The sequence below is a fragment of the Pongo pygmaeus genome, chromosome 8 (assembly GCF_028885625.2).
Source record: "Pongo pygmaeus isolate AG05252 chromosome 8, NHGRI_mPonPyg2-v2.0_pri, whole genome shotgun sequence".
In the NCBI taxonomy this organism is placed as follows: Eukaryota; Metazoa; Chordata; class Mammalia; order Primates; family Hominidae; genus Pongo; species Pongo pygmaeus.
The window spans coordinates 129,150,596-129,407,401 of record NC_072381.2 but is presented as its reverse complement, the minus strand read 5'-3'; the positions used below and the strand labels follow the sequence as shown (position 1 = coordinate 129,407,401).

At 45.2% G+C, this 256,806-nt stretch overlaps 1 protein-coding gene and 1 long non-coding RNA gene across 4 annotated transcripts; one reads left to right on the top strand and one right to left on the bottom strand.

The window, feature by feature from the left end:
* Positions 1–98,659: 98,659 nt before the first annotated feature.
* Positions 98,660–246,828, top strand: CPXM2 (carboxypeptidase X, M14 family member 2). Of its 3 annotated transcripts, XM_054435773.2 has the most exons (14): positions 98,660–99,123; positions 110,629–110,727; positions 128,197–128,306; positions 150,090–150,229; positions 193,327–193,411; positions 194,408–194,558; positions 212,064–212,152; positions 221,415–221,538; positions 223,723–223,919; positions 225,267–225,446; positions 230,277–230,574; positions 235,099–235,238; positions 237,689–237,788; positions 245,451–246,828. In XM_054435773.2, exons 1-14 carry the CDS (start codon positions 98,820–98,822, stop codon positions 245,702–245,704), a joined length of 2,271 nt encoding a protein of 756 aa, XP_054291748.1. In that variant the 5' UTR covers positions 98,660–98,819; the 3' UTR covers positions 245,705–246,828. The 3 variants fall into 3 exon arrangements, with proteins under 3 accessions (XP_054291748.1, XP_054291749.1, XP_054291751.1); XM_054435774.2 differs by lacking the exon at positions 110,629–110,727 and having other exon boundaries at positions 98,665–99,123; XM_054435776.2 differs by lacking the exon at positions 237,689–237,788 and having other exon boundaries at positions 98,665–99,123.
* On the bottom strand, positions 103,710–126,608 carry LOC134740189 (uncharacterized). Its single transcript, XR_010127485.1, has 2 exons — positions 126,323–126,608; positions 103,710–104,167 (listed from the first exon to the last, which is right to left on the bottom strand). It is a non-coding gene; the product is annotated as an uncharacterized LOC134740189 (long non-coding RNA).
* Positions 246,829–256,806: the final 9,978 nt, after the last annotated feature.

Genomic DNA, 256,806 nt, shown 5'->3' with positions numbered 1-256,806 from the left:
AACTTGTGCTGTCTTGCATTTCACTGAGGACTGCTATGAGACTCTGCAGGGACAAAAACCATATGATCATCTCAATCAACGTCAATAAAAGGATTTGACTAAAGGTAACATCCCTTCATGATGAAAACCATCAACAAATTAGTATGAAAAGGAACACATCTCAACACAATAAAGGACATATATGACAAACCCACAGCTAATATCATATTGAATAAAAAAAAAGTTGAAAGCTTTTCCTCTAAAATCTGGAATAAGACAAGGATGCCCACTTTCACCACTTATATTCAACATAGTACTGGAAGTCCCTGCTACAGCAATTAGGTAAGAGAAAGAAATAAAGAGCACCCAAATTGGAAAGAAAGAAGTCAAATTTTCTCTGTCTGCTAATGACATGATCTTCTAAAGGCTCCACCAAAAAAACTGTTAGAATTAATAAATTCATTAAAGTTGCATGGTACAAAATCAACATACAGAAATTAGTACTGTTTCCATACACCAATAGCAAACTATCTGAAAAAGAAATCAAGAAAGCAATACCTGGGCTGGGCATGGTGGCTCACGCCTATAATCCCAGCACTTTGGGAGGCCGAGGCAGGAGGATTGCCTGAGGTCAGGAGTTTAAGATCAGCCTGGCCACATGGTGACATCACTTCTCTACTAAAACTACAAAAACTAGCTGGGTGTGGTGGTGCACACCTGTAATCCCAGCTACTTGGGGGGCTGAGGCAGGAGAATTGCTTGAATGCAGGAGGCAGAGGTTGCAGTGAGGCGAGATAGTGCCTCTCCCCTCCAGCCTGGGCGATAGAGTGAGAGTCTGTCTCAAAAACAACAACTACAACAACAAACCAAGAATAAATTGAATCAAAGTGGTGAAAGATCTCTACAATGAAAACTATAAAATATCAATGAAACGAACTGAAGAGGACACGAATAAATGGAAAGATATTTTATGTTCATGGGTTAGAAGAATTAATATTGTTAAAATGTTCATACTGCACAAAGTGATCTAGAATTTCAATGCAATCCCTATCAAAAAATTAACATTCTTCACAAAAATAGAAAAAACAATCCTAAAATATGTATCAAACCATAAAAAACCCCAAATAACCAAGGCAATCTTAAGCAAAAAGAACAAAGCTGGAGGCCTTAAATTACCTAACTTCAAGATATACTACAAAGCTATAGTAACCAAAACAACATGATATTCGCATAAAAACAAGACACATAGACCAATGTAAGAGAATGGAGAACCCAGAAATAAATGCATGCAGTTATAGCCAACTGATTTTTTGACAAAGGTGTCAAGAACACACACTAGGAGAAAGGACAGCCTCTTTAGTAAATGGTGCTGAGAAAACTAGATATCGACATTCAGAATAAAACTCTACAACTTTCTTTCACCATATTAAGAAAAAATCAACTCAAAATGGATTGAAGAGTTAAATGTAAGACCTGAAACTATAAAACTACTAGAAAAAAACATAGGGGAAATGTTTTAGGACATAGGCCTGGGCAAGGATCTATGCATCTGACAAGGGGCTAATATCAAGAATATATGAAGAACTCAAACAACTCAATAGCAAAAAACTAAATAATTGAATTTTAAAATGGGCAAAAGATCTGAAAAGATATTTATCTAAAGAATACATAAACATTGCCAACAGGTATGTAAAAAAATGCTCAACATCACTAATCATGAGGGAAATGCAAATAAAAACAATAATGAGATATTACCTCACCCCAAGTAGAATGGTTATTACCAAAAAGATAAAAAACAAAACAAATACTGGCAAAGATGTGAAGAAATGGGAACCCTTATGTATTAGTCTGTTCTCACGTGGCTAATAAAGACATACCTGAGACTGAATAATTTATAAAGGAAAGAGGTTTAATTGACTCACAGTTCCACATGGCTGTGGGGGCCTCACAATCATGGTGAAAGGTGAAAGGGAAGCAAGATATGTCTTACATGGCAGCAGGCAAGAAGGCTTGTGCAGGGGAACTGCCCTTTTATACAACCATCAGATCTCATGAGACTTATTCACTATCATGAGAATAGCATGGGAAAAACCCACTCTCAAGATTCAATTACCTCCCACTGGGCCCCTCCCATGAAACATGGGCATTATTACAATTCAATATGAGACTTGGGTGGGGACACAGAGCCAAACCATATCACCTTATATGCTGCTGGTGAGGAATGTAAACTAGTACAACTGTTATGGAAAACAGTATGGAGGTTCCTCAAAAAATTAAAAATAGAACTACCGTATGATCCAGCAATCTCACTGCTGGGTATACTGTATATATCTAAAGGAAATGAAGCCAGTATGTCAAAGAGACACCTACACCTCCATGTTTATTGCAACACCATTCACAATAGTGAAGATATGCAAGCAACCTAAGTGTCCATTAGTGAATGAATGGATAAAGAAAATGAGGTACACATACACAATGGAATTGCATTCAGCCATAAAAAGAACCGAGTCTTGTTATTTTCTGCAAGATGGATGAACCTGTAGGACATTATGTTAAGTAAAATAAGCCAAGCTTAGAGGTATAAATACCACATGATCTCACTCATTTGTGGAATCTGAAAAAGCTGATCTCATAGAAGTACAGAGTAGAATAGAAGTTACCAGAGGGTGGAGAAGCTTAGGGGAAGGAGGGGATGAGAAGAGATTGCTTAATGGGTACAAAATTACAGGTAGATAGAAGAAATAAGTTATGGTATTCTATTGCACAGTAGGGTGACTATAGTTAACAATACAAGGGGACTTCGAAAAGTTAGGAAAAAATGGAATTAAAAGATAAAAATTTAAAGCATAAACTTTATTTCTCAACATAAGCTCCATCAACTTCAAGACATTTTTCTAAGAGATGTAATATGGTTTGGATCTGTGTCCCCACCTAAATTTCATGTTCAACTGTAATCCCTAGTGTTGGAGGTGGGGCCTGGTGGGAGGTGATTGGGTTACGGGGGCACATTTCTCATGCTAAAACATGCTAAAACATGCTAAAACACGTGAATGTTTTAGCACTATCCCCTTGATGCTGTCCTCATGATAGTGAGTTCTTGTGACATCTGGTTGTTTAAAAGTGTGTAGCACCTCCTGCCCGCCCCCACCGTCCCTCCTGCTCTTGCCATGTAAGACACCTACTCTCACTTTGCCTTCTGCCATGAGTAAAACTTCCCAAGGCCTTCCCAGAAGCAGATGCCACCATGGTTCCTGTACAGCCTGCCAATTAAACCTCTTTTCTAATAAATAGCAGTGTGACAATGGACTAATACAGGATGATACCAGCCATTTAGTCCATTCCTAAAGAACTGAGTGTCCTGGGAATTTAACTATGTCAATGTAGTCTTTTTTACATTATTAACTAAAGGAAAATGGGTGCCATTTAAAGATTTTTTAAGATTAAGGCTGGGTGCAGTGGCTCATGCCTGTAATCCCAGCACTTTGGGAGGCCAAGGTGGGCAGATCAGGAGTTGGGGACCAGCCTAGCCAACATGGCAAAAGCTCGTCTCTACCAAAAATACAAAAATTAGCTGGGTGTGATGGTGCACACCTGTAATCCCAGCTACTTGGGAGGTTGAGGCACGAGAATCGCTTGAACCCAGGAGGCAGATGTTGCAGTGAGCTGAGATCACGCCACTGCACTCCAGCCTGAGTGACAGAGCGAGACTCTTGTCTCAAAAAATACATAAATAAGTGAAATAAAAAATACATTTTTTTTAAGATTAAGAAACAAAAAGAAGGCAGAAGAAGCCAAATCAGGACTGTAAGGTGCATGCCTAATGACTTCTCACTGAAACTCTCATAAAAGCCCTTTTTTGACAAGAGGAATGAGCAGGAACATTCTTGTGGTGAAGGATTCTGGTGAAGATTACCTGGGAGATTTTCTGTTAAAGCTTTGGCTAACTTTTTGAAAACACTCTCATAATAAGCAGATGTTATCATTCTTTAGTCCTCCAGAAAGTCAACAAACCAAATGCCTTGAGCATCCCCAAACATGTTGCTATGACCTTTGCCCTTGACTAGTCTGTTTTGCTTTGACAGGACTCCTTTGTAGCCATTGCTTTGATTGTGCCTGGTGTTCAGGATCATGCTAGTAAGGCCATGCTTCGTTTTCTGTTATAATTCTTTGAAGAACTGCTTCAGGATATTGATTCTACTGTTTGAAATTTTCATTGAAAGTTCTGCTCTTCTCTGAAGTTAACTTGGGTAAAACTGCCCTTATCTCATTTATAAAATTAATCAGGGGCTGGGCACAGTGGCTCATGCCCATAATCCCAGCACTTTGGGAGAATCGCTTGAGCCCAGGAGTTTGAGACCAGCCTGGGCAGCATGGCGAGACCCTGTCTCTATAAAAAGTAGAAACAATTAGCCAGGTGTGGTGGTGCATGCCTGTGGTCCCAGATACTCAGGAGGCTGAGGCAGGAGAATTGCTTGAGCTCAGGAGGTCGAGGCTGCAGTGAACTGTTAATACCACTGCACTCCAGTTTGGGCAACAGAATGAGATGCTGTCTCCCAAAATAAAAGGAAATGAAAATTAGGGAAGAAGGGAGAGGGAGAAATAAAAATAAACCAAGCTTGCAGCACGTTCAGCATTAATCATGAAGTCAGCTTATTCTCCGACCTGCTTCCTCACAGTTGTTTGGTGCCTATTGTCCTGGAATGATGCAGACCCTGTTGGAAGATTATAGTTCTCCTTAACTGCTCTATAGATAACAACTTAAAGAGTATAAAATGTTAAGTTTTCCCTTTAAGATATACTTTCAGGTTCTGCATACTGATGAATTATTCACTTGGCTGGTCTGAAGGACCCCACTGATGCCAGCTGGTCTGAAGGACCCCATAAGAAGCCAACTCACCAAAGCATGAGTTTCCACATCTTGATGATGTCATCCTCCTTACCCAAACCAATCAACACCCCTAATTCTCCAGCCCCTCATCCTCCATAATCCCCTTAAAAACCCAATCCTAGAACTCCTTAGGGAGAGGAATTTGAGGGTGTCCTCCGATTTCCTTGCTCAACACCCTGCAATCAATTAATCCTTTCTCTGCTGCAACCCCTACTATCTCAGTGTAATGGGTCTGTTACTGCACAGGGGGCCATGGGCACAATGGGCTTGGCACCCATTGAGTGGAACATTTGTTCAGTTATAATTTTACAGTCAGAATTGTATATGCTGAACCAACTGAGATGTCTATGGTCTTGCCTATTTTTTCTTCTGTTAATTGTCAGTCCTCTTCAGTTAGGGCACAAAGAAGCTTAATTTTTTCCTCAAAAATTGATGTGGATTATCTGCTGCTGTTGGCCAAACTTCCGCATGTTCTCATCCCTTTGAGTTATCCATGTGTAAAGTGCTGATTTCACTGGGGCATTGCTCTAATAAGCTTTTTGAAAAGCATCAATGATTTCATCATTTGTCCATCCAAGCTTCACCATAAATTTCGTGTTTGTTCTTGCTTCAATTTTAGCAGAATTCATGTTGCTCTGACGGGGCTCTGATATGGTTTCGATCTGGGTCCCCACCCAAATCTCATGTTGAATTGTAATCTTCAGTGTTGGAGGTGGGGCCTGGTGGGAGGTGATTGGATCATGGAGATTTTCTCAAGAATGGTTTAGCACCATCCCCTTGGTGCTGTTCTCATGATAGTGAGTACATGAGTTCTCACAAGATCTGGTTGTTTAAGTGTGTAGCACTTACCCCTTCCCTCTCTCTTGCTACTGCTTTTGCCGTGTGACATGCAAGTTTCCACTTTACCTTCTGCCATAATCGTAAGCTTCCAGAGGCCTCCCAGAAGCAGACTCCAGTACTATGCTTCTTGTACAGCCTGCAGAACCGGGAGCCAATTAAATCTCTTTACTTTATAGATTACCCAGTCTCAGGTATTTTTTACAGCAATGTGAGAACAGCCTAATACGGGCTGTTTTTAAGTCCATGTCTTACCCTTCTTAGTTCCTCAAACTAGATCCTGCTCAGGCGCATATTATCATAAGTTAGTATGTGTTTATTTCTGTGCAAAAATTTTTGCAATCCATGCATAGTTCTTTTCATAATATGCACTTTCCATGAACTTCTTGAAGACCCCTCACATTGTATCATATATTTTAAAATAATTAGAAGAGAGGATTTTGAAGGTTCTCATCACAAGGAAATGATAAATGTTTGAGGTGATGGATATGCTTAATACCATGATTTTATCATTACACAATGCATACATGTATTAAAACATGACACTGTACTTCATAAATAGGTACAGTTATTGTGTGTCAATTAAAAATAAAATATAACAACAATAAAATGAACTACTAGATTCTAGGTTGGTCCTCCTTATTCATTACTCCCCATAATCTTAATCTTTTCAGATTTTCTCTTAATCTTAATTCCTTTTAATCCTTTTCAGATTTTCTTTTTTTTCTTTTTTTGAGACGGAGTCTCGCTGTGATGCCTAGGCTGCAGCGCAGTGGTGCAATCTCAGCTCACTGCAAGCTTCCGCCTCCCAGGTTCATGCCATTCTCCTGCCTCAGCCTCCCAAGTAGCTGGGACTACAGGTGCTCGCCACCAGACCCAGCTAATTTTTTTGTATTTTTTTAGTAGAGACGGGGTTTCACCATGTAAGCCAGGATGGTCTCGATCTCCTGACCTCGTGATCCGCCCTCCTCAGCCTCCCAAAGTGCTGGGATTACAGGCGTGAGCCACTGCACCCAGCTTCTTTTTTTTTTTTTTCAACTTTTATTTTAGTTTCAACCTGTGCAGGTTGATTCTAGGGATAAATTGCATGTTGTGGGGATTTGGCGTACTTATTATTTCATCACCCAGGTAATAGGCATAGTACCTGATAGGTAGTTTTTTGGTCCTCACCCTTCTCTCATTCCTCACCCTCAAGTCGGCCCCCAGTGTCCATGTATACTCAATGTTTAGCTGCCACTTACAAGTGAGAACACGCGATGTTTGGTGTTTTGTTCCTGCATTAATGTGCCTAGGATAATTGCCTCCAGCTCCATCCATGTCCCTGCAAAGAACAGGATCTTGTTCTTTTTAATGGCTGTGTAGTATTCCATGGTGTATATGTATCACATTTTCTTTATTCAGTCTACAATTGATGGGCATTTAGGTTGATTTCATGTCTTTGCTATTGTGAATAGTGCTGCAATGAACACATGTTTGCATGTGTCTTTATAGTACAGTGATTTATATTCCTTTGAGTATAAACCCAATAATGGGATTGCTGGGTCAAATGGTAGTTCTGTTTTAAGTTCTTTGAGAAATCACCAAACTGCTTTTCTACAGTGGTTGAACTAATTTGCATTCTCACTAGCAGTGTATAAGTTTTCTCTTTTCTCTACAGCCTTGCCAGCATCTGTTATTTTTTGACTTTTTAGTAATAGCCATTCTGACTGGTTTGAGATGGTCATTTCATTGTGGTTTTGATTTGCATTTCTCTAATGATTAGTGATGTTGAATATTTTTTTGTATGCTTGTTGATAGCATATATGTCTTCTTTTGAAAAGTGTCTGTTCATGTCCTTTGCCAACTTCTTAATCGGGTTGCTTGTTTTTCGCTTGTTAGTTCTTTTAAGTTCCTTATAGTGTCTGGATATTAGACCTTTGTCAGATGCATAGTTTGCAAATATTTTCTCCCATTTTGTAGGTTGTCTATTTACTCGGTTTTACAGTTTTTTTTTGCTGTGCAGAAGCTCTTTAGTTTAATTAGGTCCTATTTGTCCATTTCAATTTTTGTTGCAATTGCTTTTGGCATTTTTGTCATAAAGTCTTTGTCAGGACCTATCTCTAGAATGGTATTTCCTAGGTTTTCTTCAAGGCTTTTTATAGTTTTAGGTTTTACATTTACATTTTTAATTTTGAGTTGATTTTTGTATATGGTGTAAAAAAGGGGTCCAGTTTCAATCTTCTGCATATGGATAGCCAGTTATCCCAGCATCATTTGTGGAACAAGGAGTCCTTTCTCCATTGCTTTTTTGTTATTGTTGCTGATTTTGTCCAAGATCAGATGGCTGTAGCTTTGAGGCTTTATTTCTGGGCTCTCTATTGTGTTCCATCAGTCTATGTGTCTATTTTTGTACCAATACCATGCTGTTGTGGTTACTGTAGACTTGTAGTATAGTTTGAAGTAGGGTAATGTGATGTTTCCAGCTTTGTTCTTTTTGCTTAGGATTGTGTTGTCTATTTGGGCTTTTTCTTTCATCCCATATAAATTTTAGAATAGTTTTACTAAGTCTATGAAGAATATCATTGGTAGTTTGATAGGAATAGCATTAAATCTGTAAATTATTTTGGGCAATATGGCCATTTTAACAATATTGATTCTTCCTATCCATGGACATGGAATGTTTTTTCATTTGTTTGTGTCATCTTTGATTTCTCTTAGTAGGTTTTGTAATTCTGGTTGTAGAGATCTTTCACCTACCTGGTTAGCTGTATTCCTAGGTATTTCATTCCTTTTGTGGCTATTGTGAATGGGATTGTGTTCTTGATTTGGCACTCAACTTGGATGATATTGATGTACAGAAATGCTGCTAATTTTTGTACATTGGTTTTGTATCTGAAAACTTGGCTAAAGTTGTTTATCAGGTCTAGGAGCTTTTGGGCAGAGGCTGGGGTTTTCTAGGTATAAAATCATATTGTCTGCAAACAGAAAGTTTGACTTCCTCCATGGATGCTTTTTATTTCTTTCTCTTTCCTGACTGCTCTGGCTAGGACTTCTTGTACTATGTTGAAAAGGAGTGGTAAGAGTGGGCATCTTTGCCTTGTTCTGGTTCTCAAAGGGAATGCTTCCAGCTTTTGCCCATTCAGTATGATGTTGGCTATGGGTTTGTTGAAAATGGCTCTTATTATTTTGAAATATGTTCCTTCAATGCCTACTTTGTTGAGGGTGTTTAACAGGAAGGGATGCTGAATTTTATCAAAAGCCTTTTCTGCATTTATTGAGATTATCGTGTGGTTTTTGTTTTTAGTTCAGTTTATGTGTTGAATACATTTATTGATTTGTGTGTGTTGACCAAACTTTGTATCCCAGGGAAAGCCTACTTGATTGTTATGGATTAGCTTTTTGATGGGCTTTGGATTTGGTTTGCTAGTATTTTGTTGATGATTTTTGCATCTATGTTCAAGGATATTGTCCTGAAGTCTTTTTTGTTGTTGTTGTGTCTTTGCCAGGTTTTGGTACTAGAATGATGCTGGCCTCACAGAATGAGTTAGGAAGGAGTCCCTCTTCCTTAATTTTTTGGAATAGTTTCAGTAGGAATGGTACCAGCTCTTCTTTGTATGTCTGGTAGAATTAGGCTGTGAATCCATCTAGTCCTGGGCTTTTCTGGTTGGCAGGATATTTATTACTCATTCAATTTCAGAACTCATCGTTGGTCTGTTTGAAGTTTGAATTTCTTCCTGGTTCAGTCTTGGGAAGTTGCATGTTTTCAGGAATGTATTCATTTCTTCTAGGTTTTCCAGTTTGTGTGCATAGGGATGTTCATAATAGACTCTGATGGTTTTTTGTATCTCTGTGAGGTCAGTGAAAATGTCCACTTTGTCATTTCTAATTGTGTTTATTTGGATCTTCTCTTTTTTTCATTAGTTTAGCTAGTAGCCTATCTTATATATTTTTTCAAAGAACCAACTTATGGCTTCTTGATCTTTTGTATGGTTTTTCATGTTTCAATTTCACTCAGTTAGCTCTTTTTCAGATTTTATACCTCTTCATATCTGCATTGCATTCTCTGAAATTCTCTTACATTTATCTCCCAGTTCACCAAATCTTCCTACTTGTCTAAACCATCAATTCTGCTATTTAAACTATTAAGTTTTTAAATGACTTTTGGGGTTCATTTTCAGTCTGAGAACTACAATTTGGCTCATGTTCAGGTCAGGCTGTTATTATTTTTTAAATAGAATCTTGTTTTTTTCAACATGATTTTATCCCTTCTTTATGTGTTTAATCATTTAAAATATATTTGGTATATAATTTGATTTGGGCTATTCTGTCATCACAAGTGTCTGGGGGATCTAATTATGCTGTTGATTGTATCTGCTGACTTCCCTTATTGTGAATTGTTTCTTTGTGTAGTTTGTGATTTTAAAAAAATCACTGGAAGCTTTCTTCAGCTGGTGTTGTCATTGTTTTCCCCTATGGGAGTCTCATGTGGCCTGGCATTGAAGATGTCTTTAGAAAAGGATTTCTCTTTGCTTTAGTTTTGGAGCCAAGGGATCACTCTTCTGAAATTAATTATATTATATATATAAATATGTTGTATATAATTATATTTTATAAATATATCATATATACATAATTATATTTTATAAAAATATCTACTTATATAATTATAATTAATTATATTTTATTTATAATTATATTATATATATATATTTGGTTTGGGATTTCCTTACTTTGTGGGAAGTATAAATTAAAACTTTACATCTGATTGGGATGGAATGAGTTTGGAGTTTCCATTTCCAGTGGGATGTTTTTCCCCTTTGCTTTTTCTGTGCAGTCAAGCTTGGTTCTGGAGATTTTGCTTGAGTTTTTCTAGTTCCTCTTATAAGAAGGGGGCAGTCTTCCAGGGTCTTAACCCTACTCAGAGTTCTTAGTTAACCTCTGCCTCATGCAGGTCAAAGTCATATTCTGTTTCTCCTAATCGGCATCAAAACCGAGCTGTGAGCCCTTAGGACATGTGTTCACATTTGATACTTTCCTGGGCTCCTGGTGTGTTGGCTCATGGATTACCCACTGGCTGTAGTTTCTATTTTATTTCTGTTCAAGAAGTGTCTTTTTTCCTTCCTTCAAGTTTTCCTGTGAATTAAAAAGATGTTGACATATATTTGGAGGCAGAGATTGCTAGCATAGCAGAAAAGGAGACTTCCTAATTAACTTTTTGTTATTAATTTCTAGATTAATTTCACAGTGGTCAGAGGGTTAATTTCACAGTTGTCAGAGTGATTCAAATCCCTTGAAATCTGTTGACAATTGTTTTATGACCCAGCATATGACTCATTTTATTAAATGTTATGTGTGCACTTAAAAAGAATGCGTATTCTGTCATTGTAGGGTACAGTGTTAATTAGGTCAGGCTAATTGTGCTATTACTGATTTTCTATTTGCATTTCTATCATATATTGAGAGGAGGGTGCTTGTGCCTCTGAATATTATTGTGAATTTGTCTTTTTCTTTTTTAGTTCTGTCTGTTTTTGCTTTACGAGTGGATTGATCCTTTTATCATTGCAAAGCAACTACTTTATGTCTAGCAATGCTTCTTACCTTCCAGTCTACTTTTCTGATATTAGAATAATGATACCAGCTTTCTTTTGTTTAGTGTTTCTCTGGCATAGCTTTTTTCAACTTTTACTTTCATCCTTTTTTGCTCTTGAGGTGGGTCTCTTGTAGCCAGCATATAATTGAGTTAATAAAATCAGATCTGACTATTTTGGTCTTACTTGAAGTATTTAGTCAATTTACATTTGACAGAATTATTAATATATTAGAATTTATAGTTACCATTTTACTTTTTGTGTTCTACCCATTTTATGCTGCTTTTCCATGTCTTTGGGTTTTTTTTTTACTTTCTTTTGGATGAATAGTTTTATTATTCTATTTTCCCTATATAAACTTGGTACTTAAGTATTTTAATAACTACTGTAAATGTTGCAACATGTATCCTTGATTTATTATTGTCTAATATAATTTAGGACTTTTATTTCTTTTACACAATGTTGAGACCTTAGAATACTTTATTGCTCCCATTCTTTTCCTTTATTCTTGTCAATATATATTTTAAATCCCACTAGATGTCATTTTTGATGTTTTGTATGGTTAATATTTATTTATATTTACATATATACTCTTTCTGTAGCTTTCAATTTCTTCATGCATTTCAGTTTTTAAATCTGGGTTCTTTTTCCTTTGTCTGAAGAATTTCTATTGGCATTTATTTTAGACTGGGTTTTTCTGTTTTGGTGTCTTTAAATAATATTTTCCCTTCATTTTTGAAGGATGTTTTGGAAATTGCCTTTGCAAAAATTATAACAGTGAGAAAATTATGATAGTGAAAGATCTAATCAACTCCATCTTTCTTTTAACCTCCAAACTGCCCTTGGCCATTCCTGAGCATGGGACAGACTAACTTTGGGAGACTAAAACATAATAGCTCTTCCCAAAACTAAGCCACCTTTGCAAAAATAATGAAAGGCAACCAGGTTAGGAAGATGAGAGGGACCTGAATTCTGCTAAGATGTAGGCATAGTTAAATGATTACCAGCCATTATTCTGGAAGTCACAAAATTTGCAACTTCTTCAATGACTCCTGTAAAGAGCATCACTATTGTAGACCCTAAGATTGCCCTTTTAAGATGTCTTTTCAGACTTTTGCATTTCTGATGACTAGATGACTCCAACTGGATCAGCAACTCCTCTGTGGCTCCCACCCAGGAGTGAACTCAGCACATGAGGACCATTTACCATACCCCTATGATTGCATCACTAACTCATCAGCAGCACTCATTCTCTATCCCCCTGCTCACCAAACTATCTTTACAAAACCCTAGCCTCCAATTTTTGGAGAGGCTAATTTGAATAGTAATGAAACTACAGTCCCTGTTTAGCTGGCTCTACATGTCTTGAACTCTTTCTCTATTGCAATTCCCCATCTTGATACATTGGCTCTATCTGGGTGGGCAGTGGGCAAGATTAACCTATTGAGCTGTTACACTTTCACTGAATATAGAATTTCGGGTTAATTTTACTACCTTCCAGCTCTTTAAACATATCATTTCTGAAAAGCCAATCTTTAGTCTTATTGTTGCTCCATTGAAGGTAATCTGTCGTTCCTCTCCTGTTGTATTCACAATTTCCTTTTTTATCTTTGTTTTTCAGCTATACTAAAGTAAAATTTATTTTATATATACCTTGCTTAGAGTATGTAAAGATTTTAAATTTGTGGACTAATGTCTTTCCTCAGTTTTGGAAAATTGTCAGGTATTAGTTCTTCAAATATTTCCTTATCCCATTATCTCTTTCCTTTCTATCTGAGGCTGCAATTACACTTATGTTAGGCCTTTACACTGCTGTCTATGTCCTTTATATTCTCTTTTGTATTTTCTATCTTCTTTTCTTCTGTTTCAATCTTAATTTTTTATATTGCTGTATTTCCTAATTCACTAATATTTTTTGCTGTTTCTAATCTACTCATAATAGATTATTAATAATAACACATTACATTAATAATAAATCCACCTACTGAATTCTTAAGTTTAGTTTTTGCAATTTTTAGTTCTTAAAATTTTCATTTAGTTCCTTTCATAGCTTTTCAATTGTCTGATTAAATTCTATTTTCATCCATCTATCTTTTTCTATATTGTCTTTACCATATTAATAATAGTTCACTTAAGCCCTTATCAGCTAAGTCCGATATCTGAATCACCTGTGGGTTGATTTCCCTTATCTAAATATCCCCCCCCGATATTTGACCATTTAGTCTTGTCTCTTGGTATGCCTACATTTTTTATTGAATGCTGGACATTGTTCATCCTTTCCTCTGATAGGTAGATATACTGTATTAGTCTGTTCTTGCGCTGCTAATAAAGACATACCCAAGACTGGGTAATTTATAAAGGAAAGAGGTTTAATTGACTCACAATTCCACATGGCTGGGGAGGCCTCACAATCGTGGCAGAAGGCAAATGAGAAAAGTCACATCTTACATGGAGGCAGGCAAAAAAAGAGCTTATGCAGGGGTCCCATTTATAAAACCATCAGATCTCATGAGACTTATTCACTATCACAAGAACAGCATGGGAAAGACCCATCCCCATGATTCAGTTGCCTCCCATCAGGTCCCTCCCATGATATGTGGGAATTTTGGGAGCTACAATTCAAGAAGAGATTTGAGTGGAGACACAGCCAAACCATATCATATACTATGGGTTAGTCAGCTTAATTCAACCAGGGACTGAGTTAACTCAGGGCTCAGTAGCAGTACTGAACCTCTACCTACCCCTGGATCATGTTTATTCTTAGAGCATGGTTTTAGGGTTTCTTGTTGAGTGGCTGGGGTGTTCATCATGGCCCTTGCCCCATAAGTTATAAATTCTAGTCCTAGTTTCCTCAGCACAGTGAGACTATTGAAAACTTCACTTAGCTTTTCAGAGGCTCTGTATTTGCCTACCTAGTTTCCATTTTGTGTAGCTCCAGAAATTTCCTAATATCTGGAGTTAAAAACTGACTGAGAGTTTGGCTCAGTTATTTGCTCCATCTTATGGGATTCTGGATCCCCCACCCCTAAGAATTTAATTTTTCCTTTCCAGACCTGTAAGCTTCCCACATCTTTGCTAGTTTTCTTGCCCTCTCTAGTAGCCCAGGCCTGGCCTTCTGGCCAGCATTCCCATGTGCGTGAGGGAAGAGCAGCTTCAGAATATGGCTCATCTTTCCATGGTTTTTCCCTTTCAGGAATCTTGGCCTCTTAGGCCTGGTTGCCTCCACAGCTTTCCAATGCCTTCAGACAAATGCTTTTTGGTATGCCATCAGCATTCTTGTTCTCTTTAAGAAGATTGGTCCTCTGCAAGCTCTCCAAAAAACAGAAGCCCCTTTCTATTGTGTTTGAACCATTACATATTTTGGGGTCTCTTTGTTACCCCAACCCACCCTACCCTAACTAATACATATTCCATCAGCATTTTAATATATTTTTAGGAGAAAGTGGCCTGCAATAACTATTCTTCCAGGATGTTGAACCAAAGGTCTTACATTGATTAAAATAAAAAATATGAAGGAAGTAATTCTAAAGCCAGATATTGTCATTAACCACAAGATTTAGGAACACAGTCAAATACTATGTGAAGAAGATTTTTTTTTAAATGTTGAGTCTAATTATAAAGATAATATAAAATAATATCTTTTATAAAAGATAGTCATAATTATCTTTATATAAACATAAAGATTTAAGAATAAAGATAATTATAAAAATTTTTGAGTTAATATAAAAATAAAAAAATTCAAAGTTCAGTACTCACAGGCAACTGCTATTTACATATTGTCATATTTTTTCCAGTCTTATTTCTATATATTTTGCTTTAGTTGAGATCATATTATATGGAAAATCTATATGCTGCTTAAAGAAAAACACACATAAAACAAAACTTAATGTAGCATAAGCTGTGTGCCCTTGACCCCTTCAATTAGTCTCACTGTACCTTAGCTTTCTCATCTGTAAAACAGATATTTATTACAGGGCTGTGGTGAAAGTCTAATCAGCTATTATACATGAAATTGTTAACATGATTTCTGAAACATAATTGTCCAACACATTGTGCCTATTAGAATTATTAAATGTCTTAGTCCATTTGTGTTGCTACAAAGGAATACCTGAAGCTGGATAATTTTATTTTTTTTTTAAAAAAAGGAGCCTTATTTGGTGCACAGTTCTGCAGGCTGTACAAGAAGCATGGCACCAGCATCTGCTTCTGATGAGGGCTTTAGGCTGCTTCCACTCATGGCAGAAGAGGAAGGGACACTGGCATGTGCAGAGATCACATAGAAGGAGAGGAAGACAGCAAGAAAGAGGGGAGGGAAGTGTCAATTCCTTTTTAACAGCCGGCTCTTGTGGGAACTGATAGACGGAGATCTCACTCATTAGCATAAGAACTGCACCAAGCACTTCATGAGGGAATGGCACCCATGACCCAGACACCTCTTGCTAGGCCACATCTTCAACATCAGGGATCATATTTCAACATGAGATTTGGAGGGGTCAAATATCCGAACCATAGCATTAGGACTAGTGGTATCAGTAGTATCTCCATTTTAGAATGAGATAACTGAATACGAGAGGAGTTAACTAACTTGCCCAGAGTCACGCTCCTTGTAAGTGGCAGACTGCAGGTCCACACTCTGGTCTGCCTGACACCAGGCTCCTTCCATTGTCACCTTCTGCTTTGAACTGCACATAGATCCATGCTGGGTCCTGGGACATCACAGAAACTGAGAGCTCCTTCTGGCACCTGTGTGGAGCTATAGTGAATCCATCATTAACTGCCACAATAATGCTATGTATCAACCACACAACCTCAATGACACCCTATTATCCATGTCACACTATAAATACTGACACACAACTCTGTGGATCAGTGACTTAGGCAGGGCTCTGCTAGGCAGTTCTTCTGGTCTTGGCTGGGCTCACCCATGTGTCTGCTGGTCAGCTGCAGCTTGGCTGTTCTAGAATGAGCACACCTGGGACAACTGAGAAACTTGGCTCTGCTCCACGTGACTCACCACCTGGGCTGTCTTGGCAAAGGAGAAGGAGCAAGAATGAGGGAAAAGGGCAAGTGCTCCCCCACCCAGCTCCACTCTGAGTCATGTTTGCTAACAGCCCATTGGCCAAAGCAAGTCACTTGGGGTCAAGGGGGCAGAATGCCACTCCCACACTGAAAGTCTCATGGTACAGAAAAGGTGAAGAAGAAAGCCGGAAGACAGGCAGGTCAGAGTTCACCCTGTGCCATCCCAGCAGGATGACATGTAAAAAAATTAACTGATGGGCTCCTTCCAGCTCTACGAAACCCTATAATTGGGTCGCTAGTTAGGTGACCACATTCCCTGGAGCTAAGTCACAAATAAAACAAAATGTAAACGTAAATAAAACGTAAATAAAACAAAATGTAAAAGTGGGGTGGGGGATGAGGTGGCAGATCCTGGATCTTAACTTCAAGAACCCTGGTCTAGGAATAAGCAAAACACTCCGAAAAATATGCCTTGTTTCTTCTTCTCAACAGTAACTTCTCTTCCTGATTAAGGCAGACCCAGATGGCAAGGGGCAGCCCTCCTCCCAGGAGTGGAGGGAGGATACTCAGCAGCAGAGCTCCAGCGGGAAACGTGGGCTCGTGAACTAAGCAGGTCAGCTTCACCCAGTGCCCAAACCAAAAGGAAACCAACAAAATCTGTGAAAGAGGACAAGGCGTGGTGCACTCAAAAGAGGCACTGTTCAGAGCCTACCACAAAGCCCGAAAGAAGGGACCAGGGCCTCACTGTCCTGCACTCTCTGCAGCGACGTTGCACCTGAAGGAGCTGGATGGGGCTGGTACCCACAGCTACATTGGAGCTGCTCCCAAATCCGGAATTCATAAGCAATTCTGGGCTTACAAGAATCAAAAGCAGATTGATTGTACTGTATGCTGAATCCAGATACAGCCACACACAGAGTGAAGAAGACAAAATCTCTGGAGTCTCCAGGAAAGGGAAGAAACTGAAGGTGATTATTCCCCCAGGAGTCTATGCCCTGTGGGGGTTAATACAGCAGAGGTGACTGCCTTAAACCCAGAAGCTGGGTTGGCCTTTGGGTGACCAACTTGCCCTGGTCTACCCAGAACTTTTGCGATTTCAGCGCTGAAAGTTTTGCATTCCAGAAAGCCCCCTCAGTCCCAGTCACACTGGCCGGCCTGGTGGGTGAGGACGCAGGCTGAACAGGAACTAGGGGAGCCCACGGCCTCCCGCCTGCGGAGTCTGCACGCGCGCAGGCCTCCATGCAGACACCCATGGCTGGCTTCGCCCGCAATGTCTGCTGCACAAGCCCGAGCCCTGCAAATCTCAGGGAGACAGCGCTCCTGTCGGGCTGTCCGCCAGCTATTTCCCATCCCCACACCTGGAGGAAAATCCGCTTGGCCCTGAGTGTATTTAAGGGAACAAGAACTTCAGGGAAGGCGTCCACCAGGTGCAGAGCAGCCACCCGCGGGGCGCAACGGACGGCGGAGAGTCTGCGTCACCCGCCCGGGCCTGGCGGCCGAGAGTCCCTATGGTCACCGCTATGGCTTTGGTGCGTCCAGACGTGGGATGGGGTGGGGGATGGGAGCGAACGACACCCCATCCGCTCCCCGGAGCTACTGCCGCTTCCAGGGCTGGGAATCAGAGGGCGCTCATTACAGCACTTAAAAGTAGCGCACAAAGACCTGCCTACCCATTCCAGCCGAGACAGCGAGGAACAGCCCGCAACGTGGCCGCCCGGGAGAGAAGCGGACTCGGCTCTGGAAGCTGACGCCGACCCGCCCGGGAGCCGTCTGTAGGGGCGCTTCCAGCACGGCGCGCAGCACGGCCAGGCCGGACGTTCAGAGCGGCGGGGAATCGTTCCGCCCTCTCCGTCCCTCCGTCCCTCCGTCCCTCCGTCCCTCCATCCCCGCCCTGCCTCTCCCCTTCATCCCCTCTTCGCCCCTCCACGTCTCTCCTCTCCCTGCTCCTCCCTTCTCCCCATCGCTGCCCCATCCCTCCCTTCCACCTCCTCCCCTCCCCTCCCCTCCAGCCTCTCCCCTCCCACCCCACCCCTCCATCCCCACCCCTCCCTTCCATCTCCTCCCCGCCCCTCCCCACCCCTCCGTCCCGTCCCCTCCCCTCCTCGTTCTCCGTCCCGCCCCTCCCCTCCATCCCCTCCCCTCTCCACACCTCCATCCCCGCCCCTCCCTTCCATCTCCTCCCCGCCCCTCCCCACCCCTCCGTCCCGTCCCCTCCCCTCCTCGTTCTCCGTCCCGCCCCTCCCCTCCATCCCCTCCCCTCTCCACACCTCCATCCCCGCCTCTCCCTTCCGTCTCCTCCCCTCCCCTCCCCTCCTCGTTCTCCGCCCGCCGCGCCGCTTCCACATTTCTGTGGGTTTCCACAGCTCCCCTTCTGCATCACCGTTAACAACTTGAGTTAAGTGGGATCAACTCAGGGATCAGGATACAAGTACGTTCGCTAGTATCCCTTTAGAATGGCTCCACTGCTGAAAAAAGAAGTTTCAAAGTCATTTCTCATTCATAAATCAAATTCATAATCAATAATTAATATACGGCATTCAATTTTCAAAAATACGTACTTTTGAGGCGAGCTGGTTTTTCAGGCTTTTCCTGTCTTCTCAAATAAAACTCTCAGACCAGGAATGGGGAAGGGGGAGGAGGGGAAGAAAAGAAGTTAAACCTTGTGAGTGTGAGAGTGTATATTGGGTATGTTAGTGTGTGGGTATTTGTGATTGTGTTTGTATGTGGGTGTGTGGGGTTGTTTGTGTGTGTGATTGTGTGTGGGTGTTTGTGGGGTGTTTGTATGTGTGGGTGTGTGTGGAGTGTTTTTTGTGTGTGAGTAGTGTGTGTTTATGTGTTGTGTGCATTTGTGTGGTTGTGGGTGTGTGTATGTTTTTGATTGTGTGTGGGGAGTGTTTGTGTGTGATTGTGCGTGTGTGGTGTTTGTGATTGCATGTGAGTATGAAGTGTGTATATGTGATTGTGTTTGTGTGTCAGTGTGGAAGTGTTTGTGTGTGTGTTCTTGTGAGTAATTGTGTGTTTATGTGTGGGGGTGGGGTGTGCATGTGCGTGTGTGGGGAGTATTTGTGTGTGGGGGCATGTGTGGGGTGTTTGTGTGTGTTGGGGGTGGGTGTTTATGTGTGATTGTGTGTAATTGTGTTTTTGTGTGTGGAGGGTGTGTGTGTGTAGGGTGTTTGTGTGTGTGTGACTGTGTGGGGGGCATGTTTGTGAGTGACTGTGTGTGTGAGGTATTTGTGATTGTGTTTGTGTGTGAGTGTGGGATGTGTATGTTTGCGATTGTGTGCGTGACTGTGGGGGTGTTTGTGTGTGTGTGTAGGTGTGTGTGTGATTGTGTGTTTGTGTGGTGTTTGTATGTGTGTGTGTGTGTGGGGATGTTTGTGTGTATGTGTTTGTGTGTGGGTGTGTGGTGTGTGTATGTGATTGTGTGTGTGAATGTGTGGGTGTTTGTGTGTGGGGTGTGTGTGTGACTGTGTGTGTGGGTGTGGGGTGTTTGTGTGTGTGATTGCGTGTGTTTTTGTGTGTTTGTGTGTGGGATGTGTATATGTTTGTACGTGTTTGTGTATGGGCGTGGTGGTGTCTTATAGGCTGAGGACCCAGGGCTGGGTCCACCTGGTGCGGGAGGGATGCTCCTCTTCATCAGCGACCATCTGGGTTCCTGGGCCTCCCCGAAAAGCAGCAGGTGGCTGCAGGGGGCGGGGCAAGGTGGCTGCAGGGGGCGGGGCAAGGTGGGGCAGGGGGCGGGCAAGGTGGGGCAGGGGCGGGGCAAGGTGAGGGCAGTGCAGACGCTGAGTCCTCTGGGGCCAGGCCTGTCTAGCGCTGGGAATACAGCCCAAGCAAGGAGCTGGAGTGTCTGTCCTCCACAAGTGTCCTCACACAACTGTCCTTAAGTATCCCTGGGCTCACAGCTTAAACCGGGTGAGTAGCGATCATTCAGGGCTGCGGAGTGCGGTGGGAAGCAGAGGGCGGGACGGCCGAGTGGAGCTGGCCAGGGAGCTGCTTGGACAGAGGCCAGGGCACCGAAACGAGCTGGGATGTCCTGGGTGGAACGGGAGGTGCAAGTGGCCAGACGGAGAAAGAGAGTAGAGAGAGGAAAGGAGAGAGCGGCGGGCCAGCTTCATAGCACTTAGCTCCCGCCTCTAAAGCAACGTCTCTCCAGCACTGTGGACTCAGACCCAGCCAGTTTGCCCCTCTGCTTGGGCTTCTAGTGAACACCTCCCGCTCCCCTTTGTCCCTCCTCTTGGGTGTCCAATGAATGCCTCCTGCTCTCCGTTTGCCCTTCTGTTTGAGTGTCCAGTGAACGCCTCCCACTCCTGTCTTCACCAGCATTGCACACTTGTCCTTCCCATCTCTCAGGCGCCAAGGAACCCAGAGCCATCCTGGGCTGCTCCCCCGACTCACATCCCACCCACCTGGGATCCTCTGAACATCTCTGAACACCTCACCACTGCCACCCAAATCCGCTTCACCCTCCTCCTCCCTGCAGGTGACTCGGGGCTCTCCGCACCCCCCTCTCAACACCCATCGCATACCAGCAGCTGGAAGGAGCCTTTTGAATATGAGCTGGGAGCTATTGCTCAGCTCAAACCCTGCCATAACTCTCCATTGGCTCAGATGAAAGCCCACGTCCTTCCCATGACCCCAAGGACCTACCCTTTCCCTCGTTTCCTCCTTCCCAGCCCCTTGGATCCCCTGGGTTTCTCAAATACCTAGGCCTGCCCACACCTTGGAGCCTCCCCGCTGGCTGATCCCCCACCTGGAAGTCTCACCTGTCACCTTGTCAACGAGGCCATCTGGTCACCCTCCCCTGGCATTCCAGCTCCCTTCAATCTGCTCTTTTTTTTTTTTAATAGCAATTTCATCTTCTAGAAAACCATCATTTACTTACCGTTTGTTTATTGCTCCCCCCGCCTCCCATCCCTAGACAGCTCCATGGAGGCGAGGTGTTATGACTCTTTGCTATTTGGCATCTTCCATCACAATTGCCTGGCACATAGTTTGTGTCCAATAGATATTTGCTGATGGTTGGCTGAATGTGAAGATGTGGCACCTGGCTGGCCACAGAAGGAACTGGCGTTTTGTTCTGTTCACCAGAATAGGCAATAAGAGAGTTTAAGCACAGGTGCGATGTCAGCTGAGTCGTGCTCAGGAAGAAGGCCCTGCTTGCCCTGGGGAAGATGGGCTGGGCCTGGGGGAGGAGACATACATGCAGGCAGGGGTCACCGTCCCTTTTGTCCCTGAGAGATCCTGGAGCAGGGCTGTCCCGCGATGGAAGTGTCCTGCATTGGCAGTGCACCTGCAGCGGCCACGGGCCTACGTGTGGCCCTTGAGCACTTGGAGTCTGGCTAGGTGTGGCTGAGAAGCTCGGCTTTAAAATTCACTTTATTTTAATTAAATTAGTGAAATTTACATAGCGACATGTGGCTAGTGGCTCCATGAAGTTCTAGAATCATCCAGATTAAAGACGGTGGTACATGGACAAGGCTGGTGGCAACAGCAAAGGTGAAAGAGGTCACCTTTGGGCTCTATTTGGGAGGTAGACCCCACAGGTTGTACTAAAGGGTGGATTAGATGTGAGGGAAAGAGGACTCAAAAAGATGCCCTGGTTTGGACCTGAGTAATGGAGACAGGGAAGGCTCAGAGGGAAGTGGTGTGGATGGAAATGGCATTTCTCTTTTAGCTGTGTGAGTCTGGAGCACAGGAGGGGTCTGGTCTGTGGGGAGAAACAGGAGGCAACTGCAGGTGGATGGCACTTTAATCCTTAGGAGTGGATGATACCAAGGAAGGGGAAAGTGTACCTGGAGCTGCAAAGAGACTAAGGCGTCACTGAGCCATTCCCAGAAGTGATTAGATGACATCTGTTGTTATTTTGTGAGTGGGGGCTGGACTCTCAATTAAGTCCTGTTATAGAAAAATAATACCTGTTTTGTCACCTGCTTTGTCCTGCAAAATTTATTCTTACTATAGATGCTAGCACATGGTGGGTGTGAGCCCAGGATCCTGGCCAGGTGAAAGCAAAATTATACTTTCTACTGCAAATACTCAAATAACCGCAACAAACTGGAAGCCAGTCAGCTGGAGGCTGGGATTTTATGGGTGGTTAAGTTTGGGTCATTAAAAGGTGCAAATCAGCTGGATTTCTGATCCTCTATCACTGTCCTATGGGATCAGAGAGTCTGTTTTATGATAACTGCCAAAAGGCTTTGAAAAATACTAGACTGACTTAATGAAATTAGAAGAGAAATAGACTGTTTTCTTAACAGGATTGAAACTCCCCGTTCCGACTGTTGAGTGTTTCATTGAAGCCGTGAGTCAAATGTTTGAGGCACTTAGGTCTCGAGTGTCAAATTCTAAATGACCCAGCCCTACCTGTGGAACCTCAGCCTCATTCTGCATCAAGTTCCCTGATGAACCATCTACTGGCACGTGGTAAAGAGGGTCTAATTCCTGAAGCACAGCAACGCTTTTATTTTCCACGCAAACTTGAACGGATCCCAATATACTGGGGTAGAGGTGACCTGGATTCCAGCACTTTAACCTCTAGCCCCTAAACACTCTCCTCTCTGCCCCGCTTCTGACAAAAATATGCTGCACACAAATTTTACACAATTTATGCCGTGGTTTCCTTGACAGGCAGAACATACACGCAACCTTCTCAGTTTAAATACGTGGTTAGAATGAATGATGACTGTATCAGCAGCACTCTATAACTGATTTTGTGACGTGTCATTCCCAGTTTATAAGCGGGGGTATCTGAGAACCCAGAAGTCCGCCTTTGCACGATGAGGCTGACGCCTGTGTTTGGTTCCCCGACAGAGCCAGCAGGGGGCAGGCTGGACCTGGGAATGCACCGGAGCGGCTCCCCGGGGGACGCCTGAGTCCTGACTTCCTCCAAAGCCCCGTTCCCCACTGGCCCCTACAGGGACCCAGTTTTCTTCCCATCAGTGAGAAAAATCTCTGGAATTCTCAGCCGGGTCGTCCAGTTCTCCCTTCCCCACCAAAAGGGCCCTGGCCTGTTCCAGTAGCTTGTCCTGGCCAAGTTGTCCCTTGAGGGCTGGGGCTCTGGCTGGGGGGTCTGGCTCCTTCCCTCACTCTGCCCTTCAGGGCCAGCTCACTTGGTCACCGCAGCGCCTGTGTTTCAAACCAGCTCCAGGCCTGCTGAGCCCACCTGGCAGCCCTGGGCCCACCCTCCACTCTGGGTCCTGGTCCTACCTAGATAGCCTGGCCTCAACTCCTGGCTCTGCCATTTAGTAGCAACGTGACCTTGGTTCTCCACTTCGTAGTTTGGTCATCCGTAAAATAGGACTGAATGAGTTAGTGATTAAGAAGTACTTAGAAGAAGGCCTAGTACGTAATCTGTCCGAGATGGATATAGATATATAAAATTTTCTTTAACTGTGGAATACTCTTATTCTGCTTGAAATTTGCGGTGGCCCTCAATCGGCAGAGGTGAGGAGGAGCCGCTGGAGCTGGGGTTGACCCACTTACCAATACTGAAACCAGGTTGTCAGCCCGGAGACAGAGCCGGCAACGCCGGCCCCTCCTAGATCCACCGGCTTCTCCTCCCAGCACATTTGGGCCGCGTTTTCTTTGAAGGAGATTTTCAGCTGTGAAGCTCTCACCCTAAATGTGCTGTGGAAGGAAAGAGGATTGAGTTTTCCTGTTGTTTCTTTCAAATGCTTAGAGGTTGAGTTTCAGTCTCAGACTGGAAAAGTAAGGAAACCCTGAAACTGTATACAGATCCAGACCATTCCAGAAGCCCCCGGAGATATGCAAGGCGGCTGAGAGCTCCAGGGAGCCACAGAGCCCCCCTTACTGCTATTCCTGATGGCCCCGATGCAAGCAGTGGGTGCTCAGTTGGGGGATGGGGTGGGGGGACATGGGGCAGGTAGGCAGACACGCGATCCTCCACTTGGGTCTCAGCACAAGAAACTGGACTCTGAGCCCTATAGCACACAAGGCTCTTTTGTCAGACTTCATGCCTGAGGCCAGAGTTTGCTCCCCCAGGTTCTGTGCAGGCCCCCACCTCCCCACCCCACCCCACTCCCCCTCCATCCTAGGCAGTCCATTCTTTCCAACCAAGACCACTGGAAGCAGCTCAAAGCAGCATGGGTTGGCCTATGCTGCATCTGACCATATTTTAAGAGGCTTTTAATTCTGGAATAGTTCTAGGGTTTGTTCATTGTGTAAATTCCAGTGCAAACCCTTTTTGTTTTCATCATCCTCATTCTGTTTGGTTTCCTCTGACTCATGTAATCAGTTGAAATATTAATTACAAAAAGATGGCTGGGCATATAGAGCTGGAGGCGATTTGGTTTATCCAACAACAGAGGAGGAGACAAGCCTGGAGGGGAGAGACTTGCCCTAGATTGCCAGCCTGTGGTAGGGCCCCCTGGGCCCTACCCTTGGTTCCTGGGCTTCTGTCCTATTTGCTGACTTGCATTTCCAGTGCTGATTTCCCTGGAAGTGGCAAAGCACTGGAATGACCTGTGAACTTAGGAAGTGTCTGAATAGTGTGGAAGCCACGGTGGGAGCTTGGACCCTCTTGGAAAGGAAGCTGGAGTGGTGAGAAGCCACTGTTTGGCTGTGGGTGTGGGGCATGGAGAGGGGGCAGATTTCTCTTTCCTGCTAAGGTCATTCATCAAGGGGGGACTCCAGGGCCCCTGACCTGCTGGGGTGATGGGTGACACTGGGACTCTGTCACCGCAGGGGCTGCCTTCAGATTAGAAAGGGAAAGGGTGCTGGTAACGGCAGCTCCTCTGCTCAGCTGGAGTGACAGGCAGCCATGCAGGAGGGCTGCAGCTGGGGTCAGCCCATGCAGTGATTCCTTGGGGGTCCTTGGGCAAATTAAACCTCCTTCCCCATCTACAAACAGAAGGGGGATAGGCTCAAACTTGTTTTACAGGCTGTTGCAGTGATAAAATAAAGTCTGTGAGAGCAACATCTGACACATGCCAGCGGAGGGTGCCCGGGGGCATGTGGCTCACCCTGAGCAGTGGCCGTGGCACAGGCTGGGGTGATTGCCACTGGGGAGGAAAGAGAGCAGAGCTGTGCTGCAGTGGCCGTCCCAGCTGGAGGAGTCGGAACCTCTGCTGGAGGTGGAGCTGTGTGTCCCCGTGAACTCACTGGGTGACTTTTGGTTCTTCAGCCAGAGCTCCAGCATCACCAATGAGTGGGCCTGCCCTTTCTTCCCAAACTCTGAGACTTTGGGTGAACGCTTGATCTTCTGGGACTCTGCTTCATCCTTTGATGGAGTTCATGCCCATTGGGTTGGTTAGAGTGAGGAATAAAAGGATCCTGTCACTAAGTGCTTTGCACAGTGAGCCATCATCTGCCAGTCCAATGTGGGGAGAATATGCCAGGGGGAGATGAGGGCAGGAGCCTCATGTGGGGTGTGAGCCAGGCAGTGGCTCAGAGCAAACTGAGAAGGTCCTTCCAGCCCTGGATTCATGTCTCCATGGAAACCTGCTCTTGCCAGAGAGTCCGCCCAGCCCAGGCCCCCTCCTCCAGGGCTGGTGGGTTCTTCGGCTGGAGCTCCAGCATCACCGATGAGTGGGCCTCCCCTTTCTTCCCAAACCCTGAGAATTGGAATGGGTTTCCTTACCTGGGACCTGCAGTTGACTGGGGAATGGAATCCAGGATTCTGAGTGCAGAAGTTTCCAGATTCAGGGTAAGCTGGGTGCCTGGCCGCTTCTATGTGCAGGGAGAACAGACCCTTCCCTGTCCCCCCATGGTGCTGAGGTTGTGTTTAGTGAGAATGTGAGGAATTGGGCATTAGGTGTGAGCAGAAGCTTGTAAATAACCAGGGCCTTTCCAGAAGGTCTATATTGATCTCAGAGATGCAGTGTTTGGAGGTCCCGGCATGGACTCCTCAAATGCCCCCATTCCCTGCATTTTTTTCATACCAAGCTGTGAAGGTCAGACTAAGCCATGACGTTCAGAATGTGTGATTAGTGGGTGGATGGCCTCCCTTAAATAGCCGTGGCCCAGCTAGGTATGATTCTGTCTGGGTGGCAGAAAGAGCCTTGAGTCGGGAGGCCAGGGATGAGTCTGGCTTCAAAACCCCTGACCCCAGCCTCGTACCCTCTCTCTGCCTGTCTGTTTCTCAGCTGTAAGCTGGTGATAGCATGGCCAGGGCTCTAAACCCAGCTTCTGCCCTACTTCTCTCTGCCTGATTCTCCCCTTTCCTTTTCCTCTCCTTGTCCCTATCTCCATCTTCCCTGCCAGAAGCAGGGCTGGCTGCCCTCTCACTCAGGGTGGGCAAGGCCCCCAGGGAGGAAACTGTGTGGGTGCATGCATACATGCGTGTGGAGGTTTTACGTGGCAGTGTCTCTAAGGTTGGGTTCGGGGTTCATGAGATTTTTTTCCAAAATTAGAAAGCAAATGTATGTGGGGAGGAAGGAAGTGCTGCCAGAGGGCATGTCTAGCTATCTCTTCTGGAAATTAAGGAAGAGGAGGTCTAGTTTGGCCCCTAAAGTCATACTTCCCCTTGGGGCTGCAGTTTTTAATCTGATATCATTAACCAAAGTCACTGCAAAGCTCCTCCCAGGGCTTTGATTTGAGGTGAGTGGGAGCCCCCGTCTTCTTGGGGGTTGGGTGATGGTTGGGTGACATCAGAGAAGCCCAGCGTTCCAGGTGGGAGCCTTACTCTCCCTGCAGGCTCCCCACTCTGTCCACCAGAGGATTTCCTGTCGTGCCTGTTTGCTTATCGCTTCTCAGATAAGTTTTCATTTGAAACAGTGGTCTGAGGCTCTAAATCATTTGAAAGTCTTCGCTTCCAGTGTTCAGACAACTCCCCTCGTTCTAACATTTGATGATTCTGCAAGAAGCCTTCATGTTAGGGCAAACAACTGTCCCAGTTTGCCCAGCACTGTGGGGTTTCCGGACATGGGACTTCTAGTGCTGAAAGTCCCAGGAAAACCAGGCCAATTGTTCATCCTCTCACATTCTCATTTGAGTGGCTTATATTTGGAGCCATGCTCATTTAGAGACGGGAAAGACACCATTTAGAAAGCCCCTTCAATGCCTAAGTGTCAAGAAAAATGGGATCCATCACCTAGTCGAATAGTAACACTGGATGGGAAGGGAGGGAAGCTGGTGCCCATATGTTTTGAAAAAGCAGCATTTACTTTAACTTTGAAATCTCAGAGCACCAGTCCCCAGGCAGGATGGGAAGCCAAGGGGGCCAGGGATGGTGCAGCTGATGGGATCTGAAGGGAAAGAAGAGCTTTTAAAAAGGAGAAGAATTTCACACTGAATCTCTTAATCTGTTTTACAGACTCATAAAATCTTAATATAGCCCCGAGACTGTCATGTTTACAGACAGTGCAGCAAAGGCAGTGGCTTGGAGTGTGACCAGAGAGTTTGCAGAACAAACGCACCAGGGAGGGGCTTGGATGGAAATAACCAAGTGCTCTCCCCGCAGGGTAAGGCAGGACAGCCGGGCAGCCCCCGTCTGGTTCCCCCAACTGTGAGCAGAACGCTGGGCTACAATCTAGGCTGAAGCTTCAGTGTACTGGCTTTTAGCAAAAAGCACCCATACTGCTCCTGGGGCAGAGGATGGTAAGATGCCAACTCCTGATACATCCATGACAGTGTGTGATGCAGGTGGAGCTCCAGTCCAGTGGACACACCTGTGATAGATTTGAGAACGCCTGGAGGTTGGAGGTTGCTGAGAACCCAGTGTTGCTAAGGGGGTCACAGGCACTCAGAAGACAGGGAGGTTCCAGTGGGCTTCCTGGAGAGGGGCCCTGGGCTGGGCTCCACAGCATCTGGGATGGCAGAGGGCATTTCTGGGAGAGAAGGCATGAGCAAGTACGGGGAGGCTGGATGGGCACAGTACAGGTGAGGGCAGCAGAGGCAGCACCTGGAGAGGGGGCTTTTGTTGGGGGAACGGTGAGAGATAAGCTCACGCTAGTCCTGGCTTTGGAGATGAGAAGAAAAAACCAAAATGAAGCAAAACACTTGTCACTGTAGAGGAGCTTACTGTCCAGACGACCTGGGAGAAATGAATTTGAAAGGAAAGGAAGATTTAGGAGCTGCGCCTGTCAATGTCAAAGTCCAGCCTGAGCCATGGAAAAAGAACAGAGTCGGAGTGAGCCCTGCTGGAGGGCAGACGTCTTCTTCTCTCTGTACTCCCTGCCCATCCCAGGAATCTGGACACTGGCGTGCTTCTGTGTTAACATAATGGCTTTAAAATTTTTCCCGTTATGAGCTTTAAAGAAGTAATTTCCAAATATTGGTCTTTGTGGAAAAAATGAGAAAAGAATCAAGGTTTCCCTGGTCTAAGACTAAATGTGAAAAATAAAGAAAATATAATGAGTTTTTTTAATAAAGCCAAGCTTATTTAATTTAGAGGAGTATCCTTTACACAGAGATTATGCTGTTCCTATGTTTTTGTGTTCAACTGGCTTTCTTTAGTGGAATCACAGCCTGTGAATTAACTTAAAATTAAAAGTATTGGTTTCTGAAACCCTACAGGCTGGGAACTACTGTTTTAACGGCTGATTGTTTCCATATCTAAAATATATATCAATATATTTTGACATATGGACACTAGTCATCAGGAAGATAGAAGAAACTGGACAGAAAGAGATCAAGATTTAACTGGTTATGCTGTAGACCATGGCAGATCGTAACAGAAGACAAAGCCTTTAAAAGGTAAACCTCCTTGGCTCTGTTCCCTGGAAGAGGTGGGTTATTATGTTGATGGGAGGCGGGTACAAATTGGGAGGGATTTGGATGATGCTATAAGATTGGAAGCTACGAAATTTTTGTGAATGTTTGTTTCTTTGAGCTAGGCTTGGGATGGGGAAGACTCTTCTCTCCTTTGTTCCAGACATGAGTGAGATCAGAAAGTCTCCTAGACAACAAAAGCTGGTCCTCTCTGACACTTCTGTGTCACACCCCATCTGACCTTTCTCTGGTCATGCCCTTTTCCTAGGGTTAGAGTCCAAAAGCCAAGTTGACATGCCAACTTGGAGCTCATGCCTATGTAGGGGAGGAAAATAATTTCTCTCTACTTTTCATAGTTTTTAGTTGGGACAGACCCCTGTAAGAAAAGACAGATTAACAAGAGAAAAACAGAAGTTTAATAACAAGTATACCCTCATGCATAGATGGGAGGTACTCAGAAAAATGAATAAATCTCAAAGAGGTGGCTTGGAATTCAGGCTTAAAAATGATTGTCTATGGAAACTAAGAAACAAAGGCATGGGGAAGGGTAGTTATGGGAAGAAAAACACAGTAAACAAAGAGTAATATTTGTATTTGCAGATCTGAGTCAGCACCTTCTCCACTGATAGGAGTCTTTAGTGATTTGAGTCCTGGTACAGAGAGGGAGACACTCTTACAGATGGAGATTTTACCTTTTATAGATATAAATTTCCCTTACACAAAGGTAGCTGCCACTTTGTTTTCAGAGCATCTTTTGTGTCTGTAGCTTCTCAAAATAATAAGCTCAAAATAAGTCTTAAGCCAAAGAGGCATACTTTGGAGTAGCATTTTCTGGTCTCCTACACCTCTTCCTTCTAGACAATGCTCCAATTCCTGGAACATTGGAAAGCCCCATCCAAATGGCCCTGTATTAGTCTGAGTTCTCCAGAGAAACAGAACCAATAGGTTACACACCCACATATTTAAATGTATATATATTATATAAGAAGCATTTATTATAGGCACTTTATTATAAGGAAGTGGCTCATGTAGTTATAGAGGTTGAGATATCCTAAGACCTTCAGTTGGCAAACTGGAGACCCAGGAGATCCAATGGTATAGTTCCAGTTTGAGTCTGAAGGTCTGAGAATGAGGAGATCCAGTGGTGTACATTCCATCCAAGTCAAAGTCTAAATTCATAGGTGGGAGAAGACCAATTTCCCAGCTAGAAGGCAGTCAGACAGAGGAGAGAGAATTCTCCCTTACTTGGCCGTTTGTTCCGTTCAGGCCTTCAATGGATTGAATGCAGCCCACTCACACTGGGGAGGGCAATCTACTTAGTTTACTGATTCAAATGTTTATCTCATCCAGAAACACCGTGATAGACCCACCCAGAATAATGTTTAACCGAATATCTGGGCAGCCTGTGGCCAGCCAAAGTGATCCATTAAAATTAACCATTACAAGCTCCAAGGTACTTCCAGGGCCTGTGCTGGCTTTCTTCCTGGGCCTCTTCCTCAGGTGGGCCACACAATTGGATGAGTACTTCCAGGCCCAAAGTTGGGCCAAGGGGGGATATTTGTGGGGATGGGGAGAAGAGCTTTCATATAAGGGCCTAGAGAGTGAATGAATATAGGTGTTCACAACTGGTCCAGGGTGGGCCAGTATGAAAAAAAGGGACAGGCTAGGGGCCAACTGTTGCTGCACTGCCTGTTTCAGTGCAGAACTCCAAGCAGTCCGATAATTCTAAATTTGAACTTAAGTTTCCAGGTTGTTATGAAAGTATAATTATCATTGTAGGAGGAGGGAATGTATTTAACAGCTTGTTTGCTTGATTTATAACTTTTGAATATTTAGACATATGGTATGTGGGTGTCCATTTGTACACTTGCCCAGGCCCTCTAAGGGTCCTGTCTGTGTGGATGGGGTCCTGATATTGTAAAATTATACATTAGAGGGTATCGGGGGTTGTTCAGAGGGGCTTGTTCAGATAGGGTTGATGTTTCATTTGGGTCTTGAATGCAGCAGGATTTTGAAGTTCAGTGACGGTAGGACTGGTGTGGTAGACTCTGATTAAAGTGTACACCTTGAAAACCAGATAGAAGTGACATCCAGTTAAATATGGCAGACTGAACACGTGAATTTACTTCTACCCCCACCCCAAATCCCACCAAAAATCCAGTAAAGGAATTAAAGGGAGCACAAACTCTTAAGGACAAATAGAAAGTGAGTGGAATAACAACAGGATGTTTTGGGAACTGGACAGTGGATGAATGAGTGTCTTAGTCTGTTCAGCTGCCATAACAACATACATTAGACTGAGTAATTTATAAACAATACAAATTTATTGTTCATAGTTCTGGAGGCTGGGAAGTCCAAGATAAAGGCACCAGCAGATTCAGTGGCTGAGGAGGGCCTGTTCCACATAGATGCACATTCTATGTGTCCTAACATGGTGAAATATGCAAGCAGGCTTGCTCACATCTCTTTCATGGGGCACTCAGATCTCTTTCATGAGGGCACTAATTCTATTCAGGAGAGTGGAGCCTTTGTGACCTAATCACCTCCTAAAGGCCCCAACTCTTAGTACTATCACATTGGGTATTAGGTTCCAACATATGAATTTGCAGGAACACATACATTTAGACCATAGCAAGAGAGTAAATGATTAACTGACAAGATAAAGTCAGCAGGATCCCTAGTGTGGGGACCAGTGGGGGTGAAAGCAGGAGGACTGTGGAATTTGGAATACAAAGTCTGTGGAGGAAATAGACCTCAAGATTCCCTGCTTCCCTTTGAGGAATGGGCACCTGACTCTTCTGCTATCCTGCAGAAGACTGGAGGTCTGCTTTCCAGAGAGACTGAGAAGAGGGACCTTGGTCTCAGGGAGCAGGGAAGAGAGGAGAGGCACACTGAAATACAGGATTAGGTGCAGGTTTTCCTAAAATGAGATGTCAGCCCCTTTTCTGCTCTGTCTTCAAATGTGTGACTCTCCTAGGCAGGAGTGTGGAGGTTACCCCATGAAGAGAGTTATCAACTCAAGAGAAAGATCCCCACCAAGTTGTCAACTGCTTCAATTTCCCTTTAGGAAATGGTCTTAAATCCCTGCATGAATGGTAATCTTTTAGTGTATCCCTCTTGACTATAAACCACAGTCAAAGCCCATTCAACATTTGAAGAGAAGGAAGGACAGAGACCAAACATGGCCCCGTAATTGTTAAAGTGAAATTATTTAATATAGTAGAGGATCAATTGATGAGTCAGACTCCTGAGCAATTGCTCTGGACAAATGTCCTTGGAAGGTACACTCTGTGTGTCCTAACGTGGTGAAATGGGCAAGTTGGTAAAGACAGATTTTGATTCTTAAGGTATGAGTATACTCTGTGAAGCTGGGTTAGAGTCCCAGGCTTCTTTTGAAGGGTACTTCCTTAGCTGGGAGGTCTTTTTCCTGGCTCCTTGTTCTGAGTTGGAATTATTCCCTGACTGCCTGGGCTGGGAGTCTTTCTTCCTGACTCTCTGTGAGGCCTCCCCATTCTGTTTATTCTTTCTGTTCTCTCTACTAGATCCTGCTTCTCCCACTGGAATGATTCTGTCACCAGAAGCCCCTTTCTTTGAACCCCTGCTGACTAGATGCTCTGCCAACTCTGGCTACCTTTGCCAGATCCTTTCCCTTCCCACTCCTGCCCCTGAGTCAATTGAATTTTAGCCTCTCTACCCTCCAGGGGCTCATAAGGGACACAGGGCCCCTCAAAAGCAAGCACCCGAGGCTGAAAAGAGAAAAAGAAAGGACTATTTGGAAATTGAGCGAATGAAAAAATCTTAAAATCTTCACCACAAATATTGGTAAAAAGCTTTAGCCCTTGTTGAGTAGGCAAATTCAACTTGTCTTATTTTCATCAGAAACACAATCTGGATAAAAATATAAAGTGAAGATAAACCAGTGAGTTTGTATTACTGTTTGACTACCTCATTACTAAATTTTTTTTAAAAATGAAAAGCCATAAGATCTAGTTGCATCTCTTTGTATGTTTCTGGACGTGTACATGTATGATCTATGTTTATATGTTATGTATATGTGATCTTTTTCTACCTCCAATGGCATTACCCAACCAATATGCTAAAATTGGCTTAGGAATAAATAAATGCTCAAACAAATTAAGTTTTCATAGAATTCTCAGAAAATTAGAAACTGACTCAATTTTTTTTAAGTTCATGTGCTCTGGAATAATCCTTGTTAAACAAAAGCTAGTTTAAAAATTACTGATCAAATAAAGATAGGTCTTCAGAATTGTCAGCACTGAATATAATACAGACCTATATTTTTGCCTGGGTTCTCTGGTCAGAGAGGTCTGTGTTGTCTCTGCTAGATGTTTAAGGACATAAAACTATAAATCCAATCTTAGAGTAGAATGCACAGTAAAAATGAATTGCTTAATTGTTTAATGCATATCAGTAATGGAAGTAAAAAAAAGGTTATAAAAGCATTGTGAAAATTTTATCTTGTACGGTCAAAGCTAACTATGATTGAATAGATTCATTTATAAGGTTTATTAAAATAAGTTTCAGCATTACATTGATACAAAAGTAGATTTTGGTCTTCTCTGTTAAAATGACAAGATTTTCTGAGTATTAGTTTGAGAATATGAAGGGTTTTTCCTTATCTTTTAAGTAAACAAATATTTTGTGTTTTATTAAGATACTTTCTTGTGTTTCATTATTGTCTTTTATTAAGTATTTGATTACTTAAGATAAGTGCATTTTCTCAATATTAAAAGAGTTAAGGTTTTATTGATAACTGTGTAAACTTCTGTATTTGCCTCTTGAAGTTTTTAATTATTACTCTGTTTAAATGAGTGACTCTTACTTCAAAGTGACCTGTGATCCTATTTTGATGAAGCATTTTAAACTTTTTGACATTGAAAAAAATTTCCCATTATCAAATTCTAAATTAAATCTTTTTGGCCTTGAATTAACGTTGGGATTTTTTAAACTGGGCTCCCGGATAAGCTCAAAAGATGTGTCCCTGGTTTTGTAAAAGAGAGAGGCTAAACTAACTAGACTTATTTGATGTTAAATTATATGGGAAGCATTGTCAGATAAGTGATTCAAAACTTTCTTTAAGTAATATTTATGATTTTTTTTAAGATACATAGTCTTGCTCTGTTGTCACCTGGGCTGGAGTGCAGTGATGTGATCATTGCTCACTGTAACCTCAAATGCCTGGGCTCAAGGGATCCTCCCTCGTCAGCCATCTGAGTAGCTAGGACTGCAGGTGTGCACCACCATGACTGGCTATTTTTTTTTTTTATTTTTGTAGAGACAGGGTCTCACTATGTTGCCCAGGCTGGTGTTGAGCTCTTGGCCTCAAGTGATCCTCCTGCCTCAGCCTCCAAAAGGTCTGGGATTATAGGCATGAGCCAGTGTGCCTGGCCTATGGGTATGTTATCAATATGAATGTTTTAAAAATTGTGTGAGATGTCTAGAAATCTAATATTCTATCAGTCATAATTTTGGCTATGTTAAATTGTTGTATTCCACTGAAAGAACCAAATTTCTTTGTGAGTTGCATCATTATAACAATAATAATAATAATAATAATAATGAACTCTCATGCTATTTTTAACCATGGCTATTCTAAGTCTTTGTCATCCACAGTTGTTTTTTTTGTTTTTTTTTGAAGTGGAGTTTTGCCCTTGTTGCCCAGGCTAGAGTGCAATGGCACAATCTTGGCTTACGACAACCTCCCCCTCCCACGTTCAAGTGATTCTCTTGCCTCAGCCTCCCAAGTAGCTGGGATTACGGGCATGCACCACCACGCCTGGCTAATTTTGTATTTTTAGAAGAGATGGGGTTTTTTCCATGTTGGTCAGGCTGATCTTGAACTCCCAATCTCAGGTGATCCGCCTGCCTCGGCCTCCCAAAGTGCTGGGATTACAGGCATGAACCACCACGCCCGGCCTTACAGTTATTGTTTTTATTCTTCTCTGAAATTATTTGCAATCAGCTACGGTCCAAAATTTATTTTTCAAGGAGTTTCATGGAAAAGACTCTGACAAGTACTCTAGAACACAGGTTTCTCAAAACTTTAAGATCATACCATTGGTCTGAGTAAGAATTTCCAGAACTGTGGTGAAGAAACTGATGGGTTCATGAAACAACCATTTCAATATCAAGCAGAACACAAAGTAATTACATGGGACTGAATAAACTGATGAGGATAATTTTTAATGACTTTTTATTTAAAACATTGCTTGCTTTAATTGTTTTGTTGTCCAGATTTAAGCAAACTTTAAAAAAAAGCTATCTATAGATTGCAACAATTTGATAAAGTATACTTTTGTGAACAAAAACGGGGTTTCTCCCTCCTTGATCCATCCAGAATTCAGAAACTATTTGTAAGTATTCTTATGTTTATGGCAATGTAGTTATTTGCATAAGTTAAATAAGAATCTGTCCTCCTTATAACAGGACACAATTGGAAGCACTGGATATATTACAAGGCTTTGACTGGAATGCCATATTTTCAGATATGACCAGACAGCTTTAAGGAACTAAGGTTGACTTTATGGAGCCAATAAGCCACCCCCATCTTAATAAAACTGGCTTGAGGGTTCCAGCCTTACAGATGAATAAGGAATATCCCTTCTTGGCAGGCACAGAAACTTCAGGATATTCAAGGACCTCAAGAAGAGAGGAATTCACTCAAATCTAGACATAACAGATGAAGCCTGATAGTAGGTCATTGGTTTGGCTTCATATCCTAAAGAGGCTTTCAGAAGTCTAATCTGAGATTCCTTACTAAAAGTTCTAGCAAAGCAAACTGAACAAGAGCCTAAGTGGGCAGTCACTATTCTTGCTGCATTTGTGTAAATAATAGACTTAAACTTATTGTTTTGCAAATGAATTAGTCTTTCTTTGATTATCTTTGGTAAAAATGGGGGTGACTATAGGGAGAAAAATTGTTTCAGAAGAAAACTATAGTGTACCTAATATTTGATTCTAGCCCTGTTCATTTACTTTGAGGTTTTATTATCCACATGTAGTTTGGACTGGATCCTGAGTTCTCCCAGTTTCGCTCAATATCTGGCTATGACTTTCCAAACTAATGTTTCCAATTTTCTCTCATCTTTCTGGCTTGGGATCACTGCTGTTTTCCTAATGCCCTGTAAGCTAAAGCTGAGCAACTTTCTACTAAACTTCGGAGGAACCACCAACCACAACAGCTTATGTATGGACAACCTTCATGACATCCAAACTGCAAACCTGGAAAATCCGTTAGACTCCTACTGCCCTCCCGGAGCCTTGCTGCAGCTGAAGATACTTCAGGGCCAGCATCTAGAAATCTTTGCTGGCTGCACTATGGACTCAGAAAGCGAGTTTATGGTTTGTTCTTACTATTAACATTTATTTTTCTTTTATTTTTATAGAAACAAAACTATCCTCATTAAAGGCCTGATGGCTCACACCATCCAGGAGATCTCCTCTGCTACCAACTCCCAGCAGCTGATTCAGCAGTCCTTCATGAACAATAGGCAACTGAACAAGAAAATGAGTTTATATTGTTCAAAAGAAAGAAGAATCCCTCGTTTTTCCCTTGAACAAGGGAGGTAGGGACTAACAAAAGATTCTTTGCTTGACCAAACTTTAGTCAGGCTTCTAAATCTTCCCCTCGGCCCATCTGTGCACTTCCTTGTGAAATCCAGTTTTAGCAAAGAACATTGGTAAGTCAGTTCAGCAAGAACCCACCCCCCCACCCCCATCCTCAATATCTGATCAGGTTGCTCAGCTGCCATCATCCCCAAGGTGATGTCTGATTACCCTGGCCTGTCTTCAGCAAGAATTCTGTTAGGTCAGTTCAGCCAGAATCTCCCTTAACTCTTATGTTTCCTCTCAGTAATTATTTTTATTTTTATTTTATTATTTTTTTTTGAGACAGAGCCTCCCTCTGTCACCCAGGCTGGAGTGCAGTGGCATGATCTTGGCTCACTGCAACTTCTGCCTCCTAAGTTCAAGCGATTCTTGTGCCTCAGCCTCCCAAGTGGCTGGGACCACAGGTGTGTGTTGCCATACTCAGCTAATTGTTTTTTTTCCTCAAGACGGAGTCTTGCTCTGTCGCCAAGGCTGGAGTGCAATGGCGCAATCTCGGCTCACTGCAACTTCTGCCTCTTGGGTTCAAGCAATTCTCCTGCCTCAGCCTGCCGAGTAGCTGGGATTACAGGCACCTGCCACCAAGCCTGGCTAATGTTTTGTATTTTTAGTAGAGACTTAAAATAGTCTCTAGACCATGTTGGCCAGGCTGGTCTTGAACTCCTAACTTTGTGATCTGCCCGCCTCCGCCTCCCAAAGTGCTAGGATTACAGGCATGAGCCACTGTGCCCAGCCAGTGCCCAGCTAATTTTTTATATTTTTAGTAGAGACTGGGTTTTGCCATGTTGCCCAGGCTGGTCTTGAACTCGTGAGCTCAGGGCAATCTGCCTGCCTCGGCCTCTCAGAGTGCTAGGATTACAGGTGTGAGCCACCGTGCCCGGCCTTCTTCTTAGTAATTTTCTATCCACTGACCCCCACACTCTTCATGGCTATAAATTCCTATATAATTGCATAAATTCTATGCAATCTCTCTCCCCAACTCTAAGACCCCATTGCAGTGGTCCCTATAACTATGTCAATGGCCCTGAATAAAGTCTTCCTTACCATGCTTTAACAAGTAGTATTGAACACATTTTCTTTAACAACAGCAAGAAAAAAGCAAAGCAGGAAAGGGATGTAAGAAAGAGTGAGATGAATAACCCACTTCCAAGAGGGAGGGCTCAAAGAAGGAAAAGGAAAGATCAAATGAATTCCTCATACCCCAAAAGAAACTGCAGACACAACGGACCGACAAACTGAGCTCAATGGAACTCTGTAAGTTTCAAGCAGAGATTCTGTGACAACAGAGAGATGAAAGGCAAGTTGAGGAAACAAATGGAAGAAAAAGGTAAAACATTACAGCGACGGGAACCATGTTCAAAGCCACACAACCCTGAAAGCACAAGTTTGACACAATTATGCAAAACAAACCGGCACAAATTAACATGCAAGATTGATCGTAAGAAGATGTAAATGGCAGGCAAAGGGCAACTGGTTTTTCCAAGAAGAGAACAGAATGGATGAAACTGAAAAGGCATTCAAGGAACTATGGGAAGCTGACTTTTCAGAAGGAGGACATGGACTTCCAATTCAACTGAGCACGTTGTATCCCAGAAAGAGAAACATAGACAGAGTGACTCATGCTGAAGCATAACTGTGGTTAGCTTCTGAACACAGTGACAAAGGCAGAATCCTATCAACCAAAAAGCCAAAGGAAACCAAAGCACAAATACCCCCACAGCATTCAGCACCCGAGGATGGTGGCCACGATCTACAGTTTGGGGGAAAGGCAATGTGGATCAGCAGACCCTGGCACATATAAAGACCACACACAGATGGCTTTACACGTGTGGGCACTCAGGGCGGACAGTTCCTAAAAGCCGTTTTTGACAGAACACTGAGGAATCAAACTGTAGATCTTAGGAACAAGGAACTGTGCTGAAAAGGAATGACACTGAACACGGAATCCATTCTATTTCAGAATTAAGACCCCAGCAACTGGTGAAATTGTGTTATGAAACAGAGAGTAACTCTTACAAACATGGCCGGTGTAAATCATGACGTCATAACCAAATCAGAAAAGGAGGTGAGGGAACCCTGGCACTTCCCTGATCTTTCAGAGCAGGAAGTAAAACTTGAAACATGCAGTCATATCAAAATCCAATAACCTTGAATAATCACTCTTTGTCTACCCTTTTCTCCCCTTGACTTTGAAGGGATCATTTGGTCCTTTTTATATTGCTTGAATTTGTTTTTTTAATTGATGCATAATGTTCATACATATTTGTGGGGTACATATAATGATATGGTTTGGATCTGCGTCCTCGCCCAAATCCATTGTAATCCCCAGTGTTGGAGGTGGGTCTTGGTGGAAGTGATTTGATTATTGGGGTGGATTTCCCCCGCATCCTGCCCTCATTATAGTGAGTGAGTTCTCATGAGATCTGGTTGTTCAAAAGTATGTGGCACTTCCCCCTTGCTCTTGGTCCTGCTCCTGTCACATAAGACGTGGGCTCTCATTCACCTTCCGCCATGAGTAGAAGCTCCCTGAGGCCTCCCCAGAAGCAGATGCTGCCATGCTTCCTGTACAGCCTGCAGAACTGTGAGCCAATTAAAGCTCTTTTCCTTAAAAATTACCCCGTCTCAGGTATTTCCTTATAGCAACGTGAGAACGGCTTAATACATGTAATATTTTGTTAGGTGCATGGAAGGTGGAGTGACCAAGTCAGGGTATTTGGGGTATCCATCACCTCAAGTATTTATTTCTGTATTCTGGGGATATTTCAAGACCTTTCTTGTAGCTATTTTGAAATACACCCTACATTGTTGCTAACTAGTCACCCTACTCTGCTATTGAACCTTACTCTTTCTGTCTTACTGTGTGTTTGTACCCATTAACCAACCTCTCTTTGTCCTTCTCCCCACTGACACAACCTTCCTAGTCTCTGGTATTTATCATTGAATTTGTTTCTAACGAGCATGATTTCTTTTTAAAACAATAACAACAAAAGGTCATTATTCTTAAAACATTTCTTTTTGAGTTTTCTCCTGTCTATCTGGTTTGCTTCATTAAAAAGAGAGAGAGAAGAAAAAAAAAATTCCATGCCTTTGAAAGCATCTCTCCTAATCCATCTTCCCCAGGGCAAAGAACCAGCTGGGAAAGGTGGGCGGGGCCTCCCTGCTTCCTGCTGAGGGGGGCTCTGTGGGCACCCAGCCCTTGGAGAAAGGCTTGATGGCAGATAGGGCCCTTTGCTTGGAGCCTTGACTTGGTTTGTGGGGTTGGCTTTGGCTGTCAGGGGTCTTAGCCCATGCAGCAGAGGAGTCTTGGTGCCCCTACTTAGGCCTGCACTGCAGGAAGGGGTGTCTGGGCTCCCCTCAGAGCCCAGGTGGCTCACACAGAATCCTGGGGGGGCAACCAGAGGAGGTGATCACCTAAAGCCCCTCTGTGGGGAGATTGTTGGACCTCCTTCCTTTCCTTCCCCCCAGTTTCCACTTCAGTGGACCCTCGCCTTGTCCAGGGCCAGGTGTGGGTTTGGGGCTCAGACTGTCCCCAAGCCACAGCCCTGACAGCTGCCCTCCTTTTCTCCAACCTCAACCCCTCAAGCTGAGGCTTGAGCGGAGAGAAATTGGGGGTGGGCATGCGGGGAGGGAGAGACTGGAGGGCCACCATCCATTCATCCATTCATTTGTGCACTGAGCAGCCCTTGTGAGCAGGCTTGTGTCTCTGGGGACACAGGCTGTGTGGGGGACCTAGATGGAGGCAGAATGCCAAATGTAGGTGCTCAGTAAGAATTAGCTGCCACCTCCCTGCTGTCTGGCTCTAGTGAGCCATCCTGCCCCTCCCAAGATCAGTTTCTTCTGTAAATAGACTATCCCAAGATCCCTTCCAGCCCGAGGAACTGAGTCCTCTGGGATAAGTGATCATTTAGTAGACAGAATTCATAAAACATCATAATGTGGGCTTATTCAGACACTCTTCAAATTCCTGTGCAGGCCTTATTTTACTTAATTCTCACATTCTTTCATCCATTTTATTTCATTTTGAGACAGAGTCTTGCTCTGTTGCCCAGGCTGGAGTGCAGTAGCACCATCTCGGCTCACTGCAACCTCCACCTCCTGGGTTCAAGTGATTCTCCTGCCTCAGCCTCCTGAGTAGCTGGGATTACAGGCTCACCCGACTAATTTTTTTTTTTTTTTTTTTGAGACGGAGTCTTGCCTTGTCGCCCAGGCTGGAGTGCAGTGGCTTGATCTCGGCTCACTGCAAGCTCCGCCTCCCAGGTTCACACCATTCTCCTGCCTCAGCCTCCCAAGTAGCTGGGACTACAGGTGCCCTCCACCATGCCCGGCTAATTTTTTTGTATTTTTAGTAGAGATGGGGTTTCACCATGTTGGCCAGGCTGGTCTTGAAATTCAGACCTCAGGTGATCTGCTCGCCTTGGTCTCTCAAAGTGCTGGGATTACAGGCGTGAGCCACTGTGCCCGGCCATTTCTTCCATTTTATAGATGACAAAATTGAGGCTAGAAGATGAAGTCACCTGCCCAGTAGTAAGTGGCAGAGACTCTTGGACCTGGGTATTTCTAACTCCATACCCCTTGCAGCAGTATATTTGCCTGGTTTTTTGTGACATACTTAAATATCAAATCTTTTTTTCCTCCAATTGGAGGACGTAATTTGCTGGGGTAAATACCAAGAGGGAAGAAGCAGTCAACTCCTACAGAAGGAGTGGGGCAGGGAGGAAAGGAGCCTGTTGTAAAACCATGTCGGAGAAAAGATCGGACAGAGCCATTTCCCTTTAATTGAGAAAGGGCTTCGAAAATACTCCCCTTTCTGCGTAATACAAGACGATAGAAACTGACTTTAAGTAACTGTGAGCAAATGCACAAGCATCTGAGCACAGACGCATAAACCTGTGTTACTTCTGCCTTTTATTTGTTTTCTCTGGATATGTCTGCATTTAATATACATAACAAAATGCCTTCATCATGATCTGTTTCTCATTTAAAGAAAAAAGAAGCCCAAGATTTAGAAACTCAGTATAGAACAAAAAGCTTTTAACATAGCAGTTTTATTTAAAAACAAAACCAAACAAGAGCCTGGCTTCCTTGATGTGAGGTCGTGCCACTGCCCTGGCCTGTTCTTCCTGTGTCCATCCCCCGACCCTCACCCCTGCGTGCTCGGAAGTTGTCATTGCCCATAGGGCCTCCCGGGCCTGAACTCTCAAATAGGTATTTGCTCTGTGGATGCAGAAGGAAAGAACTCTCCCTTTAGAAAGAATCCAATTATCTGACCTCTTATAGCAAAGACCCATCTGGAGAATTTTAATCATTCCAGCAGAATGGAAGATTCAATCACTCTTGGTTGATCTCTGTGACTATGCGTATTCATCTCCGTGATTATGCGGTTTTATTATCTCTTGTAGGTAAACAAGGATTCTGAGAGGTTCATTGCCAGTGCCCATGGGTCAAGCTCCCGACGGTCTAGGAGAGAATATTGTGTCTCCAGCCGAGCTGGGGATCTGCATCTAACTTCAAGGGGATTAAAGGGCACCCTTCACCTTAGTTCTTTGGGCCCCATTAACATCATATATTATAATGATGAGCTGGATCAAACCCTAGGCCTGCACCATTCCCACAGTCCAGTGGTGCCATTTGCATTGAGCCTGACCATCTTAACCCTTTGCCACCCAGGCCCTTCCCAGGGCATTTGTGCCAGGCTGAGTTAGCATGTGTCTTGTTGGCCCTGGGGTGAGCAGGAGATGGTGGCTGTGGCCCAGAAAAGGCCTGGCTGGAGATGAGCAGTGTGGTGGGGGGAAGGGATGGAGACGGGTTGGGGAAGGGGTCAGTGAATATTTTCAACAATTACCTGCCATCTTTGCTTCAGTTTTCCCATGGTGACCCTGGTTTGTAGGTTTATCAGCCTCAGAGCCCTGATCCTGGCCTCAGTTTCCCTCTGGCTTCCTGCAGCATTTCCCTCATGGCCTTCGTCTGGCTGAGGGGTAGCCATCTGTGCCTCTGCTTCTGGGCCCACTCCCTCTATGAGGGACAGTCCAAACCTCACCTCCCATCTCCCGAGATGTGGTCATCCTCCGGGAACTCATGGTGTAGGCAGAGCACAGAGTGACCTGTGCTTTGATGTGGGTATCAGAGAAACCACAGCCACCTGGTGGGTGTGGGCGGAGCAGAGAGAATTGGCGAGGGGACCAGGCAGCCTCCTGGAGGACGTGATGCTTAACTGAGCTGTGAAGGGTGAATGGGAAACACCTGGAGGAAGAAGGGAGTGGGGAGGAGTTCCAAGCAGAAGGGACCGAGCCGCGTGGACTGGGAATTCTACGTGGCTGGATAGAAAGCGTCTGTCAAAGATGGTGACACGTGAGGCCAGAGAGACTTGGGGACCTGAAGGCCTTGAAGGTCTCACTCTGTGTTACTTTCATGGGCATGGAGTACAGATGTGTCTCAGTGCACCCCTACACTTGTGCAGTGCACAACTCAAATAACTGAGCAGGGTGACCCTGCCCCACTAAGGCAGACGAGCTTTATCTTGAGGGGAATGGGCAGCCTTCAGAGCGTTTGAAGCAGAAGATTGACATGGCTATAAATGTGAGTTTAAAAGATCACAGTGGCTGGGGAGCGTGTGTTAGAGGAAGAAAAGGCGGAGGCAGGAAAGCAGTTGGGAGGAAGCCTCGTGAATGCAGGTGGGGCTTGTCAGGGCTGCTTTCACGCAGTGCTGGGGAGAATGGAGGGGCACATGCTGTGTGGGGCCTGCAGTGGCTTCTGTAGGAGCTTGAGAGTGACAGTGCAAGGAATGAAGAAAATGTCCAATCCACTGTAAACACCTTCGGTGAGTAACAATGGGACTTGTAAAATCAGCTGCCATTGTCGATGCTTATGCCACAGAAACTTTCCAGGAGTTTTCTCCCTGACAGTTTCAATGATGCCTGCTAAATTATGTTGCTTGTCACTGATAATATGAATACTTTAAGGCATTTCTTTGTTTCAGTGACTCTCCTGTGCTAATACTCAATACCTTTTCTCTGTTATGACTCAAAGAGATGTTCTTGACTCTGACCACCCAAGTGCCAATTCAGTTCTGGAGAAGCAGAAAAACCTGAGTGCTGGAGATGGCGAAAGGTCTGTGTCCCTGGCATGCCCAGGTCCACGTCTGCCTGCCCTCCTCCCTTCCCCAGTTGTTGCAGGGGGCTAAGTGGTCTCAGCACTGCCCAAGCACCTGCAGCAGAATCTGATAGAGCCTGGTCCCGTAAGCCTCCCACCTAAGCTTAGTCTCCCAGTTCTAAGCTCAGCCCCGACCCTCAACCACGCACAAAGGCAAATACCTCTCCTCTTCCCTCTCTCCCAAGACTACTCTGAAAACAAGCCCTTATACTTGGTCATCTCTGGTTTGCATAATAGAGAAGGATCTGGAATCTCTGGGCACAATTCAAAAGGCAGGGATGTGGCAGAGGGAGAAAGAGTGGAGAGGAAGAGAGGACCCAGTGAGAGGTGGGGAAGACGAAAAAGCTGGTAGCCAAGAAACAATTCCAAGGCTGGTGTGGCCAAAGAACCACAATGCCACTCACACTGAAATATGTGTGGTTGCCAGGGAGCCACCTGGGAGGTGGAAGCTAGCTGCTTTTACCACAAAATTCAAACGAGTACTGGCTCGACACGAGGCCGCGCACCTCGTGCTTGCAGGACAGGCCTGGGGTTGGCTTGCCTCCATGTAGTCACTTGGGACCCAGGGTCCCTCCTCCCGGTCTCCATCATGGTCTGGTTTACATGAAGGAAAGGGCCTGGAGAACATGCAAAAGGTTTTTCCAGATTGGGGCTGGGAATAGCTCTCTCACTCCTTTTTTTAAAACAACTTTATTGAGGTACATTTTACATATCATGAAGTTTATCCATTTCAGATATCAGTTTACTGATTTTGGTAACTTTACCAAGTGCTGTAACCATCACCATAAAACAGTTTTAGAGTGCTTTCATCCCCGGTAAGATCCCTCATGCCCATTTCCTGTCATCTCTGTTCCTATCCCCAGGGAACTGCTACTTTCTGTGGATTTTCCTCTTCTGGACATTTCACTGAAAGCGAGTCATACAATCTGTGGTCTCATGTGTCTGGTTTCTTTCACTTAGCCTCATGTTTTTAAGGTTCACTCAGAGAGAGAGACAGTAGTTTGTTTCTATTTATTGTTGAAGTGTATTCCATTATATGAACAGACCATGGCACTTCACTTCTGCCCCGCTTCCATTAGCTAGAATGCAAGTCACGTGGCCAAACCTAATTGCAAGGGAAGCTGGGAAATGTAGTCTCTGTACCCGAAGGAAGTAAGGCTTTTGTGAACAGGCAGTGGTATGCCCTGACACTTCCTCCCTGTCTCCAACTACTCCATAAAAAGCTATAAATACACAAATGACATGCATGAGTGGTGTGTGTGTGTGTGTGTTTGCAGAAACTGCATAGTCCAGGTCTGACTTGGCTGGATAGGCAGCAGGGAGTGTATGTGTGAGAAGGTAGGTGGGAGAATAAACGCTAAATTGAAGGTCAGAGGTAGCCTTGAGGACATGAATGTAACCGTGGGCTTGTAGAGACCACAGAAGAAGGGTCAATGCAGAGCTTAGCCAGGTCCTTGGAGGCAGGGAGACCCTGCTGGTGCGTGGGTTACCATTGCTGGCATGATTTAAAATGCACCTGGAACAGCCCTTGAGAGGGAACCTCTGGGGCTGGCTAAAGACATCTTCTTTGTGCTTGTGATTTCCATGGCAGCAGCATATTATTGACTCTTCATGAGCATCGTCACAGCTCAAAGTCTGGAAGTATAATTTTTAGGAAGAGAATATTCCTTCTTTTTGCATTCTTGGAATAGTTGTCAAAGGGGGAAATGACCTGCAGAAAAAGTATGGTCTTTGTAGGGGAAAAAAAAACTGCACTCCTGGGCCCTTCGAGAAGTTGATGCTGCTACCAGAAGTTCAGGACAAAGAGTGATTAGACTTGCGGCCTGAGGAGTTATTTAAGGACACACTGTGCCCCGGCTCCCTTTGAATCTCAGCAATGTTTTTCACTTAGTATTTTAATCATTCGGTGGAAAGGAGGAGATGAGCTTTCAAGGCCAGAGAATTCCATCATTTGGAATAACAGGCCAAGCGGCCCACGTTGACCTGAGGCTGACTTCTCTGGACAGCTGAGGCCCAGCACCCGCCCTGTGGAGCCCACACTCCAGCTTTAGGATGCCTGAGAACGGCCAGCCATCTTTATGAAGGGAAGAGGTACTGTTGCTTCTCCTCTTTGGAAGCAGAATGCTGGCAATGTGGTTGGGATTCTGTCTGTTGTCCAGAGGGCAGTGGAGGTTATAGAAAATTCCACACAGAACTCTGAGGAGCCACCCTCAGATTTGCTTTGCACCATCCAGAAATTCTCATCTCAATGGTAACGCATCTGTCTGGGGAGAGTCAAGAGGGAAAGAGAGTGGGACCAGCGTTCTGCTGGAACTTTGCAGGCATTTCTTAGAAAAGCAAGTCAGTTTTCCCAGGTTCTGAAAATGGCAAGATTGAGTGCTAGAATTTCATACCAGGTTCAGACCCCCTTGTTTTAAAGACCCACGGAGAAGAAGTGAATTTGTGTTGAGCCAGAAGTAGAATTTTTGACTTGTAGAGATTGGCCAAATCTTATCTGCTGCTTTGTAGAACCTACAGAAGACCTGTTTCCTGCTCTACAAGAAGGAATGGGGGTACTGATATTTAGGATGAATCTGCTCTATATCAGATGCTTTTTCCACGTTTCCTATATTCTTAGGTAATCCCACAACTCATCAGGTGAGTTAAACACCCCTTGTGAGGTCACACAGCAGGCAAAAGGGAGAGTTGAGACTCAAACCCAGCTCAGCCTCACACCCCAGCCCAGGGCCTTTGCAAACATCATGGACACTTTAACCTTGTAGGACCAGCACCTCCTATCCCAAGCTGTGGAGCTTTGCAGGATGACCCTGGCTGGAAGCAGAAGCAGGTGACCATGATGACGATGGTCTCTTTAATTAGGATGCCACAAAGGACCTGTTTAGCCTCAGCTCTGGAGATACAAATACCTTCTCAGAGCTACCCACTACACAGATCCCCCTTCTATTCCATGGGGCAGCAGGGGTTCTGTTTGCTCCATCTGGGAAGAGGACCAGGACAGTGGTGTCCCTCTAGGCCCAAGATGGGCTGTGTTTATCTTTGCAGGTGGCTTCATGGCACCAGACAGCCCCACCGTGGCCTGGGCCCTGGGCTTCTGCCTACCAGGCTGTCAGCAACACCTCAGCAACAGGCTCCAGCCAGTTGGCACATACCTGGCTCAGCTCTACAGGTAGCAGTGATGCTTTTAGGACCTCGTTTGTTATTTTTCAGACCTAACCTCATTGCTCTGCACTTCAGGGGCTGAAGTGCAGCTCCCTGCAGGGCCCAAGGGGACTTTGGCCTCTCTGCAGCCTGCTGGTCCCTGGAGGATCTGCCTCGTGCTGCTCACTCAAACCCTGCATGGCTGGCAAATCCCTTCTGGGTTTTGTTTGAGGCACCAGAGGCTCCCCTGAGGCATTGAGTTCTGATTTTATTGTTGTTGTTGCTGTTCATGTTTGTGTCCATACATTTTGCAACTTCCCACGAACTTGTATATCCAAATGCTTTGCCCTGTTGTCGTTGTTAAAAGGATAATTTTTAAAAGGTACAGTCATGATTGTCATAACATATACAATGAACACGTCAAGTTTACTTAACTTATCATTTAGTGAGGAAAGCAATAGTATGCTTCAACCAGTTCAAAGGAACATTCAAAGAACACACATATATAGGCAATCAGGAATGCTGAAATGAATTTAGAAATACAGTCATGCATTGCTTAACTACGGGATATGTTTTGAGAAATTCATTGTTAGGCAATTTTGTCATGGTGTGAACATCAGAGTTCTCTTATTAAAACCTGGACGGTATAGTCTACTGGTATGGCCATATGGTAGAGTCTATTGCTCCTAGGTTACACAGCTGTACAACATGTGACTGTACTGAACAGTGCAGGCAATTGTAACACAATAGTAAGTATCTGTGTATCTAAACATATCTAAATATAGAAAGGGTAAGGTAAAAATATGGTATTATAATCTTATGGGACCACCATCATATATGTGGTCCGTTACCGGAAAGGGGTTCCCATCCAGATCCCAAGAGAGGGTTCTTGGATCTCACACAAGAAAATTTGGGACTAGTCCGTAGAGTAAAGTGAAAGCAACTTTATAGAGAAGTAAGGAAACAAAAAGATGGCTACTCACTCCATAGTGAGAGCCCCCCGAGGGCTGCTGGCTGGCTATTTTTACAATTATTTCTTGATCATATATTAAACGAGGGGTGGATTATTCACAAGTTTTCTTGGAAAGTGGTGGGGATTTTCTGGAACTGAGGGTTCCTCCCACTTTTAGGTAATCTAGGGTAACTTCCAGATGTCACAATGGCATTTGTAAACTGTTGTGGTGCTGGTGGGAGTGTCTTTTAGCATGCTAATGCATTATAATTAGCATATAATGAGCAGTGAGGTTGACCAGAGGTCATTTCTGTTGCTATCTTGATTTTCGTTGGCTTCTTTACCGCATCCTGTTTCATTAGTGGGGTCTTTGTGACCTATATCTTGTGCTGACCTCCTATCTCATCCGGTGACATTGTAGGTTAAGAATGCCTAACCTCCTGGGAATGCAGCCCAGAAGGTCATTTTACCCTCAGTTTACCCAGCCCCTGTTCAAGATGGAGTCACTGTGGTTCAGATGCCTCTGACACATCCTTGACTGAAATGTTTTTATGCCATGCATGACTATAGATCCAAAGCTGGTCAAAACCCACAGAGCAATAGCTATTGCGTTCTACCAGACAAAATCCATCTGCACTTCTGTGGACAAGAGCCATTTGCATTACTCTAAGTTTTCTGCAACTTAAAAAATTGTCCAATTCCTCAAAGACAGTGAAAAGTGCAGGCCCCTAGAGATTCAGATAACCCTGGAGGGGTGCATAGATACGACACCCAGCAATCTTTTTAACCTATTTTAAGCTCTTTCACAATTTCTCCTGGCATGCCCATAAGGATCTAAGCACATTTGCATGTGCAAGCCATTGTGCCTACAGATTCTGGGTTTACCTGTTTCCACTGCTTCATCCGCATCTCAGATGCGGTTCAGAGAAGGTAGGTGGCCTGCTCAAGGTGAATGAAGGAACCAGTTCTTCTGGCCTCATACTCTAGCTTTTGAGCTCTTCTTCAAAGCACCCCCAAAGGCACAGGAGAGGGAAAGTCCTCTGGGGTCCACAGGGCAGCCGTCTGCTGCAGGTGGGAGGGTCTTACATTCTACCTCATGTGAATATCCATACTGGTTAAACATAAAAACAATGTTTTAACATTATTCACTGTTATGGGTCAGATTGTGTCCTCCAAAAATGTATGTTGCAATCCTAACTTCTAGGACCTCTGAATGTGACCTTTTATGAAATAAGGTTACCACAGATGTAATTAGTTAAATTTAGATAAAGTCATACAGGAGTGGTGGTGGGGGGCTTTTAATCCAATATGATGGTGTCCTTATAATAAGAGAAGATGCAGAGACAGACACAGGAGGCGGAGACCACATGACAACAGAGGCAGAGATTGATGTGCTGCAGCTGTAAGCTGAGAAACACCAGGGAAGCTGGCAACCAGCAAAGGATAGGAAGAGGCAAAGAAGGATGCTTCCCTAGTGCCTTCAAAGGGAACACGGGCCTAGCCACACCTTGTTCTTAGACTCCTAGGCCCCAGAACTATGAGACAATACATTTCCGTTTTATTTTTTTTTAAATTTATTTATTTTTTTGTTTTGAGATGGAGTCTTGCTCTGTTGCCCAGGCTGGAGTGCAGTGGCGCGATCTCGGCTCACTGCAAGCTCCGCCTCCCAGATTCATGCCATTCTCCTGCCTCAGCCTCCTGAGTAGCTGGGACTACAGGCACCCACCAGCATGCCCTGCTAATTTTTTGTATTTTTAGTGGAGACGGGGTTTCACCGTGTTAGCCAGGATGGTCTCTATCTCCTGACCTCGTGATCCACCCGCCTCGGCCTCCCAAAGTGCTGGGATTACAGGCATGAGCCACCATGCCCGGCCCATTTCCATTGTTTTAAGCCACCTGTTTGTGGCACTTTTTGACGGCAGCACTAGGCAATGAGTACCCTCACCATGGAGACACAGATGCTCCAGGAAGAAGCACCAGGCTTGTCCTGTGGCTTTGAGGGCCCCACTGGTGTGGGAATCTTGAGCTAATCCATGGTCCCAGAAAGGCAAGTGCTGTTCTCCACCCACTCCAACAACTCAGCGTTGGTTTAAAATGCTGGAAGTCAAAAGAGAAAGGCTGTTGCCATCTATGGATGCTTGTTAGGTGGGTGTTGAGGCGTCCCCCAAGAACTTGGAAATGAGGGAAATAAGCCTGCTCACTGAGAGCCGGAGCCAAAGCCCACACACAGAGTGTAGATCAGACATGGGCAAAGTTGTTGGGTAGTGATGAGTGATTCCCAGGCTTGGACGCTCCCTTGCCAGGTGGATTCTGGGGTGGATCTGGGACAAGGGCACAGATGTCCCGTGCACATCTTCACAAGGACACAGAGTCCTGTGCCCATCATCACAATGACACAGATGTCCTGTGTAAATGACAAGGACACAGATGTCCCATGTACATCATCACAATGACACAGATGTCCTGTGTACATTACAACAAGGGCTCATCACCCATGGGTAGGTAAAGAAGAGGCATGGAGGTGAATGTAGGCAGCAGCTTTCAGGGAAGAAGAAGCATCAGGCTGCAGACCTTGCCTCCCCCCTGCCCTGATGGCAGGACTGAGGCCTCCCAGGGTGAGCTGGGTGCAGGCAGCAGGGGAGGGGTTGTGGTCCTGCTGCTTTGAGCTCAGGGAGCTTTACAGCCAGGATGTGTTGATGACTGTGGTTCTGGGACTGAGGGATGTCAATGGTGGGGTGGGGCCATTAAGTATTCTCTTCTTCTAAGTCTCCTTGCTCTAATTCCATGACCTTCAAGTCCTGCAGACGCCCCTACCCAGCTCTGCCTGTGTGGACAGGAAGCGCTTGTTAAGTCTTCAGCAATATGGTCTCCCGGGGCTTCTCCTGGAGAGCCAGCCGTGGGGTTCCTGCACTTGGTCCTGGCTGCCAGAGAGCCCTGATCAGGCACATCTGGAATGCGCCCAGGCTCTGGGACAGGAATTCTCATGGCAGACTGATGCCTTGGGCCTCTGTGCTCCCACTTAGCATGCATCTACCTGTCTGGCCTGATAAAGTCACATGCAGACAGCCTCTCCTTAGGCCCAGCCTCTCCATGCCACCCCCAGGGCTGGTGCTCTACTGACTTCTGCGCCAGACACCCCGCTGAGCCCTTTACATGCAGAGTCTCATGACATTACAGTCATCCCAATGACCCTGTATATTAGGGCGTGTGCCTTTCTCTCCTCCTGTTTTAAAGATGAAGAAACTGAGGTTGAGGCAGTTCAACAACTTGCCCAAGGCCACGCAGCAGGTCAGTGACAGAGACAGGATGGGAATCCAGCCCTGTCTGACTCCAGAGCTGGCCTCTTTCCACATCCCCTCACTTAGAGCCACCAGCATGACTGAGAAGCCAAAACCCACCAGGACAGCAAGAGGGGACTTCCTGAACCTGCCTGCCTTCCACCTGCTGGGCCCCGCTTGGTGCCGCTTTTCTGGTTTACTTTAAATATGTGAGTCCTGTTTCCAGCCTTACCCAAAGCAGGCCCAGGTAGAAAACATTGCCATGGTAACCCTGCTACCAAGGGGCAGCACTGCTTCTGGAGAAGATGATACCTTGGTTCCCAATACTACCGCTCTGTGGGTCTGAGCGACAAGTTTAATTGGCACTGCTCACAGTTGGCTCTGCAGATACACTTCTCGTGGCTTTATGTCCCTGACATGGTATCCAGGATACCAGGAACATAATGTGTCTGCTCCTCCAGAGGAGGGAGAGGGGTGAGTCTGGCTGTGTCGTTTGCATCAGCTCTAGTTTGTCTGATCAGAGGGCTTGGCAGGGCGGGAGCGCTGGGTGGGCTATGGAAGCACCTGGGCTGTGATCCACCTGTGTTCCCGGGTCACCTATGTCCCCCAGTGAAAGTCACCTGGGCTGTGTCCCACCTGCATTTCCAGATAAGTGTTGCCTCCCACTGCCACCACCGACTCCATATTGAAAGCCTGGCATGACCCCTCTCTCTTTCCACTGGCTCACCATAGACCAGAGCATATATGGGTGGCCCTCAGTATCTGCAAGATGGCTGCGGTAGACGCTGGCCAGATGGGCAGCCAGCGGGCGTTCCCCTTTCTTGCTTGCTGACGGCATCTGTCACAGTGACCCTGTTCCCCTTGGCCAGGTGCACACTCTCCTAGGCTCCCTTGCAGCTCCAGGAGGTCACATGACAGAGTGCAGGCCAGTGAGCTATGAGGAGATCTCCTGGGAGACTATTGGGAAAATTGTTCCCTTCCTAGTAAAAAGAAAGAGACAAGGGGAAAGAGCTACTCTCCTCCTCTCTTAGGGAACAGACGTGCTTTTTGAAGCCATCTCATGATCAGGAGAATTGCAGGCACTGGCCAAACCCCTTGACATGGTTGAGCTGCAGACCACACTGTACCTATCTACCTCCAGACCACTGGCTTCGTGATGTAAGGAACTGTCTTTCATTGTCTGAGTGCTTGCTACTCAGTGTGATCCCAGATTGCAGCTTCGATATTATCCAGGAGCTTGTCAGAATTGTCAGGATCTCAGGCCCCTCCTCAGGCCTGCTGAATCAGAACACACATTTTAAAAAGACCTCCTAGTGATTGTGTGCACACAAAAGTGTTAGAAACATTGACCACTGAGAGAAAGGGAGGGAGAGTGGGAGATACATAAAGAGAGAGTCAGAAAGAGAGAGAGAAATCTCTTGTAAGAACTGGCTTTTTCTAGAAACTCATTTTTCTTGGTGGTGTACCTGTATTTATGCCTCTGAGTTAGGAACAAAGGAATCTTAATTCTATTCAGAAGGAAGACAGAGCTGCTTCCACACTTCCCACAAGGCTCTAGCACCAGAAATAGACACTGGGGTTTCTTGCACGTCCACAGTTGGTCACTGCGGGTGCAGGGGACATTGACATTTCACTCCTGCCTTGGATTGGGGTTGAACCTTCCCTCATCTTCTCTAAAGGCTTTGATTTTAAAAAGATCAAAACCTACATGTTCAAAACAGGGCCCTGAAAAAAAAAAATAAAAGTTGCCTGGGGCTTTTTTCTTTCAAAAATCTTGTTTCCCTTCTCAGACAAGCAGTCAGGATGCTCAGAAGAGAAAGCTCATTGTGAATTTGAGCTTCAAGGAACTGTCAAGAGACTTTGTTGAAAAAAGGCATTCTGGCTTAAGAAAGGGTCTTTGGTTCCTGGAAGTGAACAAAGAGATAAAATTCAGTGGAAACAGCTTCTCTCTATAACTCCAGAATTCTTGTGTGTGTGTGTGTGTGTGTGTGTGTGTGTTGTTTTGTTGTCTTGTTTTTCTCACAGGCTGAAAGCTGGGGATGCCTGTTGGCTGATGGACGTTTGGGGTGGGGGGTCCTCGAGGTTGCAGAGCATCAGGCAGATTTTTCAGCATCACTGAGGGAAGCCCCCTGAGCTGCCGGGTCAATGCTGTCTTCTTCAGCTCTCCTGATCCTGAAGGGAACTCGAAGCTTTGAGGGGAATTGTAACTTTCCTGAGACCCCACAACTGGAGAGGGGTGGAGTCAGGGCTGGAACCCAAGTCCAGCTCCTTTCTCCACATTAGCACCTCCCCTAACCAAGCCTGAGTTACATCAGAGGAAAATTAGGGTCACCTGGACTCCCCTTTACTTGGTCAGGAAGGCTGAGCCCCGGGAAGGGGAATTGCTGTGTGTTCAGAATTGGTAAAGGTCCCAACTTTGCCACCTTCTAGCTGTCATTGGACTCTCTGAGCCTCAGTTTCCTCATTTGATTGAGATGGGGGATGTAAGAACCCCCTATCCTGGCCTTCCAGGGAGGAGCCTTTGTTGCAGGACTTGAATGCTGGGTTCCCCCTTTGGTGAGAGAGAGGAAGCATCCTGAATGATGGAGAAAAAAGTCAAGAGGAGGGAACTGATTGCTACCCACAGAGGAAGAGGAAGATGAGGAAGGCAGGAGGGTGCAGGCCAGAGCCTGGAAGGGGCAGTGGGGCCTGAGGACTGGAGGTGGGAGTGTGGGGAGAGAGAAAGTGAGAGAGAAAGGGAGAGTAGAGAGGAAAGTGCCGCAGGGTGTGAGACTTGAGGAAAGAGAGACTGTTGTGAAGGAATCTTGAGAGTTGTATGATGTCATTGCCCCTTGAAACAAGACATTTGGTCAAGACCTTCATTCCTTTGCAAGGCTTCTGGGAGTTGCATTTTCCTTTGGTTTGGATGCGTCATGGTGCTGAGACGGGCCTCAAGGTAGCCTCGCTTTACTTGGAAGGCATGCAAAATGTGACTAATATCTCTTCTGTGTGGCTGTTGTCTAGAGAGAGGAGCTTTGCACCAGCCAATCCACCTATGTCATGGGAAACTGACATACAGCCAATAAGAGCCGCAGACACTTCTGGAATGTTCTGGAATCATTCAGCTCCTGACTTATCTGCCTCTATTATTACTGATTGATTTTGGGGAGACAATAAGGCATAATGATTTACAGGATGGTCTGGAGTTCTGGACCATCTTACTCCCTGGTGGCTTTGGAAGGTTTACAGTCTCTGAGCGTTAGTTTCCTATTCTGTAAAATGGGGATGATAGTACTGATCTTACAGGGTTACTTTGGGGATTAAATGAAATAATAGCTGTAAAGCACAGTGCTTAAACCCCAGTAAAAGTTTAATAACAATAGATGATGATGATAATCATGATGGAAAAGATGCTGGCGATGATGGATGGTGAGACTAATGGTGATAATGGTGGTGGTGATAATGGTAAAGATGCTGGTGATGATGGTGGTGGTGATGATGGTAAAGATGGTGGTGGTGGTGATAATGGTGATGATGGTAAAAATGCTGGTGATAATGGTGATGGTGGTGGTGGTGATGGTAAAGATAGTGGTGATGGTGATGATGGTGAAGATGCTGGTGTTGGTGGTGATGATGGTGGTAGTGATGATGGTGATGATGGTAAAGATGCTGGTGATGATGGTGATGGTGATGATGGTAAATGTGGTGGTGATGATGGTGAAGATGCTGGTGTTGGTGGTGGTGATGATGGTAAGGATGTTAAGGATGGTAAGGATGGTGTGATGATGGTAAGCATGGTAAGGATGGTGGTGATGGTGGTGGTGGTGATGATGGTCAAGACGCTGGTGATGATGGTGATGAAGATGCTGCTGGTGGTGGTGGTGATGATGATGGTAAAGATGCTGGTTACGATGGTATTGGTGATGATGCTTGTATTTCTGGCTGGATCTTTGCTCAGAGTCCCTCCCTGACTGCATCCTTGTCTTGGCTATTTTTCTTCCCATCTTTCAGGTCTGGGCTCCTACCCACTACACCAGCTTATAAGTGTCAGGCACCACACTGGGGCACTTATCAACCACTATGGGAGGAGCAGGTAGAACATAAGGGAGGTGTTAGAACCGTTGAGGCCTCTCCCTGTGGGGTCTGTCCCCAGTTTCTGGGCCATTCTGGCAAGGGCAAAGTTTGTTTTAGCAGTTTCACATCTCAAAGGTACGGTTTCACGAGACAGATGCTAAGCTGGAATGGATGGGTGTTGTGCGGTCTCTGTGGCCCCACCCAGGGTGGGTTCCCCAATTCCCTGTTCCCAGCCACAAAGCGGGTACCTCTGCTTGACCCCCGCCACAATTGAAAATGCTACCAGCTTAAGGTTTTATTCATTGAAAGTGCAGCTCTCCCTGAGAGAGGAGGGTTTAAGCCAGGCCTTGTCACCCTTTTTGTGAGTTGTGGCTGCTTTTTTGCTCCTCTCTACAATAGCATTAACAGCTCATGGTTAACAGGATTGAGTGGGCTCCATGCACCAGGCTCCAACAGGCCTTTGCCCTGATCGCCTCCTACAATGCACACCCCTTCCCTCTGCAGAGGAGACCGAGACAGGAAGTTAAGTCACTTGCTAATCAACGCTGGAGCTGGGAGGAGGTAGAAGAATGTGGCTGAGAAGAACAACTAAGAACTTCCTGGCTAGGTCATACCCGAAGACAGCCTTGGGTGCTTCACATAATTTTAGATGATGAGGAGTTCACCTCACTGTGGCCTGACAGAATGAGAAAGCTGGGCATCAGGATCAAGGGGAACTTGAAACAAGCTTCATCCAACACAGCTAGTGGGAGGCACAGGTCTCAGTGGCAGGCGATGGATGGAAAAAGCAGAAAGATGGCTGGAGGAAACAGGGGTGGGGAGAAAGGGCCCTGCACATCCTCTACATGGGTGGGGCAGATGTGGACAAAGGGCCTCCCATGGGTGAACACAGAGCTTCCCCATCAGGCTTGTTCCTGGCGCATGGTTCGCAGAGTGCCTTCCTTCCCTTGGGGTTTACAGTGGGTTCAAGAGGGTCCCCCCCAAATTCATGTCCACTTGAGCCTCTGAATATGATTTTATTTAGATGTAGGGTCTTTTCAGGTGGAATCAAGATGAGGTCAAACTGCATTAATTTACAACTAAATCCAGTATGATGGGTGTTCCTATAAAGAGGGAAATTTGGACACCGAGACACAGACACAAAAGGAAAGGGCTGGTGACAACAGAGGCAGAGATTGGCGAGATGCACCCACAGGCCAAGGAAAGGCAAGGGATACCAGGAGCCAGCGGAGCCTGGGAGGGGCACGGACAGATCCCCCTGTATGGTCTCCAGAGGCATGTTGTTCTGCTGACACCGCAATTTCAGACTCCTGGCTTCCAGAACTGTGAGAGAAGAATTTTCTGTTGTTGTAAGTCACCAGTTTGTGGTGCTGGGCTATGGCAGCCCCGTGAAGTTCACGCAGGGCTCAGTGTCATTGGGTACAGTGGACCCTCTTGGGCATCTGCCAGCATTTCCCCTTCCCCCTTTCCTAACAGCACCTTAAACCTGTTCAGCTGTTACCTCCTCCTTGACCCCAACATGACAAAAGTGAAGATGACTTACCCTGGCTCCAGGAGCAGCCCTAATTCCCAGGTAATCAGGTTTGGTCATGCCATCCCATGACCCCTGCCTGGGACTCATTTCTGAGCAGACACAACCCAATCTGACCAACAAGAGATGAGGGGAGTTGGGTAAGGAGAGGTATTTGGGAAGACATATTTCCTCTCCCTTAAGAGGGAGATTCAGAAAAGATGAGCTCCCTTCCTCCTGTGCTCCTTACATCTTATGAAGGGTATGATGGCCTCTTGTGGTCTGCCCAGGGTGGGAAAGTCTGGGTTTAGGTGTGCTTCCTTTTTTTGTTTTGTTTTGTTTTGTTTTTGTTGTTGTTTTCAGAGACATGGTCTTTCTCTGTTGCCCAGGCTGGAGTGCAGTGGCATGATCTCAGCTCACGGCAACCTCTGCGTCCTGGGTTCAAGCAAATCTCCTGCCTCAGTCTCCCAAGTAGCTGGGATTACAGGCATATGCCACCACCCCTCGCTAATTTTTGTATTTTTAGTAGAGATGGGGTTTCACCATGTTGGCAAGGCTGGTCTCAAACTCCTGACCTCAAGTGACCCGCCTGCCTTGGCCTCCCAAGTGCTGGGATTATAGGTGTGAGCCGCTGCACCCAGCCTGTTTTTGATTCTTAAAGTACAAATATGGTGACATCATTTTTTTGGTTTTCTTCTTGATTCTTCTAATAGCTCATCCATCTTGAGGCATCCCCACTGCCCTCAAAGGATCAGAACAGCTGGGTCTTATTTAATCAAAATGCCACTAGTCCTAGATCAATGCTAGGAAGACAGGGCTGGGAAGTTTGGTGGTCAGTGCAGGAATGATGCTGGCTCTTGCTGCAACATGGCATTGTGGTTGGAGACCAGTCCTACTTGCCCTTCCTTGCGATGGCCTCACTGTCCATTCCCTGCCCAGGCCATGGTGGAACCCCATGCTTGGTTTCCAAAATCGCATTCAAGGTAGCTTTACTTGACACCTCCTTGGTCAGTTATTGTCCCTAATGCACAATCACTGTACCAGGGTGGATTGGTCCTGAGATCTTCCTGTCTCTGCTACAGGGCCCAACTCTAGTGGACAGCAGGCACATTACCTTTTGAAGTTGTGCTCCAGGAGACCCAGTTGTTATGGCTTACAATGCTTTACAGAACCAACTCTCCCCCATGTGAGTCCTGTGCCCTTGCACTGAGACTGGCCTACAAGCCCTGCTTGCCCCTTCTCTCCTTTGCATTCCCTGTTGGAGCCCTTGCTGTGTTTTGCTATCTTCCATGCCGAGAAACTCCCACACTTCCTGCACTTGGAGCTCAGGGTGCAGGCATTGGAGTCTGAACCCTCCTTCCACAGTAGGCTCTTGCATTCCTTATGTAAATTGATTCACCTTGTACACAGAGCCCTGCATTCCAAGGGGAGAAATGACTTTAAGTAGATGCTGTTGAGTGAGTTTGAGAATGAGATTGCAAGGAGCAGAGTGGGACAGGGAGAGCCTCTTCATGCAGAAGGATGGAGAGTCATTCAGAGATGCACTATTGAGTTGGCCACTGCAAAAGGCAGTTGACTGCCTGACTTTGCAGACTTTCTGGGAAATCTATGGAATGTGTCTTAGAACTGTCCATCCAAGGAACAAAGTGGGAAATATCATCTGCTGGCTCCAGGTCCCATTGGTCAAGAGTGTCCTATGGGGTGTTAATTTGCAAGTCTGGAGTGAGGTGCTCTTCGGTTAGCTCAAAGCCTGCACAGAGCTAGTTGTTGCAGTAAAGGCTGGCATGAGAGACGAGGCTGAGAGGATTCTAGAGACAGGCACCAGAACAGCCCAATACCACCCTATACACACACAAGATGGAGCCTGGCAAGGATGCCTACTGACCCTGCATTGCGTAACCAACCACCAAGTCTGCACTTCACAAAGAAGATTGGCTTCAAAGTGGCCACCAGTCTTTGCTTGAAGATGTAGCTGACACCTTCCTCTTGTACAGTTTCACCTGTACCTTCCTAGACTCACATATTCCCTAACTTAATCAACACTGTCACCCTGTTTAAAAAAAACCACTCAGACTTATGCTCTGCATACTGACTTAAGACCTGATTTTCTTCTTTTACTTTGCTTTTTACTTCATAGTGTAGCATCCATATTTCTCATGTATGTCAAACTCTTGTGAATTTCATCATCAGTCACTGTGTGACATTCCTCGCATGGCACATAGTTTGAGAAAGGCAGTGCTATTCTGAACAATATTATGATAAACACCTTTTTACACATAGTGGTTTACTCTCCCATTTTATTGGTGGACTGAGACTCTGATATGAATATACTAATCTAAAAATTTGATATTTACTGCATCTATTCATTTAAAATGAGTGTAGTGGGAAGAGTTGATAACCACAACCATCCCTTTTTGATGAAGTTCTACTTATCCATTGTTTTCAAATATTGCCCTGTATGAGTTTGGGGCTACTTTTTTTCCCAGGACGAAGGGCAGGAAAGAAGCCAAATGTCTCTCACAATAAGAAAAGCCCATCATCTGCAAGATCATCCTCAGGTTGGACAGTTCCCTAGAAGGATTCACAGAACAAGCTATGGGCTGTTACACTCACAGTTATAGTTTATTATAGCGAAAGGATGGAGATTAGAATCAGCCAAGGGATGGGGCACATGGGGCAGAGTCCAGAAGAGTTCCAAACATGAAGCTTGCCAATGTCCTCCTTCACGAACTCATGGACAGACTAACTTTTCCTAGTAGCAGTGTTCAATAATAGTCATGAAATACTGTCAATCAGAGAAGCTTACCTGAGCCTCAGTGTCCAGGGGTTTTTTTTTACTGGGGTTCGGCCTCATAGATCTGATGTTCTCACCTCCCTTCCTCTTTTGTTAATTGCCAGACAGCTGAGGCTCACTTGCTCCCCACCCCTTCCCACCAGAAGTCTCTTTGTCAGTCCCTTCCCTGAGTTTTCGGGACCCCCCTTGACTAAGGAGCCTGATTAGTTCTTACTCTCTGTTGTGGTTACACGTGGTCAAGTTTTCCCCACGAATATGGGTGTACACTCAGAAGCGTGGGGCCTAAACCAGGATATTATGGCAAACCCAGTGTGGGTAAGTTTCCCTGGCCTGCCCTCAGATCAGCTGCTGTGGGAATGAAAGATTTATTTCTCCTTGCCGAGCTCTGGAGACCTCCCGGGCTACTCATTTTCTGTAAATGTGACAGGGTTGTAATCATCTAACATTAAACTATTCAATTAAAATGAATGTCAGGAAACGCCATCATGACCTGGCTTTGGAGCATTCTTTCAGCAATTCATTGGATCGACTCACTGGATGTCTTTTCCTGCTTTAACCGTAACAGGGAAATTAAAAGCACATGGCAGCTCTCAGGAGTGTTATGCAATTTCAAATCCTGATTCGCTTACTGGAGGTCTGCCTAGCTCATCAACCTGCTTCTGGGCTTGCTATCTTTCGGTTGTGTGCACTTGGAGGTCCTGATGGAAGGGGAAGACAGGGCTACTTTGAAGCAGGGTCCAGGAATCTGGCCTAAGTGTGCTGCAGGAACCCACAAAGGTACCAGCACTCACACGGCCTCTCCTGCAGTCCCGGTCCCTGGCACAGGGAGAACTGCGTTCCTTTGGAATGTTTCACGCCCAAGATAAACTAAGCTGGAGTCATGGGGCTGCTGGAAGCAGCACACCCCAGTATGTTTTTCTCCTGAGGACAGCACCTCTGCCTCCAGTTGAGATGGTGCTGCGGGGAGCAAACAGAAAGTCTCAAAGAGTAACTTTGAAGCAGGGCTGTGGGATGGAGGTTTGAGCAAAAGCCCAGGAGGGGGGTCTGGGATTGCCTTACAGGGTCCACATGTGTACTCAGGCATGAATTTTCCCAGGAGAGCTGAGAACTCAAGCCATCAAAGTGTGTCACTGTGAGGCGGCCTTTTCAGTGTGCTTCATGTATCAGGTGTGAGAAAAGGACCAGGCTGGTGGCCGCGCGGAAGACAGGGGTGGAGGGGAGCCAGGTTCTTCAGGGGACAGAGATGGCCCAGGAAGGGCTGGGCAGCCACGCCTGCAGCAGATGCCTGGGAGGGGAGGTGGTGGGAACCTCTGTCACCTCTGCTTCAGCAGGGGCTCTGGGCACACCAGGGACACCCTACCCAAGGAGGGAAGCATGACCTGGTGGTCGGAGCTGTGTCCCCAGGCTTCTTGTCCCTTTCTGATTACAGATGGCGTCTTTGGCAGGGGTCCAGAACTGGCAGGGGCGGGCTGTGTATGTGTGTGGGTGCACACCCCGCTCCAAGACAGGACCTGCTTGCCTTTCTGGGCTACCACCAAAGGGGCAGCAGGTTCCTTGCAGGTAACCATTTTAAAATAAGGCTTGCAGAAGGCAGAGGGACCCTTCCCAGCAGGAATAGTGGGGGTGAGGGTGGGTGGGGAGAAGCAGAGATGAGGACCCTGGCCAGAGGACCCACTCTACACTGGGATCCAAAAGGAAGTGAAACAGCAAGGGCAGGGAGAAAATGAGATTTCTTCCATGGTGGCCTCCTGGCTTTCCTCCTCCTAGCCTTGTTTGTGGGTCCTCAGTTTATCTGGTCTCTTCTCAGATTCAGTTGCTGTTCTGCAATTTCACTTTTGTCAAAGACTGGAGGGATTCTAGCCCATAAAGCCATCAGTGGTGCTGACCAGGAAGCCCCCAGCTCCTAGAAGCTGAGTCAGCTTCATTCACTCCAGGGGAAGGATTGCCAAGGCACCAGTGCCCTCCCATGGGCCCGGGGTCTGGCCTCATGAATCCTCCGAAATTCATCCTCCCTGCACTCTGCCAGTGCCCCAGCCCATTGGCTCCTCAGGTCCCTAACTGTGGCCACCCAAAAGCAGTCCAGTTTGCATGCTGAGCCATCATCTGTCCTGGCACTGCCTGCCCCATCCTGTCACCTGTGACAGATCCTATCTCTGATCTCCCAACAAGGTCTCAGATGTCTCCTGGCTTCAAGCCTGCTGGCTTCTCCAGGATTCCCTGTCCTGGACTCCTGCCTAGGAGAGGTACCAGCTATAGGCCCCCTGTAGCAGTGCCCCCCTGCTCCACTCAGGACCACAGTCTTCCCAGGATCTTCTGGGGCAGCCCCATCTCCCAGTTACCATTGCTGTATAATAAACCACCTCAAACTTAGTGGCATAAAACAAGTATTTTTTCAATGGCCATGGATTTTGTGGACCAGTAATTTGGACAGAAGCCAGTGGGAATGGCTCATTCCTATCTCTGATGTCTGGGAAACCTCAAAGTCTAGGGGACCAAATGGCTGTGGGTTGGAGTCATCTGAAGGTTCATTCACTAATGTTGAACATTTGATACTGGCTATTACCTGCGATCTCAGCCAGGGCTGTTAGCGGGAACACCCAGAGATAGAGTCTCCATGTGGCTAGCTTCCAAGCATGAGTGTCCTAACAGAACAAAGCAGAATTTTCTGACCTTGTCTCAGAAGTCACATAGAGATAGGGATGTTTCTACCATCATCTGTTGGTCAACACAGGATCAAGGGGAGGGGAGAGAGATGCCACAATTTGATAGAGCAGTGTCAAGGCCGTACTATAAGAAGAGCATGCTGTGGCCACATGTGTTGGTGTATTCTGCTTTGTTGAGACATAATTCACATAGAATAAAATTCACCAATTTTAAATTGCAGTCATTTAAAATCTGCATCTTAAAATACAGAAACAGTCCACCACTCCCAGGGGTCATCAGACCATCCACTCTGGCTCTCTTTGAAGAGTTTTTGGAGAGGTTTGGGGCCAGCTATTGAGGTTGGCTGGGCCAGGTGTCCACGGACAATCTTTGTGGTGAATCAAAGCTCTCTGGTGACCTCCCTTGTTCAGCACTGTTAAGAAACCAGTTTCCAAGCATGAATCTGTGGTCTGTGAAGGTCTCACAGAAGGTGGGCTGATAGGAGTACATGGTGGTGGAGGGGAGTGGGTGCCACGGCCAGGAGGTTTGGCAGACAAGCTCTGTGCTGTGTGTTAATGTGGGCGTTGACACTCATGAATAGGCCAGGAGGTTGGGGCACAGTTGAGTGTGTTAGTCCTCAGGGGTGTGTAGAACCTGGGTGGGCAAAGAGAATGGAAGTGCCTGGTACCTACCCCCAACACTGGGGGGTTCCTGGAGAAAATTCCCAAAAGGGAGATCCAGGGAAACGAGATTGGATATCTTGCTAACAAGTAGGTGGGAACTAAAACCACACAAATGTTGGAAGAAATTATGAATGTGACCCATTTGTACTCATCTGGGGTAACAAAGCCTGGTGCAGTGAATGCACAAGCGATTACTTCCAGAGTGGCAGGTGTCTGGCCAATGAGAATAGTTGTTAACAGTTACTGGGAGCTAATGAACCAGGCGCAGTTGGGAGCCCTAAGGCCGCATGAGCAACAGGTAAGCACCTGGACTCCAGAGCTCACTTGCTTGGTATAAATCCTGGCTCTGCCATTCATTTGCTGTTTGACCTTGGGCACGGTGCTTCAGTCTCCTCATCTGTAAAGTGAGGTTGACATTAGCACTTGTAGGTCATGGGGAGGATTAAATGAGTTAAAGGCATGTGAGGTGCTTAGGATAGTGCCTGGCATGAGATAAGCCTATGTACGTTTTTGTTCTCTGATTGTAAGAATTGGCTATTCTGAGTCTCACGTCAACTCTATAAAGCAGGTACTATTATCATGCCCATTTTATGGATGAGAACACTGAGGCATGGGGCATTTTGCTTGTCTAGCATCATTGGAGGGTGGGACACAGGAGGCTGCCAGAGAAGAAGCCTCAAGGTGGCCTCAAGGGAGGTAGAGAAAGAGGAGAGACTGTCCTTCCTGTAAAGGGAGCAACCTTTGAAAAGGCCCAGTGGTGAGCTGGAGTTTGGCATGCATGAGGGGATCCCTGTGGAGTGTGGCTGGGGTCTGGAAATTGAGAGTGGGTAGTGGTGAGACTGAGGTAAGAAGGTTGGCAGAGCTTTGGTAAGGTCACGTGCCCATCCACAGATGAACACTTACTGGGTTCCTATGTCCCAGGACCTGTCCCAGGTCTGAGATGCAAGAATGAGTAAGTCTGTCTCTTCTGTGAGAGGCTGTCAGTTAGGGGGCATTTGGCTGGAACTCTTGGGAAACTTAACAGAAGTGACTTAATGAAGTGAAAGGGTTTTCTTCACATAACATAAAATCTGGAGCCAGGCAGTACAGGGCAGACACAGCAGCTCAGAAGCCACTGGGGATTCCCCCTGTCTTGTCTTCCTGTCTTTCTGCTGCGTCATCTTTAACTCATGGCTATAGTCCTCATGATTGCAATATGGCTGCTGCACTCTGGACATACGTTTATGTTCCAGGCAGGAGAAAGGGGAGGAGCAAAGGACAAAAACAAAAGGCGGACAGATTTTCTGGATGTATCTCTGTTAAGAAAGCTTTGCAGAAAGCTAAACTGTTTTGCGTGGTCAGCTTAATTGAAAGAATATCTAGGAAAGTGAATAGTTTTAACAGGAGCACTGCCCTGGACAAAATTGATGTTCTCTAGCTCTAAAGAAGGGGAGAAAACATGTTCAGGAGGCAATTAGAGGTATTTGTCAGGTGAGTTCAGTTCAAGGGAGAGAGACACACAGATGATTCCAATAAACTGTGCTAGGTGCCATGGTAGAGGTATGCCCAGGGCACTGGGGGAAACCAGGAGGAGCATCCAAGCCACAGAGGAGTCCTCAGGGGAGGCGATATCCAAATTAAATCTTAAGGACAGTAAAGCTAGCAGAGGAAGAAGAGCAGAAGGTGGAGGAAACCTTTTCCATGGTAAGACCTGGTATCGGAAGATTAGGTTATTGTTCCCAGTTCTTCACTGCCTTGGTTTGGAATGGCTGGAGACTTACTTTGGCCAACGGCATGTTACAGACATGACACAGATGCTATGGTGCTGGCCCTCTGGCAAGCTTGGAATCTGCCATGAGAAGAGCATGTCGTAGGTAACTCCTGTAGAAGAGGGCAGGCTTGGGACATGTGTCTCTGGAAGTCCTTCTAGACCTGAGATCCTGCTATACTTTAAAAGCATGATATGCATACATATGTTACTGAGATTTCACTGGAAATCAGTGAAAATAGGGCACTTTTGCCTAATGTATAGATCTTGGACCCTAATTTTTGACATGTTAAATTATTACAATTTTGTATGGTTATATCTGGAAGCTCCATGAATTTGCTCATTGCTCTCTTGTTTCTAGAACAGAGCCTTGACACTTAGTAGGTTGTCACTAAATATTTGTTGAATGAATGAATGAATAACTCTTATAGTCTAGAGGAAAAAGTATACAGGTAAACAAGGCAGAAACATGGTGTGGTAAGTGTGGTAGGGCGGGGGGATCCACAGTGTTGCAGGAAAAACAAGCTTTACCTCATAATACACACAAGAGAGGCAAGAGATGCCAATTTTGTTGGATGTGTGCAACTTACAAATATTTTGGCACAGACATAAGATTTCCAAGAGGATGTTTACAAATTAGGGTGTTTTAAAATGTATGCATTTTAGTTAAGTTCACTCTATTATGTGAAATTGTTGTGGAAGCCACTATCTCTCCTGGTACACTAATTAGCAATCGAGATGCCGATATGTTTTGCAGATTTAGCAAAGGCTGACAAAGATGATCTTGGATTCACTGGAAAACAAAATTAATAAGTGTGTGAGATTCCTTCTAATAATCTCCAGTGCTTAATGAGGTCTGGAAACTTGCTGAAGAACTGGGCAAGCTTTCAAGCCTGAATTCTCTGTCTTTTAATTGAAAAAAATAACCAGTGAATAATTTCCTGAACTTCTCCCTGCTAGAAACATGTGTAAAACAGTGGAAAATCCAGCAGATTTAGGGCATAAATTGGGTCCAGGGACCACGTCTCTCTCCCATCCTTCCCACCCCTCTGTGAATGTATATATATATATATAAATCATTTGAAAATAAGTTATGACTTATCACGACACTTTACCCCTAAATCATAATCCCTTAGCACTTACTTCCTAACAACATTTTCTTATTGCGATACAATAAAAATATATGTATTTGGTTTCTGTTCCTGGTTTCTGGCACAGAGCCCCTAAAACCATTGGAATTTTCTCATCAATAAGGTGTTCTAGGAGTGTCTTTTGTTCTAATAGGGGTATTTTGTTCTAATCAGGGTCTTTGACCCTGGTTCCTGACACAGAGCTCCTAAATCCTATGGAATTTCCTGAGGTGATAGGTGCATGCTTTGTTCTAATGAGATGACTCTTGTTGGGCCCCCGAATAGCTTCAGGATGGAGTCTGGTTACCAGAAAGACCAAGCCAGGACTAGAGGCTTGGAACTTTCAGCTCACCCACTGCCACTCTGCATCCTCTGGGGAGGAGAAAAGGGCAGGAGATTGAGTTTATAGTCAATCATACAAAAGTGATGAAACTTCCATAAAAATCAGAGAGCTTCTGGGTTGGTGAACACGTCTCTGTGCCAGGAGGGTGGTGCACCCCACCTCCGTGAGAACAGAAGCTCCTGCACTTAGGACTCTTTCAATCCTCATCCTGTGTGCCTCTTCTTCTGGCTATTCATCTGTGTCCTTAACCATAGACTTTATAATAAACCAGCATCAGAAACCAGGAAACCAGCAGGCATGTCCCTGAGTTCTGCAAGCCGTTAGAACCAACTATGGAACCTAAAGAGAGGGTCATGGGAACCCCTACATGGGGTCATTGTGGCTACGTCAGACAGAACTGTGGGTAACCTGGGGACCCGCTATTTGTAACTGGTGTCTGCAGTGGAGGCAGTCTTGTGGGACTGAGCCCTTCATCTGTGGAGTCTGCACCAACTCTAGGTAGTTAGTGTCCTAACTGCATAGTAGAACACACAGTTGGTGTTTGGAGATTTGGTGAGCTGCTTGGTATGGAAAATCCACACATTTGGTGTCAGAAGTGAAGTGTGTGTGTGAGAGTGTAGAAAGAAAAAGAGCGTTTTTCCCTTTTTACTTATATAACCAAAATACTATTATTACACTTGAAAAAATAACAATCATTTTGACCTATATAATAGCCAGTGTATTAGTCTGTTTTCACACTGCTGATAAAGACATACCTGAGACTGTGATTTAAAAAAGAAAGAGATTTAATGGACTCACAGTCCCACGTGGCTGGGGAGGCCTCACCAACATGGCAGAAGCTGAAAGGCATGTCTCACATGGAGGCAGACAAGAGAAGAGAGCTTGTGCAGGAAAATGCCCCTTTATAAAACCATCAGATCTTGTGAGACTAATTCACTATGAGAATAGTATGAAGGAAACCACCCCTATGATTCAATTATCTCCCACTGGGTCCTTCCTACAGCATGAGGGAATTATGGGAGCTACAATTCAAGATGAGATTTGGGTGGGGATACAGCCAAACCTTATCATCCAATTTATGTTCAAATTTCCTCATGTGTCCTAAGAATGTTTATTTCTTAAGAGCCAGGATCCAATGCACACACATTGCAGTTGCTTGTTATATCTCTAAATCTTTTTACATTTAGCACGGTTGCTCCACTTTTTCTTTTTCTTTTCCACAACATCAACTTTTTGAAGAATGCAGGCCAATTGTCTTTTAGAATGCCCCAGGTTCTTGATCTGTCTTCTTGTGTCCTTGTGGCAATTTTGCATGGTTTTTCTATCCCTCCTTTTCCCCCTGAACCAGGAGTTAGCTATAGAGGCTTGAATAGATTTCCCTGGTGAAATACTTCCTAGGCGAGGGTGGAGATTTTGCATGGGACGGCCTCAAGCTGCTCCACAGTGAGTAATCTGTTCACTCGGTTAAGGTGTTGACAGCGACTTTTCTCTTTGTGATTATTCAGTTATCTGTGGGTGATACATTGGCCTCATGTGAATATCCCGTTTCCCAGTAGTTTTTCAACCAATGATCATTCTGACCTGAATCAGGCTGCAACATGAAGTTCTTCCATTCCTCCTGGATTCTGCAGCTGGAGAAGTTTCATAAAGAAGAACTTTCATAAAGAAGAACTTCCCTCTCCATCCCAAATTTCTGCCCACTTGGGCAAGTTCTCTCACCTCGCCGAGCCTCCTATGCTTTGGGGAATTTAATCTCAGTGCTCAGAAATGTTGTAGACTCAGTGAGGCAAAATACAGTAAAGTTCTGTATTTGCTTATGCAAATGCAGAGGACTTGCCACAGGTGCAAGCTAGCTGGGTTGACTGCTGCTGAGTGAGGATCACAGAAAACCCAGCACTTAGTGAGTGTTGCTTGAATGAATGAGTGAATGCCTAAAGCACAGATATCCAAGAGGGACAGCATATAATTTTTTAGAAGGGCAGAATTGCATTACATCCAGAAACATTTTTACGCTTTTTGAATTAAAAAAATGGAACTTTACATGTTTGCCCTTATTCCCTTAGGCTCTGCTGGGCTCAGTGCCATACCTGTGGTTAAGATGCCAGAACTCACCTTTTGCTTCTTCAGAAATCAGTATCTATGAAATTTCCAAAATGGGTAGGATGATGGTTCTCAACTGGGGCGATTTTGCACCTCAGGGGACATTTGGCAATGTCTGGAGACATGTTTGTTTGTCACAAGTGTGGGGCATGGGTGCTCCTGGTATCTATGGGGTAGAGGTCAGGGATGCTGCTCAACATCCTACAATGCACAGGACAGCCCCCACAACAAAGAAACACCTGCCCCCAAATGTCAATTGTGCTCAGGTTGAGTCCTGGAGTAGAACAAAATACATTCTTCTTTAAAGGGAACAGATTCAAAGGGTTGTGCAGGGAAACATGGGGAGGGATGGAGAAGAGCTAAGCAAAAGGGAAGGCATCAGGCATCACACATCACAACTTTCACACCTCAGCTATCCCTTCTCTTAGCTCCTGGAAGAGTTGTAAACCAGGGATCTTTCCTCCTCAAAGTTGGATGTTGCCAGGGAATTGCAAACCTTTATTCTAAAACTCTAGGTCTCCTGGGATTCTTTTTACCTCCCTAAATGTCTATCATTCCCTTCTTCACTCAGGCTAACAATGGCACATGTGGCTGTCTCTATTACCCTGTAGGTCCACTGAATTATTCAGCACACAGGTGTTTGAATCTGAGCCTCTGCTACCATGTCCATCATCTGGATCCTGAGCTCATGCTCCTTTGTTAGTGGTCTTTATTCCTTGCCTCTCATACCTTGGATATTATACAGAGATAGGTGGGCTGCCAGCTCTTATCTTATTCACAGAACATCCCTTAGGCCTTAAAATCTGCTGCTGCTGTTTGAGGCTAGCTGTATTTTTTGTTTCTTTCTTCCTTTCAGTCAATGATTTTATCAATTGTGAAGCAGCGGTTACCACTAGCATATCGGAAGATTCTTTCCCATAAAGGCCTTTTTCTCTTTGTAAACAGAATTAAGAACTTTAAGAACTGTCAGGCAGGCCAAATCTATAATGTCTAATAATTTGAACTTTAGACGCTATTTTTTTAAAAAATTGTCTTATGAACTTAGATAATTGGAACATCATGAACATGGGTGAAAGCTGAAATAACTGACCATCTTCTTCATCTGGTGGGCACTCTCTTACACCTCCTCTCTTTAGAAAGAAATCTTCAAGAATATGCTCTTTTTCTTGGACTAAAATTGAGAGATTTATTCCACCCTTTTCCCTAATAACCTGGTGCATTCAGAAGTAACTTTTTTTTAATGTTATAAAAATGTTTGATCATTGTCTTCATCTGTTTTTTGTTGCTATAACAGAATACCACAAACTGGGTAACTTACAAGGAAAAAAATTATTTCTGAGAGTTCTAGAGGCTGGGAAGTCCAAGAATAGGGCACCAGCATCTTGTGAAGGCCTTCTTACTGCATCATCCCATGGTGGAAGGTGGAAGGGCAAAGTCGTGCATGCGAGAGAGAAAAAGAGAAGAGGGAGTCAAACTCATCCTTTTATAAGGAACCCACTCCCACAATAACTAACCCACTCCTGAGATAACAGCATTAATCCATTCATGAGGGCAGAGCCCTGATGACCTCATCACCTCTTAAAGGTCTCAACTCTCAACACTATCATATTGGGGATTAAGTTTCCAACACGTGAACTATGGAGAAACATTTAAACCATAACAATTATCCACTGTCATTTTGGAAAATATTAAAAAATAAAATAAAAAGGACAATTTACCAATAGATCTTTTTGCCAAAAGAAGTCACTAATAACACTTTATTTTACATCTACCTAGCTTTTTCTCTATGCATAGTATTTTTGGACATAATTGCAAGAACAGTGTTTTTTAAATTTTGTATCATGATTTTTTAAACATTAGATCATAGGAATTTTTCAAAGTAATAACAAGCCCTTTGTAAAATAATTTTGCATTGTTCTTATTTTTGAAATCTGTTTTTAAATTTATACACTACTGGTGATAAATTATCTTAGTTTTCCTTCATCTGAATATATCTTTATTTCATTTGCTTTCGTTCCTGAAGGATATTTTTGCTAGATATAGGAATTAGGTCTTTGAGAACTTTAAAAATAATTTTCAATAATCTTTTGGTTTCTCTGGTCTTTAATAAGAAATGACGCTGAGGCTCTGTTAATTTATTTTTAATCTTTTATCTCTTTATCACTGGGTAATTTCTATTGATCTATTCCATGGTTTGGATATAGTTTGTTTGACCCCACTAAATCTCCTGTTGAAATTTATCCCCTACTGTTGGAAAAGGGGCATGGTGTGAGGTGTTTGGGTCATGGCGGTGGATCCCTCATGAAAGGCTTTGTGCTGTCCTTGTGGTAATGAGTGAGTTCTCACTCTGTTAGTTCCCATGAGATCTGATTGTTAACAAGAGCCTGGAACCTCCTCCTCTCTCTCATGCTTCCTCCACTTCCTGAAATGTGATCTCCCCCCCCGCCTCCTTTTCACCTTCTGTCATGAGTGGAAGTTTCCTGAAGCCCTCACCAGAAGGAGATACCACTGACATCCTTCTTGTACAGTCTATAGAATTGTGAGCCAAATAAACCTCTTTTCTTTATAAATTACCCAGTCCCAGGTATTTCCTTTATTGCGATACAAATGGACAAAGACAACCTGTCTTCAAATTAACTGACTCTCTTTTGTCATTTTCATTCTGTTATTGTGCCTCTCTAGGGACTCTCAAAAAAATTCTATTTGTATGTTTCAGTTTTTAAAACTTTCCACTTGGTTCTTTCCTACTGGTTCTATTTCTTTACTGAGAGCTTGTAACTTTCTATTTGTTTCAAGTGTGTTCATTCTTACTTTATGGATATGGTTGTCATACCTGCTTTAAAGTCTTTGACTGATAATGCCAAAATCTGGGTTATCTTGTGGTTGCTAGTATGTATCTGGTTCTTTGTATGTTGAGTAAATTTAGATTGTATCCTGGATATTTTTGAATATTATATTATGCTATGGGCACTGTTAAAATCTTCTGATAAATGTTGATTATTTCATTTTAGCAGGTAATCAAGCTGGTTAGGATTGGACCACAAGTCCCTGTGCATCTTTTGTGGCCTGGAGTTTCAATGTCAGTCTGATTTTCAAAGCCTCTGTGTGCTATTTGGATATGTCCTGTGTGGGGACCACCCAGGGTCCAGTCTGGGTCCTGAGCAGTGGATGTACAGCAGTTAAATTCTCAAAGCCTTGTCTATGCTACTTTATGTCAGTTCCATACATGCACAGCTCAGAGAGGAGCTGTGGGCTTCAAACACAGATTTAGGGGCTCTCTTTCTTCAGCTGCCTCCTCTTCCAAATTTATTCCACAATCTCCAGCTCCCAGTGGCCCCCTTTCCTGGTGCTCCAGCTGGGATTTTTAACTTCCCTGTGTTTTCATGCACTCCCTGTGACTGGGTCCACTTTAGGACAAAATAGCTAGGAAAAAAGAAAGAGGAGATAACAAACATCCTTCCCACCTCACTCTTTGGACCACAGGGACCCCTTTTCCAGCTTCCTCTAGTCAGGACAGAATTTCCTCAGAATTTTACATGCTTGTATGGCTTCCATGACCACTGCTGCTGAAGGGGATCACAGCATCATGACTGGGGATTGCCTTGGGACAGGGCTGGAAGACTAAAAGAAGGGAAAAGGAAAACAAAATGCAGATTTAGCCCCAAGCTGTGCACTGCAAGAGCTGCCCTTCTGATTTTCTGGCCAGAAAGGGAGGATTTCTCTTGGAACTTATTCTGTGCACATCACATCTGCCACACAGTTCAGGATTTAGCTGTTCTAGTGTCTAAGCCAGGAAATATGAGGTGTGAGCACTCCAGGACACTCTGCTGGATCTGTATTTCTTCAAGTTTTTATTTCTTTCCCCACTCTGTTATTATTTTTCACAGTACTCTGATAGTTATTTTATATAGTCTGTCCTGAGTTTTTAGTTGTAACCACTAGAAGAGATAGAGAGTAAGGTATACCTCCTAGCCAGAATCGAAACCTGCCAAGTTATTTTTCATGGCTGCATAATATTTCAGCGAGCACAAATGTCATAATTCCTTGAAATTTCTCCCTATTTGATTTTAGGTCATTTCTATTTGTTTTCATTATTATAAATAAGCAGTGAATATTTGTTTCCATATTAATAATTATTGTCTTAGAACAGATATTCAGGTGAAATGGCTGAGGAAATAATAAATACCAACATGTTTAGATCCCTGGGCTTCCTTCTGACTGGAATGCTCTGCCCATATTTTCTTGTGAATGGGTCCTTCTTGTCATTAACTCCTCAGGAGGCATGGACTTGCTCTCACACCTGCCCTACAGTCTTGAACACATCACCCTGTTTTAATTTCTTTATGTGTTCCTATTATAACATCATCCCTGACAATAGAGAGATCTGTCTCCTTTACCACTGTATCCCCAGCAGCCAGGATAATGTCTAGCACATAATAGCTGTTCAATAAAGATTTGTTGAACAAGTTATATAGCACAGTGTTGATGCATGTGGGTTTTTAGTCAGGTGGTCCAGGTTTGAATCCTTTCTCAGTCCTGAAAAGCTGGCTGAGAGGTATAAATGAGACTGTATGAAAGCTCAGTGCCTAGAGTATGGCAGGCATTCAGGGAATATTAGTGCTCATGCCCTGTGAATCATCAAATTGCTACTTCTGTAAAATGGGGCTAGTAATACTTCTCTCCTCTTCAACATACAAAAAGTGAATGTTTGTGAGAGCACATGTGGTTGTCAGGTAGAAAGGTGCCATTAAAATCTGAGGCTTTACATCTATTATTATGCGTACAAAATAGCAAGAAAACGTCAAATGAATTCTGAAGCCCATTATAATCTTCTATCAAGAGCAGCAGTTGGAAGGAAGGTTCTGTCCGCAGGCTCTCTCCAACTCCCTGATGTCTTTGCAATGTTTCATTTTGAAAGAAAGTGTTGAAAAAAGTCAGGCTGGGTGTAAGAAATGACTGTGTAATTTAATTATTTTTAATGACATTAAAGATGTTAGTCATGGTAACTTTCCTTCCTGTGCCTGAGCACATCAAAGCGGATCCTGAATTAGAAATGGAATAAAGGATCTTTTCTATGGGCGCCTCTAGAGAGATGTTAAGGGAGATTCGGGAACGTTATGAATATTTTGGCATCTGCTGATTGTATAGATCTATTTTCATCTCCTACTCGCTCCCTTTTTGCCTCAAGCTGAATGTCTATGCCTCCATCCAATCTCACTCAATTTCAAAAACACTAGGTCCAGCCTTCCCTCCCCTCCCTTCCTGTACTGGCTTCCCCTCTGCCCCCGTCTCCCTGTCTGTCATTCTCACTCCCTACTCATCCCCTCCAGCAAACAACTGGAATCAAGATGAGGATCAGAGCTGGGCGTGGTGGCACATGCCTGTAGTCTTAGCTACTCTGGATATCAAGGCAGGAGGATCGCTTGAACCCAGGAGTTCCAAGCTATGGTGAGCTATGATTGCACCACTGCACTCTAGCCTGGACAAAAGAGCAAGACTCTGTTTCAAAAGAAGAAAAAAAGAGAGAGAGAGAGAGAGAATCAAATGGCAGAAGGTGGCTTGAGCTAGAGGAATGAAAGGATTCTTCAGATCATTTAGCCAGATCAAACCAACAAGCATTAATTTGATGCCTGGTGTTTGCCAGGTTCTGAGCTGAGGAAGAGAGAGGAACACAGTGTCCCTGCCCTGGAGGAGCCTGAGTTAGGGAGGCCAGATGCACGCATGGAAAGCTGAGCAGTTAGGGACTTCAGTCACCACTCAAAGGAGTGGGCTTAATGCAGTCAGAGACGGCTGGTCAATGGCAGTGAATAGGAACTCCCATGGGGCTCTATGGAAAGGAGCACAGAGTGAATGGGGGTGGGGTGGGAGTGCTTAGCTAAGTGACTTGACGGCTCTGGTTGTCTGGTGCAGACCTGAACACAGAAGCCCAGAACAATCCAGAGCCTTAACTAGTGTATCATTCATCAGCACAGAGTGGCTTCTCTATCCCAGGGCTCCTGGCCCCTACTCCATGGATCCTACCACCTACTCTCGCTTCATCCAGCTGCCTCTGATCTCACAAATAATAGCATTTTGCTCCTAATCCCCTGGGATGCAATACAAGCTCACCAATGACCAACATAGTGCTCCTAGGGCTGGGAATATTTGGTGGCTGAGATTTTTTTTTTTCTCCCAAAGCATAAAGTACAGCACCAAACTTCAAGCCTGAGAAAGAGCAGCCTTATGCCAAGTGTCCTGGAATCCACAAGCTTTCAAAGCTGGTGACTGTTTCCCCAGAGGGCACAGAGAGTCACGGCCAAGTGCTAGGTGCTGGTTTCAGGAGCAGAAAATTGCTCAAGGGCAGCAGAGGGCTTTGCTGGCCAATGTCAGGAGTATTCAGTGGAACTCCAGGGCTGGAGTGGGCAACGGCTTCCTGAGCAACCAGGACCAGGGACTGGAAAGTTCATAGAGCACTTTCTTGGTTCCCTGTCATTGTTTTCTCTCTGCTTAGCTTTCAAAATAATACATGAATGCACACTATGGACCAACTCTGAGGATGTAGTGTGGATCAGTCACAGACCTATCCACAAGGAGCCATTGACCAGGAGGAAAGTTGACATCATACAAGGCAACAAACTAAGAAGAAATGATCAGTTGTCTGAAGGGCTCAGCAGGTAGCTGAGATGGAGAATAATATGTGGGGCTTTTTTTTTTTTTTTTGACAATCTTGCTCTGTTGCCCAGGCTGTAGTGCAGTGGCGTGACCTCTACTCACTGCAACCTCCACCTCCCAGGTTCAAGTGATTCTCCTGCCTCAGCCTCCCAAATAACTGGGACTACAGGCACCTGCCACCACGCCTGGCTAATTTTCATATTTTTAGTAGCGATGGGGTTTTGCCATGTTGGCCAGGCTGGTCTTGAACTCCTGGCCTCAAGTGATCTCCCCGCCTCAGCCTCCCAAAGGGCTGGGATTACAGGCATGAGCCACCGCACCTGGCCTAACGTGGGGCTTATTTTGGATGCAGAGGTAGGAGGAGATCTCCCTGCCATGCAGGGATGATGTGCAGAGTCAGATGTGTGAGGCAGGAGCAAGTGTGTGAAGGGCAGGGCGAGGACCTTCAGGCGGAGGAACAGCGAGTGCGAGGCCCTGAGGCAGGAAATATTTGAGAAACTGAAAGGAGCTAGGCAGAGGAGAAGTGAGGAAGGCATCAGAGGAGCCGCGGGAGCGGAGGGGACCAGAGCAGGTCCAATCTCAAACCTCTTGGTAAGGACTTTGCATTTTATTCTCTGGGTGGGAAGAATCAATGAAAGGGTTTGAAGCAGATCCTTTTGTTGTTATGAGCTGGCCCCTCCAGCTGCTGCGTGGAGAACAAATTGTCAGGAGGCAAGAGGGAATATGGGGACTAGTTAGGGGGCCGTTAATCAAATCCAGGTTGTCAGGGAGAAAGAGGGAGCATGGAGACTAGTTAGGAGGCTGATAAGCAAATCCACGTTGAAGATAGTGGTGGCCTGAATGAGGGCAGTGAAATCTTGGGGAATCAGGGAAGAAAACAGATTCATGGTATACGTTGGAAGCTGAATCTACGAGATGTGCTGATGGATGCTATGTTGGGGTTGAGCATTTAGGGCCCGGGTGCCAGGCTTCTGGCTTAAGTAACCATCCAGGTATAGAATGGTGGTGTTGGCAGAGACCAGGAAAACAAATCTGGGAAAGAAAATGGGGAGTTCTCCTTTTGAGTGAAGTTTGGGACCTGGAGGCAGCATCTGAGTGGAGATGTCAAGGAGGCTGTCAGACACACAGACCTGGAACACGGGACTTCTCTGCAAGAATTTAAAGTCTCAGCAATGGGTAGAATGGACAGGCTTCCCTAGAGAGAGAAGGGGGAAAGCTAGAAGTGAAAAAGGGCTCAGACCCAGTGCTAAAGAACATGTACATCTTGAGTCTCAGTGAAGGAAGACGAGGCAGAGAAGGCCCGGTCAGGGCATTCCAGTATCCCAGATGGGAGAGTGTCCGGGAAGGAAACCATGGTTAATGTGCTCGATGTGGCTTAGAGATTAACTAAGAAGTGGACTCATGGTTAGCTTCACGGAGTTCCCAGATGACCTTGGCAAGAGCTGTTTTGACCTTCAACTTGGCCATGCTCATTTCCTCTGCTTCTCAGGCACAGGGCAGGCTGGAGCTCCTCCCAAATTGCATGCTCTGTGCCAAAGAGGTCAAGCCACCAAATGACACTGACTTCCTGCCTTTCAGGTTGGATTCTGAAACCCCAGGGGAGGGAATGCGGTTGGCAATGGCCTGACTCTGGTGCTCACTCTGGTCCATCAGGCATGGTTCAGGGTCTGGGAATTACGTATTGCATGGGCTGTGGGCAGCTTCCAGCTTCCAGAGCCTGGGAGGGGGGTGCCTCCTGAGGAGGGATGATGCTTGGAAGCATGCCACAGCATCCGGTTAAACAGCCAGTCCACACCATCTTTCTTTCTGAGCTTTATCTCTGCGGACCTGGAGCTGCTGGTCACCATGGAAACAGAAGCTTTTGTTCACCACTTCCTCTTCTCTTTTTCTCGCTCCCCACCCCTCGTCTTTCCTTCCTCTCCTCACACCCACTTGCCCTCCTCTCTACTTTCTTTCCTCTATTTTTATTCCTAATTTTCTATCTCACTTGCCCTGATTTTCTCATCTATTTATTTAAAATTTATTTAAATTTTATTACGTAGCTTCCTTAGCCATCTTTAATTCCCTTTGTGGGAACAAGGTGCGGAATATATGCGTATATTCATTCAGATGTATGCACATACACACCTACGCACATAAACATACTTATGCAATAATTCCAGTGCTCTTTTGCCAAGCCAATGCCCCCTAAACAATCATTAGGGAAAGAATACAGAGTGGCGAGACATATATTCTAGCCTCATTATTCACCAAATGCTACTTGGAGAATACATATTCTCTTTTGAGTTTATCCTGAGACTCCGCACTTGGATAAGGCTGCACTTCTTCGGCATATCTGTGTATAACTTCAAACAGCCAGGGTTTGACTGCTCCTATCTTAATAAACATAGCTATCAGTCATGTTTAGCTCAAAATACCCAAAGCACATCTTTTATTTTATGTATATACACACAGCCAATCCAGAATCTTCCAAGAATGCCTCTGCCAAACTCCACACTCATTAATCAAATCAAGGCAGAGAGCCCAGCAGCCTCCTAGAGTAAGAGCTATGCAGATTTAGAGCCCTTCATCTCTGCAGAGTAGAGCCCAGGGATCCATTTCCATCGCTAAACACTCTTTCAGCAGAGAACTTCCCGTGTGGATGAGCTTTGGAGGAGTCTGGGGTATGACTACAGATAGAGGTAAATCCACAAAGTCTGGCAGTTCTTTCATGACCCTCTACGCCTAGTTGGCAAATGAAAACAACAACAAAGTAGTTGAATCTGTTGTGTGGCTTCAGAGACAAAAATAACTGGATGGTTGACTGGACTGAGGTTGTTTGATAAAATAAATTAACAGCTTGTGAGAATCACAAAGATGGAAGTGGATGATTGATGAGAGCCCGGGAAGAAAAAAGCTGAGTGCCTTTCAGAGCCTTCCTCCAGCCAGAGTGGAGAGGGCTGGGTGTGTTTCTGTTCACACTCCCATGCTCCCAATCCCTGGCAGTGCCTCCTAAATTAGCAGGCTTTGGGGTGAATACCCAGGAGCGCATCACAGATGGAAACAAGCCCTGGCCACCAGCCCCTCCCCTTCTTTTCCACACCGGTGCAATGTCTGGGAGGGGACCAGTCTGCAGATGCAGGGGTGGCCCAGGATGTGGAGCTGAGTCCCAGAGGGCAGCCTCTGCTGCCTCTCTCATGTGACCTGGGGAGAGAAATGTCAATGCAACAGGCCTCACTTTTCTCACCTGTTCAGTGGGTTACAGTGGGTAGCTACTTAGGTATGAGCAGGGCAGGAATGCCTCCCCCTCCGCCATCTGCGCGCGCGCGCACACACACACACACACACACGCACTAGGAGTGTTGGGTGACTGTCATGTGATGGTCAGGCAGCTGTCAACTGTTTCTCTAAAATAATAATTGGTCACAGGCGCTGCCAGGGAAAGGCAGGCTCCTAAGAGAAAACACCTGAAACCAATCAGCAGCTTCCTAACAAGATCTCAGGAGTGGGAGAGATCCTGGAATGCAAGATCCTGGAAGTATGCCAACACAGAAAACCCCAATCGAGAGGTCTAGCTGCGCACTTGGTTCTGCAAGTCACCCGCTTGGCCCTCTTCCAAGTTGCCCTCCCTTCTCCTCTCCTTTCTGTTCTAAAGCTTTTTAAATAAACTTTCACTCCTGCTCTGAAGCTTGCCTCAGTCTCTCCTTCTGCCTTATGCCCCTCAGTCAAATTCTTTCTTTGGAGGAGGCAAGAATTGAAGTTGCTGCAGATTCACCACTGGTAACATGTAGAGCACCCCACCCCTGCAGGGTTGCAGGAATGATTACAGGAGACAGTGCTCACAGCGTGGGTTCAACGGGTGGCACCTGTAATCAGAGCCCACAGATGCTCTGTGGGTGCCTTGGCATCACAGTGACGTGTGAGCACCCATGTGACTTTCTGGAGTTTCATCTCTTGCCATGCCTCTGTTTCTACCTTGCTGAATCATCCAAGGTTTCCTAAAGTCTCTCAGCTTCTCTCATCTCTGAGTTTCTAGGAGCTTTTTCCGTTCATGGCCTCTTCGCCTGGCTGTTAGGTTGGTGCAAAAGTAATTGTGGATTTTACCTTTAAAACTAATGGCAAAACCCGCAATTACTTTTGCACCAACCTAATTGTATTCAGCCTAGTTCTCCATCACTCTTTCCTCTGAGAAACTTCATCGATGCCTTAAGGCTGGGATAGGAGCCCCCTTGGGGCTGCCCTGCTCTGAGTGTCCTCAGACTATACTTCCTAGCAGCTGCCGGGGAACCGGTTCCCTGGACCGCCAGTTCTTGAGGGCAGGAGTCCCTCATACCCAGCATAGTGCATGGAATGTAACAGGTGCTCAATAAATACTTGCTGAACGAATTCCCAAATGAAAGAGTCTTGAAACTAGATAGATCAAGAGAAACATAAGGTCTGTATGGGTTGAATTTTGTCCCCCACAAAAAGATATGTTGAAGTCCTAACTCCCAGTATCTATAAATGTGACCTTATATGGAAATAGAGTCTCTGCAGGTTTAATCAAGATAAGATGAGGTCCTTGGGATGGACCTTAATCCAGGATGACTGCTGTCCTTATAAGAAGAGGGAAATTTGGACACAGACACAGACACACGAGGGGAGTGCCATATGGACACATGGAGATCCAGACACAGCAGCACAATGGCCCCATGGAGGCAGAGGTGGAGATTGCAGTGATGCTGCCAGAAGCCAAGGAACACCTGGGGCCACCAGACCTGGAAGAGGCAAGAGTGGATCCTCCCCGAGAGCTGGTGGAGGGAGTGTGGCTCTGTGGATGCCTGGATCTCAGAATTCTGGCCTTCAGGACCGTGACAGAATAAATTTGTGCTGTCACCCAGTTTGTGGTGCATTGTTACTGCAGCCCCAGAAAACGGAAACAGTCAACAATGAGGCAGAGACTTAGGTGCAGTTGGGTGAGCACCTGCGTTCATACCTGTATTTCACACCAGTTACGCCTAACTCACTTCCGCAAATGTCTAGTAACTGATGATTCTGCACCAACCTGGGGCTTGTATCTGGGTGGGCACAATGAGGAGGTGCTGAGGTAGCCCTTGTTGATGGAAGTGAAGAAAGCTGGGATCCAGTGGATCAGGAGAACTCCCCCTGGGAACTGCACCAGGGGCCGGTGGTGCAGTTCCCAGAATCTCTGCAGTGGGGGAGTGATGCTAGGTTTGATGAATGCTGACAGGACATGAAAGGGCTCTGTCCCGGTGGAGGTCATGATCTTGGTCATTGATTTGACAAAGAATCCTACCTCCAGCACTGCAAATGCACAGAACTGATTCCCAGACTCCAGAGGGAGAAAAAGTAAAAAAAACCTGGCCAGGTGTCCAGGCATTCAGAGCAAGGCACCTGTCTGGCATGGGTGAGCAACCAAAGGCTGAGTTGGGAGATGAGGCAGGTGTGCAGGGTCCCAAATGTGCAGGTGGGCCAGCTCGGTGGGGCTGGGTTCAGTGGGGGACATTCCAGCCTCTGTCTGCCACTATGGACTGTGGTGGCCCCACCTGTCTATGGTGGCCACACCTGCTCCCTGCACTGGCTCTGTGGGTTCAGGCGCTGCCTGGCTGCACCCATCGGTACAAGTAGGTGGCTGTGACACTGGCAGTCCTGGGATATGGAAGCTGGGCCACCTCTCTTGAGGGCATCTTTGTTTCCACGTGCGTCAGCATGGAGGGACTAAATGTTGGCGTGAGATTGTGTTGAGGGCACTGCTCCATGGCCCTCATGGGTGAACACATGACTGATACTGTCCCTGGACATTGAGGAAGCCCCAAATCACCTCCATTGTCTCTGCTTTGAGAGAACATGACAGGAAGAGGAGAGTGGTTATACTTATCCTGCCTTCTTTATTTTATGAAAGCATTATGACTTGTTGAAAGATGTTCCTTTGGGAGCTTTTACTAGCTTTCCATTTGAGTCATTGAGGGCTGACTGTCAATTTCTGCATTTGGAGAAGTGTTGACAAAGATTAGTACTGTACAATGGAAAGAGAAATATTCTGTAGGCTTTGAACGGCCCAGCAAACATGAGCAGCCTGGGTGAATACAATTAGAACCCAATGCAGGGCTGAAGGAAAGCAGCAGCTGGCCGGGCTTCCGCTTGTCAGGCGGAGCCTTGTGGAACATAAATTATACAGCTGCTTTCCCTTGCTGGGCATGGCACTAGTTAATTACTCAACGCAGATTTTGGCAAAGAGTGTTCTTTAAAGAAAAAAAATTAAGCCTTGTGGGGACTGCAATTGGAATTTATAGAAACATAGGATTCAGGAGGTGGACTTGCTGAGGGCAAGTCCCCCCTGCAGGCCCTGAAGACCTGTTACAGGTGGGATGTGGGCTGGTAGTGTACTTTCTGGAGACCTTTCCTGGACGCTGAACCTCAGGGTGGAGGGAAGCCAGTGTCCCGAGCTACACGAATCCTGTTCTTGTACTGTCTTGTGTGGGATCTGCTATGCCTGAGGTTGATGGCAGAGTGTGCCTGTGCCCAGCCAAAAGCTTGAACCTATAGCTTCAAAAGGGCAGAATTGCCTCTTAAAAGGTCAAGTCAATGCGTTAGGTTATTAAAAAGTATTCACTTAAATTTAGTGAGAGTTAACAATGAGCCTCCTGGCTTGTGTTTACAGTTTTAAATCTTGTTTTTTTAATTGAAGATATAAGGTACTGTTAGCAAAATTTACATACAGTGAATTAGATGTGAAGTGTACAGTTTGCTGATTGTACACTACTGATTTATAGATTATACATTTAACAAATGTATAATCTGTACCCAAACCATGATATGGAATATTTTCTTCACTGCAGAAGGTCTCCAGTGCCCTTCTGCCATTAAAAACCTCATGGCTGTTTAAACCTGCAGTGAACTTGAACACGTGGATAGATCCTGCCCACCTCCAGCTGTTCTGGAGAACTCTGCTCACTTGTCTGGTCCCTGTGCAGCCATTCCTGGTACCCCAAGGAGATGGACCAGGTGGCCCCTCTCCCCACACCTGTCTCCTTGCCCCGAGCCCTCCATGGTAGCCTTGACCTCCTGGGAGGGTGGTCCTCATTCGCCTGTCTGTCTCCCTACTAGGCTGCAGATTGAGTCCTTGTGGCCGACTTCCCAGAACCTGCCCAGGGTCTGGCTCTGGCATGAGTTCAGCCAGTATTTTCTGATTGAGTGAGTGATCGAATGAAGAAACTTGCAGGTGATCTGGCTTATCTGCAAACAGGATGGTCTCTGTGCTTGGCCTTAGCAGAGAGTCTCTTGTTAATAGCTGCTGCTCAAGCTGCAGCCTTTGGAATCTAAGTGTTCTCACTTCCTAGTCTGTCTCCAGCAGAAGTCCCCTGCATAAGCCCCCACCCCATCCTTTCCTCCTCTCTCCTTCCCACCTGCAGCCACTCCAGGACGTCCTACTGGTGCTACCCCTAACAGTGGGCTTGAATCTGTCCCCTTCTTCCCTTCTCCACAGTCCCTGTCCCATCCCAAGTCACCACTATCCCTCCCCTGCACAAGCCCCGGACTGGTCTGTCAGCATCCCCACTTTCTACCCAATCCTGAATATGGTCCTTGTCACATCCCTCCCCTGTTTAAAGTCTCCTATTGAGTCCTTGCTTCCTCCCTTTCTTCCTCCCTTCCTTTCTCACTTCTTTCATTTCCTTCTTCCCCTTTTCCTTTCCTCCCCCTCCCTTCCTTCCTCCTGCTTCCCCTCTCTTCCTTCTTTTTTCTTTTAAAAATGTTTATCAAAAGCCCTATATGTTTTGCTGATGTACTGCCTTGTTTAGCACCATCCCCCTAGTTCCCACACTAGAAAATAAGCTCCATGAAGGCAGGGATGGTGCCCTCAGTGTACATCTGGGTAGGAGCCTTGCGGGGTCCAGTCCCTTTCTTGGCACCAAGGAGGTGCTATTTGATGGGCACATGAATGAACTTGTTGGGGGTGGGGGGACGTCTATGTTTCTGTAATGGGAATGATAGAAGAGACATTTTAAACTATTCCCCAGAAATGTCAGAGCTTTTGGGGAACCTGTAGCCAGTTTCCAAGAGAAAAATGCACAGGATGGTGCCATGTCACCTAAGTGATCCCCACTAGGGTCAGGGTGGGACTTGGGGTGGGGGTGGGGGATTGTGCTGGTGACCGCATCCTCCCTGTGCTGCAGGAGGGTGCGTAAGGATGCTGTGAGGACCCCGCCCAGCGATGCCACTTGTCTGTGTGTTGTCCGCCCCAAGTAAATGCAGTTTTAGGATAACATCGCATAAAGCACAGAAATGCGAGAAAAAGTAAAATCTGACTTGAATAATAGTCTCTCTTCTAATTACAGAAAGCTGTGTGGTTTGAAAGGAACAGAGTTTTCCATTAAGAGGCCTCTAAAAATAGTCTTTGTGAGTTGAACTGCCTTCTCCAGTTTCAGCCTGAATGTTAATTATACTAGCAAATCGTGTTGGCAGCAGGAGCAGGTATGTCTACCACACCGCTGTGGCAGCCTCTCGTAAACACTCGGTGCTGATGGAAGCCCTCCTGGAAACTCTACTATTTAGAAAACACATGCACACACCGTGCTTCGTGTTTCCTAAGGTGCCTTTCAGCATGAACTTTGCACCAAACTTGTAGGGCAGAAACTCGTAAATCCTTTAAGTGAACTTCAGATGGGTAGCAGGCATCCACCAGGCAGCTTCTGGGCAGTTGGAAATTTCACCTGAAGAAGACAAGAGCTGGTTATTGCAAAGGAGGCAGCTGGACATCCACCTGGAAAGCAGCAAAGACATCCTCCCTAATCTCTTGATCCGGCACATCTTCCCTAATCTCTTGATCCGGCATTTAGGGGTTGCTTTTCATCCTGGTCCTTGGTTTGGGACTCTGCTTGTCTCTCCTTCTAAAAGTGCATGGGGATGCTTGAATCCTGAGGCCATGGGAGAAGTTTCTTGCATAGATTTCCTATCTTTGGAAGGCCCCAGATCTTTTGGAGCCAAGTTTGGGGGTCTTCAGGGCACATGGGGTGAAACGAAGTATTTATTTCTCATTACTTTTTCGGTTTGGCATTCCACAGTGAGGAATTTGCAGTTTAAGTTTTATGAAGCGTTGCAGCTTCTGGATTTAATTTAAACTTTATTCCAATATCATGCACACATGCTCAGAAGCTCAGAAGCAGCTGAGTGAAGCTGACATGATTTATAGCAAGGGTGTTTGGGGAGCAGTGATTTGGCAGATCCATTAAGATCCCGTAGCTGTCTGGAAGAAGAAAGGTGCTATATCTATGAGAGTGAGGAGGCTACTGTGGGTGGGGAGGAGGAGCGAGCTGGCCTTAGACTCAGCATTGGGCCTGACATTTACGTAGCATTTCATTTTGTGAAGCACCTTAGTTCCATCTCTCTTCTAGGTAGACATTAGTGTCCCATTTTATAGATCAGGACACAGAGGCTCAGTAAGGTTAAAGAACGAGGTTAGCCTGTGGTGTGCCCATGTTGCCCTTTGGTCACATTTCTGAGGACTTCTGGGATGAAATGCATGGACTTTGGGATCCGGAGTGGGAGATGGGTGTAGAAGCAGACAGGGGGAGGCTTCCTGGAGCTGGCAAGGCTGTGCCTGGCAGTGGGATGTGACAGCAAAGGTGCGGGCCACGTGGATGACCTGCCCCCACTTCAGTACCTGGGCGTCACTGGCGGAAGGAAGAGTGGACAGACCGTCGGGAGGTGGGGCTCAGCCTGTTCACATAGAATCCGAGAGCCAGAGCCTGGGCTCTGGATATCAGCCTCAAGGTGGCCTGGAAAAACCACAGGGCTTGAGCTTGTCTCCTGAGGGGGAGATGGTAAAGGCAGCGTTTCTGGGTGAGGAGTCAGGACGCAGGAGATGGAGGATGACTGGGTGAGGGTGGGGTGGGAGGCAGGAAGGTGGGAAACAGAAGAAACTACAGGCAGGAGGGCTGGGAGGGGACCCCCAGGAGGGTCTGAACCTGGCATCACAGGGATGGCTTCGTGAATAGGGAGAAGCTACGTGGGAAGGAGGAGTGGGAATGTACGGTCACATTAGGTGGGAGGCAGCCCGGACCCAGGGGCTAGAGGAGGTCTGGAATCTCTCGTCCTGGGTTGGGCCATCCCTCGGTCATTGGCATCCTCTGCCCTGGACTGAAAGCTTCAGAGCTGTGGTCAAGCTTTATCAGAAAAGTCAGGGGCTCAAACGGCAGGGTCATCTGTGCAATGCCCAGATTGGCAGATGGGACAACTGAGGCCTTGAAAGCCTCAGGCACAGACAGTGGCATCCCCAGAGCCAAAGTGGCTCCTTGTCCAGTGCTCTGTCCCTGTGCTGCACTATCTGAGACCATGGCTTCATCAGAAGGTCGCACCATCCCAGCACAGAATCCAAGCAGGGCAGTCAAGCTGCTCTCGGAAGGCCTTTCATTCTGGAAGCACTGCCTGCAAATGGCCCAGCTCCCAGGCTGTGTGGCGGGGTTCATTCTTTTCTCTTCATTTCCTCTTTTCCCTCGTTGAAAGGCCCACATTAGAAATAGCCTCACTTGGGGGTATAGCTCAGCGGTAGAGCATTTGACTGCAGAAATAGCCTCACTCAGGGGAGCTCCACTTGGAATGCAAGCGCCTGATAACAGGGCTGGAAAATCCTGCTCTGTCCTTGTCTTCACGCATTTTCCTGCACACCTGCTACCTGCCACCTGCCTGACCCAGCGCCTGTCACAGGGTGAACCTCAGGGACTGGTGCGTCACAGAGCACAAGAGGCTGATCCCTCACTAGGATGCAGGTGTGATGCAGAGCTCAGGCCCTCCAGGTGGGTGGGTGGGATAAGCGGTCACAGGATGCAGATGTGATGTAGTGCTTGGGCCCTGCAGGTGGGTGGGTGGGATGGGGAGGTCACAGAGGTTGGGGAAATGAGGGAGGGGCTGACATAACTAGAAGGAAGTGGTAGATGGGTGCTGGCAGAGCGGAATGCCTGACAAGAAGGTAGGAGCGCTGGATGTGTGAATGCACAAGAGAGTGATCCTGAACTTGGCCAGAAAAGGAGATTCATGAATAGCAGAAGTGACAGGGAGTTTGGAGACACAGGTTCAGACCAGGGTTTGGGAGAGCTCTATGGCAACCTTTATTGAACCCTCGCCCCATGCCAAGCATTGTGCTAGACATGGTCATACCTCAGTAATAAAACACTTAGGAAGCTGACAGTGATGATGGGAATAATATAATTTGGCCCCCTGACGTCGAGGCCCTGATCCAAACACTCTGCATGTGTTAACTTGTTTACTCCCCACAACTGGTCAGTGAGGTAGGAACAATTGTTATCCCCATTTTCCAGATGAATACCCCAAGGCACAGAGAGGTGAGGTGACTGCTTCAGGACATAGCTGTGGGCAGCTGAGCAAGAATCTGCAGGGCCCACCCTCTTACCCACTGCGCCTGCCTGTCCCTTACTCAAACATCAGCACAATCGGAAAGAAGTAGCCCAGTGGAGTGTCTGCCCTGAAGGGAAAGAACAGGCTGCAGAGCTAGGAAAGAGGAAAGAAGAGTAAGTCCTGATTGAGACAGAATTTTCCAGAAAGGGGTCTCCGAGGAAGTAACATTTAAGCTGAGATAGAAAGGATAAAAGATATTTTATTTATGTAATGAATAACTGGGAAGGTTTCGTTTGAACAAAAAATGGTGTACTGGTTTTAATTGTTAGGCTCTTTTCATTTCACTTTCTAAGGCTCATCTATGTTTTTCTCCAAAGAGGGAGCTGAGAGTTGCATTGGAGGAGATGGGGTGAACTCACACAGCTGGGGCCGTGTGGGGGCTGGCAGGAGGGGCTCATGTCTTGGCCAGGCAAACCCACGCCAGAGTCTGAGAGCCTCCCCCAGCACATCTCCTATTTCTGTCAGGTTACAGCTACGCCTGGCAAACCTTGCTTCATTTGAATCTCTCAGCTGTTTAAAAAGTTAATTGGTTTGGCTCCACTTTTTCCTCCTTTGAGAACGAGATCTGTTGTAAAATTTCAAGTGGCTGTGCCAACTGGGGAATGCTCTCTGCACATTACAAAGCCCCTTGGCCTCTCAGCCTCAGGGCTCCACCAGTGTGAGATGAGGAAGAACCATGCCCTGGTCTCATGGGAATGAGAGTCCTCTTCCCCTATCCCTAAGAGGACTTCACCCATGTTAAGGCAGGGACCTAAGGACTGGGTGGAGACGGCAAAGGTGGCGGGACAGGACAGGTGGGTACCCCAGATCTCAGCTGAGCCAGGAGGCCAGGAGAGGACACTCAGAGGAAATGCAGTCCAGGCCATGTGCATTTTGAAAGTCAATTTCAGTGCATGATTGTTTATTGAGCACCTACTGTGTGCCAAGCACTGGGATAGGCTCTGAGGATGCAGAGAGGAATCAGACTTTGCATCCTGCTCTTAAGGTCTTTGCATCCAGCCATCCAACTCCAACCAGCATTTACTGAGCACCTTCTGCATGCAAGAGGGATGCCAACAGCCCTGGAGGAGGTAATTGGGTAGCAGGGATCCCTCTGTGTCCTATGGCCAGGACAAGGTCCTCTGTGCCCTATGCCTAGGACAAGGTCATGAGAGCTGTGAAAGCCACATTGGGGAGCTGTGGGAGCCTGGGAACAGAGACACAGGACCTCACCCGCTGCAATCATGGAGGGCTCCCCCAGGAGGAGGCGTTAGAGTTGGGCTTCGATGTGCAAATAGGTGTTTGCTGTGAAGGGAAGCGCCAGAGAGTACTCCAGGTGGTGGCAACTATGTCTGCAAAGGCAAAGCACTGACAAGGAAAGAATGAAAGGGCACGGTGGGGAGGTGGCCTTTCTTCTTCAGGCAGTAATGAGCACGTGCTTTACACTGACAGGCTAAGATAATCATCATGAAGAATGACAACAGCCGCGAGCCTTTCCTGAGTGTTCACTCTGTGTCACGGTCTGAATGTTTGTGTTTCCCCTGTCAAATTCATATGTTGAAATCCCCAACCCCAAGGCAATGATATTAGATGGAGCTTTGGGGGAGGTGATTAAGTCATGAGGGAGGAGCCCGCATGAATGGGATTAGTGCCCTTACAAAGAGGCCCAAGGGTGCTTGTGTGCCCCTTCCAGCTTATGATGACGCAGCGAGGGGCTGCCATCTGTGAAATGGGCCCTCACCAGACTCCGAATCTGCCAGTGTCTTGCTCTTGGTACTTCCAGCCTCCGGAACTGTGAGAAATGAATTTCTGTTGTTTATAGGCCCCCCTGTCTATAGTATTCTGTTACAGCAGCCCTAATGGACTAAGACACTATATGCCAAGATTTACTCTAAGCTGTTACATGCATTATTTTATTAAATTCTCACCACAATTCTCTATCGGGTTAGGACAGGATTTCCCCACTCTACAGATGTGTAAACTAAGGCTAAGTTGGTGAGGTCAGCCTGCTCTAGGCTTTCCAGCTAGTGTGGGAAGAGTCAGAATGGGAGGCGCTCAGGCCCATGTCAGATTACTCCCCTGGGTAACCTGCCTGTAAGCTGTAACCTGTTAGCTGCATAACCTCGCCTGGCCCACTCCAAGTTCAGATAACCCTATTTAGAGGCTCTTTATATACTGAAATATAAAATTTAAACACTTCCATATTTGACACTCCTCACCCCCAATAAGAGCAAAAATCCACTATAGTTTGTAAGCTTAGGTTTGAAAAATATTCAAACATTTTATCCAGGTTGTGACAGTGGTTACTTCAGTGGGATACTCTGCACAAAAGTTCTCTGGAAAACAGTTTGGAGGAAAGAGACTTCATTCCAGTGAACAGTTTGCAATTCAGGCAAATGAAAAATTCAACCGCGCTTACCGCCCAGTGATGACGCAGCTGAGTTCTGATTGGTCAATATAACTGAGCCCTGATTGGTCAACACAGCTGAGCCTTGATTGGTTGATACAGCTGATCTCTGATTGGCACAAGCAGGTGAACTCTGATTGGTTGGTTCAGGTGTGCTGTGAAAGTCCCAAAGTTAAACAGAGGTATTGTTTTTCAGGAACTCAGAGTTATGTGTGTGACCTCTCTACTCAGCAAATGGCCGCTTGACTGTATTTTAAATTTTGGCTCACTTAGCCAGTGGTGATCCATCTTGAAAGATTGGCTCTTTCAGGTTCACATTTGTTCACAATACCCAAAGCATCAGATATTTGAACTTGAAAGTTAACCTTCTCAGAAACAGAAATGGTTTCTTAGCTACCAAGCTTATAATGCAATGTGAAAACTTGCCTTCATTTGCATAGGGGAAAACACACACACACACACACACACACACACACACACGCACACACACAAACTTGCTTGGGTGGAAGGAAAACAAGGTGTTTGCTGCTCCCAGGAGCTCCTTCTCTGTTAATGCCTCAGCCCTGGAAAAACACACTGGGTCTCAGCATGTGATTTATAACTGTGAGCTAGTCAGTGAAGCCCAGGTGTGAAGGAATGATGCCAAGGCTCTCTCTTTTTAAAATTGTATTTCCTGATTGTGCCCCTAAGGGTAGATGTAATTCAATTGGATTTAAACTACTATGCCCCTGCTTTGATGTATGTTCAGTATTATGATCTCAGGTAATTGCAGCTTGAGAATTAGTGATCTATTTTTCTTACTGTATAAGGGTATTTATATTACAAAGTCCCTGGAGGGCAAAAGGACATATTAGAAATGCTTTTAATACATTGCATTTGTTTGCTTATTCTTTATGTCTCTTACTCCCTAAAAGCAATCAGAAAATTATAAAAGAATAAAATGTTAATTCTCTTTACCAGATAATTAGTGTGGGCTGACTCTAGAATGAAATGCCATAAAAAAGGATTGATTCATTCAATTCAGTAGAAAAGAAAAAAAATCTGTTAGGTTGGTTTTGCCAAGTCTTACTTTTTCAAATGGTAACATGTAGAAATTGTTTCAGTGACTTGTGTCCTGAGTTAATGTAATATTCTCTATTGGCACAAGTATTTTAATAAAAAATGCTTCTCAGTTAAATTTAGTTTAAATTTATTTTCATTGGACTCATAATCTTTTATGTCTTTTATATAAACCTTTAATTATGACAGACACATGTTTGGGAATGTCAGGAGCATGCGTCTGCTCTCCCAGTGGGTGGTACCCATCTGAATCCTCACCAGCAGTGCTGGGGTGCCCCAAAACTCCACACCACCACCAACACTTGACATCGTCCAGCTTTCTGATTTTTGCCCAGCTAATAGTTGTCAGATGACATCTCTTCATTTAAATTTGCATTTCTCTGGTTACTAATGGCTTTGAGCATTTCTTTATACATAGTTAGCCTTTTGAGTTTTCTCTTCTGTAAATAGCCTGTTCATAGCTTTTGCCCATTTTCCTATCAGGAGTCCTCCCTTTCTTCCGGATGTATCATGGATATTAATTTTTTAGCCAGGTGTGGTGGCTCATGCCTGTAATCCCAGCACTTTGGGAGGCCAAAGCAGGCAGATCACTTGAGCCCAGAAGATTAAGACCAGCCTGGATAACATGGTGAAACCCCTTCCCTACTAAAAATACAAAAATTTTCTGGGCATGGTGGCAGGTTCCTGTAATCCCAACTACTAGGGAAGCTGAGGCAGGAGAATTGCTTGAACCTGGGAGGCAGAGGTTGCAGAGAGCCGAGATCGCGTCACTGCACTTTAGCCTGGGTGACAGAGCAAGACTCTGTCTCCAAAAAAAATTTTTTTGTTAGACATTGCAGGTATTGTCTCCCAATATGTTATCTGCCTGTTCATTTTGTTCAGTGTGTCCTTTGTAGAACATTAATCTTTTATCTTGATATAAGTAACCTAATTAATTCCTCCTCTTCTTATTTTTGCCTTATGGTTTGTGCTTCTGAGGTTTTTATTTAACAAGTTTTTCCTCATCTCTAGGTTACAAAGATATGTTTATACACTTTCTATTATTGTTATGGTTTCACTTTTCACATTTAGTTTTTTAATCCATTTGGAGTCCACTTTCGTGTGTGGTAAGGATCCAGTTTTAGTTTTTTCCATGAGAGCCAAGTTTCCCAAGGTCACATGGTAAAGAATCCACCTTGATGTGTAACATTCTCAGTCTTCCCTTCCTTCCCCTTCCTCCCAGGGTCTCACTGCGTTGTCCAGGCTGGTCTCAAATTTCTGGGCTTAAGTAATCCTCTCACCTCAGCCTCGCAAAGTGCTGGGGTTAGAGGCATGAGCCACCATGCCCAGCAAGAATTGAATCTTTGATCCCAAGTTGCCCATGCAAGAGCATAGGTATCTTTCCATTTGTTCAGGACATCTTCAAACAGATGCTGTATATTACGAACTGCTTTTCTAATTCAGATAATTCATTGATTTAGATAATCATACAACCTTTTTCTTTTGATCTGTTGACATGATAAATTACATAGGTCGATTTTTCTACCGTTGAACCATTTCTGTGTTCCTGAAATAAAGCCTACTTAATTATACTTTATGGATTTTATGTATACTTTATGTATTTAAAAAAATAAGCTATTGGATTCAGTTAGCTAATATTTGACTTAAGATTTTTAATGTCGATATTTATAACGAAATGAGCCTTTTATATTCTTTTCTAATAATTTCATTCTCTGGTTTTAGAATTAAGATTACATTAGCATAATAAAGTTATCTAAGTAGATTTCCCTTTTTTTCTATTTTCTGTAAAAGGAAACTTTCAGGCCAGGTGCAGTGGCTGGTGCCTGTAATCCCAGCACTTTGGGAGGCTGAGGCAGGCAGATCACCTGAGGTCAGGAGTTTGAGACCAGCCTGGCTAACATGGTGAACCCCCCATCTGCACTATGAAAAAATACGAAAACTTAGCTGGGCATGGTGGTACATGCCTATAATCCCAGCTACTTGGGAGGCTGAGGCAGGAGAATTGCTTGAACCTGAGAGGTTGATGTTGCAGTGAGGCAAGATCGTGCCATTGCACTCCAGCCTGGGCAACAAGAGCGAAACTCCATCTTAAAAAAGAAAAAAAAGAAAGAAAGAAAGAAAACTTTCTATAAGGTGGGAATTTCAGCTTTTAAAAAAGTTTAGTAAATTCAACTGGAAAATTGAAAAACGATCTGGAACTTTTGTTTGTTTGTTTGTTTTTGGAGACAGAGTCTCACTCTGTTGCCCAGGCTGGATTGTAGTGGTGTATTATAGCTCACTATAACCTCAAGCTCCTGGGCTCAAGTGATCCTCCTGTCTCAGCCTCCCAAGTAGCTAAGACTACAGGTGCACACCATCACTCCTGGCTAATTAAAAAGATATATATATTTTTTGAGACAAGATCTCACTGTGTTGCTCAGGCTGGAGTTCAGTGGCTATTCACAGACGTGATTATAGAGTACTACAGCCTTGAACTCCTGGGCTTAAGTGATCTTCTTGCCTCAGCCTCTCAAGTAGTTGGGACTACAGGTGTGTGCCATTGCGCCTGGCTTAGAATTTTTTTTAGTAAAGACTGTTTGACTCCCATTTTAATTTATTTAATATTATTGGTCTGTTTAGGTGCTCTATTTTTGTGTCAGCTGTAGCATTTTATTTTTTTCTAGGAATTTATTAGATTTTCAAACTCATTAGGTTCATTAGTTTATTATATCTTTAGTCTCTATCCTACCAAGTTCAGTGTCTCTTGTGTGGTGGTGAGAGGCAGAGATGTTCTCTTGCAGAAACATCAGTGAGACCCCTGGCGTGGAGTCCGATTGCCTGACAGTAGACTACAGGTGTGGGAGGTCTCTCCTAGCCCTGGAGCCTCACAGAGTGTGTGGACCAACTGCATTTGGCACTGCTGTTTCAGAGAGCCCCGTACCTTGACTGAGAGGATAGAAAGAGGGATGTCTGAACTCAGACCTTCCAAACCCTTGCTTCTGATTCTGGGCCAGAGCATGGAAGCCCTGCCCATGTGGCAGTGATGAGCCGGGGGCCGAGGCAGCATCTTCCCCTGCTTTGCTTCTTGGCTTCTCACACTGAGTTCCTCTTCATGCAAATCTCAACTTCGTGGAGATGATTGCTTCTTGTCTTTCGGGCTTCATGCATTAAGTGACCACAGAAGCAGCTCCAGAACTTCTGAATTTAAAGAACTTAGATCTTGAGCACTCCTGATGGATGGAGAGGCTTGAGATTTACTGGAAGCTAAAGCCATCCCCACCCATGACCACCCCAGGGTGCCCACGCTGCACCCTGACACACTATGCCACTCTGCCCAAGCGCGTCTCGGGTCGCCTGATGGGCCACAGTTCCCTTTGGCTTGAGACTGTAACATAAGTGATGGAGGCAGAAATTTTGGAGTGAAACAGATGGGGGTTCAACTGACTCGATCACTTGTTAATTACATGACCTTCAGCGAGAGACTTAGCCACTTCTAGATTCCTCAACTGTAAGACAGGGGGAGCTATTCTCCCCTCACAAAGCTTTGGGAGGATGATATCAGTCAGGGACCCAGCAGGAAACAGAGGCACACACAGATGACATGTGAATTAAATGAAGTGCAGAGGTGTGGGCAGGGATGTGGAGACAAACAGTGATATTGAGGCTCCCGAGACTAATGAGTGGAGGCTCAGGCTGTCAGGAAGTCATGTCCCTCCATAGGACTGTGGGGCTAGAGTTGAGGAAGTGGGTTTCAGGGAAGCCCAAGGATCCAGCCACCACCAGGACCCCTGGGCCAAAGTGGGTAGGGGTTATGGAAGGGTGGGGGTGGGGGAAGGGGACGAAATACCCAGAGCCCTTTCTCCTCACCTTCCTATCTCTGTTGGGCAATCCCAATCAGAAACCAGAGGACAAGGGGACTAATTTACAAAGGCCAGCCTCCCAGCCTCCCAGATACAGAGGCAAGCCCAGAGGGCTGGAGACCAGAGGCAGTGCAAACAGAGAACCCAGCTTACAAAGGTCAAATGTGATCACTTCTGTAAATGATCCTGCACATAGTGGGTGGCCAAGAAACACAGTGCCTCCAAGGCCGCTCAGCAGGCTCTGGTGTATCCTGTGTTCAGTGTCTGCCTGGGTGCCTGTTCATGTGGTTTCTTAGGAGCTTTTGCAACAGCATCTTACTGTTTACAAATGGAATATCTCATGCCAAAGCAAGTGTCCCAAAGGTCAAATTGAAAATGAAACCACAGAGTGGAGGCAATAGTGAGGAGAGGAATTAAGTTGCAAGAGGGACCCATGAACTAAGAATAAGGCTTATCAAAAGATGCCAAACGTACAGGGTATGGGAGTAAGAACAAACATGCTGAAAATTAAATATGAAATGGGTAATTATGTAGTAATGAGATTGAGGACATTACAAAGGACCCTGCCATTTAAACTATCACATCTCAACACAGTAATGAACGAGAAAAACCCTCCAGCTTTGTAATTATAATGATAGTTGCCATAACAACTTAGTATCTCTCTCCCTGTGCATCCATCTCAAGACTATATTTTTAGTAATGGCTGTGCCTGAGTATGTATTTTTCTTTATATAGCAGCTAATTTTTCAAATTAATGATCTTTCAAAAAAATTCCATTTTCATTCTCTCTGAAAGTGTAAGAGTCTCAGGGATAATTAGGGAAATGAGCAGGTGTGAAAAGTCCCTAATGAAAAATGCTATAAAAATATTGATGTCTTGACAATATTTGTTTCAACAGAATGTTCTCTGGACCTGCACACTCTATTGTTCCTTGCCAAGCAACTTAACATAAATCTCCTCTGTGGGGCTCATAAATATTTGAAAAATTATTAGCTGTGTAAGGTGTTTGAGGATTATCAGACAAGTATGGATTTATGTTGTATAACAGAAACTGGCTTAGCAGAATCCTGTCTAAGGGATGAATGAATGGACAAACATGGGCTTATTTTGCTTAGCAGAAGTGCACTTAGCAGATTCTCAACTGAGGCAAACAATGGTTGACTTTAAAGAACACCATTTGAAGAAGCCTTCAGAAACCAGGGGGGGATTCTGAACTGCCATTTTGGTTTCCCAGTTTGCCCCCATTACTACCCCCGACTGGAGTGTCTGGTTTATAGCACGGCTGACATCCAGGGAGAATCAGTGCTTTCTGGAGCTCCACTTACACTATGCGGAGAGACTCACAGCCCCTCCTGAGGGTTCCAGTCCTGAGTTAAATAGACATATTATTAGATTGAGAACAAAAAAGTCCTAGAGAGAAACATTCTTTGGCTGATGCCATGAAAAACTCTAGGCAAGATTAGTTATGCAGAAGGGGTTATTGAAATTTTCTGTGTTTCTTGTACTCTGTTGGTTTCTGTGGAAGATGCAAAGTTAGCATATTATAATAATCACAGAGCTTATCGGTGCTGTGCAGGAGGCCATTAAGCGTCTGTCTTGGCCGGGCGTGGTGGCTCACGCCTGTAATCCCAGCACTTTGGGAGGCTGAGGCAGGTGGATCACCTGAGGTCAGGAGTTCGAGACCAGCCTGGCCAACGTGGTGAAACCCTGTCTCTATGAAAAATATAAAAATTAACCGGGTGTGGTGGTGGGCACCTGTAATCCCAGCTACTTGGGAGGCTGTGGCAGGAGAACTGCTTGAACCCAGGAGACAGAGGTTGCAGTGAGCCGACACAGTGCCACTGCACTCAAGCCTGGGTGACAGAGAGTGAGACTCTGTCAAAAAAAAAAAAAAAAAGAAAAATAAAAGAATCTGTCTTATGGTTGTTGCCCAGTGGCAAGTGGAAAGAGCCGAGTTTGAGTGAGCTGGTGAGCCTTGAATCTTACCTAGAGGGGTTAGGTTTACTTGGGATTGGTTAGCCCTGCAGATTCTTCGGTGAGGGAGCAAGGTTGTTAATGGGTGTTTAGGGAGAATGAATGGCTTGTTGCCTTGAAGGAAGGGTGGATGGCAGATCAGAGAGGCCCAAAGCAGCGAGACCTGCTGAGCACGGGTTCCCATCATCTGCCATGGGTCTCTGAACCACGGGCTGAGTGATGGGCAGCAGGAACAGATGAAGAGGCAGATTAAAGAATGTGTACCATGAGAGCCGCAGGACTTACTGCTATGTATTAGATGGTGAAGGACAGATGGGGCCAAGATGACCAGGGAGGTCTTCATCTGAGAAGCTGAAGAATGCAGGACCCTCCCAGGCAGATAGGTGAGAATTGGGAGAAAGGATAAGGCTTGCAAACCAAGAGAATGAGGTCAGCTTTGCCGCCCTATCTTCCTAAACTTCATGAGCTCTGACTGTGCCTTGCACATTTCCAGGACAGGCAGCACCAGAGAGAGGGAGCCAGAGGTAGACAAAGGATGCTCCAGGAACAGTGCCGTGGGCCTCTGTGTTGGGAGAACTGGCATCAGTGCAATCGATTCTTGTTCTATTTGTCCTACTTGCTTTAATTATGTGTCTCTCCAGGGAAAACAAACAAGCAAGCATTAATAGGGAGAGCAGTAATAAGTGGAACTCATTTCTTTATTCCAGGAACATGTTGAGAGGCATGTTTGGGTAGGGCCTTCTCTGGACACTTACCAGACACTGCAGAGTGGGTATATGTTATGTTACTCACCTAAGAGGTGCTGAAAAGCAGTAAAATGTCTTCAGGACTCATGGGTTTGGGGCCATTGGGATGTATATGGCCTGACTTTAAATGTTGGTTAAAGGCAGTAGAGCAGGGTTAGTCCTGGCCATCACTAGCTTGCTGTGTGTCCTCAGGTAAATCTGGGCCTCAGGATCCTGTGTAAAATGAGAGGGAGAAGATTCATCTTAAATTTGGACGCTATCAGAATTACCTGAGGAACTTCTTAAATATGCTAGTGCTTGAACCCACTCTTTAGGAGACTCTGAAGGTCTGGGGTTCCGCCTGGGTGTCCGTCTGCTGTTGAGCAAGCTCTGGGGGTTCTGATGGAGGTGGTGCAGGGCACAGTCCTGGCCTGGGCAGCCTCTGCAGTCCCTCTGGCCAGGATGCCAGGCCAGCCTCTTGTTAGTGCTTCATACAGCTCGCTGGAACACTGGGTGTGTTGCTTGCTGCTGGAGCCGCTTTCTGTTTCACCACTAAAGACTGTGTTGTGGTCTGGAGTGCCTGGCTTCAGATAAAACAGGCCCCAGGAGTGAGCCCTGGGGATAGGCCATGGAGGACGGTGGGCGGGGATCCAGGAAGGGTCGGGGAGCAAAGAGTGGTGGGTGGGGAAGGGGACCCTCCTGCCCTCTCACCCTGGGGACTTCTGCTGGCTCTGGATTCCAGAGCGTCCTGGGGGTTTGACAGGCAGGACCAAGGCCTCCTGGTCCCTGCAGACAGGCCCTGCCTCAACCAGCAGCCTCCTCCTCTCCCTCTGGTCATTTTGCTTTGGCCTTCAAACTGGAAGCCTGGAAGACTGGCCCTAAAAGATGGCCTGGTTGAGTGGCCTGTGCAGAAAGAGAATGACAGCCTTCCTGGCCCAAGCCCTGCCCACTGTGGGGTCTCAGGAGCTCCCACTCTAGGGAAGTCCTCACTCCAGGGCAATGGTGAGGCCTTGCCCTGGTGCTCTGACTCAGCTCAGTGGCATCCTAGGATCACATCACAGGCCGAGAGGAACTGGGAAGGTGACAGGCCAATGCAGGCTTGAGGGTCAGTCTGTCCCTGTAGCACACTCCATGGGTTCCCAAAGACATCTACAACTGAATACCTAGAACAAGAGATAGTTAGGGAACCTGGCAAAAAGTTAGGGAACATGGCAAAATGGACTTTGCCGATCTGGTTAAGGTCGCCACTCAAGATAGGATGACTATACTGAATTTTTTGGGTGGGCCCATCTATTCACACTCTCTCTTAAAAGTACAGAATTTTCTCTAGCTGGAAGGCGGAAAGATGTGGCAGGAAGAGAAGCGATTTGAAGCTGTGCCAGCGCTGGCTCTGAGATGCAGGGTCCACATGCGAGGACCAGAGAGAGGCCTGGAGAAGCCTGCAGAAGACATGAGGAGGAACACAGGCAGCCAGCAGGAGGAAAGGCGCCTCAGCCCACAGCCAGCAAGTGAACTGCACGTCAGTCCTACTACTGCAAGGAGCTGAATTCAGCCAATACCTGAGTGAGCCCGGAAGTGGACTTTTCGCCAGAGGCTCCCCTAAGAAACCAGTCCTGCTGACCCCTTGATTTTGGCCGGGTGACACTCGCATCAGCCTTCTCACCTGTGGAGCTGTGAGATAGGTGTTGCTTGAAGCCACTAAGTTTGTCATCGTTTATTACAGCAGCAAGGGAAACGATGCAGTCCCTGGTTCCCCACATCCCCGCCTGGAGAGCAGAAGCCGCAGGGCCATGGGCCTGGGCTCCGCATAAAGAACCCATGCAGAGTTGTCCAAAGCAGGAGGCCCTTTCTCAAAGGACCCTCTGGGCAAGAGCCTGCTCTTGGATGAACCACAAACCCTCTTGTGACCCCTGGATGGCCGCCCTGGGGTAACGTCACTGTCTTTCCCAAGGCCCAACAGAATCAGAGTCTCAGATGGGAGAGGGCTCCTCCAGGGTCCCTAGGCCCTGCTCCCAGGGAACTTTACTCCCAGAAACCCCGGGAACCTCAGGAATTCCTCATTCCCAGTTCCTGAAACAGAAGCATGGCTAGTGGGAAGTCCATGTCTGCGGAATGGTCAGCACACGGGGCAGGGTTTGAGAGCTGGAGGCTGCTTGGGCTCTGATTTACTTTAGGACCCTGGGCCAATCTTTTCTCCTCTCAGGTCACGTTTCTCCACCTGTAAAACAGGAATGGAACAGCGGGCCTCGATGTTTTCTTCTAAGATTGAAACTCATTAGCGTCTCTGGGGAAGCAGGCCCCACACTGGCCGGCCTGCGGGGGAGGGGAAGGGGGCTGGAGACAGTCTGCAGGGCGCAGGGGGCTTTCTTGGGCTTGGCTGCTTGGAACACCTGCCTCCAAGGACCGGCCTCGGCGGGGTCGCCGGGAAAGGGAGGGAAGAAGGAAGGGCGGGGCCGGCCCCCCTGCGCCCGCCCCGCGCCTCTGCGCGCCCCTGTCCGCCCCGGCCCAGCCCAGCCCAGCCCAGCCCCGCGGGCCGGTCACACGCGCAGCCAGCCGGCCGCCTCCCGCGCCCAGCGCGCCGCTCTGCTGTGCCCTGCGCCCCTGCCCCGCGCCAGCTTCTGCGCCCGCAGCCCGCCCGGCGCTCCCGGTGACCGTGACCCTGCCCTGGGCGCGGGGCGGAGCAGGCATGTCCCGCCCGGGGACCGCTACCCCGGCGCTGGCCCTGGTGCTCCTTGCAGTGACCCTGGCCGGGGTCGGAGCCCAGGGCGCAGCCCTCGAGGACCCTGATTATTACGAGCAGGAGATCTGGAGCCGGGAGCCCTACTACGCGCGCCCGGAGCCCGAGCCCGAGACCTTCTCTCCGCCGCTGCCTGCGGGGCCCGGGGAGGAGTGGGAGCGGCGCCCGCAGGAGCCCAGGCCGCCCAAGAGGGCCACCAAGCCCAAGAAGGCTCCCAAGAGGGAGAAGTCGGCTCCGGAGCCGCCTCCACCAGGTAAGGAACTTTCTGCGCTGGGCAGCCCAAGGGGGCGCCGGTAGTTGCGCGCCTCCAGGGGACAACTAGCTTCTCCCAGTGTGTGTGTCTGGGATGGGCCAGTCCCGGGAATCTCCCTGTTGCCGCCTCTGCCTCTCTAGGGACTGTATCTGCGCTTCCCGCGGGCCCGCCCAGCTTCCCAGAACTTGTCCTTGACCCTGACACGCATTTCAGCTCTGGCTTATGCCCGTAGGTAAAGAGGGAGCTGTGCAATTGGGAGGCTGCCTGGAGAGTCAAAGTTCTTCTTGTTTCAAGCTTGAAATCCCCTGAGCTAAGGGTCTTTCTGCTGGATACCTCTTACTTCTCTTCCTACTTCTTCAATCCTCAAATGCGGCTGAATTTCCGCTTTGGGGATGTGGATGGCTGGCTGTTTTGGCAGATGGCCTTCTAGGGAAAGTTCTGCCAGTAGGCCTTTACCCAGCCGTGTCCCTTCTCAGCTCCCTCCCTCCCACTCTCAGTGGGTCCCTTGGGTCCTCTGCCCGGCTGGGGCAGGATGGCACAGCCTCCACTGGGGAGTCTGTGCCTGGAGTCTGCTGCAGCCTGGACTCCGGCTTGGGGGCTGCCCGGCTGCCTGCAGTGCTCCGTCTTTCATCCAAGTCTCATACCCTTTTCAAATCCATCTTCAGTTTCTGCCAACCTCATTTTCTTAGGAAAATGACTTCCACTAAATGACGTAGTTTATTAACTACCGTGTGAAGTGGGGCTTTCTCTAGTTCCAAATGTTCTTTGCTCAAATTGCAGGGGCTGCAGGCCTAGTATTTCAAGAGTGGGGCATGAGCAGGAATGTGGCCAAATTCTCTGGCCTCGCAATGGCCTTTCCTGAAAGGAGATACGTGCGGATGCCACCGTTACAGGGCTCCGGGTATGGAAGGCATCGTCTTTGTTTGGTTAAACTGCTCATGAAAGTCAGCAGCCGGGGCAGTGGGAAAGTGGAGGAGGGGTGAGGACACAGAACTCCTGAAAGGGTGGACCTATATGAGCACCCCCCTTTGCAGAGGCCCTGGCGTGCTTCCATTTGTGGACAACTTTGAATGGGCGGGGATTTCTGAGTTGTGTGACAACCCTGAACACATCCAGAATTTCCAGTGTTTCAGGGAGAGTTATGGGAATTCAGAGGTTTAAGAGCTACAGTGGCTTAATAACAGGATTAGGAGCGGGAAGAGACTTATATTTGTAGAATGTCGACTGTGACTCCATTAGAAACTTTATGTGCCAGTTTCATTTAGTCCTTTCAGTGGCTCTGAAGGGTGGGTGAGGCTCAGACAGTTTAAGTAACTTGCTCAGTGTCACTTGCTGGCTTGGGATATTTGAAAGCCTTTCTCCTGTGCTTTTTAACTCAAGGCCTTTTTGGTTTGGTAGTGTGAACCAAATCCACATGCATTCTAGTTTTTTTTTTAGTGCCTGCAACGTGCTTAGCTTCACCCTGGGCACGGTAGGGTGGTGTAGGCAGGAGACATGTATGTTGGGTTCTGGCAGTCACTGGGGGTGGTGCCAAGGGGGAAAGTGGAAGGAGCCCCAGACTGGGAGTCTGAAGACTGGGCCTAACACCCATGTTTAGGGCTCATCAACTTGGGGATCTGGAATCACGGCTCAGTTTCCTGAGCTTTAACTTTATCATCATTTGCAAATAGGAAGACTGCACCTGCCACCTCACTTTACTTTGTCAATTGCTGTAAAAACCTTTTTAATGAAAGCTTCCAGTGTGCCTGCCAGCTTATGTGCTAGTCTTCCTGTGAACCTTTCATTCATTCCACAGGCCGTTACCAAGAACCTGCTAAGCACTGGTGCTGGGTAAGATCCTAGGAATGGGGAGAGCAAGACATTCCTCTTCCCTGCCCCCACCCCCTGCCTCCTACCACATGGAACTAGCTGGGACTCTGAGAAAGTAATCACAGTTGTGTTGAGGGTTGCACAGAAGTGTGGGGTGTTAAGGTAACAAACAAGCTGGGGGAGCTCACTGAATCTATGGGGGCTTGGGTAATGCTTCCCTGAAGAGGTGATGTTTAAGACTTGACAAGTAAGTCAGCTTTATTGTTCTGGGGACTCGTACAAGTGACCGGACGTCATTCCTAAGATAGGTTTCTTTCCCTACAAAAAACATCTCAGAAAGTCACAGCCTGGCCTGAGCAGTATCCACAGACTAATGTGTCCGCAGACTCAGGGGTTACATGGGGAGGTGACTCTCTTTAGTCCTTGGAGAAACAGCTCTTGCCACTCTTGGAATGGGGTCTCTGGAGGAGAAATCAGAGTGTAACCTGAATTTGCAAGAAAAAGCTCATTTGCTTTTGGAAGGCCGTCTTGCAGGTAGAGACAGGCCTTGGGGGAGCCTGTTTATTCGGTGCCTAGCCTCTGCTCCTGCAGGACACATTGCCCAGTTCACCACAGCCCTGGCATCCACCGGGATCTCCAAGCCCCATACTGAAAACACGTCTTTGGAAGATCTAGAGACTCACATCAGAGGCCTGTTGGGACAGCTGCCTGCGGACCTGCTACCATGTCAGCTTTGTTTCTAATGAATTCTGTGGGGCTTTTTTAGAGCTCTCCCCAACCATGGAAAGACAAGCGTGACATTTATCTCATATTTTTAACTCCTGTCCTTTTTTATTTTGGTGTTTGCTCAGCAGAATCCTCTGCCCTGGACCAAAGTGGGAAGACTGGTTTAAGCGTGACCTTGGTTAGGGGAATCAGTGACAGTTTCGTGCAGTTAAACTACACTAGGAGAAAATTATTTTTTTCCACTTTAAGTAGCGACTTGATCTATATGCTGCTCATGGTGTAACAGAAGCACTTATCTCTGCATTGGATTGTTTTGGAATATCTTAGGAAGGCACTTACATAGGAAGGAACATTGGACTGTGGCCTGGAGTGTTTAATGCAAACTTCTGTACTTTGCTTCACTGGGTGGATGATGCAATGCTATGTATCAGGCACTGAGGTGGGAGTGAGGGGTTCAATTTAGAGATGCATAAGAGTATAAAAGCATATATAACTAATTAAAAGTCTATATGTACTTTATCTTTGCAGATGATAAAATATTTCCCAGATAGCTTTCATTTTGCATAAAGGTGAGTTCAAGGAAAGATGTATTCAGCAGTGATTCCCCACACAGGCAGATTTTCTATGTGGTAGGCCCTAGGAGGGAGCCCTGTTTTAACTCTGTAGGGGGGTTTATGCAAGGAGCCAAGGGCATTGGGGATTTGATCTTGATGTGGGTTCTGGCTTTGACCATTGGCTGTTCTTTCACACCACCACAGAAATGCCCAATGGGTGTGACATGCTGACTTTCATGGAGATGCTTGGAGAACTGAACCCTTTGGCTAATTGAGAGTATTGCATTTTCCATGAGTGGCTAACAGGTTTCCAGAGAAGTAGAGCCCCAATATACTAAACAGAATGGAATCTTTAAAAACATTTGTTTAAGTTTTTATTTTGAAATAATTATAAACTCACAGGAAATTGCAAAAATAGTACAGTGAGGCCCCATGTACCCTTTATCAGCTCCCCCTAGTGATAACCTCTTAGATGATTCTAGTACAAGAGATTTCAATCTTGGCAGGATTGATGTTTTGGGCCAATTGTGTGTTTGTGTGTGTGTGTGTGTGTGTGTTGTGTGTGCGTGCCAACAGAGGAGGAAGGGGGTTGCCTTCTTGTGTGTCGTAGGATGTTTAGCACTGTCCCTGGACTCCAAATTGGATGCCAGTAGCACCCTCCCCCCTGTTGTCACAACCAAAAATGTCTCCAGACATTGCCAAATATCCCCAGGGGGATGGGAATCACTGTTGTATACAGCATCAAAACCAGGAGGTTGACAGTGATACTGTTAACTAGATTACATGCCTTACTCAGATTTGACCAGTTCTTACATGCATTTGTATGCATGCTCTCTGCAGTTTTTATCACATGTACGGTTCATGGAACCACCACTACTGTCAGGATATGGAACTGTAGAATCTTTTTCTTAGGTTGCAGTAGGATTTTGGTACTGTACAGTTTCTGAGGTCCTCATTGTGAACACTCATCCATCCCAGATTTTTAGAACTCTAAGGAACCTAAGTGGACACTGAGCACAGATTCTTGCTTACTGCAAGATTCTAACAGTGAGCCGCCCGTCCTCTGCTCATAGGCGTCCATGGATGGACTCTCAACATTCAGTGGATGAAGAGTACTTATTGCTAGAATGTTCTTCCTCATATGAACTTGACAACGTTCTCCTCTCTAATTCCATTTATTTAGCTGTTTCAAATTGAATTTAACAGTTTCTAAATCCCTGCAGTTGGAATGATTTGAGGCTACGGGAGTGAATCTCAGGTCCTCAGTTTTCATTATCCCAGCATTAAGAATAAGGTAAGGGGCCACATTTTGCACGTGCAAGTGGATTTGGGGGTGTCTTACTTTGCATGCCATCTTCAAATTGATGACCCTGGTTTGCAGCCATATTCCTTTTGAAGAATAAAATAGAACAGAAAAATAAACCATAGTTATAGAACTTACCCTTTTCCTCCCACTTGGCAGTAATAATCAAATCAAATAATAAGCTGAACTACTGATTTGAATGAGGGATTTGAAGATTTTATTTATTTCTCTCTTCATTGCACATTGGGTTAGAAGTAGGCTTGGATATGTAGTCTTTAAATTTGAGTTTCTGCTTGGTCATTTGTTCATAGCTTTCTTCATGTGCTGGTGAGAATGCGCCACTGTTTGAATGTGGACAAACCCACATCACCGCCATGGTCTTGAGCCCATGGAATTTGCAGAGGGGGCAGCGAGCCACGTTTGTTTGTGTGTCTGTGCTCAGAATCATTGAGTTGCATTTTGTACTGTGCTGGGCCCCAGTTGCAGGGGGAAATAACCAAAGAGTTGTTCTTTGAGCATATTTGGTTGTAAACAAAGCCTTTTCTGTTGTGTGTGCTGTAAGCCAGTTGGTGAAAAGGGCTTCACATTTAAGCTTTCCTTCTCTTTTCAGGGTGTTTTGCTGCATTTGGCTTTTGGACGGAAATGTCTTCTCCTGGGCAAAATGGGAGTGTAAGGATTAGGAAGCTGTGTTTGTAAATATTTCAATAAGTACTTTAAAAAGCAATCACAACACTATTAGCCTACCTAAACAATTAACAAGCAATCCTTCATGTCAAATTATATGCTCACTTTAAGAGTTAAATCCAAAGTGTTTTGTCCAGGTAAACTCCCTACAAAATTCCAAGGGAGAGGACGTCATTTCCTGTACATTAGCAAGCAGCTTTCTAAGACACCACCTCCATTTCCAAAATGCTTTCCAAAGTCAACTATTAATGCTGGCAAATTTCCTCTTGCCCGTGCCCAAGGTTCCAGAAACCAGGGCTCGCGCATGGATAATAAAGGAGGACACTCCCACGTTTGCGAAAGCTGGCCTGCATGCTGTGGTTCTTAAAAATAGCCACTGTGTTTTCTGTATGCCCCAAGTGTCCATGGCTGCCAGAGCTCATGGCACCTTTAGCGTGGGGACAATGGCAGCCTGGCCCTGGAGCCTTGACTTTCGAGGTGGGGGTTTTCTCTGGAAGTCCCTGAGGGTCCAGGGAGCCTGAGCTCTCAGGCTTGGCATCTCCAGCAATGGCTCTGCCCTCTGTGGCCCTCTCAGGCCCCAGCCACTGCAGCTGCCACTCTGGGGTCACAAAACCCAGGAAATTAGGGTTTCTTTGGATGGCCACTGGAAGGGCTGGTATCCACATCTGGCTGGCAGCCAGCTCGCTACTCGTTGGGCATCATAGGATGGTTACCATGGCACAAAACACCTTCAAATGTTAATTTAAGCCCCGATGTCACAGATTTGTATGGAATACCTGGTTCATGCTAGGCACAGGTAGGTGCTCCATGGTGAGTTTTTTCTGGATTAAGAGAGAGCTGAGGTCAAAGTCTGGTTCTGCCACTCATGGGCATTTGTGACTTCTCCAAGCATCAGTTCCTCACTGTGGCATAGAAACAATAACCCAAGCTTTTGGAGGAGGTGTGTGATTGGATGGGTCAATGCCCAGCCTTCTAGCCTCCCAGCCTCCCAGCCTCTGGAGGGGCAGCTCGGAGGCATCTCCCCTCCCAACCCCACCCTGAGTCCCTAGCCAGGTTGAGTCCCCGTTGAGTCCTGCCAGACAACACAGCCTGAGTTATTGGTGTTTCCCCTTCAACTTTTCACCTGTGCTACTTGAAATCTCCTCCCACATACAGCACTGTGCCCAAGGCCTTCTTGTCTCAGGCTCTGTTTCCAGGTGGAATCTAAAATGAGACTGGCAGGTACCAGCAGCTCCCTGCACAGTGTCTGCACACACCCACCTGCTGCTGTTACCGGGGTGTCTCTTTAAAGGCAAAGGACTCTATTTGGTTGCAAGTCGGAAAGGCAGCTGCTGGCTGCACAGAGGGTGAGAGTGGGGGCCACAGGGCACTGCTGACCCAGCCATGCCCACCCTTCCTTATGCCCAGATCTGAGGTCAGGTCTTCTACATGAAAGGCTGGCCCAGAGGAGGGTGGGACTGACCAGGCAGCTATCCCAGAGAAGACACAATGGAGAGAGAGAGAGACAGATTTTGATGGATTGTTTGATTGATTGATTTTGGTCTAGTTTTGGTAAGAAGTTCTTAGACAATTTCATGAGTACCTCCATGTCCAGCCCACAGCCTCCCCTTGGGCTCCCATCAAGGTCATTGAGATGGATGGAAGCCAGCACATCAGTCCACTGCTCAACTCGTCCTTCAGGACCCACTGAACCCCTGGATTCTTATTTCCTCTGGGAGATTCCTGTCCTCAGAATTGGATAAGGGTGCAGGCGGTTACTCCCTGTGTCGTGGCCCTTTCCCTGCCAACATCACACAGAGCAGGCGTTTCTCACTGCTTTTGTTTAGATTTTCGTGTTCACCTGTGAAGTTCTCCTGGCTCTCCCTGTGTGAGGGTTCCCAGCAGATCCTCCCAGCAGATCTGGTGTGTTTGTGGTGATTTAGCCTTAATGCTGCAATTCTGGGGAGCCCCAGAGAACCCCTTTGGTCATTTTTTTTTCTCCTAATGTGGGTTCCTTAAGCAGAAGCAGGCAAGGACCTCAGAGCCCTGGGCTGGGTCCTTCACTACAGGAATGTAGAGCCTGTTGGACTGGAATTTCCTGGGGAAAATGCAAAATTGCAGCAAAGCATTTTTTTTTTTTTCTGGCTTCTGGGGGTTGCTACTGTAAGCCCTTTGTATAGTGAGGGGAAAAATAGTTCTCTATTAACCAAGAATTATATTTATCACTGTAGACCAGAATAGAACATGTGGCCCACATTGGCAATTCAGTTTGCTACTTTTAAGGGATTTGGTTTTGTCACGCGGCCCAGATGGAGATGCTGGCCCCTTCTCTGCACACTGTTTCCGTTTTGCTTTCTTCTTTCATCTGCATGGACCATATGCTGCCTTTCTTGTTAGGAGAGAGGAAGGGGCTATGAAGGAGGGGCCTGTGTGCTGTCCATGAAGGGCTCGGATTTGGAATCATTCTCCAGCTCTGTCCCCTCCTTGCTCTGTCCATGACCTTGGGCAGCTCTCTTCTCCGCTCTGAGCATCTGTGTCCCCATCTATAAAATGGTGTGCAGAGACCCTGTTAGAATCTATGTGAAAATGCCTTGTCAATTTTGACCCATGCTATGCATAATAGCTGTTATTCCTCTAGCAACTGGAACAGCTCTTTGTGATGGGTGAGAAGATAGAGGTCTTGCTAAGTGAGGCTGCAGGCCAGGGCCACCCTAAGCACATCAGGCAGCATTTTTGTTTCCTGCCAGTAACTTCCACCATGGCAGGTATTGTTGCCTTCTCCTTTCACTGATGAGGGAACTGAAGTGTAGAGAGGTGACGAGGTCATCCCAGGACATACCTGGGGGTACAGGGGCAGACATGGCAGCACCCCAGACTGGAGCCAGGCCCTTAGGCCTGCACTTCCAACCACCAGCTGCCTCCTCCCCAGCGAAGGCGCTGGGCCCCTGCCTGCTGTCTCAGCCCCATCTGCCACTCCCTTCAGGGAGTCTGTTCTCCACATGTTGATCCCACCGTCTGTCCCTCTGCCAGGGGAGTCACACTCTCAGTGTAGTAGGACCTTCACCTGACATCCAGACTTTCACTGGAGTCCCAGAGCTGAGAGGGGTCATTTCCTCACAGGCCTAAATCTGCCTGGGCCTGGTGTGCCCGGACCATGGTGTTGTGATGTGGGGGCTGGCAGGGCCATGGTGTGGAGTCTGCCCAAGCCATGGTATTGCAGGCTGTCCAGGCTGTGGTGTGGGGGCTGCCCAGGCCATGGTATTATGGTTGCGGGGTTGGTGGGGGGTGCCTAAACCATGGTATTAGAAGCTGTACAGGCCATGGTGTTGGGAGCTGCCCGGGCCATGGTGTTGTAGTGTGGGGGCTGGCTGGGCTATGGTGCTGTAGTGTGGGGGCTGGCTGGGCTATGGTGCTGTAGTGTGGGGGCTGGCTGGGCTATGGTGTTGTAGTGTGGGGGCTGGCTGGGCTATGGTGTGGGGGCTGGCTGGGCTATGGTGCTGTAGTGTGGGGGCTGGCTGGGCTATGGTGTTGTAGTGTGGGGGCTGGCTGGGCTATGGTGTGGGGGCTGGCTGGGCTATGGTGCTGTAGTGTGGGGGCTTGCTGGGCTATGGTATTGTAGTGTGGGGGCTGGCTGGGCTATGGTGTGGGGGCTGGCTGGGCTATGGTGTGGGGGCTGGCTGGGCTATGGTGTTGTAGTGTGGGTGCTGGCTGGGCTATGGCGTTGTAGTGTGGGGGCTGGCTGGGCTATGGCGTTGTAGTGTGGGGGCTGGCTGGGCTATGGTGTTGTAGTGTGAGGGCTGGCTGGACTAGGGTGTGAGGGCTGCCCAGGCTGTGGTGTTGGGGGCTTTCTAGGCCATGGTGTTATGGTGGGCGGCGGGGGGGTTGCCTAGGCCATGTCATGGGAAGCCGTCCAGGCCATAGTATTGGGAGCTGCCCAGGCCATAGTGCTGGGGGGCTGCCTGGCTCCCTCTCTCACTGCCTGTTCCATGGAGGCCCCAGGGAGGCGGCCCTGGCTGAAGGAAGGCTGTTGTGAACACCATCTTCTGGGGAAGGCTGGAACGGGGCATTATTTTCCAGAACTTTGGCTTTTTTTCTCACATATTTTGTGAAACTTTTTTCTTTCCTTTTCTTAAAACATCTTATGTTTCTGCAAAATCCAACTCAGCCTTATCAAAAGTTATGCTCCTGATTTTGTGGAGCCACTAAGGCCTTTACAGAGCCCTGGTCAGGCTCTTAGGGAGGTGGCCTTCTTCCACGGTTTTCCCACCAGCCGGGATGTTCCCGCCCACAGAAGCAGGACACAGGCCAAAGCAGTGTCGGGCAGAGGTGTGGGTTCAGGTCTCTGACTTGCCTTCCTCCTCTGGCCTTTACAGGAGTTTCAGTTAATTGGCTTCTAGACACTAATGGGGGCACTTAATTTTTTTACTTTCTTTTCTGCTTACATGGAAATGAAAGATATTTCCAGCAGGTACCACCCAAAAATATAACAAAAAGGGGGTTTCCTTCGGCTTGGCCCAATGTACCCCTTGAATTTCTTGAAGATTTAAGATTTTCTTAATAAGTGTCCTTTTAGTGGGTGGCTGTAACATAGTCGGAAATGATTTCATTATTGGCAGAATCCACCAGCTGATTTTGGTATTTCAACTGGCTTTTAAAGTTCAAGCTAAGTTTCTTTCTCCACAGACCTGCCCTGCCTCTTGTTTTTGTTTGTCACTCACCGACTGGTTCATTTGTTCATTCATGCATTCATTCATCACAGCCTCCTAAGTCCCAGACTCTGGAGACAGAGCAGTGAGCAAAGCCAGACATCATCCCTGTCTCATCAACAGACACGTCCCATTGCCACTGAGATGCTGCTACCCAAGATGGGTAGAGACCTGCGGTGTGGCTGCCAGTGTCCCACCCAGGTCTTCTTTCCCCACAGGGACACCCAGCCCCCAGATACCAGGAGTCTCTTCTTCAGGCAGCTCACACCTGCTTCCACCTCTGCAGAAGAGCCCTTGGAAGGCTACATCTCCCACTATCAGGCTGTAGCCAGAAGCGAACTGCAGTAGAAATGACAGCTCCTTGTCCCAAGTCAGGACAACCCTGTGTGCAGTTGCTGCTCCAGAGCTCCTGTGGGATGGGCTGAGCCTGACTCTGGCTGAGACCACAGCCTTGCTTAGCTCCTTTCCTCACCCATCCTGCTTGCCTTCCTCCCCCTCTCCCTCAATACAACTTGTGCATCCAAACCCCTGCATCAGGCTCTACCTAGAGGCAACCTGACCCAAAACAGGTGCTATCAACTTCCATCAAAGTGGATTTGATTTGGTGGGGAGGTCGGGAAAGTTTAAGGAAGCAATGCCAAAGCTGAGATTTTCAGGATCAGTAGAAGCTAATTAGCTTGAGAGTGAAGGGAAGGACACTCCAGGAGAAGGAACAACATAGTACAAAGTTCTGGTGGGGAGGTCGGGAAAGTTTAAGGAGGCAATGCCAGAGCTGAGATTTTCAGGATCAGTAGGAGCTAATTAGCTTGAGAGTGAAGGGATAGGAAGGGAAGGGCGCTCCAGGAGGAGAAACAACATAGTACAAATTTCTGGTGAGGAAGAAGCATGAACTGAAGGCTAAAAGGAGGCCAGTGTTGCTGGAGCAGGGAGAGGGAGTGCGGTGTGAAAAGGAGCCAAGGGGCCAGCAGGAGCATGGCAGGCAAGTGTCTCAGACTATGGCAAGGAGGCTCCCCAAATGGGGGCAGCATCCTTACCCACAGGTACCAAGCCAGGGCCTGGGAGAGAGTTAGGTTGGAGAAGCCCAGCAGGGTGGAAAATGCTAGCTCTGGGGTCACAAGTCTGAGGCTCCACTTCCAGTTCCAGAAACTACAAATGATGTCTCTGGGCCTCAGTGAGGGTCAAATGTACTACCCAAAAGTATTCTTCAGTCTTTTTTTTTTTTTTGTGATGGAATCTCGCTCTGTCACCCAGGCTGGAGTGCAGTGGCGCAATCTTGGCTCACTGCAAGCTCTGCCTCCTGGGTTCACGCAATTCTTCTGCCTCAGCCTCCCAAGTAGCTGGGACTACAGGTGCCCGCCACCATGCCTGGCTAATTTTTTGTATTTTTAGTAGAGACAGCATTTCACCATGTTAGCCAGGATGGTCTTGATCTCCTGACCTTGTGATCCACCCGCCTCGGCCTCCCAAAGTGCTGGGATTACAGGCGTGATCTTCAGTCTTATAATAGTAACAACGTGCAGGTGTATATTGTTTTTATTAGGCGTGTTTGTTCTTCTGGGTGTTGCTAATAACACATTTCCTTTCCTTTTACTAGAGACTCCTTAAAGTCCAAGACACCATCTTTAGGGACAGGAGAGCAGAAGGGGAGATGGCTGCTGTGCAGGAGAAGACAGTTGAACTCTTAGCGTCCTGAACCAGCTCTGACATATGTGAAAGTAAAGGCATCTCTCTCTCCCCCCTTTAGGTAAACACAGCAACAAAAAAGTTATGAGAACCAAGAGCTCTGAGAAGGCTGCCAACGATGATCACAATATCCGTGTGGCCCATGAAGATTTCAGAGAGAGTAAGTGAGGCTCTTTGAGAGCCCCTACACCAGTCGTAGGCCCTGTTCAGGGAGGGTGAGAGGCTACAGGCCCCTGGTGCAGCAGCCTGACTACAAATTCCTGAGTGTGGGGCTGCCTGGGGCCTGCTGTCTATTCCGATCCATGGTGCGGGGGCGAGAACATTCACGGCAGCTTCTGCACCACACTCACACTTGTGCACTGCCTCACAACTCACAGCCAGATTTTCTGATTCAACTGCAGTCAGTTTTGAATTTCCTGGAGCTCTTGGTTGCTTTCCCCACCTCTCTCTTCTCAAAGACAACATCATTTCCTTTCTTGTGAGACCTCTTAGCTGCCCATGGCTTTGAGTGTGCATTTCTTAACTCCCAACCTGACCCAGGAGCCTCTGGGGTCAGAGGTCAAATCTACTTGCAAAATATGCAGTGCTAGGCCGACATCTCACAGTCATGAACATAGTGCACCTTTAATTACTCACCTTGGAATGTTCAAAGGTATTATTTTGAGACTCATGAACAATCTCTGGCCCATGAGCTACAGCTATCACTATTAACTCCTACCATTATTATTATTGTATCATTTTTATTCTAAACTGTGGTAACCAGGATCACATTTCTGCTAAAATTAGTATTAGTAATAACAGCCATTTATTAAGCGCTTATGTAGTAGCCAGGCACTTGGCTGAGTATTTGACATCCTCTAGTTCCCGTCTGACTATGGGTATTATTGTTATCATTATTATCCATATTTTACAGATGAGAAAAATGAGACATGGGAAAGTGCATAATTTACCAAGTGTTATGCAGCTTCTACGTGGTAAAACAGGGATTTGAACCCAAGATTTTCTGATTCTAGACTTTTTGGTTAGCTTAAAATAAATGATGCATTTCACAACTTTGCATTTACAGAGGCAGGACTTTAGCTGCCATGTGAGTCCGTAAACAATGTTACAGAGTTGATTGTCACAGATGGAAGTGCGTGCTTCCTTAAGCACAATGTAATGATTTGGGGCAGTGTTTCTGACCAAGAACTCGCCATCAAAGAAATCATAGAGATGACTAATAGTGCATCCTTAAGTGAAAACAGATGTCAACAGCAGTGACCTTCTGTGGTCACTCACCAAATGTAAAGTATATTCCTTCTTAAAGTGGGCAGGCGTGCACTCCACCCATTGCCCATTGAGAGGACTCATTGGACCGGGAGAGCGTGTTCTGCACAGTGCACGCTGTGGCTGTGTTTCTGCTGCTTGACCCTGACAGTGTGGTGCTTTGGGGTCTTCTCTAAATGGGGGGTAATAGGACTCCTCACCTTGAGGGGACCTTGGACATTGGCATTTTGTGCCCAAGCAGGCTGATAAAACACTAGCTGTTTCTTCAGGATTACAAATGCCACAGGGCTGCCGTGGCTTTGAGAGTTGGTCTTGCCTCCCTGGGTCTTGCTGCCATCAGATTGGGATCCTGGTACTTCTTCACTGCCTTGTGAAGAAATAAACGTATTTCTTCACTGCCTTGTTAATTTTTAAGTGCTTTTAAACATATTTTGCCCAGATTTTTTTGAGTAGCTTCAGCAGAAGGGTTGGTTTGAATTATCTTGTTCTTTATTTTCAGAATTGGAAGTTCTTAAACTTTTGAGGAGACATTTTCAGAAAGATTTTTGAAGACTCAATTACACACAAACACACACACACACAGACACACACGCACACACACGTCTGAATTTGCCTCCTTTTCTGCCATGGGTACACCCCTCCCTACTGGCCCACCCAGGATTGCTCCCCTGGCTTTGGCTTCAAAGCTCTGTCAGGTTGGGATCACTGGTCTCATAGGCAGCCATCACGGCTCTGGTTTGTTGAATGCCCTATATGTGATTTTAGCCTGTGAAACTTCTTTTACTTAAAAAAAAAAAAAAAAAAAAAAAAAAAAAAAAAAGGGGTCGAGGATAACCTTTGAGGGGAAAAGCAGCTGAGGAGATCTCTGACATGCAACCGACAGATGGTGGCCATGGAGGCAGGGCACATGTGGCAGGGTGGCGTGGTGGTTAGGAACACAGGATTAGAGTCAGGCACCTGAGCAAGCAAGGTGTGGCCTCAAATGCAGAACTGGGCATTCTCAGAACCCTGAGTCCATCCTCCTCTCAGGATCTACTCAGGTTGCACTGGGGGGCTTTGAAGGCAGTGTGGCAGAATGTTGGGCTGGTATACGTGACAACTACATTATGTTCAAGGTGGCAGGCGGAGCAGATGTCAGCCACTTCATTTGCAAGGTGGTGGGCAGTACAGGCGATGTTAACTACATTGAGTTATGAGAGTGGATGGGGTTAAAAGGCTCATCTCAGAGCCTTATGGAACTTTAGCTTTTGAGGAAGAGAACATGTACATGGCTGTCACTGTGATTAAGGAGTAGTGTCAGCTGTGGCAAGTATCAAACTACATTTTAGATGTTGTTTTGTAATAGTTTAAGAAGTTGGTTGAGTCATCTTTCTAACTAATTCTTCACCTCTTCTCATGTCCACACCCTTTGCTGTGTAACTCTTTAGTTCCCTTTGCCAAAGCTGGAAGTCCCTTGGCTTTGGGCTGGTCCGTGAGCCTTGTTTAGGCCAATAGATGAAGGTGAAGGGATCATGTGTCAGTTCTGAACCCAAGCTTTGTTTGTTTCCATTTGTCTCTTGGGCCTCTTGCATCTCCACAAGAAGAGTGTGCATAACTAGACCACTGGTCCTAGGAGGCTGAGCAATAAGTGGAACAGATGTGGGCCCAACCAGCAACCCAGAGCTACCCAGCTGAGCTCAGCTGATCTACAGACACCTGAAAGTAAATGCTAATTGTGTGCCATTAAGAGTTAGGGGTTCTTGTTATACAGCAGTAGCTGACCAATACAATGAAGATAAAGCATGACCTTGTTTTTTCAAAGGTTACATGACATTCCATAATATAACCACCTAATAATAGACATTTATGTTGTTTCCAATTTTTTGCTACTGTAAACAGCTTTTGTTGCAATGAAATTACCTTATGCCATGTTATTTACCGTGCATTAATTGCAGGATTATTCTCTACTTGGCAATTCCCACCATGATTTTACCCATTTTCTGGCCTCTGCTTCCCTTTGTTTGCAGCCAGATGAGGGCTTGTTTTTTACATGTGTCCTAAGCTTTAAGCCTCTGCTCACATGTTCTCTCTATAGGGAATTGGACAAGCATCAAAGTTGGTGATTGAGAGGACAGCTTTGGGATCAGACTTACACTCGAGACTCTGGATAAGTTACTAACTTCTGGCTGCCAGACTCTGGACAAGTTACTAACTTCTCTATGACTCAGTTTCCTCCTCTGTGAAGTGGGAATAATATTAACCTTATAGGCATATTGTGAAGATTAAATAATGTCTGCACAGTGTAGCACACAGCACACGGTAAGCTCTCAGCAAACATTAGCTATGACTTTAATTTACCATCTTGGGGTCTTTTGTGTGCCTTAGAACAGGGGCTGGCAAACTTCTTTAAGGGATCAGATTGTAAATATTTTATGTTTTAGTAGCTAAGAGCCAAAATCCAGGATATTATATAAGTGCTTATATAACCATTTAAAATGTAACCCTTAAAATATTTAAAATTTATTCTTATTTCACAGATCATACAAAAACAGGCGGTGGGCTGTATTTGACCTTTACATGGGCTGTAGTTTGTCAACCTCTGCCTTAGAAGTTCAGTGCTCTGCAAATCCCACTTCCGGGAAGCCTCCTCTGATCACCTCTCTTTAGTTTCCTGTGCTTCTTTCTCATGGTCCTGGTTCCCTCCTTTTTCATATCACAGCGATTCCTTTGCACGGTTCTTTGGTTCTGAAAGCCTGTGAATGCTTAACAGCAGGGGCCTTGTCTGATTCATCTCTGGATAGACCCAATGTTGGTAGCAGCACTTGACAATGGTGAACCTGTTCACTGAGTACCCACATTGTGGTAGAGCCAGCATCATGGTGAACAGAACAGGTGCTCTACATATGCTCAAATGGGTTCTCTATGACCCAGAACAGCAGCTGGCACTTTCAAGGAAGTGGTCTTTGATTTCAGTTCTTACAGCAAGATCTGTAGGAAAGAAACATGATCAGCCGGGTGCGGTAGCTCAAACGTGTAATCCTAGTACTTTGGGAGGCCGAGGCGGGTGGATCATCTGAGGTCAGGAGTTCAAGACCAGCCTGGCCAACATGGTGAAACCTTGTCTCTACTAAAAATACAAAAATTAGCCAGGCATGGCAGCACACACTTGTAATCCCAGCTGCTCGGGAGGCTGAGACAGGAGAATTGCTTGAACCCAGGAGGCGGAGGTTGCAGTGAGCCAAGATCACGCCATTGCACTCCAGCCTGGGTGATAGAGCGAGACTCTGTCCCACCCAAAAAAAAAGAAGAAAGAAAGAAACATGATCTCCTACCAGGATGGAAGTAGGATGGTTTCCCTGAAACATGTTGGTGAATGTGAGCTTGCTTGATGTATCTCCCTCATGCCTTGACTGGAAGAAGTTGTCAAGGCACCATACTTGGGGATTGGCCAACTTAATGTATATTTGTGTGTGTTTTAAGCTTGAGGGTTTTTCATTGCATCACAGACAGTTTGGTTTTTCATCCAAGCCCTTGTTATGAGCCTCTTCTCTTCATTGCATAACCAGACAGTTCCCTGGGGCTAAGTTGGGTCTTCCTTCTTGGCATCTGGCACAGCTATTCCCAGACCCCTGATTCTGGAAGATTTTACCGACATAGTAGACATGATAAACTGCCATGCCTGTATTTCAGACTCCTATGGGAGTGGCAGGGGAGGTGAGGGGCCAGAATTGGGACAGAGTCACACCCCTCTTGACAGACGGTGGTTAGGAAGCCCAAGAAATGTGGGCACTGGGAAACCAAAGGTGCCCCTACTCCTTGCTATTTTCCACTTTCTGCACCATCTCAAACATGCCTAAAAGGTTATTCTTTAGTCTCTAAAATGAAACATGTGCCTTTGAAGGATTTTATAGCATTCCTTTACAATGTGGAGAGTTTTATTTTGTTTTTCCAATAATGGGTTTGTGGCAGGGCCTTCACTGGGTTTGATTAGGGGCTGGCTGTAGCCTACAGTAGACATGTCTGTAAACTGAGTGTGTTTATGAACACCACATGAGCAGTGTGGCCAGTCTGCAGCTATAGGCTTCAGAAACCTTGGTCTGAAACCATAGGCACAGTGGACTTGTCAGCCTAGAAATACTTCCCAGACAAGGGTTTAGGGGACAGAACTCTGATGTTCTGATGTGCTCGGTAGCACCCATAGGTGGCGTGAAATTTCATTCATTTGTATCAGCCACTTGACCCCAACTGTGGTTCTTATTGACCAAGTACATGCTGGTCCACTTACAGGGAAGACATCCTAGGGCTTTACCTCCTCAGAGTCCCCATGACGAGGGCGAGCACATGTGCTTCTGTTGCTCTTGGGGAATTTGTTCTTGGCATACTGCAATCTATCTTGTTTCCATCTTCTCAAAGCTTCTGTGATAAAACCCTCTTTATTCTGTATTACTGACTCTTGGATGGATTTAAGAGAAAACCAAATTTACCATGTTATGCCCTAAAACTTTACAAAAAAAAAATTGGCACTTAAACCACTTGTGGTGGAATTTGGTCTTGTGGTGAAAGTAGACTTCTTTCCCGGCTTATTAAACATTTGACTATGAAAGCAGTAAACACATGCTATAAACTGATCACATCCCCACAGAATGTGTTTGTTGAAATGCTAACCCACAAGGTGATGGTATTTGGGGGTAGGGCCTTTGTGTGTGTCTGTGGTGGTGGGGGGGGCGGTGATTAGATCATGAGGGTGGAATTCTCATGAATGGGATTAGTGAACTTATAAAAGAGACCCCCAAGAGCTCCCTTGGCCTTTCCTCCATGTTAGGACACAGGGAGAGGATAGCCACTGTATATGAACCAGGCCCTCATCAGACACTGAATCTGTTGGTGCCTTGATCTTAGACTTCTCAGCTTTTAGAAATGTGAGAAATAGGCTGGGTGTGGTGGCTCACTCCTGTAATCCCAGCACTTTGGGAGGCTGAGGCAGGCAGATCACCTGAGCTCAGGAGTTTGAGATCACCCTGGGCAATGTGGTGAAACCCCGTCTCTACTAAAATACAAAAAATTACCCTGGCGTGGTGATGCATGCCTGTAGTCCCAGCTACTTGGGAGGCTGAGGAGTGAGAATCACTTGAGCCCTGGAGGTGGAGGTTGCAGTGAGCCAAGGTGGTGCCACTGCACTCCAGCTTGGGCTACAGAGTGAGATTCTGTCTCAAAAAAAAGAAATGTGAGAAATAAATTTCTGTTGTTTATAATCTGGTACAGCAATTTGAATAGACTAAGACAAGTACTAAGTATCAAATGAAAAGGCACTATTTTGCAGTGCCACCTGTCTGTTGGATATCAAGTATCCATACATGTCTGGCTTTGTTTTCAGGCTCACTAATCTTTATTATTAATTCATTTTTCTACCCATTCACTACCAAGAAAGTGAGTGAAATATCTCACTTTCTTAATTACTGTAGGTTTATAACAAATCTGACATCTGGTAGAGGAGGACCCATTCTTCTTTAAAAGTTGTGTTTATTCTTGGCCCATTGTGTGTACTTGTAAACACGCAAGCACACATTTACATCATGTAGTCAAGTTCTACATGATGTCAAGTCAAGTTCTTGGAATTTTGATTTAGATTTGCATTGATTTTACGAATCAATTTGGGAGAATGAACACATTTACAACATTGACTTCTAATCCATGAACATGGTATATCTCTCCCCTTATTAGACCTTCTTTAATATTGCTCGTAGAAATATATCTCTAGAGGTCTTATATATCTTTTAATAGATTTATTCTTTGATACTTGCTATTCTGTGATACTTTTAATTTCAATTTTCTACTCTTTATTGGTAGACTACAGATATACAGTTAATTTTTGAATGTTGATTTTTATATTCAGCAATCTTGCTAAAATCTTGTTAATCACATTTTATTTGATATTTAAGTACAAAATCGTAATGTATATGAAATAATGACAATTTTGTTTTCTCCTTTTCAATTCTTATACCTTTATTTATTTTTCTTTACTGTGTTGGCAAAGACCCCCATTCATAAAGAATAGATCTTCCTTGTGAGTTTTAATTCTGCTTTTGTATTTTTAGTTTTCTTGCTATTTGGCCTTATTTAAAATATTTTTCTGTTTATCCTTTTCGTCAGCATGTTTTTTTTATTTATTTTATTTTATTTTAATTTAATTTAATTTTTTTTTTATGGCAAGTAGAAGCCATGACTCTTGGATTATACAAAGGATGAACAGTGTCTGGGTAAAATATTTTCCTAGCTATCACATCAAGTTACTTTCAAGGTCACATTATTTTTCTGAGTGTTTTGGATGGTATTCCTCCTTTAACGTTCTTTTGGTGGAATTTTTTGTTCTTCACAGACTGTACATTAGTGTTCGTTCTTTATTTATTTTTCAATGAGGCAAGATTCAGCCAGATTTTCTCCAGGAGGGACAGTCTAAGCCCTTTCTCAGATCTGTAAATGTTGACTAGCTCAAAATGCAGAACCTCCAATACAATAGAGTTTCCGGTCTCTAGCAGCCTTTTGTCTTTTAAATATTTTTGTTCTGAGGTCTCAACTTCAGGCCTCCTTCCTACTGCCAGCCAGTAACCATTACTCCTGCTTCTCCTCAAAGATAACCACCATCAGATACAACGTTTGCCTGTTTTGAACTTAATATTCATCGGATCATACATTGTATGCTCTTTTGTGTCTGACTTCTTTTGCTCAATATGATGTTTATGAGATTCGTCTATGTTGTTGTATATAGCATGGTTCATTTATTTTTATTGATTTACAGTATTCTAGTGCATGACTATACTGCAGGTTATTTATTCATTCTCTTGATGGGCATTTGGATTGTTTTCAGTTTTTTGGCTATTATAAATGGTGCTGTTAGGACTATTCTTGAATAAGTCTTTTGGTATATATATGAATGCATTTTTGTTGCATGTATACCTATAAGAATTGCTGGATCATAGTGTATGACTAAGTACTGCTGGAGATTTTTCCAAATTGATTGTACCAGTTAACACTTCTACCAGCAGTGAATGAAAGTTCTAGTTGCTTCACATCCTTACCAGCATTTGATATTGTCAACCTTTATTTTCTTCATATTGGTGGGTATATGTTGATATCTCATTGTGGTCTTAATTTGTATTTTCTGATGAGTAGTGACTAATGCTTGCTTACCATTAGGATAACCTCACTTGTGAATATGTGCTCAGTTCTTTTGCCTGTTGTTTTTCTTATTGATTTATAGGAGGGTTTTTGTTTGTTTGTTTGTTTTTCTCGAAAATACGATGAATATGAGTCCTGTATCAGATACATGCATAGTGAATATCCCACTTCTTGGCTCACTTTTAACTCTAGTAGAAGTGTCTTTTGAATAATAAATGCTCTTAAATTTAATATAGACCAATCATCAATATTTTCTGTTAAGGTCAGTACTTTTTGCTTTGGCTAAGAATGTTTTTTGCCCACCGCAAGGTCATGAAGATATTTTCATGTTGTCTTCTAGTGATAAAATTTCCTTTTACATGAACATATTTTCATTAAAGTAATTTGATTTAAATAAAAACATTAAGGAAATAATTGTGCAGGTGGTACATGGATGTGGAAAAATTTATGAAGATGATAATAGGCAAGTGCTTGAGGGTTGAGAAATGTTCTTTTGAATCAATAATTCCTTTTTTTTGAGCCTTATAAGCAATGTATAAAGAATGGTGTTAGTTTTCCATGATGATGCAGACATAGGGATTATCAGTTAAACTGGATCATAATGCAAATTCATTCATTTGGGAACATTGGTTGGGCATTGGAAATTCGAGGATGAAAACTTGTCATTGCTGCTCTTGAGGCTCACAGCCTGTTCAGGGAGACAGACTAAACTACCACGTTAAGTGTGGACTTTTCCTAGCAGGTCAGGAGAAAGGCAGGAGTGGTAGGCTGAGAGGGTTGAGTGCAGGTGAGGAAGTCTTGGGAGGCTTTTCAGAGGGAACAGCCCCTGAGCTGGACATTTAAGAAGGAGGTAGGTGGTCAGAACCTTTGAGGCTGAGGCTCCGGGCTGACTCCAGATATCAGCCGCTGTAGCCAGCGTGGGCTGGAACCCGATTCTTTGAGAGTATCCTCTGTTGGATCCACTGGGGTCTGGGAAAGAAAATCTCTGAGCTTGTATAGGCTCACAGGTAAAAGACCCTAGCCAGGTTTGCAGGGACTCTCTTCTGAGACTGGTTGTCTCGGAAGAATCACCTGGGAACTTCAGACCAGTGGTGGGTTCCTTTGCTATCCTATTGATCAGTTTCTGGGAGAGGGGTTAGGGCACCTTTCCTTTAAGTTTCCTGGGAGATTTTGATGCTCAGTTGGGGTGAGAGCTGCTCTCTGGAGGAGCTCAGTGATGAGGGTCTGAAGGATCATCTCTCCTGTGGTGGGTGTTAAAGAGCTTTCCAAGGACGACTAGATAAGGCTGAGATTGGCTCAGAGATTTCCCAAGACCCAGAGAGAGGCCCTGTCCCTCTGGGAAGCCAGTGGTATCTAAGAAAGGCAGAGAGCTACTGCAGACAGATTTTCAGTGCGCTGGGAAGCTGCCTTCACACTTCACTGATCAAAGGGAATGTCAAGTTCAGAAAGGCGAAGGCAAGAATTCCATTAAGTCGAAGCTACTCTGTTTATAGGCGACAATGAAAGCAAAAGTTCAGGAGGGCTGTGAGCTTGTTCCTGGCAGCGCCCACCATGTCTTGAGGCGAACACAGTAGGCCACAGGGCCTCGGATTCTGAGCTCTGCTCTGCCAGCGGGGGATGCCTGTCTTGGCTCCAGCTCTTCCTGGTGTGACCCCGAACACCATCAAGCAACTTCATTTGTGTTATGCTCTCGAGTTTTCAAGTCAGACGGAGGTGGTGTAAAGATTATGCTTGAGATTTTATAGCTCAGACACCTAACGACTATTTAACCGTGTTCGGCATCCCTGAGTCTCAGCGATGATGAGCGACGATGCCCATCTATTGGGGTCAATGTGCAGATACAATGACAGGAGTCTGTAGCTGGTCTGGCTTGCAGTAGTTACCTGCAGGTTTTCCCTGTTGCTCCCCAAATCATTACACTTTTAAAATAATTTTCATGACATGATTCATAATGGCCCCCGACCTCCTGGCCAGATTTGGGATACTGAAGGTGGGGTGTTGGGGTCAGTGCTAGATTCAGAATTCTTACTTATATGCTATATTCTGACTGTGCCCTGGAATTTCTGGGCCACAAAGTCCTCCATGATCTTAAATGCAGTGGACATTTGCAATTTGTTCAAGAGCTGCTGTGCATAAATGGTAATATATGGTGGTGATGATGATGATGATGAGGACTAATGAATCTGTGCCAGAGGGCAAATGCCTCTTTTTAAAGTATATGTAATGCAGAGACTGCTAGCAAGAGACAGATCTAAAGCAGTGCGTGCATGGGGTGGGGTAGAATGAGGCAGGGGACCCCATGCTCGCCTCCCGAGGAATAGAGCATGGGGCTGGGAGATGGTGCCCTGCTCAGCGTGGTGTGTTCTCAGAGAACCACACTCTCTTTAAGAGAAAAGCAGATTCATCGTGGATGATTGTTACTCTCCTTTCCTCTAGATTGTGACACATCTCTGATTTCTAATTAATATTTTCCTGAAGTGTTTTCACACTTTTTTCTCTGTTCTCCTCACCCACATGCTTCTCAGGATTAGATCCTTTTTTCTTCCTAGAAGCAGCAGAAACTTGATTTAATGGTAAAGGATGAATTTGTTTGTTTTAGGGGAGAAACGGGGAGCTCGTCTTGAGGCTGTTGGAACAAATTGGCTCAAGAGTCACTGAGCGATTGATTGTCGGAGCCCGCTTTCCTGCAGCCTGGCTGGGAACCCCCGCAGAACACTGCTGAGGGATGAAGAGCTGCCAATGAGTTTCCTACTTATTTCAAGCACTCTTTAAACCTAGTAATTATGTCATCAATTGACATTGTAATACAAATATGTTACAGTTCCAACAAAGATTTTTTTAAACTCTCTGATTACAGATATTTAAATTAAGCTTTGAAACCTTGCTTCTCCTCCGTTTTGCTTAGTCACCTATGCAACACTCCTGTCTTTCTTGGTAATGTTTTCTGAAGGATGGGGAAAAGTCCTAGTCCTTGGAAGTGGTATTGTGATTGACAGGTCCTTGGACCAGAACCAGATGTTTCTTTGAGAATTTAAAGTCGATGGAGTTCTAACCTCTCATTCCAACTTTACCATGCTTTTGAAGTTCTTTGGCTGGCAGAGTTCTCTGGGCTTATTTGCGGGAAGTGCCATGCAGTCCTCAGTGTTTGCTGCACCTGCCGGTCACGTGTCTGCTTGCCTTTGTGTCGATGTTTCTGGGCACGTGATTCCAGCTGTTCTTTCAGTAAAGGCTGATAGTTATGGTCGGAGTAGGGTGCATTTTCCAAATACTCTTGTGTCTCAAAAAGCCCTTAATTACCATGACAATTACTGTGATTATTGACTGTAACTTAGCTGGTAGTGGCTTCCAGATCCCAGTTTCTTTTACTTCAGCCCTTAGAATGCACAGGTTGCTGCTGCAAAGTCTTGTGCTACTCTGATGATCACTCTTGGTCATCTCCTGGCAGGTCTTAGACAAGCCCGGGACTGTGGCTGCAAGACAGTACTTGTCTCCTTTCTGCCATCTCTGCCTTTCTTTTGAGATTTCTGGTTTTGAAGACATGGAGGTTTCCTGGATGCTGGTTCATTTATGCTGTGGATCTTGTCTGGCTGCTGATTGCCTCAGAGAAACTGCCTAGGGGTTACGGTGTTAGCAGCAGTTCCCCATGGTGGCTGGGGTCCAAAGACCAGGGTGCAGCCCAGAGACTGAAGTGCTGACAATGATGTCACTTCAGGGACCAAGAGCAGCCTTGGGCGCTGGCCTAAGGGAGTGGGAGCTGCTGGTTTCTGGTGACTTGTTTGCACTGTGGTCCCTTTGGTCTTTGCCAGCCCAGGGTGGAGCTGACAGAAGTCTCATCCACTTTTCAAGGCCTCTGCAGGCCTGGGAACTGCAGATGTTTTCAAATGTTTTGCCCTAGCCTCTGTGGCTCTGAGGCCTCCAGACCATTCTGCAGGTTTAAGATTCCCCAGCCCTCCTCTCTCCGGCGTGGCTCAGCATGCTTTGCAAGTGGTTTCCTCATCCTGCATAATTTTCTCCCCACTGTAGTATTGTTCCCCTTAGCAGGAGAACCCAAGGGGGAGGAACGGTTTACTTTATTCATTTTGGACATTGAGTAGACCTGTCAAAAATCTCTAGGATGGGCCGGGCGCTGTGGCTCATGCCTGTAATCCCAGCACTTTGGGAGGCCAAGGTGGGCGGATCACCTGAGGTCGGGAGTTTGAGACCAGCTTGGCCAGCATGGTGAAACTCCCTCTCTACTAAAAATACGAAAATTAGCCGGGCATGGTTGCAGGCGCCTATAATCCCAGCTACTTGGGAGGCTGAGGCAGGAGAATTGCTTGAACCTGGGAGGCGGAGGTTGTGGTGAGCAAAATCACACCATTGCCCTGCAGCCTGGGTGACAAGAGTGAAACTCCTTCTCAAAAAAAAAAAAAAAAAAATCTCTAGGATGACGCTGAGAAGGTAGAAAGAAAAGAAAAATGAATCAGATTGAAATATTCTGAAATTCTTCAGAGTGAAGTATTAAGCATGAATATTTCAATATTCTGTATTTTGAATTAATTTAGAATCTTTAAAGCAAAAGATAATTTTCCTGTCTTTTATTTTCTAGTCCCTTACTTTCCCATTCTTTAGCATAGGAAAATCCTGCCTTTTTCTAAATGTGGAGATTCCTGTGTCAGATGTTCAATATGTCTTTAAGATGGGCTTGGGAACTTTTCCTGGGATGCTTGATTCTGACATGGGATTTTTGCCTTGTTGATCTTTGCATAAAGAGATGTGGGATAGTGAGTTTGTGCTTAGACTACTTTATGCTTAAATTTCTTTTTAGCTTAAAAATTGTTTTAAAATGGGATTTGGGGAAGGTGGGTAACTCCCAGCTGGCTCAGTGGGTGGTTTTATCTGAGCCTGCAGGATGCCTACTGTGGAGCATGGCGCCGTGTGTTAGGCTGGGTTGCAGTAACATTTGTGAATTGCCCTGATGCTCATGGAAAACAGGGTGAAGTCAGAGTGAGGCAGACATGGGATGGAAGGAAGGAGAGGAGGCTATCAAAGGGAAAAATAAAGAATGGAAGATTGATTAAATAAGAACTTTCCAAGTGAAGCTAACATTACTGCTGTGTGCCTGACTGATACTGCGGCGTCTGCCACACGAATATGAGGGGACAGAGTGCCGAGGAAGAAGTGGTGACAAGCTTGAGGAGATTCTTTTGCAGCAGACTTTGGAAGATGATTGGGTATTTGCTTCAGCTGCAGATTGCAGGTGGCTTACTCCAGCTGCAGCGTTCACACCTGCCTGATGGGGGCCACCAGGTTTCTGAGGCCTGCCTGCCACGTCAACAGGCTGGTCTCCAGATAAGCAAGTGGTCTGAGTTTAAACTTTTTTTTTTGAGACAGTGTCTCACTCTGTAGCCCAGGCTGGAGTGCAGTGGCATAATCTCGGCTCACTGCAACCTCCACCTCCCAGGTTTAAGCGATTCTCCTGCCTCACCCTCCCCAGTAGCTGGGATTACAGGCATGTACCACCACACCTGGCTGATTTTTGTATTTTTAGTAGAGATGGGGTTTCACCATATCGGCCAGGCTGGTCTCGAAATCCTGACCTCAAGTGATCCACCTGCCTTGGCCTCCACAGTGCTGGGATTACAGGCGTGAGCCACCGCACCCAGCCCTGAATTTAAACTTTGTGCATGTGATTGGATGCTGAGTGGCATAGACGGTGCCTGTGACACCTCATAGCTGAAGTGTGGGCTCAGAAGGTGGATTGTTAAAGGGAAGGGGAGGGGCTCTCTTAGGGAATCAGTCTGAAGGTGATGAGCCTGTGCTGTAGCCGGGAAAGACTGCCCTGGGGGAGGTGGAAAGAAAAGTCCAAACAAGGAAGGAAGGTCTGGATCGAGAGGGAAGAGAAAGAGCAGAACATTCTGTGATGGAAACCAGGGCCGTGTGTGGTGTGGGGGTGAAGGAGTGGCTGAGAGGGAGAAATTGCGGGGCCCAGTACAGAAGAAACGGAGAAGAGGCTGAGGAGTCCCAAAGGGCCACAGAGTGACCAGGGCCACTGTGAATGAATGGAGTCAGGAGCAAAAATCCCAGGAAAGGAAGGGAGAGAGGAAGCGGAGATGGAGGTGTTGCTCCTCCTGGGGTTGGCCAGTAGGAGGAGGTGGTTGGAAGAACCGATAACTCAGAAGCTGGATGAACCTGCCTGAGCTGTGTTCACCATCAGCTCTGGGCAGCATCTGCAGGTGCCTGTCCCATGCCCTGTGTCGGTTGTGAATTTGGCATCCCCTTGTTTTGCTAACAGCACCCTGATCCCAGTGGGCAGCCCAGGGACCAGGTGAGTCAGGCCCTCTCTGGAGGCATGCATGAGGTTGAGTGGAAATTCAGAGGTGTGATAGGAGGTGGACAGTGTCATTGGAATCCACTGTTCTGCTGCCTAGATGACGGGAGCTCTGTGCCTTTCCACCCGCACGTGTCCTGTGTCCCGCCTCTGTCCTTCTCACTTTCTGCCATCCCTCTCATTTCTCTAGGGATTTCCCTTCCTGTCTAAGTTGGCTGTGGTAGGTTTCTTAAAACCAAAGGGCCCTCACTAAACCAGGTGGATCAGTAACTCTGTCTTTGCCTTTCAAGGACATTGTGTTTTCTCTGTGTGGAATCTCTAGCTTCTTTGTAAGTGGCACGGGCAATGGAGAAGGCTTCCAAACCAAAATTAATGGCTCTAAAAATAGCATCTTCTAATAAGGACAAAAAATCCCAGTGTCAGAGCATTGGGTTCCTGTAAGACCACGTTTGCAAGCAGGCCAAGTTCGTGTGTGTTTATCTGGGCTCCCCCACCAAAGTCATCATCTGTGCTGTGGGTGGAGGGGGTGAAGTTTCTGGCTTTGCTGTGACACCATCACAGGAGTGGATAAGAATGGCTGTTAGATGTGGCAGCTGCCGGCACTGCTGGCTGCGGGAAACTCAGCCCATGAGAGGGCAGGCATTGCACTTTTCAGTTGCTGTTAGACATGCACCCATGAAACACCTCACTTGGGGGCACTTTCTTTTCACCCCTTGTGTATCTTGGCAAGAGGATGTGACAGAGCTTCTGTCTATTGACAGAAAAGCAATTTTGATGGATTTGTAATTTTAGTCAGGTACTTCCTTTTTTGAATTAAAATACTCACATGCATAGGAGTTGTTCTCTTTTTCTGGAAGAAATGTTTTGAATAGCAATTATTGTTGCTTTATTGAGCTGGTACATGATCTATATATGTCTGCCTGTCCATCTGGTGGGCTATCTGTCCATCTGTCCGTCTCTCACTTTGAGTGTATAAATGATATAAATAAAGGTGGCTTTGCTGAAGGAAGTCCATGGAACTTACCTCCTGCTGTGTCTTCTGCTACCAAGGAAGAAGCTGGTGGTTGGGAAGGCTTTCAACACGGCAGTGAAATAGGTTCATAAGATGGCAGCAGATCCCTTTGGTGTTTCTGATGCTTGGTTATGTGGGACTGTTGTGGGTATGTATTAAGCATCAGGACGTGGAGGGACAGGACCTGTGCCTGGTTCCCCATCAGGGTCTGAAACCCCCCAGGTCCCTTGAACCCTGAAACCACAGCTGGCAGAGTGAAGATAAATAGAGGCTATTCCCAGGCCACCAGGAATCGCCTGACAGAACCTGCTGCCTAGCCAGCTTGGTGTCACAGTCAGTGGGTGGGGTCTCTCTCTCAGTGGGTGGGGTCTCTCGGTGGGCAGGATCTCTCAGGACAGACCAGTTGTTCCTGAGAATGCTGACTGTGTCTAAGGCAGGACAGGCTGAGACCAGGTGATGGGGAGAAGAACAAGGAGTGAGCAGGAGACGAGGGTGAGAATGGGGCACAGCGGGGCAGCAACCCCAGCTTAGGGAGTCCAAGAGCTTCAGCCAGAGCCTAGGCTCCTGGGGCCAGGCTGCAGGATGTCCTGGAGTCCAGCCTCTCTGAAGGGACAGGCAGCCTAATGGGTCAGTGATCTTGACTCTCAGAGCTTGCCCTGGATTCTGACAAGGCCTTCTGGTGGATACCAGTGACCGCTGGGGACTGTGAACTCCAAGAGGCGAGTGGCATCCGACAGAAGGGGCCCATTGTCCTGAGGTGAGAGTGGAGGGCACGGGCCCAGGCTCCCAGCTGTCTAAGAGAGTGACGAGGTGTGGGATTATAACCTGGGCTCAGGGGCCAAGCTGCGGAGGTGCCAGACCACGAGAGGGGCAGGGTGGGGCTGCTGGGACAGCATGAGAAGGTTCTATGAGGAGGCAGGGCTGTTGGAGGCCCAGCAGTGAGGATTTCTGAGTATGTAGTGTGAGGATTAACCTTGCTGGTCAGCCACTTGAGGTCCATTTCTGGTAGGCAGGATGGAGAGTGAACATGTGGGACCCAGGAACTGCCACCACGTGGGTCAGATTCATGTCCTTCAGGCCTGGAAGGTGTGAGGGCAAACCCTGGGGAGGGAAGGGGGCATGGTAGCCAGGTTTTTCTCTGTGAGGTCAGCCTCGGGTGGTTGGCATGCCTGCTGCACAAACCCCCTCAATGCGGGGACCCCCAGTTCATCGTGTGGCCCCCACTCGCTGCACGGCCTTTCACATTCACTGTGTGCACCCCTCCGCCTTCACTAAATGCTCCACCACTCACTGTGGTGGGCGTGGGGACAAACAGCAGCCCAGAGGTCAGGAGACCCTTTCTGGATGCTGCTGTAAGCACTGTCATACTTACGGACAATGGGCTAGGCTGGGACGATCAGGCACTGGTGTTTTATTCCAGGGGCAAATGGTGTTTACTAGCTGTGCTCCGTGTTATCAATTTTGCAGAGAATGGAAAACAATAGAATTTTTTCTACTTATATTCCTTTGCTCATTAGCATGCACAATATAAAGGCCAGAGTTGCTGAAGCAAAATCAGCAAGTTCTGATTAATTTGCAGAGCTCCAATGATGCTTCCTGACTGAGTCATGTTGGCGAAGGATCCTTAATTGGGAACAACCTCAGACAGTAGCATGGACAGCAAAAGAGAAGGAATATCAGAGCAAAAACACCCCTAAAGCAAATGCCAACAAGAAAGAACATTGGCTTAATGTTGACAGTTCAATCAACCGTGTCTGGAAAGACCAGGTGTGCCTGTGGGTGGGAGTTCAGGGGAAAATGGAAAAGCACGCGGCCAGATTTAGAAAATAAGAAACTCATCCCTTTCAGCATCTGTCGTTGTTTTTAACAAGCATTGTCCTTTCCAGGTTGCCCACCTCTTGGTCTGGAAACCTTAAAAATCACAGACTTCCAGCTCCATGCCTCCACGGTGAAGCGCTATGGCCTGGGCGCGCATCGAGGGAGACTCAACATCCAGGTACCTGGCCCTGTGGTTGGAAGGATTTTGACTGCCTTGTTTATTGCTCTTGTTCCTTGAGCTTGGATCAGGCAATGCGCAGGATTTAAAATGCATTAGCCTGGATTCTCACAGTAAGAAAGGATACTGTTGAATGATCCTAATTTTACAGAGAGAGCTCTGAGACTCAGGGAGGCAATGTCTTCTCCAAAGACTGTCGTGAGTAAAAGTGAGACCACCAGTACCTGGACCCAGGTTGTTCCTCTTCCACCTTTTGAACACTTCTCTTCCATATGCTGTTGGTCCAGAAAGGACAGGAGGAGAAGGTGGAATGCCTGGGGCATGGCAGGGCAGAGCCGTGGCACACAAGGCAGTGGCATTTGTCTTCCCTTGCCTCCTTGCCAGTGCTTCTTGTCTCTGCCACACACACATCTTCCAGGCTTTCCTGTGGCTCCCTCCATTGTGTTCCCCCGGGTCAAGCCCTGCGTGGCTCCTGGGACCATGCACATCCTGGCTGGTCTCCCTCCTGGAGGCTCAAGGGCCTTTCTGACCTTGGGCCTCAAGACTGTCAGGCCTCCCTCTCTGTCAGTCCCATCAGTCCAAGGTCTTGCTCCAGGAAAGTGAGCTCCTCTCTGCACACTCTACACACCATGCAATTCTTGACTCCAGGCCCTTTCTGCAGCAGGTTCCCCTGCCTGAAACTTCTACTGGCCAACCATGCTCCACTCACATGAATCCCATCTGATCCATCCATGAGTTTCCTACTGCTGCTGTGACAAATAAACATAGCCTCTTCCCACAAATGTATTTTCTTACAGTTCTGGAGGACAGACGTCTCGCTGGGCTAAGTCAAGATATGCAGGGCTGTGCTCCTTTCTGGAGACTGTAGGGAGAATCAATTTTCTTCCCCTTTTCAGTCTTGAGAAGCTGCCCCATTCCTTGCTAGTGGCTCTTTCCTTCTTCAGAGCCAGCAAAGGCAGGTGGAGTCTTCATGTGACCGCCTGTCTGGTTCTCGGTTCTGATTTCTTGTTCCCCTTTTGAGGATCCTTGAGATTACACTGGGCCCACCTGGATAGCCTGGGATCATCTTCCTTCCTCAAGCAACCTTCATTCCATCTGTGACCCTCATTCGTCTCTGCTGTGTAATCTAATATATGCACAGGTTCTGCAGATTAGAGCGTGGACATCTTTGGGTAGGAGTTATTCTGCCGCCCCATCCCCAGGGCCTTTTTTTCCTGCCCCACCTCGTGCTGATCTGTTCTTTCTCAACTTAGCACTTGATCTCTACCGTCCTGTGTGGTTCTCTGATGGCACCATATTCTAGTTTTCTTTCTATAGCTCTTCTGTATTGGGAGTAGTTTCCAAGCCCCTTTGCACATGCACCATCTCTGGCCTAGGGAGGGAGGAGGTTCCTTGCCCCTGGCCCTGAGAGCCATCAAGGATGCACTCAAAGCTAATGGCTTCCAAGTGGCAGAGTAGACCCCTGACTCCCCCCAGCGGTCTGTGTAAATGTGCTAGGGGCAGCTGCTGTGCTGGGAACTGTGTACAAACAGATAAGGTTCCTTCCCAGGGAGCTCATGGGATTGGGGGCATCTGAGCCAAGCTCTGACTCCAAGCTTTGCTCTTTCTCCACCCCACCCCTCAGACTGCACCGCATCAAACAGACTTTCGAACTGCTTAACCTCCACCACTTTTTAGTTCAGAGGAATTCAGGGAGAACATTTGTAGAACTAACTTTAATGAGATCTGAAGGTTGGTTTATAAATGCTCATATAAAAAAAGAATAATAACTAATAAGAAATATTTGGATGTGCACAACTGTCAACTGCAAGCAATCTCTTGTTTTATGAGAGGATGAACACATGAGCCCTCAAAGCTCGAGCCAGAGCTATGTTCATGTTTGCACAGTGCCTTCAGTACCCTAGAAGGGGCTCCAGGCCTTGAGGAAATGACAGTCAGACCCAAGCAGAGTGTGTGCAGCCTGTTTTGTGCATTAATTAGGGGAGCTGTCATCTGATGCTTTGCATGCTTTCTCTATAATTGAAATTATCCTTTGAAAAAGAGAAAGTGTTCACATTTATTTGTGCTTTCGGCCAAAAATTAAAAGGTCCTGTTAATCCTAAATGTGTTGGGGTTGAATGGGAAGGTGGGGGGAGCATGGTGTTTGTGTCCTTCCAGTTGGGAATTCCACCAGCAGAGTGCCACGCAGAGTGTGCCAATGAGACATTGTAGGCAGGCATGCTGTGTGCAGACCTTGGCCTTGATATTTCTAGACTGGGGGCCTTTGGAACAATGATCTCATGTCTCTGAGGCTCAGTTGCCTCATCAGAAAGATGAGAGTCCTAATCACTCCCAGAGTTCCTTGAGTGGTGACCTTAGGTGACTTCTGATTTTAAAACATTCCCTGGATCATCTCCTTCCTCTGTTGAAAGGCTCTGGTGGCTTCTAGTTACCGTATGAGGAAAGTCCCAGGTTGGCCCTGGGTGACTGGGTCTCTCTCTGAACCTTCATTTACTTATTTCCTTGGGTTGTACCTGCCCCTTCCTTGTGAGTAAGCCCCATGTTAGATGTGGCCTTGTTTCTCCTGCTTGCCCAGCCCCTGGTGTGCAGAATAGCACCTGCAACATGGGAGGTACACTGAGGACATGGACGGAGACCTGGCTCAGGTGCAGATGGTGTTTATTCACTGACCTGCCTTTGCTGGGTTGCACAGGAGCCCCACCGTAGATGGGGCATCCAGCAGGGAGCAGCCGGCGAGGCTGTCCTCACTTCATCTTCCCGGCTTCAGGTAGTCTTTCACCCATGAGAGGCCCACCCCAGGCGGAATGCCAAGCTCCCCTCAGTGAATGCATTGGCTGAGCTCACTCTCCTGCCTGTGGTCAGGGTGAAAAGGAGGCTGTGCGTGGGAATCACATCAGTGCTATTTGTCTTCGTGGGTTTTTCTTTCTTCAGGGGCATCTTATTTACCCTGATGCTTTCTCACAGGAAGGTCTCAGTACCTGCTGTTAGACTGGGAAGTTGCTGCTTTAATAGCCAAATCTGGGGCCGCCATCCCCAGCCTCTGGCTCTGACCCCACTCGGGTACCTGGTGTCAACCCCAGAGAGGACAGTGTCATTTGCAATGTGTGTCTGTGGGCTTTGACATACAGCCCCAGTCCCCCACGGGGAGCTCACTAGGCTAAATTGAGGTGTCAGCAGGACTGTGCTCCTGTGCCACAGGGAAATGGGGACGAGGTCAGCCCACTTTTGTGGTTTGTGTCTTCCAGAGCCAGTGCCACATGCAGTGTGATTCCACTGTCACAGGTGCATAATTAAAGTCAGTGTGCTCCAAAAATACATCCTCCACACAGAATGGTTTGAAATGCAGTTTAAAAATAACCACCTCTTGTCTCACATACGAGTATTTTGTAGGCGTGTTGAGCTAATGGGATTTTGTGATCGAGAAACACCAAGATGTCAGAATTAGAAACTGTGTTTAATACCCTAGTGCAGGCTGTGAGCTGGTTTAGCCTAGCGCTGTGCCGGCCCAGGACTCTATAGGCGCAGATGTGGCTGTGGTCCAGGCTGGAAGGTATGGGGCTCACAGGCTGGGATGCTGGTGCTGGTCACTCTGCTGACCAGCCGTGTGCCCTTGGGTGAGATGCCCTCATTTTCCAAGGCTCAGTGTCGTCATCAGGAAGGTGCAGGTCCCACTGCTGGCTCTTCCTCCTTCATGCTATTGTGAGGGTCAAAAGGAGTAAAGAAAGAGAATTGCCTTTGGCAGTTCTCAAATGCATATTCTTACCCATTAGCATTCATTCTTGCAGCAGACCATTGTGAGGTGCCTGCTATGTGACGGGCATGGAAAGGGCCATGACAAAAAGCCCTAGGGATTCTCTGCCTTCAAGATGCTTCAGTCTCTAGCAGAGGGAGAGTGGGAATCAGCTCCAAGCATTATTGGCACAGTGCTAAGTGCCTTATGCACGTGATTTCATTTATTCCTCCAACATGGAAGACAGTACTGTTATTATTACCTCTGCCTTGTAGAAAACAGACACAGGGAGCATGGAATGACTCAGCTCACATTTCCCAGGAGAGGCAGATTAAGAATCCAGGCAGCTTTAAACCTTGAGTTGTTGCTCCTAATGATGCCATAAAACTGCCTCCCAAGTCAACAGATAGAAGTGATATAGGTCCAACAGCTGGAATAGTGATCAAACTGTGTACATCTCTCTTTTCTGACAGTTATCTCACATTGATTTATTCATCTGCACCCTCGCCAAATGCTGAGCCGCTTGCAGAAAATGTGTCTCTTGCATTTCTGGGTATTCCCCACCCTGTGTGAGCGCGGTGTCTGCACATATGGATGCGCTGAATCAACAAAGCTTCTGTGTAGTGGCTGCAGTGCTTAAGGGAGCTTAAGCAGGAGGAGCCTAGGAGGAGGCCGGGCAGGCTGGTCTGCTGTCACATGTGTTTTTCTAGTGCATATTTGCCCTGTGTGGTTGGCAAATACAGGGATGATGTCGTTATGACACAGAATCAGCATTGGTTCATGTGTGACTTTCGCTAGTCTATGAATGGTCTGTGGGGCTGAGCACCAGCACCTGACCACAGAGTGCCCTGTCACAGGTGAGTGTGGAGTCTACGAATGGTCCGTGGGACCGAGTATCAGCACCTGACCACAGAGTGCCCTATCATGTGTGAGTGTAGAGTCTATGAATGGTCTGTGGGACCGAGTATCAGCACCTGGCCACAGAGTGCACTGTCACAGGTGAGTGTAGAGTCTATGAATGGTCTGTGGGGCTGAGCACCAGCACCTGGCCACAGAGTGCCCTATCGTGTGTGAGTGTAGAGTCTATGAATGGTCTGTGGGACCGAGTATCAGCACCTGGCCACAGAGTGCACTGTCACAGGTGAGTGTAGAGTCTATGAATGGTCCGTGGGACCGAGTATCAGCACCTGGCCACAGAGTGCACTGTCACAGGTGAGTGTAGAGTCTATGAATGGTCTGTGGGACCGAGTATCAGCACCTGGCCACAGAGTGCACTGTCACAGGTGAGTGTAGAGTCTATGAATGGTCTGTGGGACCGAGTATCAGCACCTGGCCACAGAGTGCACTGTCACAGGTGAGTGTAGAGTCTATGAATGGTCTGTGGGACCGAGTATCAGCACCTGACCACAGAGTGCACTGTCACAGGTGAGTGTAGAGTCTATGAATGGTCTGTGGGACCGAGTATCAGCACCTGGCCACAGAGTGCACTGTCACAGGTGAGTGTAGAGTCTATGAATGGTCTGTGGGGCTGAGCACCAGCACCTGACCACAGAGTGCCCTATCGTGTGTGAGTGTAGAGTCTATGAATAGTCTGTGGGACCGAGTATCAGCACCTGGCCACAGAGTGCACTGTCACAGGTGAGTGTAGAGTCTATGAATGGTCTGTGGGACCGAGTATCAGCACCTGGCCACAGAGTGCACTGTCACAGGTGAGTGTAGAGTCTATGAATGGTCTGTGGGACCGAGTATCAGCACCTGGCCACAGAGTGCACTGTCACAGGTGAGTGTAGAGTCTATGAATGGTCTGTGGGGCTGAGCACCAGCACCTGACCACAGAGTGCCCTATCGTGTGTGAGTGTAGAGTCTATGAATAGTCTGTGGGACCGAGTATCAGCACCTGGCCACAGAGTGCACTGTCACAGGTGAGTGTAGAGTCTATGAATGGTCTGTGGGACCGAGTATCAGCACCTGGCCACAGAGTGCACTGTCACAGGTGAGTGTGGAGTCTACGAATGGTCCGTGGGACCGAGTATCAGCACCTGACCACAGAGTGCCCTATCGTGTGTGAGTGTAGAGTCTATGAATGGTCTGTGGGACCGAGTATCAGCACCTGGCCACAGAGTGCACTGTCACAGGTGAGTGTGGAGTCTACGAATGGTCCGTGGGACCGAGTATCAGCACCTGGCCACAGAGTGCACTGTCACAGGTGAGTGTGGAGTCTACGAATGGTCCGTGGGACCGAGTATCAGCACCTGACCACAGAGTGCCCTATCGTGTGTGAGTGTAGAGTCTATGAATAGTCTGTGGGACCGAGTATCAGCACCTGGCCACAGAGTGGCCAGGTCTGTGAGTGGTCTGTGAGTGGTCTGTGGGACCGAGTATCAGCACCTGGCCACAGAGTGCACTGTCACAGGTGAGTGTGAGTCTGTGAGTGGTCTGTGGCTCCCAGCACCAGCACCTGACCACAGAGTGCACTGTCAGGGGTGAGCATGGAAGCTGCGGAGTCCTGTGCGTGGTGCCCTGTGCCTTCTGTTCCTCTGCGTCGGTGGGGCCTGTGCTGGTGCATTGCTCAGGTTCTTCTCTGTTTTGCCCTAGCCTTCAACTCAGCAGCTCCACGCCGCCTTCCATCTCCACGCTGCCTTCCATCTCCACGCCGCCTTCCATCGCTGGCATCATCCGCCTCCCTGCTTATTTCCTTTTCAGATCAAATCCTATAATTACAGCTGTATTTAAACACTGTTTTGAGCAACCCAACGTGTCTTCTTAATTGTGCTAATGTGTTTTTAGAATTACTTTTTTTCAGTCTTCTGCTTCCAGACCTGTATAGATTTTGAATGGGCTGGCTGGTGAGCTGGGTTTTAGACTGGGAGTTTTACTGGAATGCATTTGCCATGTTACTGCAGAAATACCTGTCTCCTTTTCCATCATTTTAAGCAGAAGACTTTGAAAGAGACCTTATAACTCAATACTTCCTTTTTTCCAAGTAGAATTTTACTTTTGTTAACTTAATAATATAAGGTTAGAGAAAAAAACCAACATTTACATTTTATCACTACATTGGGACAAGATAGACTTCCCAGGAATTCAAGGAAGACATCCAGTTTGGCAGGAGAGCAAAGGTTCGGCCCCTGACCTATGATTATTCTTCCTGTGCACCCAGGACCCTTTTATACTAACTCACTTGTAAGGCTGTGATCTCATTTAGAAACAGTCACTGGTTTCTTCCATTCTGGGAGCAACTACGGACAGATTGGAAATTAACATTCTGAGTCTCCAAGAGAACATATTGACAATGACCTCTAAAATCATGCTCAGGGCTAGGTGCGGTGGCTCATGCCTGTAACCCCAGCACTTTGGGAGGCCAAGGTGGGTGGATCACCTGAGGTTGGGAATTCAAGAACAGCCTGGCCAATGTGGCAAAATCCCGTCTCTACTAAACATACAAAAATTAGTTGGGCGTGGTGGTGCACGCCTGTAATCCCAGCTACTTGGGAGGTTGAGGCAGGAGAATCACTTGAACCTGGGAGGCTGAGGTTGCAGTGAGCCAAGATCATGCCACTGCACTCCAGTCTGGGAGAGAGGGTGAGACTCTGTCTCAAAAAAAAAACAAAAAGCCAAAACCAAACCAAAACAAAACAAAACGTGCTTGGATCCTTTGCCTGTAGTTAGTCTTAGGAAGTGACCCTATATTCAGGTGGGTCATCTAATGGCAGCTAATCACCTGCCCCACCCCAAAGAATCCTCCTTTGAGGACCCTCAGATAGCTTCCCTGGGTCATAAACTAAGGAAGGGGGTTCGGGGACAGCAGCCCTGCTGAAGTGACTTATTGCACCACTGTTATTATTTTGGATATTTTCTTAGCTGGCAAGCCTCAAACAGATTGCAGTAGTAAGCACTGCCATGTCAGAGGGCTGGCTTTCAACCTCATTCTCAAGAATTTTAATTACAGTAAGTCAGGGTCTGATGTGTGATCAGAAGAAATGAAACACCAAGTGTGTGGTTGGGACTCAGGATGTCAACACGATTCCTGCCTATAATTGGGGACCGATTTACATCCCCTATAAATGGGGTTGTAAAAAAGTTGGTGCTCAGATCAGAGCTTGGAAGAAACAGCTGATGTTTTGAGGTCACAAGGAAAAACATAGCACACTGCCTACACAACTCTGGGTGTCCTTGTGATAGCCTGGTCACGGTCGTTTGGCAGTCTGTGGACCAGGTCTTGTCTCACCCATGTTAGAAATGACTGAGAGTTTGGTCCCCTAGAGAGAGAGGCTCACCTCTTGTAGCTCTTCCAGGAGGAAACGTCTGGCCATAATAATAGTGTCTGTCAGAGCCATTTCCCTAGCACTGCTGGAAGGAATCATGAGTCCTCTCCTCAGTCATTTCCTTAAAAAAATTATATGGAGCACCTTGATGCTGATATTAGAATCTAGTTCCAGTGTTCTCATCCGCTTTTTACCTAAAATGAGGTGGGATACTTGGAGGTGGCCGCTGCCTGTGGCTTCATATCTACCCCCGCATGAAGACATGAATGCAGTTTTAGAACATTGAACCAACTGAGTTTTATCCTGTGTCACAGCTTATGTTCCAGGGCACATCCTGTACGTGTCTCCCTGTACCTTTTGGCCCCAGTGCTCTTGAGGCCCCACTTTGACCAAAGGTGGAGGCCACCCACATTTCTCCTGGCAGGAAGTCTATGGAGAACCTTTGGCAGCACCATTTTCCCAGGTCTCACTTGTGCCTGACCCACACCTGTCTGTGGCTGGGCCCTGCACCGGTGTCTTTGACCCTAAGCCTATCTCTTCCTTCAGGCCTTCCCGATTTTCTGTTTTGTTTGTTTGTTTTTGTTTTTCCTGGCTGTGCAAAACCTTGCCGTGACTCGCAAGTTCTTCTTGGGGGCCATATATGTGCTAAGTGCTGCAGAGGCAAAAATAATCACAGTAGACATAGTTTCCGAGTCAAGGAATGTCGTGTTTGTTCTGATAAAGGGATTTCGTTCTACATCTGGCTTCAAGCAAACAGTCTGGGAGACAGTGTTTGGATGCCAAAACACTGGAATTTTGGGTATTTGGATTTTTATGGGAATAACAGGACCGAATATTTTAAATTGTGACTCCCTTGGAAAAACCAAAATGAGTATCTATTATGATGGTAATGTGCTGTTCTTATTTCTCAAGAAGCTTACAGTGTAGACACACAAGCAGGTAGAAGGACAATGTAACCAAAGTAAAAAGGGTCCAAAACCACCAAAGCCTCCTTGACCCATGAACCACAGATTATTAAGGAACCACAGGGTTATCTGGTTCAGATATAGATTCTGTTCTGTGTGCTATGTGCATTTTTCTTTAATATGTTATTAAATTTCATATGTTGTGTCCTTGAAGCACTAACATAGAATGACCTACACACCTGATTGCCGGGAGATGTGCACATCCAGAAGACGGTCATCCTACCTGTGTACAGTGGGGCAGGTGCCCTGGGGAACCATCCCCACGAGGCATCACTGGAGAAGGCATAGTGCAGTTACAACTGCAGAGTAGACACACAGGCTCCGGGTTGTCTCTTGAACAAGCTGAGCCATCACGTGGGTGCTGGAGCTGGCAGGGAAGGAGCCCTGGGTTTATCTACAGCCGGAAAACTGAGATTAGGGTCTCAGGTGTGTACTTAGTAGCTGCGGGGTTAGGGCAGGTCACTTAGCCCCTGACTTCAGTTTCCTTATCTCTAAAACAAATATATATAAAATATATTTTATATATAATATATATTTATATATATATTATATATAATATGTAATATATATTATATGTAATATATAAATATGTAATATATAATATATATTATATATTTTATATATAATATATATTATATATTTTATATATAATATATGTATTATATATAATATATACATAAATATATGATATATATAATATATAAATTATATATAATATATAAATTATATATAATAAATTATATTATATATTATATATAAATTATGTATTATATATAAATATATAATATATAAATATAATATATAATATATAAATATATATTATATTTATATATAAAATATATTTTATATAATATATAAAATATATTTTATATAATATATAATATATAAAATATATTTTATATAATATATAATATATAAAATATATTTTATATATTATATATAAAAATATAAAATATATATATTTTATATATATATATTTGTTCACTAGCTCTTGGGCCACCCCTGCCTCCCAGCTTGTGCTGCCTTATCTCCCCGACCACTGGCTTAAGTTTCCCCTAGGATCTCCCACACCCACATCCAGGCAGGGCCCAGAAAAGTCTGATCTGAGAGGCATCAGTAGTCACCCCTGGAGCCTGTGTGTCCATTCAGCAGTCAGAGCTGCTTCTCCAGTGATGCCTCATGGGGATGGTTCCCCAGGGCACCTGCCCTGCTACACACAGGTCAGATGACCATCTCCTGGAGGTGCATGGTTGGGAATCAGGTGTGTAGGTCATTCTGTATTAGTGCTTCAAGGACACAATGAATGCTATATAAGCAGAAAAAGCCAGGGTGGGGAGAGGGAGGGGAGGAAAAAGGAGAGGAGGAGGGAAAGAAAGAATAACAGCAGATTCTTTCTTTCTTTTTTTGAGACTGAGCCTTGCTCTGTCGCCCAGGCTGGAGTGCAATGGCGCGATCTCTGCTCACTGCAACCTCCACCTCCCAGGTTCAAGCGATTCTTGCGCCTCAGCCTCCTGAGTAGCTGGGATTACAGGCATGTGCCACCACGCCCAGCTAATTTTTGTATGTTTAGTAGAGACGGGGTTTCACCATGTTGGCTGGGCTGGTCTCGAACTCCTGACCTCAAGTGGTCCGCCCGCCTTGGCCTCCCAAAGTGTTGGGATTACAGGCATGAGCCACCACACCTGTCCAGATTCTTTCTTTTATTTATTCATTTTATTATAACAACAACACAAAAACACAATACACCTCTGGAAACCTTTCATGTACTCAGCACTGTCATAAGAACTGAGGAAACAATGCTGAGCAAAAACAGAAGAGCCCTGAGCACTTAGCAAATATTTACTGGGGGCCTATGATGTGCTGGGTCCTGTTCTAGGTGCTGAGGATGCCTTAATGACCAAAATAAAGATTCTTGCCATCTTGAAGCTTGTGTTCTAGTGCGGGAGGCAAATCAAGGCAGATGTATTAGTCCATTCTCTCACTGCTATAAAGAAACAGCTGAGACTGGGTAATTCATTAAGAAAAGAGGTTTCATTGGCTCACGGTTCTGCAGGCTGTACAGGAAACATAGTGGCTTCAGCTTCTGGGAGGCCTCAGGAAACTTACAGTCGTGGCGGAAGGTGAAGGGGAGGCAGGCACTGCTTACATGACCCCAGCAGGAGCAAAAGACTGGGGAGGTGCCACACACATTAAACAACCAGATCTCATGAGAACTCACTCACTATCCAACACAGTTCTAGCGGGGAGATCCACCCCATGATCCAATGACCTCCCACCAGGCCCCACCTCCAACACTGGGAATTACAATTTGACGTGAGATTGGGGCAGGGACACAGATCCAAACCGTATCAGCAGGAAATGTAACAAATCATAGTGTTTATTATTATGGTATGTTAGAAGGTGGCACGTACTATGGAGAGAAGGGAAACAAAACCAGCAGACAGCTGGCAGTGGTAGTCATGGGGGCAGGCTCTGAGGAGGTGGCAGCAGCTTTTCAAGAAGGGGATCAATGGGGAGCCAAGGGGGTATGAGAAAAGCATTCTGGGCAGAGGGGATGGCTTGAGCAAAGGTCAGGGGTGGAAGCATGCTCAGTATAGCCAAGGGGCAGCAGGAGACTGCAGTGAGCATCAGGGGAGAAGACATGAGCCAGAGGTAATAGGAGGCCTGCAGGCCCCCTGGAAGGACTTTGGCTTTTAGCCGTAAGCCAATTAGGGGAGCCCTGGAAAGTTCTGGACACAGGAATGACATGCTGTGGCTTACAAGTGAAATGGATCAACCTAGTCACTGTGTTGACTTTCGGGGAGCAAGCATCGAAGCAGAGGCCTGTTAAGGGGGGTGACTTCAGATCCTAGACAGGAGATGGTACTGGCTTGAGCCAAGATGGGAGTGGTCGAGGGGGTTGGAAGTGGTTGGATTTAGGTTATTTTGAAAGTAGGATTTTCTGATGCAGGGCAGATGAGGTTTGGATGAAGGATGCAAGAGAATAGAAGGGAGTCAGGCATGCTTTTTAACCTGCAACTCTGATAATCTAGTAATCTAATGGGGAGATGAAATTACTGAAAAAAATCCCACATGGGAATGCATAATTACAATCTGTAATGAGTCCTGGGAAGGAGAGGAGCAGGTGCATTCATTCCCTGGGACTGCCACAACAAATTTGGGAGCCCAGACAGGGCAACTGAAAACAACAAACACTGATTCTCTCACAATTCTGGGGGCTTGAAATCTGAAATCAAGGTGTTAGCAGGGCATTGCTCCTTCCGAAGTCTCTAGGAAAGGGTCCCTCCTTGCCCTTTCCTGCGTCTGGTGGCCTCAGGCATTCTGTGGCATCCCTGGGCTGGTAGATGCATCACCCCAGTCTCTGCCTCCCTGGTCCCTCAGGCTTCTCCCAGTGAGCTTCTACATCATCTGCCGTCTGCCTGTGTGTCTCTGTGTTCAGATTTCCCCTTGTTTAAAGACACAGTCATGCTGTATATGCTCATCCTGCTCTAATCTGACTGCATCTTAACTAAGTGCATCTGTACCAGCCCTTTTTTTTGTTGTTGTTGAGATGGAGTCTCATTCTGTCACCCAGGCTGGAGTGTAGTGGCGTGATCTTGGCTCACTGCAACCTCAACCTCCCGGGTTCAAGTGATTCCCCTGCCTCAGCCTCCTGAGGAGCTGGGATTACAGGTGCGTGCCACTATGCCCAGCTAATTTTTTGTATTTTTAGTAGAGATGGGGTTTCACTGTGTTAGCCAGAATGGTCTGGATCTCCTGATCTCGTGATCCGCCCGCCTTGGCCTCCCAAAGTGCTGGGATTACAGGAGTGAGCCACCGTGCCTGGTCACCAGCCCTATTTCTAAATAAGGTCACATTCTGAGATTCCAAGAGTTAGGGCATGAGCTTCTTTTGGAGAGGGAGGCACACAATTCAATACTGTGGTTCTGTATGCCCAATAGATCCGCCTCAGGCTGGAGCTTGGAGGACTTTCCTGAGGACGGAGTGAATACTTGGGCTAATATATGAAGAAGGATTATAAGTTGAGAGTTTATTGGACAAAGGGTAGGCAGAGGGAGAGAAGAGCATTCCAGGTCAAAGAGAAGAGTGTGTGCAAAAGCCCTGTGGTGGTGGGGAACATGGTATATTGGAAGGACTGAGGCAAAGCCAGTGTGACTGGAGCTACAATGTGGTTATGGAGCAATGTCATGGCCAATGGCCATGAGAAAAAGAGCTTTCCACCATTAGTCATCAAGTAAGTACAAATCAAAGCCACAATGAGACAGGATGCACAGGCACCAGAATGGCTTTGAAAAAAGGATAATATCAAGTGTTGGCAAAGATGTGGGGCAATGGGAACGTTCATACAGTACCGGAAATGTAAAGTAGCACAGCCACTTGGAAACCTGTTTGGCAGTATAATAGTCTGTCTTTATCTGGGGGATATGTTCCAAGACCCCCACCCCCAGTGGATGCTTGAAACTGTTGATAGTACCAAATGCTCTTAGATGTTAGGCGTGGATTTCTTTTTCTTTCACCACAATTTCACAGGTAGAAAATTCATTCTTACCATAGATCTTAGCAGCCTTAGCATACGATTTTCTTTCTTTTTTAAATTAAGTTGAGACCTTTCATCTTTTCACTTAAAGGAAGCATTTTACTTGTCTCCTGGGCATATCTGAATTACCAATATCAATACCCTTGCATTGTGGGGCCATTATTAAGTAAAAGGTTACTTCAACACAAGCACTGCAATACCAACTCTTTGATAACCAAGATAGCTGCTAAGTGACTACTGGGCGGCTAAAGTAGACAGTGTGGATCGCCAAACAAAGGGAGGAGTCACATCAAGGTGGAATGGTGAGAAACGGCGTGAGCTTTCATCACCCTACCCAGAATGGCATGCAGTTTATAAATTGGTTATTTCTGGAATTTCCCATTTAATATTTTCAGACTGTGGTTGACTTCAGATAACTGAAACCATGGAAAGAGAAACCACAGATAACGGGGGACTATTGTATTTGTTAAAGTTGAACATTCTCATGCACATTGACCTAACAAATTCACTGTCATGCCTAAATGGAAATGTGCTCACATGTGCACAAGAAGACATGCATAGGTATGTTCATAGCAGCATTATTTATAACCCCCAAATGGAAATAATCCAGATATATCATAAGTCATTTTTTATGTACTACAGTGAAATACTATATGACAGTTAAAAGGACTAAATTACTACTGCATGCAATTGTCTGGGTGAATCTCCCAGATATAATAAATATTGAGCAGAAGAAGCCAGACACAAAGAGTAGTTACAGTAGGTTTCATTTATGTAAAGTTTGAAAATAAGAAAACCAACCTGAGGAGATAGAAGTCAGAGCGGTGGTTATGTCTGGGGGAAGTTAATGTCTGGGAAGGGGCACAGGGAGCTTCTGCCATGGTGCTCATGGTCTACATCTTGGTCTGGATGTGGTTATGTGGGTACATGCAGTTTATAAAAATTGGTTGAGCTGCACACTTAGGATTTGCACACTTTTCTGTATCTATTATAAAATTAATGAAAACTTTATGAAAAAGCTGCTCAACTAAAGAAGAGAGGTATATTTGATTTAGCCTTTTAAAAATGAATGTTAGGCCGGGCACGGTGGCTCACGCCTGTAATCCCAGCACTTTGGGAGATCGAAGCAGGCAGATCACCTGAGGTCAGGAGTTCGAGACCAGCCTGACCAACATGGTGAAACCTTGTCTCTACTAAAAATACAAAAATTAGCCAGATGTGGTGGCAGGCACCTGTAATCCCACCTACTGAATCCAGGAGGCAGAAGTTGCAGTGAGCCGAGATTGCGCCATTGCACTCCAGCCTGGGCAACAAGAGCGAAACTCCATCTCAAAAAAAAAAAAAAAAAGAGTGAATGTTAAGAATATAATAAACGAAATTAGGTGATAAAGGGGATAAAGGGGAAGGAGGAGAGGCAGCAGGAAGTAGAAATAATGATTTCGTCACTGCCTATAGTAGGGAGTTAATGGGTACTTTCTAAGAAAATACAGAATTAAGTATGTTACGTAAAAGACTTAGTTACTAAATCAACCACTAAAACAAAGGTACAGCTTGTTAGCATTTTCAGAGGAAATATGCACTTAAAGCAAAAAAACAAAAAACAAAAAATGGATCAATAGATAAAAATAAAGCCACAGGAAGCAATAAAAATAGAATATCTAAGAAACACAGATGATTCATTCAGACAAAGAACATCTGTCAATAGGCTAAATGGACCTAACTTACCTATTAATAGAACAAAACTGAAATTGTACCATAAAGCAAATTTAATCACAGGTCACAGCAGGCACATACTAAACACAAAGGGAATCATACTTGTACCCCCAGTGGCTTCCATGTATTGACCGTGTTTTCTGTGCCAGGCACTATACAAAATACTTGTAACTGTGACAATAGTATTATCACATATTTTATTTCTATCCTCATTTTATAGATCAACTGACCTAACTGGGGGTGTTTAAATAATGAGCTGTAGAATGAGGACTTGCACGTGACCTGCATGCGTTTCTGAAGGCGATTCTGAGCTGTGCTGCCTTCTTGGAGTGCACAGGAGGATATACACAATTTTTATGGGGTCACTGATAAGTGAATTAATAATTGTTTGAGAATTAAACTTCTTCCATAGATATACAATTTTAATGGCTAAAGCATTTCCCAGATTGGATTTAAATTGAATTAGAATGTTGATGTGAAAACATTTGCCTGTTTCTTTTTCAGTTAGTATATTTCTTCATCTTTTCTTCTTTTAAATAGCTAATAAATGGTTTATGGTGTGTTGAATAGATTTTATTTTTAAATATTTTTAACTTTAAACTGTGGATGTTTACTAGTTTCCTTGGCCAATGCAAGGAAATAGTTAAGAAATTGGTTTTGGTTTTAAAAATTGCTTCAAAAACAATGAATACAGTGTTTTTGTACAGCCTACTTTACTGATGATTAAGGTTGGAATTGGGACAAGGTGCGTTGCCAATTTGCAGAAGGATCAGCTGATTGCACCTGGAAAGTTTTATGGGTGGTTTATTACAGAGGTTTATTGAAGGCAGACATTCAGACCACATCGTGGCCATGTTATGGCAGATTGCTTACTTTACTCATCAAATGTCACAGCTAACATTTTTTAGATAACCTCCCCCTGAAAAGGCATTAACTTGCTGATAATCTATAGTTTCAGCTATTGCTTCTAAATTTTTTTCTCAAAAATATTTTAAAATAACTATCACTTTATCCTGATTCTCTCCAAATAGCCCTGGGATACGTCTGCAGAGAGGCAGCTGTAAGTCAATTATCCTGGAATCACTAAATAGTTACATTCACTTGGATATGACTTTTTATTTACTTCCAGATGTTTCTGTGTAGAGGCAGCCCATGATTATGAAATATGTACAGTGCAGATCAGTGACTCACTGCCGCAGAATGATTTTGATATTCACTATTGTCTCTGTCTCTCAGAAATCAAAGCCCTTTGCATAATACCTAGCACGTCGTCAGTGCTCTGTAGATACCTGAAAAATGAAAGAAGAAACAGTAGACATTGTATCAGTCACCCTCTATATCTATGTGTCCCTTTCCTTTTACTTTTTAAAATTGCTTTTTAAAACTTGTTTTAATCAGTTTTATAACAAACAAACACACTTCACATTCCACCCGGCCCCTGACTGCCATCAAGCACTATGGATGGCACAGCTACTGGAAACTCTTTTTAATTGTCTTTGGGAATTGAAATCTTCAATTCCTTTTTTTTCTTTTTTGAGACAGAGTCTCGCCCTGTTGCCCAGGCTAGAGTGCAGTGGTGCCATCTCGGCTCACTGCAACCTCCGCCTCTCAAGTTCAAGCAATTCTCCTGCCTCAGCCTCCTGAGTGGCTGGGATTACAGGCACGTACCACCAAACTCGGCAAATATTCTATATTTTTGGTAGAGACGAGGTTTCACCGTGTTGGCCAGGCTGATCTCGAACTCCTGACTTCAAGGGATCCACCCACCTTGGCCTCCCAAAGTGCTGGGATTACAGGCGTGAGCCACCGCGCCTGGCCTGAAATCTTCACTTCTAAATAATATGCACATATTGATCTGTATCCATTTATAAATGTAGACTTGATCTTTTAGATCCCTATTCTGGAAGATGAGGCTATCACCCATTTTTATCACCCCTTTCCCCTCTTCCATCTTTCCAATAAAATTGTAGCTCAAGTTTTGGGTACATCTGTATCTAAGGTTTTCATTATTATGACTGAAAATTTTGCTTCCTACTTACTGAGCCAAGAAATACTTTAATTTTGAGTCAGGAAGTATTAACTTCATATCATTTCTTAACAACCTTTTGTTTTCCTGGACCTGCTTGTATTTTTAAGAACATATTCTCCCCACACCCTGCAATAGGTCTGGATCTGGAAAAAAAAAACAAAAAACCTTCAATATCATTTTTTATGCGGCCACATCTGTTCACTGGTTTTTAGTCCTGCTTTGTGTTTTATGTTTCTGTTGGACACCCCTTCAGAAGCCATTTCACCTGCTGCATTCTGAATGGGCTACTCTCTGGGTCTCCTACATGGCTACTGTCTTGGGTCTTCTTCACCATCATTCTGATAATTCTCTGCTGTGCTGGAACCCTTGATTTCTGGATCTGATATAGTCCTCTCTGTAGTGTTCTGCCTCATTTTTTTTGAGTGCATCCTCTAGTATAGGGACCCCAGTCCCCCATCCACAGACCAGTACTAATCTGTGGCCAGTTAGGAACGGGGCTTTCACAGCAAGAAGTGAGTGGCAGGCCAGAGAGCAAAGCTTCACCTGTATTTACAGCCACTCCCCATTGCTCAAATTACAGCCTGAGCTCCACCTCCTGTAAGATCAGCAGTGGTATTAGATGCTCAAAGGAGTGCAAACCCTATTGTGAACTGTGCATGTAGGGGATCTGGGTTGTGCGCTCCTTATGAGAATCTAATGCCTGATGATCTGTCACCATCTCCCATCACCTCCAAATGAAAATGTCTAGTTGCAGGAAAACGAGCTCAGGCTCCCATTGATTCTACATTATGGTAAGTTGTGTAGTTTTATTTCATTATATATTACAGTTTAATAATAATAGAAATAAAGTGTACAATACATATAATATGCTTAAATTATCCCAAAACCGTCCCCCACCCCCAGATGGTGGAAAAACCAGTCCCTGGTGCCAGAAAGGTTGGGGACTGCTGCTTCAGTAGCTTCATGGAAGTGGTGTATGAAAAATAGATTTTTAAAAAATCTGTGAATCTGAAAATGTCCTTATTTTGCCATCATGATTGATAGTTTGGCTGAGTGTAAAAATTCTAGGATGAAAAATCTTTCCCTTTTGAACTTTGAAAGCACCATCCCTCCATTCTTCTAGCTTCAGATGCTGCTATTGAGAATTCTGATGTCATTCTTATTCCTCTTTCTTTCTTTGTGTGTGTTCCTTTTACTGCTTGTTTCCTCTTTGGAAACTTTTATAATCTTTTCTTTATTTCTGATGTTTTGTAGTTTCAAAATGATATTCCATGGTGTGTATATTAGTTTATTATGTATACTAGATTCTTACGTGTTTTGGAGACTTAACTGAGAAAGTATAGTTTTTATTTGGTCGTTTTTTCCCCCTAAAATTCTTCTGGATTTCTTCCTTTGCTTTTCTTATTTTTCTCCTATTGTCTATTTTTGTGTTCTGTTTTACTTTTTATGAGATTTCTTCAACTTTATCTTTTTAGCCTTTTTGTTTTAAAAATAGCCTTTCTATTTTAAAAGTTGCGGACATTTTAAAAATTTCAACTTTCACATTTTAATTTCCAAGAGCTCTTTCTTGTTCAGTGCTTTTTCCTTTTTTAGAGTATTCTGTTCTTGTTTCATGAATTCAAGACCTTTCTAGAAATATTATAGATTTTTAAAGCCTTTTTTCTGTTCTCTATTATAGTTTGCATTTTTTTTTCTGTTTGTTATAAACCTGGCTGCATGGTGTTCTATAGCTGATTGGGGGAAGGAGCTGGAACATCTCACTCTTTAGTGTGCTGATGCCCCCAGAGGTTACTATTTTTATCCATCACGGCTCCCTTGCCCTCCTCTGTGCCTAGTATCCCCAATCCAGGGTCTTTACGGTTTACTTTCTTTTCAGAGAAAAATTTCAGGTCCTCTGTGGTGTGGGGGTGGAGATATGGGGGAATTAATTATTTTTATTTTTTTTGAGACTGAGTCTTGCTCTGTCACCCAGGCTAGAGTGCAGTGGTGCAATCTTGGCTCACTGCAGCCTCTGCCCCCCTGGTTCAAGTGATTCTCCTGCCTCAGCCTTCTGAGTAGCTAGGATTACAGACGTGAGCCACTGTGCCCAGCCTAGCTGTTTTTTTAATACACATTTTGAAGCAATTGCCTGTTGAGTCCTGCCTTACCCTCACCTCCCAAAGATATCTTGAAACCCAGGTTCTCAGCTTTTCTAAGGTTCTGTGTGGCTTGCTTCTTATTGTGCTGTTTTGACGTTTGCACTTCCTTCTCTTGCTGAGTCATTCAGGATTCCTCCATCTGATTCTGTCTTCATATATTGTAATTTAGGGCTTTCATATGTCTTCTGGTTTTATCAGAGATCAAAGTTGTATTTCTGTATCTTGCTTTCTTTGCTTGGGGTTGACTTTTGAAAGAACACAGAAAAACTAACGTGTTTATCCCGTCATCTTGAAACAGAAAAATCCTCTTAGATTGGCCTTAGACAGTATCAGGTTTTCTCTTTGTTATGGATTTGATAATTCCCACATTTATCTTAAGCAAAATTGAGTCTGTTAGGGGCATTGGTGTGCTTTCTTTAAGGTAAAAAAATGCATATAATTTAATTTCCTTTATAAAATTACATTAATTCTCAGTTTTTTTTGGTATTGTAGTAGAAAGATTCATTCGATGTTAGTGATGTTTTCAAGACGAGCGTACCCTTTAAAGAATCAAACCTTTTGGTTCACCAACTTTTAATTGAAATTTCTCCAAAATTTATCAGCGATTTCCCTACATTATTAAAGAGAAAGAGATGAATGCATTCTTCTTGTGGTTTCTCAGAGGCATCATCTGAATATCATTTATTGCATGATGGTATAATTTTGTAACATCTCTGGGGCTGGTACCTCCTCTTTCTCTGAATTCTCCCAGGCACTTGCTTTTTAAATTCATAATCGATTTTGCAGAGGTGGCTGTCACTTCCCAATGAGTCATCTTTGGGAAGAGCTCTTCATTCCCCTGACACTGTGCTACATTTAATTGACTGTCCAGTGTGCTCAGAAAGAACGGAGATTGGCAGCAGAAACAAAATATTCAGGCTGGCAAAACCAGGAGCCTTAAATTTAATTTCAAATCCTGTTCAGTAGACTTTGATGGACAATTCCTTCCAGTTTCCCTGATTCTATAGGGTACATGTCTCAGGCTATGTGGCAGTTCTATTCTTATCTGCTAAGCCTTAGATGTCTAACACTGTACTGTGGTTTTGTCCTGATAGAACGCTTATGTTAGGTGGTGCAGTGATGGATAGAGTTTTGCTCAGCGGAACCTTTGGCCAAGTTGTTCACTCCTATAGCTGGAGTCTTAATTTCACATTTCCATTGCCCATTAAAAGTAAGGCTGTCCCCAGAATTTGAGCTGAAAATGCTCAGAGATAGGGAAGATGGGCTGGCTGATCATTTTTATCATTCAGACTTTTTTTTTTTAATCTGATCATAAGAAATAGCTTTGCAGGAGAATGGCGTGAACCCGGGAGGCGGAGCTTGAAGTGAGCCGAGATCGCGCCACTACACTCCAGCCTGGGCAACAGAGCGAAACTCCGTCTCAAAAAAAAAAAAAAAAAAAAAAAAAAAGAAAAGAAATAGCTTTGTGAAATAGCCATGGAAAAATAGGGCTAATAAACGAGGATGCTTCACTTGGTTCAAATGTCCTTTTTGGGAGGCAAGGAGTCAGGGAATTATCTCTTCACATGGTGATAATATAGAGAAAATTCCAGAGCAAAAACTTTACCTATCTTGGAAATTCAGATCAAAAGAATTTTTGAGCAAGGCATGGTGGTGTGTGCTTGTAGTCCCAGCTATTCGGAGGGCCGAGGAGGGAGGATCATTTAAACCCAGGAGTTTGAGGCCAGCCTGGGCAACATAGGAAGACTCCATCTCTGAAAAAAAAAAAAAAAAAGAATTTTTGGTAGTAATAGCAGCTGATACTGAACACGTCAAATGACTTAAACACTAACAAACAAATGTTCACTGGATAAATGTACCCTTCAACACCTAGTTCAAGTATCCCCTGGTCTTGGGGCTTTCTGTCTATGGTCGGCCCCACACTAAGTTAGTGATTCTGTCCTTAAATGCTCCCACAGCGGTTTGCTCATATTCCTGAAATAGCACCGGCCCCACTGTGTTCTAATTCATCTATTTTCACATCTTTCTTCCTGCCTAGATGGCGAGGTTCTGGGAGGGAACAATTCACCTTTGCGTCCCCAGCACCTGGTGTGCGTGGGCTGCTGTGTGGGAGATGGTTTATGTGTGCTAGATGAATGAGTAGTAGGAGTACTCATTAAATTTCATCTTTCACACTGGGCAAAAAGAGGACATGGTATATTGAAATATTTTCAACTTGTAGATACTAAGCAACTCCCTTTTATGATTTAGGATGAGGAGTTCAGGGCACAGTTATTTTTTTCTTTAACACCTTCCTCATTTTCTCCTCCTATCCTCCCTCCCTTCCTCTCAGTCTTAGGAAAAGATATGTCTTAATTTTCTTCAATTGAGAGTCTTTTTGAAGAACACCGCTTTCTTTCTTTCTAGGCGGGCATTAATGAAAATGATTTTTATGACGGAGCATGGTGTGCAGGAAGAAATGACCTTCAGCAGTGGATTGAAGTGGACGCTCGGCGCCTGACCAGATTCACTGGCGTCATCACTCAAGGGAGGAACTCCCTCTGGCTGTGAGTGTACCTGGACATGTGCTTTCTGGACCCTCTTTTGGGTCTAGCTTTTGAGGGTCTGGACAGACACAGGGAAGTTGCAGAGAGGTGTTTGGTGGCGGGCAGTAGAAGAGGAGACAATTGGAATATGAACAGGAGGCTGGACTTGCTGTCGACACATTCTCCTGGAAGGAAGGTGCATCTCAGAATGACACCCTCCACCTGTACAAGAGTGGAGAGAAAGATCTGCCTGGCAGGTAGAGCAGAGTAGACACACAGACTCAGTGAAATCCAGGCGGTTTAGGCAGGTGGCTGCTGTCTTGCCTCTGGGACAAGATATTAGTGTCTTGACTGGTGGCCAGGGCACAGCCCAAGGCAGGACTTCTGGACAAACAGTGAGTACACAGTTCGGGGGTAGAGGGCATGGATCGTCCAGATCCTGGAAAGAAGGACTGGAAGTCTAGGTTCCTAAATGGAGGATCACCAGAGAAGTAGTGCAAGTCAAGGATGACAGAGCTTGAGGCTTGAGAATGAGAAGGGGTTTCATTTCTCAGAATTTCACTCAGGGCCAAGGCTGGGACAGTGACAAGTGTGATCTGATGGTAATCCCAGGAGAGATGGGCTGCAGCCCCTGAAAACCCTCTGTCTCATGACATATGCATACAGTGAAACATATTATTCAGCCTTAAAAAGGAAGGCATGCTGCCACATGCTACACTTTGGGTACAGCTTGGGGACATTCTGCTGAGTGCAATATGCCAGTCACAAAAGACAAACACTGCATGACTCCACTTCCATGATGACCTAGAGCAGTCAAATGTATAGAGGCAGAAATTAGAATGGTGTTGCCAGGGCTAGGAGGAAGGAGGAATTGGGAGTTAATGTTGAAGAGGTAGAGGTTCAGTATAGCTTGATGAAAAGTTCTGGCGATAAATGGTTGCAAATCAATGTGAATGAACTTAATACCACAAAACTGTACAGTTAAAGATGGTTACGATGATAAATTTTATCTTATGTTTATTTTACAACAAGCAAGCAAAAATACATGAACAAAGTCACCCTGTCTGTCGACCTCGTCTCAGGGCTGGTTGTGGAGACAGAGGCAGAGCTGCATCCGTGAGGGATGTTGTGTGGCTCCAGCCATGTGGACGGTGGTCATGCAGAGCTTGGGGGCTTTGTGGAGGGGCGCAGTAGGGTCAGCAGGACCTCAGGTGCTTTCTGAACTTATACAAGAAATCTTCAAATTCTTCTAACATCTGTCGACATTGAGAAGCCAAGATCACAAATGCCCCACGCGTGAACATTAGGAAACTGATCTTTGTGAGCTCAGATCCCTCCCGTCTGCAACCCTCCCCAACCCTCCCATCTATACTGCACTCTCAAAGCTCATGTCTTGGCATCTTTCAATATTTACTAATTACTTGTTGGCAATCAGATAAAATCAGAGTTTAATTTGCTGACTAGATTAAATTTAATTTCTGGAAGGTCAACATTAATAAATAAAGTGGGATAAGTGAGATGAACCTGGCATCTGTGCTCACATTTAACCGCCTGTCATTGTCCCTGCAAAGGGGACTGTCTTATACAGTGACAATTGTCAGGCAGTGACTCATCATCTATTTTACTCTGAATTTTTTTTTTTACTGTAAAGACAATATTATAACATCCAGCAAAATTTTAAAACATTATGCGTGATTCCGTGGTCCTTATGCTAACAGATTTTTCCCCCCATATTGCAATAATGTTACATATCCGGTTATTTTATTTTTAATTTAAAGACATACCAGTAACATTTTTCATGCTGTTACTCAGGCTTTGTAATGATTATTTTTAATGGCCTGTAATTTACTCAGCCACACCTCCATCACTGTCCCAATTTTCTATTATCATATATCATATTGTGAGAAAGCGTTTTCATACTTTTTCTTCATTTGAATTCTTTGAATTCATTTTCAGAGCTTAAATAATTTGTGCATTTTGACAACAGTTGATTATGCATTTATGCCATTTTGTGTATCACATTTTATTTGCCTTGCTTTTCAGTCGCTTTTGTGTATGTATATGCTGATTTTTGCTCTGTGGTATGCGTTTTGCTTTTAGCAGTAGCTTATTACCATGACAATTGTTTTCACTGTTGATATTCTGAAAGGCAAGAATTTATGGGGGCAGTTGGGTTGCTCAAGAAAAAATGGAAACTTAAAACAAAAGACTGGTTTGAGATTATCCATGGGGATTTTTGCCTTAATGCTTGCATGTTAAGCTGTCTGGCCACTGTCCTTAGAGACCCAGTAGTCGGGTTATTATTGGATTAGAAAATAAGTGAAAGGTAGGTATAAAGCTCACATTCCATTTCAACTAGAAACACAAGAAGGTTTGGGGTAAGCAAGGAATTGCAGTGGAACAGTATCTTTCCTCGGCTCAGACAGTACAGGAACATCTCAGAGGGAAGGCAAGGGATAGAATTACTTTAAGAGTTACTTTTTAAAAATGTATTTCTAGCCAAATTATTCTCCAGGAGCAATGAAAAGAAACCTGATGAGTTTTGGTTTGTCTTATCTCTGGGAATAGTACTGTCTCCAATGAGGACTGAAGAGGAAATGGGATGAGGATACATTTTGGTATCTGAGCCTTTTTCTATCTCAGTATGTCCAGAAAACATATCAAAAATGAGTATCATTAAATACTAACAGTGAAGAAGGCAGTAGTCATCTCCCTTTCTCTCTTGCCATGACCTGTCCCCACACTGCTCCCAGTGCAGATGGCTATGGTATCATTTTTTAATATTTCTATTGTTTGGTTTTCATATTTCTTCCCGCTAGTCTGTGATTCCCTTGGTGGCAGATCCATGTCTTGGCACTCATTATTCCTGGGACCTTACCCAGGACCAGGCACCTATTAGATGCACAAGAAATAACTCTTAAATGAATGGGTATCAATATGAAGTAAAGAGTTGACAAAGACTCATTCACATGGAATGATAATGAGTTAATTGATCTATGATGATACATGAATGAGCATTTATTTATATTATACATGTAAGAGGGGAATGTGGAGGGGTTCGGGAGGAGAAGATTGAGAAGCCACAGGTGTCTGGAGCTGGACGGCTCCTGTAGAGCAGTCGCTGCGTCAGGGCTTTAGTCCCTTGCTGGTTTTGAGATTTCTCTTCTGTGACCCTCAGTTTCCTGTTCTCTAAAAATGGGATAAATACTCTCTATCTGATAAAGATGTGGTGAGGGTAAAATGAAATTATGATGTTTTAAATGACCCAGCACATAATAAGTGCAGAGTAAGTGGTGGCTCTTCCTGCCACACGTCTTTGGGTTTATCTGTAACTGTGGTTTTCAAGCTTTATTTTTAGGTATAGATTCTTCTCTCAAATAAAATCTTTCTTGGAAATATTTAGAAAATATAGACAGAGAAAGCTGCTTTGCATGAGTCTGAGGATTTGGGGACAGTCGCCTGCCTGGTCCTCCCCTCTTCTCCCTCACAGGAACACCGCTGGAGGACAAATTGCTGGAAGTATCTGTGTGTAAGAGTCTAGTAAACAGCTTGAGGGTGGTCTGTGCAGGTTACTATCCTGCACACTTCCCCGGTGCCCGTTGCCGCTTCCCAGGTCCTGCAGGGTTGCAGGCAGAAGTGGAATTCACACCAAGACAAGCCATGGCAGAGTTGGAATTAGACTTTGAGTTTTCTAGCTAAGTGTGCAGAGCGTACCCTAGTCTCACAGCGTGTTGCATTTTGGTTGGTGATGTTTTAGAAATGGAAAGGGAGAAACTTGCTAGCCCGGTAGATTTTTCCAAATGGATGTTGCTGTTCAGAGTGGCTTCTAGCTGGCTATCAAAATACAGAAAGACTTGACTAGCAGTTGGAGTTACAATATACACTTAAGAAATATACTTTTCCTTTGTAGGACATTTATAGTTGGATTTTATTTTATTTTATTTTTTAGATGGAGTCTCGCTCTGTCACCCAGGCTGGAGTGCAGAGGCGTGATCTCGACTGACTGCAACCACCACCTCCCAGGTTCAAGTGATACTCAGCTTCTTGAGTAGCTGGGATTACAGGCACCTATCACTGTGCCCAGCTAATTTTTGTATTTTTAGTAGACATGGGGTTTCACCATGTTGGCCAGGTGGTCTTGAACTCCTAACCTCAGTTAATCCTCCTGCCTCGGCCTCCCAAAGTGCTGGGATTGCAGGCATGAGCCACCGTGCCTTGCCCTGTAGTTGGAATTTTAAAATGTACATTCATAATCTTATTTGTTTCTGATGCTCTCTGGATGTCTATTAATTCATTCCTATGATGTTATCAAGTGCTCTACAATAAGCACTAGGGATGTAAAAGTGAGCAAGAAATGGCCCTGCCTGCAGGGAGCTTTCAATCTAGTGGAAGAGTCCAATACCTTCATGGGTCTACTAGACTCAGCAAGGTGCATGCCATGGTAAATGGGCACAGGGGAGCTGCTGTGAAACCTGGGAGACAAATGGGAGAGATGAAGCAGCGAAATCACGAGGCTCGGCCACCACAGTCCTGACACAAGCTCATAACCAAGTTGATGACAAGTTCTACAACCGCAGTTTTATTAGTTTTCCAAATAATTCATGCTATTTGAAAGTAATACAATAACTTATACAAATATAAATTATCCAATATCATTAAAAATATAAATTTTTCAATATCTTTAAAACAACCAGATTGTTTTAAAGATATTGAATAATTTATACTTCTCACAATTATGAAATATCCTTCCCTACTGCATTATAATTTTGTGCAATGTTAGTATACTAATGAAAAGCAGTCTTTTATTTCCCTAATGACAGAAAGTATATTAGATATATGAGTGTTAACAGTTATAACCAATGTGATGATTGAAAAGTTAATTATTCTGCTTGAGGTGAATAGATGCTTCTAATGATTTGGAATAAATACAGGCAGTTTGAAGTAACCAAATCTTTTCAATTTTAGCTCTTTAATCGACAAAATGTTTCTCTGTATATTTTGAAGTCTGTGCATTTGTCCTTTAAGTGGGGCAGCGATTTGATGAATGAGTTTGTGAGGTGAGGGCTGAGGAAGGTTAGCTGGTTGGCTGACTTTGTAAGAAGGAGTTAGACTAATGAGAGGAAGATGGATGGAACTTCTGCTGTGACCCAGGCTCTGTGCCTGAGAGCACAAGGACGGGGAGGCTCACCCCTGAGCCCTGAGGCGCTCGCTTTCTGGTTGGCAATGGAAAGTCTTAGCAGGAGTTCCACGTTCGGCTTTTCTTTGGAGAATTCTGATGGAGAAGGAAAGGAGTGGGTAAAATGCTAACATCAGAAGGAAAACCAGGACAAGAAAGGCAAATTTCCCTCCTTGCTTCTTGGGAATCTGGCTGTTTCTTGGCTAGGCAGAAGATACAGGTGGAGGGAAAGTTAGTGGGGGGTGGCTGATGGGGCAGGTCCCTGAGGGGCTGACTCTGGGACAGGGGCTCACCTGGAAAGGAGGAGGGTCTCCTTTACCCTGAGATCTCGCCTTGGGGGAAGATCCAGGTGAAGGGAAAGTTGGTGGGGGGTGGCTGATGGGGCAGGTCCCTGAGGGGCTGAAACTGGGGCAGGGGCTCACCTGAAAAGGAGGAAGTTCTCCTATACCCTGATATAGTGAAGGTGGGGAGCAGTGCTCAGGGGTGTTCCAAGCCTTCACCCCAGAGGGTTTCACATTCTTGGTGAAGTAGGAGGTGGAGTCCTCTGCAGACAGGGGATGTGACAGGATTCGGGGCTGGAAACTCAGAGAGTGTAAGATCTGCATTGAGATAAAGGACAGAGAGCATCTTCCTCCAGTTGCAGAGAGGGCTCTGTGGGCGTTGGAGATGTGGAATTGTCACTGTCCTTTTGGGCACGCTTGGTGGTATGTTCACTAGGGGCAGTGGAGTTGGTGGCAGTTGCAGCTGGAGGAGATCAGGAACAAGGGCATTGTGGCACTGGTGGCACAAACTGTGTCAGGAGTGAGGGACTGTGAGACTCAAGGCTGGTGGGGTGGGAATTCAAGCTAGAGGGCTGATTACCTGGAGGTGCAGGGCAGGTTCAGGAGCCGCTGTGGGAGATGAGGCTTCGGAAGTGATGGAGGATTGGTAGGGGAAGACAGTGTCCCTATTTGAGGACCCCACGGGGCAGTGGAGTTGATTACTGGGGTCAGGGTTCAAGGGGCTGAGATGGAGCCAAGGGGAGGTTCCAAAGGAGCAGACTTCTGGGAATCTTGAGGTTTGAGGACTGGCTACTCAGCACTGTCCCTGTTGCGGGGATCTGCAGGCTACACTGGACCCTGCAAGGGTCGGGAGAGGAGATGAGGAGGCAGCTGAAGTGACAGTGGGGTCTAGCAGAAGCGGAAAGGAAGGTGAGAAGGGCAGAGGCAGATACAGAAGCAGCTGGAGGACCTTGGTCCAGGGGGTGGGGAGCCCGAGCCTCCCCAAACACCTCCTTTGGCTGAGGTTCCCATTTTCACAGTAGGAAGCATTCAGCAAGGTCCACCCTTTCTCTTCCACTGGATCCAGCTTTCTGCTCCCCTGAGGCATTGTCCCGGCCTCTGTGTCCCCTTGTTCCTCCCAAGGGACCTGGGCCCACATGGCAGCAGCCTGCCATAGTGCAGAGAGAAGGCACGGGGCCAGGCCAGGAGCTCAGAAGCAGAGTGCAAAGTGAGGCCAGCACTTTATAAATCATTCACCCATCTTCTCGGGAGAGAGGGTGTGTGTGTTTTCAGAATGTGTCATGCTGTGTCTCCTCACTTAAGGGTGAAATGAAATGTTTGGCACCTATGGGGGGCTGGGGAGAGAGAAGTTTCCAATCTCCTCTCTAACCTCTTTGAAAACTGTCAGTTTCTGAACCATAGTGTTTAGCATGAAATAGAAGGGTTTTAATGAAAACATCTCTAAGTTCAAGTAGAATGCCAGGCATGCAATCATTTCTGCATTTTATGTTAAATTTCAGCAATGCAGGGATCGTTATTTGAAATTAAATAAAGCTTTCATGAGGGGCTCGTTCTTAGCTTTCTGGGTGTTGATGATGAAGGCATGAGCTCTCAGATGGGGAAAATCTCTGAAATGGAAACAATTTTAGAGTTTTTTCCAGGTTGGAAGCTTCCACCCCACTTTATTTGAGGGTCCTTGTTCCCCAGCTGTGACTACCCAGGAAACCCCCCAGATGGTTGCTGGGCACAACCTGCCTTTGCTTCCCTCTGTTTTTTCGTGGGGAGGCCCCCTTGCTGTGGGCCTCCTCCCCTGATTAGCTCACTAATGCCCCCACCCCTTGACCCATGTCTTAGTCCATTGGTGTTGCTATAGAGGAATATCTGAGGCTGGATAATTTATAAAGAAAAGAGGTTTATTTGGTGCATGATTCTGCAGTTGTGCAAGAAGCGTGGTGCCTGCATCTGCATCTGGTGAAAGCCTCAGGATGCTCCCACTCAAGTCGGAAGGCGAAGGGGAGCTGGTGTGTGCAGTGATCACATGGGGAGAGGGGAGGTAAGAGAGAGGGGAAAGGTGCCAGGCTTCTTTTAACAACCAGCTTTCACGGAAGCTTGGGGAAACTAATAGAGCAAGAAGTCACTCAGCACCCCCTGCACCCCCACCAAGGAGGGCATTACTCTATTCATGAAGGATCTGTCCCTATGACCCAGACACCTCCCATTAAGCTGTACCTCCAACACAGGATCAGATTTCCACATGACATTTGGAGAGGTCAAACAGCCAGACTGTAGCAACCTACAAGAGCCTATGGAGACTGGCTCCTACTGCCCATCAGATGTCATTCCCTTTGCTCATTGCACTCCAGCCCAGGAGCATCCTTTTTGTTCCACAAACACACCAGGCCTGCTGCTGCCCTGGAGCCTTTGCACTTTGCCATTTCCTCTACCTACAGGCACAACCCTCCTTGTGCTCAGAGGCCTTCTTTGCCCACCTTTTATAACCCAGCCTCAGTTGTGTCATGTCCTCTCTTGGCTTTATTTGACCACCTATCTCTTTGTTTGTACTTACCCTGATGTTGCTCCTGGGGAGCAGGCAGGGTTTTTTGCCCTTGAATCTCCAGTGCTAGATTAGCACCCTGCACAGGGCAGGTCTCTGTGACCAGACCCTCCTGACACTGTCTCCTCTAGAGACAAGCCAGAGTCCACCTAGCATAGCCGGGGCTCTTTAGTGCAGAAAACACTGGGAGGAAACCTGCCCCAGGATGCCCTGTGGGGATGCAGCTCCGCTCCTTTGCTCTCTGTCTCCGATTACCAGGTCCTCACCAGTGTCAGAGTGAATAAGAGCTCAGATTCTGGAGTGAGACTGGGATTCCAGACCTACCGAGCTGCACATCCTTGAACCTATTTCTGAGCCTTTCGGGCCTCAGTTTCTTCATCTGTAAGATAGAGATGTAAGATAAGCTGTATCTGTAAGATAGCAGCTACCACATAGGGTTATTGTGGGGATTAAATGAGTTAATTCACATCAAGCAGCTAAGATTGTGCTTGGCACGTAGCAAGTGCCCTGTAGGAGTCTGCTGTTGCTGCTGTTTTCTTGGGTCTCCTTCCCTTTCATGGAGGGTCCTATTCTCATGCCAGCACTGCCCCTACCCCATTCCTCTATCTTACCTCCAGCTAAGCTGAAATGTGCTCGGACCACATCCTCGGTTCTCTGATCGCTCTCACTTGCTCTGTGTGGTCCTAGTGTCATTAACTGGGAGGCAGTTGCCACCGGCCTTGAGTAGGTGGGTGGGCCGGTGGCCATCTTGCCCTTCCAAGCCTCAGTTTCCTGGACTGTGGGAAGAGGAGACGCCTCATTCTTTCAGCTTGCCGAGTGTTGGTGAGATGCCTGTGGAAAGTCATGAGCGCAGTCTGGACACATGGCAGAGACACAATAAGCTGAAGCTTCTCTCATTTACCAGGTGGCCTCATCTTACCTCTGAACACCTCCAAACCCTATTTATCCCTAGCTGGGACCTCCAGCACCCCCAGTGCCTCTAGAGGGCACCCAGGAAAGGCCTGGCAACTGAATCATGTTGCAGCTAAGAAGTAGCATCTGACATTTTATGAAAATATTCCTGTGACACATCTGTATTTTGTTGGCATAAATTTGGCTGGCAGGAACTTTTTAAAAATAAAAGCACATGGGTTCCCTGCACCAGGGTGGCTGGGCACTTTGCCTGTGTTACCACCTATGCTGTTCATTGTAACCCTGCCCACATGGGTTCCTTTCTTCTTTCATTGTATGCATAAGGAAACAGGTTTAGAAAGCCCAAGTAACATGGCTTAACCTTCTGTCTTAGTCTGTTCATGATGCTATAACAAAAATACCTTAGACTGGGAAACTTATACATAATTGAAGTTTGTTTCTCACCGTTTGGGAAGTCCACGATCAAAGTGCTGGCAGGTTCCATGTCTTTTGAGGGCTCCTCTTTGTTTCCCCGATGGCGCCTTGTTGCTGCATCCTCCAGAGGGGATGAACTCTGTGTCCTCCTCTCATGGCAGAAAGGATGGAAAAGCAAAAGACACTCAGGTGCTCACTTCACCCTCTTTTGTAAGAGCACTAATCCATTCATGAGGGCTCTGCTCTTCCCCCAAAGACCCACCTCTTTTTTTTTTTTTGAGACGGAGTTTTGCTCTTGTTGTCCAGGCTAGAGTGCAATGGCGTGACCTCGGCTCACTGCAACCTCTGCCTCCTGGGTTCAAGCAATTATTCTGTCTCAGCTTCCTGACTAGCTGGTATTACAGGTGTGTACCACCATGCTCGGCTAATTTTTTTATTTTTAGTAGAGACGGGGCTTTGCCATGTTGGTCAGACTGGTCTTGAACTCCTGACCTCAGGTGATCCACACACCTTGGCCTCCCAAAGTGCTGGGGTTACAGGTGTGAGCCACTGTGCCCAGCCTAGCCCCACCTCTTAATACCATCTCATTAGAGATTTGGTTCCAACATATGAATTTTGGAGGGACACACACTCAACCACAGCACCCGCTGTGCCTCATAGTAAAATCCTTTTTGCCCCCTCCTCCCTGCCCAGTGCACATCCCTCCCCACAACACTATTGCTAAAGGCTTTCTCCTGTGTTGTGAGGCTTGTGCAAGTGTAGACACCTCCATGGCCCTGGACTTGTGTGTGCTTCATCTGAGTGCTTCTGAGTTGGGGCCGGGGCCATTGCATGGCTCCCCCAGGGCTGACTTACCCCTCAGATGCAGGAGATGCAGTGCCTGGGGCCTCATGACCTTTAGGGGCCCATGAAAGCATTTAATTTCTTTTAAAATCAAAAGAAAACCCCCAAACTTGTAGGTTGAAGAAAACATTCTAATATGTAATGTTAATATATTCATCTTTATACCACCAGAGTCATAAAATATATTTAAAACTTTTCTTTTTGGAGGAATGGGCCCATGGTTGGCAAAATAATCACACCACTGCCCTGCACCAGTTTGCACCCCACCCCACCCCTGCCCCCACAACCCCTGCCCCCCGGCACCCCCCACCCCCAGCCTCCACCCACAGGATGTCATTATCTTAATCCTTGGAACCTGTGAATATGGTTGGTTACATGGCAAATAATTAAGTTTGCAGAGGAAATTAAGGCTGCTAATTGCTTGACCTTAGGGTAGAAAGATTTTTCTGAATGATCTGGGTGGGCCCATTGTAATCACTAGGTTCTTAAATACGGAAGATGGAGACAGGAGGAAATACTAGAGATATGGCAACTTGAGGAAGGGTTTGGCTATGGCTGGCTTTGAAGATGGAGGAGGAGACCTACAACAAGGCAGGGGTGGCCTGTAGACATTGGAAAAGGCAAAAGAACAGGGACTTTCCTCAGGGCCTACAGAAGGAATACAGCCCTGATTTTAGGACTTCTGACCACCAGAACTATAAGAGAATAAATGTCTGTGGTTTAAACCACTAAGTTTGTGTCAGCAATAGTAAATTAATGGTGCCCACAAAGGCAAAGTGCCGAGGGCACATGAAAGTCCTGAAATGACTTGACCAGCCACCTCTATGCCTGGCTCTTGGATACTGGGTCATGGGTCCTGGAGTTCCCAGCTGTAGGCAGTGCCTGCTGAACACTGGACAGAGGTGGGGCTGACCCACTTCTCTCTCTTCTTTAGGATTCTTACGAGTTCTTTGTTGGGTTTCTCTTTTCCTGGTCCCTCAAGCAACTATTCCAGATTTTGGGGGCTTTCAGTACCTTTGTACTTTTAGTTCTCTGCACTGGGGCTGTTTAGGAACTGCTTCACCCTGTACCCAAATTTATTGTGACTTGGCCCCCAAAGTGGCATTTCCCCAGCTTTCTGCCCGATAGATATTTTTACTGGAGGTAATGGAAAATAGATAATATTTCTAAGTTTACAGCATTTCCTCCTGTGGTCTGAATTCTCAAAAAGCCATGGTAACCAGTCCACAGTGAAAAATCCAATAAATCAACAGTTCACACAGTGTCCCATATTTGGCTGTAGTGAGAACATGGCAGAGCCATTTAACTGCGTGATTAGAGTTCCAGCAAAGAAAGAGAGAAAGACACACACACACACACACACACACACACACACACACACAGAGAGAGAGAGAGAGAGAGAGAGAGAGAGAGAGAGATGAGTGCGTACTCATGTTTCAAGTGCTGTGTGCACCCATGCTTATTGTAGACATAAGATAACATTTTCATTTTTTTTTGCATATTATTCCCAGAAGCTGCAAAAGGCAAGCCCAGCCCTCCTGGAATCAGCAGTCCTGCCCAAAGTTATAATTTGGTCATGGGTAAGATTCAAGCCCGCTAGCCTGTTGGAATGCAGCTGTCAGGAGGTGATGGACAGGAAGAGGAGGCAGCCAGCTTCCTCATGGTTCCAGCAGAGAACTGGCCTAAAAAAGGAGGAAAGCTTTTGGGACTCTTTGCTCTGAGTAGAAAGGGATTTAATAGTGCTTTCCCTAGTTGTGTGTAGAGGTCGGCAACAGCCAGTGCCTTGCACAAATGAAGATTGGGGACTACTAGCGCTCCTTTTATGTGACTGACTGCCCACTTGCCACATCTGGTGGTGTTTGCTGTAGCTGATGATGGCTGCCTGCATGGATTTGGGGAGTTAGAGGGAGAAGGTCTAACCAGCAAGGTGATTGCTGTGAAACTCCAGCATGGTAGACCTCCACGATTGAGGTAGCTCTTCAGTCTTACCTTGCATCCCTCCAAATTATTCTTTGACTGGGATTTGAGCTACTCATATTTTCCCCAATTATTCCCTTTCTTGTCACTTTGCTTATGGCACCTTTTGCTGTGCAAAAATTTTGAATTTCTATATGGTTAATATCATCAGTTTCTTAAGATATGCCATACTTTAGAAGGAGTAAGAAAGTCCTTACTCCTTCTAAACATAAATAATTTTCCTTATATTTTCTTCTAGTACATTTATTATTTCAATTTTTACATTGACATCTTTGAACCATCTGGAATTTATTTTGGTGTAGGGTATATGTAATATATCAAGCTTTTTTTTTTTTTCTCAAATGGCTTCCAGGAAATCCCAACATTATTATATGATCCATATTTTCTCCAACCAAAATGCCACCCCCAGGATAGCCTACATTCCTGTCTATTGTGGGGTCTACTTTTGGGTTTTTTATTCTGTCACATTGTTCTGTTTTTATTTGCCAGAACTACATGGCTGTGGTTATTATAGTGTGCATTGTTTTGCTATCCCATAGACTTAGTTCTTCCTCCTTATTAATCTTTTCAGACTTTTTCTGGCTATTCTTGCTATATTCTTTTTCATACAAACTTTTCAATAAGGTCCAAATTATCTCCACAAAAAATTTCTGGTGATCTTTTAGGGGATTGCCTTAATTTGAGGGATTGAGGGAGAATTGGCATATCTGAGATCAGTGTCTTCCTCTCTAAAGACATGATATTGGCTTTTCCATTTGTTCAGATATTTCTTTTTACTCCTGGTACTGTTTGTGTTTAATTTTTTGTTGTTGTTGTCGTTTGTTTGGGTTGGGTGCAGTGGCTCATGCCTGTAATCCCAGCACTTTGGGAGGCTGAGGCGATAGAGGGAGACTCTGTCTCAGAAAAAAAAATTTTTTTTTCCACGTAGGTTATACATTGTCTGTTCATTGCATATACAGTTTTGTAAGACACTGCCAAACTGTTTCCTTGAGTGGCTGTTCACTTTATCTTTCCACCAGCAATGTCTTAGTGATCCAGTTTCTGGGCATCCTCACCGGCATTTAATCTTATCACTATTTTTTATTTTAGCCATTCTGACAGGTGCATAGTGATATCTCGTTGCCATCTTAATTTGCATTTCTTTAATAGCTAGCGATGTTGAATGTCTTTTTATGTGCTTATTTGCCATCTAGATATCCTTTTTAGTGAAATGTTTCTTCCTGTCTTTTGTCCATGTTCTAGTTGCATTGTTTATGTTTTCACTCTTGAGAGTTCTTTAGCAGATTTTTGATATATGTCTTTTGTTGGTCATATGGTTTGTAAATATTTTCTCCCGGTCAATGTTTTGTCTTTCTGTCTTCTTAGGTTGGCTTCACATCAACTTTGCAGAGCAAAAGTTTTAAATTTCAACCAAGTTCAATTTCCTGCTTTTATGAATTGTGCTTTTGGTGTCATGTTTAAGAATTTCTTTTATCAAGCCCTAGATCTCAAAAATCTCTTTTATCTTCTAAAAGTTTTAGTGTTTTATGTTTTACATTTAATGCTGTTATCCATTTTGAGTTAATTTTTATATAAAAGGTGAGATTTAGGTCAAGGTTTGTATATTAGTTTGTTTTCATGCTGCTGATAAAAACATACCAGAGAAACCAGGAAAGAGGTTTAATTGACTCACAGTTCCACGTGGCTGGAGAGGCTTCACAATCATGGTGGAAGAGCAAGGAACATCTTACATGGTGGCAGGCAAGAGAGAGTGCATGCAGGCGAACTCCTCTTTATAAAACCATCAGATCTCATGAGGCTTATTCACTATTGTGAGAACAGCATGGAAAAGACCTGCCCCTATGATTCAATTACGTCCCACCAGGTCCCTCTCATGACACATGGGAATTGTGGGAGCTACAATTCAAGATGAGATTTGGATGGGGACACAGCCAAACCATATCAGTTGGTTTATTTTGCTTATAAATACTTAATTGCTTCAGTACCAATTGTTGAAAAGATCTATCCTTCCACCATCAGATTGATTTTGCACTTGTAAACAATCGGTTGGACATATTTGCATGGATTTATTTCTCTTTCTTTAACTTTTTTTTTTTTTGAGATGAGGTCTTGCTCTGTTACCTAGGCTATAGTGCAGTGGCACAATCATGACTCACTGTAGCCTCAACCTCCCAGGCTGAAGCAATCTTCCTGACTCAGCCTCCCGAGAAGCAAGGACTAGAAGGCATGCACCACAACATCTGGCTAATTTTTGTTTTTAAAATTTTTTTGTAGAGACAGGGTCTCAGTATATTACCCTGGCTAGTCTCAAATTCCTGGGCTTAGGTAATCCACCTGCCTTGGCCTCTCCAAGTGTTGGGATTACAGGTGTGAGCCACCTTGCCCACCCTGATTTATTTTTCTGTTCTGTTCCACAGAACCCTTACTATCATACAGTCCTGATGACTGTAGCTATATAATATCTTGAAACTGGGGAGGCTGATTTTCCATCTTCATTCTTTTAAGAAATTGTTTTAGCTATTCTTGCTCCTTTGCCTTTCTATATTAATTTTAGAATAATCTTGTTTATAGCTACAAAAACATCTTACTAGGAATTTGGTGGGAATTGCAGTAAAGCTGTGTGTACATTTGTAGATAGCATCTTTACCATGTTGAATCTTCCAATCCATGAACATGGGATATTTTTCCATTTATTTAAATCTTCTTTGTTTTCTTTCATCAGAATTTTACAGTTTTCAGCATGCAAGTCCTGTTTTCTATGCTTTTTTGTAAATCTTTTGTTAGGTTTACATCTAAGTATTTTGTCTTTTTTGAGCAATTGTAAATGATATTGTTTGCTACTATTTTATTTATGATTTTTGCATCACTATTCACACGTGACAGTATGGTAAAGGTTTATTTTTGGTGGGCAATCTGTTGGTTTTTGGTATCAAATCTTCCTTCATTTTCTGTGTTCTGAATACATTTAGGCATGGTTTCAGGAGGCTTCTTCTGATTTTTCTATTTAGTCCAAGATTGTCTAAGAGACTGATTTACATTTCTCCTGGGGGAGGTTTTTGGATTTTTAATTTTTATTAATACATTTCTCATTGCATCAGATAATGTTGTCTCTACTTTCTAATTTCTTGATGTTTTGGAAGTTTCTTCTGAGGCCTAAAATAGGGAGAGTTTCTGGGAATGCTCCATGAATGCTTGAAAAGAAAGATGATTTTTGTTTTTAGACTACAGAACTTCAAGTCTATTAATTAGATTTACCTTATTAATTATGATATTTAGTTTCCTTCATACTAATGACCCATTACAGTCTAGAGAGTTTGTCTTTATCCCTCCCTATATTTTTCTATAATTTTTTTCATTAATGTCAATGTTATGTTTTAGTGCATAGATATTCATAACTGTTTAATGCCTTATTGTGAGCTGTGTCTTTTGGAATAATGTAATGCCATTATTTGTCTGACTTGATGCTTTTGGCTCGGAATTCCACCTGCAGGTTTTACAAATGCATTCTTGGCATGCTTTCTGTGTGTCCATAACTCGATTTCAACTTTTCTGAATCGCTTTGTGTGTTTCTTGTGTATCAGCATAGGATTGTGTTTCCTCTGATAATTAAGAAGGCCTGTCTCTAATTTTATAGTCATAAAATTATGACTATAATTTTATATAATGCTCAATACAGTATTTCTTCAGATACTATTAACATCCTATTATGAACAATGGTTAAATTTGTGTAATCCTTCATACCCTGTCCCCTTCCTCTACTCCTCCTTCCAATTTTAGCTGATTCATTACCATTCTTAGTGTTTACCTTTGCATTGTTAAATGTTCCTGTACCTCCACTACTTATTTATTAGCTTTGATATCTTTCAACTTCCCTTCCCTTTCTTCTGCTATTAGTAGCACAGTATAGTGACCAGGATGCCTGGGTTTGGAGCCTCATTCTACTTCTGAGTGAACTGGGAAGTGCTCTTAACCTTCTGTGCTCAGAAGCATAATCTTGCAGGGGAGATGAAAATCCTGCCAGGTGGTGTCTTCCTGCCGTTGAAGGGAGAGTAAGCTTGGCAGTGAAGAACTTTGCCACTTTCTGTGTGACCAAGAGCAAGTTACTTGATTTCATGTGCTTCAGTTTCCTTACCTGTAAAGCAGGAATAATAATGATACCTCATAGTGTTGATTAAATGAAATGAAACAAGTATAGTAGTTTAGAATTGTGTCTGGCCCATCGTCACCATCCAGTAGATGTTTGTACTGATTGCTGGAACTACATAATGCTGTGCAGTGGAAAGTGATTATGACAGGAGATGTTCACATCAGAGCCAACTGAGGGGTGTGAGGAAAACCAGGGAGCTCTTCTCACCCAGAAGAGCTGTTTCTGTGGTAATATACCAGTCTTTAAAACCTCACATTCTGCAAAATTTGTGCACTGAAAGTAAGGGAGCTTCTTTGGGAAGACCTCAAAAAACTCAAGCAACTTGGAACCAGAACACTACTAAAAGTGACAATAATCTTAATAAAAATATTAACGTAGTTAAAGATGTGTTATACTCTATATTCAAATTTATAGAGAACTATTTTTTTAACAAAAGGTGAAGGTAGCTTGGAAGGGTTGAGACTGCTGTGTGATGCTTATGGAGACAAGGACAGATGGGCATCGTCAGTGGAAGGCAAGGTGAGGTTTAGCAGCTGCGAACGCTAGTTCAAGTGCTGTGATGCCAGAGATGAAGGTTCATTGGTTCATTATCTTGTGTTTGTTTCTCTTGCACAAAGACGGTAAATAACTGTGCAGTAAATATTTCCAAGGGAGAACACATGGCAAAGTGAGGAGAGAGAAGAAGATGGGGAGAACAGGCATCAGGTCTGTGCTGTATTCTTCCACAGCCTGCTGCATTCAGCTGAGTTAGCATGTCTTCTTCCATTTGCTGTCTGATACTTGGTGGTGCAAACATTAAAGTGCTGGGAAACTCATCATGCATGACCCAAGATGACTTTGGCCTTATATACGGGCATTTCACCCTGCCCCCTTCCTCTCTGTCTCTTCTCTAATGAGTACATACACACATACACACTGTATGTGTGGATAGAGCACATGGTGTGAGGCCTACATGTAATCTAGCCACTAGATTGTCCACAGTATGAGGCTCATTCAGAATTGTGGCCAGTTTAGATCCAGAAGGTAAATGTTGTCCCCTCAGAATCCTCCAGAAGTTTCTGGTCTTTTTGGAATTTCTGGTAAGTGTCCAATTTCTAAGCCATGGTGGGTAATTTTGATTTGAGAGAAAGGTAGACTTTCAAACAGGAAAAGACATGATTCCTCCAGGTGCATGTTTCTGTACATTGGCCTTGCTTTCCCACTGGAAGTGGCAAAATGGCAGTCAGTTGAATGCCTGAGTCCCTGTGTGTCATTCAGGGCTGGGAGATGTCATATTTCATTACAAAATGGTCATGATGACAATAACTACCGTGTGTTGAGCTACTGTAATAGTAAGTATTGTTAACTGTGTTCCCTACCACATCCCTTGAAGTTAGGATTTATCAACTTATTGCTACAGAGAACCACAACCACTGGAGGTGGCATAGTTAGGATGTGGCAGAGCAAGTCTTTGAGCCCAGTTCTGCCTGGCTTGAAGGTCCCTGATCTTTCCAGGATGCCATCCAGCAGTACAGGTTGTCTGCAGCAAATCTCCCTGCTGGCTCTCAGCGTGCCAGCTGGTCTTGAGAATATACAGCTCTCATGGTGTGGATTTTGCTCACTCAATACCATCTTTCATGCCTGCTAGGAAGCTTCTTTATTTTCAATGAAGATCTCTCTCTGTGGGAATATCTTTTGTGCTGTGTTAGCTTCCATCCAGGTTGAAGGAATGGTTGAGTCTATGATTTTTGTAAGCACTTTTGACAGATGAAATATTTGCTAGCTTTCACAGAAGTCAATATTTTTCTTCTTTTCTAATAACATTCTGATCTCCAGTTTTTCTTTAAAGTCCATCTGAAAAATAACATTAGCACAGCCAGCAGAGTGGTCAATTGGCAATACATTTAGAACACAAGCCAGGCAGTGGAAAGTAAAAAGCAAAATGCTTTCCAATTTTATTCACATAAACTTCCACTGACTTTCTCTCCAGAGAAACATAGTAAAATGTGAACTCTTAAGAAGAAAAAGAAATTTTGCTTTTTAGTCCTGCTTTGAATGTGTAACAGAGGTATAAATTGGCCTCAATCCTTGCATGCATTGGAAGAAAATGACCCTAAAATGAGTGGAAAAGCTGAAAACGTGCCAAGGGAGTGAAGTGGATTGATTTTTTAATTAAAAATTATTTTGTAGTTTAAAAGGCCAAATAATGCTACTTTTAATAAAACATGGTGGCCCATGTCTCATACTTTTCTCAGTTTCAATTCTGGTCTCCCAAGGCAACAATTGCAAACCCATTAGCTGTTTCTTCTGTTTTCTTTTTCTTAATCTCAATATTTTGGAATAAAATGCTTTTAGTACTCTTTCCCCAGATTCTTTTAAATTAGTTATCATCTTCTGACATTCTACTATGAAAAGAGAGAATTTGTCTCTTATTGACCAACCTCTAACACACACACTTTTTTTCTCTTTCTCATTCTGTCTCTTTCTCTCTATCTCTATCTCTCTTTATTTTCTTATCCTTCCAAAAGAGTTATATTGCCAAGTTTTGTTAAATCAGTGTTGATTTTTTACACAATAGTTATTATTGAATTGTTATTTACAAGCCAGGTCAAATAGTGTACTCCAGTTAAATTTCCTTCCCTGTGCAACATTTTTTCTTTTACTGGAGGTAATAATCACTTATTTTTAATGGTTTTCTAGGTACCTCTTACTAGTTAATTCCAAAGCTTTCTGACAGACACAAAAATATCCTCTTAATATATCCATACATATTAGCAATCCACTTTTTCATTTTCTTCCTGAGATATCCCTCCTGGAGCCATCTGGTGTCTGCTGGCCTCTGAACTGGTTTGGTTCCCAGGCCTCTACATGGCTCTTGTCCATTCACCATTCATCTTAGAATTCTTTTCACCTCTCTCCTGAGTTATAGTCTGTGTTTCTTAGCTCCTACATCTCTCTGTTTTTCCTTTATTTTGATGGTACATATCTTCTGGAAATGGAGCTTGGGAGGTAAAATTTTAGATTTCTTGAATGTCTGAAAATGCGTTTTTGTTGATATCATTCTTGGTTGTATTTTGGAAATAATTTTCCCCAAGAATTTTTAACAGCTTTATTGAGATATAATTCCCCTACCATATAGCTCAGCCATTTAATGTGTACAACTCAGTGGTTTTTAATATATTCCTAAGGTTGTGTAATCATCAATGCAATCAATTTTAGAACATTTTTATTATACCAAAAAGAAACCCCATATCTGTTATCTCTGGAGATTGTGAGGCATTTTTCAATACTTTCCATTGCCTTCAGTGCTACAGAGTAGAGGTCTGAGGGTAGGCAAACTTCTAAAGCTTTGAGTTATTCCTCCTCAATAAAGTTTTTCAATTCTGGAAAATTCTATTATTATTATTATTTTCAGGTCCATTTTCTGCTGCCTACTTTTTTGAAATTATTATTTGCATATTTAATCTCTTGTATAAATTTTTTTCTGGCTTAAAATGAAATGCCACCCAATCCTCACCTAGTTAGTTCATCTTGACTCTTTAGCTCAAATATCACCTCCCGAGAAGTGCCTCCCCCAACTCGCCCTAGATTAAGCTAGCCCTCACCCCCCATTTGCAAGCACTCTGTATTTTCTCCTTTGAACAATATCACCATTGCAGTTCATTCATTAATTTTATAGTTAGTATGCAATCTCTATGTTCTCCACTAGACTGTAGGCTCCCTGTGGCTAGGCTCTAGGTTTGCTTTGGGATTCACTATACCCCAGTGCCTGGCACACTCCCTCTACCTGGTATTGACAAGTATTTGGTGCAAGGGTGAAGAGAAAGAGTGGCTTCTATGCTAGTATGAGAAAGATTTGAGCTGAAGTTTGCACTGTCTATAAAGAAAAGTTTTGTTAAGTAAAGGAACAGGTTAACTTTGTCCAGGACACTTGAAGATAAATTGTGTTCAGATACTTTGGAGAAACCAATTTCTGTTTATTCAACAGCTATTTGTGACATGTGTCTTTCAGGTAGCTGAGCTCCATTCTGGAAAACTGTTTAAGCTGTTACCTTTTCATCGGTCACACATCTGTTTCTGAATCCTTCCTGCTCTTTTAGGCAAATCAACAGGAATGTGTTGAAGAAACCTGTATTATCTAATAATTATTCTGGTGTTTAAAATGTTATAAGTCCCTGGGAAGTCTGTACTCTAGTTTCCTACTCATAAATTGCCAATGACATTTACCCTTTCCTCAACAGTTTTGAGCAAATCAAATGGAGAATTAACATCTTGTTATTTGAATTGTTTAGAATGGGTTTCCCAAACTTAGCACAATTGGCACAATGGGACAGATAATTCTTTGCTATGAGAGTCTGTCTAATGCATTTTAGGAGGTTTTTAGCAGCATCCTTGGCCTCCACCCACTAGATGTCCCCAGTTGTAGCACCTTACCCATTGTCTCCAGACATTGTCAAATGTCCCCTGAAGGACAACATTACCCCCATTTGACAGCCATTGTTGGACATATAGACATAGTGTCCCTTCCTAGTCAAATACAATTGGTAGTACCTGCCTTCCTGACATGTGAGGAAATTGACATTCCACGGTGCTGTGGGAACACACTTACGTGGTTGGCAGAATGCTCAGAAGAGCATATTGAGCCTTGGGCTGGAATCAGAAGAGTTTTCAGAAGTCTCCAGTGGCCGATCCTATGACCTGTCAGTTCTTGCCAGTTAGGCTTACTAGGGTAAAACATAGAATGTGCCTCTTCCAGGAATGCAACTTCTAACATTGTGTAGAAGGAGCTGAATGTTTTGAGAAGTACCAGGAAACCCTAATTATGGTAAGTGGACCATGAAGTCAAACATTGATTGTCAAGTGGGAGGAATTTTCTTAAGGAAATTTGAACTCTATATCCACTTTGGGAGACAGACTGGTGTTTGTGAGTGTATACAGAGATTTAATTTTTGTGGCTGTGGCTTTCTTGCTGTGCCCTAAGCTTTCCATTTATTGAAAGGAATTAGGGAACCATTGTTTCGTCCTATTGGGACCCAGGTGGCAGGACAAGACTGGATCGTCAAGCCTAGGTCAGAATAGAAAGGGATCTGGAATGAGTCTTGGAGTAGAGCCAGAATCAGAGTGGGGTTCTTGTTGTAGGCAGACATCCTCTCATAGGACATTCACATGCTAATCTTCAGAACCTGTGAATATGTCACCTTACATGGCAAAAGCGACTTTTTAGATGTGATTCAGTTAAAGATCTTGATGGAGAGAAGAGCCTGAATTATCCACGTGAGTCCAATCTCATCACATGGGTTAAAAGGGGCACTGCTATGGTCAGAGGAAGCCACAGCTAGTGAAGAATGGTTAGAGACATGCACTGTTGCTGGCTTTGAAGATGGATAAAGGTGGCCACCAGCCAGGGAATGTGGGTGGCCTCTGGAAGCTGGAAAAGGCAGGGAAACAGATTATCCTCTGGAGCCTCCAGAAAGGAACCAGCCATGCTCACAACTTGACTATAGCCCAAGGAGAGCTATGTTAGATTCTAGCCTGCAGGACTGATACAGAAGGTATTTGTGTTGTTTTAAGCCATTGTATTTGTGATAATTTGTTACAGCAGTCATAGGGAATTCATACAGCTCTCAGAGGCCTTCATAGGCCAAAACAAGAGTCCAGCAAGCATAAAGCCCAAGGTGGGACACTAGTGAGCAGACATGTGTGTCAGTGAGTTTAGGGGCAGGAATGGAGATGAGCTCAAGCTCTTCCTCTGGAACCTGGGGTCTGAGCACTGATGGGACTCTCTCAGAGGGTCTCTTCTATGAGCTTCTCTGTGCTGCTTTCTCACTCTTCTGTCTCTGTAGAGTGGCCTCTGCTTCTCCAGATACATGATGTGGGATGAGTGTCATCAGCACCTGTATTAGTCAGGATTCTCTAAAGGGACAAAACTAAGAAAATAGAGATATATAAAAAAAGGACTTTATTAATTATTAACTCACATGATCACAAGGTCCCACAATGGGCTGTCTACAAGCTGAGGAGCAAGGAAAGCCAGTCCGAGTCCCAAAACTGAAGAACTTGGAGTCTGATGTTTGAGGGCAGGAAGCATCCAGCACAGGAGAAAGATGTAGGCTGGGAGGCTAGGCCAGTCTGGTCTTTTCATGTTTTTCTGCTTGCTTTATATTCTAGCCATGCTGGCAGCTGATTAGATGGTGCCCACCCAGATTAAGGGTGGGTCTGCCTTTGCCAGCCCACTGACTCAGATGTTAATCTCCTTTGGCAACATCCTCACAGACATGCCCAGGATCAATACTTTGCATCCTTCAAGCCAATCAAGTTGACACTCAATATTAACCATCACAAGCCCATCTCTTGTCAATTTGAACCCATACACATCTCCTGATATCATATATAATCTTCAAATAAAGACAATAATAAGGTCATAATTACAGCTAACATAATACCACTATCCTTTGTACAACCGGAAATGCACCAATCCCCAGCCCAAATACTATTACATAAAGTTAACAATACTTAAATGCTGATATGAAGTCAATAAATCTCATGTCACATCATAAAGGAAAAAGGAAATAAAATGAAGGTATTTTCTTAGTACAAGTGTAAACATGCACAAGCATGTTTTTAACAAAAGAAGGAGGGAATACTCATGATAATTACAATCTTGTTTCTGCAGCTGGTCACATGGTCATAGATGGTATTCATGACTAACTTCTTCTATTACCCATTCTGTATTCCCTTTGCCTTCAGCAAGCACCTCAGCAGGTCATGTTTTTTTTCCTGGTGGAGTGACCCAAACCTTCATTCCCGAAGGGTCTGGCCCACTTGTAGTCCTGCCTGGATTGGGCTGTTGTAGCTTCCCATTGATCCTAATCACAGGGCACAGTAATACTAAGAGACGACCTAATGGATCTCCTGTAGTCCATGCATACTCTCCCTTATTTCCTTTGTGGAATGGTAGACTGATTTCATCTTGATAGTCTGGGTCAACCACCCCAGCCAACACTGTTACTCCCTTCTTAGCTTGTTGACTTAAAGGTAGGAGGAGCCCAAAGCATCCAGGTGGCAATTTTAACTTCCAGTTTAATGGAATTGTTGTGTCTCCTGGTGGCAGCATTCCTCCCTCTGGAGTTAAGACCTCTAGGCCAGCAGAACATAATGTCGTGGGAACAGGAAGCGAAAATTTTGCTAATGGATCACTAGGGGTGATGGTAAGTGGTGCCACTTCCACTTTCACCCCTTGATTCCTGGACCTGTGAATCCTGGCTATGGGAGAAACAGTACCATGTATTGGAGGCTGATTCAGAGCATACATGGCCTTCTGGAGAACTTTGCCCCAGCCCTGCAAAGTATTGTCACTGAGTTGGCATTGTAACTGTGACTTCAAAAGGCCATTCCACCATTCTATCAATCCAACTGCTTCAGGATGATGGGGAACATGGTAAGACCAGTGAATTCCATGAGCAGGAGCCCACTGCCACACTTCTGTAGCTGTAAAGTGAGTGCCTTGGTCAGAGGCAATGCTGTGCAGAATACTGTGACAGTGGATAAGGCATTCCGTGAGTCCACGGATGGTAGTCTTGGCAGAAGCATTGCATGCAGGATAGGCAAACCCATATCCTCAATAAGCATGTACTCCAGTGAGGACAAACCTCTGCCCTTTCCATGATGAAAGAGGTCCAATATAATCAACCTGCTGCCAGGTAGCTGGCTGATCACCCTGAGGAATGGTGCCATATTGAGGGCTTAGTGTTGGTCTTTGCTGCTGGCAAATTGGGTACTCAGCAGTGGCCATAGCCAGGTCAGCCTTGGTGGGTGCGAGTACATGTTGCTGAGCCCATGCGTAACCTCCACGCCTGCCCCCATGGCTACTTTGTTCACGGGCCCATTGGGCGATGACAGGGGTGGCTGGGGAAAGATGCTGAGTGGTGTCCACAGAATGGGTCATCCTATCCACTTGATTATTAAAATCCTCCTCTGCTGAGGTCACCTGTTGGTGAACACTCACATAGGATACAAATATCTTCACAGTTTTTGACTACTCAGAGAGGTCCATCCACATACCTCCTCCCCAAATTTCTTCCTCTCTTCACCAATTTTCTAATCATGCTTCTTTCAAGTCCCTGACCATCCAGCCAAACCATTGGCTACAGCCCATGTATCAGTATGTAATTGCACACCTGGCCATTTCTCCTTGCAGGCAAAGTGCACAACCAGGTGCACTGCTCAAAGTTCTGTCCACTGGGAAGATTTCCCTTCAGTGCTGTCCTTCAGGGATGTCCTAGAAAGGTGCTGTAGTGCTGTAGCTGTCTACTTTCAGGTGGTGCCTGCATATCGTCCAAAACCATCTGTGAACCAGGCCCAAGTCTTCTCTTCCTCTGTTAACTGATCATAGGGAACTCCCCATGAGGCTATCGATGCAATCTGGGGGAGAGAAGGCAGGGTGGCAGGAGTGGACACCACAGGCATTTGAGCCACTTCCTCGTGTAACTTACTTGTGTCTTTAGGAGCTGCCCAAGCCCAGTTACGTATATACCACTTCTATTTGATGATGAATGCTGCTATGGATGACCTACTTTATGACTAGATGGGTCAGAAAGCACCCAGTTCATGATAGACAGTTGAAGTCGCATGGTGACTTGATGACCCATAGACAAATGTTCAGTTTCCACCAAAGCCCAGTAACAGGCCAAGAGCTGTCTCTCAAAAGGAGAGTCATTATTTGCAGAAGATGGCAGGGCCTTGCTCCAAAATCCTAGAGGCCTCTGCTGTGATTTACCTATGGGGACCTGCCAAAGGCTCCAGACAGCATCCTTATCTTCCACTGACACCTCAAGCACCATTGGATCTGCTGTGTCATATGGCCCAAGTGGCACAGCAGCTTTCACAGCAGCCTGGACCTGTTGCAGAGCCTTCTCCTGTTCTGGACCCCACTAAAAAATGGCAGCCTTTTGGGTCATTCAATACATGGGCTGGAGTAACACACCCAAATGAGGAATGTGTTGCTTCCAAAATTCAGATAGGCCCACTAGGCATTGTGCCTCTTTCTTGGTTGTAGGAGGGGCCAAATGCAGCAACTTATCCTTTACCTTAGAAGGAATATCTTGACAGGTCCCACACCACTGGACCCCTAGACATTTTTCTGAGGTAGAAGTTCCCTGAATTTTAGTCAAATTTATTCCCCATCCTCTGGCATGCAAATGTCTCACCAATAAGTCCAGTGTGTTTGCTACTTCTTGCTCACTGGATCCAATCAGTGTCATGTCATCAATGTAATGGATCAATGTGATATCCTGTGGAAGTGAAAAGCGATCAAGATCTCTCCAAATAAGATTATGATACAAAGCCGGAGAGTTAATATACCCCTGATGTAGGACAGTAAAGGTATATTGCTGGCCTTGCCAGCTGAAGACAAATTGCTTCTGGTGGGCCTTAAGGACAGGAATGGAGAAAAAGGCATTTGCCAAGTCAATGGCTGCATACCAGTTACCAGGAGATGTGTTAATTTGCTCAAGGAATGAAACCACATCTGGTACAGCAGCTGCAATTGGAGTCACCACTTGGTTAAGCTTATGATAATCCACTGTCATTCCCCAAGATCCATCTGTCTTCTGCACAGGCCAAATGGGAGAGTTGAATGGGGATGTGGTGGAAATCACTACCTTTCAAGCCCTTGATGGTGGTGCTAATCTCTGAAGTCCCTCTAGGAATGCGGTACTGTTTTTGATTTACATGTTTCTAGGTAGAGGCAGCTCTAAAGGCTTCCATTTGGCCTTTCTCACCATAACAGCCCTCACCCTACTAGCCAGGGAGCCAATGTGGGGGTTCTGCCAGCTTCTAAGTATGTCTATGCCAATTATGCATTCTGGCACTGGGGAAGTGACCACAGGATGAATCTAGGGAGCTTCAAAGATGCAGATGCTGCCCTCACAAATCTATTTTGCATGGCATTAGTAAAGGGTATATCTTCTGGGCCCTCCTAGCTGGGATGAATAGGTCTAAAGTGACTAATCCACTCCACCATCCCAATCTCCCTAAGCCTTTGGATCCCTTCCTCTACACTAAACCAAGGGAGATCAGGCATTTCCACCTCTCTCACAGTGGGCCATCTTCTAATCCATATTTCAGCTAACCAAGCAGATAAACTATTAGAACCTTTTTTAACTCCCTGAACTGCAGCATTAAACACAGAGTCCCTACTTAGTGGCCCAAATCAATAAATTCAGTCTGATCCAACTCTATGTTCCTTCCACCATTATCCCACACCCTTACTATGCATTCCCATGCCTGTTCTTCAGATTTGTGTGTATATAAATTAGAAAACTCAAGCAGTTATTTTCAAGTCTGGTGTACCTCCTCACGGGTCACACTCTCAACCTCACCTCTAGGGGCCTGCCGGGACTTTAGTTATCTGTCTAGAAGGAAACAGGGGTGTTGGGGGTGGCTCCTGAGGAGAATCAACATTACCTTGCCTGGCAATTGCCTCAGGGGAAGCCATCACTGTTGCCTCAGGCAGTGCAGGGTTTATCTCCTCAGACAAAGGTTGAAAGGCTGATGGCAGTATGGGTTGGGGAGGGGATGTTGCCACTACTGGGGATGGGGAAGCTGTTCCTTCCAGCAAAAAAGGTTCATTAGAGTTTACAAACTCAGTGTCCCCACCTTTATCAGGGTCCTCCAAAATGTCCCATTCCAAGTTGCAGGATCCCATTCTTTTCCAGTGAATGCCCTCACTTTAACAGTAAACATCTGATGAGGCTGTGCTTGCACCTTTCATTGCAGGTCAGCCACTCGCATGATGAGAGCTTGTGTCTGTTTTTCCACAATTTCAGCTCTTTCTCTACCAGAGATAAGGCTGTCACGCAGGGCAAACTTAGCAGATTTGAGGCTCAGTATCAGCTTGTGAAGTGGGAGATAGAATCCCTGAGTTCATCATTTTCTTTCATCACTTTGTCCACTGAACTTAGGAGCAACCAAGCAGATTCATTATGTTCCTTGGTTCTCCACATATGGTCAAAGGTATTATGTATAGAGTCACTAAACTCCTTGCCTGTCAGGAGTGTCAAATGCGTTTATTTTGTATAACTCTTTTCTTTTTTAGACAAAGTCCCACTCTGTAGCCCAGGCTGGAGTGCAGTGGCACGATCTTGGATCACTGCAACCTCCACCCTCCAGGTTCAAGTGATCCTCCCACCTCAACCTCCCAAGTAGCTGGGACTACAGGTGTACACCACCACACCCAGCTAATTTTTGTATTTTTAGTAGAGATGGGGTTTCGCTATGTTGGCCAAGTTGGTCTTGAACTCCTGACCTCAGGTGATCTGTCCACCTCAGCCTCCCAAATTGCTGGAATTACAGGCATGAACCACTGCACCTGGAAATTTTGCATAATTCTCTAAACAGTTCACAACAAGGACTGTCAATGTTGTCCATACTATTAGAAGTAGAGTCCTTAGCATTTTTGGGTCTAATCATGTTAAGCAGCCAACTCCAGAAACCCCCAAACCAATGAAAGAACTCCGTCCTTAATATTCTCTTCCTCTAGGACCACTCCTAGTACCAAAATCTGTATTAGTCAGGGTTCTCTAGAGGGACAGAACTAATAGGATAGAGAGATATATAAAGGGGAGATAATTAAGTATTAACTCACATGATCACAGTGTCCCACAATAGGCTGTCTGCAAGCTGAGGATCAAGGAAAGCCAGTCTGAGTCCCAAAACTGAAGAACTTGGAGTCTGATATTCGAGGGCAGGAAGCATCCAGCACAGTAGAAAGATGTAGGCTGGGAGGCTAGGCCAGTCTGGACTTTTCACATTTTTCTGCCTGCTTTATATTCTAGCTGCACTGATTAGATGGTGCCCATCCAGATTAAGGGTGGGTCTGTCTTTCTAAGCCCACTGACTCAGATGTTAATCTGCTTTGGCAATACCCTCACAGACACGCCCAGGATCAATACTTTGCATCCTTCAAGCCAATCAAGTTGACACTCAGTATTAACCATCACAGCACCCAATGGGCAAGACTGATAACTGCAGCTACCACTTAGTCTCAAATCCAAAATCCCAGAAGAGAATGTATTGGATCAGGTGTCTAGTGTAGGCCAATCAGCTGTGGTCACATCATCAAGGTACTGTGATTGGCCTAGTTTCTGTCAGGTGCACCTTTAGGTATTCCACGTGGCCAAGGTACACAGTCATGCTGCACAACACATCTGCTCCAAAGGTGATCATGTGGAAGTGTCTAAGTGGAAACGTAACTCCCAGAAACAATAGAGCTGAGCACACAAAACAATGTTTCCAGGTAGACATAATTAAAGCAGATTGTGATATCTGCTGGCCACCACCATGTTTGGCACATCTTCCAAAAGTTGAGATTCTCATCTCTATTTATTGAAGACAACTGACATTACACATTAGAAAAATTCACTAAGATCTAGATTTCATGTTTAGTTTATGCTTTCAATGTTCAGTTTCTTAAATTCTGATTGATTATGTGTCCTCTGTGTTTTGAGAAAGGGAGATTATATGCAGTGATGGAGAAGTGCTAATTTTAGGTTTAAGACTTAAGAATTTTTAACGAAGAACAATTTCTACACATCATGTGCAGCTCCAGATAACTTGCTTAAGTACCCCTAAAGGTTGGCAATTGATCTGAGAACATTGAACTCCTATACCTAGGACCTAGGAAAAAGAGAAGTACGATGAAGACCAAAGAATAGGGGAACAGAGCATCTAGGTATGGAGAAATAGGAAACAAGGGATCAGATCCTTTCTTTCTACCAACCTAGTGAATTACCACATCCTTGATGATGAACTTGGCTTGTTCTTAGACAAAGTAAGATCATGTGTATGGAAGCATTTTGCAGACTGAAGTGCCAGATGAATTGTTATCAGAAAATGTTAATACAGTTGTTCTTTCAAGGAAAGAAGAAATTATACATAAGGAAATCAAGAGCAAAGATCTTATTTTTTTAACTTATAAAACGTCTTTAAGAGATGAATGTGGCATCTTTACACACATCTGTTTCACAAAAGGTAGTTGTGGCATTTTCCTGTATGTAGGCCTATTGTACAACATTCAAATAAATATATTTTAGCTTTATCATTATGTAATGTTTGATGGATACAAAAGAATGGATATAATATATGTGTAAGGTATTAAGCATTACAATAAAACCAATGCTTATGAACCTGCCATGCAACTAAAGGGCTAGAACAGGAGTCCCCAACCTTTTTGGCACCAGGGACTTGGTTTCTTGGAAAAGTTTTTACACAGATGGTGGGGGATGGGAGATGGGGAAGGGATGGTTTCAGGATGAAACTGTTCCACTTCAGATCATCAGGTGTTAGATTCTCATAAGGAGCAAGCAACCTAGATCCCTCATGTGCACAGTTCACAATAGGGTTCATGCTCCTGTGAGAATCTAATGCCCTAATGCCACCACTGATCTGACAGGGGGTGGAACTCACTTGGTAATGTTTGCTCACATTCTGTTGTGTGGCCCGGTTCCTAACAGGCAACAGACCAGTACTGGTTCATGGTCCAGGGGTCAGGGACCCCTGGGGTAGAATATTGTCCTGTTAACATGGTCTCTGATTGATGGAAATAATCTCTGTGCCTTTTCCAGATTCCCCTGCTTCTTCCCAGAAGTGGAATAATTCTCCTTATCGGGGACCAATTAATCTCCTACCTTTAAAAACTACTCTTGTCACATATGTATTACATATGAAAAAATATTTTTCTTGGTTCAGGCTTTATAAAAATGCTTATATACTGAACGTAGCTTTTGGAATTGTCTTTTTCCACTCAACATTATGCTTCACAGGATCATCCATGTTGTTACCTCTGGGTTTAGTTCATATATTTGTAATGCTATTTAACCTTGTAGGTATACCACAACTTATCTGTTCTTCTTTGATGAAGATTAGATTGTCCTCTTTTCGATTTTTTATTGTTGTTGTTGTCATTATTGCAATTTTCACTTAAGAATAATGCTGCTATTAGCATTCTTGTATATGTCTCCTGGATCATGTGTACAAAGCAGTCCCCATGATATATACATAGGAGTATAATGCTGGGTTGGAAGGTATGCAAATGGTAGTTTAACAGGGCAATGACATTTGCTGTCTAAGGTGATTGTCATAGTCTTCTTTAAGGTTTTTATTGTGAAACATTTTTACCAACATTTGGCATTGCTATTCTTACTTTTCAATATAAAAGGTGTAAAGCATTATCTTTCACTGTTGTCCTTAGAGAAACTTGCATTTCTGTAACCACTAACAGGGTTGAACTTCCTTTCCTATGTTTATTTGCCGTTTGGTTACCTTTGCTGTGAAATATTTGTCATGTTTCTCCATTTACATTGTGTGCTTTTTCTTTGTCTCATTGATTTATAGAATTTTAAAAATATATTCTCAACATTAATCTTTTGTCAGCTAAATGTGCTCAAAATAGATTCTCTCAGCTTAGAATTTCTTTTACTGCTTTCTTGATGATGTTTTTTAATAAGCAAAAGTTTTAAATTTTAATGTACTTCAGTTTATTTGTCTTTTATGATTTGACTGGTTGTGTTTTATATACAAATTTCTTCCATACTCCATGGTTATGAACTTATTTTTCTATTTGTTATTCAGGTTTTTTAAGTTTTAAGTTTCACTTGTCACATTTAAGTAGCTAATCCAGTCAGCATCATTCTCAGCAAACTATTGCAAGGACAAAAACCAAACACCACATGTTCTCACTCATAGGTGGGAATTGAACACTTGGACACAGGAAGGGGAACATCACACACCAGGGCCTGTCGTGGGGTGAGGGGAGGTGGGAGGGATAGCATTAGGAGATATACCTAATGTAAATGACAAGTTAATGGGTGCAGCACACCAACATGGCACATGTATACATATGTAACAAACCTGCACCGTGCACATGTACCCTAGAACTTAAAGTATAATTAAAAAAAAAACAAAAAAACAAAAAAGAAATGGTTTTGTGAAAAATGTTAGGTATAGGGTCCAGTTTTAGTTTTTTTATATGTTAATATTCAGTTGCCTTGAGATCATTTATTTAATAGTTCATTTATTTAAAATTGATATGCTAGAGATCTCTTTCAGGTTTTATATATGCATGGGTCTCTTTCTGGACTCTCAATTCTCTTACATTTATAAATTTGTCTATTCATACACCATTATCACTGTGTCTTAAAGCTTTATAATAATAAGCTCCAATATCTTGATAGGACAATACTCTACTGTTTCTTTTTCTCATAAAGTATCTTGGCTATTTTGGGCTTTATTCTTTCCTATACATTTTAGAATCAGTTTGTGAAGTTTTTTGAAAATGCAGTTGAGATTTTTGGAAAGAATTGACACATTTCCACTATCTTCCTATCAATGAACATGGTATAGATCCCCACTTATGTATGTCTTTTAAAATGTTATTCAATAAAAATTTAAAGTTTCCTCCATAAATATCTTCCACATCTTTATTTTATTTGTAAGTGTAAGTACCTTATTTTTGGCTGCTGGTGTATAGAAATGTAATTAATTTTTTGTATATTGGCTTATGTCCAGCCATCTTGCTGAACTCTCTTATTAATTCTATTTTAGAAATGTTTTTACCTTTATGGATAATTACATAGTTAGATAAATGTTGTATGTATGCTTAAGAAATGAATATTCTTTAACTTTTGTGTTCTGAGTTCTATGTATATTCATTACATAAAGGTTGTTATTTTATTAAAATCTTGTATATTTTTGCTATTTTTGTTGCCTTTTTAAAACAATAATTGAGAGAGGAATGTTAATACTCTTCTATGCTGATGGATTTGTCAGTTTTTACTTATACTGATTTTTATTTTATTTTACTTTTTGCTTATATTTTTGGAGCTCCTGTATTAGGTGCATACAATCTAAAATTGTTATTTTATCCTGGTGAACTGAATCTTTTATAATAATGTAATGACTGTCTTTATTTCTAATAATGCTTTTTGTCTTAAAGTATATTTTGTCTGTTATTATTATAGTTACCTTACTTTTCTTTTAGTATCTGCTTTTACGGATTGTTCTTCCATTAATTTCAACTTTTTTCCGTTTTGTGTCTGTTTCCTATGAACAGTATATTTGTAATTTTTAATCCAACTTAATGATCTATTAACTAATCTATTTATATTTGTGGTGATAGCTTTTGTAATTTGATTCATTTCTGCTTTCTCTCTGTTATTCTTTTTACTTTTCTTTTATATAATCTGAGTTTTCCCACCTTGCTTGGTTTTTCCATTATGCTGATTTTGCATAACACACTCTGTTATTTCAGTTTTTACTCCTGGAATTTTACCAAGTATACAAAGCAAAATTGAAAGAAATACCTTATTAATTTTTAATAAGTTAATACTTCCTTAACAATAATAGGATACCTATGTGTCTCAGGTTCTTCATCTATAAAATGGAGATAATAATACCTACTTCATAGCATTGTAGTGATACTTAAGTCAATTTATGTATATGTATGTATGTGTGTGTATGTATCTATATCTATCTATATATATATGTGAGTGTATCTATATCTATTTACATAAGTGTATTTATATCTATTTATATATCTTAGAGTGGGACCTGGCACATAACAAACACAAATTACTGCCTTTTCTATCTTCACTAAGTACTTATCATGCACTATGACTAACTTTTGCAGTTTGAAGTGCAACAGCAAAACTAGCATCGATTTCTTTTTTCTTCTTCACAATTTCACTGATAGAAGATTGGTTCTTACTATAGATCTTAGCAATCTTAGCATACCCTATGTTTTCTTCTTTCATTATTAAGTTGAGAACTTTCACCTTTTCATTTAAAGGAAACACTTTATGGCTTCTCTTTCGTATGTCTGAATTGCCAGCATCCCTACTTCTTGCACTTTGGGGCCGTTCTTAAATAAAATAAAGGTTATAAGCACTGCCATATCATGTCAGTCGATCTGATAACTGAGAAGGCCACTAAGTGACTAATGGGCAGGAAGCCTATACAGTATGCATGTGCTAGACAAAGGGGTGATTCACGTCCCGGGCAGGATGGAGCAAGATGATGTAGGATGCCGTGCTATTTCACCATGCTACTCAAAATGGTGCAGTTTAAAACTTATGAATTGTTCACTTCTGGAATTTTCCATTTAATATTTTCAGACTTAAAGTTACTACAGTCTGTAGAAAAGGAAACCATGGATAAGGGGGCACTACAGTATTTGTGAAGTGCTTCCAAAGGCATCTGATGTGCTAGGTACTATATAACTCTTTGCTAAAGGAAAATTTAAAAATGTGATAATTACAAAATCAGAAGTTCTTTGGGACCTAGGTTTGTTGCTTTTTGTTTATGCTGCCTTTTTCTCATGGAGAATGTTTTCTTGTGTGTTTAATGATTTTTTTAAAATTATATAAATAATTGTTCTTGACTCAGTAATTACTTAATTGTACCTGCTGAAACCTCCAAGAGCCTATGTTGAAGATTCTTTTCTTTTGAGGGGATTCATGTGTGCTTCTGTTGGGAACCAGTGGATACCACTGTGCTGAGATCTTTTAGCCCCTTTTGAGAGTCATGGAAAAGACTCAAGTTCAGCTTCCCTAGCTTTCGATGGTTCTCAGGCTTAGTACTCTGATCCTGGCACTGTTAGATGCATTTTCCCTGGGACGACCCTGGCTTTTGTGTTTGTGCATTACTCACTATTCTTTTTTTCAGCTAACAGCTGGTTTTTATTGTTGTTGTTGTTTTTGTTTGCCCCATTGGAGTTTCTTTACTTGCTCACAAACCCACTGATGGTTTTAAGCATTTGTTTTCATGTCACCAGAAACTAGTTGTACACTAGTAGAAGGCTCTATAAGCAATTAATCTTTCCTTTTGTTGATGATAGGTATTCTTTGTTTTTAATTAAACCATATTAGCATCATATAGTAAAATGTCTAAATATATTCCAGCTTTTTCTATTATGGCCTGCCTCCTCTGTTTTTCTGATTTGAAGGAAGGCTGGATTGGAGGGCAATGTGGTAATATCATACAAAGGTATTTTGTTTTGTTTTTAAATTTTTTAAGTAAGGGAGATGGCTGCAGCCCATAGAAGCTTCTCCTCATTCCGCAGTCAAGAAATCTTTGACACAAACCTTTCTTTATTTGAACTACATTGCTTGGAGTTCGTAACCTCCAGTTGCAGAGAATTAAATGTCAAAGTGGTTTTGTGATGTGGAATAATCTATTTGAGGAAAGTGGAAAAAAGCCACAACAGTGCCATGGTTTTTAAACTTTCCCTGAAGATTAGAAGACCAGGAAACAGTGACATTATAGCTTCAGTCTTCTGAGCCTCTTTAATAACAATGGATTTGCCTGTCACAAAAGAATAACATAATCAGCTTTTATGTTAGATCAGGACTATGTTCATTCACGAACCTGCCCCGCTTCCTTTTCCATCTAAGCCATGGAGACTTCCTCTGCCCTCCCACGACTTGCTGTACTTGTCTCATCACAGCACTTGATCACACTCTCTTGAAATTTCCAGATTACTTCCTTGTCTTCATCATTAACCTGTAAAAACCTTGAGTAAAGGAATGTTGTATAACTTACCTTTGTATTCCCAGAAGCTAGTAGCTGCAGGGAGAGGAGCAGGACTTAACCACACATCCCATAATGCTTTAACCTTTTCATGTAGGTAGAGCTTTAAGACACAGTTCAGTCCTCCCACAACATCATACTGATTGGCAAGTATCTCTTCTATCACCCTGGATTATCAGCCTTCATTATTTTAATGAAGATTTAATTAATTATTAATTTCCTTATGGCAATGACGGAACATTTCCATTACTAGGGCACAAAGGGGTAAGTGTGAAAATCCACACCCTGGAAGTGTTTGGAGGGAGCATCTGAATTACATCCCAGTTCAACTTTAATAGTAATCCTATATGGTGGTACGGCATCTGACAGTGTATAATTTGAGTGTTCATATTAACAGCTCATATTTATGGAACAGTTACTATGTGCCAGGCACTGTGCTCAGACTACTTGCATTATCCCATTCAATCCCTACTCACTATACCAGGAGGTAGAGTTGTTACCTTATCTTAACAGCTGGGGCTCAGTAGACACACTGCTATCACATGGGTTGCAGCTAGTAAGTGGAAGAACTAGAATTTCAGTTTGGTCTTTGATATGGTTTGGCTCTGTGTCCCCACCCAAATCTCATCTTGAATTGTAATCCCTACGTGTAGGGGAGGGACGTGGTGGGAGGTGACTGGATCATGGGGGCAGTTTCCCCCATGCTGTTCTCATGATAGTGAGTTGTCATTAAATCTGATGGTTTTATAAGTGGCAGTTTCTCCTGCACTCTCTCTCTGTCTCCTGCCGCCATGTAAGATGTGTCTTGTTCCCCTTTGCTTTCCACCATGATTGTAAGTTTCTTGATGCCTCCCCAGCCATGCAGAACTGTGAGTCAATTAAACATCTTTCCTTTAAAAATCACCTAGTCTCAGGTAGGATCTTTATAGCAATGTCAGAATGGACTAATACAGCCTTCTTAATGTCAAAGCCTGGGGTATTAACCAGTATACTATAACATCTCTGAATTCATACATTAATATATAATCTCCTTGTAGATAACTTTATTATTTTCAAAGGCTAGGTAGCTTGCCAAGCTTATGTAGTTAGTAAACAACAAAGCTGGATTCAAGCTAAAATGGCTGACACTCATTTTTCTACTCATACTCTTATTGCACGTTTACTCAAAGCCACAACAGTAGTTTCAACATGTGTGTTTTTATACAGAAAAACAATGCCTCACAAGCCAATAAAATCAAAATTTTAAAATGCTGAAAGAAAATAAACATCAATCTAGAATTCCCAACAAAAATATCATTTAAAAATGATGAAATGAAGAAGCCATATTCAGACAACAAAAACTGAAAAAGCGTACTGTCAGCATACTTGGTTTAAAAGAAATAGCAAAGACACTCTTCAAGCAGAAAGAAAATGATCCAGATGGAAACGTGGAAATGCAAAATTAATGAAGAGTACCAGAAAGGATAAATGAGTAGGTTTATAAACATTAACTACACACAACAATAGTAGGAATATTTTATAAAATTTAAAATACATATGGAATTGAAAATGAATTCCAAAATAATGCAAAAGCTGGAGGGGTAAATGGACTTGAAGTGTTGTGAAGTTCTAGCATTACAATGGAAGTAGTAGAAATTATCATTTGAATAAGATTGTAGTAATCAAGGATGCATATTGTAATCTTAAGAGAATTATGAAAAGAATATTATGAGTGTATAACTAATAAGTCAATAAAGAGAAACTAGTAATCAAAATCTGATTATTTTGTGATTTTTTTTCCAATCTTAATATTGGCAGTGATCAATTTTGAATGATCAAAATTATTTGTATGGAACATTGCATCCAACAATTACAGAGCCGATATTGTTTTCAAGTGCACATAGAACATTTGCCAAAGTTGACCATATATTGAGCCATAAATGAAACCTCAAGAGAAACCAAAGGGCTGACATGATTTAAAGTATGTTCTCTGTCCACAACGGAATTAAACTAGAAATCAGTAATAAAAAAGTAACTGGAAAATATCTAGTACCTAGACATTAAACAATACACTTCTAAATAGTTCATAATCAAAGACTAAATCACAATAAGAGTTAATATTTTGAACTAAATGACAAAGAATATATGACCTATCAAAATTTATGGCACGAAACTAAAGAGTGCTCAGAGGGAACATTATAACCTGAAATGCTATATTAGAAAAGAAGAAAAACTGACAATCAGTGACCTCCAGAAGCTATATAAAAAGAATTGTAAATCAAACTTAAAGAATGCACCAGGAAGGAAATAAGTCATTTTAAAAATTTATAATTTATAATATTTATAATTGATTTAATATTTTTGAATGTGGATGTGATACAGAGCTGAAACAACTGTGTTACAACCTAAAGACAATACATATGAAAATGAAAACATCTTGATGTTTTCTTAGAACTCTGAGACAATATGAAGAATGAAAGCAGATGGATGTCCTCTTAGAATTCTGAGATGACAAGTATGTAAAATGGATGTGTAATAAGTCCTCTTGCCACATCCACATAGAACTTGGAGATAATGAGTATGAAAACTGAGTTCTTACACAGTCGACTAGCTGAATAAGTGCCAGCAGCATCAAACATCCAGACTCTGTTGTTATGTGAAAAAGAATGAACTCATACTTGATTAAAATAAAAACAAACAAAAAAAGAAAAAAAGTAGAAAAAGTCCTACAGGAAGCATCTTACTCAGTGGTGAAATATAGAAATCTTCCCTTGGATCTCACGAATGAGGCTGGGATGTCTGTTACTCGCTTCTTTCAGCATTGGACTGAACATCTTAGCCAGTATAATAAGTCAAGAAGAAGAAATAGAGGACCTAATGACTGGAAATAAAGAATCAGAACTGTCATTAGGATATCATCATATCCATAAAAACATCCAAAGGAGCCCACAAACTTTTGGACCTAATTAATAAATTAGCAAGGTAGCTGGGTACAAAGTCAACATATAAAAAGCATCTGTGTGTCTACATACCAGCAACAAATAAGGAGGAAGTAAAATTTAAAGTGATATCATGTAAAATCACTTAAAAAAATCAGCTACCCAGTAATAAAGCTAGCAAAAGATAAATAAAAGAAGACCTAAATAAAGAGGGTCATATACCATGTTTATAGACTGGAAGATTTAATACTGTAAAGAGGTCAATTCCCCCAAAATTGGTGTATATATTCAATATTAACCCAATTAAAATCCAGAGGCTTTGTTTTAGAAATTGACAAGCTGAATTTAAAATTTATATAGGACTGCAAAGACCTGAGAATAGTGAAGGCAACTTTGAAAAGCAAAAACAAAGTGAGAAAATATATACTATCAGATATAAAGACGTATTATAAAACAATAGAAATGAAGATAAGACAGATTTAGGATAGGATAAGAAGTAGACCAACAGAACAGAATAGAACATCCAGAAACATACCTACACATATACAGTCACATGATTTATAGCAAATTTCCACTCTGGTGCAATAGGAAATTAACCATATAAATGGTTCTAGGTCAGCTGGAAGCCCATGTATCTTGGACCGGGTGCGGTGGTTAATGCCTGTAAATCCCAGCACTTTGTGAGGCTGAGGCAGGCAGATGATGAGGTCAGGACATCGAGACCATCCTGGCAAACATGGTGAAACCCCCCTCTACTAAAAATACAAAAAGTTAGCTGGGCATGGTGGCACGTGCCTGTAGTCCCAGATACTCAGGAGGCTGAGGCATGAGAATTGCTTGAACCCAGGAGGCAGAGGTTGCAGTGAGCCAAGATCGCATCACTGCACCCCAGCCTGAGTGACAGAGAAAGACTCTGTCTCAAAAAAACAAAAAAAAAAAAAAGAAAACCATGTATCTTGACCCGTCACACTATATGATAATCAACTCCAAATGGATTGCAGATCTTAAATGTGAAAGGTAAAGCAATAAAGTTTTTTAGAAGAAACATCAGTTAATATCTTTATCGTCTTGGAGTAGGCAAAAATTTATTGAAAAGAACAAAAGTACTGCAAGCCATAAAGAAAAAAATGGCTAAGATTGGATTATGTTAAGAATTTTTTTCATCAAAAGATACCACAGGCTGGGCATGGTGGCACACACCTGTAATCCCAGCACTTTGAGAGGCCAAGGTGGGTAGATCACTTGAGCCCAGGAGTTTGAGACAAGTCTGGGCAACATGGCAAAACCCCATCTCTACAAAAAAAAAAAAAAAAAAATACAAAGATTAGCTGGGTATGGTGGTGCATGCCTGTAGTCCCAGCCACTTGGGAGGCTCTGAGGTGAGTGAATTGCTTGAGCCTGGGAGGCTTCAGTCTGGGTGACAGAGCAAAACCCTGTCTCAAAAAAAAAAAAAGATACTACAAAGAGGATGAAAAGGAAGACAAATTGGAGGAGATGTTTGCAATATATGTATATATTCAACTCATATCTAGAATGTATAAAGAGCTCTATAAATCAATGTGAGAAAGACAGACAACTTAATTGAAAAAGGGAGAAAACTTGAGTAGGCACTTCTCAAAAGATGGTATTCAAATACCCAATGAACATACAAAATGTTGAACTTCATTAGTCACCAAGTAACTTAAAATAAATCAACAACGAGATAAAAGGATACATCCATCAAGAATGGCTAAAATAAAAAAGGAAGATAATAACAAGTGTCAATAAGAGCGTGGAATGACCAGACTCTTGTTTATTGCTGGTCTGAGTACAAATAGGTATAATTAATTTGGAAAATACTGCAGCTGAACATAGGTTTATGAACATATCTACCCTCTGACCCTATGACCTAGCAATTCCACTCCTAATTATGCAACAAACAGAATTTTGTGTAAATTCACTAAAATATACATGCAAGAATGTTCACAGAAGCACTCTTCCTAATAATCCAAACTGGAAACTACTCAAATCCCCATTAGCAATAAAATGGATAAATAAATTGTGGTGTCTGTTCTCAGAGTAGAGTAGTAGAAAGCAGTGAGAATGAATAAAGCATAATTATAAGCAATGATAAGAATTATCAAAGACGAAACTAAGTCTGAAACAAAATGAACAAAGCCTTCATAAACCTGTGACAAGAGGACCCATCTGTGATCATGCTTATTTCAGCAGTGGTACACAGGCAGTAGAAAGGGGAGTTAGTTTTCTAAACAGGGGAAAAAAAAAGACAGCCTCTGATTGGCAAGCATTCTATTATGGTGGAATTTTTGGAAGTAGAGGAGACTTTCTAATTGGTCTTCAGGTACTTTGACCACCCTTAGTGAACTTCAAGAGGGGCAGCTCCCTACTGCCTGGCAGAGGAAGTTCCACTCCTATCAAATGGCCTAAAAGCCTACCATGCCTTGGCTTCTGCTCCCCTGTCCCTTCCTCTGCTCTCCTGGGGCACCAGCATCCTTTCTGTCCTCCAAGTGCCATGGGCCCTCCTTCCTCCATCCGTGAGATGCTTATATGTCAGTGGGAGAGAACGACAGTATCAAGTAATTCCAGAAAGGAGTATGAAATTACAAACTGAATTAAACTATGAAGGAAAGCATATAAGAAAGAAATTGGCTAGATTGAAGGGTTAAGACTAGCTTTTTTACTTGGTATGGGGTCTGAATAATTTAAAGGCAGATGGAGGAGAGAAGAGGAGGAGTTCAGACAGATGCAGCAGTATGTGCAAAGGCCCTGGGGCAAGAGAGAGTATAAACAGTATCAGGAATTGAAAGAAAGAACACAGAAAATGCAAGGCAAGCAAGGGTCTTGTAGAACGTGATGAGGATTTTGTTAATATTAAGATAGCACAATATTTAATATAAGAATACTTATGAGCTATTTTAAGCAGGGATGACATGATAATATTTCATTAGAAAAGTAAGCTCTTGCCTGCAAGATAGATGGGGGAGCAATTTAGATGCCAGGGGGCCTGAGAGAGTGAATTGGGGTGGTGGCAGGGGAGGTGGAGAGAGTTGGATACATTCTTGAAAATGCAGAAGTTAAAATTGACAGAACTTGGTGATGGATTCAATATAGAGGAATGTATTAGTCTGTTTTCATACTGCTATGGAGAAATACCCGAGACTAGGTAACTTACAAAGAAAAAGAGATTTAATGGACTCACAGTTCCACATGGCTGGGGAGGCCTCACAATCATGGTGGAAAGCGAAAGAGGAGCAGTCATGTCTCACGTGGCGGCAGGCAAGAGAGCCTGTGCAGGGAAACTGCCCTTTACAAAACCATCGGGTCTTGTTAGACTTATTCACTATCATGAGAATGAGATGGGAAGAACCTGCCCCCATGATTTAATTACCTCCCACCGGGTCCCCCCCACAACATGTGGGGATTATGGGAGCTACAATTCAAAATGAAATTTGGGTGAGGACACAGCCAAACCGTATCAGGGAGGAAGGGAAGGTGGGACACCCAGGCTAACACTGGGATTTTGGTCTCCCTAGGTGGATGGTAGTACCTTTCCTGGGGCAGGGCCTCTGGTGGACTGTCATGTCAGAGTGTAGAACGGAGGGCGTGAATCAGTTCTTTTAAAGCAAGTTAAATTTGAGATGTTGCAGAGACGTTAAGTGGAGGGGTCAACTAGGCAGGAGGACATGATGTAGCTTTGCAGTTCAGAAGATGGTTCTGAGCCGTAGAAACAATTACGATTCAAACATAAGTAGGGGATTGGTATTCTTATTTTTTTTTTGAGTTTGAGAAATTATGACTTGGCTTTCATTTCCTTTTTTTCCCTGCCCTCTCCTTTTCTTTGGAGAACTTCTTTTTATTTTTCTCTCTACTCCCCTCTTATTGTCTTGTGCTTGTCTTGACTGAAGGGTTTCCTACATTCATCACCTCTGTCTCGGCAGGATACAGCTCCCGCCTCTGTTGTCTGTCTTGCTGTATCACCCTCGGGCCTTATCAGCTGAAAAACAGGCAGCAAAGGAACGGCAGCTATAAGTCATTCGGAAATTATTTGTATGTGGGAAACAGGTTGCTATTTTGGGTGTGGATAATTTTCCAGGGCAAAGGAAGGAGCTGTTGCTGGGGTGCTTTTCTTGTTAAGGCAATGCTAATGCATCTCCGTCCACAGCCCTGGGCTCAAACTGGTGACTCTCAGAGGAGGAATGTGGTGTGTGATCGATTCTGGCTTCTAACAGGTATTCAGACAGAGCTGGTGGGGAGGAGAGAGGAGAAGAAGAGAAGGTGTGAGATGAGGGTTTGTTTCCAAGCATGTATAAAAGCACCTAAGAATCATTTTCATGACAAGTCAGTCGGATGAACCAGAATGCATAGAACCAGCTGTTCTTTTGAAATAAACTCTACTGGGCAGTATAAATTCAGACAGGAAACTCAAAACCTTATTTGGATAGATCTGAATCCTGAGGGCAAGCAGGCAAGTAGGAAAGGGATTCCAAATACTTCAATGGGCAGAATTTTCTAAAAAAAAAAAAACAAAACAAAACGAAAAACTAGCAAATTGCTTCTTAGTTCCAATATTTAAAAAATTAAAAGAGGGAGAGTAGTCAGGAAGACTTTCCCTATATTGTTCAACAACTAATATTTAAAAAACTGAGGCAGAGAGAAAAAAAGGTGTAGGTTGCTTTTCCTGCCAAGTCTATCAGGTTAACCTCCACTCTGAAAAGTCAAATTATGGCTAATTTACCCCCAGAAATTTCTGTGCAGTAGGATGTGATGATGGGGGTATTTATTTGGGTCCAGCCATCACTGGATTCTTCCTGGGGTGGGGATTGTCTGTGTGGCTGTGGCAGCCAAGGAGAAACTCGGTATCTCTTAGAGACTCAAGATTTTATTTTTGTGATTGGTAAAATCTCATTTGTTACATTCCCAAATCAGCTTCCTAACCAAAATGTTTAGACCAGTTTGCAACCTTTACTCAGATTATTTTTCCACAGAGCTTCTTGGGTGTGATGTAGGTGTTCAATGCAAAAAGATACATACACATTTGTTTATCTTTATGTCTGTGATCAACGGTTAGTGATTACTAGGGGCTAGGCCTTGTTCTAAGTGATTAAAGGGCATTAAACTGAGGCTTACATTAATTCTTTAAGGTTGATACTTTTATGATTCCCATATTATGGATGAATATATAGTGGCATAGATGGGTCAGTTAGTTACCTGGCTGAGGTCACAGAGCTGTAAATGTCCTGGAGCCAGGGTTTGACCCAGTGCTGTCTGGCACCTGCTCTCCTCACTTCTAAACCTCTTCATGGAAGAATAAACATTTTAAAGTGTGTAGTCCAAATGATGTTTTATTTTCTCATAGGAGTGACTGGGTGACATCCTATAAGGTCTTGGTGAGCAATGACAGCCACACGTGGGTCACTGTTAAGAATGGATCTGGAGACATGGTGAGTCTCATCCTCCATTTAACCATGCCTTTCGTGCCTGGCTGGGTGGGGTTTTGCAAAGAGGGGCAATGTATGATCAACTCTTTGGAGATTTGTGGATTCTGTGTCAACTCAAACCTACCACAACAGTCTGATGGACAGAGACCCCTTCCCTGCCCTGAAGCCCAGCAGCAAGTGACACACATTTAGAGCTAATGTAAAATTCAACCTTTATTTACTCCCATCAGGCAACTGCAGGAATGCAGCATCTTACGTAATTTGCAAGTTAGCCCTGGAAGTTGCATGCATGGGGCATGCTGGGGCCCCTTACAGCTGTTCTTAATAGTTTCCTAACTTCATTTTGTGACCTTGGCCTTTTAGTTCCATGATTAGCTCCAGCTTAGTCAGTCCTGATCCTGTCACTCTCTTCCTCAGATTCTCAAATGCATATTCCTAGCATGGTATCCAATGTCTTACACAGTCTGACTAGTCTGACTGTGGCCTCCTTTTTCAACCTTCTTTCTCATTCTTACCCTCTACACACAGTCCTGTGTCCTTGTAGAAGTGAAACAGCTGCTCGTCTGCCTATGAATCCAGTATTTAGGCTTCTGCACTCATTGTTCATTTTCTCTGGATACCCTCTCATCCCTACAGATCTAAATAGCTTTCCTTCAATGCCAGTTCAAACAGCCCCTCTTCCCCAAAACTTTGCCTGGTCCTCTCCATCTTCTGAAATCCCAAAGCTCTCTAGTTGTCCCTTTGCCGTGACACCGATAGATTTTTCCTACAATATATAATTAACAGCCCCCCTCCCTGCAAACCAACTAGATGGAGGCTTCCTGAGGGCAGGATCCAGGCCTGATTCATTTCTTTTTTTTTTTTTTTTTTTTCTTTTCAATGCCCAGCACACATTAGGTTTTCCTCAATAAGGTCTTGTTGAATGAGTGAATTCTGACTTTTTATCCCTTGGTAATTAAGCGCTAAAAGATTTTCCTTTTCTCCCATGAGCATAAATAGATATTTGAAGGAAACAGTGAGAAGGAGATCCCCGTTCTCAATGAGCTACCCATCCCCATGGTGGCCCGCTACATCCGCATAAACCCGCAGTCCTGGTTTGATAACGGGAGCATCTGCATGAGAATGGAGATCCTGGGCTGCCCACTGCCAGGTGAGTTCACCCTCCTGTGCTTCCTGCAGGGTGGGAGCACTGATGGAAAACAGATGCCCAGCCAAGGCAAATAAAAATAAACTAAGCAGACCAGGCACAGTAGCTCATGCCTGTAATCCCAGCATTTTGGGAGGCTGAGGAGGCAGAATCACTTGAGTCTGGAAGTTCAAGACCAGCCTGGGCCACAAAGGGAGACCTTGTCTCCACAAAAATAAAAATAAATAAATAATAAATAAAATGTAAAAATTACCCAGGCATGGTGGAGTGAGCCTGTAGTCCCAGCTACTTGGGAGGCTGAGGCAGGAGGATCACTTGAGCCCAGAGGTCAAGGCTGCAGTGAGCCGAAATAGCACCACTGCACTCCAGCCTGGGCAATGGAGTGAGACCCTGTCTCAAAAAAATAAAAAGATAAAAAGTAATAATAAACCAAGCAATTGTTTTCTTGTGTAAAAAAATACATGTCTATGGTAGAATATTTAGAAAACATAAGTGAACCAAAAAGAAAATGAGTAAAAATTTCCCATAAACCCACTGGGAAGCACAGTGAACAATTGGGCTACTGAAGTCCCTTGCCAAGTGTAGTTTTGCCTACTGTGATTTTAAGATGATGCCTACCACTCAGAAGTGAGAAAAAAGAAAATTATGTTGAAATTTGGGAGAACACATTTATTTGTCATTGGCAGATCCCATTACACTGGGTAGTGGCGGTGGGGTAGGAGGGAGTAGAAGTTCATTCTAAACCACTGACAGTCTTTTTCTGATGAAGTAGCTGCTCTTGGAAGCCTGTGTCTTTGGGTAAATGCTTACTCAGGTAGTATTCTACTTGCCTTATTTTCACATGAGATATTTGGGGGTAACCTCGGGGTGGCTTGAAGAAAGGGGGTTTGAATTCACATGTGCCACCTGCATCTTTGGTAATGTCTTCTCTGGACAGGCTGCTCTGTCTCAGCCTTTCAGGCATTCCAAGCTTGTGCCTGGGTGGAACCTGCAGGCTGCAGCCTCTTCATCCTGACCACACATCTCCAAAGAAGGCGGCTGGCCTGAGATCACTCCCTACAGGGCCTCATCACCTCATGGGGCCTATAGGAACCTTCACATTCCTGTTCACCCGCAGTCCACCCACACAGTCAGGCTGTGGGGACATGGGGCACAGTCGTCGCTCATCCCCCAAACTCTCCAGTGAGGCCTTCCCACTCCTGCCTAGTGTGAGGTGCAGGGCTGCCTACCTATGGGACTCCTAGTCCCTCCCAGCACTGCCTGGGGCAGGGTACCAGCTCTGATGCTATTTCTGTAGTAACCCCCTCTTCACGAACTGACATTTCCTGTATTTTCGAAGCATACTGAAGGTCATTTAATTGTTTTTCTCTCAATCCCATAGTATTCATGATCTTGCTAGCCAACCTCAGATTTTTAGAATACAAACCTCATATTGGTGAGAAAGACAGATCTATCTACCTAACTGCTTACCCTCACACTGGTCATATTTTTTGTGTGTTTTATATTTATGTGTACTTATTCGATTGTGCAACTTTTTTTATGTCATCAAAACCATTAGAGACCATCTGTCTTTGGGATGCTTCTCTCCTAGCCCATGGAAAAAATGCCATGTTTTCAATCTGCCTCAGACGGTTGGAAGTTCAGTTGTTTCTAATCACTGGATTCTGTAAACAACCCCACAGAGAACATTCTTATTTCTCTGTCCTTCTTTTGTGTGTGTCCACAATTATTTCCTGAAATTAGATTATGATAAGTAGGATTGCTGGTACAAAGAATGTGTCCAGTTTCAAGGCAGATGCAGAGAGACTGTGGAAGGCCTGCCTGATCGTGGATGTGGGCCTCCTGTGGCGGGCTGGTGCAGGAACTGCCTCAGGACTGGTTCCGGCATCCTGGACCTGCTGGGCTCTCCAGCACAGGGCGACTGTGGGCACAGGTATCTTCAGGAGGCGTTTATGGGCTCTGGCCCTCTTGATGCCAGCCCAGGAGTCTTGCTCTCCTATTCTGCTCAGCACAGCCTTGGTCTGCTTGCTTGAAAAAGTAGGGCTGCAGCTTTTCTCTGTGGGTAGGAATTCATCTGTTGTTGGCAAAGGGCAAAAGGCAGCCTGTGAGAGTCTCATGAAATAAATACTTCCCTGTGAAGTTATTCTTGGTGTGTTTGTGTTTGAAGATGGGCCCTGGAGGTCCTTTAAACCCTCACAAAGTCAGGGTTACACTGTGAAATCTGAATTCATGTATGGACTCAGAATGGTTCTATTTTCCACCCCTCAAATATTGAGGACCATTTTTTTTTCTAGAAGTTACTTAGCAGTTTGCTCAGAGGGGAGCGGCTGTTCACGCATGCTGCCTGATGGGGTCATGTCCAAGGATGGGGTAGCTCAGGGGCCCAAAACGAGTCTTGCTTATCACCCCAGTGCTAGGGAGATTCCTTTGTAAAAGTTATTGAGGCCAGAGCCAGGGATGACCCAAGGTGACCTCATGGTTTAAACGCAGCCTCTCCGAGTCTGCACTTCCCAGGCCTCTTTCTCATGAAACATTCATTTACCTTTGCTTCTGCGTCTCTTTGTTCTGTCCCTTTCTTCCCTCACTATCTTCCTGTGAACTCTCTTGGGGGGGGGGGGGGGCGGATGAGGGTGCTGGTGCTTTTTAAGACTGTATGCATAATGTTTCCAGAAATTTTTGAGCTGAAAAGTGAATTACCATATACCATGGTCTATTAATAGAATTTTTAAAGCTCAAAAGTAAAAGAAAATGGAGAGTTGTTGTTGAATGGGTACAGACTGTCAGTTTTGCAAGATGAAAACATTCTGGAGATGGCTGGTGGTTTCACAGCAAGGTGTATGTACTCATCGCTACTGCACAATACACTGGAAAAATGGTCAAGTGGTAACCTTTATGTTATGCGTAGTTTTCCACAATTAAAAATAATTTGGCAGGGCACGGTGGCTCACGCCTGTAATCCCAGCATTTTGCAAGGCTGAGGCAGGCGGATCACTTGAGGTCGGGAGTTCCAGACCAGCCTGACCAACATGATGAAACCCCATCTCTACTAAAAATACAAAAATTATCCTGGCATGTTGGCGGGTACCTGTAATCCCAGCTACTTGGGAGGCTGAGGCACAAGAATCACTTGAGCCCGGGAGGTGAGGTCGTAGTGAGCCGAGATCACACCACTGCACTCCAGCCTGGGTGACAGAGTGAGACCCTGTCTCAAACACACACACACACACACACACACACACGCACACACACGGTCTTAAATAAATAAATAAAAATAATTTGATTGCTATTAATAAAAAACGGTAAAAGAAAGTCCTCTTTTCTAAGGTTGAATGGACTTATCCATTTTGCACTGAATATCTATGCTTATCAGAACCTGGGAAGAATTCTGAAGATAAAGTTTTAACAATAAAAAAATGCGAGTTAAGAACTGTGCCAGCTGACTGGCCAGATGGTCATGGCCTTGGTGGTTTTCAGAGATTTTGCTGTTGCAAACAACACTGCATTACACACTGCCTGGTTCTTAAAAGGACCAGGTGAGGCTTTGCATATGATTACCCTACTAGGCTACAGGGTTGGCACCCAGCATCCTAGGAAATGACCTTCAAGATACTGGGGTGGCAGTGCTTGAGCCCCTGGAACTGCCCAGTAGCTTATATTATGAATGTGTGGGGCTTTGATGTCTTTGGGGGAAGCTGTCACTCTTTCCACCTCGTCTTCCTGGCCAGGTCTGAGTGACTATCCTCCCTCTGCACAGCACTGAGGTGTCCAGGGTTCTTGGGTGTGACTCAGAGAACCTAGTGACGGGCACAGAGATCTGTGGACAGAAGCCACTCCCTGAAGCACAGAGGAGCTGCGGAAAGGCAGTGCCTGCGAGTCAGTCCTCCAAGTTGGCCAAGAGCAGGTGACACGCTGTATCCTTCCCCCTGATACGTACATCCTCCCAGCCCATGTTCACTAGTTCATAATTATTGAAAAGCTATTTTAATTGTAAGGCCACCACCTGTCTTGCTAAACTATGATGTTTCAGCCAGCCACCTCACCCATCATCAAGATGAACAAATTGGAGAAAGGATGGGCTGTTGCTCTGTTGGGTCACCATGGGTGCAAGACTTTGTACATAAATTGATTTGCTTTGCTCCCTTCCATTTTTGCTTGCAAAGTCAGGCCTGTAGTCTGAATACCCTCTTGTGGCAATGGGTTGATCATTCATTTGGTCTCCAGGCCTGGACTCTTAAAAAGATAGGAATTAGGTAGAGGGCATGAAGCAGCCATTGGCTTCCTCATACTAGGCCTCCTTTTGCTGAGGGTGATATCATCAGCGAGCGTCTTTTTGATGGGCATAAACAAGCTTATTGGAGTTGCTGAGTACCAGCTGAGCCCTTCTGGTTGCCAGGGCCTTAAAAAGGAGATGAGTTCACACCAGTTTCAGGGGAAGCCTGGTGGACAGAAGGGACATGAGCTTTGGCTCAGCTCAGACCTGGGTGCAAATTCCACCTTTTTTTTTTGAGACGGAGTCTTGCTCTGTCGCCCAGGCTGGAGTGCAGTGGTGTGGTCTGGGCTCACTGCAACCTCCGCCTCCCGAGTTCACACTATTCTCCTGCCTCAGGCTCCGAGTAGCTGGGACTACAGGCGCCCGCCACCATGCCTGGCTAATTTTTTGTATTTTTAGTAGAGATGGGGTTTCACCGTGTTAGCCAGGATGGTCTTGATCTCCTGACCTCGTGATCCACCCGCCTCGGCCTCCCAAAGTGCTGGGATTACAGGCGTGAGCCACCGCGCCCAGCCTCAAATTCCACTTTTGCTCCTCAACAACTGTGGTCTCAGGTAGCCCATGCAAATGTATTGTGGTTTACTTTCCCATGGAGTAGAGGGAATACCTTCGCTGTAGGGGTGTGGCTGAGTCCTTCAACTTCTGTGGTCATGCTTTCATAAAACATTCAAATAAAATAACACAAATGTTCCTCACAGTCCTATGGGAAATCCCAAATCTCCTCCTTCCCTAGAGTTTCTGGGGGCTCTGGGGTGGCTGCCCACCTGTCTTCTACCACCTGTGGGTCCCAGCTGTGCTCTGGGTTGCCTTAGGTCTTTCCTGCCAGTGGCTCTGGGTGCTAGAACAGCAGTCTCCACTGATGCCGATTTGTATGCATGAGTATTGCAGAAGGTCTGGGGATAACAAAGGGGCAGCCTGGGCAATCAGCGTTTCTCTTCCTGAGTTTTCTTGTCATCCCAGCAAGGGGAACCAACCTGTTGCTCACTGCCTTCCTCCTCAGTCTAGCCCACTGCCCTGCCACACTGGCGTTAGAACTGTGCTCTCCCTGGGGAGATCTTTCCTATCTGTCTCTGCTTCTCATTTCCCGTGTCTGTCTCTGCTGTCCTCTGGCTTCCTGTCTCTGGGGCTTCCGGGTTGGGGTGGTGGGCGGAATGTCTGGGTTTTTTTCTGGTAGGGACCTTCTTCCATCCTGGCTAGCTGGCGCCTTGCCTTTCAAAACCATGAGTTCCGTGAGAAGAACTCTGCTACTCCCCTAGGAAGCAGAAGAGGCTGCTCTTGTTTTGATTGTAAGTTTCCAGCAGCCCCTCCATTCCTGATCGGGGACTCTGTGAAGACTAAATGAGCACCAGTGCATGGTTAGTGCTCAATACGCTTTATTTTTCCCAATTTCCCCTTCTTCCTCTTTGCTCTCCCTGAGGTTTGGCTATTTTGTTCTGTGGCTGCCTCATTTCTAAGGTCACCAGATCCCATAGGTGGTGAGTGGATGTGAGAAGATATTTCCTCCCCATTAACCCTGTCCTGGTTTTGTTTTCTGTCCTCTCTGTGACTCGCTAATGGTGCTAAATCACTACTTTTCCAACAACAAGAATGCCAAGGCCTCTCCCTGTGCAAAGTACTCTGGGATTTGAGGTTGAGACGGCAGGTCACACGGTAACCACAGATTTCTCTCCTGGCCTGTCTCAAACTCTGGGCTTGGGTTCAGCTGCACAGCAAGAAGCCCACCGCTCACTGTACAGAAGCAGCTCAGTTAGAAGGATGGCCTCTCGCAGTGGGCATTTGTTCAGGGCTCACCACGACTGACTGCACCAGGCTGAATAGTGTCCCCAGGAATTCATGTCCCCCTCAGAACCTCCAATGTGATCTTATATAGAAACAGCATCCTTGTAGATATAATCAATCAAGAGGAGGTCCCCCTAGAACCTTGGATGTGATCTTATTTAGAAACAGAGTCTTTACAAATGTTGTCAATCAAGAGAAGGTCATACTGGATGAGGGTGGGCCCTTAATCCAATGACTGGTGTCCTTAAGAAGAGAAAACAGAGACAGAGGCACACAGGGAGAATGCCATGTGACATTGGAGGTGGAGATCGGAGTGATGTGGCTACAAGCCAAGGGTTGCAGGCAGCCAATGGACATCGGAAGAAGCAGGGAAGGATCCTCCCCTAGAGTTTTTAGAGAGACTGCAGCCCTGCTGATGCCTTGAAGCTCTATCCTTCAGAACCATGAGAGAGTCCATTTCTGCTGTTCTCAGGCTGGAGTGCAGTGGAGCGATCCTGGCTCACTGCAGCCCCCACCTCCTGGATTCAAGTGATTCTCCTGCCTCAGCCTTCCTGAGTAGCTGGGATTACAGGCATGTGCCACCACACCCAGCTAATTTTGTAGTTTTTGTGGTAGAGATGGGGTTTCTCCATGTTGGTCAGGCTGGTCTCAAACTCCCGACCTCAGATGATCTGCCTGCCTCGGCCTCCCAAATTGCTGGGATTACAGGCGTGAGTCACTGCGCCATTTCTGCTGTTTTAAGCCACCTGGAGTGTGGTGTGCTTTGTTATGGCAGCCCCAGGAAACCGATACTCAGACTCAAAGATGGCACACTCTCGTGACTGTCCTCACCCCTGATGATGTGGCTTTAACTTACTGTATCCCACCCTACCTTCCATTCTCTGTTCTACCATGGTAATAGGGTAATAATGATAGCATCGCAGCTTCAGGTGGGCCGCAGTTAGAGACCTCATGTGCCCTAGAAAGTGCATCTTCTTCATAACTGGCCTTTCCCAAATAACTTGATTAGAATGTCCACCCATCCGTTCATTCATTTACTCATTCGCTCATTCATATATCAAATACGTATGGGGTGCCTGTTCTGAGGCAGACTCTTGGGAATCTGAGATAAAATAGACACACTTGCTGCCCCCGTCTCTCCTGGCACGATGGGGGAGACCTGCCTGTACCTGTGAGATGCCTTTATTCCTGGTGAATCCTTCTCAGCTGAGGTGGGATTGGCCCAGGTTGGCTGCAGCCTGTCCTCCTAGCAGCAGAAGGCAGCTTCCCCTTACTGTTAAATATAGTGAACTCCAAATTTCTCTTCAAAGAATCAGTATGTCAGTATGTTCAGCTCTCTTATTCCTTGTTCTCCATTTTAAAGTTTAACTTCCTGGTTCTCTTTGCTCCCTCGCCCCTAGTTTCAGTAAACAACCTTTTCCATGAGTTCTAATCCGTAGTTCACATCTGTTCCCCTGGTTACCTGCTCCGTCTTCAGTCACTCCTAGTCACCTGCTCCACCCTGAGTCACCCCTGGTCACCTGCTCTGACCTGAATTATCCTGAGTCACGTGTTCTGTAACCACTTTTCCCACCACTCTGGCTCACACCCCTGCTCTCTCTCTCTCTTTTTTTTTTTTTTTTTTAAGATGGAGTCTTGCTCTGTCCACCCAGGCTGGAGTGCAGTGGTGCGATCTTGGCTCACTGCAAGCTCCGCCTCCTGGGTTCACACCATTCTCCTGTCTCAGCCTCCCGAGTAGCTGGGGCTACAGGCGCTCACCACAACACCTGGCTAATTTTTTGTATTTTTAGTAGAGACGGGGTTTCACTGTGTTAGCCAGGATGGTCTCGATCTCCTGACCTCGTGATCCGCCCGCCTCGGCCTCCCAAAGTGCTGGGATTACAGGCGTGAGCCACTGCACCCGGCCACCCCTGCTCTCTCTAAAATAGCCAATTGGAATCAACTTAGACTGTGTGGTCCAACCCTAGCCAATAGGGGAATGACACAGCAGTAGGGGCTACCTGCATCAGGAATAAGAACCCCTTCCCCTCCCTTGTTCAGGTGTGCTCTCACCATTGCTCCATCTGCACATTGCACCCTTCTATAGAAGGAAAATTGCCTTGCTGGGAAAATTCTTTGGGTGCTGGTTCTTCTTTTCAGCACCAGGGAACAAGCATTTGTTTCTAACATTACCAAGTTTAAATAAATGTGAGATTTCTCTTTGTGGTCCAGCTGCCCAATGTTGATGATCTTGGGAAACTGTTAAAACAGCCACACTCTTGAAAACTGTCTTTCCTGACAGCTTCCCTGCCAGTCAAGCTGCAAATTGGCCCTGGGCTTTTGGCACAGCAGCATCTGCCAAGGAACCAGAGGGTTTCCTGGACTTCCGCTCCCACAGTGGAGAAGTCGTGCGATGGGGACATAGGAAATGGGGTGGAAGTGAGTGAATAAGCACAGAGGATGTGCTGCCCCCTCTGAGGGGCCTTGTGGGGTGGCAGGTTTGATGTTCTTGCTGACAGTGATGACCCAGGATCAGGTGAGGCTGTGCCTAGGGGTCTGCGGCTCCTGGGTCTCTCGTGGCCTTGCTCTATAGGAATTACCTTGTCATCAGAGCACTCAATGGTGTCTGGACAAAGGTGACTGCCTCAGACAGCCAGCTCTTTGTGGGAGGGGTTTCGTGCTCAGCTCACACCATCTTTGTTCAGGGGTCTGCTGAGCATGTTGGGGCTTAGGGAGGTCACAAGGCCACAGTGGCAGCTGTTCCTTGGGTGGGAGGCTGGCATTGTGCCAGGTAAAGAAAAATCTCTTGTGACCTAGCACCTCTGGTGTCCTCAGTCCTCGGAGAGCACTTTGGGGCCAGTGATACTTTTTTTTTTTTTAAATCAAGGTGAAATTCATATAATATACACTAAGCCTTTTAAAGTGTACGCTTTGGTGATAGTTAGTGTATTCATAATGTTGTGCAAGCCCCAGCCCTCTCTAGTTTCAAAACTTTGTCATCACCCCCTAAAACCTCCCTGAACTTGAAACTGAAGAGCAGGTTCACTGCTCTCACCACATACAGAGTCCAATTAACAAGAGTGAGGTCTGGTATAAAGAAAGTGGTTTATTCTGAAGCCAGCTTAGGGGAAGAGGCGTCTTGTCTTTAAATGTGCTGCTTCACTTTTGGAGCAGAAAGCAGGCACTTTTAAAAGGCAGGGGAGGGAACAAGCAAGGGTGAAGGGTTCATGCTAGCTCTGATGCCTTCCCTACTGGTTGATTGGGCTGGTGACTGCTGGCACCTTCGTGGGCAGGCAACCTCCTGGAGGGGGAAAGTTTCATATCGGGCTTGCTTTGGTTTGTAAATCCACTTGTAACTCTCCAGACCTGTTTTGGAGCAGATAGTTAAAAGAACTTGCCCTGTAGGGAGAGGCTGGTGAAGGGGGAGGTAAAAGGCTGTATTTGCATTCCATTTTATTTTATTTTATTTTATTTTATTTTATTTTATTTTTTTTTTTGAGATGGGGTCTTGCTCTGTCGCCCAGGCTGGAGTGCAGTGGCATGATCTCAGCTCACTGCAACTTCTGCCTCTGGGGTTCAAGTGATTCTCCTGCCTCAGCCTCCTGAGTAGCTAGGATTACAGGTATGTGCCACCACTCCCAGCTAATTTTTGTATTTTTAGTAGAGACCGGGATTTCACCATGTTGGCCAGGCTGGTCTTGAACTCCTTACCTCAGGTGATCCACCCGCCTCAGCCTCCCAGAGTGCTAGGATTACAGGCATGAGCCACCACTCTCAGCCTGTATTTGCATTTCTAAAGGGCTAAGTAGGAAGTGGGGAACTGGGGGAATAAGAGAAGAAGAGAGAGAAAAAATAATTAAACCATCTCTTAGAAAAATGAGGGCTACAAACCTAGAGTAATCACTCCCCAGTCCCCTCCGCCATCCCCGGGTAACCTGGAATCTGCTGTCCCTGTGGGTCTGCCGGTCTGGATGGAGCATTCACAGGCATCCTGAGCCCAGGCTTCTGGGTTGCAGGTGAGCCACCTTCCCAAAAAAGGAACCTCTTTTCCCCAGCCACGCACCTACTCATTTCAATCAAGGTCCCAACCAGTAAGGCAGCAAACAGCAAGCAGAGCAGCCCAAAATCTTGGTCCCGTTGAAGTCCTAGTAATGGGACTTGATCTGGGATTCTTACTGTTCTTTTAAGAATAGTCCCATGTACAAATCACCTGAGGTCAGGAGTTCGAGACCAGCCTGGCCAACATGGCGAAACCCCGTCTCTACTAAAAATACAAAAATTAGCCGGGCATGGTGGCAGATGCCTATAATCCCAGCTACTCAGGAGGTTGCAGTGAGCTGCACCCCAGCCTGGGTGACAAGAGCAAAACTCCATCTCAAAAAAAAAAGGTCTCACGTAGTCAGCAAGCGCTTGGTTTGGGGCTCGGGAGCCCTGAGCTGTGGCTGATGTGGGCGCTGGTACCAGCAGGAGTGAGGGTGAGATGGGTTCTGATGCTGCCAGGCCCACCTGGGGCCTCCTTCCACCTTTCCTAGATCTCCCCTTCCAATTGTGTCCCTTTTCCATCTCTGTCTGCACTGTCATCTGGTCCCCAGCATAGCTCACAGCCCAGCTGCATGGGGAACTGGCTATAGCCACCTCGGAGCCCAGGCCTCCCACCACTGACACTCCAGCTTTAGCCAACCTCCTCTTCCACTCTCCTCCTCTGAGGGATTGTGGCCCGAGTGTCAAATCACCATGGTTTTTTGGGCCAGCTGGAGGGTGTGCCCGGGAGAAACACAAGTCAGAGAAGCATCTGTGGCTGTTTTTTTCAAAGAGGTTCTCAGGAGGTTTAGTATTTATACATTTTCCTTACAAGAAGGGGTGGCAGGTTGGCACTGAGGCAAATGATGACATCCTTGGGAGACTTTAGTGCCCAGTAAATCTACATTTGACATAAGATAGGTGAACATTTGAAGAAAAAGGGAATAGAGGAGGCAACGTCTCAGGGAGGGGTGAAGGATCTTGTCTTTTTTTGGTGCTTGGGAAGATAAGCTGTGCCTGGAAGGATCTTGTCTTTTGAAAGAGCTGTTTTTTTAGCCCATAGGGTAGAAAGCCGAATGACTGGCAGTAAGGAATGGGGTATAATGAGGTGTGTCCCATCTCCATCTGTTGTGGTGGTGAACTCAGCTTCCAAATTTCTCTGGGATTCTCTTGGCCAAGAGGTTGTCCATTCCATCAGTTGGGAGCTTAGAATTTTATTTTTATTTCTCACTTCTAAACAACCGGTGAATGTGCGTAGGGTCCTGGGAATGTCCAATTGGTTGCCGTCAGGTATGGGGTCAGTGTCTGCTTGAGCTGCCTGATGCCGCAGAGCTTAGGCCGTGTGTTTCAGGGAAGGCAGCTGGAAGCAGGGTCTCTGTCTCTCATTCTCTCTCACATATGCTTCCCGAAACAGAGGATGAAGAGGAACGCAGACTTTGCCACACGTCCGTCTTAGTCTGCAGATGCATGTGCTCCTTCCATGAGCCTTGAGTGAGCCCCTCATGGTTGGGGGCCTTGTATCTTTCATGCTTTTTTCCCCAGCATCTCACACAGTGCTGGGCATGTAGCAGTGTTCAGTGAACAATAGGATGAAGTCAGTAAAAGCTTTTTGCTTCAAGATTAAAGCTACATCTGCATAAATCAATGGGCATTGGCCAAATGTAGGTCATATCTAGCCTAAGATGGGATCATGAGATTGCTTTCTCATATACTGTAGTCATTAAGGCAGCAAAACAACAAGCTGATCAATTAATAATTAAATTTTTAACTAGAAGACATCTGCAGGCATGTATCTGCCTAGTCAGAGCTGTGGTCCTTAAGAAGCTAAAGTGGGCTGGGCACGGTGGCTCACACCTGTAATCCCAGCACTTTGGGAGGCCGAGGTGGGCAGATCACAAGGTCAGGAGATCGAGACCATCCTTGCTAACATGGTGAAACCCCATCTCTACTAAAAATACAAAAAATTAGCCGGGCGTGGTGGCGGGCGCCTGTAGTCCCAGCTACTCGGGAGGCTGAGGCAGGAGAATGGTGTGAACCCAGGAGGCGGAGCTTGCAGTGAGCCGAGATCACGCCACTGTACTCCAGCCTGGGCGATGAGCAAGACTGCGTCTCAAAAAAAAAAAAAAAAAGAAGCGAAAGTGATTTAAGCCACATAATTAAGTTGTCTTAGGGAACTCAAGCTAAAGTTGCTTGAGTTAGTTGGAGAGGGTGACCAACCATCCCAGGCTGCCAGGGACTGAGGGGTTCCAACGACACGACGCTTTCTGTTTAAAACCAGGACAGTCCTGGGAAAAACTGGGACAAGTTGGTTGCTTTGTTGTTAGGCCACATGTCAGAGTCCCAAGTGCTACAGGTTGGGGAAGCAACAGATAAAATAGAGTGTGTTCAGAGGAGGAAACCGGGGCAGTGAGAGCCATGGAAATCATCATGAGGGCGGTGCAGGGAATAGGGATATTTAGGCAGGAACAGAGACAACTCAGGGGAAAATAGGCTACATTTCTTCCAAATCTGTAGGATCATCATGTTACTGATGGAGGGTGTCCAGGTTCTTGGCATCTTGAATAAAGAATTGGACAAAATGCACAAACAAAGCAAGGAAAGAATGAAGCAACAAAGCAGAGATGTATTGAAAATGAAAATGAAAGTACGCACCACAGGGTGGGGGCGGGCCTGAGCATAGGGGCTCAAGAGCCCCATTACAGAATTTTCTAGAGGTTTCCACTGGTCACTTCGTGTACGCCCTATGTAAATGAAGAGGATGAAGTAAAGTTACAAAGTCCTTTACTTGGTGTATGCCCTCTGTAAATGGAAAGTATATTTCCTGTCATAGCTGAAGTGTTTCCATTTGATTTAGTTCTAGGAAGTCAGTATGAATCGGCCTTATGTTTCCTTCTTCCAGACCCTGTTCTCCTACCTCAATCATACATGAAAGGGAGAAGGCTTAGTCATCATAGCTGAAGAGGAATGAATTAAGATCAGCAGGTAGACTTCAGCTTGATAAAGGAGGACCTTCCTAGCAATCAGGGCTGAAAATAGCACCAGAGGCTGCTTCATGAGGGAGTGAGCTCTTAGTCTCCAGAGGGCTCCCATGAATTTACATCAGGGATACCCGAGAATAGATTATTGAAAGGAGATGAAGGGTAGTCCAGGTGATTGAAGGATTTATTTTTATGACCATGTCTGAGGAGTAAGAAATGACTGAGATGAGGGTGACCAGAAGGCCCTACAGGGCAGCAGACATCTGTTCTGGTCTCTGAGGAGTCAAAAGAAAACCACAGGAGGACTCAGGGGTGAGGAGGCAGAGATGTTTAGGGCAGGTAGTAGCTTCCTAGGGCTGGTATAACCAGGTGCCCCAAACTGGTGGCTTAGAGTAACTTATCCTTCCATAGTTCTGGAGGCCAGAAGCCGAGAGCAAGGTGTCGACAGGGCTGGTTCCTTCTGCGGCTGTCAGGGAGAATCTGTTCCAGGCCTCTCTCAGAGCTGCCGGTGGTTTGATGTCAGCCTTTGACATCCCTTGGCTTGTAAGTGCATCACCCCAGCCTCTGCCTTCACTCAGCTGGTGTTGCCCCTGTGTGTGTCCGTATTCAAATCTCCCTATCAGATGAGGACTCACCTAATGACTTCACTTCAACTCAAAAGCCTTCGTAAGAACCCCATCTCCAAGCAAGGTCACACTCTCAAGCACTGGGGGTGAGGACTCCAACATAGCTTTTCTTTGGTGGGAGAGCACAATTCAGCCCATAACAGGGTAGAATTAGTAGACCAATTTGGACAGAGCAGAATGCTTGAGTAGTTTACTAATAGGGAAGTAAGGTTGGAAAGAGCATTTCAGGCCCCACTCCTGGAGTTTGTGGATCCCTGTCACTAAGGTGTTGCAGAGGAATCAGCTAGTTTTCCATATACAGGGGGTATAGCATCAAAGCTCCCTCTGTGAGGATAAAGCCCCAATAGACTGGATCAGCCTGCATTTCTGTTTCAAAGGTCAGAAGTCCTACTCAAATTAGGTTAAGAAAAATGTAAAGAAATTAGGGCTCACATAAGCAAAAATTCCAGAGGCAGGTCTGACTTTGGCTTTAGGCAAGAATAGATCTGACATTTCAGGGCCTTCGCTTGGAGGTCAGGGCTCCCTCTGTCACTAACTTGCAGACTGGCAAGTTGGCCACAAACACCTCCTACTCACATCCTACCCTCTGAGGGCTCCAGCAGAAGAGACTGCAAGCTCTGTGAGAAAAGTCATCTGATCGGCCTGGCTTGGATCCTGGGATCATCTCTGAGCCAGTGCCTAGCTGAAGGAAGGAAGTGTGTTCCTGAGTCACATGCTCACACTTGCATATCTGAAGCACCTGGAATAGATTCCCCACATGAGTGTTACTGGAAAGGGGTCCCAATGCAGACCCCAAGAGAGGGTTCCTGGACCTCGCGCAAGAAAGGATTCAAGATGAATCCATAGAGTAAAGTGAAAGCAAGTTTATTAAGAAAGTAAAGGAAGAAAGAATGGCTACTTCACAGGCAGAACAGCGGCATGGGCCACTCAGCTGCTTCTATTTATTGTTACTTCTTGATTACACGTTAAACAAGGGGTGGGTTATTCATCAGTTTTCTGGGAAAGAGGTGGGCGATTCCCAGAACTGAGGGACCCTCCATTTTTAGACCATATAGGGTAACTTCCTGATCTTGCCAGAGCATCTGTAAACTGTCATGGCACTGGTGGGAGTGTCTTTAGCATGCTAATGCATTATAATTAGTGTATAATGAGCACTGAGGACTACCAGAGGTCACTCTTGTCGCCATCTTGGTTTTGATGGGTTTTCCCGACTTTTTTACTGCAACCGGTTTTATATAAGCAAAGTCTTTATGACCTGTACTTTGTGCCAGACTCCTATCTCATCCTGTGACTTAGAATGCCTAACTTACTGGGAATGCAGCCCAGCAGGTCTCAGCCTCATTTTCCGCAGCTCCTATTCAAGATGGAGTCGCTCCGGTTCAAACAACTCTGACAGGAGGAAGGGCTTCTCTTGTCCACAGAAGGAAGCAGGGGATAGCAGGCTTAGATGACTAACTGGCTCTGTCTGTGGACTCTGGGCTCAGTCCTCACTCATTTCTTACCTAAGTGCTGGGCTCCTAATAGGGAGGGTCTCAATAAAACTTGGTCCAATCAGAATAAATGGACAAGTAAGTGAGTATTTGTTCAAAATGTGGGTGACTGAAAGTTATGAAGTTTTGAGACAGTTCTGGAAAAGGTACCCATACCTTTCAGAAGCCCGATTAGCCTTGAGGAAGGAAGAATGTTGCCAAACATAGAGCTCTTTTGTACTTAGGGCTCTCAGTTTTTCTTCAATCCTTTTTGAGAACCTTGAAGGCATAATTTGTGTTCCAAAACAAAAGGCGCTTTAAAGTTCTTTGAAAAGACGCCCCCGAGGTTTAGGGTGTGTTGAATAGCTCTTAGAAAATAGCCTGCGAGTGAGTTAGGTGTAAATGAATGCAAAATACATGTTTTACCTTTGCTTTGAAACTGGCAGGTTTGGAAATCAAAGGGAAGGCAGCTTGCCTGAGGCGTGGTCAGCCTCCACTCCTAAAAGGAAAGGGCTTGAGAAATCACTGAGGCATCAGGCTAAGCCTGAATGGCTTTGCTTTCTTGTGTGGACAAGATGCCAGTTGCACTCCTACATTATTTCCCTTCCCATAACAGTTATTTGTTTGTAATTGCATGACTGGAAAGCCGTTTGTGAATATTAAAAGCTGTATTTTCAGTGTTTGGGTCTATATGTGATTTTTAACTTGTTGCAAGTGGCCTCCGTTCTCAAGGGTGAAGCCAGTCTTTAAGTGAACCTTGATCAGTTTGGGTATGGTGCTTGTGACTTGTGGCTGTGGGGATGCAGGCACAGGGCTGGCTCAATTGATGGCAGATGTATGTAACATGTGCTGAGTGTTCTCAAACTGTGAATGTCTACAGAGCCAGCTGGGATCCTGTTGCAGTGTGGTTTCTAATTCAGTAGATTGGGGCTGGGTCTAGCGAACAGCCAATGCTACTGGTCTGTGGACCACAGTTGGTGGCACAGATCTGGCCTCACTGCTCCACATAAACACAGAGTGTTCAGCCCCCTACTGCCCCCATTGCCTCTAGAGTGGCCCTAGGAGCCACTGGGTTAAACAGACAGCTGCATGGTTCCCACATTGCTCACGTGGTTCCTAGGGCTGAGGGTTCTCTGCATTGGAGGGAGCCCTGAACACTGAGCAGGAAATACACCACATTTCCAGTGGCGTCTTCCTGACAGAGATACCACCAGGCTGGCTGGGGGACCTCGAGGCAGATGGGGTGGTCTCTTCCTGGCTGCCCTCCTTCTTGCTCTTTCTCCTCCCTGTCCTTTCCTCTCTGCTCTGTGTTCTTGGGTTTTGTAACTATATAAACCATACAGGCTTATAGGAATGCAGAGAGGGAGTCAATTTATGTGGAAGGGAATCAAGTGAAGAGCAGACATTGCCTCCCTGACCCCCAAATCCCAGTCCCCAAAGGTCAGCTCTGTTAACACATTCTGATTATACCCGCCATGGTGCTTCTGCTCCCACAGCAGAAACCCCAGCTCCCACTGGCTTAGCTGCAAAGGGGGTTCTTTATCTTGTCCAAGGTTGGGCTCTGGGGTTGGTTGATTCAGTTGTTCTTAGTGTTACTGGAGTTCTGTGACTTCTACTCTGGGTCATCCACACCACAGAAGTCATCCTGAGGCTAGTTCTTCTTGAGGTCAGATGGCCACAGTAGCAAGTGGGCAGCGTGCTTCTGCATTCTTACTGCTGGGGAGAGGTTGTTACTCAATCCTCCTCTGTGTCAATCAAGTCCTTCCCTTCCATCTGGATCAATTACAGTGGCCAGTAGATGCTGTGTTCTGATTGGCCAGTCATGTTGGAGCCCTGGAGCTGGGGACTTGAGATCTTCCTAGAAGTGGGAAAAGGGGATTCCTAAATATAGGACTTTTTTAGGAAGGAAGGAAGGGGAATGAATGCTGGGTAAGAGGCTTATAGGGTCCACATCCTTCCAGAAGTCTCCAAGCATGTGTGTGTAGTCATGATATTCACTCATTTATTTATGCAGTGCTGACAGCTTGCCAGGTGTATAGATTTGTCCCATCTATGCTAAAAATAAACCATCGAGGAAGGTGCCAATCTTTTTCTTGTTTATGGGTAAAAAACCAAGTCAAACACTGTGCAAGTAACTTACATACTCATACAGCACGTAAGTAGAAGAGCGGAGATTTGAACCCAGGCATTCTGGCTCCACGCTCTTAACCACTGGGTAATTTGGACTCCTAAGTTGCTTCCTGCAGGTTGGTTTTCTCATCTCTGAGCCAACATCAGAAGCTAGAGATTGGGCTGCACTGTCCCTGCAGTCCCAATGTGTCTCTAACAAAGATGCCATGGGAGATTGAATGATGGGAGTGAATTCAAAATCATGTTTCTGTCCCTAGATCCTAATAACTATTATCACCGCCGGAACGAGATGACCACCACTGATGACCTGGATTTTAAGCACCACAACTATAAGGAAATGCGCCAGGTAAGACCCAGATCACAAAGGCTCATGCCAGGAATTTGTCAAAAAAGCAACGTATTATGTGTCCATAATCACTTAAATTTTTTTTTTCCAGAAATTGATGATTAGGGATCTGAATGATCATTTGGTTTGCTGAAGACACACTAAATGCTTGTCATTTCAAGATTCTGGGTTCAGGTGACCAGAGGAAGGCTTCCTGGCTGGCAGATTGTTGAAACACAACTTGAATCCAGGTTCTTCTCGGTTAATACTCTAGGTCTTGAGAATTATTGTGTTTTTGAGTGCTGTCACTGATTTAAGGATGTTGATCATATGCAGAGTTGAAGAAGAAAAAGGATCTAGGATAACATAGATAATAATAGTGGGAAATATTCACATAGGATCAACTTACATACATGACTGCATTCAGTCCTCCTAATAACTCTAGAAGGGTAAGGACTGTTGTTATTGTTGTCTACAGATGGGAAAACAGCACTGAGAGACTATAGCACTACCCCTTATTATTCAGATTCTCAGAGTTTCAATCTTGGTTGCATATTGGAATCACCTGGGAAAATTTGTAAAGCTACTGATAATTGAGCCCCGTCTCAGGCCAATTAAAGTAGAATCCTTAGGAGACAGGGGCCTGGGGATCCAGATTTTTAAATCCTCTTTTTGTTTTTCTGCTGTCCAGCCAGATTTCAAAACTACTGGTTAACAGCTTCATAGCTCTTAGTATTGTTAGAAAGAAAAGACAATCCCAGATGAGATTTTTCCCCAGATTTAATTATAGAAACCCAATAGTTCTGAGCTTTTGACAGCATTTGCATACTGAGTGCAGAAGGGGGAAGGGACAGTGTGTTTATTAGGACAAGCTAAAAAGGCAGTACCTACGCTAAGTGCGGTGCCTATGAAATCCTGCTCTGCGCCCACCCCTAGCATGTGCTAGAAAGCATGGGGAGGAGCTGGCAAATGAGAAATCCTTAGAGAGCTAAGAATCTGAAGAGACAGAACATGCAGAAATGTCCTTCTGAATACATTTACAGAACAAGGATTCACCAAGGGCAAATTAACGTGGCTCAAACGGAGGGCTTGTAGGTGCTAAGGGAGGGGAGCAGCCATCCAGTACAAATGTGGAAGATGTTTCTGAGATCAGAGTAATTAAGCGGAGCTCCAATCCCATGGAATGAACAAGGCTGGTTTGTCTTGATGTGATCTAACTTGAGATACTCACACACAGCTTCCAGACACCTGTCAGCACAGACTTAGAGGTGGGATGTGCTAAGAAATCTTCTTGCTGTCTTGCTCTTCAGAAATCAAGATAATGTGTTTGGACTTGGCTGTGAATCATCCCTGCTGCTCTACATTTTTGGGGTATTTATATGGCTCTGCTCACTATTCCATTTTATGGAGCACTGGTGTGTTAACTCTGCTTTGCTCACTGGACATCTCAGGACAGCTTCTTGAGCTCAGAAATGAGACAAATATCAACTCAGTGCAATTAATGTCAAAAGCAATAAATCTCAATGCATTTAAAATGAGTGAATTGCACAGAGACTCTAGGTAGCTGTTATCTGTAAATAGTTGTCATGCATGGAGACTTGGGGCTCTTTTCTTACAAGGAGAGCAAGCAGAGTATGCTTCATTACCCTAGGTGACTGATCACTACTGGAGCCAAGAGGGACCTTTGGATAATCAGTGTAGCCCCCTTGGGTGACACTGGGAGACCCCTGTGAGATCCCACAGCTCAGCAGCTATCAACTAGAGACTGTCCAGGAGAGCGCCCATCAATCCTGAAGAGTGTTCAAGCCAGAAATGATTTGCCATTTGGATTTCTGGCTCCTGGGAATGGGAAAGAAGTCAACATTTTGAGCAACTTCCCCATATGGAGTCTGCTAGGTTACCGTAGAAATCTTTCTCCCTCAGGAAAAACTTGTTCATTTTTCCTACTATTGAAAGAGACATTTACAACAAACAAAAAACAAATGAGAAACAGAAGCAGGAAGCAAGAAGTGAAAATAGAAATCCTTATTGCATTGTACGAGGAAAATAATGAGGGACTTTTTTTGCAGAGAGCACTGACTTGCAAGGCACAGTTCCAGGCAGAGGGGAGCTGCAGGTGGTTGGGGTGGAGAAGGGAGGAGGAGAGGAAGGAGAAAGTCCTGACATTGACACTATAAGGCGGAGAAAGGGAATTATTCCAAGAAAATACTGAGGACCCTCATAGCGTATGTTGCAATTTATACTTGCTTAATTGCTGGTTTATATGTACATTGCCTGTCTCCCTCACTTGAGACAATGAGGGAAGAGACCCTGTCATTTTATCATCCATAGTGTGCACTTGATCAATCTGTGTATTTGAGGTCCTTACAGTCACGGGGGATGGGAGAGAGAAGGGAGCCATCTGCTTGGCCATGGTTTGGAAGGTTTTGGTTGCAGAGGGAGTCAGCTGTCATCCAACATGCGTGGCTGGCACTGGCAGACAGGGGTGGAGGGAGGGTGCTCTGAGCAGAGAGGACAGCAAGAGTGAAGGCATGGGGTCAGAGCTGACAGGTGTGTTCTGTGACAATTTGCAGGCAGCTGGGAGGAGGCTGGTCCTGAGTGCCAGGAGAGGCTTTTGTCCTGATGCAGGGGTCTGTGGAGGTTCTTTAGGTGTGCAGAGCTGTCTTTCTGGAAGTTGTATGGAGGGCGGGCCTCTGTGCCTGAAGAAGGATGAGAGGAGAGGCATTTCTGAGGCAGGTTGCCCAGTGGAGTTCACCTGTTGGAGCGAGTTGGGAAGAGAGAGAGGCCTGGTGTGCTTCTGTGGAGAAGGAAGAAGTGATTTTGAGGACAAGGTTAATGACCTACTTTGGTTTGGGCACAGTGTTGTCAGGTCCCAAATGCCCAGGAAGTACTGGCTGATGGCCCATATGTAGACAGTGTGATGTGGGTGGAAAAAAGTAACATAGGCAGACACAGGCTGGAAGGCAGCCATCTAATGATATTGATTTCCAGGGCAACTAAGGATGGCCGGGGACGTCAGGCTGTGGGGACCATGGCTGACCCACCCACTTGCACGATGCTCAGCTTGACCCTGTAGGGACAGGAAGCCAGGGCGGAGCAGCAAGCCTGTAGGTCCAGACACACCCAACTCCATTCCTTCCCTCTTCCCTTCTTCTGGAATTTCTTTTCCATTGGTCCAGGTGTGGTGCCTGTTTCTCAGGCAAATGAGGAATGATGGCAGAAGAGAACTTTCCTCTTCTCCACTCTCCTCTTTAAAAAACAAACAAACAAACACAACAAAAAAAGCTGGCATTCACTGGATAAACAATATTGTGTCAGCATCAAATGCAAACCAAAAGCCTAAAGACAAATCCTCCACGAACCTACTACTCTAAAAAAAAGGCAGTTTTCATTTTCTCCCCATTTCCATCCTGTGTTTGAACTTCTGTATTCACAGAATTCCTACAGTTTTGATGAAAGGATAGTTACGTCTTGGCCCTGTGTTTCTCAGCGAATATTGGATCATTAGCCATTTTCCATGCTGTCTTCATAATTGTGATTGTGAGGTTGCAGAATGTTCTGGTGAGTGGATGCGTCATACTTTTCTCAGCTTCTTTCCTGCTCTGGAGCATTTGGATATCTCCCAATTCATAACTTTTCATGAATACTGACAAAGTATGAAACATGCCACAACAAGTGTCATTGTGCTTAACATTTTACCATCTTTATGAAAAATTTCCTTCTGACATTTTGCCAGAAATTGAGGCTCTTGATTCTATACCCTTCAGTAGAGAGTGAAGCAGCAGAGCCTGGGATTCAGTAGACACTAGGATGCAAAGTTTATTTCCATCTCAGAGTTGGGAAAACAGAGTCTTGAAGAGACCAAGAGTCTTGCAAACACTGGTACTTTCTAAGGTGGTGTTTCTCAACCTTCTTTTTCATTACTACCCACCTAGGGAGACTTTTCAGACTTCTTTTCTTTTCTTAATCATCCTACCTGCATTATATTAAATATTAAGAAATAGGATTTTGCCAGATAGGGTTGAGCTTTGGGGGACCACAAAACATTGTCATACCTAAGACTTTTTTAGCCACAGTTTTCAGTCCCTTGGGGTGATGTCATCCCTTTTGAATGCATACTCTAAGGCCATGGTGAAAATTCTATTCCTTACTCTGACTGAAGTCATCAAGACCCAAACACTTACCACAAAGACGCAAACTCCAAAAAACCATCTTTGACCCCTTTCAAGAAGAATTGTATTCCTTTACAAGAATTAATGGTGTTTAAATGGGAAACTTCATTCCTGGGGATGTTCATGGTCGCCTTGCTCAGAAGAGCAGAGTGACCACCACCCATGTCTTTGATGGTGCTGGTAGTCACTGGAGAGATGCTTCCTGGCATTGCAGAGGGCCACTGTGCAGAGAGAATTGTAAAGAAACTTCACTGAGGAGAAGATTCTTCAAAGGCCCATGGTCTCATGGGAAAGATGCTTATGACACCATGGCACAGTGGCATGCACTTTGTTAACCAATACTGTGCCATCGGTGGGAAAGTGTGGCTGGTATGAAAGTACAGTGATAGGGGGTAGAATGTAAGGAGGTGATTCTGATGACTCGTGGCCCAACCATCTTCCCATGCCATAGCTAAGTGTGCATCTCAAGGGAAGATGATGTGTGTCTTCTTCCAGTGTCAAGGTCGTGATCTCTAGTACTGACAGCACGTTTCTCCCACAGCTAATTGGAAGGGGTTAGGGTAACAGTGAAGGAAGCCAGCCTGGGCTGAATGCTTGCATTCATTGCCTAGTTTGTGATGAGCCACCAGGCTTTATGTCCGTGGAGATAGTCACTGGTCCCAGTGTAAGACAGTGAATTGCCTGCCAGTTAGGATTTGCTAAGGTCGATGCTGTTGGCTGAGAATGACTGCATCAACAGGGATGAGTATATGGGGTCTCAAAGGAGATGGCAAGTATGCTGTGGCTATCAGAATGGTCATAGTGTGCAGCAAATAAAACAAGCAGCAGAGATGCACTTGTTCTCATTTCTCTACTACACCTTCATGGACAGATAGGGGTTTGGGAAGAGCCCTGAAAGGCCAAAGTCCTGGCTTCTCCTGCTCCCAGCTGGGTGATGCAGGGTGAATTATTCAATGGCTTTCTGGGCCTTAGTCTCCAAGTCTGTAGAATGGGAAAAATCTCCTCTGCCTTCTCTACTTTACCTGCCGGTCATGATGATGAGACTTAGTAGAGAAATGGAACGTATTGTTACTGTTCTTGTTAACACAATTGGTGATGTTATTACTGTGTATTTTATTAAAACATGGTGCTATTTGTATGTGGCCCCCTGCCGTCCTTGCAGTGTCTGTCTTCATGGTGATGGCTGTAGAAGCTACATGTCCTTTGCATGTTGCTTCTCCATTTATGATGGGTTTCTGTTGTAGCGTTCTTGGGAATAAGAGTCCTTGTAGACAGCTTTCTCTCACCTAAATGTTGTGACACAAAGTGAATTATCATAAAGGGAAGCCTGTTTTAACCCCTGGAGCAGTAAGAGAGTTAGACCCTGAATTCCCAGTCAAGGCTGCACCTGTCACCTCTCGTAGGCATGTCATAAAAGCCAGGCTAAAGTAAATCTTCCCACTCCTTTAGAAACGCTCCTTGATGCTCATTAAACCACTCTTCCCAGTCATTACAGAATGTTGTGTTATGAAAGGCATATGAAGCACACAGCCATATAACTCCAACGTATCATAAATTTTACATAATACCAATTTTCTAGTTCTAATAGATTTCAACCCACCGTAAAATTTGCAACAGATTTGTTTATCTACACTTTACAAGGACATTTTACGGATAATTCGGTTGATCCGATTTTTTGGCAGCTTGCTAGAACGCATTAAGTTCCACGCCACCCCGCTGTGGGCCATGCCCTTCCTCTGTTCTGCATCAATTCAGTTCCAGCTCAGCTTTCAGAAGGCCACGGGCCTCCCTAACGGGCACCTGCCCACCGGCCACTCTGGCCAGGATGGCCTTCCTGTGTGTTTCTGTAGCACCTGGGCTTCCTTCCTGGTCTTTAACACACTGTCATGAAATTGTCCCTGGAACCCTCTGGCCCCTACTGCATGGTCTGGTGCCTGGCTCAAAAAAGAGATGCCCTTTGAATCAGATCTTCTTTCACTTGGGTGTTGATAAACAAATTTAGCCTAGCAAATCACAGCTACTTGCAGTGAACTCACAGGTACACGCTCAGTGACATGAGGCAAGGCAGCCTCTAGGGATAGGGTGTCTCTCGCCTTTGACCTTTAGGGTAGCCTTTTCTCCTGTGACTTGCAGAGCCCTTGGTACCTCCTTTGGCCCCTGGTCTCATTTTCCCAGACCTCAGCTATCAGTGTGACGAGCTGACTAAAAAGGCAAAATTCAGAAAACAGCGTGCCTTTATTTCACTTCCTGCTTTTCCCACCATTTAACCCCATGATTCCTGTTGTCATGGTGACCCAATGCTCTCCTTGCTTAGTGGCAATGAACTGGGTCATTGCATGCCTCTTATTGGCTGTGTGCTGCAAGCTCCAGGAGGGAAGGAGCAGTGCGTATCTGCTCAACCCAACAATGTAGATGCTCATTAAATTATGAGAAAAAGTTGATATTAAGATACATTTATTTGGTCAGGCATAAAAGATAAAAGGCCAAGTCTGTCTCCTCAATGATCTGCAGTGTAGTGAGTGGGCAATAAAAAAGCAGGAAATCACAGTGAAAAAAGTAATAACCACCACTGAGGGAGGTGAGAACTGCAACCAGGGAAGTGAGATCCACAACAAAGGCAGTGATAACCACAACCAGGGGAATGATGACCACCATGAGGGAGGTGATAACCACAACCAGGGAAGTGATAACCACAGTGAGGGAGGTGATGACCACAACCAGGGTGATGATAAACACGACGAGGGACCTGATGACCGCAATGAGAGAGATAAAAACCACAACCAGGGAGGTGATAACCACAACCAGGGAAGTGATAGCCACAACCAGGGAGGTGATAACCACAACCAGGGAGCTGATAACCACAATGAGGGAGGGGGTGACCACAATAAGATCGATAAGAACCACAACCAGAGAGGTGATAACCACAATCGGGGAAGTGATAACCACATCCAGGGGAATGGTGACCACAAAGAGGGAGGTGATGATCACAATCAGAGAGGTGAGAACCGCAACAAGGGAGGTGGTGACCACAAACAAGAGAGGTAAGAACCACAACCAGGGGGGTGAGAACCACACCCAGGGGAATGAGAACCACACCCAGGGCAGTGATAACCACAATGAAGGAGGTGATGACCACAACCAGAGAGGTGATAACCACAACCAGAGAGGTGATAACCACAATGAAGGAGGTGATGACCACAACCAGAGAGGTGATAACCACAATCAGGGAAGTGATAACCATGACCAGGGGAGTGATGACCACAATGAAGGACGTAATGACCACACCCAGAGGAGTGATAACTGCAACCAGGGGAGTGATAACCATGACCAGGGAGGTGACAACTACACCCAGGGAGGTGATAACCACAACCGGGGGAGTGATAACCATGACCAGGGGAGTGATAACCACAATGAAGGAGGTGATAACCACAACCAGAGAGGTGATAACCACACCCAGGGCAGTGATAACCACAATGAAGGAGGTGATAACCACAACCAGAGAGGTGATAACCACACCCAGGGGAGTGACAACCACAATGAAGGAGGTGATGACCACAACCAGAGAGGTGATAACCACAACCAGAGAGGTGATAACCACAATCAGGGAAGTGATAACCATGACCAGGGGAGTGATGACCACAACCAGGAAGGTGATAACCACACTCGGAGGAGTGATAACTGCAACCAGGGGAGTGATAACCATGACCAGGGAGGTGACAACTACACCCAGGGAGGTGATAACTACTACACCCAGGGGAGTGATAACCAGAACAAGGCAGGTGATGATCACAACCAGAGAGGTGATAACCACACCCAGGGAGGTGATAACCACAACCGGGGGAGTGATAACCATGACCAGGGAGGTGGTGACTACAACCAGGGAGGTGAGAACCACAACAGTGAAGGTGAGAACCACAACCAGGATAGCGATAGCTATAGCAATGGAGGTGATAACCACAACCAGGGAAGTGATAAACACAACGAAGGGGGTGATGATCACAACCAGAGAGGTAATAACCCCAACCAGGGAGGCGATAGCCACAATCAGGGAAGATGTCACCATAACCAGGGAGTTGATAATCACAACCAAGTATGTGATAGCCACAACCAGAGAGGTGATAGTCACAACTAAGGAAGGTGTATTACTTCATTCTCATGCTGCTATGAAGAAATACCTGAGACTGGGTAATTTATAGAGAAAAGAGTTTTAATTGACTCAGAATTCTGCATGGCTGGTAAGGCCTCAGGAAACTTACAACAATGACGGAAGGCACCTCTTCACAGGGCACCAGGAGACAGAATGAGTGCTGAGTGAAGGGAGAAGCCCCTTAATGAAACCATCAGATGTTGTGAGAACTCACTATCAGAAGAACAGCATGAGGGAAACCACCCCCATGATTCATTTACCTCCCACCCGGTTTCATGACATGTGGGGATTATGGGAACTACAATTGAAGATGAGTTTTGGGTGGGAACACAGCCAAACCCTATCAGCAAGTATCTCAGTCCATTCATGCTAAAATATTGTAACCTGAGTAGCTTATAAATAACAGAAATCTATTCAGAGTTCTAGAGGTGGGAATGTCCAAGATCAAGTTACTGGCAGATCTAGGGTCTGGTGAGGGCTCACTCTCTGGTTCACAGGGCCATCATTGTGCTGCATCCTCACATGGCAGATGGGCAAACAAGCTCCTTTGGGCCTCTTTCGTAAGGACACTAATCACCTCCTAGAGGGCCCAGCAATTCATGCACTGGGGATTAGGTTTCAGCCTATGGATTTTGAGAGACATAAACATTTGGAGGATAACAGGAAGGGATAGCCACAACCAAGGGGTGTGGAAAATACAGAACCGGGTGGGGGCAATGGCCAGGAGTTCCCTCCTAGGGGGGTGATGATAGAGCAGGTGCTGGAAGGAAAGTAGGCATTATCCAGGGCAGAGGGATATAAGGAGAGTGTTCTGGGCAGAGGCGATAGCAGCTGGGATGTGCAGAATGTGGGGGCGCTTGGGAGGCTGTGGAGGAAAGCAAGAGGTGTCCATCTTCTTGGGAGCTCTGTCCTTTTAGTGCATCATCATGAATGCTTAGAGTTTTTGATTCACTTTGTTTTTCAGTTGATGAAAGTTGTGAATGAAATGTGTCCCAATATCACCAGAATTTACAACATTGGAAAAAGCCACCAGGGCCTGAAGCTGTATGCTGTGGAGATCTCTGATCACCCTGGGGAGCATGAAGTCGGTGAGAAGGACCCCTCTGGGATGCTTGGCCCCTTCATCTTTGGTACTCATGTAAACAGTTAGGAGACTGTTCACCCTATGAGAAGATTCATGCCACAGGGCATCAGCGGTCCACACCATTGCTGTCTCACGTAGACAGATTCTGCACGTGTTGGCTCTGTTAACCACTCATCTTGTGATATGGACTATAGAATTATTTACACTGGAAATACCCATCTTTTCTCCAAATGGAACATATTTCATTCTCTGTCGTCCACCTCTGAGACCAGCCACAATAGCCAAAGAAGAAAGTGGCTGAGGTGGGTAGGACAGAATTTCCTCCTCCTTCAGGATTCCCTGATTATTAATGGCTCATATTAGAGGAGCTTCTCCCCATTCTTAAAAAAATTCAATTATATTTTTAGATATTTCCTGTTTTCAGACATTTCCCATTCAGTCACTCCCCAGCCTGCACCTGTATAGGTCAGATGGGCTTCTCTGTTTTTCTTTTTGGTAAATCTGGGAGCTGTTTAGAAATCTGCTGATATTCAGGTGCAAAGATTTGTCTGATTTACTTTAACATTCATCAGGGTCTCAGGAGTTCCTCTCAGGAAGTGGTTTTGTTTGTTTGTTTGTTTGTTTGTTTGTTTTTTGAGATGGAGTTTTGCTCTTGTTGCCGAGGCTGGAGTGCAATGGCACAATCTCGGCTCATGGAAACCTCTGCCTTCTGGGTTCAAGCAATTCTCCTGCCTCAGCCTCCTGAGTAGCTGGGATTACAGGCATGCGCTACCATACCCAGCTAATTTTTGTATTTTTAGTAGAGGGGGGTTTCTCCATGTTGGTCAGGCTGGTCTCGAACTCCCGACCTCAGGTGATCCACCTGCCTTGGCCTCCCAAAGTGCTGGGATTACAGGAGTGAGGCACCACGCCCGGCAGGAGTTTATTTTAAATGGTAAAAACTTTATCTGCTGGTAAAATCACATTTTCTCAAAAGCAGCAGCTTTGCCAATGAGGGAAGGAGATGTGTTGTCAGCTGGAGCCCAGCACTGATAAATACCAGGCCCTTGTCCTTTCTGACTGCTGCAACAAAATATCAGAGGTTGGGAAATTTCTAAGCAACAGAACTTTATTGCTCACAGTTTGGGAAGCTGGGAAGTCCCAAGGTCAATGCACGGGCAGATTCAGTGCCTGGTGAGGGCTGTTCCTCTTCAGACCCCTTCTTGTCTTACATGGCAGGAGCAGAAGGTCAAAAGTGCCTGGCTAGTTCTCTGGAGCCCTTTTATAAGAGGAGTAATCTTTTCATCACCTCCTGAAGGCACCACCTCTTTTATTTTTATTTTTTCTTTTTTTGAGACAGGGTCTCATTCCGTCTCCCAGGCTGGAGTACAGTGGCACAATCTTGGCTTGTTACAACCTCCACATTTTGGCCTCAAGCAATCCTCCCGCCTCAGCCTCCTGAGAAGCTGGGATTACAGGTGTGCATCACCATGCCCAGCTAATTTTTTTTGTTTCTTTTTTGTAGAGTTAGGGTTTTGCCATGTTGCCCAGGCTAGTCTTGAACTCCTGCACTGGAGCCATCTCCCAAAGTGCTGGGATTATAGGTGTGAGCCGCTGTGCCCGGCCGGCCCCTCCTCTTAATACTCACATTTGATCTTAAGTTCCAGCATATGAATTTTGGGGGGACACATACATTAAATCATAGCACCCTGAGATTTTAAAAGCTGAGCTTTGAAAGAGAAAATACCTAAAGAAAGCCCACTTTACACTGTGTCACTGCTAATTTGCCCTGATGGACTGTTCTCTGCTTATATTCATTTGTCTTTGTTAAACTTAATAGGAAGTTATTTTAAGAAAAATAATTGCCTCCCAAAAGAGAGGCACTGATTGCTACGGCTTGTGCTCAACTTGTAAATGTTAAGCCCTAAGCACTATGTTATTTGATTTGTTCTTGGTAAGTAAAAATGGACATTATTACCCTGTGACAGGTGTCATGTCAGAGTTTTGTACACATTTTCTTACATACCTGACTCTCTGGGAATAAGACAGTTGTCCTGATGTCATTTTAGAGGTTTGTTTGAAAGAACAAATAGGCCTAAAATGGTAAGCTTATATTATTCAAGACGTTCCCCCCCAACACAATGTGACAAGCACCGTTTGGCCCTGTGTTTCAACATGAACCTGTGTTTCTCTCTGTCTTTGAGTAAAGGTGAGCCCGAGTTCCACTACATCGCGGGAGCCCACGGCAATGAGGTGCTGGGCCGGGAGCTGCTGCTGCTGCTGGTGCAGTTCCTGTGCCAGGAGTACTTGGCCGGGAATGCGCGCATCGTCCACCTGGTGGAGGAGACGCGGATTCACATCCTCCCCTCCCTCAATCCCGATGGCTATGAGAAGGCCTACGAAGGGGTAATGGCTCTGGCCCATCTCACCCAATAGGACATGGGCAGCGAGGCCCCAGCTCCAGAGTATGCCCGGCCCTAGGGTTATGCAAAATTCCACCTTATGAGGTTTATTTATTTGTTTATTTTTTTGAGTCGGAGTCTCCCTCTGTTGCCCAGGCTGGAGTACAGTGGCGCGATCTCCACTCACTGCAACCTCTGCCTCCTGGATTCGAGCGATTTGCCTCAGCCTCCTAAGTAGCTGGGATTACGGCCACCAGCCACCATGCCCAGCTAATTTTTGTATTTTTAGTAGAGAGGAGGTTGGCCAGGCTGGTCTCAAACTCATGCCTAAGGTAATCCGCCAGCCTTGGCCTCCCAAAGTGCTGGGATTACAGGTGTAAGCCACCGTGCCTGGCCACATGAGTTTTATTTTTGAGTGTCTCTGCTGAGGCAGGGAAGCCTCAGGTTTATGAAAGGTGCAAAGCAGGCATTGAGAATGATGGTGGCTTTGAGAGGTGGACATGCCGACAAATTGGAGGACGTGAAGATGAACAGCAATATTGCTATATACACAATGATAATGGAATCCAATAGTAACACTTTATGTTGGCTGAGCACTTAATCATGGCATGTGTTAGCCTTGATTATTACCTTTAATCTTCTCATCAGTGTTCTGAGGATAGTTGTATTATTCTGATATATTCTTTATATTTTGTGTTCCAATTATGATATAGAATGTATATAGGTTATAGGTGTGCATAGAATATGCATATGTACAGAATTATGTATAAAGAGAATATAGAGTATAGTTAGTATTATGTTGTGTTGTGTATTGACAGTGATATATCTCAATACCTGGGAATAAATGTTTATATTAAAACAAGGGTACCTATCAAATGCAAGCTTTACGGTATAGAAATGTGGTCACATTTATTGATGGATGCAGATATAGTCAGTTAGGAATTTTCATTGCTAAATAGTGAGCCAGAATCACGGGCAGGCAGGGAGAATGCATTACTATGGTGGCCATTGATGATGAGTTCATTGCTACTCAGAGGTTCACCTGGCCAGTACAGAGGAGAGGAAGGTAGGGGTGGAAGAAGGAACCTAATGCATTTTAAGCACTTCCATGTGGCAGGGGTGGTTCTCTGCATTCCCTCTTTGGAGTAATTTGGCTGAACTATCTATCACTCACCAAATATTAATAGGAAGTTTTTCAATATTCTCCTTTAGATGCCATCTTTGGGTCAAAGGGCATCTAGAGGCTTAGAGACATTCCCCAAGGGGAAGTGGAGACAGATGCATCTTGTATGGTAGACAGTCCGTGTTGTCCTACAGCCTGTGCATTCTTCACACTCTCACTTGTCTCCAGGGCTCGGAGCTGGGAGGCTGGTCCCTGGGACGCTGGACCCATGATGGAATTGACATCAACAACAACTTTCCTGATTTAAACACGCTGCTCTGGGAGGCAGAGGATCGACAGAACGTCCCCAGGAAAGTTCCCAATCACTATATTGCAATCCCTGAGTGGTTTCTGTCAGAAAATGCCACGGTGAGTCAAAATACCCCTCATCTGTAAAGCAGCCAAAGGCCAGGCTTAACCCCCATTGGTATTTGCAGAGGATAGGACATTTAAGAAAGAGACAAAACTGTTTTTTTCTTTCATGTTTTCTCCAAAAGCAGAGAAGTGTGCTAGATAATAACTACCTTTTAGTTGAATATTTGGGGAGATTCTTCATAGAGGAGAAATCATTTAATTGTATTTCTTAACAAGCACATGGAGCTTCAAAACCAAAACAATCTCCCCTGAATTGCACATGTTTGTTACTACCTTTATTATCTTTTTCACTGTTGGTTATATTACTAAGAAATTATCCTTAGCCCTCACTGATTGCTTAATATATCTTATTTTTTATTTTAGTACATCCCCTTGGGTTTACTACATGTGGTGTTTCTTTGGAAAGAAAAATGAAATTAGATGAGAAATATTTCCCCAGATTTCTTAGGTCTTGTTTTACAAAGAGTATGTTGCAGAAGAAATAATTCTCCCATACCTCTTATTGTCTTTCCTGGTCATCATAGTTGAGCTCCTTACTCTGATTCTTTGATCGTAAACATCCTTCAACAGTTCTACCTTTGTTGATATATAAGTTAGTGTTAGGTTCAGCTGCAGCAACAGAAAAATCAAAATAGTGCCTTAACAACGTAAAAGTTTATTTCTTTCTTCACATAAAAGTACCCTGGAAGCCAGCCAAGGGCCAGCCAAGTAGAAACCTGGTAATCATCAGGAACCCAGGATTCATTTCTCTCTCTCTCTGTCTCTGCCATGTCAGCATGTGACACTCATCTTCAAGGTCATAATCCAGGGTGGCAGCTGATGCTCCAGCTGTCGTGTCTCTGAAGGAACAGGAAAGAAGGGGCTTGGGGAAAAGAAAAAGTTTTCTCTCAGATAATTCAATTTCCTATAAGCGGTTCTACATAATACTTCTGCTTAACTCTCACCTGCCAGAATTCAGTTGCACATGGTATCAACCACTGCAATGAAGGCTGGGAAATGCTATATTTTAGACAAGCATATTGCAAGCTCAAAACAAACAAACAAACAACAACAAAAAAAGATTGGACTTCTCCTACTGTGGATTCAAGGTAGCTGGAGAGAGGACAGCAGCTCTCCCTTGGCGTTCCAGCGTCCGGCACAGCACATGTGGGTGCCGCTTACTTGAGGAGGAGCAGCAGGGTGGGCTCCTTTAGTGACTCACAGTACAGGGTCATCCAGGCCCTCCGGAAGTGAGCAGTAGGGTGAGGAAGACAGACGGTGGCAATGCCACTTGGTTCAGTTAGGATGCCCAAGGGTGCTGATGCGGGCAGGAGACTAGGGAGGACCCTGAGTCTTCTGTCTTCTAAATCTGCTCTCATGTTTCCCACAGAACCTGTTTCAGTTGTTTTTTGTTCATTTGTTTGTTTTTCCACCTAACATCCTAATGGCACCTGGCAAAGTTGAGAATTCAAGCTATGTTATACTTTGGGAACACTTAGACCAAAATTGGAATTTGGTTGCCAGCTTTCTTAGCCACTAGGCTATAAGAACTAAGTAATCCTTTTAGCACAACTGTACAGAGTCTCTGGATGTTCAGTCTTTGCTTTTAGACTAGAATTTAGTTATTTGAGCTTGTTGACTAGAACTACAAGGAGAATTACACAATTCTATCATCACCAAAACTTTTCTCAATTGTGGATAGATTAGATAGATAAGAAATCAGCAAAGATAAAGATTTGAATAACAAGGCTAGCAGGCTTGACATAAGGGATGTATAAGAATTCTATAACCAATGATTAGATAATATTCTTCTCAATAATCCTGTAACATTTTTTAAAAATTGATGATAAACTGGGCTTATAAGGGAAATCACAACAAATTTCAGAGAATAGGTGTCAGACGGACCTTGGTCTCACCACCATACAATTAAACTAGAAGGCTGTAATAAGATTAATGAAAACCTCATCATGTATTTAGAAAATAAAAAACTTCTAAAGAATAAGTCAAAGAAAAAAATACTGGGAACTAAAAAATAATTAGAACTGAATAATAATGAAAATATTACATATGAAAATTCGTGGATTACAGCAAAGAATAGTGCTTTAGGGAAATTTATAACTAAGTTATTATATTGCAAAAGAAGGCTGAAAGTTAACTAACTTGAGGAGTTAGCAAATAAGTAAATAAATAAATAAATAAATAAATAAATAAATAAATAACAAAAGAAACCCAAAGAAAGGGAGATTAATTTAAAAACAGGGGCATTGGGAGGTTTAGACAGGCAGATCACCTGAGGTCAGGAGTTCAAGACTAGCATGGGCAACATGGTGAAATCCTGTCTCTACTAAAAATACAAAAATTAGCCATGCATGGTGGTACACAACTGTGGTCCCAACTACTTGGGAGGCTGAGGTAGGAGGATCGCTTTAACCTGGGAGGTGGAGGTTGCAGTGAGCTGAGATTGTGCCACTGCACTCCACCCTGGGCAACAGAGTGAGACCCTGTCTCAAAAAAAAAACTAAAATACATAAAATAAATAAAAAGCAAGGGCAAAAATCAATGAAATGATAGGAAACAAATAAATAATATTAAGTGATTTGTCTATAGAAAGGTGTGTTTGACAAAATTTAACAATTGTTCACAATAATATCTTGCCAAATTTTGAATATAGCTTTTAGTGTAAGGAAGGCTATTTTAGGTAAGATACAAATGGCATTAATCATAAAAGATTAGTAAATTTGACTACATGGAGATAAGAAAGCCTGTTCATCAAAAGATTTGAAAAACTGTGACAAGCTACAAATTGGGAGGAGTTATTTATAAATTATATAACTGAGAAAGTTGAAAATTTAAAAGCTGAAGAATAACAAATAATAAAAATGTGAACAATTCAGCAGAAAAATGGGCAAAAGGTAAGAGAGGAGGAAACAGAGTTAATAAACATGACAAGATGTTCTACCTCACTAGTACTAAGGAAACGCGATGAGAGAACATTATATGTCCATTGTCTGGCAAAAGTAAAAAGCCCCCAGTGTGGGAGGGAATACGGGACAGTAGGTTTCCTATACATTGTGGGTGAGTATACATTGGCATAATGATTTTGGAAAATAATTTGATTATTTTGTAAAGTAGAATATTTCTATATCCTCCGCCTCTGCAATTTCACTTCTGGTGATATGTGCAAGATAAATTCCAACACATACGTACCAGAAGACAGTAAAAGAAAGTTCAAAGCAACAGTGTTCATTATAGCAAAAGATTGAAAATTACCAATGCCCATCATCTAAGAATAGGTATTAACACATTAAATGAGATCACCATATTGAAGTGAAAAAAGCCTGGAAATAGCTTTATTCAACAACAGGATGACTCTGGAAACCACAAGATTAAGTGGGAGGAAAAAAGAAATTGCAGAAGGCAACCAGCAGTATAGTTGCGCCCTTCCGCCCCCGCCTTTTTTTTTAGATCAAAAGCAAGTAAAACCAAACGATATATTTTCAGGTATACACATATGGGATAAAACAAAAGAAGGAGAATGAGAATCACAACACTTAGGATACAGTGGGTGCCTTCGAGTGGGAGGCAGGAGGGTGGATAGGTAGGATGGTATAGGCACACAGAACAGAAATTGTTAGTGAGGTCTGCGGTTGGATGGTGGGTTCACAGGTGTTTTCCATATTGAAGTAAATAACAGAAGGGAATCCCAGCACTTTGGGAGGCTGAGGCGGGCAGATCACGAGGTCAGGAGATCAACACCATCCTGGCCAACATGGTGAAAACCCATCTCTACTGCAATACAAAATATTAGTCAGGTGTGGTGGTGTGCACCTGTAGTCCCAGCTAGTCAGGAGGCTGAGGTAGGGGAATCGCCTGAACCCGGGAGGCGGAGGTTGCAGTGAGCCGAGATCGCGCCACCGCACTCCAGCCTGGGCACAGAGCAAGACTCCGTCTGAAATAAATAAATAAATAAAACCAGAGGGGGACCAAGCACAGACCAACAGTGATACTGTGCAATGAATTAAGCTCTCTCATTGGTCCAATCCAGGGCCCCTGATATGTTTAAACTAAAACAACAACACTTAATGAATCCCAAGTCCATTTCATCCCTTACTCAGTTTTCTATACTGCATGGTGAAAGGATTTCCAATATCTGTTCTTTGTCATTGTCGATTTGATCTTACTGAGATTATCTTCACGGGGATTAGCAATTTATGATAAATACTTGTTCCACTGACCACTGTTTGACCATATCAAACTTTCAAATTTTAGCTTTTAACATCGTTTTCTTTTTTTCTTGAATTTTATTGTTAAACGATGTCAAACTTACAGAATTAGGGAGGAAGCTGCCCAGGATCGCCATGGACCCATTTCAGCTCTGACACTTAACCAATTCCTGTTTCATCCACATCTTCCCTCTCTTTCTCCTCCTCCCCCAGATTACTGAAGCTAACCCCAGGCATCATAGCATTTCCTTTGTAAAGATTTCAGTAGGTTTCTCTAAAAAATAAAGGCACTCTTCTACAAACATAAGGCATTACCATTATTATATCAAAATAAAATGTTCCTTAATATTGTCAAGTATCTGGTCGGTGCTCACATTTCCCCTGTTATTCCCGCCTCCCCAAGGTTGTTTAAATCAAGATCCAAACAAAGCCCATTCATTTTGATTGGTTTATGAGTCTTTCTAAGTCTCCTTCACGTTTTCCCAGAATTGATTTTGAAATTCTAAACTTTACTAAGATTATTCCACAAAAGCACTGCTTTTTTGACTATGTCCCTGTTTGACAGCTGGGGAGAGAAAACGACTTCCTGCTCGTTTTACTCGTCCATTTGGGATGTTCACAGGTGGCCGCCGAGACCAGAGCAGTCATAGCCTGGATGGAAAAAATCCCTTTTGTGCTGGGCGGCAACCTGCAGGGCGGCGAGCTGGTGGTGGCGTACCCCTACGACCTGGTGCGGTCCCCCTGGAAGACGCAGGAACACACCCCCACCCCCGACGACCACGTGTTCCGCTGGCTGGCCTACTCCTATGCCTCCACGCACCGCCTCATGACAGACGCCCGGAGGAGGGTGTGCCACACGGAGGACTTCCAGAAGGAGGAGGGCACTGTCAATGGGGCCTCCTGGCACACCGTCGCTGGAAGTAAGCCTCCCTCTGGGGGAGAGTGGGCTGCGGGTGCAGAAGGACACTGCAGGGGTCTCCTCCTGGCCCTCCTGGTGTCACTACTGTCCCATTGTCACTAAGTGGTGGCTGCCACGGTGGAGCACTTAGGACCTGCCAGCGCTTTCCTAAGCACAACACTCAGGCTCTCCTTCCATCCTTGCCCCAGTCTCACTTTCCAGTGCACACAAAGGAGGTAACTGGGGCTGGAGACCCAAAGGGATCTGCTCGAGCAAGAAAGACACCGGACTGGGATCTCTGACTCCGTGGCCTGTGCTTAGCCTCCAAGCTGTTCAGATTTGATAGGGTCAGAGATGGGTAAAACTGGAGTTAATGGCAATATTGGACAACAACAAAAGAAACCCCAACCCAGTGAAGGGGTGGAGAGCATGCTGGTGCTGGCGCTGGAGCCCGAGTTTTTCTTTTCTTAGCCGTAAGAGCTGTTCTGTTCTTGGGTGACGTCCTGTGCTGTAAACCCACAGAAGGGGCCAGGCATCCATCCCGAGCTCAGCTGTGAAGGGACTCTGAGCTGCAGACTGAACCTGTGGTGAGGACAGTTCCGTTTATACCTGCTGTCCTCCAGTGGCCAGCGGGACGGCCTGTCACACTCATACCCACAGGCTGCGGTCAATGCTGACTGTGTGCTGCATGGGGAATTCAAAGTATTGCTTCTGGCATCCACTCAGGACTGTAGAGGCTCCCAGGAGAGACTTCAGAAATTCCTTCACAGCAGCCAGAGGGCCCCACGGTCCACAAGTCAGGACAAGCACTTTGTTTCCTGTCTCAGGGCTGTTCCCTAAGCCAGGAGGGACGAGGATGTCCCATTTCCGAAGTCCCTCTGCATTGACTGCAGGACCCCAGGCATAATGCTTCTTGCTTGTTTCCTTCCCTTCGTGAGGGTTGGTCAAGACGATGATGAATTTGCAAAATATTTTCATGTCAGACTGAGGGGTTCAAATCCCACCCTGTCACTTAGTTGCTGTGTGATGCAGGGCCAGTTACTTAACCTCTCTGAACTTTTGCACTTTTTCATTTGTAAAAACGGGCATGATGATGAAGAGGAGGAGGATGGTGGTGGTAGTACCAGCTCCCTCTAGGAAGCTGTGAGGATTACGCAGGTGGAAGATGTGGCTGTGCTTGACGTCGTGTGGCTCACAGAAACAACTGGGATAAGTTCCCATCCCCTGTGGACTCCCTTCTGCAGTAACACAGCTGCTGTGAAACCTCATATGAGCACATCCTTATTTTCGGTTTCACTGTACTGATAAGCGTTAATATTATTTGACTTTGTTAGAAACTCAGCCTTCACATACTTTTCAAGTATGTTCCCACCCTTGGGAAACGAAAAACAAAGTAGAAATAGTTGTTTCCCTGGCCATTTTAAAACATGTATAGATAGCTTGACGTTTTTGTCTTTTACAGACCAAGCAGAGGCATTTTATCTAAATCCATCATGGTTTTACCTTGTATGAAATTTTAAAAAATGCAAATCTCTATCTATCAAGAAAAATTCCTAATGGCAAAAAACATTCTTGCTTTTCAAGTTTTTAGCCCTAAAAACCCACCTACAAAAAGCTTTAAGTAAAATACCTGTTTATTTTTTATGGCTGCTGTGACTAAATTAGGCATGGGCACACCTGGATTCCCCAGTGTTGGTCACTCGTAACATTTTTCGAAGTTGGCTGCCGCACAATCACATAGGTAGCGTTTGATTTTTTTTCTATCCATTATATTTTCCATTATTTCCGGGACTTTGCGGCAGAGTCATGTGGTAGCTTGAGCCTTTTTAATCATTCATCTTCCTGACAGTGTGATGAAGTCTGCAGATTCATTACTTTGAGGATTAATGAAATGTGACTTGTAATTTCCTTTCCTCCCCCTCCCTCTCCTCTCCACCTTTTTGTTCCATTTTTTTTCTCACTCATTAACTGTGCCCTGCCAGGCACTAGTTAATGGGGAGTGGCCCAGTTGAGAGCAAGGGTCAATACATTTTGAAATGCACATCGTTTGGAGTGTGTGTGCTTTCACTCCAGACTCCTGTGACCCTCTCTGTACCTGCAACCCTGCACCTTTTCCTCCACGGTGAAGGCAGGTGTTGTGGTTGCATCAGATGCACAGAGCTGTAAGGAATGCGGCTGTGCCTTCCCTGCTGAAGCTGGTGACAAGAGAAGGATGCTAGTCAGGGAGAGAACACAAAGGAATGTCTCACCACCCCAACTAGGACTGAAGACTTGTGAACAACTGTCTGGGGCATGTCATGGCCCCTTGTTCACACACTTCAGACAGGAAGTCACATTTTGCTTTTGAAGCCCTTCTCTGGCCACGTGTTCTCAGCAAGGCGATACACTCTGGAAGGCTGGCAGGCAGCAGCAAGACAGCGTGGCCCAAGCTTCTCCACCTCCCTCTGGTTTCTCATTTTGCCAGTTCTTCTAAAGCTTCCTATGCTCTGAAGACACATATTGCAAAATGGTAGGCTCGCTCCAGAATGTTTAAATATCGCATTTATTTCAGTGCTAACGAGGACTAAAAGGGTGGAAGTGACAATCTATTTTCTCTGCAGACAGGTGTTCGGCCCTCCCAGGAAGCTGAAACCTGTGCTCCCTGGTGGTTTGTTGCCCCCTGGCCTTCTTGCACTGTCTGTAATTCCATACTGCAGGTTTGACCGAAGGAATTTTGACCAATCTCCTTCAATGAGACTGGGGCCCATGTGAGGGATTTTCCATTGACTTGGCTCTGTCCCACCCTTTTTATTCCACTGCTCTCACTGCAAACACGCTCACTGTGTTTCATCACAGGCTTGATCAGAGGCCCGTTGCTGATGACATGTGAATGGTTCGAATCTGGAATTGGGTAGAGTGTGGCTGTATACTTAATGCCATTTTGCCTCTGACTTCAGTGACCAGGCAACAGATTGACAGAGTTGCTCTTGAAACCCCAAAGCCATGGTTTTGATACTGAGCATTGCAGGAGAGGGTTCCTTCTGGTGCACTAAGTGAGAATGAAGAAAAGTTGTCCCAGGCACAGAACACTCCTGCTTTCTGTGACCCTGACCCTAGAGCCCAGGGAGGGTGGTCAGAGGGGCATCCTACTGGGTGAGTCACGCAGAGCGCAGCTTGCTAATCATCATCCTGTTCAAAAACAAAAATGTTGGGAAGGAAGCCACTGGTACTTCATGCCGTGAAACACTCATTTATTTATTTCACAAATGTTGAATAGTATAGTGGGTGGAATGGTGACCTCCCCAGAAGATAATGTCTGCTTTCTAAAACCCCACACCTGGGAATGTTAGCTTATTTGGAGAACGAGTCTTGGCAGGTATCATTATATTCAGGGTCTCCAGATGGGGTCACCCTGTGTTACCTGGATGGGCCTTAAGATCAGTGGGAAGTGTCCTTGTAAGGGACAGAAGCAAGACAGAAGAAGAGAAGCCCATATGAAGACAGAGGCAGAGAGCTGAGTGATGCGGCCTCAAGACAAAGAATGCCAGGGGTTCCCCAGAAGCTGCCAGAGTCAAGGAAGGCTCCTCCCCTAGAGGAGGCCCCCCCTTCTAGAGGCTTTGGAGGGACCACAGACACCTTGATTTCAGACTTCTGGCCTCTGAGACTGTGAGAGAATAAATTTCTGTTGCTTTAAGTCAACCATTTGGTGGTAATTTGTATTATAACAGCGGCCCTAGGAAATGAGTCCGGATACCGACTACACATTAGGCTGGGGCTTCCTGTCCTGCTGTCGTCATGCTAGGAGGCAGAAGGCTTGTCTGCTTTCAGGCGTACTGGAAGAGTGGGTTTGCCTACAAGTCCCCAAGCAGTGATGCTCTATTCGGAGCCATGGGCAAGGGCATGTAGACCTGGGCCCAAACCCTGACTCTGGCCCTTTCCAACACATACAAGGTCCTGGGTACTATTCTTCCCCTTCTCAACCTCAATTTTCCTATTTGTAAAATTGTGCTGTGTTGCCTACCTCTGCTGGGTTTGGGGTGAAAATTAAGTAACCTAATGGCTGCAGAGTGCTTAGGACAGATCCTGGCTTATAGGAGGCACTTGGCAAACAGTGGTAAGGATTGCAATTTTTGGAATCAAAATAGAAGACTGTCATAGAGCTATAGCTGAGACAGCATAACTGTAGAGATAAACTTAATCAAACACTTAAAACCTATACTGTTCGTACATGATAGCTTTACTCCAAAAATGGAGCATTAAACTTTTTTACTTTAATAAAGTATTTTATCTAAATAGCACTTACTTCAGTTCCTCTTTTGTCAAAGACACACTTCCATGTGTCTGTCCTCACCACAAGCCATTCTGATTGCATCTTCTCTCCAAACTCTTTCTAACTCACACACATTTGCTCTAATGCAAATTTTTGTCTGTAGTAGATACTTGATGTCTCCCTGTTTAAACAAGGCCTTCCGAATGTTCTTAAACATCCCTGCTGCCCCCTGTGCCCCATTCCCCAGTGCCATTTTGAGTATTGTTCAGTTAAAGTGTTGTCCGGTTGGCTTGGCAGGTCTGAACGATTTCAGCTACCTTCATACGAACTGCTTCGAACTGTCCATCTACGTGGGCTGTGATAAATATCCACATGAGAGCCAGCTGCCCGAGGAATGGGAGAATAACCGGGAATCTCTGATCGTGTTCATGGAGCAGGTATACTGCGGGTGTGTGGCTGGGATGAGGGGGACTAGCTGGGGGATGAGGCTGCCGAGGTGGCTGAAAGTATGGGATGGAATTAGAGCTTCCGACCTTGGCCGTCATCCTGGGCCAGCACAGTGCTGCGAGGAGCCACTGTGTGTTGACACTTGAGCAGGCCCCAGGGAAGAGAGCTCTAAACCAATGGTCATTGTCCCCACTGGCCTGGAGCAACTGGGACTGGTTCCTGAGCTCTCTGATGCTGCTCTGCAGGGAACAGGTGCTATGAGTTTGAGCCAATGTGCCCAGGCCCCTTGTCTCAGTCTACTCCGGCTGCCATCACAAAACACCGCGGACCAGGTGGCTTACAAGGCAGACTTGCAGCTCTGGAGGCTGGAAGTCCGAGAACAAGCTGCCCACAGGGTCGGTGTCCTTGGAGGCTTGTCTCCTCGGCTGCCTTCTTGCCACCTCTTCATGCGGTGGTTATCCCTCTGTGCATGCGCCTCTGTGTATGAGTCCAAATTTCCTCTTAGGAGGACGCCGCCTTAACAGCCTCATTTTCGCTTAATTACCTCTTTGAAGGCTCCATCTCTAAATAGTCACATTCTGAGATACTGGGGTTAGGGCTTCAACATATGAATACGGGGGGTCGGGGTGGGGTGGGGACACAACTGAGTCCCTAACACCCTCCCAGGCCTTCAGAGTCACTGTTGCAGGTGGCAGGGGTGAATGACCTGGGAGCAGCTTTAACAAGTACCACTGGGCTCTGCTGTCCAGCTGGGGAGGGGCTGCTGCTGCCTCCACTGAGAACCTTGGACACCTCCCTGCCGTAGGCTGTCAAGGACACATCCATCTTGCAGCATTAGTGAATTCACCAGTTCTAGTTCTGCGACTAACCAAACAATATCCAGGCCCCACTAAGGAACAGACTAACTGGAAAGTAATGGATTAAACAGAAACAAGTGTCAAGCCTCAGGGCTCCTGCTTTTTCTAAGTGTTAATTCTGACTGCACCGTAACCTCCATCCATTAGGAAGTAAGACCCTGAGGCTGGACACAAGGTTCCCCTTCCATGGGTTGTGCTCAGGAGTCAGAAGGCACATTCAGCCCATGGCTTTGGCTGGCACTTTTGGCTGCACTTCTGCATAGGGGGCAGAGGTTGGCACCAGGATTTAGCATCTGACTCTGTCCCATGATGGTCTTGGGAGACCCAGCCCCCAGTGAGCTACTCTGACACAGAAGGATGTGAGTCTATTTTTCCTTCTTAGGGGAACCTCTCACCCAAGGAATTCCTGTTCCCACCCTGGAATTTTGTAAGAGAAGGCTCTTTTTCTTTTGCATCTCTGTAAAGAGAAAGACTTGACTGTAAGAACCTGATCAGTCTTAAGTAATGATGCCATAGCCAAAGGGCCTCCTATGGATAAAATGCCCAGTCCTCAAAATATGCGTAAAGTCATTGGTAATGATGGAATGTCACCTTGGATTGGCACATCATTCTACAGGTGGGGAAACTGAGGCATAAGGTTTGAGTGCATGGCATGACACAAGTCATTGGAAGGGTCTATGCATGGAGTTGTCATCTATAGGAAGGTTTCTTTGCATTGTTTCTTTTCCCTCTGACTTTTAAGTCAGCAAGTCCCACAAAGTCAATAAATGTGCCTATAAAAATTAAATTTCAGTTTTTAGTAAATGTGTTTCTGTGAACCGTCTCGGATCCTAATATTTTTTGAGCCTCTGGACATTCTAATGGAAGACTTTCTGGTGCAAGAACCCAAAAGAAATGCAGAAGTTTACATTCCAAATCCACACAGAGCCAGGTGATCCTATAACCGGAGGACTCCTATTTTTCTGAGATAATTAAATTGGTTTTTTTCTCTTCTTTCCTCCTTTCTCCTTTCCCCTGCTTCCCACTTAGCCCTTTTTGAAATGCAAAATAACCTGTCACTTCCCCCTCAGCAGACATTCCCTGCAGGGCAAGCTCATCTGTGCTCCAAGGCAGACTGCCCACCTCCAGGGGCTGGCCTCGGAGGGCATGCCGAAAGCATGCCCACTGGCCACTTCTACAACTTATTTCTGCCCAGGAAGGTGCCAACTCAACTGTCTGGTAGATAAGACACCAGGCTAGCAGGGGGACCCCTGCCTTTGCTCACTAGCCCCCTCCCCTTATAAAAGTATCGGCTTTTTGCTCCAAAGGAGAAGTGGCACATTTTAAAGCAGGATGCTTCCCTAATGCTAGCTTGAGAAATAAGTTCACTTTTCTTACACTAAGACCTCGCCCTTGTTAATTGAACCTGACATGCAGCGAGCAATGAACCTGCTTTTCGGTTCCAAGCCTTCTGAGCAAGACGTGGTGCTGTGTGAGTTCTTGGTGGGAACCGGCCAATGGCGGGTTGACAGCCCACTCCATTGTGCCGGTTGTGTCCAGAGCTGGTCAGTGACCTCACCCTGTGTCTCATGTTCGCTGAGCAGGTTCATCGTGGCATTAAAGGCTTGGTGAGAGATTCACATGGAAAAGGAATCCCAAATGCCATTATCTCCGTAGAAGGCATTAACCATGACATCCGAACAGGTAACTGCAAATGTGTACAGACTGTCTCTTGGTAAGAAATACCTATTTTTTTAGGCGTTTTACTTGGGTTACAATCATGAAATGACTGCCAGAAATGTCTTACTCAGAGCCAAATTACAGCCTCCTTCCTTTAAATTTCCCACTTTTCAAGAGACCCTTGAAAGGGAGGTTTTCAGCCTGTGCTTCCTGGTTGCTCGCCGTCCCTTTCACAGGATGGTCATGCAGCAGCCAGCTGACCTCCAGGCGCAGTGGAAGTTTCTAAGGAGTTGAGGAAGCAGCTCTGTCTCTATGGAGTTGTTGCATCTGCAGGCAGCTTAGCTCTCAGACCAGGTGGAATGTGGCCTGTGTCCATGAGTGCAGAGGGGCCAGGGAGCGAGGGAGCCAAGCTGCTCCGGAGAGGGAGAAGCCGTAGACTGGGCGACTTGTGGAGGAGTGGAGTTTGAAGGGACCAGCAGCAAGAGGACAGCTGGAGGGGTGGGTTGGGACTGGCTAGAGAGGATGCAATTTTTCCATTAAAGCACAGGAAATCACTAAGCGTGATGTCTTAGGAAGACTCAGGTGTCTGTAATGTGAAGGATAGGATAAGAATAACAGTAACAATAAATGTGGGCATCTCCTATATGCCACTCTCTTCATAGCATTCTTGTATTAACTCTGTCATTTAACTCCATCATTCCTCACATAAATTGTATTTTCTTGATGCTGTCATTAGATGAAATGCGTCAGGGAGACTCAGCTCCCACTCACTGGAAGGGATGAGTGTCTGGTGGTGTTAACTAGTCAGGGTTAGCATGCATGATTCCCTTTTGAATGGAGGGTACAAAATTCTAGGAACTTGGATAATCTGAGGGTCAGAGGATGATCTCTAACAGTCAGTGCTGACATCTTATTCCAACTCTCTTTGCTGTGGAAGAAAAGAAATTGTAAGACCCAGGGTTTTATAAACCAAATATGAAGTGGCCATACCACGTCAGGACAGCAGAAGGCTGCCCCTGGATCACTCAGCAACAGCAGGAACAAGGAGCTATTCCCCACACGATCTGTTCTCAAAGAACGCTCATACATGCTTTCTCTCAGTTGTTTTCACCTTATCCCTTCGAGGGAGACAGGCCATTCTTTCCCACTTATTCAGATGAAAAACAGAAGCTCAAGGAGGGCAGTGACCCACTGATGGTTAAGGAGTAAGTGGGGTTTGGCTTCAGGTCTCCGACCCCCAGGTGGGCTGGAAGATGCCCTGCAGGTGCCCCTCAGGGTCCCAGAGGACTCTGCCCTGTTCTTTGCTGGTTAGAAAGTGGTATGAAAATAAGGTGCTTGACAAGTCCAGGTTTTTCTTTTGTGCCACAGGGCTGTCGTGACCTGGGATGCCCCACTCAAAACTGAAAATGCTGTGTCCCACTCCCCACCCCTGTCCTAGGCAAACAGGGCTGACTGTCCCATGATCTGACTTCCCACTGCTCCCCGTGGACTGACAGCTACACAGGGGGTCATCACAGCGGCACCTCTGTCCACCTGCACGGGGGGTCATCACTGCGGCGCCTCTGTCCACCTGAACCTTCTTCCCTGGGGGGTCCCTGGGTTCCTGCCTCCTCCCTTTCAGGTCTTTGCTCAGACGTCACCGTCTCAGTGCAACCAACCCTGACCCATATGAGCACGGCACACCTCCCCGCTGCCCTGTTGGTCCCTCTTACCTGCCCCAACTTTATCCCTTCCCTGTGGCATGTCTCCCTTCTAACACACCATGTAATAGGCTCATGTGTACTCTGCTCATTATTTGTTTCTGTCTCTTCGCCCCCACGAGGTCAGGAGCCCTTGACTATTTTGTTGGTTTGTTCCTCAATGTATTAGGAGCACCCTGCCTGGCCACTTCTGAGCAGTGGATGCTCGATAAATACTTGTTGGTGAATGGGCGGATGAACAGTCCATGATGTTCCAGGATTACCCAGTGAGTGGCAGAGCTATGATTTGAGCCAAGCACTGGAGACTTCAAATCTGGTGCTCCTTCATTTCCATGCCATTTTTCTTGAACAGGGAGGAGAGGCTCCTTCTCTGCAAACTGTTCCCATGATCCTATCGTGCCAACAAAAGATCCCATTCCACCTGCCAGGAAGCAGACTTTGGGACATTAGGATGAGGTGAGGCTGGCGTTCAGACCTGGCCCATGTATCCTTCATTGCCAGGCTCCCTAGCAGTGGGCCCGGCATAAAAGACCAAATATGTAAATGGGTGAAATGTGTCTAAAATGCCACAAAATAGTAGATTGCTGTGTAATGCCATAAATTGCATTTTTCCCATCTAGTTACTGATTTCTTTGCTCAATAATATTTTCTGAACATTCCTACCATTTGTCACTGATCTTATAGCCATGAACCATGAGGCTTCACACTGAATACCGTGGAATTTTGTACGTAGTAGCCCCTCATAGGTGTTCATTTTTTTCATATATTTATTCACTATTCCTTAATTAATTCAGCAAATGTAGATTGCATAGCTGGAATGTGCCAGAGACCACGCAGAGTGTTGGCGATCATTATGCATGAAAGGCTGTGTGATGTGGTTCTGCATAGGATTTGTATTTTAAACATTACAAATGAAGCTCCTTTGAAATGACAATTCTAAAAGAGCCTAGAACATTCCTTGACTATTTAGTGCTTTGTATGCAGTGTGAGAAAATGTGGGAGTTTTGAACTGAGTGGGAGATAAAAAGACCCTGGGGCCTCATAAGCCAAGATAGAATACTTTGCCTAATGGGTGCTGAGTTTCAAGCCCCTGCAATCAAGGAGACAGTTTTGATGAGCTAATGGAAAATGCATCTCCCTCCCTTGATTTTCCCCTCTATAAATAATTTCCCAGTGTATTCTCCTGACAGATAAACTCCATACTTTACACACGGCTCTTTTTTCTGTTTCACAATCTTTCGGTTCTCAAGAAAAGCTCTGAATTTGCCTTGATTTCTGTCTGAGGTTTATGTGATCTGACAAGTTTTATTTCGGGATGGATTTTGCATAAAATAAACAGGCGTATTAAATGGAATTCCACAGGGAGGGAAGCTGGTAGGAATGCTTTGAGTTAGATGCATATCAGTATGTTAGACAGACACCTGGCTCACCGTTCCACATATCTGTCCTTTGCTTGGGGGGGTACTGAACTGACCTGCTCATGTGTGGACATTCTTTGGGCCTGAGTTGCCCCTTCTGCCCATGTATAGGAGATGTGTCAGGGTGGCAGGAGAAATTATAAGGAAAGACGCAAACCTTCTTAGAAGGTCAGAAGGTTTTGCAAAAGCTTCGGAAGGGCAAAGGGTAGATAACAAGGGAATGTAAAGGAATTTATCTAGATGAATTTGTTTACTTATGTCTCCAGAAACCAACCTTTGATCATTTGCACACAGGACTGCTCTCTACTCGGGGGGTCGACAATGTTAATTACCCACAAATTGTGTTTGCTCCAAGCCTTTGTCATTAAATCTGTACTAAATAAATACAAACGTCTCTGGCTTATGGGGGCTGCAGTCTCGTCAGTGGTGCTAAGCCGTGCAGTCCCCTAGCCACACGCTCAGGCAAAATGCCTGTGTCTGCATACCTCTTTCATCCATCGCTTGGCCAGAGTCTGCAGGACAGGCTTGGCATGCATGAATGACCGGGATGCCCATTATGTGTTGACTTCCACTGCAGCTCCCTAGAAGGTTCACCCTGAACACAGACCTGAGCACTCATGGGGACAGCAGCCCAACACTGCATCTCCTGCTTTTCATAATGTGAGTGATTCCAGACTTTTCCAGTGGCTAGAGACAGAAGCAGAGAAAATGAGAGCCTCAAGGAAGACATGGGGAAAACAGCCAAGAACTGAGGACAGCGTGCCCTGCCAGGCCAGTGAGGGCATCAGGCAGATCCATGTCTCTGCAGTAGAAGCTTTGAGATGACATGGCCAACACCCCTCATTCTGACTGTGTGAACCCACACACAGTCCTGATCGTTGTATTCATTCTTTTGACCTTTCTTATTGAGCTCCTACTGTGCACCAGACTAGAAATACTGCGGTGAGCAAAACAAATATGGCCTCTAAAAGTACACATTCTAGTGAAGGAGACCTAGAGATAATTCCAAAGGAAGATTTAAAAGTTTACTACACACTATGATCCGTGCCATGAAAAAAATAAATCAAGTGATATTTACAAATAGATGGGAAAGCCAAGGAAGGGTCCCTCCCTAAGGGACATACACAGGCTGGCCTTTAGAAGAGCAGAGAATAGCATTCCGGTTGGAGGGAACAGGAATTGCAAAGGCTCAGAGTCAAGAATCAAGGAACAAAAGGAAGACTTGTGTGGCTGGAGAGAGGCCAGCTGGGAGCAGTGGAGTGCAATGATGTGGAAGGGGCCCCCAGGACCTGCGTTGGGTTTTACTCTAAGCACTGAGCCCTTATCTGAATGGGGTGAACCCTCAGGGGGGACACTGTCTCCACCTGCTTGTCTATTTCTCCTCAAAAATTAGAGGGCTTACCTGACAGGGCCACAAGGACAGAACAAATTTCTTGAAAATTAGTAAGAATAGCTTTCATTATTAAAAACAAACTCTAGAACTGGTGTGGTGGCTCACGCCTGTAATCCTTGGCACTTCGGGAGGCCGAGGCAGGCGGATCATGAGGTCAGGAGTTCGAGACCAGCCTGGCCAATATGATGAAACCCCATCTCTACTAAAAAAAACAAAAAAATAAAAAAATTAGCCGAGCGTGATGGTGCACACCTGTAATCCCAGCTACTCGGGAGGCTAAGGCAGGAGAATTGCTTGAACCCGGGAAGCAGAGATTGCAGTGAGCTGAGATCATGCCACTGTACTCCAGCCTGGGCGATAGAGTGAGACTCTGTCTCAAAAAAACAAAACAAAACAAAAAACGAACTCTAGGCATTTAAATGGAATCTTGCAAGGCCTGACTTTACAAAAGGTGAAAGGAAGTGGACCTGGCACAGGAGTTGGGAACAGCAGTGGGAACAGTATATGCAAAGCCCCGAGGTGTGAGATGTGTGTGTCCTGAGACACCACTGCAAGGCACTGAGAATGGCTGGAACAAAGGGGTATGAGATACAATAGGGGAGGGCAGGAACTGGGACCCCAGAGGCTCAGGCCACCCAAGGACTTTGGATCTGATCGCCATGTGGCCCTGCGGCAACAGCAGGTTTAGGGAGTAAGCACCATGATGTGTGTGAGAAGGCCAGCGACAGCACAGAGAGTGGACTGGGGAGGGGCAGGGAGGGCTTCTTCTGGCTTTTGCGGGGATAAGGGGACTCACAAAGGCTTCTTATTAGAAATATGAACTTGAGCCAGTTATGCTGATAACCATTAATTGTGGGTTTCTTTCACTGCTCAGCTTACTGAACACCTCCCTTGATGAGAACCTGGGCTGCCCCCTCCCTGAGGTATTTCAACTAACTTCCAAGTGCCATTGAGTCAGGTGCTCCCACTGAGAGGTTTGCTTCCAGGGGCCTCCAAAGTCCAACGCCCCACAACAGCTGTTGGTGGGGGCAGGCTCTCGGCCTTAACTAATCCCCTCTGAGCACCCTTGGTAGTTGAGACCTAATATGCTCTGCTTCTCAGGCCAGTAAGCCACGTGCTCTCCTGGTTGCTCACTTCTCTCCAGCCCATTCAGATAAACCAATGTTCAGACCTGTTCAGTGTTCAATCCAGGAGGATAAACAGCACGCATGTTGAGCACAGAAGAGGAAAACATGGGCTCTTCAGGCGCCTACAGCTTTAATACAGGGCCGAGGCAGGAAGCGGAGGCCATTTCCACTCTCAAGGACATACTGCCTGGTAGCAGGGAGAGGGCAGAGGACAGGGAGGGCATGTGGAGGAGGTGGCTCGCTCAGGCTTGTCAGGGACTGTGGGGACCCTGAGGGAGATCTCCAAAGACAAACTTTGCTGCGAGGCTCGAGTCACCTGATGGTATAATTCAGCCTGTCGATGTGCTCCTGAAAAGGTATAGCGTGGCATTTTATTTAGTTGAAGAACTTGCCATTTCATTAAAAAAAGACCCAGGACACAGCACCAAGAAATGCCAGGGAGCCGCCCACCTGAGCGCGTACCTGGGCCTCTCAGATGGAGTCCTGTTTTCCATTCAGCTCCTTAATGATGTACATGTGGCAAACGACTGCCTCCATATTTCATTTCCCATCATGTCCTGTGCTCCTGTGAGCTCAGTGTATTGCACGGGGTGTCTTGGATGAATTGAGATTAGAATGTGCATGATTTCAACATGATGCTTCAAAGTGTTATAGATCTGTATGTGGGAGACGTATATTTACAAACACACACATAGTTTTCTTCCATCCGTTAGAAGACTTCAGGACTTGTTAAGACAAGCAAACCTTGACCAGGGCCTACTTAGTACTTGATCAAACCCAACCTTTTCTCTACCTGGCTCCAAAACTTTAGACTGGGCAGGACATTCAGGTTGTCACAAGTGAAAGACTGCTGATTACTAGCCGTGTGACCTGGTGCAGGATACTACACCTCTCTGGGCATCAAATTACTCACGTAGAAAAGGGAATAAGCATGCAGCCTGCATCACAGAGTCACTTGGAGTGTTCAGTAAGCCAGTGCCAGCCTCATCTTTCTGTGTGTGGGTAGTGTTCCCCAGGATGGCCTCTGATGTCTCCTTTTCTGTCTCATGGTCTCTGATATGCTGTGGATCTAAATGTTCTCACCAGGCTGTAGGCTCTCTGGGAGGAGCGACCTCAGCCTAGAACCTGTCTTTTTTTTTTTTTTTTTGAGACAGAGTCTCACTCTGTCGCCCAGGCTGGAGTGCAGTGGCGTGATCCCAGCTCACTGCAACCTCCGCCTCCTGGGTTCAAGCGATTCTCCTGTCTCTTCCTCCAGAGTAGCTGGGATTACAGGCGCCCACCACCACACCCAGCCTCCCAAAGTGCTGAGATTACAGGCGTGAACCACCGCGCCCACCACAGGGATCCAGCCTGGAGCTGAGGATGGACCGGGTCACATTAGGCGCCTGGGAGGTAATCGGCCGGTAGTTACCTGGGAGGCATGGGCACCACCTCAGCTCCAGCATGGGTCTCATGGTCTCAAGGCTCCTCTGCCCCACAGCATCCATGTATAGATGGCCCTGCAACTCCCAAGTCTCTCCAGGCCCCAGCCAGGGAATGGGGTACAGGTGCCAGGGCCTCTCTGGGGCCATCTGACCTCAGTCCATGTAGTCCTTTCCTTCTCTTTCCAGAAGTGAAGAACCCACGCCTTTAAAAAATGGTTATTGTGTACTTGCAGCCATGCTAAGGCAGCCAGGAGGCCCTGCACTGATGGCTTTTCAAGATGGCATTTTGTGGCGAGGGCATACCGTTTGGAAGTTCAAGTTCATAATGAATGGCTCATATTGTCACAGAGCATTAGTGATCGGCTCTCCAGCTTTGCTCCTGTGTATTGACACTGCGGGGAGCCTATACCTCCCCTCTCTGTTAAAACCATTAAGGCAGCTTTCAGAGAGGAAAACATCTTGGCTTCCAAAATGCATTAAGAATTTGCATCTGCAGGAGCTCGGATTCCACATTGCCAGCCTGAGAGTCTCTCTCTGGCCCAGGGAGCTGGTCTTGGAGGAGGGCTGGCGGGATCTGCATTAGCAAGAGCTGCTCTGAGTCTCCCCTGGTTTTCTTTTTCACAGCCAACGATGGGGACTACTGGCGCCTCCTGAACCCTGGAGAGTATGCAGTCACAGCAAAGGCCGAAGGCTTCACTGCATCCACCAAGAACTGTATGGTTGGCTATGACATGGGGGCCACATGGTGTGACTTCACACTTAGCAAAACCAACATGGCCAGGATCCGAGAGATCATGGAGAAGTTTGGGAAGCAGCCCGTCAGCCTGCCAGCCAGGCGGCTGAAGCTGCAGGGACGGAAGAGACGACAGCGTGGGTGACTCTCCTGGGCCCTTGAGACTCGTCTGGGACCCATGCAAATTAAACCAACCTGGTAGTAGCTCCATAGTGGACTCACTCACTGTTGTTTCCTCTGTAATTCAAGAAGTGCCTGGAAGAGAGGGTGCATTGTGAGGCAGGTCCCAAAAGGGAAGGCTGGAGGCTGAGGCTGTTTTCTTTTCTTTGTTCCCATTTATCCAAATAACTTGGACAGAGCAGCAAAGAAAACCTGAGGGGAGTGAGAGAACTCAGCAAGCCAACCTGGGAATCAGAGAGAGAAAGAGAAAGAGGGGAGCCTGTCCGTTCAGAGCCTCCTGGCTGCATAGAAAAGGATTCTGGTGCTTCCCCTGTTTGCGTGACAGCAAGGGTTCCACACGCATTTGCAATTTGCACAGCTAAAATTGCAGCATTTCCCCAGCTGGGCTGTCCCAAATGTTACCATTTGAGATGCTCCCGGGCATCCTAAGAGAATCCACCCTCTCTGGCCCTGGGACATTGCAAGCTGCTACAAATAAATTCTGTGTTCTTTTGACAATAGCATCATTGCCAAGTGCGTATCAGTGAGCCTCTTGAAGCTGTTTAGTCTCTTTTTCAACAAAGGAGTGTGTTCAGAAAAGGAGAGAGAGGCTGAGATCATTCAGGAGTTTGTTGGGCAGCAAGCATGGAGCTTCTTGCACAAATTCTGGGTCCATAAAGAACCCCCAAACTCCCTGCTGATCCAGTAGCCCTGGAGGTTCCCCAGGTAGGGAGAGCCTGAGATGCCAGCCTTCCTGAAGGGCCAGATAATTTAGCCTGGATCTCTTCTTTTACCTGCTAGGACTGGAAAGAGCCAGAAGTGGGGTGGCCTGAAGCCCTCTCTCTGCTTGAGGTATTGCCCCTGCGTGGAATTGAGTGCTCATGGGTTGGCCTCATATCAGCCTGGGAGTTATTTTTGATACGTAGAATGCCAGATCTTCCAGATTAGGCTAAATGTAATGAAAACCTCTTAGGATTATCTGTGGAGCATCAGTTTGGGAAGAATTACTGAATTATCTTGCAAGAAAAAAGTATGTCTCACTTTTTGTTAATGTTGCTGCCTCATTGACCTGGGAAAAATGAAAAAAATAAAATAAAGCAAATGATAAGACCCTTCTGGTGTGTGTGGCTTTTCTGGGTAGGCTTGCAGCCACCCCACTACCTCTTTCTGAGGTTGGTCAGCCTAGACAAGGTGCCTGCTTAGGGGTGGCCATCCTGCACCCTCACTAAGCTCAGCACTGATGCTGACAGCACTATGTTCTCTGCCTCTTTCCCAGGAGAGACACATGTTTGGGACCCACTATTGGCTCTTGGAGATGCCAGTGAGCATCTTTAGAGAAAAGATTCTCATGTAGCTTTTGCACAATCTATACTCAGGGTCAGCTAACTTTTCTTTAAAAGGGTCAGTAAATATCTTAGGCTTTGCAAGCCATACAGTCTCTGTCATAACCACTCAGCTCTGCTATTGTAGCACAAAAGCAGACATATACAGTACAGAAATGAATGGGCCAGCACTTTGGGAGGCCGAGGTGGGCAGATTGCCTTAGGTCAGGAGTTTGAGACCAACCTGGATAACATGATGAAACCCTGTCTCTGCGAAATATACAAAAATTAGCTGGGCATGGTGGTACATGCCTGTAGTCCCAGCTACTCAGGTGGCTGAGGCAGGAGAATCATTTCAACCTGGGAGGCATAGGTTGCAGTGAGCCAAGGTCACACCATTGCACTCCAGCCTGGATGACAGGGCAAGACTGTCTCAAAAAAGAAAAGAAAAGAAATGAATGGGCATGGCTGCATTCCAGTACGTCTTTATTTACAAAAACAGGTGGCAGCTGGATTTGGCCTGCAAGCTAAGGCATAGTCGGCTCCTGCTATAAGCCAGTGTTGGCCAATAGAACTTTCCGTGATGATGGAAATGTCCTTATTGTGTGCTATCAAATGCCACAGCGCAGGCCATGTGTGGCTATTGAGTACTTTAAAGGTGGTCAGTGAAACTTAAAAACTGGGTTTCTTGTATTATAGAATGTTAATTTAACTTTTAATAGCCACTTGTGGCTAAAGGCTACATATTGGACCACACAGCTCTCAACTAAGCCCATGGTAGGAAAATCTGACCCTCGCAGCAGTAGATATGGAGGTGGTGCTATAAAGCATTTAAAACTATAAACCACCTTTGTAGTTCAGAAGGTGGAGCTGCAGGGGTGAAAGAGACGATGGTGCAAGTGACCCTTCTGGGCCCTTGAGACATGTCCTGGACCCACAATTTAAACCTGAGCAATCCCACATTTGCTTGGAAGATTGTGGATTTTTCCAGTCCTTGCCATGCTGACCCAGAAGCCAGGTCCTGGCCCTTGGTGCCGAGGTGGCTCGGTCTCATTTCCAGTAGTCAGCTCTGGAACTTGCAGGGCTACTGCACACAGCCTACTGTGTCCATACCATTCTCAACCCTCCCTGCAGCCTTGTCACCAAACTGAGCCCATTTGCAGGCACTTTGGGCTCGCAGGCAGGGGCTCTGCGTTCAGGGCTGGCCAGGGCTGTTTGGTGTGTGATCTCAGGTCAGGCGTCCTCTCTGATCTCATCTACTCCTGCAAAGTAAAGCCCTCAGGCTTCATAGACTGTGAAGGTCAGGCTGGCTGTGGCGTCTGATGATTTCTGGCAGAGAGCCGACATCCTGGATTCCTAAAGCTCTGTTCTGTTGGAGTCACTTCTCTCCTCGGCCCCTTCATGACACAGTGGTTCCTCACTGGACCTTCAAGCCCACACCACCTTCCTTAACCCGGAGCCCGGAACCTCCCTCCTACTTGCCTTCTCTCCTGCTTTTCAGCCGGAATTACCCTCCTAGATCTTTCCCTAGGTTCAGCTTGGGCCTCTGCATATATTATCTCTCCTCACAGCTGAAAACCCTCCTGCTTGTCTCCAGTCCTGTCTCAAATGCCACCTCCTCCAGGAAGCCCTCCCCCTCTCAGGACCATGGTGATTTCTTACTCCTTTGAACAAATCTGCAGAGCCCTCAGGGCCTCTCAGAGGAGTTGTGTTACTTCAGGTTCTCTCTGCTGTTGGTCTGGAAGCTCCCAAGGGCAGGACCTGCGTCCTCCTTGGTTCCCACTCCTCCTGTGGAGCCGCTCCCCACTGCAGCAGGTGCACCATGAACACGTGTGAAGCCGAGCCAGCTGCTGCCATGTGGTGCCCTGTTTGTAGGATTCCCTTAACACGTTCAGAAAACGTGACTTGAGAAATTGAAAATCTATACTTTGAATTTATTTGGTATCTTTTTACCTCTTGAAGAGTCTTCATTTTTATAAGTGAAATCTGGTACTTGACTGAGTAGAAACATGTCCAGAGATTGACAGGCTGTTTGAGATGTTTTTCTGCAGGATAAAATCAACCAACGTGGTGCGTCTCCTTCTGGCAGAGTCCAGTGCCTGTTTACAGTCTTCATCCTCCCACGTGGGTCCCAGGAGGGCCGAAGCGGCTTCACCCTCTTTCGTGTCTGTTTTATGTTGAGGGGCATTTAAGGAGCTGTGCAGAGAAGAAGCTCAAATCAGCATTTGTCAGCAATCACAGCCCACTTTCTATGAGTTTTGGAGCCCAGTCTTTACCAGGAACCCCTAGGCATTATTCAGTGTACACAAGGGCATTACAACACCTTGAAACTGTCATGTGATGTTAGCACACAATCATGCCAGGAAAGAGTCCCAGGTTTGCAGGTTCTGAATCAGCTCTGGAGGCTGCCACCCTGCCTGAAGAAGCCCACATGTCCATACCACTTTGTGCTGTGTCCCCGATCCCAGTGGGTGGTCACAGTGTGAAGGGAGCTGCTGCTTACGGAGCCACAGCCCAGCAGGACTGGCCAGAAAGAGGCAGAGCCTGGCTCACAGCAGCCCAAGTCTGCCTCTGCTACTGAGCTCTGTGTACTAGGGCGACCTCTCCTGAGACCATGGGGGCTCTTCCTCCTGTCTGTTGATCCCCGACACATAAACACATCCCCAACTTCCCAGCGAATTCACAGGAAATCAAGGGAAAATCAGGAAAAAAAATTCATGGCCCACCGTGGTGGCTCACGCCTGTAATCCCAGCACTTTGGGAGGCCAAGGCAGGTGGATCACGAGGTCAGGAGATCGAGACCAGCCTGGCCAACATGGTGAAACCCCATCTCTACTAAAAATACAAAAATTAGCCGGGCGTGGTGGTACATGCCTGTAATCCCAGCTACTCAGGAGGCTGAGGCAGGAGAATCATTTGAATCCGAGAGGTGGAGGATGCAGTGAGCCGAGATCATGCCATTGCACTCCAGCCTGGGCAATAGAGTGAGACTCCATCTCAAAAAAAAAAAAAAAAAAAAAAAGAAAAAGTTCAGAGAGCTAAAACACATGGGGCGGAGCCTTCCAGTACATTCTGGTGTAGACAGAGGACAATGGCAGGTCTTTAGAACTGAGGGGCAGCCATGAGGTCAACGAGCCTGGGGATGGCACCTAGGCTTCCTCCTGTAGGCCAACTCTGGTTTATTGGTAGTCCTTGCTCGGAGCTCTGTGTTAAGAATTCTGAGGCAGAGAGCTGGCTTAATGAAGAGATGCTCCAACTGATTACCTATGTCTGCTCTGGGTATGGCAAGGGTGAGGGCAAGGATGCCTGCTGTCTCCATCCCTGAGCTAGTCTAGTCCCCCTGGGGTTAGAGATAGGAAAAATGAGGCCCAGGGAGGGGCATGAAGTGTCCAAAGTCCCGTTTCAGTTCATGGCAGAGGCTGAACTCTCAGGACAGTGCTCTTTCCACTGCTTGACTGGGAACCTGTAATTAGGTCTTGGTGCAGGCCTGGAGGCAGCTGAGCCTCTTGACCTGCAGGGCCAGCTTTACCAGGAGCAGCTCACACCCTGGGCAGTGACAGAACATTGGGAACTATGGGTGCATTTCAGCAACCAGAGGATAAAGGATGGGGCCCTTGTGTGATGAATGTGGCTGGGGAATCTGTTAAGGAGGAGCTGATTGAATATGTAGCACATCCGGGGGAAGCTCATTGGGCCTGATTCTGGATGTCTTTTGCCATCATAGCTCCCTGTCAGCTTGAGATGACCTAAGAGCCAATGATGTCTTCACTTCCCAAAAGCTGACGGTTTTGATTTGCAGTTGGTAACACCCAATTTGATTTACGGTTGGTAATGTCCAATTTGATTTGCGGTTGGTAAGGCCCGATTTGATTTGCGGTTGGTAACGCCCATCCTATGTGCAGCTTCCACATCCTTTGTAGCCTGGTTGGTGTGCTGGGCACTGGGGGGATCAGCACCACCCTGGCATTTCTTGTTATCTAATCTGTCTCGAGAGCCAGCCTGACAGAGGAAGAGGATAGTGGCTCTACCCAGTGCTCACAGGTGCTGCGGGTAGTGGACTCTGTCCCTGCCTCACACATGTGTCAATATCTGCAGGGAAGGCCACTTTCTGGAGCCCTCTCCGAGCAAGGCTGAGTGGTGAGTATCCACTGAAATGTCAGTCTGTCGTTGTGAGTCAGCACTCGCCAGCCTCCCTTGCCTCCAAGGCCTTCAGGATAGTGGTCAGTAAAGCAAAGTGTCGGAGAGCAATACATTCATTGCTGTTCTCTTCAAATTATCTCTAAACAAGCATTTAAAAAATTCTCTGTTTTGAAATGCAAGTCAAAACCACAATGAGATACCACCTTACACCAGTCAGAATGCCTGTTGTTAAAAAGTCAAAAAATAACAAAAATAACAAAAAATAACTAGGAGATGTGCCACTCTCACCATAGCCCACTTTTGTTTCAGATCATTTTGATGCTGAAGGTCTAAGCATTTCAAATATATTACGTTGAATTGAATCCCTGTGACAATCTTAAGAGGCAGAGATTCCTATACGCATTTTAGAGATGTGGAAACAAGTCCTGGGGAGATGAGGTGACTTGCTTAAAGTCGCTCATTTGGCAAGAGGTGGCACTGGGACCAAACTAAAGCTCATCCACCGCAAAGCTCCATCTTTTTCTTCTGTATCCCATCCCCAGGGAAGTGTAGTGACACGGGTTAGGTCCCTGCACAACCTAGGATAAATTACGTACCTTATGAATCTCAGTTTATTCATCTATAAAATGGGCATAGTAGGCCAGGCATGGTGGCTCATGCCTGTAATCCCAGCACTTTGGGAGGCCGAGGTGGGGGGATCATGAGGTCAGGAGATCAAGACCATCCTGGCTAACACGGTGAAACCCTGTCTCTACTAAAAATACAAAAAAATCAGCTGGGCGTGGTGGCACGTGCCTGTAATTCCAGCTACTCGGGAGGCTGAGGCAGGAGAATCACTTGAACCTGGGAGGCGGAGGTTGCAGTGAACCGAGATCACACCACTGCACTCCAGCCTGGGTGGCAGAGAGAGATTCTGTCTCAAAAGAAAAAAAAATGGGCATGGTAAATAGGGCCTACCTTGCATGTCATGGGGCTCCAGTGAAAAGCATTTAGACAGGCACCCGGCACGTGGCAAGTACTGAGATGCAGAGCAGCTGCTGATTATTGTTTTCAGGTACTATGTTCCCAGCAGTGTGCTATTTCATATCCCTTGTCATCTTCACAACTACATTTAGAGGTAAATATTATTATTCCCATTTTTCAAATGAGGAAGCTGAGGCTGAGGGCATGCATAGATGTATGTAGTCAGATGTTCTGGTGTGGTTTTTCCAAGTTCATCACCAGGATGGAAGCAGCTGTTTTGATGCACTCCTTACTTTGCTCTTGAAGCCTGCATTAGCTGAGCGGTGAGGGAAGTGGGAGCTGAGCCTAGGAGGGAAGCAATCGGTTACAGAAGCAGGTTTCCTGGCCATGGAAACCCTTACTATGTGGGGTCAGCGTTCAATGAATTTTCATTGAAAATAATGGCCTCCTGTCTGACTCTGCCATGCTCTTCATCCTCCCCAAGCATGAGAACAGCTGTCAGGCTCCCTGTGGGGACTAGGGGGAGACGGCAAAGGCCATGATCCCATCCTTTGGGCATCGCTCTTTTCCAGCTCCTGGAAGCCCAGTGACTCCACAACATCAGGTTCCATCTCTGGGCCTTCTGCCAAACTGCAGGGAACAAACGGCACCGGGGCTGGGGCAGGAGCAAGAGAGGGGGCCTTGAGGTCCATGGAGAAAGGCAGCCCCCGGCCACTGGAGAAAGAAAAAAGCCCTCCTCACTGCACTTCCCTGGGGATGGGATCAAGAAGGAAAAGATGGAGCTTTTGGGTGGATGAGCTTTGGTTTGGTCCCAGTGTCACCTCTTAGCGTCTGGGTGACATTGAGCAAGTCACCTCATCTCCCTGGGACTTGTTTCTACATCTCTAAAATGCCTATAGTAAGCTCTGCCTCTTAGAATTGTCACGGGGATTCAATTCGACATAATATATTTGAAATGCTTAGACCTTCAGCATGGAAATAATCTGAAACAAAAGTGGGCTATTGTTAGAGCAGAGTGCAGCCTACTTTACAGAACAGACTAACAGTTTCTAAAAATGTTAACTATGGAGTTCCCATATGATCCAGTGATCCTAGTCCTAGGTATATACCCAACAGACATGAAAACATATGTCAACACAAAATGTGTGCACAAATGTTTACAGCAGCGTTATTTATGACAGCCAACATGTAGAAACAACCCAAATGCCAAGGTGTGAACAGATAAACAAAATGTGCATATTCAGACTGTGGCATATTATCTGGTAATGAAAAGGAATGAAATACTGATACACGCTACAACATGGATGAACCTTGAACACATTATGCTAAATGAAAGAAGTTAGTCACAAATGGCCACATATTGTGTGGTTCCATTTATGTGAACTGTCTGGAACAGGCAAATCGGTAGAGACAGAAAGCAGATTAGGGATTGCCTGGGGCTGGGGTGATAGGAGATTGAGGAGGTGTTGAGGTGGGTAAAGGCTAAGGGGTGTAGGCTTCCTTTTGTGGTTAAGTGTTTCAAAACTGATTGTGGTGATGGCTGCATAACTCTGAAAAGCCATTGTATATTCTCGACAGGTGAACTGTATGGTATAATTTATTTCACTTCAAGGCTGTTTTTTAAAAAAACATAACCATACCTCATTAAATAGGCATCATTTTCAAATATGACATTCCAGGCAAGACTTTGGTAGCTGTAATAGTCCATTCTCCCATTGCTATAAAGAAATACCTGGCCTGTGAGGGGGGCTCATGCTGGTAATCCCAGCACTTTGGGAGGCTGAGGCAGGAGGATCCCTTGAGGCCATGAGTTCAAGACCAGTCTGGGCAATATGGCAATATCCCATCTCTACTAAAAATACAAAAAATTAGCTGGGCATGGGGGCATGTGCTTCCAGTACAAGGTACTCAGGAGGCTGAGGTGAGAGGATCACCTGAGCCCAAGAGGTCAAGGCTGCAGTGAGCTATGATCATGCCACTGTACTCTAGCCTGAGCAACAGAGTAAGACCCTGTCTCAAAAAATAAAAACAAAACAAAACAAAACAAAAAAATCCCCTGAGACTGGGTAATTTATAAAGAAAAGAGGTTTAATTGGCTCACAGTTCTGCAGGCTATGCAGGAGCATGGTGACATCTGCTCAGCTTCTGGGGAGGCCTCAGGAAACTTACAATCATTGCAGAAGGTGAAGGAGGTGCCAGCACTTCACATGGCTGGAGCAGGAGAAAGAGAGGGCAGGGGGAGGTACCACACTTTTAAATGACCAGATCTCATGAGAACTCTGTCATAAAAACAGCACTAGGAGGATGGTGCTACACCATTAGAAACCACCCCTATGGTTCAATCACCTCCCATCCGACCCCACCTCCAGCATTGGGAATTACATTTCAACATGAGATTTCAGTGGGGACACAGATTAAAACCATATCAGTTGCATAACCAACTTTTTGAGTTATATCCTAGTGAAAAAGGAGGACAGATTCCTACTATGCAAATAACCATATCAAGCCATACAAAGTCGGGAGCCTCAGGGAGAGTTTCTCAATTCAGGAATTAAAAACCAAGGCAAATAAAATTCACTTTCCAAGTTGGTTCTCTATAAGCGCATTCATATTCTGGAATAAACTGACACTTTACCTGAAGATAGGTATCAGGAGTCTGTGAGGTCAGGACTAATTGAATAATAATACTAAGATGTTATTAACCTGCAATACATTCACTGCTGTTCTCTTCAAATTATCTCTAAAAAAGCATTTTAAAAATTGTCTGTTTTGAAATGCAAATCAAAACCACAATGAGATACCACCTCACACCAGTCAGAATGGCTATTAATAAAAAGTCAAAAAATAACAGATGCTGGTGAGGTTGTGGAGAAAAAGGAACACTTATACACTGTAGGTGGGAGTGTGAATTAGTTCAGCCATTGTGGAAGATAGTGTGGCAATATCTCAAAGACCTAAAGACAAGAAATACCATTCGACCCAGCAATCCCATTACTGGGAACATAGCCAAAGGAATAGAAATAATTATATTATAAAGACACATTCACACAAATGTTCATTACAGCACTATTCACAATAGCAAAGACATGGAATCAACCTAAATGCCCATCAATGGTAGACTGGATAAAGAAAATGTGGTATATATGCACCATGGAATACTATGCAGCCATTAAAAAGAATGAGATCATGTCCTTTGCAGAGACATGGATAAGGCTGCAGGCCATTATCCTTAGAAAACTAATGCAGGAACAGAAAACCAAATCCTGCACGCTCTCACTTAGAAGTGGGAGCTAAATGATGAGAACACATAGACACATGGAGGGGAACAATGCCCACTGTGGAAGGTGGGAGGAGTGAGAGGATCAGGAAAAATAGCTAATACTTGGGTGATGAAGTAATCTGTACAACAAACCCCCATGACACGTTTACCTTTGAAACAAACCTACACATGTACCCCTGAACTTGAAATAAAAGTTAAAAAAATAAAATTCTCTGTTTCAATTGCCAATACAGAAAAGAATGATAGTTATAACCCTAAAAATCAAAAGTTTTATAAGGTCTTTCATAAGTTTTATGAGTGTAAGTTATCTGGAGACCAAAAACATCTGAGAAATGTTGCTTTAGGACCAAACTACTGTTTTCCTTGAAAGACAAGCACACACTGTTGTATTTCTCTATTAGTGTTGCTTCTAGCATAGTCTCAACAACTTATATCAACTACAATTTTAACTAAAGTAAATAATGTCTGTTTCATAGAGCAAATTGTGAAACATTAGTTGAGAACTGCTATCACGTACCAGCATTTTAGCAAATTAACAGCTCCTTAATTGATGCAACAATTTCTATAGCCATATACCTACCTCTCTTAAAGAACATCTACAAACAGCAAAAATGTACATGTTCACTAATATGGCCCAAAGCATTTAAAAATTAAGAAGCAAACACCTATAAATTCAAAATTATGCTGAATAATCAGTGTTTCAGTATTCATCTCAGGAATGATCTAGGCATCCCATGATTATCCGTTACTTAATGCGATTTAATATCATCGAAATGTTTGAATTACTTAAAGATCTTGGAAAGTATCTTCAGGCTGACACACTATAAAGCAAGTGAAACAGACTTTTGGTTTTCCCAGTGCATTTATGGTGTAGACAAGTTATGTTTACAGCATACCGGTTTATTAAGTATGCAATAGCATTATGCCTAAGAAAATGATGTAAATACCTTCATTAAAAATACTTTATTGTTGGCCAGGCATGGCGGCTCACGTCTGTAATCCCAGCACTTTGGGAGGCTGAGGCGGTGGCTCACTAGAGGTCAGGAGTCCGAGCCCAGCCTGGCCAACATGGCAAAACCCTGTCTTTATTAAAAATACAAAAATTAGCCAGGCTTGGTGGCATGTACCTGTAGTCTGAGCTATTTGGGAGGCTGAGGCAGGAGAATAGCTTGAACCCAGGAGGCAGAGGTTGCAGTGAGTCGAGATCGCGCCACTACACTCCAGCCTGGGTGACAGAGCAAGACTCCATCTCAAAAAAAAAAAAAAAAAATCTTTATTTTTAAAAGGACTAATGATCATCTGAATCTTCCAGGAGTCCTGATTTTTTTGCTGGTGGAAGGTCTTACCTCAGTGTTGATGGCTGCTAACTGATCAGGGTGGTGG

Coding starts and splice junctions, on each gene's coding strand:
- CPXM2 (XM_054435773.2), top strand. CDS start 98,820: ATGTCCCGCCCGGGGACCGCTACCCCGGCGCTGGCCCTGGTGCTCCTT. Junction 110,728..128,196: donor CCATGAAGATTTCAGAGAGA/GTAAGTGAGGCT, acceptor TGTCCTTTCCAG/GTTGCCCACCTCTTGGTCTG. Junction 230,575..235,098: donor CTGGCACACCGTCGCTGGAA/GTAAGCCTCCCT, acceptor TTGGCTTGGCAG/GTCTGAACGATTTCAGCTAC.